This window comes from Schistocerca cancellata, chromosome 11 (genome assembly GCF_023864275.1).
Source record: "Schistocerca cancellata isolate TAMUIC-IGC-003103 chromosome 11, iqSchCanc2.1, whole genome shotgun sequence".
Taxonomy (NCBI): Eukaryota; Metazoa; Arthropoda; class Insecta; order Orthoptera; family Acrididae; genus Schistocerca; species Schistocerca cancellata.
In genome coordinates this window covers 108385491-108673848 of record NC_064636.1, presented here as the reverse complement: position 1 = coordinate 108673848, position 288358 = coordinate 108385491, and the positions used below count along the sequence as shown (strand labels likewise).

The following is a 288358-nucleotide window of genomic DNA, read 5'->3' as shown; positions in this document are numbered from 1 at the left end:
AGTAGCTGCTGATCGGGGACTGTGCGACTGGTTGTTTCTTACATGTTACTCCTGTAAGCCGTTTACTTCCACACTAGTAATCTGAATCTATGGATTCCACTTATAATTACAACAATGCTGATCGTTCGCTTACCAGATCAACCTCATAAACGAACAGCAATTGGCATTCACCCGTTGGGGTTTATTCGGCTCAGCTCTTATAGCCCCGTCCCCTTTTGTCCATGGGAACGTTTTTTATTTCTAGATGTGATGGGGATTCCCTTGAAGAGACATCACGTACACTATGCACACACTCAAAAATCAACTTACAATTCGTTCAGAAATGAACTTATAATGATGCAACTGACACATGTCAAAATCATATGAATAATCGATAGGGCAACGTGTGCTGGAGATAGACGCTTTGTAAAACAAGATTCTTTTCTTCGAAAATATGAATTTGGAGCCCCATGAAATTTCCGCACGGGTCTGATACCCCGGGTTTCCCCGCCCCTCTCCCCGCCCATATATCTGGACCTGATACTGACCCAATAATGAAGGTATTTCAGGACAATCAAAGTTTATTGAGGCATATTTTAACAGTAATTTAAACACCTGACATTAAAAAATAGGTTCAAATTCACCTTCAACAAATACAACAACTCTTTGTTTAAAAATAAACCAGCACTTCTTTGACCACACCTTCATAACATAAACAGTATTACTAGATCACCAGTGTAACCATAACTTGCGCTTAACACAATTGATGTCAAAATGGCTCATGTTACCCTACTGTGTTATTTTACCCCATTTTACGGCATCTCTTTATTCCATTATCTCATTAAACAATACATAACCACCTGCTTTGGTTAACACAAAATTAACTCTAGGAATGTAAGGGTACAAAGTGTCCCTTACACATGCTAATTTTATATCCATGTTGTGTAGCTTGTGATGCACCTTTTGCCTTTCCTTTATGTTTTCGTCTTCTTTAACCCGTAACTGGTACACCTGGGTCCCAGGGACCCGAGCGAAATTTCTTTTTTCCAGCTCCGTGATGTGTGTGGTAGCACTGACTTCCCTCTCCCTGTACTCTCCTAACAATCAACTGGCTACCAGCCCACAACATTGTTGCAGGCGTTTCTTTGTTAGTTTTGTTTCTATAAAGGTGATCGGGTCCCGTGGACCCAGGTGTACCGTTAGTGAAAGTTTTCTTTTCGTGGCATTATTTCCGGTATCTTGGATTTACGGTGTAGTGCTTCAGAAAAATGAGCGAGGAAGATACTACAGATAATCTGAACGAACCATTGGACAGTGATATTGAAGACATAAGTGGAAGCGACAGTGACTATGAAATTAGTGAACATGAAACTGGAAGTGATGAAAGTGATGATGGAGACAGTAACAACGAACAATCTGGAACTAATTATATCTATGGAAGAAACAGATTCAAGTGGTCAACAACACCCAGCATACGTGGAAGAACCTCTCAAACCAACATCATTGCTCCAATTCACTTTCCTGGCATACGTAATGCAGCTAGACAGGTAACAGAAAAGACCCCTCTAGCATTTTGGGAACTACTTTTCAGCAAAGAAATGATTGCAGAGGTAGTACTCAGAACCAATGAAAAGATTATGTCATTGCCACCTGAGTCAAAAAAGAATTCTTTTTCAAATCTAACAGACAGTACTGAAATAAAAGCTGTCATAGGTCTTTGTTATTTGTGGGGAGCCTTCAAGTCAAACAACGAAGATCTGAATGGTTTATATGCTACAAACGGCACTGGTAGACCAATTTTTAGGGCAACTATGCCCTTGAAACGTTTGCTGTTTTTATTACGTTGCCTTCGTTTTGATGATGCAGCAACCCGTGACGCAAGGAAACTCACAGATAAACTGTACCACATCTCTTGGCTCTTCAATTCATTGATAGAAGCTTGTCAAGAAAACTATTCAGTCGGAGAGTACGTCACTGTTGACGAAATGCTTGTAGGATTCCGTGGTAGATGTCCATTTAGGATGTACATTCCATCCAAGCCACGGAAATACGGTATAAAAATATTTATTCTAGCTGATGCCAAAATGCACTACTGTTTGAATGCAGAGATATATTCGGGAAAATCAGCTGTAGCCATCCCGCGCCGTGTCCTCTTACCAACAGCTGTTGTCATGCGGTTGGTTGAACCAATCAAGGGAAGTAACAGAAATGTGACAGGGGACAACTGGTTCTCAAGTGTGGAGTTGGTCAATGAGTTGTCGAACTGTAATTTGACTTATATTGGCACCATGAGAAAGAACAAGGCTGAGCTACCACCAAGCTTTTCAACAGCAAAGGGCAGAAATGTGTCTTCTTCAATCTACGGATACTCTGGTTCTGTAACAATACTTTCACACGTCCCCAAAAAGAACAAGGTTGTCAACCTGATATCGACAATGCACCATGGAGAATGTATGGTGGAAAATAAGCCTGAAATAATCCATGACTACAATAAAACAAAAGGTGGAGTTGACGCACTTGACGAAAAGACGCATAATTACACGACTTCTAGAAGAACAAGGCGGTGGCCTATGGCAGTCTTCTACACTATGCTAGATATAGCAGGTGTAAATGCTTTTGTTTTGTACCATGGGAAAGAAGATACTGATGATGTGACACGCAGAGAATTCCTCATTGAACTAGGTACACAACTCATAAGTGATTGTATGAAAAGAAGATTGGATTCTCCATTTTTGAGAAAAGATATCCGAAATTCCATTTGTGATATTCTAGGCATGACCCCCTCCAAGGCATCAGGAACATCCCAGGTTCACAGTGAAGCTGGTGCTACTAAATCGAAGAGGAAAAGATGCTCAGTGTGCCCATCTAAAAAAGACAGGAAAGCATCCCGGGCGTGTGCCAGATGTCGAACACCATTATGTTTGGAATGTTCCACTGCTTTATGTCCAAACTGTTTCGGTAGTCTGGATGAATGAAATAACTGAAATGGACTGGTGAAGATGCTGTATAATTGAAACCTAATATTTTGTCATAATTTCTGCTATTTTCAAAGATCACATAGTCATTTAGCTGAGAAATGTACTAAAATTTATCCAAAAGTTGTGCCTGCAGAAATTTTTATATTGATTTTGAACTTTTCTTCTGGCTTACTGTTGTGAAGCATAGTACATTTTGTGTTTAAACGTGAAGTTTCAGTTGTCTATCTTACTATTTGTAACTGATGTGCAGGACTTTCCAAAAGTATATTTTTCACATTTCGTATTTTATGCAGTTTATTGTCCTTTTTTGTAACATCTTTAAGGTATGACCATAAATGAGGAATGTGGTTTTAAAACATTAGTAACAAAACATTAATAAAAGTTTCATATTTAAATTTCATTTAAATGTGTTTTTTTTACCAAAATATACTCAAAACTTGGGTGGGTCCCGAGGACCCAGATGTACCTTATGTGTTACAATTTATAGGTGTACCAGTTACGGGTTAAAGGCAAAGAGACAAGATGAAGCGGTAGCCCATCATAGAGCCTATGCCTACCGTCATGTATTTTTTGACTTTCAGTTGTTAAAAAAACAGAGGATTTTTTCTGGTACCGGTAGGAGCAAGGAGGGATTCGCGCTCGGCTAGTGAAAGAGTGAGAAGCACGTCAATATTTTAGCGAGTAATTGTAGACCGCCATTTTGGGGTCGCTATGAATAAGTGAGGAGTTTGGATTTTATATGTGCACCGTTCAGAAAAATACAGTATTGTTTTATTAACAGAAAGGTCGTGTGAGTTGTTATTTCAAATAGTGCAATAATTACAACCACTGAAGCCCACCTGTGTACTTTGGAAAATTACGAAGATCCGATAAGCTTAATAGGAACACGGTCAAGACTTCAAAGGTGAACGCGGCGACCAAACACAGTATTATAAAGAATGGTAAGCACAAATCTACAGCGGAGAAAGAAACTACTCCGCCCTGCAAAATAATATGAACTAATACGGACTTATTTCCAGGCACAGCTCAGCTTATTGTGCTTGTCATTCACGCCGAAAAATTAATCTCATTAATTCAATACATTTTAAGAAGCCACGCATATTATTATCATCTATTTCATTATTTTATTATATTATAAAGTGGCGACAGGTGACAGGCACGATACGCAGTGGGCAAAACTGTGAGTACTAGTATTGTTAGGAAAATGAATATACATGTATGTTAACGATTTCTTTATGTTCCATGTACGCTGATGATGTGACGGAGACGATGATGTGGTACTGAAGAAATGCTATAAAAAGGAAATAATAAATAAATTAGAAGGAAAAAAGGCGACAGTACCGAGAGCACACAACAAAGCACAATAGAGGAAGTACGATTTACAAGACAACAATCAGGTAGGACTGCGCAATGCATATAGAGAATGCGTTCCCAGTAGACCTATTAGAAAATCCATCCACCTATTTCCTAAATTCCAGAACCTAAAGCTTCAGATATTAACGCTATTGTAGTCAAGTGGAGATAATGACATTTCTTTATTAGTATAGAAAGTATATTGACTAAAGAATAGCTGAGACTATAATTACATACAACTGTATATGCATTTTTTTTTTCGCGTGAGAAGTAGCGCGGAAGTAAAATCTTAAAAAAGAAAATTTTTATTTTGATAACTGCAGTGGTATAAGGATTTCTATAATGGAGGGTCAAAACAATAAGGAAATGTCATTCGAAAATCATAATGCGAATGTAGTGGATGTTCATTTGCAAAATGCAACAATGAGTGGTTTGGAACTGTTTAACGGTGATTATTTGGATGCTGGGCGCGACATGCCATTGTTGCATTCGACGCCCGTGAATACAGAACATTTAATTACAAGCAATACGTTAATTACAGTAGACGTAACTAATGGCACCTCGAGGCCAGAGAATATTTTAAATGAGAGCAGTACGCGTAGTACGGACGCAGCTGTTGACAGGCGTAGGCCGGAAGTGAATACGGAAGATATGCAAGCCTTATTTCGAGCCTTAACAGAATCCATACAAACAAGCATGAATGCAATGAAAGCAGACATAAATTCAAAAATGTCGGGCTTAGAGACTAAAATGTCAAGTTTACAAACGATACAAGCAGACATGACTAACATGAAAGCAGACATGACCACAGTGAAGTCCGAGATCGAGAAGGTTAATACAAACATGACACACATTTCAGACGACGTAAAAAATTTGCGCACAGAACTCAATAGTCTGGAAACGAAGTTCACACAGCAGATTTCACAAATCTCCATGGAGGTGGATAGTAAAATTAATGAACAAGTACAAATTTCGGTTCACGATATGGGTGAGAAATTAAAAGGCATAGTGGGCGAAAAATTTGAAACACTAACACACACGTATAGACAGGAGCTATCCGGAATTAGAGAAACCCAAGAGAATTTACAGGCAATGCAAAAGAATACGCAGGTCAACTTAGACAATGTACAATCAGAAGTAGCGAAACTACATTCTTTCTGTAACGACTTGCCAGAAAATGTAGAAAAAATCACATTGGAGGTAGGATTACTTAAGTTAGAAAACAAGAGGATCAACTCAGACATTGTGCACCTTTATGAATCGGTAAAGAGCAATGCAAAGGACGACAATACAACGTTCGCAGAAAAATGCGTACGTGAACAGCGTACCTATGTGGAAGCAGTAAAGGAAGTAATGGGGGACAAGGAAGAAGAAATCTTAAAACGCGTAGAACATGATATCAGGCAGTTAGAACAACGGTTAAGAGACGAAATAGTTAACAAACAAAGTACGGTAATATCATCGCCTGGGGCGGTAAGCGGAGCGATAAACAGCCATCCGCCAATGGGAGGAATCAGTGGCGCGGACAACAATGCCCAACCCACGCCGCGCGACCGCATGTCGACGCGCGACGCGAGCAGCGGGCAAAACTTTGCTGAAACAAATATACCATCACCGCAGGGAAATGCTGTTCCGCCGTGCTGGACAGCGTTGTTAATGGATGAGAGCTTAATAAAACATCGACAGTTTCCCGTATTCTCAAATGAGAAAAAGCGAACGCACCCAGTGGTGTTTGTCCGAGCCTTTAGAAACGTACTGCCCAGGACTTGGACAGAAGCTCAAAAAATTAAATATGTAGTAGGACACACCGAGGGTGATGCCCTTTTGTGGGCTACGGAGATGTCAGAACTTTGCGAGACATATGAGCAGTTTGAGAATGCATTTTTAGATAAATACTGGTCAACAGCTATCCAGGAGAGGTTAAGACGAGAGGTATTTAACCCAGTACCATATCATTCAAAATTCGGGGGGCTAAGAAGCTATTTTGAAAAATACCTAAACAAGACCCGTTACTGGAATAATCCGATATCTCATGTCGATGTACTGAAAATCTTAAAGAACAAGTTACCTGCAAATGTTAGGGAAAAATTAATAACTGTTCCCGAATATGATCTGGAGTATTTTCTTTCAGTGCTCGACTCAATAGATCTGATTCATGAGGATGGGCAAGCCACACCTAGTTATCGTAACGGTAATGAGCACAACCCAAACGGGAAGAACTACGGTAACGGCAACGGCTTTGGAAATTATAACGGTCGTGTGCGTATGAATGAATGGCATCCATATGTACCGCCGCGCCACAACGGAAATCCGTACAATCGGTCTACCTACCAGCAACAGAGTGGCCGAGGGTCGTACGAAACTAAATATCAGCCGTATAGGTACGGTAATGGCAGAGACAATAGAAACTCGAGGGAAAACTTCGACAATGGGCGACAAGGAAATGCAAATTACCAGGAACGGAATATGCAACACAGGGATCCGAGAGATAACAGGCAGCCCGTACAGTCAAATCGAAACAACCGGGACACGAACTGGCGAGCACGCGAACATACAGTAAACATAGTAGAAGTGACGGCAGAAAATGAAACAATACCTTTACCGGCCCCAGGAAATAATAATCGAGCGTGACTAGAGGAAGAAGGTAATGAACTGTCAGTGTGCCACAGTACTAATATGAGAGACTTAAACACTAAAGCGAACAGGAACGGAAAGGAGGAAGCAGACACTGAAACAAACCTACACATACAGCATATCCGGAATCTATTTTTAAGGTATGATAAGGGCGCAGAAATGAAAGAAGACTTGTTTATCGAAGAGAAAGAAACAACACGCAAGGTAAGTGAAATTATTCAAGCAATAATAAAGGTAAAGGTGGGAAACATAGATGTACTAGTTGTTTTGGATACTGGCGCGTCGACAAGCCTGATGTCTACTAGCTTGTTCAAAGAGATAGCGAGGGAAGTAAATGTTCCCACACTACCTGTAGAGAACTGTAAGATCGTAACGGCGACGGGAAGTAAATCTAAAGTTATAAAATTACAGGCCAGCATACCCATTAGCATATGTGGCGTAATTTTGCAGTGTACTTTCTTGTTGGTAGACAAACTTATAGTGAACTGTATGCTTGGTATGGAGGTGTTCAGAAGATATGGGATAAAAATAGATATTGGCAGCGGGGAATGCCAGTTTCATGTAGGGGAGCGCACGCTGACTATGGACTTAATAAGAACTACAATGACAAATCAGGTTAGGCCGATACCAGACATTAATGTTAAATTTGTCTACCCTCAACCCATAGTGGTAAAGGAGATGGAACTTGATGACTCTGGTAGGGAGATCCTCGATGAGCAAATAGTAGACAGTAAAATAAATAAATCCACTTGTCTTAACAATGAACAGCGAAGTGAACTGACAAAATTACTCTTCAAATATCATAACATTTTTCGTAAACAACCTAGTGTTATTAAGGGATATGAATATAAAATGGAAGTATACCCGCATGAAACTTATTGTAGAACGTCTTATGGCACCCCTTGGGCAAAGAAAGAGGCAGTAAGAGAGGAAATAGAGCGCATGATTAGTTGGAGGGTTATTGAAACATCGCACTCACCTTACTGCAGTCCGATTCTCGCAGTTGGTAAAACTGACGGAACGGTGCGGTTGGTGTTAGACGCGAGGGAAATAAACAAAATCATCGTTCCTCTAAGAACAAGGCCAGAGAATCTAGAAGAGCAGTTATTAAAGTTCCATGGCGTTAAGTATTTAACATCCCTTGATTTGAAAGCTTCGTACTGGCAAATTTTATTACATGAAGAGAGTAGAAAGTATACAGCTTTCATAAATGCCGGGAGGAGCTACCAATTTAGGGTGCTGCCTTTCGGATTAAATGTGAGCGCTGGTGTCTTTATTGAAGCATTAGACAGGGTTCTTGGACCGGAACTGCTTAGCCAGGTTACACTCTACGTTGATGATTTATTAACTGCAACTCAAACATGGGATGAACATGTAAGTATTTTGGAAAGGATTTTGCAAAAATTTGATGAATACAATGTCACAGTTAACTTTAAAAAGTCTGAATTCGGAAAGGAAAAAGTAAAATTCTTAGGGCACATTATTTCACCAGTAGGAATTCTACCTGACCCCAGTAAACTAGATGCGATACGGAATTTCCCAACACCCTATACTAAGAAACAATTAAAAGGTTTTCTAGGTATGGCCTCGTTTTTCAGGAAGTTCCTGCCACAACAATTATTGAACAGTAGTTCACTATTAAACTTACTGCGTAAAAACCACAGTTGGTTGTGGACTAAAGAATGTGAAAATGATTTTCAGCAGATTAAGCAGGCGCTGATTAACGCGCCTATCCTGAAACACCCAAATATGGAATTGGATTTTTGTTTAAGCACCGATGCTAGTTATCAGGGGCTCGGTGCGTGCCTGTTTCAAATAATAACAAAGGATGGTAAGGAAGAAGTCAATGTAATCAGTTTTGCCAGTAGAACCCTCACAGAATGTGAAAGATCTTATTCCGTAACTGAGCTAGAAGCATTAGCAGTAGTTTGGGCGTTTCGTAAATTTCAATATTACCTTTGGGGAAAACATACCAAAGTTTACTGTGATCATCAAGCCTTGTCTTTTCTTCTGACGTGCAAGTTGTTACATAAGAGAATAGCGAGGTGGTGCCTGTATGTCCAAGAGTTTGATTTTGAGATAGTGTACATAAAAGGGGAACAGAATGTTTTGGCAGATGCACTATCACGGTTACCTCAAGGTCTTACCGATTTCCACGAGTTAGAGGAACAAACATCAGACTTCAAGGTCCTTTTAATAGAGGATGGAACTTTTAAACCATATTATATTAAAATGTGCAAAAACATGCAACGTTTACAGGAAGAAGACCCGAGATGGAGCAAGGTAAGGAAAAAATTGCAAGCTATAACACACGAACGTTTAGAGCAGTATTACATTATACATAATGGCGTCCTCTTTCACAGAAGAGATCGACGAATGGATAAGTGGTGTGTGTGCATACCTCAGGAATACGTGGAAAACTTAATTCAACACACGCACCGCACATGGGGGCACTATGGAGTGCTGAAGTGTGCCGCCAAAATTTTTACGTATTGTTATTTCCCTAATATGAGGCGACGTATAGAGCAAGTAATCAGACGCTGTGCGGTGTGTCAAAAGGTCAAACATCAGAATAGGACCAGTCTTAACGCACTAAACCCAATAATACCAAAGCAACCAAGAGATCTTGTATCTATTGACGCCGCAGGTCCTTATCCCCAAGCCCGCGGCGGAGTTAAATACATCGTAGCCCTGTATGATGTTTTTAGTAAGTATCTCCAGCTGTACGCAGTCAAAACAGTTAGGTCAGGGCCAATTATAAGGCGAATTCTGGAAGACTACATACCACGCATCGGGAAACCACAGGCAGTCCTAACTGATAACGCCTCAAATTTTACATGTGACCAATGGAAATCATTTTTAAAATCACAAAACATACGTCATATTTTAGTATCCAAGTTCCACCCGGAAGCAAGTCCCGTCGAACGGTGCTTCCGTGAATTTAATAGGTTTATCCGCACATATATACCACAGAACCAAAGGAAATGGATAGAATACCTGGGTCCGTTTCAGCACATAGTAAATCACTTACCACACACATCCACAGGGCACACACCGGCCGAACTAATGTTTGAAAAGATGGAGTTAGATGAATGGGCAAAACCGATACCTAAATTAAGGCACAAAGACGTAATCTTAGAAGAGAAAGTACGGCGAGCGCTAATAACATTGGAAGAGCAAGCTCAGATAAGGAAAGGAATTTACGACAGGAAATTGGAAAACGTAACAGAATTCCAGATTGGACAGGAGGTACTACTAAGAACGCATCCGAAATCATCGAAATTAAAGGCATTGAATAGAAAATGGCAACTGTTATATGTTGGTCCGTATATCATTGTTGACAAGCCACATCCGGGGTGCTACTTGATAGGAAATATAAAAAATGGTAAAATAAAAGGCATGTATCCACATAAAGATTTGCGGAAATTTATTAAATGAAAATTCAAATCTCATTCTGTCCTTATCTGTTGCATCAGTAAAACGCAAGAAGGTAAGAGGTTTGTCGCTCTTTGACGAATAAACCTACTGGCGCTCGGTTCCTCTCCAGCTAGGGGGTACAATATTTATATTTCCGGTGCCCTCTCCCTCTTCTACTATCCTGCTTAATCAATAAGGAATGTTCAATCTTCTTTTACTATCTAACATGCAGAGAGTGAGATTCAGCCTAGTGAAAATAAACTTTTCTTGTATTTTGATATTGTACTTTCTTAAGATTTAATTCACAGCGCGCGAGCTTTAAGCGAGAGGCAAGAGCGATGGGGTATACTGAGCCGTGCTGCCGCGCTTAAAGCAGAGCGTACTTCAACAATTATATACGGAGCGGCTTAACAGCTGATCGTAGGGGCCAAGTAGGCAAAAAGCAAGGTTGAGTTCAGTGTCTTCTGTACGATGCGCAAAGACACACTGCGCACCGCGACGGAAACCATTCTAGAATTTAAGCGAATCGGCATCCACACCGCCTAACCAGCTGGACAAAATAGGAGCAATAGGAAATAGAGTACCTATCAGCTAGTTACTCTGACGTAGATGAGCAACACAAACTAAACGAGCAGAGACATTTATTCCTAAGTCGGTGACTATACTGTAAAGAGCATTAATGTTAAGGGTAAATCATTAGTTTAAGCATATGCAGCTTTAAGAAAATGAGCACATGGACGCAAGTAAGCTATAAGGAGAGTAGAATACGCTAAATTTGTGAACTCAACATATTCTATTGAATGTACATAGCTAGGAATAAGTATAAGTATTCGAAGTAAATGACCTATCCGACTATATACAACAGGACTAAGCCAAGTTGAAAAAGGAAAGTAACAACATGTACACTTGAAAGAACGCGATTAGCACATAACTTAAGAACTAAGCGACTTACATACAACACATACGCGAGCGAAGATGTGAAAGGTGGAATGAGACATAAACATAGAAAAATGCGTGTGACTGAGACGTGCGTGTGACTGAGGCATAAACTATAAAATAACATATCGTAGAACTACACTTCTTTACAGACAACATTAGAAGTAGTGAGCTTAATGTACAGGGAGAATACATATCCACAAATTTGTTATTACAGAGCTCACCTATGTTAGCTGCTATTAATTACACGATACCTTATAGTATAAGCAGCAAAATAAAGCTGTAAACATGAATTGAACAACACGCGGGAGATAAGCTAAGTAAATACAAACACCAACCAATACGCACACAACGTAATTGCATGAACTTAAAACAAAAGAACTGAGGGAAGTACTGTATGTTTATAAAAGCGATATGGAGAAATAAATGAAATTTCACTGCTGGATAATATTTTGAAGTAGAGAGAGTGAAAGGTTTTATTAGATTCGATTGAAGGTATTAATTAGTTAATCTACGTTTGTGGTGACTTACCGTGCATGGAGTGAATCTAGGAAGAGAATGAAAGTGTATTAGAGTAATACGAGTTTATTTATATTTGTGGAAAGAAATAAATAGTGCGGTGGTTCTAGTGTGAGAACCCGGTAGGTAGTACAGGAGTATAAATGGCGATTTATGTGGAATATTTTTAATGAATAATTATATGGGTATACGGCGACGAATATGAAGATTAATGTTACAAGGGTACCTAGGAAAGGGCCTCGAAGCTGACGTAAGAAAGAATACACTATATAGTTTTAAGTCTTAGAATGAATGGTTGTATGAGTGGGGAAAGCAAAGTATGATGATGCATGTACGGTAAGTAATTATGAAAACGAACATCACGAAGAAGCAGTGAGTAGTATAGGAGAAACAGTGAAGTCGATAGTAACAATGGTACATGGTAAACATTTAAAACACACCACAGCACAGTGATTTGCTACACAGACATCAGAATGTAAAACAACCTAGTGTAATTAATATTTCCTTAGCGACTAACTGTTACAGCTCGAGAAACTATAAGGTTAATATAAATGAAAATATGATACACGATTCGTATGAGGAATGAACACAAAATGCAGTGAAACAATATTTTCTACACTGAGTTCTTGACGCATGCAGGAACGAAAGCATTATTTTAGCACATGCGCGTTCTTATTTAGCGATAATGAATTATGAGTGGAACTACACATGACAAAAATACGGTAAAATTATCGGTCACACGTCACAAAGGTAAACATGTACATGTCGTCGAATCAATAAGGCAGAAATATGGCTTGAAATATGTGTTCACGAATGTGGAATATTACGACGATTAACAAGCAGTGATGAAGTCAGGGTTGTCAAGGGATAAAACATCCCCCACACTCGCTCACAAACGAGCATTTGTAAATATTATACATACTATGAAGATTTATCAAATGCCAAGGATAGAATAAGTACACTAACGACGCACTACAAATAGCAATCCTAGAAGTAGCTTGATCTCTGAAGCAGACCTTAGCGATCCCGTTTTCCATGTAGTGAGTAGTGCTGGGACGTATTTTCTGTGTGTATTTGTGATGGTAAAAACGCGCAGGAGGTTAGGCCTGCAAGTCAAGAGAAAAGCAAAAATTCAGAACAAATGAGAGATTCCTTCTAATTTACTTATTAGTGTGTAAGATGGATGATGCCTAACATGGAACCCATATAGGAAATGTGAATGTGACTTGTACATTTATGTGTCAACTTTACTATTGTCAATGTCGATGTCTATGAAAATATGTATGTAGTATTTTGTATTGTAGTTGTGGATGTAAAAACGCGCAGGAGGTCGGTCCTGCAAGACAAGAATAGAAAATGCCAACATTCAGAATAAATGAAAGATACCTCCTGATTAACATATTAGTGTGTAAGAGGGTGCATGTCATGGAGTCCGTATATGAAATGTGAATGTGAATTGTAAATTTATGTGCCAACTCTATTATTGTCAATGTTTATGTCTATGTATGCACTATTATTAATTTTATGTGAGATTTTATACTTGAAGAAGAACAACTTATGTATGTATGTGAAGTGCAACGCAACGGACGAGTAAAATACTCGCACGTGTGAAGTGATACAAAAATATTAAGGCTTAATAATATTGAAAATAACGGCTCAGCCGTAATATGAGTAAACGCTACAGTCTAGCAAAGTGAATACAGAGAGTGTGATGCGTGTGCGACGGAGATATCAGAGGAAATCCGTATAACCACGAGTTGAGGTGTGAGAACCGCTGAACTATAATGCACGACGGAAGATAATGCCGTATCCTGCAGTGCGGCTCTTACCTTCAATGTCACTGGCCGAAAACCTCGCCCAGGCGCGAGATGAGGTATTGGTGTTCTTCGGGTTGAGTGTTGGAGCTGAATCCGTCGTATCCAGTCTCCATACTGGAGGGCAAATACAACACCGACTTCACGAGCCTGGAGCGACATTACAGTGTGGGCGCGGGCAGTGCTGCTGCTCACGTGGCGCTTGCGTCACTGAGTCGGGCGCGTTAAGGCCGGTTCCCACTAGGGCTGCCGCGCGTCAAAACCGCGCGTCAGCGGCGTGGTTGCCATGGAAACGGCGTCAGCGGCAAGGCGCGGCGGGCTCTGCGTCGCGGTTTGACCATGTCGAACCGCTTCCGCTGCCGCGTGACGCGCCCCAGGTGCGCGCCGCCAATCACAGAACGCGCTGAGCGTGACGTCAGGTACGCAACCCCGGGCCACAAGAACTTTCGCCGAACCGCTGGCGCGGACGCGGCGGCAGCTGTGAAATACTTATCATCCGATTCCAAGGAAACTATTCGGTAGAAAAATTTGATTCTCGGGGATGTTACAGCCTGATATCTTCTCTCGATAAAGGGCCGAATTTCTTTTCGATATTCGTCGTGGTTACTTGCTGTATCGCATTTACGTAAACCTTTACACGAAATTTTAATGAGTGTGCAGAGGTAAAAACGCATTGCGTGGACTTTGCGTACAGTTCATTTTAGGTAATACATTATTGCGTATGAAATTTAGTCAACATATCGAAATTGTTTTTAAAGCTGAGAGCAGATCGATAGCTATCACCGTTCTCGAGATATTGACTGATATGTCGGCGGACGGGCTGTGCCGTGACCGCGTGCGGGTTGCTCGCGACGCGACCGGTACTTCGTCCTGCTCGTCGTAAACCATGTGGTTGTATCAACCGCAAATTTCGTAAACGGTTCAAGAAATCGGAATGTGTTTTTTTTTGCAAACGATAACTTGTGAAAAGTCATGTATTTCGTCGCATGATAAATATCCTAAATCTGTTTATCTACCGAGATATGAAAGTAACTACAGTTTTCAGAAGGGATAGATGAATTTTTTTTTAAATGGCATTAATAGCATGTCAAATGAGAAGTTAAACCGAAACTAATTTGCTGGTTTGTCATAAGATGTAATTTAATAAATATGTAGAGCTATTTATCATTTTCTTTCTTTTTTCTTTATCCAGTGTACTTTACTGATTCAAGACGCATTTCGCCTTTTACTTTAAGGCATCTTCGGTGGAATCTAGAATGACTCAGTTTTGTTTTGATCTGTGATACTTGCAGATTATAAAACAGTTCACATCTTTTTTTACGTGAATGACTGATTACTTACAGTGAATTGAGTTTTTGGCGGACATATACGTTTCCCCTCGCCTGGTCACATGCTGGAGGTTGAACTAAAACTTAGATTATGGAACATAAGCACATTTTCATGTTCGCTCTTTTTTCTTCTGTCACTAGCAGTAGACGTTTAACCGAAAACTCTGATTTAAAGTCGTAACTACAGTGTGTTCACCTCATGTCCCTTCCTGTCTGGTTTGTTTATGTACATGTTGCCAACCTGCAGAATTATATGCTGAAAACTAATATTTGTTTATTTTTGTTCTCCTTATATCTGTATGTGTGTGTGGCTAGCCAGTGATAGTTACAGAAAGTTGAAAGTGAATCCAGTAGTTGTCAGACAGTGGTTGAAAGATTTGGTGTTCAGCTGATTTCAGTTTTCGTTTAAATGTTTTAAGGAGTGCATGGAAGAGTAAATTCACTGCTTACATTAATAGATAAAATAGTAGAATAGTATTTCAACAGATGATTATTATCAGAATACTATCACCCAACCCCTTTGTCCTCACTCTTTGACGCCCCATAATACGTCCTGTCAACTAACCCCTATTGTTGTCAAAGTTGTGCCGTAATTTCCTCTTCCTCCTCTATTTAATTCCGTACCTCTTCTTTAGTCACACGATCCTCGTATCTAATGTTCAGCATTCTTATGAATCACCACGTTTTGAAAGCGTCCATTGTCTTCTTGACAGAACTGTTCATCGTGCACGTTTCACTTACATACAAGGCTGCACTCCACACAAATACCTTTGTAAAATAGTATCCAACCATTAGCATTTATATTCGGTGTGAACAAATTTTCTTTTTCAGAACGCTTTTCTTGCTATTGACAGTCTTCAGTCAGGTTTGCGTCTGCACCAGGAAATGCCTTACAATTTAAAATCTGGTTTCGAAAACTGTTCCAAATATATATTATTCTTTCGTGATTCTTAAGCAAGGTGCTGGCGATGATTACATTATGCTCTGTGGGGAATTCTATCAGGTGGCTTCCACTTTCATCCCTTCCACCAGGCCTTTGTGTTCTTACTGTTTTCGTGTACCTGCTACCGTACCACATTTTAAATTTTTGTCTCGCTTAAGTATCTGAATAATCTCTCTTGTTGTACTTTGTTTCAATGTGTTAGGAGATAGTGAACAATCCTGAACGGTAGTCATGAAATCTGTTTATGGTGAAATGAGAAAACATGAATAATGAAATATGTGAAAGAGTACATTGTACAGAAAATGAAAAATTGGTATGTCTTCACCCAACTTCGTCTTTCCTTCATGTAGGTGTAAGATATATTTAATCAAACGCACCGCACGTTTCAGTGGGTCCTGCCCCGTACCTCAGTGGCTGTCCGTCATTGGCTACCGCTAACGTCTGCCGCTTCCAGATGGGAACGCCAATTCCGCGAGCCGCCGCGTCAACGCGGAAAACGCTTGCCGCTGCCGTTTCCGCACGCCGCGCTGCCGCGCTCTAGTGGGAACCGGCCTTTAAACAATGAGCTGCTGCTGGCCATAAGTGCAGCGAACAATGAGATAACGTGTGCCGAAAGGACAGCTTCTCAGAATGGCTAATGAACCAAACACCAAGGAGAAAAACAATTATTAAAATACAGTGAAAGGACAATTTAAGAAATGTAACATTTTCCTCCTGATAATACTGCTTAACAAATGTAAGGAGAAAAAAGAGACTACGACGTTAGCACGCCATGGACGTGCGATATGTAATATGAATATATGTGAATATAATTACGTGATATAAGTATATGTGAATGTATTTATATGTATGAATTTGTAATGGCCGAGAAAATGAGCTTTGTAGATATACTTATAGTAGCATAAGGGTATTAAAACTCCATTGACGTGCACCAAGTGACTGAACTATGAGCCCCAAGGTTAATAAGGCTACTGTATACTGTCTCCCTAAATAAAGAGACTTATTTCCGACAGTATACAGTAGGGGGGCATTTGTGATGCACCTTTTGCCTTTCCTTTATGTTTTCGTCTTCTTTAAAGGCAAAGAGACAAGATGAAGCGGTAGCCCATCATAGAGCCTATGCCTACCGTCATGTATTTTTTGACTTTCAGTTGTTAAAAAAACAGAGGATTTTTTCTGGTACTGGTAGGAGCAAGGAGGGATTCGCGCTCAGCTAGTGAAAGAGTGAGAAGCACGTCAATATTTTAGCGAGTAATTGTAGACCGCCATTTTGGGGTCGCTATGAATAAGTGAGGAGTTTGGATTTTATATGTGCACCGTTCAGAAAAATACAGTATTGTTTTATTAACAGAAAGGTCGTGTGAGTTGTTATTTCAAATAGTGCAATAATTACAACCACTGAAGCCCACCTGTGTACTTTGGAAAATTACGAAGATCCGATAAGCTTAATAGGAACACGGTCAAGACTTCAAAGGTGAACGCGGCGACCAAACACAGTATTATAAAGAATGGTAAGCACAAATCTACAGCGGAGAAAGAAACTACTCCGCCCTGCAAAATAATATGAACTAATACGGACTTATTTCCAGGCACAGCTCAGCTTATTGTGCTTGTCATTCACGCCGAAAAATTAATCTCATTAATTCAATACATTTTAAGAAGCCACGCATATTATTATCATCTATTTCATTATTTTATTATATTATAAGCTGCAAATAAATCAACAGGAAGATCGAGTTGAGTGTTAAGAATGTTTCTTTTTGAGGTGATAATTATCTTTATTTAATTTCTAGAATTGTTTCATTTTCGTAGTCTGCGGTTGTTGTATTCTTGTATTCCTTTTGAGTTATATACTGCGCCTAGAGCATGGCTGCCGGTGACATCATGGCTAGTACCAGCAAAGAGACCCCACACTGTGCAGAGCAGATACCTAAAACTCGTTTCACACTACTTTCCGAAAATGTGACGTCATTGACGACCGCATAGCTGTCGACTTTGTGACATGAAAGAATACGAATGTTGTTGCTAGTCGATTCACTCGCTGCAATTTCAGCTATGTTCTTAGGTTCCTGCCTAACCACCCACCCAGAAATCGCTAAGTATGTAAGTAACATCGAAAATTGCAGAACATACTTGTATTACATTCACAAGAAAGCCCCAGAACGTGTTAACAACGTTAACATGAAGAAAAAAATATTTGCATGTGACAGGATGCAAACTTTTCCAGAAACACACCATTAACCATTATGCTAATCCTTAATCATGTGATGTTAGTCTTCTGCCTTGGCTACCATCTTCCATCTTGTAGGCTTATATCGTTGATGAGTTATTAAGGGGGGGGGGGGGGGGACGTTGATAAAACTGACCAAAAATGTCAACTTTCGATTTATTTTTTATTTGTTAGTACAACTCATGGACAATAACTTCCCAAAGTTTCAATGTTGAAATCGCATCCGAAGTGCCTGAAAATTAATTAAAAGTGTGACGCAACCTCCCTGCCACGCCAAGCTCAGAGGGATAACAACCCCTACATTCAGAAGGACAGGCTTCCAAATTGTATCCTGGATCTTGTCAAGCCCACTTACAGAATTTTTGACCGATCCTGCACTTCTCAAAAAGTGTGTTCATGGCAAAACCCAAAATCTAAATGAGTCTCTAAATTCATTCATATGGAAACGATGCCCTAAAAACACATCTGCATCTGCTACAGTTGTCAGAATTGCAACTTATGATGCAGTTATTGTATTTAATGATGGGAACGTCGTGAGGATGAAACTATTAGAAGGAATGGGCTTCAAGATAGGAAATTTTACTCTGCAGCTGAAAAGTCAGTTGAAGATCTTGTAAAGGAAAGAAGACAGATAACAAGAAACCAGAAAAGAAACCTTGAAGAGAAAGACGACCCAGAGTACAAATGTGGTGTCTTCTGAAGACGTGACATAAGGAAAAAGTTAGGTTGAACTTTTAAATTGATTTCCCTGAAAAGTTTGTTTTTTAAAGTTTATGTACCTTTTCCTCAGATTCTATGAACGTTAGAATTATGAAATTTTGTATACATATTTCTGTAAACCTAATAAACTTTGTCTGAAGAGCAAATTTTGAAATTCTGATTGCAAGCTGAGATAGGGGGGAAAGTGCTTGGAACTGGCATGAATTTATTGTACTTGCGGAATTATAATGTAAAAAATTATGAAAATTCTCCTATTTGACCTACTCCAAAAACCCCATGACAGAAGCTTACAACATATAAAGAGATGAAACAGAGACATTACAAGAATACTTTCTGAGAAAAAGGAACATACATTATTTTTTGAAAATAAAACTTCAAATTTCATTAAAAATGTTGAATATATATAATCAAAGGATTTTATACGTAAATGCGCTACTTTCATGTAAAGTGTGGAACAAAATTTCATTGCCATATCTCCAAAACTGTGGATTTGGTGCATTTTTGAAATCGTGTGTGTTTTTCATCAACGTCTCCCCTTAAGTGACATTTAATAATAATGATAACGTGTTTGTGACAAATTGTCAATGCTTTGTTACGTTGAAAGGGCACACTGCAAGATCTAAAACAAGCGTATTTTACGCTTAACCCTCTTACTACCAGAGCTCTTTTTTTTTTTTTTTTTTTTTGTTATACTGAGTACCGCTGGGGTCAATATGACCGCAAGTAATTAACATGGGTTATATTGGCAGTATTTTATTTATTTTAATGAACTGACATAAAAGCATATATTACTGACTGAAACAAGGTAAACTATGTACAGTAAGTCTGGGAACACTTTAATTATTTATTCCACGTGAACTAAACATTGTACAGATGTCATACATAATGAATTTGGAAGAGAAACTCTGAAAGCTTTTTTGACAAACATTCGATATGCGAACCATGGGTGACCTGCAGATGTCAATACAGTAATCGAATTCTTGCAATCCCGTCCCAGCATGACATAGTAGACTGTGGTAGTTGCTTCTGTATTCTCTCCTGGAACTCACCTGCATCACGTGGTAGAGGCGGTACATACAGCAGATCTTTAATGTGTCTCCACAGAAAAAAGTCACTCAGAGTGAGATCTGGTGATGGGGAAGGCCATTTCATGAAACATCTGTCCCCTTCTGTAGCACTGCCGATCCATGGATGCGGGTACCCACAAACTTTATTATGAAAATGGGGGAGAACCCAATCCTACTGAAAGATAAATGGGGAGTCCGATTGCATTTGAGACATCAGCCATTGCTGCAACATGTCCAAGTATGAATATCTAGTGATAGTGCTCTCGGTGAAGAAGAATGGCCTGTATCGTTTTCGATATGATGAGGCACAAAAAAACATTTACCTTTGGGGAATCACGCTCAAATTCATCGCATTCGTGTGGATGCTTTGTACCCCAGATTGGACAATTATGCTTCTGCACTTTCCCATTAGTGTGAAAAGTGGCTTCGTCAAGCGATCGACAATGCCATCCCCATCCTCATTAAATTGTTGCAGCTGCGAACAAAACTCAAAACGCTTGTCTTTGTCGTCGTCATTGAGCTCCTGCACTAGCTCCAATTTGAGTGGTTTCATAGACAGCTTCTGTCGCAGGACTTTCCACAGTCATTGGAGCCATTTCGAGTTCACAGGATGCACGATGCACCAATTTCTTTGGAACCTTATGAATGTCTCTCGTACACGCTCCACATTCACTTTACTCACTCTGGGACGTCAAATTGTCTTTGCTGGGCACAAGCAATCCGTCCTAACGAATTTGTTGTACCAGTCGTAAATGGCCTTCCTTGTTGGTGGCTTCTTACTGTAGTTGGTTCTAAACGTATGTTGAACAGCTGTAGCACACTTGTTTTTGTCGAACTCCAACACACAAAAAGCTCTCTCCACACCTGAACTCGCCACGTTTGCGACTAGCGCTGACTATCGGCAAATTACCAAACTACGCTGTGGCGGTATACATGAAAAAAACTTTCAGAGTTTCTCTTCAAAATGACATACGTATGACATGTGTACAATGTTTGGTTCTTGTGCAATAAATAATTTAAAGTGTTCCCAGACTTTATGTACACCCTGCATATAAGCACCCACAGATCTTGTCTTAATCCTTCATCTTACATTTAAAACAAAGCAACTCTTTACATTTAAAACAAAGAATCTCTCAAAGTCGTCTACAGACAAAATGAAAGCGTCTTCTGTACGTATCTGAATGTTTTCTATCCACTGAAAATTCTCATAGGGATCACCATCCACGTTTTTCCCCCGTATGCACTTTTGCTGAAGGAGGAGGACGAGGAACAGAAGCTTTGCTGCGCCGACTTCCGTTCCTCTGTACTAGACTTGTTCCCAGTTACAGGAGAAATTCTCTTCTGTTGTTGTTGGATGTTTTATTCCAGACAGGATTTAAGTCCAGCAAAATTATGAAAAAATTTAAGGCACTAATATCCAAAACATAATAAAAAATAACCATGGGCCAACTTCTTGTCATACGTTTTGCGGTGTAGGTCCTGACTAACTTGTCCGTTGTGTCTACACTTGATTTAGTTGCATTATAGTCTAGAATTTCGTTGCTTTGCCGTCACCCATTTCCTCACTGAAATGCATAGTACTCAGCAATGTCACTATTTTACACTTTCTTTGAGGAATAGGAGACTATTTTAGCTGATTCCTGGAATCCGAAGACACATAAAGCTGCAGTTCTTCCCCTTGCTTTGATAAATCCTGCAGGTAGTTCACGACGACTTTTTCCTTAGTGTTCCTAGCGGTAATTTGTTTTCATTCTACACTACTGGCTATTAAAATTGCTTCACCAAGAAGAATTGCAGATGATAAACGGGTATTCATTGGACTGACATGTGATTACATTTTCACGCAGTTTGGGCGCATAGATCCTGAGAAATCAGTACCCAGAACAACAACCTCTGGCCGTAATAACGGCCTTGATACGCCTGGGCATTGAGTCAAACAGAGCTCGGATGGTGTGTACAGGCACAGCTGCCCATGCAGCTTCAACACGATACCACAGTTCATCAAGAGTAGTGACTGGCGTATTGTGACGAGCCAGTTGCTCGGCCACTATTGACCAGACGTTTTCAGTTGGTGAGAGATCTGGAGAATGTGCTGGCCAGGGCAGCAGTCGAACATTTTCTGTGTCCAGAAAGGCCCGTACAGGACCTGCAACATGCGGTCGTGCATTATCCTGCTGAAATGTAGGGTTTCTTGGGGATCGAATGAAGGGTAGAGCCACAGGTCGTAATACATCTGAAATGTAACGTCCACTGTTCAAAGTGCCGTCAATGCGAACAAGAGGTGACCGAGACGTGTAACCAGTGGCACTCCATACCATCACGCTGGGTGATACGCCAGTATGGCGATGACGAATAGACACTTCCAATGTCGGTTCTGCACAATGTCGCCAAACACGGATGTGACCATCATGATGCTGTAAACAGAACCTGAAAAAAATGTTCAAATGTGTGTGAAATCTTATGGGACTTAACTGCTAAGGCCATCAGTCACTAAGCTTACACACTACATGACCTAAATTATCCTAAGGACAAACACACACCCATGCCCGAGGGAGGACTCGAACCTCCACTGGGGTCAGCCGCACAGTCCATGACTGCAGCGCCTCAGACTGCTCGGCTAATCCTGCGCAACAGAACCTGGATTCATCCGAAAAAATGACGTTTTGCCATTCGTGCACCCAGGTCCGTTGTCGAGAACACCATCGCAGGTGCTCTTGTCAGTGATGCAGTGTCAAGGGTAACTGCAGTCACGGTCATCGAGCTGATAGTCCGTGCTGCTGTAAACGTCGTCGAACTGTTCGGGCACATGGTTGTTGTCTTGCAAACGTCCCCATCTCTTGAGTCAGGGATCGAGTCGTGGCTGCACAATCCGTTACAGCCATGCGGATAAGATGCCTGTCATCTCGACTGCTAGTGATATGAGGCTGTTTGGATGCAGTACGGCGTTCCGTATTACCCTCCTGAACCCACCGATTCCATATTCTGCTAACAGTCATCGGATCTCAACCGACGCGAGCAGCAATGTCGCGATACGATAAACCGCAATCGCGATAGGCTGCTATCCGACCTTTATCAAAGTCGGAAACGTGATGGTAGGCATTTCTCCTCCTTACACGAGACATCACAACGACGTTTCACCAGGCAACGCCGGTCAACTACGGTTTGTGTATGAGAAATCGATTGGAAACTTTCCTCATGTCAACACGTTGTAGGTGTCGCCACTGGCACCAACCTAGTGTGAATGCTCTGAAAAGCTAATCATTTGCATATCACAGCATTTTGTTCCTGTCGGTTAAATTTCGCGTATGTAGCACGTCATCTTCGTGGTGTAGCAATTTTAATGGCCGGTAGTGTAGTTCCTTTGCCACCTCCAAACTTGTAAAGAAATTATCTGTTGTGATATTTCTGCCACTCCCAGATAAATGTGCCGTATATTCTAGCACTACTCTTTTTCCCTGATTTATTTCTCTTGGCTGGCCTTCGTCCTTTTTTGTGTACACCTGCAAGTGTGTGAGATGATAACTAGTGCTGTCACGTGCAGCCCATATCATTATACTATACTTTCCAGGTTTTGACGCTTCCCATCAGATCACCGAAGATAAGCGCTGTTGGGCGTGGCCGGCACTGGGATGGGTGACCATCCAGGCCGCCATGGGCTGTTGCCATTTTTCTGGGTGCGCTCAGGCTCGTGATGCCAATTGAGGAGCTACTCGACCGAATAGTAGCGGTTCCGGTCACAGAAAACCATCATAAGGACCAGGAAGGCGGTGTGCTGACCACACGCCCCTCCTATCCGTTTCCTCAATTGAGGATGATACGGCGGTCGGATGGTCCCGATGGGCCACTTGTGGCCTGAAGACGGAGTGATTTTACAGGTTTTGAGGGGGATGTACTGCCGAAATGGACATCTACCCCTAAAAGTTACCAGTCGTTCCCCTACTGTAATATTCTCGTGTTGTTCGTATGCATCATGTAATGTGCTTACCCACTGTGACTTATCATACTTTCCCGACAGATCTGTTGCAAATACGCTTCTCAGGTTTGCTGCCGGATCGTATTGTTAATTCGCACAATATTTCATCGATGGAACTGCTCGACATCATCAGGTAGTGGTAGATGTTCAAATATATCCCTTATAGAAGCCAGTTTATAAGGGCTACGATTATGTCGCTGGTGCTGAGCATCGTCAAACCGAATACAGCGTGATATTTCTGTAAAGTTGTTCCTAGCCATAGAAATATTGAAAATAGGTCGGCAATGCCCTCACTGTGACCTTTGTACACTCCGGCAGGAACAAGCAGGCTAGGAAAGCATTCAAATTCTTCTCTATCGAGATCTGTTACCGAGAGAAATGTTACCCTCTTTGTTGGTCCACTTCAAAATAATCTGGAAAATGCTTGGCTTCATAAATAATTCAAATGCTGACTGCACAGTATTTACGTTCCTTACCGTATGCCTCATGGGACCTCGAGCTGTGTTCAATACATTTTGTGCTGGCGGTCGCCCATGTAATCTAACAGGACTTTTTCCACATGTTTCATTTTCATTTCTCGACCTGAAAAAAAGGGGTTACTATTTTGCATATGACTTACATATTATTACACAGCTCTACAAAATAAAATTTTTTTTTCGTTGCCAGGGAAGTTTGAACGAAAATGGGATATTGTTATGATACTCATTCCGAGTATATTTGTACTTTTTCCAAATTGGCTCTGGTTTTTGAGATATAGGTTATTTGTGGAAATGAGAGTTTCATGTGGATAATATCGACTGCAGGGTCCATATATGGTGTAATGTATTTGCTACCTGTTTTTTAATTAGTGATATTGTACTACCTTTATTAAACAATTGTGCTCAGGGAGTGCATCTGTGTGGTTGAGGATTACATCATGCAAACATCACACTGTCAGCATGTGTTCAGTCCTGTTGTGCGGTGCGTGTGTTGAAGATATTGAGGGTTGTGCAGATTTGAATTCGGCGGTACTCGACATTCATTTGTTGGCCGAGGTAATCCCCGCAACAGCCGATAGGTAGCGTTCAGTGTAAACAAGAACAATGGCGATGGTCGAAAGTCACACACATGTGCAGTGCAGCTTCAAGGAAATAGAACCTTTTCATCGTGACGTAGCAATTAAGAGGTGAGTATTCATTTCACACAAAACAATTAATGATGTTTGTTAGATGTGATTGACATGCAAATACAAGAAAGTTCTGCATAATATGTAGTATTTGTGCAATTTTGTTTTAGGAAAACATGAGTTCTTCACGCCGTCTTTGCGTGAACCATCCAGATGAGTTCTGCTACATTTGTGGTGAATACGTTCTTCAAAAGAACAGGAAGAATATCACTCCTTTTGTGAAGGAAGCGTATCTGGCATATTTCGGAATTAAACTTATGGGCACCCCATAAAGTTTGTAAATGCTGTGTGGAGTGCTTACGGCAGTGGACAAAACGAAAGAGGAAAAGCTTAAACTTCGGAGTGCCTATGGTATGGCGAGAGCAGAAGAACCATACAGATGATTGCTATTTTTGCATTGTTAATGTGAAAGGTTTTAATAGGTTCAAAAAACGAAAGTGGGAATATCCCGATTTGGAGTCAGCAAGAAGACCGGTGGTGCACAGCAACGATGTTCCTGTACCAACCTTCACAACATTACCCACGCTAACATCATCAGATGACGAGGTGCACGGCGAGGAATGTACAAGTAGTGGTTCGGAATACGAAGGACGTGAGACACAACCCCAGCAGTTCGACCAGAAGGAGCTCAGTGACTTGATACGAGAACTCAATCTTTCAAAGCAAGCATCAGAACTCTTAGCATCCAGGCTTAAGGAAAAGAACTGTCTTCATCCAAGTGTTAAAATAACAGCTTACCGGACGAGAGAAGAAAACCTTCTTCCATACTTCAACCAAGAAGAGGTTATAGTGTATTGCAGCAATATACCTGGACTTTTACTTGAATTGGGGCTGCCGGAATATAGACCAGAGGACTGGCGTCTCTTCATAGACAGTTCCACTAGAAGTTTAAAATGTGTTCTCCTACACAATGGCAATCGTTACGCATCTATTCCAATTGCCCACTCAACAAAACTTTGTGAAGCATATGCTAACATCAAGATGGTTCTGCAGAAAATTCAGTATATGCAGCACCAGTGGTTGATTTGTGTTGATTTGAAAATGGTGAACTTCTTGCTTGGACAACAAAGTGGATACACAAAGCACCCATGTTTTATCTGCATGTGGGATAGTAGGGCAAAGCACGAACATTGGAAGCAGAAAACATGGCCTCCAAGGGAACATATGGCTGTTGGTGAAGCAAACATCATTAATGAACCTCTGGTTAGTAGGGACAAGATTGTTCCTCCACCATTACATATTAAGTTAGGACTAATGAAGCAATTCACCAAAGCTTTAGACAGAAATGGTAATTGCTTCACATACATCTGCAATACGTTCCCTGGACTCAGTAGTGAAAAACTTAAGGCAGGAATATTTGATGGTCCTCAAATTCGCAGGCTCATCAACGATACCAATTTTACAAGTGTCATGACTGTCACTGAAGCATCGGCCTGGAACAGTTTTGTCGCTGTTGTAAAATGTTTTTTGGGCAATCATAAAGCTCCCAATTACGAGGAACTGGTCAAAAACATGCTCACTAACTTTCAAAACTTAGGAGCTAACATGAGCATAAAATTGCACTTCCTTCACAGCCACTTGGATCGATTTCCTCGTAATCTAGGTGATTTCAGTGAGGAACAAGGAGAGCGGTTCCATCAAGATATGAAAGGAATAGAGGAAAGATATAAAGGAAGATGGGACAGGCATATGATGGCAGATTATTGCTGGAATCTGCAACGTGACTGTTCTGAAAAGGCATATAAAAGGAAAGCGTGCAGGAAGCGGTTCGTCATGGACGGAAAATGATATACTTATAGAGAAACTTTTCAATTATGTTTTATACGTGGACAAATGCCTATCAGGTTTTCATAGAAGCTATTTATAAAGATTATTTTCTTTTTTCATTGTAGTTTGTAGCGCTCGAGTTCAGTATTAGCAATTTTTTCTAATTTTTTGAATAAATCGTGCATTATCTCAAAAACTAGAGCCAAACTGCATAAATGGTTGCTATATTCGTCCTCAGCACCACTAACCCATCCTAAAGCCACTCAAATATCCTTGGCAAGAAAATGAGTGTTGACCAGTGTTATTATTAGTAGTACTATCATTAAAGTTTTTGCAAACATATGGTACATTATATATACATACTTGAAAACATCCTGATTTGAGATGTCAGCAACTTCAGGAAGTAGAGTTTCCAAATCCCCATCATCTTCATCAGACTCTTCAGTTGATTCACTACCTCCAGAAATAATAGCATCAATCTCTTCATCGACAACTGGCGGTATATCATCTAATTCGTCTACTTCATTGAAAATTGCTTGTATTTCAGCACTACTGAATCGTTTTCTAGTCATAATGTAGTTCATGCAGAGGCTGAGACGAAACACTAGCAACAATTGAGCCAATACCCAACACGGCTGCGGCAAGAAACAGCAACAATTGCTATAAATAGTAAGTGGGTTTTATTAGTTTAATGGTTGTAGGTGTTTCGTATAACATCTGTTCAACGTAACATTCGTCATTCTGTTTCCATAATGTCACATTCAAGAAACAAAACAAAAATTTAGATTGGAGTCATGTTGACCCCAGTGGTACTCAGTGCGTAGCCCATGAATAAATTTGAAGATGTTGTAAATGTAAAATTGACCAATATGTCATTGCATACAAGTAACTTAGAGAGACAAAGTCATAAATTTTGAAACAATCGTTCTGAAAACAAAGAAGATATATATTTCAAATCTGCCTATCGGATCATATTGGCCCCAGTGTTACTAGGAGGGTTAATTTGTAAATTATTAACGATAATAACTCAGTCCTGAGAGATCACTCTTATATGAAGGCATTAACAGTCGATAAGTCATTGTTGGTGTTCTTTTGGTCTTCAGTCCAGAGACTGGTTTGATGCAGCTCTCCATGATACTCTATCCAGTGCAAGCTTCTTCATCTCCCAGTACCTACTGCAACCTACATCCTTCTGAATCTGTTTAGTGTATTCATCTCTTGGTCTCCCTCTACGATTTTTACCCTCCACGCTGCCCCCCAATACTAAACTGGTGATCTCTCGACGCCTCAGAATATGTTCTACCAACCGATCCCGTCTTCTAGTCAAGTTTCGCCACAAATTTCTCTTCTCCCCAATTCTGTTCAATACCTCCTCATTAGTTATGTGATCTACACATCTAATCTTCAGCATTCTTCTGTAGCACCACATTTCGAAAGCTTCTATTCTGTTCTTGTCTAAACTATTTATTGTCCACGTTTCATCTCCATACATGGCTACACTCCATACAAATACTTTCAGAAAAGATTTCTGCCTCTTACATCTATACTCGATGTTAACTAATTTCTCTTCTTCAGAAACGCTTTCCTTGCCATTGTCAGTCTACATTTTATATCCTCTCTACTTCGACCATCATCAGTTATTTTGCTCCCCAAGTGGCAAAATTCATTTACTATTTTAAGCGTCTCATTTTTTAGTCTAATTCCTTCAGCATCACCCGATTTAATTCGACTACATTCCATTATCCTCGTTTTACTTTTGTTGATGTTCATCTTGTACCCTCCTTTCAAGATACTGTCCATTCCGTTCAACTGCTCTTCCAAGTCCTTTTCTGTCTCTGACAGAATTACAATGTCATCGGCGAACCTCAAAGTTTTTATTTCTCTCCACGGATTTTAATACCTACTCCGAACTTTTGTTTTGTTTCCTTTACTGCTTCCTCAATATACAGGTTGAATAGTATCGGGGAGGGACTACAACCCTGTCTCACTCCCTTCCCAACCACTGCTTCCCTTTCGTGTCCCTCGACTCTTAGAACTGCCATCTGCTTTCCGTAAAAATTGTAAATAGCCTTTCGCTCCCTGTATTTTACCCCTGCCACCGTCAGAATTTGAAAGAGAGTATATCAGTCAACGTTGTCAAAAGCTTTCTCTAAGTTTACAAATGCTAGAAACGTAGGTTTGCCTTTCCTTAATCTGTTTTCTAAGTAAGTCGTGGGGTCAGTATTGCCTCACGTGTTCCAACGTTTCTACGGAATCCAAACTGATCTTCCCCGAGGGCGGCTTCTACCAGTCTGTAAAGAATTTGCGTTAGTATTTTGCAGCCGTGGCTTATTAAACTGATAGTTCGGTAATTTTCAGATCTGTCAACACTCTCTTTGGGATTGGAATTATTATATTCTTATTGAAGTCTGAGGGTATTTCGCCTGTCTCATACATCTTGCTCACCAGATGGCAGAGTTTTGTCAGGACTGGCTCTCCCAAGGCTGTCAGTAGTTCTAATGGAATGATGTCTACTCCTGGGGCCTTGTATCAGCTTAGGTCTTTCAGTGCTCTGTCAAACTCTTCATGCAGTATCATATCTCCCATTTCATCTTCATCTACATCCTCTTCCATTTACATAATATTGTCCTCAAGAACATAGCCCTTGTATAGACCCTTTATGTACTACTTCCACCTTTCTGCTTTCCGTTCTTTGCTTCATTATGTGACATTTTATTATAGCAGTAGTTATGATGAATTATTCCAAGAAAGACGTGTATTTGTAAGAGCAGGTTGTACAATCTCTGGTTAGCAGCCGGTTACACGCTGTTCTCAGAACAGCGCGAGAAACGCGTTGCACGGATCCGGAATAACGGCTGACCGGATAATAAATTCGGAATAACTTAACCGGCGATTGCTGATCGATTAGCGAGCTTAACTGGGCAACAAGTCTTCAGGATGGTAGGACAGGGACAGATGCAGACAGCGATGCCGAGATTTTGGATGAACTGTTCACGAGATTGGGAACGGGCAATCAGAAGAATGTGAAACGATGCCGATTCCGACTTTATATACAGATTTCGCTTATCAAAGGAATCGTACTTCGTCTTTTCACTCTTGTAAGAAAGTTAGCAATTTTCTTTTTTTTGGAAAAAAAGGGTGTTGCTTCCCCTGCTGCAGATCACAGCTGTTGTGTAACTCAGTTATTAGTATTATCCACATAAGCCCACCCATATTTATTTATTTATCATTTAATATTTATTTATTTATTTAAATGATATCTATTTATGTGTGTTATAAGAGTAGAACAGGAATCTAGTTATTCACTCTGCATAGTTCTAGTATGTAGGAGTAGTGCATGGAATGCTATGTTCTTAACTTTCTGTAAAAATAAAATTATGAATCTCTGCTACACGCTCATGAAGTTTTGTGAGACCCATATCGAGAGCAAACGAAAGTCGATAGCTGATCATGCAGTCGTCGATATTGCGCGTGTTGTCGAAATGACATCACGTTGCGGGAAGTAGTGCGATTGACTGATTTAATCAATCGCAATTGATTTATTGACCCATCTGTAAGCATTATTTATGCAATTGATGTCATTTTAGATACATTATATAATTGCAAAATAAGTCATACATTTGTAACGTTCTGAGTGAGTAAATATGTTTTATACTGCGCATGTTTAGTAGTCATTAAACATAAATGTATCGTGCAGAATGACAAAAGGAGATACTGTATGTGTAACACAATACACATGCTAAGAAAAACATTTTAACAAATATAAATAAGACAGGCTTAATACATGTTAACCATTGGGGAAAATGCATTATGTAAATGAAGCACAACAGCATGGTACAATAACATTTCCAGAAGAATTTATGCAATAGGGTGGTCATGTCATACAGCAGTTAAATATTGAGTAAAAATACATTATGTTAATAAAGCACAACCGCATGATACAATAACATTTTCAGAAGTGCTCATGTAATATTGTGGTCATGTCATACAGCAGTTTTAATAGATTAGATCATTTTTATTCTTTTTGTCCAAGCCACCTTTCTGTAATATTTTTAAAGACATTCAGTGATACACTGTGTGCTGTAGGTGGTAGCATGTTAAATAATTGTATCCCTGTATATGTGTAACTGTTTTGGTTTCTTTTAAGCCTAGTAACTGGGATGTCCATCATCTGCCTATGGCGTGTGTCATGGCTATGTACAGACTCGCGCAGTTTATAGCTTTCTTGGTTTTCCTTTATGTGACTAAGCAACTGTAAATAAACAGTGGTGTAAGTGTTAGTATTTTTAACTCTTTGAAATAGTCTCTACATTATACATGGTTTCTCACTCCAGCAATACACCTAATGGCGGATAGGTGACTCGGGATAAGTTTTTGCATGCATAATTGGTGTGAGTTCCCCAGGTTAATTTTGGGTCCAGACGAATGCCAAGAAGCTTAACTGAGGAACTACAGTTGTCATTGTTACATAGGCTGAATAGAATGTTTACAGTTTTAGAGTGGTTAATTTGTAATTCATTTGCTCCGAACCATACACTGGATATTCTGAGTTGTTCTGTACTTTTGTGCTCGAGTTATGTCCAAGGCCCTATCTACTGTAAGAAAGGTGGTGTCGTCTGCATATAGTATGGACTTACAAGGCATCATATTGGACAAATCATTTACATAATATTACCGTTGCACAGCATCCAAGGAAGACCGGAGTGTAGAGCTGATAAGAATGTCAACGGGAATGTCAGTTGTTTCTGGTGGGTGTGAGAACGAGATTAGTCAGTCCTGCTTTTCTGTATAGGTCTATGTTCATGAAGAATAATAAATTGTTAATCTGTATTTGAGGAATGGTGCTACTCTTTTAGTAGAGCAGTGCAATACAGAACAAAAAAGGATTTTGTCGAGAGTCGGTCGACGTGTGCTCAGTGAAGACGTAAGACAGTCGAAGGACTTCGTAGGGAATAACGATCCATAGTAACATAGACTATATCCTTCATAGCATGCACGAAGCTTACAACACCTAGCGCCGTCACACCTGAGCGAAAGTCAGCCCCGATAGCTCAGTGGTCGGCCGGCACGGTAACTCAGAGTACAGAAAATAAACAATTTTTTCAGCCTTCAGTTGCAAGGTAATTTCTACTCGTTTACCTAGGTTTCGATTCCAGTAGTGGAATCTTCTTCAGAACCTATAAATTAAACCACATACGGACATACAGGGTGTTTCAAAAATGACCGGTATATTTGAAACGGCAATAAAAACTAAACGAGCAGTGATAGCAATACACTGTTTGTTGCAATATGCTTGGGACAACAGTACATTTTGAGGCGGACAAACTTTCGAAATTACAGCAGTTACAATTTTCAACAACAGATGGCGCTGCAAGTGGTGTGAAAGATATAGAAGACAACGCAGTCTGTGGGTGCGCCATTCTGTACGTCGTCTTTCTGCTGTAAGCGTGTGCTGTTCACAACATGCAAGTGTGCTGTAGACAACATGGTTTATTCCTTCGAACAGAGGATTTTTCTTGTGTTGGAATTCCACTGCCTAGAACACAGTGTTGTTGCAACAAGACGAAGTTTTCAACGGAGGTTTAATGTAACCAAAGGACCGAAAAGTGATACAATAAAGGATCTGTTTGAAAAATTTCAACAGACTGGGAACGTGACGGATGAACGTGCTGGAAAGATAGGGCGACTGCGTACGGCAACCACAGAGGGCAACGCGCAGCTAGTGCAGCAGGTGATCCAACAGCGGCCTCAGGTTTCCGTTCGCCGTGTTGCAGCTGCGGTCCAAATGATGCCAACGTCCACGTATCGTCTCATGCGCCAGAGTTTACACCTCTATCCGTACAAAATTCAAACGCGGTAACCCCTCAGCGCCGCTACCATTGCTGCACGAGAGACATTCGCTAACGATATAGTGCACAGGATTGATGACGGCGATATGCATGTGGGCAGCATTTGGTTTACTGACGAAGCTTATTTTTACCTGGACGGCTTCGTCAATAAACAGAACTGGCGCATATGGGGAACCGAAAAGCCCCATGTTGCAGTCCCATCGCCCCTGCATCCTCAAAAGGTACTGGTCTGGGCCGCCATTTCTTCCAAAGGAATCATTGGCCCATTTTTCAGATCCGAAACGATTACTGCAGCACGCTATCTGGACATTCTTCGTGAATTTGTGGCGGTACAAACTGCCTTAGACGACACTGCGAACACCTCGTGGTTTATGGAAGATGGTGCCCGGCCACATCGCACGGCCGACGCCTTTAATTTCCTGAATGAATATTTCGATGATCGTGTGATTGCTTTGGGCTATCCGAAACATACAGGAGGCGGCGTGGATTGGCCTCCCTATTCGCCAGACATGAACCCCTGTGACTTCTTTCTGTGGGGACACTTGGAAGACCAGGTGTACCGCCAGAATCCAGAAACAATTGAACAGCTGAAGCAGTACATCTCATCTGCATGTGAAGCCATTCCGCCAGACACGTTGTCAAAGGTTTCGGGTAATTTCATTCAGAGACTACGCCATATTATTGCTACGCATGGTGCATATGTGCAAAGTATCGTACTATAGAGTTTCCCAGACCGCAGCGCCATCTGTTGTTGAAAATTGTAAGTACTGTAATTTCGAAAGTTTGTCTGCCTGAAAATGTACTGTTGTCCCAAGCATATTGCAACAAATGGTGTATTTCTATCGCTGCTCATTTAGTTTTTATTGCCGTTTCAAATATACCGGTCATTTTTGAAACACCCTGTATATTACTCACTGAAATGCATCATCAGTCTAGTGATTGAATAATAAAGAATCGTGATACTTACAAAAAATTAAATTATTTAGAGAGCCAAACACAGGCCATGTCACAGATTAAAAATTAAAACAATAAAGACGCATAATCATAAGATTATGTCTGTCAAAATTAAAGCCATTAAGGCGAACGTAGACGGAGCTACGCCGGCCAGAAATAAGGACCTTACGTGAGCGGCTCGGAAACTAGGCGTCGTGAGCAGTTCCGCGGCGAGGCTCGGCCCCGGCCAAGCGCACGCACGAGCGCAAGCGCAAGAGACAAACTGTCTCAAAATTACTTAGAGCAAATATATATATATATAAACAAATTGTGACTGAAAGCCGTCCTATAAATGGACAAACCTATCTATTGGTATAGCAACATTAAACAATTTACCTGAGAACAAACTACAAAGCCAAGGTATAAAAATTTTTTACATTTAAATATTATAGTAAGAGGGCGAAGCCGCGCTACAGTAACTAAAAAAATTAGTGTCGAAGTCATGCGTGCTAAACATAAAATATCTTTAACATAAAAACGCCTTAGCCACTATGTGTAATTACCAAACATATTACGAAATACAAAGACACACATGTACAATCGAACTATAATAAAGGGACAAAGCAGATAGGGAAACAGCATCGGCCATTCGAAGCGGACTGTGGGTCAACTCCACTGGAGTAAAGGTTGAAATCCTTCGAAATAACTTCTATTTTTTAGTTGCAGCTGATCATTAAGTAAGTTGTCTCTATCAATATTAAGATGTTTAAAAATTTGCAATTCTTCGAGGGTGTCTAGCCTACATCCCTTGACTTCATTATGCAAAAGCTCTGCGTCTTTTAGAGGCTTGGGAGCATGAGCCTTTTGGACCAGATGTTCAGCGAATGTAGACCCTCGTGTTCCATCACCGCTTTTTGTCGGCAGATGCTCTTTAAACCTAACAGACAGGGCGCTTCCTGTCTGGCCAATGTAATAAGAAGGACATTCAGCACACGTGATCTTATACACACCTGACAGCGATGATTTATCACTACCTTTATCCAGAGAATGAACTAAATTCTTTTTGAGGTTGTTGGTGGTGGAGTATGAAACTTTACACCCTAGGTTTTTTAATAAACGACCTACCTTATAGGATATGTTACCTATAAATGGAATTGATACGTATTTCGTTGCCTGGTGTTGATTGTGGGTACCTGAACTGGAAAGGGTGGTAGTCTTCTTTCGTGTTTTTTCGTAACTCAGCGTGTTCGGTGAGAGGGTTAGCTGCCCTCTGTAATAAAAAAACTGAGTTAATGGATCAACAACGAACTGAAACGGGTGTCTTGCGACGTCCGCCATGAGCGTGGTCAGCGTGACGGATCGCCGTCCTACGGGCCCAGGTTCAATTCCCGGCTGGGTCGGAGACTTCTCCGCTCAGGGACTGCGTGTTGTGTTGTCTTCATCATCCTTTCATCCCCATCTGGCGCGCAGATCACCCAATGTGGCGTCGAATGTAATGAGACCTGCCCTGCGAGGGACCTCCCGGCCAATGTCGTCAAACGCTCATTTCCGTTTCCATACCTTAGCAAAAGATCTGCCAGAGAATCCGAGAAGAATCTGGTCGTATGTATAAACCCTAAGAGGGCTTAAGGCTTCCACTCAGTCCCTTGTTGACCAGCCTGCTGTGGCAGTTGAAGAAAGCAAAACGAAAGCCTAAGTTTCAAATTTCACATTCAAGATACCGTTCACGCAGGTGAACCGTACAAACATACCGTCCCTTGACCGTTGAACGACATAGGAATAAGCATACCTGGCGTAGAAAAGCAACTTAAAAATCAGAAAACAAATAAATCGCCAGGTCAGGATGGAATTCCAGTTCGGTTTTACAATAAGTACTCTACAACATTGGCCTCTCACCTAGCTCGCATTTGTCGTGAATCTCTCGCCCATCACAAAGCCTCAAGCGACTGGGAAAAAGCGAAGGTGACTCCAGTATATGACAGGTAAAAGAACGTACCCGCAAAATTGCAGACCAATATACCTAACTTCTGTTTGCTGCTGAATCCTTGAACAAATGCACAGTTCAGATATAACAAACTTTCTTGAGGCTAAGAAGCTTATGTCCACGAATCAGCGTGGTTGTGCAAAGCATCGCTCGTACGAAACTGAGCTTGCCCTTTTCTCACATAATATACAGGGTGTAAATTTTAAGTTGACAAACCGGAATATCTCGAAAAAAAGATTCACACAAAAAAATGTGTAGAATCCAAAATTGATTATTTGCGAGGGGGACATCTGCTGGTGCTAAAATCAGCCCGCCACCCCAGCCCCCTGGGGGGGGGGGGGAGGGCTGCAGGAGGCAACTTTAAAATTTCAAATGGGAACACCCATTTTTTATTGCAGAATCAGATTCCACATGAAAACTACGTACATTTTGTCTTAAGCATTTGTTTTGATTCTTGGTAGTTAGCACTGTAATTCAAAAAAATCCATGTTCTCATTTTTGTGTGGAAAATAATTACGGATAGATAAAAAATACTTATTGAATTCACAAATTTTGATTCGCTGAAACTGAAACTCTCCCTCTCTCCTCATAGGGTGGGGTTTGAGAGAGAGGAATTAGAGTTTTACATATGTTGACCCAAATATTAATTTTTCCGCAGATTCGGATACGTTTTGTTTGTTTCGTGGTCATGAGGCCACACAACTTTTAATTATCAAACATATCATCTGACTAGCTAACTAACTAAGCAAACATCCTAGTTAGTAACGAGTGAACTCATTTTTTATTTATCTGTAAACGTTTTCCACGCAAAAATGAGGACATGGATTTTCTTGAATTACAGCGCCAACTACCAAGAATCAAAACAAATGTAGAAGACAAAATGTAAGTAGTTTTTTATGTAGAATCTGATTCTGATAATTTTAGCACCAACAGATGTCCCCCTCGAAAGTAAACAACTTTGGATTGTACACATTTTCTCGTGTGAAGCTTATTTTTCGAGTTATTCTGGTTTGTCAACTTAAAATTTGCACCCCGTATACTGTGAACTATGGGTGAAGGTCAACAGGCAGATTCCATATTTCTAGATTTCCGGAAAGCATTTGACAGAATACCCCATTGTACGAGGTGCATTCAAGTTCTAAGACCTCCGATTTTTTTTTGTCCGGACTGGAAAGAGATAGAAACATGCGCATTGTTTTAAAATGAGGCCGCATTCATTGTCAATACGTCCCAGAGATGGCAGCACCGTATGGCAGATGGAATTTTACCGCCAGCGGCGAGAATGAGAACTGTTTTAAATACTTAAAATGGCGACGTTTTCCTTACTTGAACAGCATGCAATCATTCGTTTTCTGAATTTGCGTGGTGTGAAACCAATTGAAATTCATCTACAGTTGAAGGAGACATGTGGTGATGGAGTTACGGATGTCGAAAGTGCGGTCGTGGGTGTGGCAGTTTAATGAAGGCAGAACATCATGTGACAACAAACCGAAACAACCTCGGGCTCGCACAAGCCGGTCTGACGACGCGATTGAGAAAGTGGAGAGAATTGTTTTTGGGGATCGCCGAATGACTGTTGAACAGATCGCCTCCAGAGTTGGCATTTCTGTGGGTTCTGTGCACACAATGCTGCACGACGACCTGAAAATGCGAAAAGTGTCATCCAGGTGGGTGCCACGAATGCTGACGGACGACCACACGGCTGCCCGTGTGGCACGTTGCCGAGCAATGTTGACGCGCAACGACAGCACGAATGGGACTTTCTTTTCGTCGATTGTGACAATGGATGAGACGTGGATGCCATTTTTCAATCCAGAAACAAAGCGCCAGTCAGCTCAATGGAAGCACACAGATTCACCGCCACCAAAAAAATTTCGGGTAACCGCCAGTGCTGAAAAAATGATGGTGTCCATGTTCTGGGACAGCGAGGGCGTAATCCTTACCCACTGCGTTCCAAAGGGCACTACAGTAACAGGTGCATCCTACGAAAATGTTTTGAAGAACAAATTCCTTCCTGCACTGCAACAAAAAGGTCCGGGAAGGGCTGCGCGTGTGCTGTTTCACCAAGACAACGCACCCGCACATCGAGCTAACGTTACGCAACAGTTTCTTCGTGATAACAACTTTGAAGTGATTCCTCATGCTCCCTACTCACCTGACCTGGCTCCTAGTGACTTTTGGCATTTTCCAACAATGAAAGACACTCTCCGTGGCCGCATATTCACCAGCCGTGCTGCTATTGCCTCAGCGATTTTCCAGTGGTCAAAACAGACTCCTAAAGAAGCCTTCGCCGCTGCCATGGAATCATGGCGTCAGCGTTGTGAAAAATGTGTACGTCTGCAGGGCGTTTACGTCGAGAAGTAACGCCAGTTTCATCGATTGCGGGTGAGTAGTTAATTAGAAAAAAATCGGAGGCCTTAGAACTTGAATGCACCTCGTAAGCTGTTAACGAAGGTACGAGCATATGGAATAAGTTCACAGATATGTGACTGGTTCGAATACTTCTTAATGACAGAGCCCAGTATCTTGGCGAGTGTTCATCAGAGACCAGGGTATCATCAGGAGTGCCCCAGGGAAGTGTGATGGGACCACTGTTTTCCTCTGTATACACAAATGATTTGGCGGACAGATTGGGCAGCAATCTGTGGTTGTTTGCTGATGATGGTGTGGTGTACTGTAAGGTGTCGAAGATGAGTGACCGTTGGAAGATACGAGACGACTTAGGCAAAGTTTCCAATTGCTGTGCAGAAGTATAGACCTATATCTCTAACGTCGATCAGTTGTAGAATTTTGGAACACGTATTATGTTCGAGTATAATGACTTTTCTGGAGACTAGAAATCTACTCTGTAGGAATCAGCACGGGTTTCGAAAAAGACGGTCGTGTGAAACCCAGCTCACGCTATTCGTCCACGAGACTCAGAGGGCCATAGACACTGGTTCCCAGGTAGATGCCGTGTTTCTTGACTTCCGCAAGGCGTTCGATACAATTCCCCACAGTCGTTTAATGAACAAAGTAAGAGCATACGGACTATCAGACCAATTCTGTGATTGGATTGAAGAGTTCCTAGATAACAGTACGCAGCATGTCTTTCTCAATGGAGAGAAGTCTTCCGAAGTAAGACTTATTTCAGGTGGGTCGTAGGACCGTCGCTATTCACAATGTACATAAATGACCTTGTGGATGACATCGGAAGTTCACTGAAGCTTTTTGCGGATGATGCTGTGGTATATCGAGAGGTTGTAACAATGGAAAATCGTACTGAAATGCAGGAGGATCTGCAGCGAATTGACGCCTGGTGCAGGGAATGGCAATTGAATCTCAATGTAGACAAGTGTAATGTGCTGAGAATACATAGAAAGAAAGATCCCTTATCTTTTAGCTACAATATAGCAGGTGAGCAACTGGAAGCAGTTAATGCCATAAATTATCTGGAAGTACGCATTAGGAGTAATTTAAAATGGAATGATCGTATAAAGTTGATCATTGTAAAGCAGATGCCAGACTGAGATTCATTGGAAGAATCCTAAGGAAATGCAATCCGAAAACAAAGGAAGTAGGTTACAGTACGCTTGTTCGCTCGCTGCTCGAATACTGCTCAGCAGTGTGGGATCCGTACCAGATAGGTTTGATCGAAGAGATAGAGAAGATCCAACGGGGAGCAGTGCGCTTCATTACAGGATCATTTAGTAATCGCGAAAGCGTTACGGAGATGACAGATAAACTCCAGTGGAAGACTCTGCAGGAGAGACGCTCAGTAGCTCGGTACGGGCTTTTGTTGAAGTTTCGAGAACATACCTTCACTGAAGAGTCGAGCAGTATATTGCTCCCTCCTACGTATATCTCGCGAAGAGACCGTGAGGATAACATCAGAGAGATTAGAGCCCACTCGGAGGCATACCGACAATCCTTCTTTCCACGAACAGTACGAGACTGGAATAGAAGGGAGAACCGATAGAGGTACTCAAGGTACCCTCCGCCACACACCGTTAGGTGGCTTGCGGAGTATGGATGTAGATGTAGATGTAGGAGTAGAATGACAGCTAGCCCTAAATGTGGAAAATGTGAGTTAATCCGGATGAGTAGAAAGAACAAACCTGTAATGTTTGGATACTGTATTACTAGTGTCCAGCTTGACACAGTCAAGTCGTTCAAATATCTGAGTGTAACGTTGCAAAGCGACATGAAATGGAACGAGCATGTGAGAACTGTGGCAGGGAAGGCGAATGGTCTACTTCAGTTAGTCGGGAGAATTTTAGAAAAGAGTGGTTCATAAAGTAAAGGATATCGCGTATGGGATGCTGGTGCGACCTGTTCTTGAGTTGTATTTTGTACGTTAACTGGGGACCTGGAAACGACAGAGAGGCTCCGTCCCCACTGCAGCCGCAGTGGTCCACAACCCCACGACGACTACCACAGTCCACTTCACCCCTCGACCGCCCCACACCGAACCCAGGGTTATTGAGTGGTTCAGCACCCGGAGGACCCCCTCAGTGAACCTCTCACACCAGACGAGTGTAACCCCTATGTTTGCGTGGTAGAGTTATGGTGGTGTACGCATACATGGTGAGCTTGTTTGCACAGCAATCGTCGACATAGTGTAGCTGAGGCGGAATAAGGGGAACCGGCCCGCATTCGCCGAGGCAGATGGAAAACCACCTAAAAACCATCCACAGACTGGCCAATCTCTGGACCTGGACACAAGTCCGCCGGGGACCAGGCGCTCCTTCTCACTCCGCAAAGCCGTGCGTTAGACCACTCGGCTAACTGGGTGGGCTGGTCTTGGAGTTAGGGCTTGAGTTGTCCTTTGGTGTAAAAGTAGTATTCTTAAAGTTTCTCACCACAGTGTGTGGGATAGAAAACTTTCAGGGTTGCAAATATATTTCGTGCACAGCAGTATTAACAGCATTTCATTCCATGTAACTAATGTATCGGAAACTACACTACTTAATTAATATTATAGCATGCTTAAGTGAAGAACTGTATAGTCTTAGGTGAGTGTATTTATATTCTACTATCATTTCTCTCTTCCCAGTACCTTTTTGTATGGAATTCAAACATTAAAACAATTCTACAGAATTGATAGCACGAGTGATTTACGTAGAATGTTTCAAACTCATTTCGTCTGCATCTGCATTATGCATAAATCATATCTCCTCTTCTTCTTAATCACCTGTTATAGCACCGCAATACTCTTAAATGTATCAGGTTTTATTGTTTGTTTTCTTATTATTCCAATCCCAAACAGCGCATGGAGAAAACAAACACCTATATCTTTCTGTGCGATATCTGATTTCCCTTGGTTTGTTATGTCAGAAAAAGATAAGATTGAAAGAACAATACAAGCAGGAAATACCGATAAGGCTGCCACATGGCTGAAATCATAATATAACAATTGGGGCCACCACACAAGACACAAATAGGAGAGCGAGGCGATGGTTTGACAGAGAATGCTATGAGCAAAGAAAACTGACGCTGAAAACATTACATAAAACTAGAGGACAAATGACAAGCGCAACCAGCGCAGAATACCAACGAAAACAGAGGAAATACAAGGACCTAATAAGAACGAAGAAAAAGCAACTCCTGTGACAAGAACAAAAGAAAATAGTAGAGGAGGCAGAAGAAGACCCATACCGAGCCCTGAGACCGTAAAAGCGGAAAATACAGCACAACATCCCCATGGAAACGTGGAAAGACCACATAAGAAAAGTAATCTGTTCAAAAGAAACAAGAGCCACGATCAAGACATCTAGAACATCACAGGCTTAAGATATCCTCACCACAGATGAAATTGCGAGAGCGATACAGAAAATGGGGAACAACAGAGAACCAGGAGCAGATGGAATAAGAAACAAACACTTAAAACAGAGAGCACAAGAATACCTGCCGATATGGACCTCCCTTCTAAATAAATGTTTAGAACTTGGAAGCATGCCGGGCGAATGGAGAAAGTCTACAATCAAACTACTACACAGGTTGTACATAAAGTCCGGGAACAATTTCCATTATTTACTACACCAGAACCGAACATTGTACAGATATCATACATATGTCATTTTGAAGAGAAACCCTGAAAGTTTTTTTTCCATGTATACCACCACAGCGTAGTTTGGTAATTTGCCAATAGTCAGCGCTAGTCGCAAACGTGGCGAGTTCCGGTGTGGAGTGAGCTTTCTGTGTGTTGGAGTTCGACAAGTGTGCTACAGCTGTTCGACGGATGTTAAGAACAGTACAGTAAGAAGCCACCAACAAGGAAGGCCGTTTACGACTGGCACAACAAATTCGTTACGACGAATTGCTTGTGCCCGGCAAAGAGAAGCGGACGTCCCAGAGTGAGTGAAGTGAATGTGGAGCATGTACGAGAGACATTCATAAGGAGTCCAAAGAAATCGGTGTGTCGTGCATCCCGTGAACTCGAAATGGCTCCAATGACAGTGTGGAAAGTGCTGCGACAGACGCTGTCTATGAAGTTATTCAAGTTGGAGCTAGAGCAGAAGCTCAATGACGACGACAAAGACAAGCGTTTTGAGTTTTGTTCGCAGTTGCAACAGCTGAATGAGGATGCGGATGGCATTTTCGATCGCTTAATTTGTAGGGACGAAGCCACGTTTCACACTAATGGGAAAGTGAACAACCATAATTGTCCAATCTGGGGTACAAAGCATCCACACGAATGCATTGAATTAGAGCATGATTCCCCAAAGGTAAATATTTTTGTGCGCTGTCACATCCAAACTGTGCGGGCCAGTCTACTTCGCCGAGAGCACTTTCACTGCCCTACTTGGACGTGTTGCAGCAATGGCTGATGCCTCAAATGCAATTGGACTCTCCATTCATCTTTCAACAGGATGGGGCTCCACCCCATTTTCATAAGTTCGTGGGTACCCGAACACAGAGCTGCCACATCGACGGATCGGCCGTGCTACGGAAGGGGTCAGCTGTTTCATGAAATGGCTTCCCCCATCACCAGATCTCACTCTGTGTGACTCTTTCTGTGGGAACACATTAAAGGTCTGGTGTATGTACCACCTCTACCACGTGATGTAGCAGAGCTCTGGGAGAGAAGACGAGAAGCAACTGCCACAGTCTACGATGCCATGCTAGGATGGATGTGGCAAGAATTCGATTACCGTATTGATATCTGCCGGGTCACTTGTGATTCGCATATCGAATGTTTGTAAAAAAAGCTTTCAGAGTTTCTCTTGAAAATGCAATACGACTGATATCTGTACAATGTTTCATCCTTGTGCAATAAATAACTGAAAGTGTTCCCCGACTTTACATACACCCTGCATAAGGGAAAAGGAGACACAGAGAACACAAATGCGTACAGAGGAATAGATTTTGAATCCATGCCACTGAAACTCCTAACTGGAATCCTCGCCAAAAGGTTGGCAGAGAAGCTCGAACTTCTTCTACCAGAGGAGCAGTTGGTTTTAGGAAGCGACGGTCTACGACCCTGGCAGTAGAAATCCTGCTGGAACAAATAAAACAGAGGATAAGAAGGCCCAAAGGAAATTTATATGTGGTTTTTGTCGACTACTCAAAACCCTTCGACCTGGCGAAAAGAAAGGTTTTAATAGACAAACTGGAAGAACTACTTGGAAGAACGAGTACAACGACCCTGATATCGAATATACTGGCAGAAAACCACATACAGGATGATGGAACAGGCATATCCGACTCGCTGCCACAGACGAACAGCAACCTCCAAGGCGATCCACTCAGTCATATCCTGTTTAACGCACAATGTCATGAAAGGAATGGCAGTAAAACCACGTACATATATGCTGATGACATGGCCATCGCAGCGACAGATGTAGACAAACTACAAACAGTGCTGAGCACACTAACCGAATGGGTGGAGCGAAACGACTATAAGACAAACAAAGAGAAGATGGAATTGGTAGTGTTCAGGAAAGGAGGAAGACTCACTGAAGCAGAGAACGTCAAATGCAATGGAAAACCACTCAAGAGGGTTAACAATTTCAAATATCTCGTCATCTCAATCCAAACAACTGGAAAAAGTTTCAGACTACATATAGGAGGGGCGTTTCAAAGGTCCATGCAAAGTCCGAGAGATGGAGGTCATGTTTAGTTAGTAGCATCTTTGGAAAGAATGCACACCAAGTTTCAGCCACATTGGTCCATTTCTTTATGTTTGACATTTGTGTGAATCAAGGAAGTCGAGTGATTGTCAAAAAATGGACGAAAAAGAATTTCTTGTGGTGATTACACATTACTTTATGAAAGGCAAAACGCCTGAGCAGACTAAAGAGAAGCTTGATAAACATTGCGGTGACTCTGCGCCTTCCATGAGAACCGTTTATAAGTGGTTTCAAAATTTTAGGAGTGGCCATATGGGCACAAAAGATGCTGAACATTCTGGACGCCCTGTGGAGGTTACGGCTCCAGAAATCATTGATCAAAGCCTTGATATGTTGATGGATGACAGAAGAGATAAGGTGCGTGAGATTGCTAGTGCTGTAGGCATCTCGAATGAATGGGTACATAATATTTTGCATAAACATTTGGACATGAGAAAGCTATCCGCAAGATGGTTTCCACGATTGCTCACACTTGACTAAAAACGGAGTCGTGTGAAGTGTTGCAAGGATGGTTTGCAGCTGCTCAGGAAGAATCTGCAGGACTTTAAGCGTCGTTTCGTCACTGTGGATGAAACATGGATACATTACTATACTCCTGAGACCAAACAACAATCTAAACAATGGGTTACCAAGGGAGAATCTGCACCAAAAAAGGCGAAGACCATTCCTTCGGCCGGAAAGGTTATAGCGACTGTCTTTTGGGATTCGCTAGGGATAATCCTCATCGACTATCTGTAAAAGGGTAAAACTATTACAGGTGCATATTATTCATCGTTATTGGACCGTTTGAAAACCGAGCTTCAAGAAAAACGCCGGCGATTGGACCGCAAAAAAGTCCTTTTCCATCACAACAATGCACCAGCACACACCTCAGCAGCTGTGGTCGCAAGATTAGGGGAAACAGGATTACAACTCATTTCACACCCACACCCCCCCTACTCTCCAGACTTGGCTCCCTCGGACTACTATTTGTTCCCCAATTTCAAGAAATGGCTGGCGGGACAAAGATTTTATTTAAACGAGGTGATTTCAGCAACTAATAGCTATTTTGCAGACGTGGACAGTTCCTGTTATTCGGAAGGGATCAACAAACTAGAACAGCGTTGACTTAGTGTATAAGTCTAAAAGGAGACTCTGTCGAGAAATAAAAAAGGTTTACCTCCAAACAGGTAAGTAGTTTTTATTTTTGCACGGACTTTTCAAATGCCCCTCGTAAGATGTAGAGCAGTGGGGCCGCTAGTGGCATGACTGCAATCAGAAACATCACACAGCTATCGATCAGCACAGCTATGGACCTGTTTAGGCTAAAGATACTACCTCTTCTGACTTATACCTCACATACAAACAGCTGGAAGAACTGGAGCGAGTAAAGGGTAGGTACCTGAAGGGAATTTTAGGAGAGCCTCAGAATTCAAGATCGAGGTTAGACTACGGGCTTATCAGGGAGACCTTCCTGATAGAGGATCTAAGATGCGAGCTCACGCTCCCTGCTAGTTCCGACTTCAAACAGCTTCTGCAAGATCTGCATGAGAAGAAAAACAACATACCAGAGGACGTCTATGCAAGACAAAAATGGTTCAAATGGCTCTGAGCACTATGGGACTTAACATCTGAGGTCATCAGTCCCCTAGAACTTAGAACTACTTAAACCTAACTAACCTAAGGGCATCACTCACATCCATGCCCGAGGCAGGATTCGAACCTGCAACCGTAGTGGTCACGCGGTTCCAGACTGTAGCGCCTAGAACCGCTCGGCCACAAGGCTGGCTCTATGCAAGACAGGACCTGGATGGAAGCTAACAATGAAATGCGTCATGTGACGACGAGACTAGCAACCCAAGGTTTTCACCACAAGGATTGTTGCAACAAAATATTACACGAACCAAATGATGATTGTGTGTGTGAGCTGTGCTTGGAATTTTTTGACCGATACCATACTATCAAATGCAGGAACAGATAGAAATCCATCATAGCTTATACCAAAGACAAGTAATGTAAATATAATCCTTTGCACGGCATGTGTGCGTTTCCAATAAATAAAAAAATATGACGATCGTTTCTCCCTATGTAGGTCAGCGTAAACAAAACACACTACTGGCCATTAAAATTGATACACCATGAAGAAATGCAGATGATAAACGGCTATTCATTGGACAAATATATTATACTAGAACTGGCATGTGATTACATTTTCACGCAATTTGGGTGCATAGATCCTGAGAAATCAGTACCCAGTACAACCACCTGTGGCCGTAATAACGGGCTTGATACGCCTGAGCATTGAGTCAAACAGAGCTTGGATTGCGTGTACAGGTACATCTGCCCATGCAGCTTCAACATGATGCCACAGTTCATTGAGAGTAGTGACTGGCGTATTGTGACGAGCCAGTTGCTCGGCCACCATTAACCAGACGTTTTCAGTTGGCGAGAGATCTGGAGATTGTGCTGGCCAGGGCAGCAGTCGAACATTTTGTGTATTCAGAAAGGCCCGTACAGGAGCTGCAACATGCGGTCGTGCATTATCCTGCTGAAATGTAGGGTTTCGCAGGGATGGAATGAAGGGTAGAGCCACGGGTCGTAACACATCTGAAATGTAACGTCCACTGTTCAATGTGCCGTCAATGCGAACAAGAGATGACCGAGACGTGTAATCAATGGCACACCATGCCATCACGCCGGGTGATACACCAGTATGGCGATGACGAATACACGCTTCCAATGTGTGTTCACCGCGATGTCGCCAAACACGGATGCGACCATCGTAATGCTGTAAACAGAACCTGGATTCATCCGAAAAAATGACGTTTTGCCATTTATGCACCCACGTTCGTCGTCGAGTACACCATCACAGGCGCTCCTGTCTGTGATGCAGGGTCAAGGGTAACCGCAGCCACGGTCTCCTAGCTGATAGTCCGTGCTGCTGCAACGTCGTCGAACTGTTCGTGCAGATCGTTGTTGTCTTGCCATCTGTTGACTCAGGGTTCGAGACGTGGCTGCACGATCCCACACAGCCGTGCGGATAAGATGCCTGTCATCTTGACTGCTAGTGACACGAGGCCATTGGGATCCAGCACGGCGTTCCGTATTACCCTCCTGAACCCTCCGATTCCATATTCTGCTAACTGTCATTGGATCTCGACCAACGGGAGCAGCAATGTCGCGATACGATAAACCGCAATCGCGATAGGCTACAATCCGACCTTTATCAAAGTCGGAAACGTGATGGTACGCATTTCTCCTCCTTACACGAGGCATCACAACAACGTTTCACTAGGCAACGCCGGTCAACTGCTGTTTGTGTATGAGAAATCTGTTGGAAAGTTTCCTCGTGTCAGCAAGTTGCAGGTGTCGCCACCGGCGTCAACCTTGTGTGAATGCTCTGAAAAGCTAATCATTTGCATATCACAGCATCTTCTTCCTCTCGGTTAAATTTCGCGTCTGTAGCACGTCATCTTCGTGGTGTAGCAATTTTCATGGCCAGCAGTATATTTTCACATTGGGAGGAGAAAGTTGGTGATTGAAATTTCGTGAGAAGATCCCGCCGCATAGAGAAACGCCTTTATTTCAATGATGTACAACCCCAAATCCTGTATCATGCCCGTGACACTTACTTCCCTGTTTCTCGATAGTACAAAATGTGCTGTTCGGCTTTGAACTGTCTCGATGCACTCCATTAATCCAATCTGGTAAGGATCCCAGACTGTGCAACAGTACTCCAAAAGTGGACGGACAAGCATAGTGCAGGCAGTCTGTTTATTAGATCTGTTGCATCTTCGAAGTGTTCTGCCAATAAATCCCAGTCTTTGGTTCACCCTCCCCACAACATTTTCTACACATTCTTTCCAATTTAACTTGTTCGTAATTGTAGTTCCTGGGCATTTAGTTGAATTTATGGCCCTTCGATTTGATTGATGTCCCATATAATGGAAGTTGGAGATTCCCTTTAACACTTTGGATGACCTCACACTTTTCACAGGGTAAGATAGGTACTGCCTACAGGAAAATTAAAGAGACCTTTCGAGAAAAGAGAACCACTTGTATAAAGATCAAGAGCTCAGATGGAAACCCAGTTCTAAGCAAAGAAGGGAAAGCAGAAAGGTGGAAGGAGTGTATAGACGGTCTATACAAGGACGATATTCTTGAGGACAATATTATGGAAATGGAAGAGGATGTAGATGAAGATGAAACAGGAGATATAATACTGCGTGAAGAGGTTGACAGAGCACTGAAAGACCTAAGTCGAAACAAGGCCCTGGGAGTAGACAGCATTCCATTAGAACTACTGACGGCCTTGTGAGAGCCAGTCCTGACAAAACTCTACCATCTGGTGAGCAAGATGTCTGAGACAGGTGAAATGCCCTCATACATCAAAAAGAATATAATAATTACAATCCCAAAGAAAGCCGGGGTTGACAGATGTGAAAATTACCGAACTAACAGTTTAATTAGTCACAGCTGTAAAATACCAACGCGAATTCTTTACAGAGGAATGGAAAAACTGGTAGAAGCCGACCTCAGGGAAGATCAGTTTGGATTCCGTAGAAATATTGGAACATGCACAACAGTACTGACCCAATGACTTATCTTAGAAGCTAGGTTAATCAAAGGCAAACCTACGTTTATAGCACTTTGTAGCCTTTGAGAAAGCTTTTGACAACATTGACTAGAACACTGTCTTTCAAATTCTGAAGGTGGCAGGGGTAAAGTACAGGAAGAGAAAGGCTATTTACAATTTTTACAGAAACCAGAAGGCAGTTATAAGAATCGAGGGACGTGAAAGGGAAGCAGTGGTTGGGAAGGGAGTGAGACGAGGTTGTAGCCTATCCCCGATGTTATTCAATCTATGTTGAGCAAGCAGTAAAGGACACAAAAGAATTAAAATCCATCGAGAAGAAATAAAACTTTGAGGTTCGCCAATGACATTGTAATTCTGTCAGAGACAGCAAAGGACCTGGAAGAGCAATTGAAAGGAGAATATAAGATGAACATCAACAAAAGGAAACGAGGATAATGGAATGTAGTCAAATTAAATCGAGTGAGGCATTGGGTATAGATTTAAGTGTCAGGAAGTCGTTTCTGAAAGTATTTGTATGGAGTATAGCGATTTATGGAAGTGAAACGTGGACGATAAATAGTTTAGACAAGAAGAGAATAGAAGCTTTCGAAATGTGGTGCTACAGAAGAATGCTGAAGATTAGATGGGTAGGTCACATAACTAATGAGGAGGTATTGAATAGAATTGGAGAGAAGAGAAATTTGTGGGAGAACTTGACTAGAAGAAGGGATCCGTTGGTAGGTCATATTCTGAGGCATCAAGGGATCGCCAATTTGGTATTGGAGGTCAGCGTGGAGGGTAAAAATCGTAGAGGGAGACCAAGAGATGAATACACTAAGCAGATTCAGAAAGATGTAGGTTGCAGTAACTACTGGGAGATGAAGAAGCTTGCACAGGATAGAGTAGCATGGAGAGCTGCATCAACCCAGTCTCTGGACTGAAGACCACAACAACAGTGTCAATTTCCGATTTTTGCACCATGCAGATATCTTATCTAAATCGTTTTGCAATTTGTTTTGATCTTCTAATGACTTTACTAGTCAATAAACGACAGCATCATCTGCAAATGACCTAAGGCAGCTGCTCAGACTGCGTCCTAAATCGCTTAAATAGATAAGTAACGGCAAAAGGCCTACAACACTACCTTAGGGAACGCCAGAAATCACTTCTGCTCTACTCGATGACTTTCCAACAGTTACTACAGACAGTGAGCTATCTGACAGAAAATCACGAATCCAGTTATATAAATGAGACGGTATTCCAAAAGCACGTAATTTGTACTAAAAGCCGTCAAAAGCCTTCTGGAATTCTAGAAATACGGAAACAATTAGAAATCCGTCGTCAATAGCACTCAAGATTTCGTTTGAGTAAGCAGCTAGTTGTGTTTCGCAAAAACGATGTTTTCTAAATCTGTGTTGACTGTGAGTCAAAGGATTGGCTCTTAGAGGTAATTCATAATGTTCAAATACGAAGTTCCAAAATTCCGCTACATATCGACGTTAACCCTTTCGTGGGCAAAATTATTGAGCAGTTTTTTTTAATGAATGTGAAAGTGAGGTCACACAACAAGGTGGGAAGTATTCTTCCCACTGACCTTCCTTGGAGTTAATTGACAAAAACAACTTTTTCAATATATTTCACTTTTTTTATATACACTCCTGGAAATTGAAATAAGAACACCGTGAATTCATTGTCCCAGGAAGGGGAAACTTTATTGACACATTCCTGGGGTCAGATACATCACATGATCACACTGACAGAACCACAGGCACATAGACACAGGCAACAGAGCATGCACAATGTCGGCACTAGTACAGTGTATATCCTCCTTTCGCAGCAATGCAGGCTGCTATTCTCCCATGGAGACGATCGTAGAGATGCTGGATGTAGTCCTGTGGAACGGCTTGCCATGCCATTTCCACCTGGCGCCTCAGTTGGACCAGCGTTCGTGCTGGACGTGCAGACCGCGTGAGACGACGCTTCATCCAGTCCCAAACATGCTCAATGGGGGACAGATCCGGAGATCTTGCTGGCCAGGGTAGTTGACTTACACCTTCTAGAGCACGTTGGGTGGCACGGGATACATGCGGACGTGCATTGTCCTGTAGGAACAGCAAGTTCCCTTGCCGGTCTAGGAATGGTAGAATGATGGGTTTGATGACGGTTTGGATGTACCGTGCACTATTCAGTGTCCCCTCGACGATCACCAGTGGTGTACGGCCAGTGTAGGAGATCGCTCCCCACACCATGATGCCGGGTGTTGGCCCTGTGTGCCTCGGTCATATGCAGTCCTGATTGTGGCGCTCACCTGCACGGGGCCAAACACGCATACGACCATCATTGGCACCAAGGCAGAAGCGAGTCTCATCGCTGAAGACGACACGTCTCCATTCGTCCCTCCATTCACGCCTGTCGCGACACCACGGGAGGCGGGCTGCACGATGTTGGGGCGTGAGCGGAAGACGGCCTAACGGTGTGCAGGACCGTAGCCCAGCTTCATGGAGACGGTTGCGAATGGTCCTCGCCGATACCCCAGGAGCAACAGTGTCCCTAATTTGCTGGGAAGTGGCGGTGCGGTCCCCTACGGCACTGCGTAGGATCCTACGGTCTTGGCGTGCATCCGGTCCGGTCCCAGGTCGACGGGCATGTGCACCTTCCGCCGACCACTGGCGACAACATCGATGTACTGTGGAGACCTCACGCCCCACGTGTTGAGCAATTCGGCGGTACATCCACCCGGCCTCCCGCATGCCCACTATACGCCCTCGCTCAAAGTCCGTCAACTGCACATACGGTTCACGTCCACGCTGTCGCGGCATGCTACCAGTGTTAAAGACTGCGATGGAGCTCCGTATGCCACGGCAAACTGGCTGACGCTGACGGCGGTAGAGATGGGGGATCCGCTCTTGAACTAATTCATAGAGTTCAATGTTTCAAAGGAGTGAACAATCAGTGATTCAGAAAAAAAGAACGGTAGCTCCAAACGTTTCCCACGGCAGAGAGAGAGAGAGAGAGAGAGAGAGAGACGGAGCATATCAGCAGCGACTCTGCTGGTCAGAGCACAGTGCACGCCACACAACACAGCCAGCGCCGGCCTCTGCCCTGCTTCTACCTTGGCTGCCTGCATTGTGCATTGCCCCATTGGATTTTGTGTTTCACATATGCCGTGCCGTCTCTGTGCGTCGTCTGCCGTGTGCACTGCGCAGTGTCTGGCGCAGCTTAACTTCGCATCGCACTCTGTCGGCGATCGTTTCAGTCGCACGTCCTGCCCTCTGGGCAGTTGATGCGAGCAACAGGACAGAGAGCCACCTAGCGGATAACATAGGAACTACTTGCAAAAACCTGCTCGCAAGGGAACGGACGATTTGTCTCGGAGCGGGTGAGTTCACCGCTCCCCCCCACACTCGGAACTCGCCCGCTCAACGCTCACCCCACCGTCTCGACTCTAGCCAGAGCGTCGAGCAAAGCGACTCAGGTGTCACTCTAGTCTCTGCGGTCTCAGCTCACGCAGTAATACAGCTCGCGGCTCGACCTGCTCGACTCAGCGCCTCTGCATCGGAGTTCGTCCCCACTGGATATTGTTCTTCGTAGTAATACCGCTATGTATATTACATTATTATGTTATGTATACATCAATTGTTTTTATTTTATTTTTATTTGTTTAAACTGATTAGATTAGGTTCCTGATGACTCCTCTTACTATAGGATTTTTATTATGGACACTCGAATTTACGCTTTAACTACGAGCGAACCGATAAACGTATCGCAAAATGTGATACACCAATATTTTCCTTGTTTTATTCTGCGTAAGGCTATATGCAGCACTTTCGTTTTACAGTCAAATTTATATATTTTTTCTTATTCTGGTACGGATTTTGCGATTTTAGGCGTCTTCGAAAGGAAACGTTCACTTTAAAAATATATGGCTTGCGATGTATTTGTATGAGGTTAATGAAATTTTAATACATTATAGCCAAATATATTGTTAATGTAAATCTCAAGTTACAACATTTTCCGATCACCCAAAAAACCACGATAGTGCAAAATAAATCAATAATCAAAAACTTTGTCATATCGTGGAAATTTCAATAAACAATACAAAATTCTTACTCATTATCTGTGTTACTTCAAAATAGGATCAAATAAGATCAAAATACAGGTATAGTACTGGAATAAACCAAGTTTAAAGGGCAATGTGCCTTCCATTTATTTTCTATTGTAAATGAGTGGTGAGTCATGAAAAAGAGCTAATTCATTTCAGGGAGTGAACAGTTCTGATCCAATCTCTGAAAAGAACAGTTTTGCCCATCTCTAGACGGCGGCGGTGCACAAATGCTGCGCAGCTAGCGCCATTCGACGGCCAACACCGCGGTTCCTGGTGTGTCCGCTGTGCCGTGCGTGTGATCATTGCTTGTACAGCCCTCTCGCAGTGTCCGGAGCAAGTATGGTGGGTCTGACACACCGGTGTCAATGTGTTCTTTTTTCCATTTCCAGGAGTGTATATATATCTACTTCTCTTGTTACAATGATTGTTCACAATTACTTGCCATGAAATTTCCTGAAACATGGGTCTATGCAAAGTGATATTTGACAATATGTACAAACACAGCGAGTGCTCTTTTCTGCAGCTTTGGTACTACAATGACGGCACGTCCAGTAGGTTTCTCCTAAAATGGGTCGATGCTCCCCTACAGCCACATGACGAAAATCTTCAGGTACTTTACCCCCTTTTGCCAGAAAGACAGATTTTTGTCCACGTCTTTTTTGGGATGAGAAGCCAGCGATCAGTTGTCTGGCTAGATGGATCCTGTATGTGAGCTGATCATGCTGTCCACTTTCTCTTTTACTTATTTTCCACAGGATAAAACTGTTCACTGCAGCAACGTCCACTAGGAAATAAAATATTATGTGCCAACATTTTACAGGACGTCTGCCAATAGCATACCTTTCTCGTAACTGATCAAACTTATCGACACCACCCATTATTTTGTTGTAATTTGCCACAACATCAGGACAAGAAATCTCTGTACTAGTACCATCCTTGTTTTTCCTTTTCACTGTGGCTGTTTCTCGTGGGTCATGAATTGAGGACAGGAAAGTGAGTGGACGGTTATCCACCCATTTTACTGCAGAAATGGCTTCTTTTGTTTCAGACTGGAATTCTCCTCGTTCCAGTTTTACGTTTTCCTTCATAAATTTGGGTAAATCAAAAGTATTTATCTTATACTATAGCTTTGAGGAAAAAAATCACAAAATGTCACGCAAACAGCACTGAAAAGCTCCTCTAGAGAGCAACACTCAGCTATACAATGCCTCTGCGGGAAGGTACAGCAAAAACGGCGGGAACTTCCGACTGGAAGCCGTACCCTATACTGTTCACTAGGTGGCAGCAACATACAGAGGTGGGAACTGTGAATCCCACGGGACTAGGAGCGAGTTCATTGTAGTGGGAAGCATGTTTCCCACGGCTCACGAAAGGGTTAATGATATGGGCCTGTCCTTCAGCGGATTACTCCTGCTGCCTTTCTTGAATATTGGTGTGGCCTGTGCGACTTTCCGGTCCTACATCCATATTACACCATACATGCACCGCCATTCTATATCCATCCTCTCCCGCCAGAATTTTAGCCAACTCCCACTCCCCAACCACGAAATCCATCCCGAGATATACCCCCTTTCCAGACCTAATGACAACGTTCCACCCCATGCCATCCTCCTACTTTCTCCTTTCCCTTCATCCTTCCCTGCTGATTTCTAACGCTACCTGCGGTTCTACAGGACCCATAGTCATACTCATCGTCACGCTTTCATCGTGACAATTGGTTTCATGTGTCACGTAGCAACACCATTACACCACTTTCAGCAAATTAGTATTAAGAAAACTGTCTTAATCGCGTTTTTTATTTATTTAGTGCCGACCAGTTTCAGCCCATCGCAGGGGCCATCTTCAGCGCGAACATACTGTGAAATTACAATATATATCTTAGACAAGACTAATGACAACCATCTTAAAAGAGTGAATTACATAAATATGTTTTACCCACTGGTCGACTGCTGCTGGCGTCATGTCTACCAAGGTGTGGCAGCAGACTGTAAGGAATTTACCTTATGTCTGGGTTTATACAGGGTGGTCCATTGATCGTGACTGGGCCAAATATCACACGAAATAAGCGTCAAACGAAAAAACTACAAAGAACGAAACTTATCTAGCTTGAAGGGGGAAACCAGATGGCACTATGGTTGGCCCGCTAGATGGCGCTGCCATAGATCAAACGCATATCAACTGCGTTTTTTAAAGAATAGGAATCCCCGTATTTATTACATATTCATGTAGTATGTAGAGAAATATGAATGTTTTTGTTGGACCACTGAGAGGCACCCACATGCCTTGCTCATACTGTGGCATCAAGCAGTCAGGCCTGCAAGATGAGTGGTCTGCCAAGCGAGTGGATTCTTTCTTAATTTAACGAGTAACATGAACTCTAGTACTCACACTTCGTTACAAGTTATCCTCCTATATGATTACTACGCAACGGAAACGCATATCTGACTATCAGTGATTTACAGAACTCTGACTGTACACTACGCACTGGCAGTACCACATTTTCTTTTTGTCTTTTATTTGACGGCTTTTATTAACACGTGGCCATCCCACTGAATATGAATGGCGCACACATTATAAATTCGGGACATTATGACAACATACAATTTGAAGGAATAGTCTACCAATCTCTTTCTTTTCACTATCTGATTTATTCCGATAAATTCCCTAACCTAAACACACAAATTCTATAACCTACAACAATAACATATGAGAAATTCCGCCCAGTGGGCATGGCTTTACATTAGTGAATATCTATATTATGGTCTCGTAATTTATTTAACGCTACAGTGCACTTTCTGGATAGGTTGGTGGATCTTTTATTATCTCTCACACTTCGACTCTCACAATCATGATCACGAAACTTTCCTCCAGACCGAGCGGTACAGAAGGAACAAGCATAACCCACTAATCTTTTGAAACTACTTCGCTACACACCCATGGAAACCACACATACCCAAATTACATGACATACACCACACAACAATATGAAATACTACACAGAGAATGGTTACAACATTATCACTTTCAGCTTTCCCACTTCAATTAATATTGGCCCCAGTTTCACATGACACTGCCCCACTTTGTAATTCTACTTTCCTACTGTGAACTCTGGAGATAAATGCACGTCTTCCTGTGCAATGCAAGCCATGTGGCGTTGCTGGATAGACGGCCGACTCACCTTTCTTCTCTCACAGAGTTTGAATCTAGCGTCACACGCAAAGTAATATTAATGTATTCATCACACACGCGAGTCCTCAACTGATACCATGGACGAGTACTTCTCTTTATCCTTTGTCTCATACACAGATTGAGACTCACACAGTACTCACCACGTGGAAGTACTCGTCTCTAATTTCAAGTCCTGCACACGCCATTTCTTAAATATTTCAACTTATTGTACACACGCTAGTAATTCAGCTTAACTTAAGCACACGGAAGTATTTCAACTTATTGCTGCACGTGGTTTCTTTGTGACCGTTGGTCACTTCCGAAGATTACTACAGTCCCATTAATATTACCTGCCTGACCTTTAATTCTCCCCACAAAAGTTCCTGAAATAGAGAAATTATTATTTCAAACTACTCTTAAATATTCCACATGCATACCATGACTCCACTCTTTCGTCATTACGGAGCACAACTAAAACAAGTCTTAACAGCACAGGATCCAGCGGCAGAGTGCCTAAAACATGGCCATTCTCGAGGTCCTCTCCACCTCTGCTGAAGTGGGGGAGCACCTTACTACCCTATTGGCCAGTTACATTTCAGGCGCTCAAAGCTCTGGTAAATTTCATCTCTTTGGTTCCACCAAAGGTGGCCAAAGGATCGACTCAAAGATGATCATATATTCACATTCACTATCTGCGGTTAGCAGACGACCATACATTCATTCATTTCAAAAAATCTCACCAAACTGGATGTAGGGATTTATTTTGTGGGAGTGCACATATGATAAATTAAATAAATAAATTGTCATTCTTTCCTACACTGGTATCCGGCTTCGCTGTATTAATTGAAATTGAGTTATTTTACAAAAAAAATGTGTTGTTCTGACAAAAATAATGAAGTATGTTGTACCTATTTTCAATGTCGGGCAGTACTGTACCCTTTCACCACTTTTTTCACTTTGTGACAGATGACGCTGTAATAGTCACAAACATACGGCTCACAATTTTAGACGAACAGTTGGTAACAGGTAGGTTTTTTAAATTAAAATACAGAACGTAGGTACATTTGAATATTTTATTTAGGTTGTTCCAATGTGATACATGTACCTTTGTAAACTTATCATTTCTGAGAACGCATGCTGCTACAGCGTGATTATTTGTGAATACCACATTAATGTAATAAATGCTCAAAATGATGTTCGTCAACCTCAGTGCATTTGGCAACACGTGTAACGACATTCCTACAACAGCGAGTAGTTCGCCTTCCGTAATGTTCGCACATGCATTGACAATGCGCTGACGCATGTTGTCAGGCGTTGTCGGTGGATCACGATAGCAAATATCCTTCAACTTTCCCCACAGAAAGAAATCCGGGGACGTCAGATCCGGTGAACGTGCGGGCCACGGTATGGTGCTTCGACGACCAATCCACCTGTCATGAAATATGCTATTCAATACCGCTTCAACCGCACGCGAGCTATGTGCCGGACATCCATCATGTTGGAAGTACATCGCCATTCTGTCATGCAGTGAAACATCTTGTAGTAACATCGGTAGAACATTACGTAGGAAATCAGCATAAATTGCACCAGTTAGATTGCCATCGATAAAATGGGGGCCAATTATCCTTCCTCCAATAATGCCGCACCGTACATTAACCCGCCGATGTCGCTGATGTTCCACTTGTCGCAGCCATCGTGGATTTTCCGTTGGTGAATGACGCTTCGTCACTAAATAGAACGCGTGCAAAAAATCTGTCATCATCCCGTAATTTCTCTTGTGCCCAGTGGCAGAACTGTACACGACGTTCAAAGTCGTCGCCATGCAATTCCTGGTGCATAGAAATATGGTACGGGTGCAATCAATGTTGATGTATCATTCTCAACACCGACGTTTTTGAGATTCCCGATTCTCGCGCAATTTGTCTGCTACTGATGTGCGGATTGGCTGCGACAGCAGCTAACACACCTACTTGGGCATCATCATTTGTTGCAGGTCGTGGTTGACGTTTCACATGTGGGTGAACACATCCCGTTTCCTTAAATAACGTAACTATCTGGCGAACGGTTCGGACACTTGGATGATGTTGTCCAGGATACCGAGCAGCATACATAACACACGCCAGTTGGGCATTTTGTTCACAATAGCCATGCATCAACACGATATCGACCTTTTCCACAATTGCTTAACGGTTCATTTTAGCATGGGTAATGTATCACGAAGCAAATGCCATCCGCACCAGTGGCATGTTACGTGATACGACGTACTTGTACGTTTGTGACTATTACAGCGCCATCTATCACAAAGCGAAGAAAGTGGTCCAACTAAAACATTCATATTTCTATACGTACTACACGAATATGTAATAAAAAATGGGGGTTCCTATTTAAAAAAAACGCAGTTGATCTACGTTTGACGTATGGCAGCGCCATCTAGTGGGCCAACCATAGCGCCATCTGGTTTCACCCTTCAAGCTAGACGAGTTTCGTTCTTTATAGTTTCTTCGTTTGATGTTTATTTCGTGAGATATTTGGCCCGGTCACTATCAATGGACCACCTGTATAGCAAGCTATGAGCTAAAATGGTCCAAATGGCTCTGAGCACTTAGAACTACTTAAACCAAACTAACCTGAGGACAAAACACACATCCATGCCTGAGGCAGGATTCGAACCTGTGGCCCTAGCAGTTGCGTGGTTCCGGACTGAGTGCCCTGAACCGCTCGGCCACCACGGCCGGCAAGCTATGAGCATGTGAGCGTAAGACGTCTAGGCTTAAAAATGAAGTATAAATATAATTTCTGTTAAGATTACAATATAAAGAAACATGTTCATTTTAAGAAACAATGTTTGATAAATAAACATAAAAAAGTATGGGGAAAAAACTTTTCAACATTAAACTTATAAAAGAACGTTAGTAAGTTACCTTATCTTCATTCGTAATATACTGTACTATGGGAGAAGGATAACAATTTCCTGTCTGTATTCTATTTACTTTGTGCTTATTTATATCCAATTTCTATTATTTAACAACGTAACAAGTTTAAGTGTGCCTATCTGTAATCATATATCAGAGTCCTCTAGTCCAGCTACTATGGACACTGTTGCCATGGTAGCGGCCCAACATGGTTGCCCTCTCTGCTTCGATGTTACCTGTTGCCTACTCCAGGCCCTATGGACACTGTTGTCTTGCCAGCGGCGCAATATGGCTGCCACCTTTGCCATGATGCTGTCCGTCGCCTAGCCAATTATAGGATCAATACACACTTTGGAGGGAATCCATCGTCATAGTGCAGAAGATACTGGCAGCCTATACTGTGTATAGAGGCATCCACCAAAAATACGAACATTTTGCCTTTATATTTAATATCATTGTATAAACGATATTTAGTGAGTGAAGATGTATTGATTTTTATCTAAGCATATGTCGGTTGTCGTATTGCTGTTAGCTACATAAAAGAAAATATTTTCTAAGTAGTTTTGTTGTTGTGGTCTTCAGTCCCGAGACTGGTTTGATGCAGCTCTCCATGCTACTCTATCCTGTGCAAGCTTCTTCATCTCCCAGTACCTACTGCAGCCTACATTCTTCTGAATCTGCTTAGTATATTCATCTCTTGGTCTCCCCCTACGATTTTTACCCTCCACGCTGCCCTCCAGTACTAAACTGGTGATCCCTTGATGCCTCAGAACATGTCCTACCAACCGATCCCTTCTTCTGGTCAAGTTGTGCCACAAACTTCTCTTCTCCCCAATCCTATTCAATACTTCCTCATTAGTTATGTGATCTACTCAGCCGGCCGAAGTGGCCGTGCGGTTAAAGGTGCTGCAGTCTGGAACCGCAAGACCGCTACGGTCGCAGGTTCGAATCCTGCCTCGGGCATGGATGTTTGTGATGTCCTTAGGTTAGTTAGGTTTAACTAGTTCTAAGTTCTAGGGGACTAATGACCTCAGCAGTTGAGTCCCATAGTGCTCAGAGCCATTTGAACCATTTTGATCTACTCATCTAATCTTCAGCATTCTTCTGTAGCACCACATTTCGAAAGCTTCTATTCTCTTCTTGTCCAAACTATTTACCGTCCATGTTTCACTTCGATACATGGCTACACTCCATACAAATACTTTCAGAAATAACTTCCTGACACTTAAATCTATACTCAATGTCAACAAATTTCTCTTCTTCAGAAACGCTTTCCTTGCCATTGCCATTCTACATTTTATATCCTCTCTACTTCGACCATCATCAGTTATTTTGCTCCCCAAATAGCAAAACTCCTTTACTACTTTAAGTGTCTCATTTCCTTATCTAATCCCCTCAACATCACCAGACTTAATTCGACTACATTCCATTATCCTCGTTTTGCTTTTGTTGATGTTCATCTTATATCCTCCTTTCAAGACACCATCCACTACGTTCAACTGCTCTTCCAAGTCCTTTGCTGTCTCTGACAGAATTACAATCTCATCGGCGAAGCTCAAAGTTTTTATTTCTTCTCCCTGGATTTTAATACCTACACCGAATTTTTCTTTTGTTTCCTTCACTGCTTGCTCAATATACAGATTGAATAACATCAGGGAGAGGCTACAACCCTGTCTTACTCCCTACCCAACCACTGCTTCCCTTTCATGTCCCTCGACTCTTATAACTGCCATCTGGTTTCTGTACAAATTGTAAATAGCCTTTCGCTCCCTGTATTTTACCCCTGCCACCTTTAGAATTTGAAAGAGAGTATTCCAGTCAACAAGTAGTTATGTAGTTGTCAAACTGTAGATTATGTTGATAGAAATATCAGCTACGTCCGTTACTGGTTTATGGTATGGATACCATCATTAGAGCACCTTTTGACGGTATGGTGCTGTTCGGGGCTGGTGCACAAAAAACACCTACGATTTTACCGGTACGTCTTAGACTATGGTTGAAATTCAGTAACAAGACTAAAAAAAAGGCACAAGCAGATAAGATTCGTAGAAGCTAAGTATGAGTTTTTAAGTCTACGGTAACTGAAGATGATGATATACATGGCCAGGGAAAGAAGTAAATTCGCTAGAGCTTCAAAACTAAGTGTCTGATTTGTTCGAAAGGGTAAGTTTACAAATACTGCAAGTAGTAGTTTTGTTGTCTTATAGCAACGATATAATGCTGGTGGACTTTAAATGGAACTGGGAAGAAAATAATAAATTAGAGACAATAGCACATTACCTTCATTTCAAAGGGAAGTAAAGATATATGAAGTTTTAGTATTCTGCGGCGTGAATAACTTCACACCACTACAAAAATTCTTTTCTTTGCAGGGGCGCTTATTTGCTTTTCGCTTGACTTGTTACGGTGTTTTGATATAGAACAGTTTATCAAGAATGTTGCTGAGTATAAAGTATTGACTTTTCAAACAGTCTATAGACATGCGCGCTTGTGGCAAATTCTGTTTACAAACTAGAAGTAAATAACCAACGTAGCAAAGGACACATTTTCTCCTTTCAGTGTTTTCCTGTTTTCTTATTGCGAAACGAAATAAACGGCTCATGTGTGCAGCACTGTTACTTGTTGCCGACAGATGTCAGCTCGAAACGTTGCCATGAAAAATATGGCGATCCTCTTACCCCCGTCTCTTAACGCCGTCTGCTGTTTGTCATTGGCTGAAAGCGAGCTAGATGATATTTTCAGCCACACTGGTCATATACAATACTGTTGCTTGTTTAAAAATAGGGATTTTTATGTATTTTCGCAAATCTGGAGGTGAATAATGAAGCAGTGCTGTGTTTTCGGCTGTAGTTTTCCAGCTCAGGAGAACGGGAAAGTTTATTGGCATCGTTTTGAAGGGAGGTTGCAGCAAGAAGAAAAATGTGGTTGATGAAAACCACGGAGAGCGAATTGGCAGCTCACAAGGGAAAGTCGACTGTACAGCAAGGACAACTTTCGTGTGTTAAAGCAAGTTGTGAGTTATGATTCACTGACGATTGTAGCATCACGTAGCAAAGACCTGCAGTATTTTCACTTGAACAAGTTTGTGATGCGAATTGTTGTGTATTGTTCAGGTTACATTCGTGATGTATCGATTTTTAGTTGAAAAAAAAAGTGATCTGTAACCGAACCAACGAAACAGATTACCGTTTCAATTTCTATAACCGGTTTATCAGGTATTACATAATCAAACTGCTTTGTAAAAATTTGATCAAAGATGTGAATAAATATTCCGTCAAATATATTTGACAAAGATCTTTGACGTAGCGCTAGAAGCCCTACTATCCAGAATCCTAGGTGAATGGACTCGGGACACACTTTTATCCCGCCTTGTGCCGAAGTTGCGAATCATTCGAACGAAGAGAAAGAATGATGTGTGAATTTCCTCCCCCAGTCACTATACACGATTCAAAACATTGCGCATTAAATTAGGGATTAAAGCCCAAAGAAATTCTGGTCCTATGTAAAGGGCTATTAGTGGCACCAAAGTGAATGTGACGGGAACTGAAATGGACGATAGCAACGCAAAAGCTGAAATGCTTAACTACATTTTCAAATGTTCCCTTACAAAGGAAAAGCCAAGAGAACTGCGACAAGTTAATCATCGTACCACTGAAGAGATGAATGATATACAAAGCCACCTTCCAATATTGTTGACATCGATTTGTTGCAGACTCTTAGAACATATTCTGAGCTCAAACTTAATGAGGTATCTTGAACACAATGACCTCCTCAATGCCAGCCAGCATGGATTCCGAAAACATCGATCATGTGAAACCCAAATTGAACTTTTCTCACATGACATACTGAATGCTTTGGATGAAGGCAGTCTGGTAGATGCAGTATTCCTTGCTTCCCAAAAAGCATTTGACTCAGTACCACACCCACGCTTATTGTCAAAAGAGCAATTATATGGGGTATGAGGTGGTATTTGTGACTGGATTGAGGAAGTTTTGGTAGGGAGGACGCGGTATGTTACCTTGGATGGAGATTCATTGTGAGATGTAGAAGTAAATTCAGGTGTGCCCCATGCTAGTGTGTCGGGACACTGGCTGAGCATGTCGTATATTAGTGACCTAGCATACAATATTAACAGCAGTGGTGTACCTTAGGTATGTGGCGCCCCTGGCAAGAATTTAAAATGGCGCCCTCTAAAGAACCCCCTGCACGCAAAGAATGCACCCCTTTATCAATACAGAGAGATTGATATTTTCCCTTGTCCAAAGAAAATGTGAAGGTGTTTCTTGGCAAATATATATATGCAATATTGTTAATTTACAGAAATTTAAGACAGAACGAAACTAATTTACAGCCCAGAATCAAAGGTATTATGAAGGCTTAAGAAACAGAAACACACGTTTAAATACAAAAACTCGTTATATTTTACAAAGTCTATTTCAAAATACATTGAGTTGCTAGGACTACCTTTATCAAATTTAACTTAACACTGTTATTACGCTCAGTTAATCTACTTAAATGCTACTTTCCTGGCTTTGATTTTTGCAAAATTATCAATTAATTCCTCTAAGTTAAGTTTCGCTACCTCTTCATGTTCAATCGATAAAATGGTTAAACTTGACAAACGTTCCTGTCCCATGGATGATCTTAAATAATTCTCGATGAGCTTTATTTTACTGAAGCTTCGCTCACAAGAGGCCACCATAACAGGAAGTGTTAAGTAAATTCTAAGAGCTATTTAGATATTCGGATATATGTCTTCTAAAGAAAGCTCTTGAATCTTTTTAAGAATGTCAAGTGGTGTTGCTTTCTCAACATTGTAACATCGTTAATGCGTTCTTTAGCTTGCATTCGGAAAATTTCCAATTCTTGTGACAGCTCAACTACATCTATATCAGGTGAATATGTAATCCCAAAATCTGCAGCATGTTTAAGAAGAACATCAATTGGCTCTTTTTTTAGAGCTTCTCCCATTAGAAAATAAAATTCTGGAAATATTGAAGCCATTGCCTCATACCTCTAAGTGAGTTCTGTCAGGACTTGATCTTAAACCAAATTTATTTCCCTCTGAAACTCCTGTTTTGAGTCGAGATAGTCATCATGCATTTGTTTGTTTGAATCTGAAAGACGTTGGCTTATGATCTTCCGCCTTTTTTCAGCAAAATTATCATCGATACCAATTTCTTGCGCTTGCTTTGTTGGATAGTCGATTGCTGGACCAATACCTTCCTCAGATTTCCTGAATGGTTCAAATGGCTCTGAGCACTATGGGACTTAACTTCTGAGGTCATCAGTCCCCTAGGACTTAGAACTACTTAAACCTAACTAACCTAAGGACATCACACACATCCATGCCCGAGGCAGGATTCGAACCTGCGACCGTAGCGGTCGCGCGGTTCCAGACTGTAGCGCCTAGAACCGCTCGGCCACTCTGGCCGACAGATTTCCTGAATCGTCTTTGACAATCCGTTTATCATTTTGCTAGCCTTGTCGACTGCAACAGTCTCTTTCTGAAGTGACTTGCTTATTTTATCAATCGAGACTAGAATCATTTCCCACAGATGCAAAAGACATAAGAATTTGAAGTCGATTTGCTTGATGAGTCCTTGAGCCCCCACCGACGCTTCCAGGTTCCATTTGTCTTGGTTAATATCAGCCATTTCCTCCAGACTTGCATACTGTTCGTTCAGTGTTCTTTTTAAAGCGGTGACTGCTCTTCGTTTGGTTGACCACCTATTGTCATAATTACCCTTCAATGGAATGCCACCTCCCTGTAGATCCACTGAAGTAAATATCTTTTGAAATGCTCCAAAAAAAAAAAAGTAGTCATTAGAGGCGAAACAGCGGCAGCATGCGATCAGACAAGGTTTAAACTATGTGCAGCACATGGTACAAACTGAGCACGATCATTTTCTTTGAGGATATGAGCTTTCACACCGATATATTTTCCAACCATATTGCTGCCATTACCATAATCCTAACCTCTGCAATTATCAATACTTAGCCCATCTTCTTTAAGTTTTTTAAGAATGTCCACTGAAATGCCTTCACCTGTTTTTTCATTGGTGTTGATAAAGTCAATGAAACTTTCTTAAACTTGACACTTTCCATATGGCAAGTCAACAAATCTAATAACTTGGCTCATTTGCTCAATATGAGCACTGTCTGTGCAGTCAAACATGATAGAAAAGTATTTTCCATTTTTTATTTGATTCAAGATTTTCTGCCTCACATTACTTTCAATTAAAGTTACGAGCTCATTTTGGACTTTAGGGGAAAAGTAACTGAGTGCCATTTTATTTGATTTAACGTATGCCATATGTTCTGCTAGCTTAGGATGACAGTGACTTATTAGTTCTAATGTGCTTAAAAAAACTCCACTACTTGACTTGCCAATGATTTCTTTCTTTGCTGTTCCTCGAAGTGGTAGATTATTCTTAGCACTAAATATAGTTACATCTATGACTACTTTCAGTATGTTCCTCCACTTCTCTACCTCCCGAATACTTTCTTGAATTTCATCATCTACAGTTTTCTTTTGTTTCAGTCGGTTTTGCAGACCTTTCCACTACATGCAACAGAACATGTGGCTGGACGAGTTTTTGAGATTGTATATGAGAGGGTTTAAGTGTTTCCAGTCATTGAAGCCTTTGTTAAAATCTGAAAATGAAGATGACTTTCCAAGATGATTGTTCCCAAAGAGGAGACAGGGAAAACAAAATAGAGAATCTTCTGACTGGCTATAAAGTAACCATTGTCTTCACACATGTTCGTCATTTGTGAGCTTTTTGTAAAACCATTTGCCATCGAAACGTCTGTCTCCATCCAACACAGGATCAATGGATAGCTAGGCCATTTTTTGGATCATTAAAAAGTATTTCACCTATTTCTGGTGAAGTCTTCTTCTAGTGGAGGTAAATCATGACAACCAGCTGCTGATCCTTCCTCATCTAAAGAACTATGTGTGGAAGATTCGTACTCTTCATAGTTGTTTTCTGTAACTGGTGGGGCTATATGATGGGAAGTTGATGGTTTCGGTTGGTTGTCATCATTTTTATGTGGATGTGTTTCCATATCATTAGCTTCAAAATCGGCATTATTCTCATTTTGATCTGTTGCAGTGTTACGTGTGTCCAACTCCTTGTTGGGTTTTAGCCAATTTTTCAAGTATCCTGAAAGGAGAACTGCAGTTCTTTCCTTTTCTTTTCTTAGTTTTTTAAATGCACTTCCAGATAGTTTTTTTTAGGTCCCATCTCTTTGTTGTATGAAAGGAAATGTTTTAACCTGGAATGAAATATAACAGTAAGCTGGTCTGTCAGACCACGGAGAAATCTTCACATTAATACAATGTCTGAAAATTGGTTATAAGAAGCCATCTTGTCGGCACATATAAAAGATAACAATAAGAGTCGTCTGATGGTAATTAAAAATCGATGTAATCTGTAAGGGTCTGAGAGAACAGCTACGTGTTTGACGTTTGTGCATCCAGTTTCCAGGCGCGTGCACTGCTAGGTTAAAAGCAACGGTGGTAACATTAAGAGTGCAGTGGGAATTCCACTGCTGAGCGCAAAGGAGAAGGCGGATAGATGGGAAAAATACATTGAAAGACTATTAGGGGCAAGACGAGTCAGAGAGAGTGCTAGAACAAGAGACAAGTGTTGACATGGAAGACATAGGGGATCCAGTATTAGAGGCAGAATTTAAGAGGGCTTTGGAGGACTTGAAATCAAATAAGGCTCAGGGGGTAGGTAATATTCCATTGGAATTTTTGAAGTCATTGGGAGAAGTAGCAACCAAACGACCGTTCAACTACGTGAGTAGAATCTATGAGACTGGCGATGTACCATCAGACTTTTGGAAAAATATCATGCACACAATTCCGAAGACAGCAAAGGCAGATAGATGTGAGAACTACCGAACAATCATAGTAACATCTCATGCATCGAAGATACAAACGAGAATAATATATATAAGAATGGAAAAGAAAATTGAGGATCTATTAGGTGACGATCAGTTTGGCTTTAAGGAAGGTCAAGCCACCAGAGAAGCAGTCACGACACTGCGACTGATAATGGATGCAAGACTAAAGAAAAATCAAGACACTTTCATAGGATTTGTCGACCTAGAAAAAGCGTTCGACAATGTAAAATGGTGCAAGATGTTCGAAATTCTGAAGAGAATAGGAGTAAGCTAAAGAGAAAGCTTATCCATCGACTCTTTGATTTGGTCTGAATGTCAAATATCAAGGTAAAAAACCAAAGCAGCAAAACAATGTAGAAGTATATCAGAAATAACGGTGACAATAAATGCGTGACTTTCAAATATTACTTTGAATTCAAACAAATTTTATTGCCAGGGAAACCACATTGTGCACCCGATGATGCTTTAGAGTAGACAATACTAACGATGTAAGAGCTAGAGAATTTAGAGTTAGCCTGTTTAAAAAAAAAAAATCCCATACAGAGATACAATGCAAATTGAGAAACATATCGCAACCACATATGACTGAAATTGAAGTGCTCACAGCTTGTTTTACGAATGCAAATTGACTAGTGCGGTATCGCCAGTTTTAGTGAATCTTGAATGCACAATGCGCGAAGATCTGATATTAAAAAGGGAATGAGCGTTAGAACGACACTTTCAATCAAAGGTGAAAAATACAAAGGCGACTTTGCATTCAACGTCTACTATTGACACTTTTTTACACAATAATGCCCGTTATTAATCTGGATGGTTCATTGTTACCTATGTGACTGGACCAGAAACTTTGGTTCACGCCTGATAGTACCAGCTTTACATACAGAAAAAATTTTGAAGGGATCATTGATGTCTGGAGAAAAAAAAGGAAAACTGTAAGAGAGAGAAATAAGCATCTAGCATTTTTCACACATCAGGCTTTATTTCCGTTTTAAGGAAAGTTATTGCTGTCGTTCTGTATTCCATACAAAAGGTTTGAGAAATGCAAGAAAATTTTGCTGTATTTCATTAACCCGGAGAGTCTCGGTGGAATGCACGAAGGGACACATCGTGCCTCATGTGGCCAAACAGCAGATAGTAGTACAGTGGAAAAAAAGTCAGAGATACCATCAAAATCTCGCATCTACTTGGCACGTACATCAAACTTGCTTCTTTAACAGTAATTGCTTTTATCAAAAACATTCATCTGAGATTATAATGAAATTAGCGTCACTTTGATATTTATCGAATGTGATGTTATTTAGGATAAAACAACTGATTTCATCTTCAATACTTTTAAATATTATGTGTAATTTTAACTGGTGCGTTTGTTATAAACAATATGGCAAACAGCCAAATCCCCTTAGATAGCATATCAAATGTTACTGAAATAAACAATAAAGGTGCTACAATTATCAAACACCAGTATGTTCATATTTATTAATTTTAGTAAATGAAATGTAGTTGTGAGAAATAAAAATTGTATGACTGGCATTGTAGATGAATGAGTTCATATTATTTTGAATAATCAAAAGTTAAACTCTGGTTTTTTATGTACTCATTAACAACAAGACTGATAATTTTAGTATCTTCCCTAGGGACGCTTTTGGCGACACCTATGTCGATTGAAACTTATAGTGGCATATGCATGACGTTTCACAGATTCTGATATGTATATATTGTTACAGTGTAGTTTTACCTACTGCTACGACTTTCAAATCACAACATTGACTGCTAAAAAAAGAACCAATCCATAAATTAAGCAGATATACGTAAGAAGCGTCAAATCATAAATAATGCGATTCTACCGCAAGAAAAATGGGGAAAATGTTTAACTGCCTGAAAAAACAAAATGAGAGTTTCATCCAAGGTTACTAAATAATAAGGTTGGGCAGTAAGCGCTCTGCACTGCCATTGGCTGGCCTAGTGACGTCAGCGTGGAAGCAAGCGCTCACAAGCAGACGACACGGCATGCGCGTTTAGGTCAAGTTTTTGGCGGAATATTTTGTTTATACCAGAAATGAGATGTCTAAAGTGCTTTTCTGCTGCTAAAATATTACAGTTAAAACTGATGAGTTACATTCTTTCGCAGGTTATGCCTCACACATCGGTAAAATGTCAGATCACAACCACACTGACATAAACTTGAAATTCGAAACCTCGGCTCAAATAAATCAGAAACTATTCATTTAATCGCATTGAAATGAATTTACTTAAGAGCTCGAAGTTGCACACACTTGTTGGTAAGAACAGCATTCCTTCTTTCTAAAGCCGCTATAGTATTCATCAACGTAACTTTATCTGTGTCTGAAAAAAAACTGTCATCTGTACATGTGCTCTTATTATGATGTTTCTTATTTGGTGACAGCTTTTCCAGAGTTTCCAGAGATTTCTTATGTAGTTCTCGTTTCTTATACCGTTTGGTTCTGTCTTCTGTTGCGGGTGACACATTGACAGTCGCACGGCAAATTGCACGAAGGAACTGCATCTGGCTTGAGCATCCTTTTTCGGGGCAAATTAAGCAATTCAGACTGTAAATCCCTTAAGTAATCTGTTTCTGCGAAATGGCGAGAACATATTCTTGCATGCGCAACATTCACACTGTCTTTCCTACAACATTTCGACAACCATAGTTTTTGTAATGTTTCATTACGCGGGAAACTGTGATACATTATGTCAGTTCCCTTTGTGCTCCAGTTGTAGGAAAAACAGGCCTTTACAGTACAGCCTGGCATTGTAAAAATTAATTTTCTCATTCACTTGTAGATTCTATAATGTTGCTTAAAATCCGTCTTGATTGCAAAAAATTTTTTTATTATTCATATGACCGGTTTTGGTTCATTCTCCAATAAGAATTTCACAGGACGAACCATAAACTATAGAGCTGGCGAACACAATGTTGATTCCGCTGTCCACTATCGCTAACTGTTTCAGTTCCGAATCAAATATCAATTACAGCAAAAACTGTTAACACTCCCGAATTCCGAATGTTTCCGCTGTTGACTGAGTACCTCAGAAGAAAGAACTCAATCAAAATACTCCTTCAAACACAAAACAATCACACACAATTCGAACTGTGTACTGTTTGGCACAGCTGCTTCCACTGTGACGTCATGCGCACAACTGAGAAAACACGTTGCTTTCTGCGCCCCCCTGGTTTCATCCAAAGATGAATGAATCGTAGCTGCTTATGAACCATGAGCATGAGCACAGGAAACACATTGCTATTACAGAACACACGACTCACCTTCCTTGATGTACGACCAGGCGCTTCTTCTTGCTACACAGCCACAGATGAACTGGTATCTCTTGAGTTTTGCAGGCCCGTGTAACTGTGAACAGTTTCGGCGAGTCTTCGAGGGGGGCAGTCAGCCTCACGGTCGACAGGACTAGTGTCGGCACCGAGGTCCTTCTGCGAATTGGCGACAGACGACACGGGTGTGTGTGCCCGGTCTGGGTCACTTCCACTCGCCAGCTAACACAAACACCTACCAGTACGAAGGTGGGTGGCGATTTTGAACCCTGATGGGCAAAGCCGACCAGGATTGGGAGGTAGGCGAGACGTCACTGCCAATAACTTTTAAGAGCTAAAGTATTGCTCAGTATGATAACCAGGTAATGCCGAAAGTGTACACGGTGCGTTCAGCATGACTTGTTCTATGTCGCTCTCGTAAGGCCTCGTGCTTCAAAATCCTCACCCCCCAAACGTTTGGACAAGTCGTAATTGCCCTGACCTGGCGAGAGTACAATTAAGCCAAAATGATCTATGTTCCTTCAAAACCTCGAATATGTTGATAAACTGTCGACTCAGCGGAGATAAAAGAATAAGGTAAAAAGATTTGATATGGCAATTACCACAGCAAAATTAATAAGACCAGTAGTATTAACAACGAATCTTGTTTATAAGTGTATGTAATAATTTTTATTAAATAGGTGTAATATGAATTTCTGGGTACCTTAAAGTAATATTTTGCAACTGTTGCCATAAACTAATATAACAAGTAAATAATATTTACTTACCGTGAATATAGAGTATACATTTACTTGCCCAATTAAACAAGAGATATGTTAACTGGATCTGACCACAATCGCACTTTATGCATTTGCAGGAAGATGAAGATGTTAAAACTGGTTTGCAAGGTTACGTGCACTTGTGCTCTGATAAAAAAGTTCATGGAGTAAAGAGGTTCAGCTTGGGTAATATATATTAGCTGAGCATTGCCAAATAATCAAGAATAAATTATTATTATTATTATTATTATTATTATTATTATTATTATGGCGCACATTCTGTTTCGAGCAGACTGCACATCTATGCCATACTCTGCGTTTCTTGGACTGGTCACTTGGAGCGACATGAGGAAAGTGCCTCCCAGTAAAGCGAAGAGGATTCTCGTCATCAGAGTGTATTCCTTTACTATCTCTTCTCTGTTCTGTCGCTAATTTTTCCACAATTTCTCTTCTCAGACTGGCCGCGGCGCAGCGTAATTTGTAATATAATTATCAATTATTTTCATATTTTATTAACTATCATATGCAGGAAAATCAGTTCCAACAGTGTGAATAACATCAAAAGTCATATAGAGTGGCGAAAACAACTATCACCAGTATTAATATTTATTTCAGTTTCCTTGTTGGGAAGATTTAAATTATTTATTGTTTCCTCATTGTGAAAGTGTGGCTGCAAGACACAAACTCATAGTGGCCGATTATAAAATGGTAGTTGGAAAAAGATATAAATGTATCAAGTGAGGAGAACAAAGAATAAAGTGGTGGAAACTGAAAGAAGAGGTGTTGCAAGAAAACTTCAAGGAAACAGGATTAAGAGAAGTGAAATTAGCAGAGGATGTACAGGAGTGGTGGAGTTATAATAGCAATGAAATTACAAGAGCTGAAAAAGCTGTTCTTGGTGTAACCACAGGAAAGGGACCACCAGAAGATAAGGTGGCATGGTGGTGGAATTAGGAGGTTCAGAAAGCGATAGAAGTGAGAGAGAGAGAAAAAAAAAAAAATACAATGGGACTTAACAAGAAGACAGGAGGACTGCTAAACAGAATGCAAAACGAGCAGGGGCAAAGTGAAAGGCTGAGGCAATGGAAGAGGTGTATGAAGAGCTGGAAAGAAGACCGGATAGCAGGAAACTCCTATGGACTGCTAAAGCAAGAGACATGGCGACCAAGGACATAACATTGATGAGGTACATAAAGGAAGAATCAGGCGTAGTATTAGCACAGGCGCTGACTCCATAGGGCCTGACGGGGCCCGAGTCCTCTCAAAAGTTCGTTTTGGGAGTGGGGGGTGGGGGGGGGGGGAGGGGGGGGGGCTGACTGTAACTTGGATCATTAAATGGTAAGAGTGAAATACAGACAATGCATAGCCATCTATAGATCCGGAGGGAAGTGAAAATCTACACAAAGATATAGTGTTTCAAAATTGAAAGAGAAGGGAGTACCCGAAAAGTATGAAACAGAACTGCAGAAGAAATGTGAGGCTAAACAAAGCCAAGCTCTGGAAAGCATAGAAGGGAAGTGGAGTATGATTAAAGAGGCTCTACAAGAAACTGCAGAAGAAGTTTTAGGTTTAGAAGAAAGGGTGAAAAGAACAGGATGGTACAATGAAGATTGTTTAGCAGCGGAAAAGGGAAATGAGGCAAGGAAGAAAATTATAAACTGGACAACAAGATCTAACACAGAAGAATTCATGAAGAAAAGGAAAGGGGCAGATAGGATTTGCAGAATAAAGAAATGAGAATTAGAGAGGAGATAGATTATGGAGATAGAAGAAAAGTATACCGATCAAGAAGTAAGAAAATTCTACAAGACGGTTTAGGAACTGTAGAAAGGCTTCCAACCAAGTACAGTATTCTGCAGAGATGTTGTGGTCTTCAGTCCTGAGACTGGTTTGATGCAGCTCTCCATGCTACTCTGTCCTGTGCAAGCTTCTTCATCTCCCAGTACCTACTGCAACCTACATCCTTCTGAATCTGCTTCGTGTATTCATCTATTGGTCTCCCTCTACAATTTTTACCCTCCACGCTGCCCTCCAGTACTAAATTGGTGATCCCTCGATGCCTCAGAACATGTCCTACCAACCGATCCCTTCTTCTGGTTAAGTTGTGCCACAAACTTCTCTTCTCCCCAATCCTGTTCAATACCTCCTCATTAGTTATGTCATCTACCCATCTAATCTTCAGCATTCTTCTGTAGCACCACATTTCAAAAGCTTCTATTCTCTTCGTGTCTAAACTATTTATCATCCATGTTTCAATTCCGTACATGGCTACACTCCATACAAATACTTTCAGAAACGACTTCCTGACACTTAAATCTATACGCGATGTTAACAAATTTCTCTTCTTCAGAAACGCTTTCCTTGCCATTGCCAGTCTACATTTTATATCCTCTCTACTTCGACCATCATCAGTTATTTTGCTCCCCAAATTGCAAAACTCCTTTACTACTTTAAGTGTCTCATTGCCTAATCTAATTCCCTCAGCATCACCCGACTTAATTCGACTACATTCCATTATCCTCGTAATGCTTTTGTTGATGTTCATCTTATATCCTCCTTTCAAGACACTGTCCATTCCGTTCAACTGCTCTTCCAAGCCCTTTGCTGTCTCTGACAGAATTACAATGTCATCGGCGAACCTTAAAGTTTTTATTTCTTCTCCATGGATTTTAATACCTACTCTTAATTTTTCTTTTGTTTCCTTTACTGCTTGCTCAATATACAGATTGAATAACATCGGGGAGAGGCTACAACCCTGTCTTACTCCCTTCCCAACCACTGCTTCCCTTTCATGTCCCTCAACTCTTATAACTGCCATCTGGTTTCTGTACAAATTGTAAATAGCCTTTCGCTCCCTGTATTTTACCCTTGCCACCTTTAGAATTTGAAAGAGAGTATTCCAGTCAACATTGGCAAAAGCTTTCTCTAAGTCTACAAACGCCAGAAACGTAGCTTTGCCTTTCCTTAATCTTTCTTCTAAGATAAGTCGTAGGGTCAGTATTGCCTCACGTGTTCCAACATTTCTACGGAATCCAAACTGATCTTCCCCGAGGTCAGCTTCTACCAGCTTCTCCACTCGTCTGTAAAGAATTTGCGTTAGTATAAAGAGATAAAGAAGGAAATTTTATAGGAAGAGAAGAACAGGTTCTAGACTAATGGGCCGAATATTTCAGTGAGCTGCAGAATGTTGCTGCAGAAAAAGAAGTTCTGGAAGAAAATGAAACAGAGGGTGACCAACCGTGGCAGAATGTAAGTCAGGATGAAAGACCTGTACCTATATCAACAACAGAAGAAGTTAGGAAGGCAATTAAAAGCCTAAGGAATAATAAGGCTCCAAGTAAAATGACAACATTTCAGCATAGATGATCAAGGTTGAAGGTGAACATCCAACGAGATTGGTACATCAGGTGATAGTGGAAATATGGGAAAAGGAAAAGATGCCAGACCAGTGGAACATGGCCATAGCATGCCTGATTCATAAAAAGGACAAAGCGAACTGTGAAAATTATCATGTTATTGCTTTAGTCAGTGTGGTATACAAAGTATTAGCCAAAGTCATTGCTATGAGACTTGTACCAATTACAGAAGAAATACTTGGGGACTAGCAGTGCGGTTTTCTACGGGGTAGATCAACAACTGATCAGATCTCCATTATAAGGCAAATAATTGAAAAGTGTTATGAATATAATGTGGATGTACACCAGCTTTTAGTAGACTTTCAAATGTTCAAATGTGTGCAAAATCTTATGGGACTTAACTGCTAAGGTCATCAGTCCCTAAGCTCACACACTACTTAACCTAAATTATCCGGAGGACAAACACACACACACCCATGCCCGAGGGAGGACTCGAACCTCCGCCAGGACCAGCCGCACAGTCCACAACTGCAGTGCCTTAGGCCGCTCGGCTAATCCCACGCAGCTTTGTTGACTTTACACAGACCTATGATAGTGTTAAAAGGAAAAAGCTATATGACACCTTAATGGAGATGGAATTCCCAAGTAAGCTTATCAGACTGGTGCTAATGACCCTCACCAGCACAAAATGTCAGCTAACAGTAGAAGGAAAACTTTCTAAAGAATTTGAGGTCAACCAAGGGTCAAGACAGCGTGATGTATTATCCGCACCACTCTTCAACATAGTGTTGGAGAGAGTGAGGCGAAGGGTGGAGAATGATAACCGAGGTGGCACTCTGTTTAACCGTATGTACCAAAATCTAGCTTATGGCGATTATGTTTGTATGCTGTCTAGAAGTTTGAAAAAAATGGAAGGAGGATTTGCCAGACTGGAAAAGGAGGCAGAACAGTTGGGACTTAAAGTAAACAAAACAAAAACACAGTATCTCTTTGCTTCCAGGAAAAATGCTGCTGTTTAAGAGAAATTATTTAAGTTGAACAGAGGCAATTATGAGAGATGTGAGAAGTTCCAATACCTGGGAGTGCTTGTTAAGAGGATCGCAGAATAAGAGAAGAAATAAAACCTAGGACTGCTGCAGGAAATAAAGCTTACTGGGCCCTGATCAAGATCCTTTAGTCACATAGCTTGAGCAGAAAATCGAAGGTGAACAGTCATAAGATGGTGGTAATGTATGGCTCAGAAACATGGACAATGACTGTGGCAGAAGATGAGCTCTTGAGAAAATGGGAGAGGAAAGTATTAAGAAATATTTTTGGAGCCGTGTATGAGGCGGGGCAATGGAAAAACAAGGAATTGCAAGAGCTGTAGGGAAATCCTGACTTGGTGACTGAAATTAAGTGTAACAGATTGAGATGTCCTGGGCCCCATAGAGCGACTGTCGGAGGATCGAGCTGTCAAAAAGATTCACACAGGAAATCCAGGTGGCAAAAGGAGCAAAGGGAGACGCCGGAAACGATGGCTGGAGAAAGACTGGAGTCAGGAGATGGAGGAAACAAGCAGAAAATTGTCAGGATTAGGCTGTGATCATCAGAGAGGCCGAGGCCCTACATGGGCTGTAGCGCCAAGGAGTAAGTAGTAAGTATACATTACAAATTAGAATGAAAAGAAGGTTTATTTTTTATTTTGTATTAACACAGTATTAAAACTAAATTTCAATATGTTTAGAAATTGTAGGTACAACAAATTGGTTATATTATTTATGGTCTTTGTCCTAAGCTATTCGCATTTTCTCCATTCCATATGATTGAGAGGTTGACCATCCCAGGGTGTGTTGAGAGTTGTAGTGCATTACTCAGACTTATAGAACACATTACATGTTCAGATATCATTTATCAGTAAGACACGTCACGCAGTATTACTCGGTCGACTTTCCCGCTTTTCTGATGCAAGTTAGAAGGGGGCTCCAAATTGTAGTGTGTATCAAGGCAGTGTGTAATGTACAATCTGATGTCTCAGTTTCATTGTCATCAATATCCTCCATACAGTCCCAACTCGGTGCCATCAAATTTTCAATTGTTTCCAAAACTTAAGGACTCCAGTTTGATATTGGTTAGTGATGGATTCAGAAAAACCTCGAGGGGGATGGGGGGGGGGGGGGGGGGGTTTCTCTGAGACCGCACACGTGTGGGCAAGTTGCATTTGCACGAGTGTGTGTGTGTGTGTGTGTGTGTGTGTGTACTGCTGACAAAGGCAGTTTTTGTTGTGCCTATTGCAACTCAGCATCTCTGCTATATGGTGAGTAGCAACTTTCCTTCTCTGGTATTATTGCTATTTAAAAATTAGCAGCATTGTACTATTATTGTGTAAGTAAAGAAGTATAATACAACAAAATTTCTCCCCCCCACCCTCACCCTCTCCTGGCACATTGTTGTTGTACCTGCATCACTCAGCACTCTGGCTAAAATGATTTGTTCAAAAGCTAGCATCTGCATGTCTACGACTTTAGTATTTGACGAGTTGTCACCTTTAGTCCCAAATTATTTACATTCTCCCAGAACATTCCGTATCATATTCACATATAAAATAAAGGAAACACAACCACTCACCTATTGTGGATGGATAGGTGGCTTGTACGAGGGGTGGACCTTAAATAGCGGCAACTATTTATTCACAACCGATACAAAAGAGTTACATGTTTGCAGCTGTTACCGTACTTCAAAGTAGTCACCAGCATTGTGTAGAACCCATTGCCAGCGATGTGGAAGGTGTAGTATACCGTTAGCAGAACCTGTTCTGCTGATGGTGCAAATGGAGCGGTCTACTGCCTCCTGAATCTCTGGAACAGTTCTGAAGCGAATGCCACGAAGTGGTTCCTTCAACTTCGGAATAAAATCGAAGTCGCAAGGACTGAAGTCTGTGGAGTATGGTGGACGGTACAGTACTTTCCAGCCCCATCGACGGAACAGAGCTGCCACAGCTTGTGCTGTATACACCGTGCTTTGTCGTGCAAAATGAGGTGGGTTGCACAGAAAGTATTGCCACTACTTTTGCAAATCTGGTTGAAGGTGATGCTCCAAAAATGAAAAGTAATATGACGTAAGTCCTTGTGACTTTGATTTGATTCCGAAGATGAAGGAACCACTTCGTGGCATTCGCTTCGTAACTGTTCCACAGATTCGACAGGCAGTAGACCGCTCCATTCGCTCCATCAACAGAACAGGCTCTGCGAACGGCGCACTATGCCTTCCACATCGCTGGCAACGGGCTCTACACTATGCTGGTGATCACTTTAAAGTACAGTGACAGGTGCAACCATGTAACTCTTTTGTATTGGTTGTGAGTAAACAGTTGCCACTATGTAAGTTCCAACCCTCGTACAAAGACGCAACAGAAAATGGTTTGCTTCACTATCTTTTGACCTCCTGCTCTTTTTCTAGCAATTTTAGCAAAAGTATACGCTTATACCAAAAGGCACACTCCTGTCGCTGCAGGAAGAGTGGGAGGAGGAGGAGGGGGTGGTGGAAAAAAAATCGAAGCTTGTTTAAGAAATAAAATTACAATTATTCTTACGCTGCAGCCAGCAAGTCATAACTGTGCGATAAAAAACACATGTTTACAGAAAAATAGCTTTATTACACTTTTCTGACACGAAAGTCATGGGAAAATATATTTTTACAAGCAAAGTAACACATTAAATAGTACTGTACATCAGTCAAGTGCACCAAGACTGTACCTTGTTCTTTGAACTGACAATGAAAGTAGGAAAAAAGAAGGAAGAACAGCATAGAACACACTAGGGAAACTAACTATTAACATACTATTCAGTACACAATGTTCCACTGCATCTCATGTCACATAAAAGTGCTACTTATGATAATATGCAGTATTAAGTACATATTACTATGACTCTTGTGTTACATATATGCATATTTGTAACAATTCAAAATTGTCAAGAAAGGAACATTCAGCATACAAACAAACATTTGTAGTAATGATTCACAAGTAAGTAGCAGACCTGAAATATTTTTCCATTTTATCAGCCTTTAATGAGTTTGTTTTAAGTGTTAAGAATGTTCTTAAAGCATTTTCTTATCTGTACACACACACACACACACACACACACACACACACACACACACTGATGAAATTACAGTAGCAGATCTCAGCTAAAAAACAGCTACTAAAGCTCATGTATTTTCTGAAATACTGAAATTAATGTAATTAAAATATGAAGAGGAATCATATCACAAATAATACTATCTACAATAAGTCACATAAGTGTGCTAATCAATCACCAAACAGTCAAAAGAATCCATACTTCTGATAATCTGACGGCAGAGATGGAGAAACAAATTCATTAATTCAACATAGGATAAATAAAACTGGTGGATCCTCAACATTTACAAGGGAAGGCGTCCCGAGGTTCCATATATACAATAACTTACATTTGGAGAGGAAAAAGTTAACATTAACAATATTCACAGCCATGTGTAGACTCTCACCAGATAGAATCTAAGGAACAAAAGCAATCAATACAAACAAGTTAACTGTAGTTCGAAGCGGGGCAATGGTATTAACTTTCAAGCTCTTATGCACAACTACAGCCACACAGCACCCTGCAAAAGGAAATCACAACAATACAGAAGGTGATAATTGTTTCAGTAAAGATGAAAAAAACAGTAAAAGTTACATAGAAATGACTATCTCTATTTCTACAACATGGATAGCTTGTAACTAAACAACTCTGTCACAGGTACACCTCACACACACAGTAACATATTTTTATATTGTTTTGAGGTTAAATTGTGTGGAAATTTTGTAATTAATGCTATGTCTGGTATGGATGTTATGTAAAGAATTAGAAAAATTAGACAGTGACAATGGAGGAAAAAGGTAATAAACTACGTAGTTGTAAAGGCGGGGAGGGGGGGGGGGGGGGGTCTGCCCGCACATGATGAGTGCTGTCGCTGCTATCTTGTACTACGCAGCACGGCACTACAGACTTCAAATATACCATAAGTGCAAGACAGTTCTTCATTATTGAGCACGTGTGATTATATGCAGTTCCATTAATTTTTTGTCAGAATAAACAAATGACGAAGGGTCCTTAAAAATTTTGAAGGGATTGTGTGAACTAGAAGCTTTTCCAATCACTCAATAACAGAATAATGCATAGCGGTAGGTACTTCCCAAGGTTATAGTACTTTGGAACACTGTAGAAGGAGATAAATTTCATTTTTACGCAATCTCGTTATAAAGGTTGTCTGACAAATGACACTTTCTTAATTTCACAGTATCTAGTCAAGCAGAATTGTCTGCTACACTCTCTTATGTGATTTCCTTCTGGCAGTGTGGGGTCAGAACCAATTTGCTTTGGCCAATTCTCTGTTTAAGTGACTATTTCTTTTACAGTACTCTAATGAGAAACTTTCGACATCGAATGTTTGTATTTGATGAATTATCGGTTGCACGGACAGTCTGTCAATACCACTCTACCATGATCAGCACACGTGCTATCAATTTATGTGAGGTACGCATTTTTATGTACTCTACAGCAATCAGGTGATGGTTACCAACTTCTGCCACACTTTACATACACAACTTTGAGAATTTAGCTATTCTACACTCACAATCCTCTGTTAATGAATGGTATTACACCCAAAATCCATTTACAGACCTGTGACTTGGCAGTAAATTGTGTTAGTACGTAGAACTTTTATTCATTACTGGATCTTAATTGTGGGTTAGGTATCGATTTGTGTAGGTAGAGTGAAGCATCACTCATGACACTTTTGACATTACAAGTGCCTATCCACGACAAAGGTTGTGGTAGTCTTGTTACAAGCTGTTCTTTTTGCTACTTCAGTGACATGCTTAGAAGGCTCAGCTTTTCTTACAGATGTCCTGACATCTGTAAAAAACAGAATAAAAGCACACAAAATGTGAAGTAAGCCACAACAATCAGTACAGGATGTTCATTTTAGTTTAAAAAACCCATCAGTACAGGAAATCAGCAGCACACAATAGAACAGCAAGCACAAGGCAATCATTGCCCAACAAACCACAGGCCACAGGGCTGGGGGAACGACGCTGTAGGATCATGGCGACATTTATTCTGCTGTGCGGTTTCGGCTAAACTGTGTCAAGTGTGCAGCTGGGCACAATGTCTGTGTAAAGCAGATTCAGCTGGTCACATACAACTATGCAGATATCAAATTTGTAACTGTAAAATGTAAACTTCCACCGCCAGACGTGACACAGTTAATAAAATGTTCCAGACAATTGTGCTGTGGTCTAATGGAACTCACATTTAAACCCAATTTAAAGTTATTACACTTCTTAACTTTCCACTGTAAGATTTGTTTTGAGTGTATTAAAAATTGCCAGTTTTTCTCATATTAAACATGCAGTGTTAACACTATGTTGGTATTTTACAGTTTCTGATAACAGTAAGCCATTACAGATGCCACTGCTGACACTACGATTAATATCGCAATTAAGAAACAATATCCTGGGTTACAGTGAGTATGCAACTGATGTCATAAATTAAAAAATATATATATCTAATCACAAGAACATAAATGCTACTTAAAAAAAAGGAGCATATTTATGAGGATTGGTACAAACACAGGCCACGTGTTTTGGAAATCCCTGACAGAGTTGATCAGTTTTAAACCTAAAGTTTTGTAGCCAGAAATATTACACTTAAAGTAGTCCAGGTTAGTTTGTCAGGGTTGATTTTCCTGGAGAAATGAAATGTTTTGTCCCTATCTGTGGAGCACGTAACTTTTGTAAGGAGATGGAGCGTAGTTTGTAGCTTCTATCAGTGTGTGATTCGTACTCAGGCTTCGTACCGACTGTAGTAGGAATCGGTACCCTCGAAGAGGTCCTTTGCAGACAGGGCTGAAGTGTTCAGTTTCTCTGAGAACTTCATTTGACCAAAACATAGCAACCCGTAGTATTTTAATAAGTGAGAATTTATTAGCACATAAAATTATAAATTTTTAGTGTTTTAAAATTCTTATGAAAATGCTTGTGTGTCTCATACTGCCCCTTTTTATATGCTACAAGAAACATAATTAACTTATTTGTAAAGGCTTTTCTGCCAGCTGGCCTCCAATAGCAAGTGTCACATACTCAAGAGCTCAGAAATCACCCTATCTGAGCGGAGTGCTCGAATCGGCAGATATCGCAACTCACTCTTCAATGGACGAACCTGCCAGTAACTGTGACATACTGCATTTCACAGTGAGTGGTTAGGTGCATCTAAATGAAATGCTGACGGTTTTGGTCAGCTTATTAGAGTCGTACAAAAGTTAAGTACACAGGCTTCCGCAACTGGCATTCTGTGCGTTTCACGACCCGATACAGGTTAAAATTTTACAATTTTCAGGTTGTCATCTCCAATTCGAGCAATATACCCACATTCGGAGCTCTAGCTTCTCCGGCTCCACCGTCAGAAGTGCATGGCGCGACTAGTACAGCTCGGGCACTGCAGCGGCGACTGCCCACGCGAGGGCGGCCTTGATCCGGTGCAGCGAGGCCCGCGACAGCAGCGCCGAGATGAGGCGGTACTCTGCCAGCGTACGCCGCCCCCCCACGGCGCACAGCCCCAGACCACCCTCACAGAGCACCTTCGTTGTCAGGCACAGCAGCCACTGCAAGATCTGCAACCGAATTTTTAGATTTTTGATAACAATGTTTCCTTTATTATACATTAGCACAGGAGATGCATTATAACTTTGGGTTCCACACCTCGAAGCTGGGACAAGGTGTCAGAATTTGCCAGGTTCACTAGACAAACATAATTTGACTACCACTTGTATTGTGCCGGGCTGTTTCCTCACTCGGGGCACCACTTGTAACGTGCTGTGACATGTCTCCTCAGCCGAGGCACCACATGTAACATGCCGGGCTGTATCCTTATTTATTAGTGCCACTTAAAGTTCACATCACAACTGGATGTACCAGTATTGAAACATTTCCTCACCCAGTAAATAGTGCGCAGTGTTCTCTACCTACCTTGCTTTGCTTATTCAATATTGTCTTCCCGGTAGCTGTATCCGTCTCACCTAAATCATACTGAAATTAAGAAGCCAGGATCCTAGGTTAAGTTTTCTACAATCAAAAGTCAAGACCGTTTTCATTGTTGAACATTTATTCCAACCACAGTGCGATTTGTTTGTTATCACTCGCACACACAATATTCATGTGACCAGGCCTCTTACACTTAATCGTCACATTAGTTAGGTCAAAAACTTCCAGTCTTTAACAAAGTTCACAATTACAATTACCGAAAAATTAACCAACTTGCCGCACTTTTGCTCCAAGAGAATCTGACCGAGAACTAAGTAGAGGTGCACCAGCTCGGATCTTATATAGACGAGCGCTTGAATATTTGATTATTTCTGTTAATATATTATAGTTTATAATTTCCCAGGGTTAAAATGATCCTTTATAACTGGTTTTGAAGTTAACTATTGGGTTTTATTATTTAAATAACATGAGTGAGCTATATCAATTTAAATATGCGGAACTAACTTATGCATCCGCCGTGGGAATTCCCAACTTATAACCGTGGCAGCCCTTTTGAACAATAATTTTTACATATTCAAATTTACTTAATTCTTAATTAATGCACTTACAAAGTTGAGACCGGAGTCATTTTACGTAGAAAAATAAAGGTAGCAAAAGTATCGAAACAGATCTCTGAATTATTTGGTAGTTTGGTCACAATTGGCACTGAAAGTCATACAGGCTACAGATTTTAAGTCTTAATATCTATTTAACTAATAGACTTTAAGTTATTTTAAACACTTTGCTGGAATCAATAAAATTTAGGCTTTCTTTTGGATGCAGTCTTATAGCTGAATTTGATCTATTAGCTCACTCGAATTTTACTTAATATGTATTACACAATATAAGTCATTGTCCATAACTGTTAATAGTAGGCATTTCCAATAAAACTGATTAGCTCATTACTTTCAGAATAGACATTAGAATGTACTGAAATAATAGATTTTACTAGGGGAATTTTACTTAAACTATTTCTGAATTCTGTACTATGAGGCTGAAGGCCACAAAATCTGTAGTCGGAATCCGAGTAGTGAAAATGAAAAAAAAAAATAAATAAATAAATAAATAAATAAATGAAAGTTCATTGCTTAACTAAGTTACTGAAGGAGTGTAAAACCAAAACAGGATAGCAGTGGCCAACCCAGCTTCGTTACACACTGCTCGAGCATCGACTGCTGCCGATATTCGTCGTCCTCCTCCTCCCTGCTCACAGGTGGCTCACGATTTTGATAGTGGGGAAAGCTCCGAATCTGTTACTATCGAGCGCTGGGGAATTGTAATCCCTTTCAATTGTGTCTCAGAATACTTGTTTTTGCCAGTTCTATCTAATGCGGGTTGAAGGAACTGTCAAAACGCACCCCGAGTAACAATAAGAAACTTAAACGCAACATTCTTTATCACGATACGCCATTAGCAAGTAGTGAAATTGGTAAGTACTAAGTATTGACATTTTGCACTCTCATTTCATATAACTGTTTGAGAAAATCTTGCTAGGTGGTGGCACTCGTGGTACTGTATTCCAGAGCTTTAGCACAACATTTACTAACTTAGCATGTCTTTACAACAGACAAGATAGTACTGCCATTGCCAGTAACAAACGGGTATCTAACTCTTATCACTACATTAACATTTAATTTCAATAACTATTCATCAAAGCATATTATAGACATATACAGGCAGGGATTTGAGAGCGAAGGTTCAGTCTATTAATTCCCCTTCATTGTAAGCAGTAGAATACGAAAACCATCTTGACATTGATACAATTTTTCTTATGGGCTTGCTTGAAAATTCATATTTTGGGGGGGGGGGGGGGTGAGGATAAAAAGAGGACAAAATAAAACTGACCCAGAAAAATATTTATAAGATTGGTGACAAACTGCATCTCCGTGATGAACACAAGACCTGGCCATCACAGTAGATGTTGTTGTGCAAGAGATTACAGAGAAACTTCTGCATGTGAGTTCTGTTAGTGGTTTCTTAGTGAAATGGAATGTGGACTACTGCAACCTCAATTTATCCATTTCTTCATATCAGGTGCAATTCAACCTGGGGGCTCACACATCAACTACATCTATACTCTGGAAATCACTGAAGTGCACGACAGAGGGTGCGTCCCACTGTACCGGTTATTAGTGTTTCTTCCCATTACATTCACATAATGGAGTGCATGAAGAATGACTGACTGAATGTTGCTGTGTGTGCCATAATTATTCTAATCTTATCCGCACAATCACTATGTGAGCAATACATACGTGTTTATAGCGTATTTCTAGAATTGTCATTTAAAGCCTGTTCTCAAAAGTTTGTTAATAGACATTCTCAGGGTGGTTTACATCTATCTTCAAGAGTCTGCCAGTTCAGTTGTTTCAGTAACTCTGTGACACTCTGTAGTGTTTCCTTTCCTCGCGGTTCTGCCGTGAAAATACAAAATAGAAAAGCTGATTGGGTTTTGAATTTTGATGGAATAAGTTACGGATAAGGCGGACTTCGTATTACTGATTGAGATAGTGCTGTTATTTGACCGTGAATGGCAGACCGGGTCAGCAACACTACAAAAAGCGACTGTAAGGAAATAGCATCAGAAATAAGTTGAAATTTACCTAATAATTCTGTTAGAAACGTAGTATTAATTATAATATAGTCGTCGTGGCTGCGTCTGGAATACTTCTTAATTTTCTTGTAGGATGTCCTTTTTCTCATCATTTGCTGGTCCTCTTGTTCTCCGTCTGATGAAAATTTCTTTAAGTTGTCACTGTCAGTATCAATTTACAAATTTGGCAATAACCATTTCGAATCACTACTGAAATAACTTCGTTTTGTAATATAGTTTTAATTTCCACTTAAAAGCATATTTAACACAGTGCGGAAAAATACACGTCATTCATATGAAGACAAGAGAGTAATAAATTAGTTGTTAAAAACAGACACCTACGCGAAAGTAAAAAAATAGATCAAAATCAGTCGCTGGCACAGCGCTCTTCCGCATGCGTGATCGTAAATCATATCTTTGTATTGGCGGAGGCGCGGTAGTCAAAGTACCGTTACAACTCTTGTACGGAACAAAAAAACCTGTGACCATTTATGCTGCCCTTCTCTGTATACATTCAATATCCTCTGTTAGTCCTATTTGGTACAGATCCCACACACTTGAGCAATATTCTAGAACCGGTTACACAAGTGATGTGTAAGCAATCTTCTTCCCCAGTATTCTACCAATCACCTGCTTTACCCTAGACTGAGTCTATGTGATCATGTGTTAATCAATACAAAGTATTACACCAGATATTTGTACAAGGTGGCCAGTTCAGAAAGTGACTCACTGGTATTATAGTCACATGGCACTAGGGCACATAAAATTCCCATTAGTACTTTACAAGAGCTGTTGCATCATCTTGAGACTGTTGTTTAGTGTGCAGTTTCTCATGTCCACTTTGTAATGCAATTCTTCCATCAAACTGTTAACACTAACTGGCACATTCAGAAACTGTAACACGCACTACTGTGACAACCTCGTCACGAGTGCACGAGGCACTCTGTGAAAAAGAGGACAATCAGCAGAGGCAGTGCGGTCTCCTGGCCACCTCTGTCTTCTTTCCTCTTTCCCTGCTACTTTACCTGTGGGCAATTTGAATATCAGGTGTACTCAGATAGTCCTCACACCATGGAAGAACTACAGCAGAACACTTAAAGCACTACTGCTGCTATATCACACACCTCAGTTTGATAAATCGAGCACTGCACTCTATCCTGCACCGGTATTATCAGAAATAAAAACGTGACACACCACGAAGGTTTTATGCAAATTGGTCACAAATTTATATTTGTACAGATATTGATGGAAAATGCAAAACCGTGAACTTTTGGCAGTCGACGGATGAATGTGAAAAGCTGTAACGCAATTTCACGGTGCAGCTGTCAGATGTCGTAAACGGGATGCGTCGATACCAGTGCATAAAATCTTTGCAAATTCGATTACACATACTGAATTGGACAGTAAATATGCCTCACAGGCACAGAATACTGTACGCAGATGTCAGCATTTGAGAGAGGACGTGTAGTTCGGTTCAGTCGGCAAATCGCTCGACACTCGATTAAGAGCGATGCCACTATTTGACGATGCTGGGAGGAACGGGTAAACCGTGATCAAACACAGTGTCGAGAAGTGAGTGGTCGACAAAGAGAGATGACAAAATGAGGGGACCGAACAATCATCAGAGAGGCACCCAGACTCCGGATTCACCATTACCGTTAATCCGACGTGTACCTGGTGCTTCAGTGACCGCGAGTACCATTAAAAGGTGGCTCACAGAACACTGGCTGACCGCACAGTGCCCCTTGCGCTGTAACAACATTGACCTCTCTACACCGACAAACCACCTGCAGAGGTGTCCGGCACATTAGGCCTGGAATCTCATTGACTGGAGTAGGATTGTCTACAGTGATGCACCCCACTTCAAATTGATTCAACAATATTGTATGCCTCATTTTGTTGCCTTTCACAGCAAGCTACCCTGAGATTACATTACAGCAAGATAATGCCCACCCACAGTGGGCACAACTGAGAGTTTCTGCTGTTTATCTCAGTGCTTACCAAATTCTGCCTCAGCCAGCAAGGTCACCACATCTCTCCTCAGTTGAGAACGTTTGAAGCAGGGCCCTACATCTACCTACGGATTCTGATCTAACGCACCAATTGGACAGAATTGGCACGATGCCCCTCTGGAGGACATCCAAATAGTCTCTCAATCAATGCCGAGTCAAATAACTGCTAGCATAAGAGATAGAGGTGGACCAATGCATTACTGACTGGCTCAACTTGTGAAGTTCTTTCTCTCGAATAAATCGTGCGATTTTTTGAAATTGTTGACATTTGTTTGTCTGTACATGTACATCACATCTACCCACTTCCCCTTTGTGGTGCCATTTTTTTGCCTTGCAGTGCAATCTGTGAACCAGTTTGAGATGAGCCAGGTGGCAGCCGGGGCTGTACTCACCTCGTTGCTGGTCGGCTTCTGCGGGCCCTCCTCGCCGCCGCCCAGCCAGCTGCTGGGAGCCCACAGGTGCAGCTGCAGGATCGTCGCCGCCATCTCGGCACTCAGTCTCTGTAACACCGGTCCACAGTTGCAGGACACTGCTACGTCACGTCACTAACTTCCAGTTCCGTGACAATCGTCCGACATCGGGTTACCTTCCGTTCGGAAATCTGTTGCACTCGGCGACTGTTACATTCACTTGTAAATTATAGATTGCAGCAATCAGTTGTCCTTTTTAAGTTTTATCGTGCAGATCTAGATTTCGGCTAGAAGCTAGCCGTCCTCAGTGCTAAGAATACAAGAAGTACATAGTTAGATGATGTCATAAAAAGTTACAAGTAATGGCTTAATTCACACGGTTAGTATATAACATACCACTATTATTTTCGCTCAATGTATGTAAGTCGCCGTTGATCTGGCTTCACCCACAGTTCGTTGAAGACTACTGTTTGCGGAAGGCAGGCTGTACGGACAACACGTCGGTCAGTTACGTGGCGCCTTGTACATTAACTACGTATATAAACTTCATGGGGAGGCTGGAAATCAGGTTTGGGGAACACATCACAATGGCAAGAAAAGATACCACATTTACTTACAACAAAATAAAGTGCCGATTTTGACATCCGGTGCGAGAAGGGTAGGTTCCTCGACCTCCTGGAAGAGCTCGAGATCTTCTGCCGTCACAAAAACACCAACAGCAACCTGATTAATGATCAGATTGTTATTAAAAATGCACTGTTCTGGGAATTGTTCGAAGATTAGTTGCTGGGAAACAGTGTAGGGTTTGACCCAGGGGGAATGAGGTAACACCTGCCATCTCGCCAATATGTAGCAGCCATTTGCATCGTACTGTACGAGTACGGTGATTATAATTCCGAACCCACAGAACTTCTTCCGTAATATGTTAGCTTAGATGCATATACAGTATTATTAACAGCAATTCAATATATTGGTTGCTTTGCATTTACAAGGAAAATCGGTTTTTAAGGGATAAAGAGGTTAGTACTGTCTGTATCTAAAGGGTGTTACAAAAAGGTACGGCCAAACTTCCAGGAAACATTCCTCACACACAAAGAAAGAAAATATGTTATGTGGACATGTGTCCGGAAATGCTTACTTTCCATGTTAGAGCTCATTTCAATACTTCTCTTCAAATCACATTAATCGTGGAATGGAAACACACAGTAACAGAACGTACCAGCGTGACTTCAAACACTTTGTTACAGGAAATGTTCAAAATATCCTCCGTTAGCGAGGACACGTGCATCCACCCTCCGTCGCACGGAATCCCTGATGCGCTGATGCAGCCCTGGAGAATGGCGTATTGTATCACAGCCGTCCACAATACGAGCACGAAGAGTCTCTACATTTGGTAACGGGTTTGCGTAGACGAGAGCTTTCAAACGCCCCCATAACTGAAAGTCAAGAGGGTTGAGGTCAGGAGAGCGTGGAGGCCAGGGAATTGGTCCGCCTCTACCAATCCGTCGGTCACCGAATCTGTTGTTGAGAAGCATACGAACACTTCGACTGAAATGTGCAGGAGCTCCATTGTGCATGAACCACATGTTGTGTCGTACTTGTAAAGGCACATGTTCTAGCAGCACAGGTAGAGTATCCCGTATGAAATCATGATAACGTGCTCCACTGAGCGTAGGTGTACATACTGACGAAACTAAAATGAGCTCTAACATGGAAATTAAGCATTTCTGGACACATGTCCACGTAACATCTTTTCTTTATCTGTGTGTGAGGAATGTTTCCTGAAAGTTTGGCCGTACCTTTTTGTAACACCCTGTATAGCAGAATAGCCAAATTGGACCAACCATGCACCTGACTGACATTTGGCGCCACCTATGAACTATTTAGTAAATATGATGAACAATATACTTATACTAACAAAGAGATAGAGGGGCTGGCCAGTACTTACCTCAGCTCAGTACAGCCGATAGATACACATAAAACAGAACCGAAAATTTACATTCCTAGTTTTCGGAACAAATGTTCCTTCATCAGGGAGGAGAGAGGGGAAAGAAAGGGAAGAAGGGAAAGGAGATTCAGTTAGCAAGGATGGAGGCATGGTTGTCAGAGGGAAGATATATAAAACACTGAAGAAGAGAAAGTGTTAAGATGACAGACGTAAGTGATAGCTGAACAATATAATATACAATATAACAATATACTTATTATGTTTTAATAAAGGGAGATATAACATAAAGATAAAAATATATTTAAGCCATATCAACTAATAGGTGTATACAGCACGCGTCTTCTTGCGTCCTATAAATTTTAAAAATTTTAGAAAGTTGTACCCGTGTGATGTAATTTAGATGTTTTAATAATAATAATAACGGACTCACAAGGAATGAACATGAAAAAACTATTACTTGCCGGCAATGTAAAGAATTTTACTTATGTTTCATTTTATGTAATTCTCATGCAAATTTGAAATGGTTTACTTCCCTCGAAGTTTATATATGTAGTTCATATACATTCCTGGAAATGGAAAAAAGAACACATTGACACCGGTGTGTCAGACCCACCATACTTGCTCCGGACACTGCGAGAGGGCTGTACAAGCAATGATCACACGCACGGCACAGCGGACACACCAGGAACCGCGGTGTTGGCCGTCGAATGGCGCTAGCTGCGCAGCATTTGTGCACCGCCGCCGTCAGTCTCAGCCAGTTTGCCGTGGCATATGGAGCTCCATCGCAGTCTTTAACACTGGTAGCATGCCGCGACAGCGTGGACGTGAACCGTATGTGCCGTTGACGGACTTTGAGCGAGGGCGTATAGTGGGCATGCGGGAGGCCGGGTGGACGTACTGCCGAATTGCTCAACACGTGGAGCTTGAGGTCTCCACAGTACATCGATGTTGTCGCCAGTGGTCGGCGGAAGGTGCACGTGCCCGTTGACCTGGGACCAGACCGCAGCGACGCACGGATGCACGCCAAGACCGTAGGATCCTACGCAGTGCCGTAGGGGACCGCACCGCCACTTCCCAGCAAATTAGGGACACTGTTGCTCCTGGGGTATCGGCGAGGACCATTCGCAACCGTCTCCATGAAGCTGGGCTACGGTCCCGCACACCGTTAGGCCGTCTTCCGCTCACGCCCCAACATCGTGCAGCCCGCCTCCAGTGGTGTCGCGACAGGTGTGAATGGAGGGACGAATGGAGACATGTCGTCTTCAGCGATGAGAGTCGCATCTGCCTTGGTGCCAATGATGGTCGTATGCGTGTTTGGCGCCGTGCAGGTGAGCGCCACAATCAGGACTGCATACGACCGAGGCACACAGGGCCAACACCCGGCATCATGGTGTGGGGAGCGATCTCCTACACTGGCCGTACACCACTGGTGATCGTCGAGGGGACACTGAATAGTGCACGGTACATCCAAACCGTCATCGAACCCATCGTTCTACCATTCCTAGACCGGCAAGGGAACTTGCTGTTCCAACAGGACAATGCACGTCCGCATGTATCCTGTGCCACCCAACGTGCTCTAGAAGATGTAAGTCAACTACCCTGGCCAGCAAGATCTCCGGATCTGTCCCCCATTGAGCATGTTTGGGACTGGATGAAGCGTCGTCTCACGCGGTCTGCACGTCCAGCACGAACGCTGGTCCAACTGAGGCGCCAGGTGGAAATGGCATGGCAAGCCGTTCCACAGGACTACATCCAGCATCTCTACGATCGTCTCCATGGGAGAATAGCAGCCTGCATTGCTGCGAAAGGTGGATATACACTGTACTAGTGCCGACATTGTGCATGCTCTGTTGCCTGTGTCTATGTGCCTGTGGTTCTGTCAGTGTGATCATGTGATGTATCTGACCCCAGGAATGTGTCAATAAAGTTTCCCCTTCCTGGGACAATGAATTCACGGTGTTCTTATTTCAATTTCCAGGAGTGTAGATGGCGTCATGTAACCAACCAATATTTTCTCCATACAGCCTGCCTTCTGCAAACAGTACTAGTCAATGAACTGCGGGCGATGCCCGATCAACAGGGACTTACATGCATTGAGCGAAAATAATAGTGGTATGTTATATACAAACCATATGAGCTAAGTCATTACTTGTAACTTTTTATGACATCATCTATGTACTTCTTGTATTATTAGCATATAGAATGGCTAGCTTCTAGCCAAAATCTAGACCTGCATAATAAAATTTATAAAGGACAACCGATTGATGCAATCTATAATTTACAAATTGATCGATAGTCGACCCTCTGATATTGGCGTCAGAGACTAGGCAGCCAAACACTTTCGACATACTTGACAACCGGACATATTGATTTATAATATTTGGTGCAATTAATAACTGCGATTCCAGTTTCGGAGCAAAGTGCAAAACCATACAATCGACAGTAACTGCGGAATGCAAATTAATGTAAGGTTCAGAAAAAATCCCTAAGAGTAGTAAAGTTTGGAATGTAGCAATGTGGAATCTTAATAAGGCATCAAAGGTGTGCAAAGACTGGTAACCTGCTTTTAATGTTCATAAATATAAAACTGTGCACTTTGCAGAACAAAAAAATATAGTATCCTACGACTACTACATCAACGACTAGTGACCGGAATGCTTTTGTATGCCGTCCCTTTAAGACCAAATCAAAAAATGATCATACATGTTAATAGTAAATGAGAAACTGGGTAATTTCATTATCTTTGCAAGGAAGGTCAAGTTATTTTTGTAAGCCACTGAAATGGAAATCATGACTCCAACTCCGAACTGTTAAAGCTTTAATCAGAAGAGATAAGGGGAAGTAATTAGACATCCCAGAATTTCATTAAATTAGCCTCTACAATGATATTGCATTGGAATAATTATTATACTCAATTATGTGAATCCATCTTTGCGAAAACAAATTAATTTAACTTATTTTACACAACAATTTTCATGTGGTAGTATATTTTATGCACGTCAGCATTAATTATTTGATAGACCGAATTGCAGGATGGTCCATTACTTCATGCCAAGCGTCAGTACCGCAGACACACACATGAAATACATACATGAGGTATCTCCAGAAAATTCCAGAACATTCAGAATTTCATGCCAATGGTGTGTTAGAGCGAAATGTGGTTTGCGTCCCTGCACATGGCCATGTTTAATGTGTAACTGTCTGAAGTTTCATTGTTGTACGGCTGTTAATTATTGTTCAGTGCTACACTAAGTAGAACACTTCACTGCACAGTTTGCGAATTTCAAGAGGCAGAGTTGGAGAAGCAATATGCGTGCATTAAATTTTGTGTGAAACTCAATATATCCTTTACAGACACAGCAAATGATGCAGGAAGCCTACACTGACGAGTGCTAAAGCTGTACTCTGTGTTACAAATGGTTCACGAGTTTTAAAAATGGCCCCAGACAGAAGTTAAAGATGATTCTCGTTCAGGATGTCCTTGGCCGTCTATCAATGATGCTTATGTGAGGAACATCAATGAAATTGTATGTGCCAATCGAAGACTGACTGTCCATCAGAGAGCAGAAGAATGTAATATTTCAGTTGGATCGTATCATGAAATCCTGATACAGCATCTTGCAATGCACCGTGTTGCTGCCAAGATGAGAAACTCTTCGCCTTGCAGCCTGTAAAGAGCTTTTGGATTGCACAAATGAGAATGAGATATTCCTTAAGAGAATCGTAACTGGTGATGAAACATGCGTCTACAGTTATGTTGAGACCATGGTTCAATCTTCACAATGGGTGGGAAAGTGTCTCTAAGACCACAAAATGTTTGTCAGATCAGGTTAACAGTTTTCTCTGAATTTGAAGGATTAGTTCAACACGAATTCGTGCCACAGGAACAAACTGTTAATCGATAGTAGTATCATGAAGTGTTGCGATGCCTGCGAGAAAATCTGACAAGGAAATGGTTTGAAATTGGGCAAGACAATTCACGGCTCTTGCATCTTGCACAAAAAATGAAATCACTGTGCTGCCTCATCCTTCATATTCTCCGGACCTGGCCCCTGCCGACATTTTCTTTTAATTTCCAAAGTAAAAAAGTCTGTTGAAAGGATGAAGGTTTGCAACGGTAGAAGAGATAAAAGAAAATTCAGAAACCATGCTTTGCTCATTCCAGCAAGAGGCATACCAAGACTGCTTCCAGAAGTGGAAATAGCATTGGGACAGTGTATCAATTGTCAAGGAGAGTATTTCGAACGGGACTATGCACCATCAGTAAAAGGTAAGAACAGAAAAATTTTGTGGACAAAGTTCCAGAATTTTCTTGAATAGTCCTCATATTAATGAAACTTTCAAACTGATAGTTCCTCCATCTAGGAGGAGAGAGGGATAAGTTTGAGAAGGTTAAAAAGGAAAAACATTTCTATGAAACTGCTTACTTTCACTAAACAGAAATATTAAAACCACTTGCTGAATTTTCACAAAAATGGTTTAACAATTAAAAGAGGGGAGAATAATTCAACTACTTAGGAGAATGGATCCAACCAAATGGACCAGATGAAGAGGCAATCAACAGAGCGCTAGAAAATTACCCCTCAATTACAAACTAACACAGAACAGATACAATTAATAAGCAATATCTTTTGAGGCCAAAGCTGGGTGTTGCAATACAATTATAAAACTGGATGGAGCTATTTTAAATAAAAAGGAAAGGAAAGGAAGATGCCCAGGAAATTCCTGGGAGCCCATAAGATTACTGATGTGACTCTGAAGAATAAGGAAAACTAGGAGCTCTACAAGTACACCGGAAACATCACAGACAGAATATGACATCAACAAGTGAAATTTTATGGACACCTAGTAAGAATGGATGAAAACTGAATGAGCAAAAAGATCTTCAATTATGTCACAGCATTAAAATCCACCTCTGAGTGGGTACAAGAAGTCAAATGAGATGCACAAGAAACTGGAATTAAACTGGAGATGGCGCAAACTGAAGAATTCGAAAGCAAAGTCAATGGCATAAAATCGTTTGAACAGAAGCCACTAAAAGGGAGTTTCATACATTGCATTTCTGAGGAGGAGATAAAGAAAAGGAATGAAAGAATGAAGACATTGAAAGAATGAAGACATTCTGGGAAGAGAGGCTAAGAGGCCTCACGTTCTGCAAGTCCACACCTGCCCCAATTAAGATAAAGTCATTATTAAAGCCAACTGACACAATATGATTTGTCCGTGCAATTCACGGCTGTACAGAAATTTGTACAGACATGACAACCACTCAACACAGGGACAAAGATCTGCAGGTTTTGAGCAGAACTGCTGAAATCCACCCACACATATCATGAATGTGCAAACCAGCAGCCAATGCAGGCAGATCACAGATTCGGAACAGGTGGCACAAAAATGTAACAGACTCTATAAAGAGAGCCTGTTTCATTATCGAGTATTTAATGTGTAATTCACAAAAGCTATACATGCTAGTGGAAGGTGAGAAGTAAAGAATAAAGCAATGAATGAGAAGGGGACTGCATGACTACAATCGTCTTACCAAAAAACTACACTACTGACCCTGAGGCAACAAGCGAGAAAGTACAACTTGTCCAAGATGATTTAACAATTTTGCTGGTGCTGCTGGAAGCAGAGAAAATCAACACTAGTTGAAAGATAGTTATCTGTCTCCAAGATGAGGGCACTATACAGCACAAGTAAATAAATTGTATTGACGTTAAGGAATTTTACACCAGAAAAAGATCTAGGTTTGGATTATTTAACCCAGAGAAATTTTAATCTCCTACCCTTTTTTGTCCTTCCTCAATTCCCAAGTGCGAACGAGATACCTTGCACCTAGTCTGGCTCATGTACACATGACTGCCACAGTGTTCAGGTTGCATCTTAAGAAGCAACAACTACCAAACAAACATGTATTGTCAACAAAATTTATGTGGCAGTACTGCTAGCGGCATGGCTTTGCACCTGTATCACTACCCACCATTCGCTTATACGATCACTGTACAGCAGTGTATAGCACACAGAGAGCAATGATTTACATCGTGTAGTATTGTTATTTTTCTTTGCTAGTTATGGTGACCGAGTTTCAAGACACACAGGACATCCGGCGCAAGGACCTTTACAATAAATTGGAACCTGACATCTTAGCACAAGAAATAGGCGATCAGGGTGTGAGGCTGACAGAAACTGTGTGGACACTAGTGAAAGGAAAGATAGCATCCAGAAATTCCAGATTAGGAATTAAACATGTACAGTTTTTTCCACAGAAATAAACTTACAAAGCCAAAGTGGAAGACTGGATTAAGTGTTTACGCGTGCTGAAAATATGCAAGAATAACTTTCCTTAGGAAGGCACTGAAGAAGTGTTTATTAACCCTTTAGCTGATGTGGATGAGTTAACTCGTCATGCTCTGCCACTCCCCAGGTGGCAAGGACATTTCTGTGTATTCCATTCTGTCAACCTCTCATTGTTGTGGACAAGTTACACTATGTGATCAAAAGTATCCGGACACCTGGCTGAAAATGACTTACAAGTTCGTGGTGCACTCCATCAGTATTGCTGAAATTCAATATGGTGTTGGCCCACTCTTAGCCTTGATGAAAGCTTCCACTCTCACAGGCACATGTTCAATCAGGTGCTGGAAGGTATCTTGGGGAATGGCAGTCCATTCTTCACAGAGTGCTGCACTGAGGAGAGGTATCGATGTCGGTCGGTGAGGCCTGGCACGAAGTTGGTGTTCAACAACATCCCAAAGGTTTTCTATAAGATTCATGCCAGGACTCTCTGCAGGTGAGCCCATTAAAGGGATGTTACTGTTGTGTGATCACTCTGTCGCAGGCCATGCATTATGAACAGGTGCTCGATCGTGTCGAAAGAAGCAATCACCATCCCCGAATTGCTCTTCAACAATGGGAAGCAAGAAGGTGCTTAAATCATCAATGTAGGCCTGTGCTGTGATAGTGCCATGCAAAACAACAAGGGGTGCAAGCTTCCTCCATGAAAAACACAACCACACCATAACACCACTGCCTCCGAATTTTACTGCTGGTACTACACATACTGGCAGATGATTTTCACCGGGCATTCGCCATACCCACACCCTGCCATCGGATTGCCACATTGTGTTCCATAATTTGTCACTCCACACAACGTTTTTCCACTGTTCAATTGTCCAATGTTTACGCTCCTTACCCCAAGCGAGATGTCATTTGGCATTTACTGGCATGATGTGTGGCTGATGAACAACCACTTGAGCATGAAATCCAAGCTTTCAACCTCCCACCGAACTCCTAGTACTTGCAGTGGATCCTGATGCAGTTTTGAATTCCTGTCTGATGGTCTGGATAGATGTTTGCCTATTATACATTACGACCCTGTTCAACTGTCGGCAGTCTGTCAGTCAATAGATGAGGTCAACCTGTATGCTTTTGTAATGTACGTGTCCCTTCATGTTCCCACTTCACTATCACATAGGAAACAGTGGACCTAGGGATGTTTATCAGTGTGAAAATGTCACGTACATACGTATGACAAGTGACACCCAATCACCTGCCCATGTTCAAAGTCCGTGATTTCCGCAGAGCGCCCCATTCTGCTCTAAAGATGTCTAATGACTACTGAGATCACTGATATGGAGTACCTGGTGGCAGCACAATGCACCTAATATGAAAAGCATATGTTTTGGGGGGGGGGGGGTGTCCAGATACTTTTGATCATATAGTGTACTTCCATATCTCTGTCAATAAAAACGTTGCGAGTATTTATCATAGAACATATGCACTTCTTTCCATGCCATCACTTGCAACAACCTCACTTCAATATCTTTAACTATTTACGAAAAGGACGATTGTTATGATTACACGATACATGAAGTGCAGAAATAAAAATCAGCAACACAAGAACAAAATGAGACATCGTTCTGCTCTTAACTTTAAATAAAATTTCATTACCTTACCTACATTTCATACACTGCTATGTACGAGTTAAAAGTTTACTCAATGCATTTTTACCTCAGCAAATTCTTCAAAATTTCACACAATGTTTTACTGAATTTGATGCAGCACAGTAACTATAATTAATACTGAAAGGAAATTCACTCCTTTATTGAGCAAATGTATCAGACTGTTAGATGTGAAAAAATAGTTTTTTTCCATCTAATAGTTTTCTTAAAATTGGACAATAAGTATTTTGTAGCAGTCGGAATGCCATCTCTCAGCACAGGTAGCAGCACTTATGAGCAGTACAGCCATAACATAGATGCACTCAGCACGGAATGCAAGGAGCACGTCCGTAGCAGCAAAAGTGTTAAAAGCATCCTCACTGTTTCAAATGGCTCTTTGATTAATGCAGGGAGTCCACCTCGTACTTCTCCCCCTTCTTTTTGTCTCTGCTCAGCCATGCCGATCGGCCCGTGTTGCCACTGCAAGGCGTGCACAACACCTCCAGCTCCCGTCTGATATTCGAGTACGAGTAAAACTAAAGAGCAGCAAGTTAAGTATTCATCTTTTTCCATGTTTTCCTCATTGTACATTTCTTAAATTTTGTTTGTGTTTCTCTGTTTAAGATGATTAATCTCGCATTTTTGTAAGTGTAAATTCGCTCAGTTCGTAGCGCAATAGTTCCTCACTGAACAGCCAGCTACCGTATTTACTCGAATCTAAGCCGCACTTTTTTTTCGGTTTTTGTAATCCAAAAAACCGCCTGCGGCCGAGAATCCAGTGCAAAGCAAGCAGAAGTTCTGAAAAATGTTGGTGGGTGCCGCCACAACTAACTTCTGCCGTCGAATATATGTAGCGCTACACAGGCATGCTTTGTAGGCACAAAGATAAATATTGGCACCAAAACCTCTGTGTCAGTAAAAAAAAAAAAAGTGGAGGACAAGCTTTTTTCTCCGCCCCGAGGTTCGACTACTGAATTTTCATACATTATCCAACAAAGTAAATACAAATTCCGTATTGTTCATCTTCGAATGTAGCAACATTTCAATGTACTACGAAAATCCGACTGACGAGACTGTTTGGGATGTTTGTCAATACGGCCAAATCTACATCCCGAATTTTTTCCTACCTGCGAGAAGAGATGGTTGCTAATAGGTACTTTTATGAATTGTGAATCACATGCAGTATTCTCTCCACCATAAGAATAATACGAACATAAACATTTTGCCATGTATTCTTTCGTGTTTGCTGCTATCTCATTTAAATCCTGTCAGCCTAATAAACTACGAAACTAGAGTGAGACAACAGCAAACACAGAAGAATATACATATCATGTCATGTTTATATTCGTATTATTCTTAAGCCTAATAGTGATACAGTCAGAAATGAAGCACAGCAATTGATTAGATTTTTAAATCTAAGGTGACTAATTTCTGTGCAGGATGTAATGTACTAAAGAGGCGCCTGCAAAGATTTTCGAACGGGGAAAAATTTTCGCTAAACTCTCGTTCAGAACATCATCTATCATACACAGTCTATTATTTGGTTCTTGTTGATCATTATCAAAGAAAGCAGCAGTGTAAGTAACAACAAATAGCAGTCTCTCGCCATTGTTTCGCTAATGAGACGATTCCTCTTTTTCTTTTTTCTTTTTTAAATTGTAAGCAGCAGTAGCGCACATAATAGCAAGCCATGCCACAAGTGGCAACAAGCCGTAGACACTCATTATCAGAATGTGAAGGAACAATGCATGACACAGTACAGTAATGCATTTTCAGCTCAGAGTGACGTAAACACCTATAGGAAAGAGCACGGCGCTTATCAGATCAAAGAAAAATAAGCAATCAATTCAAACCAGACGAAACACGTGAAAAAGGAAGGGTACCCGTATAAATACGGATGGAGGGCCTGACGCATAGCAGTGACTACCTGGTAAAGCTTAAATGCTAAGCTTACCACATGAACCAAACTACTGTAGCTGTATCGTCATTCTTTTGACCTAAATTGTGTCTCATATTACAATGGACCAACTTTGTTTCGGTTTGGAGGTGCGGTCTGAAACATTTCTCCCCCCTTACATTTCGAGTCTCAAATTTCAGGGGCGGCTTAGATTCGGGAAAATTATTTTTCCTTGATTTCGAGTCTCATTTTTCAGGTGCAGCTTAGATTCGAGTAAATACAGTATATAGCTCATCAATTTATTACCATCTATTGGTGACACATCTGGAGGGTAGTGAGTTGCATATCTAGAATTCTGTCTGTTTTTATAGTTCACTTCTTCCCTTAGTCATGTTAGGATGGCTAGGATGTGTGCATGTCGTGTGTGGACCCAGGAGGAGCTGGCCGCAGTTCGCGAACAGTTGAATGTGCTTTTGGCTACAGTCAGTCACCTTCATGCTGCTACCTCGGGGTACAGAGGTGGCGAAGAATCTGGCGCATCGCACGGTAAACCTCAGGTGTAATTTGTTTTGTCCACGGGCTCTGGTTCTGAGGCACCTCCTAGTGCACCCAATGTGGTGGAGCTGCCCTCGCAGCACGATGAGTGGCGATTTTGGCAAAGCGTTTGCATCATTCGAGGCCTTATTTTGTCATTTCAGACTTGTGTCACGGGTGCATTGCCAGTACGTCAGCAACCAGTTGTGGATTTAGAATACCAGACCGTTCTGTTCCTTTTGAGTCATTCCGTATGTGGACGGCCTAACAAGTGTAAGGGAAAAAAGGCTCGAGTTCCGTACAGACCTTGTGGGGCGCGCGCACGAGCAGGCCGGCCACGACAGCAGCGACGAGGGGCGGAACGTTGGCCGGCAGCGGAGGCAGTTGCTCCTCGCGGTAGCTGCGGCTCTTCAACGCTGGCAGCTCTTTCACCGTCTCCCCTCCGCCTCCGTCGCCTCCTCCGCCACTTTCTGGCTCGACTGCCGCCCAGTTCGAATAGAAGGGATTGCGGCCACCGCAGAACAGCTCGTACGCCAGGGCGCCGCACGCCCACGCGTCCGACTTGCGGTACGAGATGCTGGAGAACGGGCCTACCCTCGCGCACGCCACCTGCGGGCAAAGACACGTTTGTTCCCACCTCACTGTACCAGACATACAGTAAAACGACAAAAACGGGCAGAACACGTCTAAAACAGTGTCTGTCCAGAAAGTCACTTCTATTAGGTTACGAATAAAATACTTAAGCGGTTGAAGCAGATTCATTTAAAAAGTATTAAAAATACACTTTCATGTGAGTAGTAATCACTATGTTTTGATTATCACCTTTAAAATACTAAGTTACTTAATCAACAATGTAGGAAAAAAACTTTCGGCCTCAGCCTTTGTCAGTAAAACACACACACACACACACACACACACACACACACACACACACACACACACACACACACAAAAAAAGCAAACAAGCACACCTCACTCACACACCACTGCTGACTCCAGCAGCTCGGGTCAGAATGCAACTCACATGCAATGCAAGCAGCAATCTGGAGGGGGCGGGGAGGGGGAAGGGATAGTAGTGTACAGGTGGACAGGATAGACGAACACTGTCTGGTGGACTGTGTAGGGACTAGACTGCCAACAAGCGCAGCATCAGGACGTTGTGGGGCAGTGAGATGGAGGAAAACCGAGAGGAGTGGGGAAAGACAGGTGAATGCATTGGCTGAGAGCTGCAAATAAAGCATGTGGGAGATGTTTGTTTACATGTAAAACTAGGCACTTCATTTCAGTAATGTACTGGGCCACAGAGATTTCACTGGGTACCAGGACTTCCAACGTGTAACTGCTAGCAAACAAAAAAAAAATTATTATGTAACTTACTTTTTGCAAGTGGATAATTACAGAAATGACATCGACACCTGCTGCAGCTGAATTTCTTCTTTATTGTGCCATAGGTTTATGTTAAACATCAATGTCCAAAATGGATTTTTGTTGACAGCAAGCATTACATACGTATAATATCAAAAATATAATATTTGTACATAACGTTTAGTCATACAGAGGTAAATGCTTGCAGTGTCAATTACAGACAACAATCCATGCATCTATCTATGCATGACTAATGGTATTACATTAAGAAAATATATTTTTGACATTTTTTTCATGTGTAACTGATAGCAAAAATCTGAGCTGAGTAATGGTCTTTAGCTAAAATCGCTCATGCAATTAAATTAGGTGCTGCATATTGTCATTTCTACAACTTACAAAAGCTGTGCGAAATAATCAACAAAAAATATTTTGGTGATTATTTATATACTTTAATGACTTTAGGCACGGAAAGGAAGTCTAGAGGTCCTGTGGGAGATTATACAGCCCACAAGAGAACAAACAAGAATGGCGAGAGATTAGTGGACCTGTTTAGGAGACACAAGATGAGAATAATGACCACCCATTACAAAGCTGAGGCAAGCAAGAAAACAACGTGGGTCAGCCCTGGAAAATGGAGTGGGGAAAAACAGCTAGACCATGTAGCAATCTGCGACAAGAATCACAGAGAGATTATGAACACGAAAGTGAGAAGAAATAGCAGGACGGAATCAGATCAGTACCTTGTCGAAATAAAATGGAGATGGATACCCGACAGAGCAAGGAAACGTAGGACCGTAAACACTCACTCACTGAATCGACCTAGATCTGGAAAAAAAAAAAAAAAAAAAAAATTATATATATATATATATATATATATATATGAATATAATAGAGGGAAACATTCCACGTGGGAAAATATATTTAAAAAGAAAGATGATGAGACTTACCCAACAAAAGCGCTGGCAGGTCGATAGACACACAAATAAACACAAACATACACACAAAACTCTAGCTTTCGCAACCAATGGTTGCCTCGTCAGGAAAGAGGGAAGGAGAAGGAAAGACAAAAGGATTGGGTTTTAAGGGAGAGGGTAAGGAGTCATTCCAATCCCGGGAGCGGAAAGACTTACCTTAGGGGGAAAAAAGGACAGGTTTACACTCGCACACACACACATATCCATCCACACATACACAGACACAAGCAGACATTTGTAAATGCATCCTCCTACAGGCCAACCGCCAATTAGAACAGCATGCCACCCTTCACCTCAAAAAACTATCCAATCTCCTGGTTTCCCACCTCCGGAAAGGCAACTCACTCACCCTTCACAACCTTTCCAGCAAACCTCAACCGCCTCTCATTGCACACAAACCCAGTCTCTCCCATCTACTCAATCTCCCACTTCCAGCTCCACTCCCTCCAAAACCTCAAAATTCCGATCAACACAATCTGGCACCACAACACCCAAATTCAGTAGTTAACCTTTCCTCCAAACCTCTCTCCCAATCCGAAACCTCTGTCCTATCCAAAGGCCTCACCTTCAGCCCCACTCCCAGATTCAACCAAACAGCCCTCGTCAAAGATTTACTGTCCTACACTCGTACTCTCTGCTGGAAGTATCACTTTGCCACGAAGAAAAATGATCCTAATCCTACCCCTAATGATCCAACTCCCCAAGACACTATCCAAATTGAACCCTGCCTGGAACAGTTCCGTCCTCCGTCACAGCGGGACCCACCTCCTCTTCCTCAAAATCACCCTCTCCAAACCTTCCAGGAATTTCTGACTTCCAGCCTTGCCTCTCAATCCTTCTTAAAAAACCTTAATCCTACTCCCAACATCACCACTGCTGAAGCCCAAGCTATCCGTGATCTGAAGGCTGACCGGTCCATCATCATTCTTCCGGCGGACAAGGGTTCCACGACCGTGGTACTTGATCGTCGGGAGTATGTGGCTGAGGGACTGCATCAGCTTTCAGACAACACCACATACAAAGTTTGCCAAGGTAATCCCATTCCTGATGTCCAGGCAGAGCTTCAAAGAATCCTCAGAACCTTAGGCCCCCTACAAAACCTTTCACCTGACTCCATCAACCTCCTGACCCCACCGACACCCCGCACCCCTACCTTCTACCTTCTTCCTAAAATTCACAAACCCAATCATCCCGGCCGCCCCATTGTAGCTGGTTACCAAGCCCCCACAGAACGTATCTCTGCCTACGTAGATCAACACCTTCAACCCATTACATGCAGTCTCCCATCCTTCATCAAAGACATCAACCACTTTCTCGAACGCCTGGAATCCTTACCCAATCCGTTACCCCCAGAAACCATCCTTGTAACCATTGATGCCACTTCCTTATACACAAATATCCCGCACGTCCAGGGCCTCGCTGCGATGGAGCACTTCCTTTCACGCCGATCACCTGCCACCCTACCTAAAACATCTTTCCTCATTACCTTAGCCAGCTTCATCCTGACCCACAACTTCTTCACTTTTGAAAACCAGACATACCAACAATTAAAGGGAACAGCCATGGGTACCAGGATGGCCCCCTCGTACGCCAACCTATTCATGGGTCGCTTAGAGGAAGCCTTCTTGGTTACCCAGGCCTGCCAACCCAAAGTTTGGTACAGATTTATTGATGACATATTTAAAAATATGTCTGCTTGTGTCTGTATATGTGTGGATGGATGTGTGTGTGTGCGAGTGTATACCCGTCCTTTTTTCCCCATAAGGTAAGTCTTTCCGCTCCCGGGACTGGAATGACTCCTTACCCTCTCCCTTAAAACCCACATCCTTTCGTCTTTCCCTCTCCTTCCCTCTTTCCTGATGAGGCAACAGTTTGTTGCGAAAGCTTGAATTTTGTGTGTATGTTTGTGTTCGTTTGTGTGTCTGTCGACCTGCCAGCACTTTCATTTGGTAAGTCACATCGTCTTTGTTTTTAGGTATATTTTTCCTTCGTGGAATGTTTCCTTCTATTATAACCATATCATTAATTTGAAACCAACAATTACGTTTGTTATTGTCGCCTTTGCATTTCGAAATCTTTCCTGTCGTCTTATTTCTCTTTTTTCTCTTTATTTTCTCTTTCTGTTTTTACCAGTAGTTACACTTTGTATTCACCTTCCCCTTTTACCGTAATCTACTATACAATTTTATCCCGCCTATATATGCTCAACAATACGTAACCCACTTCCCAACCATAACCAAAATATTTTATTTTCCGCCTTCAGCACTACCGCTGCTATAAAATCCACCGTTTCTAGTTCAATAACAGCTGCTTTCACGTATTTAACAACCATTTCGGCCAGTTCTAATAACTTTAACTTTATTTCCACTTCCGTTTTTCGCACTTCACTGATCATTTTAGCCGCTCCCCACAGGTTTTAACGTCATTATTTCTACAATTGTTAGCCCCATTTTCGTAATCTTTCACCACAACACCACTCCTTTAATACGTTTTCTCGAAATTTTCCCGAATTTCTCCGTCCTTTAACGTGATTTAGCGGCAACACAACCACCTAACCTTTTTGCACATCGCTGTCTACCAACCCAATTCCACCACAGGATCAACTTAACCAACACTTTTTCGTCTTTTTTCGTACCAGATCTCCAATTGCTTTCTAGTTCACCCTTATCTCTCCCCATATATTTCTATCTTTCTTTTTCATTTCAACCACATGTTAAACTTTCCACCTTCTAATACCATGTCACCCTCACAACACCCCCACAATGACCCCATTAAGTTTTATTTACATTCCCTCCGCAAACATGCCTTCACCCTAGCCAGATTACGCTCACATATTTTATTTTCTCAGGCTTGTCTGAAATTTGGCATAACCCCCAAAGGCCTCACACTTAAAGTTCCCATCTCTGGCTGCAACCCTTCTTTCCATCAGTCCCTATACCAGTTCCAAACTGAACAATCCATTGCCCTCACCCACCTAATCCTTCACCTACACATCAACTCAGCCAATGAACACACCCGTCAACTCCTATCCTTAATAACAGTCCTCAATCTTTCCTCTCCCACATCCACACCGGCTATTCAGAGCATCCTCCTACAGGCCAACCGCCAATTAGAACAGCATGCCACCCTTCACCTCAAAAGACTATCCAATCTCCTGGTTTCCCACCTCCGGAAAGGCAACTCACTCACCCTTCACAACCTTTCCAGCAAACCTCAACCGCCTCTCATTGCACACAAACCCAGTCTCTCCCATCTACTCAATCTCCCACTTCCAGCTCCACTCCCTCCAAAACCTCAAAATTCCGATCAACACAATCTGGCACCACAACACCCAAATTCAGTAGTTAACCTTTCCTCCAAACCTCTCTCCCAATCCGAAACCTCTGTCCTATCCAAAGGCCTCACCTTCAGCCCCACTCCCAGATTCAACCAAACAGCCCTCGTCAAAGATTTACTGTCCTACACTCGTACTCTCTGCTGGAAGTATCACTTTGCCACGAAGAAAAATGATCCTAATCCTACCCCTAATGATCCAACTCCCCAAGACACTATCCAAATTGAACCCTGCCTGGAACAGTTCCGTCCTCCGTCACAGCGGGACCCACCTCCTCTTCCTCAAAATCACCCTCTCCAAACCTTCCAGGAATTTCTGACTTCCAGCCTTGCCTCTCAATCCTTCTTAAAAAACCTTAATCCTACTCCCAACATCACCACTGCTGAAGCCCAAGCTATCCGTGATCTGAAGGCTGACCGGTCCATCATCATTCTTCCGGCGGACAAGGGTTCCACGACCGTGGTACTTGATCGTCGGGAGTATGTGGCTGAGGGACTGCGTCAGCTTTCAGACAACACCACATACAAAGTTTGCCAAGGTAATCCCATTCCTGATGTCCAGGCAGAGCTTCAAAGAATCCTCAGAACCTTAGGCCCCCTACAAAACCTTTCACCTGACTCCATCAACCTCCTGACCCCACCGACACCCCGCACCCCTACCTTCTACCTTCTTCCTAAAATTCACAAACCCAATCATCCCGGCCGCCCCATTGTAGCTGGTTACCAAGCCCCCACAGAACGTATCTCTGCCTACGTAGATCAACACCTTCAACCCATTACATGCAGTCTCCCATCCTTCATCAAAGACACCAACCACTTTCTCGAACGCCTGGAATCCTTACCCAATCCGTTACCCCCAGAAACCATCCTTGTAACCATTGATGCCACTTCCTTATACACAAATATCCCGCACGTCCAGGGCCTCGCTGCGATGGAGCACTTCCTTTCACGCCGATCACCTGCCACCCTACCTAAAACATCTTTCCTCATTACCTTAGCCAGCTTCATCCTGACCCACAACTTCTTCACTTTTGAAAACCAGACATACCAACAATTAAAGGGAACAGCCATGGGTACCAGGATGGCCCCCTCGTACGCCAACCTATTCATGGGTCGCTTAGAGGAAGCCTTCTTGGTTACCCAGGCCTGCCAACCCAAAGTTTGGTACAGATTTATTGATGACATCTTCATGATCTGGACTCACAGTGAAGAAGAACTCCAGAATTTCCTCTCCAACCTCAACTCCTTTGGTTCCATCAGATTCACCTGGTCCTACTCCAAATCCCATGCCACTTTCCTTGATGTTGACCTTCACCTGTCCAATGGCCAGCTTCACACGTCCGTCCACATCAAACCCACCAACAAACAACAGTACCTCCATTACGACAGCTGCCACCCATTCCACATCAAACGGTCCCTTCCCTACAGCCTAGGTCTTCGTGGCAAACGAATCTGCTCCAGTCCGGAATCCCTGAAGCATTACACCAACAACCTGACAACAGCTTTCGCATCCCGCAACTACCCTCCCGACCTGGTACAGAAGCAAATAACCAGAGCCACTTCCTCATCCTCTCAAACCCAGAACCTCTCACAGAAGAACCACAAAAGTGCCCCACTTGTGACAGGATACTTTCCGGGACTGGATCAGATTCTGAATGTGGCTCTCCAGCAGGGATACGACTTCCTCAAATCCTGCCCTGAAATGAGATCCATCCTTCATGAAATCCTCCCCACTCCACCAAGAGTGTCTTTCCGCCGTCCACCTAACCTTCGTAACCTCTTAGTTCATCCCTATGAAATCCCCAAACCACCTTCCCCACCCTCTGGCTTCTACCCTTGTAACCGCCCCCGGTGTAAAACCTGTCCCATGCACCCTCCCACCACCACCTACTCCTGTCCTGTAACCCGGAAGGTGTACACAATCAAAGGCAGAGCCACGTGTGAAAGCACCCACATGATCTACCAACTGACCTGCCTACACTGTGATGCATTCTATGTGGGAATGACCAGCAACAAACTGTCCATTCGCATGAATGGACACAGGCAGACAGTGTTTGTTGGTAATGAGGATCACCCTGTGGCTAAACATGCCTTGGTGCACGACCAGCACATCTTGGCGCAGTGTTACACCGTCCGGGTTATCTGGATACTTCCTACTAACACCAACCTATCCGAACTCCGGAGATGGGAACTTGCTCTTCAATATATCCTCTCTTCCCGTTATCCACCAGGCCTCAATCTCCGCTAATTTCAATCTGCCGCCGCTCATACCTCACCTGTCTTTCAACATCATCTTTGCCTCTGTACTTCCGTCCCGACTGACATCTCTGCCCAAACTCTTTGTCTTTAAATATGTCTGCTTGTGTCTGTATATGTGTGGATGGATATGTGTGTGTGTGCGAGTGTATACCCGTCCTTTTTTCCCCTTAAGGTAAGTCTTTCCGCTCCCGGGACTGGAATGACTCCTTACCCTCTCCCTTAAAACCCACATCCTTTCGTCTTTCCCTCTCCTTCCCTCTTTCCTGATGAGGCAACAGTTTGTTGCGAAAGCTTGAATTTTGTGTGTATGTTTGTGTTCGTTTGTGTGTCTGTCGACCTGCCAGCACTTTCATTTGGTAAGTCACATCGTCTTTGTTTTTAGGTATATTTTTCCTTCGTGGAATGTTTCCTTCTATTATATATATATATATATATATATATATATATATATATATATATATATATATATATATATATATATATATATATTTCAAAAGAAAGATGATGAGACTTACCCAACAAAAGCGCTGGCAGGTCGATAGACACACAAATAAACACAAACATACACACAAAACTCTAGCTTTCGCAACCAACGGTTGCCTCGTCAGGAAAGAGGGAAGGAGAAGGAAAGACAAAAGGATATGGGTTTTAAGGGAGAGGGTAAGGAGTCATTCCAATCCCGGGAGCGGAAAGACTTACCCTAGGGGGAAAAAAGGACAGGTATACACTCGCACACACACACATATCCATCCATACATACAAGACACAAGCAGACATATGTATGGATGGATATGTGTGTGTGTGCGAGTGTATACCTGTCCTTTTTTCCCCCTAGGGTAAGTCTTTCCGCTCCCGGGATTGGAATGACTCCTTACCCTCTCCCTTAAAACCCATATCCTTTTGTCTTTCCTTCTCCTTCCCTCTTTCCTGACGAGGCAACCGTTGGTTGCGAAAGCTAGAGTTTTGTGTGTATGTTTGTGTTTATTTGTGTGTCTATCGACCTGCCAGCGCTTTTGTTGGGTAAGTCTCATCATCTTTCTTTTTAAATATATTTTTCCCACGTGGAATGTTTCCCTCTATTATATATATATATATATATATATATATATATAAAATAGAGGGAAACATTCCACGTGGGAAAAATATTTCTAAAAAGAAAGATGATGAAACTTACCAAACAAAAGCGCTGGCAGGTCGATAGACACACAAACAAACACAAACATACACACAAAATTCTAGCTTTCGCAACCAACGGTTGCCTCGTCAGAATCGCAGAGAGAATGGCACACACATGTGTGTGTGTGTGTGTGTGTGTGTGTGTGTGTGCGCGCGAGTGTATACCTGTCCTTTTTTCCCCCTAAGGTAAGTCTTTCCACTCCCGGGATTGGAATGACTCCTTACCCTCCCTTAAAACCCAAATCCTTTTGTCTTTCCCTCTCCTTCCCTCTTTCCTGACGAGGCAACCGTTGGTTGCGAAAGCTAGAATTTTGTGTGTATGTTTGTGTGTCTATCGACCTGCCAGCGCTTTTGTTTGGTAAGTCTCATCATCTTTCTTTTTAGAAATATATATGATGATGACGATGATGGTGGTGGTGGAGGAAGAGGCAGTGAGACAGGCTACTAACAACAAGAAAAGGAAGCACAAATGGTGGACGGATAAATGTGAGAATGCAGTTGAGACCAGGAGAAAAGCATGGATGAAACGGCAATCCAGCAAAAAGCAAAATGTGAGAAATATTGCTAGCAAAACGATCATAAATGCCAAGAGAAGTAGATAGAATGAGAAACTTGAAGGAAACACAGCTTTCAAGAAACACAAATCTTGAGTCTTTTTCAGAGAAATGAATAGTAGAATTAACGGGTTCAGGGCAAAAGAACTCTTTCATAATAGGACACAATGGCACAATAAAAATTGTGCTAGAAAGAGGTGTGGGAGGAAATGGCTAGGTATTTTAGGAATTTGCTCAATGCAGAAGCACCGACAGTAAAGTGGACACACGTTACAGGGACGAAAGTCAGGATAATCTAGACAAAGCATCCACCAGGGCAGAAGTAGCAGAGGTAATTAAAAACTTCAAAAACAACAAGACATCAGGCAATGATGGTATCTGTGCTGAAGAGATCAAGTGGTGTGGACCTGAAATAGAAAGAAGTATGTACAATATAATGATAGATATCTGGAGAAATAAGAAAATATCCATAGACTGAAAAGAAGCCATTATAATACCACTACACAGGAAAGGTGACAAGAAAAGTACTGGATAACTACAGGAGCCTCTCTCTCTCAAATATAGGGTACACGGTTTTGTCGAGAATCATGCCGAACAAAGTTTAAGAACAACCGGGGCCGACAATACGAGCGTACCAGTGTGGCTTTAAAAAATGGAGGAACTGTACAGAACAGATATTTGGAATACAAAGGTTAACTGAACACAGACACAAGAAAGGAAGAGAGAAAATAGTGACATTTGTGGACTTCCAAAAGGGCTACGATTCAGCTGACAGAAGAACTCTGCCAGATGTGTTAGAAGATCAGGCGTCGCATTACGCTGTCAGACAGTTTCGAAATAATAACAGGAGTCCAGCAAGGGGACGGACTGTCACAAATTTTATTTAACCTCGTTTTGGACGAAGTAGTGGAGACAACTAAATAGTAACATGAAGATCAAAGGTGTGCAAATAGGGTACAAGGTCAAACATAATGCAACAGTGGACTTCCTGGCATTCACAGCTGACATGGCTCTCTTACATGAGACAGAAGAAGAGGCAAAGGCAGCAGTAAAAAATCTAGTCTAAACAGCAAAAAGGTCGGACTGAAGACTGCATATAAGAAGACCGAGAAATTGAACACAGTCTGACTGGAAGATAGATGGCCAATTGGTTGAGAAAGTTGACAATTTTTGTTATTTGGGGGAGAAGATAACTGGTGGCATAGAGAGCAGCAGTAGCGCAGTTGACAGGGCACAGCTTTTGCAGAAGCTTCGGTATGTGAATATACGGCAAGAAAAATCTGTCACGGAATGCCAAACTGCGACATTACACAGCAACTGTAAGAAATGGTGCTCTATATGCATTAGAAATGATGAAACCTTGTATACGGTTAGAGAAGGAGGAGCAGAAAATTTTGGGAGACATATGGGCACCAAGAGTAGAGGGGCATGAAAGGGAAGCAGTGGTCGGGAAGGGAGTGAGACAGGGTTGTAGCCTCTCCCCGATGTTATTCAGTCTGTATATTGAGCAAGCGGTAAAGGAAACAAAAGAAAAATTCGGAGTAAGTATTAAAATCCGTGGAGAAGAAATAAAAACTATGAGGTTCGTCGATGACATTGTAATTCTGTCAGAGACAGCAAAGGACTTGGAAGAGTGGTTGAACGGAATGGACAGTGTCTCGAAAGGAGGATATAAGATGAACATCAACAAAAGCAAAACGAGGATAATGGAATGTAGTCGAATTAAGTCGGGTGATGCTGAGGGAATTAGGTTAGGAAACGAGACACTTAAAGTAGTAAAGGAGTTTTGCTATTTGGGGACAAAAATAACTGATGATGGTCGAAGTAGAGAGGATATAAATGTAGACCGGCAATTGCAAGGAAAGCGTTTCTGAGGAAGAGAAATTTGTTAACATCAAGTATAGATTTAAGTGTCAGGAAGTCGTTTCTGAAAGTATTTGTATGGAGTGTAGCCATGTATGGAAGTGAAACACAGACGATAAATAGTTTGGATAGGAAGAGAATAGAAGCTTTCGAAATGTGGTGCTACAGAAGAATGCTGAAGATTAGATGTGTAGATCACATAACTAATGAGGAGGTATTGAACAGAATTGGGGAGAAGAGGAGTTTGTGGCACAACTTGACTAGAAGAAGGGATCGGTTGGTAGGACATGTTCTGAGGCATCAAGGTTTAATATATTTTGTATGGGATCTAAAATTTAAAAACCTTTCTCACACCGACCTGATTTAGCTTCACTGATCAGGATAGTAAAAACATCGTATATTAAGGGAATTTTCATTGACAAAGCAGGCTTATCACATTCACACAGTTCAATACTGTTCTATCCTGATTAAATTAAGCTTAACTTAAATTCCATAAGGCAGTGAAGCAATTTCGAAGTCTCAGTGCGACGAAAATTGTCAGTCGATCTCCTGGGGAAGACCGGAGATCTGCTGGTAAGACCGTGTTAGCCTATTTATTTGAAATAACTGGATATCTTGAGCATACAAAACGGCAGGTTCGTCCAGTGTAAATCAGACGTTCCCCACTGATCCTGTGCAACACAGCGTAGTAAGCAGACACTGTCAATAATAATAATCCGTTAAATAATACGCGAACACACATACTTTAGTTTAGTTCATGTATTAAATTCCTTCTCATACAGAATCTCATCAAGATGGCGACTAGCTCAACAATACATACATATACATCCTTCTTTCACGACTAATCGGCAAGAAGTCTCTATTCTTTTTCCTAAGAGAAAACATAGATAGCAGAGAAGCTATTCCATGGAGTAAATGGGCGCTCCAAGGAATAATTGGGCTTGAAACTACTTTGCATTGATAATCGGTAAGATAAGAAGAGATATTTCAAGATATGTACTGAGTTATATAATTTATAAAATTTCTGAAAATATCACGGAGAGACCGCTGCAAGAGACATTACAAAGGGATCACCAATTTAGTACTGGAGGGCAGCGTGGAGGGTAAAAATCACAGAGGGAGACCAAGAGATGAATACATTAAGCAGATTCAGAAGGATGTAGGTTGCAGTAGGTACTGGCAGATGTAACTTGCATAGGATAGAGTAGCATGGAGAGCTGCATCAAACCAGTCTCAGGACTTAAGACCACAACAACAACATCAACAACAACAACAACATGTGCACCAAAAAACATGGGGGTATCCGGATACACAGAACGCGACAGGAACTGTATGAAAATATTGAACCAATACCGAGCAAGATACGGAAGAGGTGGTTACAATTTGTTGGGCACATCAAGAGGATGGACGAGGAGAGGTTGACTAAGAAGATATAGAATGCAACCTGTCACACGGGAAACAACTGGGTGAAGGAAGTCAGAGATGACTAAGGCTGTAGGAATAAAAAAAGGAATCTGCAGGCTTAAGTACAGGACAGGGAGAAGTATAAAGGGTTGATGGACAGTCACAGGTGGCTGGACACCAAAATCAAAGTTTTCTTTACAGAAGAAGAGGTATTGGGAAAAAGAAGATGTACAAAACAAGCCTCACGTTATCCTGAAGGGTCCTAATGAAGCAGAGGTAAATGAATGCTTTATGACTGCTCATCATATATCATATTCTCTCATTTTGTTAGGGCACATACCTGTAGTGTGATTCAGGACCTCTAACTGTCAGAGGGAGTTTATGAGTGATGCCCAAGTGCAAAAGTGTGTACATTTACCTTAGAGCCACCAGTCTCTTGTCTTCAAGCTAAGCTGGGGAGTATTTATCAACAACTTGGATGCACAGCCTTTATAACCATTTTGGAGCAAGTCGTAACACCTGTGTTGGTTGATACAAATAATATACTCTGTGCTTCCCACTTTAATAATCGTGACAGCATATTGTATACATAAAAGGATCTGTATAAAGAACTTAGCACATAAGGTGAATGTCAAAAAAGAAGTTATAAGATGATCAATAAAATTAAAGCAAGGTTGATGAATGTACTCAAGTTTTGCTATTTGGGAAGTAGAGTAACAGACGACAGCAGAAGTACAGACAGTACAAAAATTCCCATGTGCAATAGCAAGAAAAGCTTTGCTGAGAGACATGAATTTGTTAACATTGGAGAAAAATTTAAATGTTGGAATGTATTTTCTGAAGCTTTCATCTAGAGTGTTGGAAAAGAAACATTGATAATAAACACCTCATACTGTAAGAGAATAGAAGCTTTTCAAATACGGCACTACAGAAGAATGCGTAACTTTAGAGCGATAGGTAACGAGACGTTACTGTGCGAGGTGTTAGCAAAAAGTAAGAGTATTTTTTTTTTTTAAAGAATCTTTATTTACTCATCAATATCAACTTTATCCCCTTCAAAGTAATCCCCTTACATGTATTACACTAGTCCCAGCGTTTTCCTTCAATCATCGAAACACTTCTGGAACTCCTATTTCGTTACTGTGTTCACATCCTTCAGTGATTCTGTTTTTATTACATTAAAAGTGGCAAAATGACGTCCTTTCACGGTTCCCTTCAGCCACAGAAATAGAAAGAAGTCATAGGTGGCCCACATACTGCCAGTACAGCAACTTAGACACCAGATTACAGAGACTGGGTGAGCACTTAGAAATGATGGGTGACCATCCAATATGTGACACAAGAAAATCTCCCATCCGACACTGTGGGAAGGAGCCCTGACAACAAACAAAACCTTAAAACATTAAGTACTATGAAATTTTTACTCTGCAGTCTAGTGTGCACAGATATGAAACTTCCTGGCAGACTAAACCTGTGTGCCGACCAAGACTTGAACTCACAGACCTTTGCCTTTCATGAAAAAGTGCCCTACCAACTGAGCTACACAAGCACGACTCACGGCCAGTCCTCACAGCGCATATCAACGCACACTCCGCTGCAGAGTGAAAATCTCATTCTGGAAACATCCCCCATGCTGTGGCTAAGCCATGTCTCCCCAATATCCTTTCTTACGAGAGTGCTTGTTCGGCAAGTTTCGCTGGTTAGCTTCTGTGAATTTTTGAAGGTAGGAGACAAGGTACTGGCAGAAGTAAAGCTGTGAGGAAGGGGCGTGAGTCGGGCTTGGGTAGCTCAGATGGTAGAGCACTTGCCCGCAAAAGGCAAATGTACCGAGTTCGAGTCTCGGTTCGGCACATGGTTTTAATCTGCCAGGAAGTTTCATATGACTTTCCAAAGGTATGTGAATACTTTTAGATGTATGTTAATAAATCTGCCTGATGATTATGTCTACAACTTGATAATATAATGAATATGCATTTAACTGGAGGTTCCTACTTTCAAAACCACAACTTTTAGAAAAATGGTCAAATACTGTCAGGAGGCAAGGTTTTCGACTGACAGAAAACAATTTTCTACGTTTGGAAAAATTCGAGAGAAGTCATTTCCTTGCAAAGTATATAAATTGCAGAAGCCTGAAAGATGGTGCTGTTCCATCTGTCTATGATGTACCTTTTGCATTCCTTGCTTTTATGTTTTCATTTTCTTCAAAGGCAAAGAGAAAATGTGAAGCGGTAGCCCAGCTTAGAGCCTGTGCCTACCGTCATTTATTTTTTTAATTATTTTCAAATGGGGGAAGAAAAAAAAAAACCACAAGATGTTTTTCTTGTTCCTCGGTAAGAGGAAAGACTCGCTGTTAATGAACGAAAGTAGACGGACGTTATTTGAGAGCATAATCGGCAGTAGCCATTTTGGTTGTGAGAATAAGTTAAAAGTCTGTTTTTTTTATGTGCATCAAAGGAAGAATATAATACAAGGTGTGGCGCGGGAACATCCTTATTTGAAATGCGTGGCACACGGCAGCTGTTACTCATCGTTGTGTGGGTTTCAGAGCAGTCAAAAGTACGAGACTTAACATTTTATTGAAGGTTGGTTTAGTAGCAATCATGCAGTGGGCAAAAGAGGAGCACGTTTTGCCGTTGTGGCCTACTTTTCGAACGGACGTTCAGTCATCAGAATTCAGTGTGCATTCGAGAAACAGTTCAACATCACACCTGCAGGTCTTGGCCCTCATGGGAAATCAACTTATGTGGGCAGACACCTTTATGAATACTGGAAGTGTGCAGAAAAAGAAACCAGGACCTTCAAGAATCACCAGAATGCCCGAAAACATCGAGAGGGTAAGGATGTCGATTTTGAATTCCCCCAAGCGATCTGCACGCAAACACGCAGCTGCCCTTGCAATTTCTGAACACACAGTGAGATAAATTCTTCACGAACAGTTGAAATTTCATCAGTATAAATTGTGCACACACTTCATCCACGTGATTTTTTTTTTCACGTAAAAATGAGTGTGAAGCCTCGATCAATGAGCTGCCTCATGATGCCTTAGTGTTGTTCAGCAACAAGGCACATTTTCATTTGTCTGGCTGCGTGAATAAACAAAATATGCGCTATTTGAGTGGCACGAACCCCCGAGAACTTCACGGGCAGCCCCTGCATAAACTATGTGTGACTGTTTGGTGTGGACTATCTAAAGTCGGCATTTTTGGCCCACTGTTTTTCGAAGAGAATAAGGCAGCGATGATCACTTTTGAGCATTATGTTCCGGTGACTGAACAGTTATTTCTTCCGGAACGTGAAGAAATGGATGTGGGTGATGTCCAGTTCCGACAAGATGGCGCCACAGCTCACACGGCACGAACATCGACGATCATGTTGCACAAACACTTCCCCGATCGTCTATCTCTCTGAGAGGGCAATCTCCAGTGGCCGGCACGCTCGCCAGATTTTGCGCCGTGTGACTTTTTCTTACAGGGCTATGACAAATCCTCGGTGTATACCAATCATCGGCAGACCCTGGCTGAGTTACTGAACAATATTCGTGTCACCGTTGCCAACATCGATAGAGATGTGTCGGAAAAAGTGGAGCGGAACTTACAATTTCAACTCTCCAAATGCATCGAGCAGAATGGAGACCACCTTCAAGATATCATTTTCAAAAGTTAATAGAACAAAACTTTAGATGTTACCCTTTGGACAGAAAAATAAATAAAATTATGTCTCTAATACTTTGATTTGTGATTTTCTTTAAATAATGTTTTTAAAATATCTGAACACGTGAGGCAATACTGACCCTACAACTTATTTTAGAAGCTAGATTAAGGAAAGGCAAACCTACGTTTCTAGCATTTGTAGACTTAGAGAAAGATTTTGACAATGTTGACTGGCATACTCTTTCAAATCCTGAAGGTGACAAACATAGGGAGCAAAAGGCTATTTACAATTTGTACAGAAACCAGACTGCAGTTATAAGAATCGAGGGGCATGAAACGGAAACAGCTGTTGGGAAGGGAGTGAGACACAGTTGTAGCCTCTCCACGATGTTATTCATTCTGTATATTGAGCAAGCACTAAAGGAAACAAAAGAAAAATTCAGAGTAGGTATTAAAATTCACGGAGAAGGAATAAAAACTTTGAGGTTTGCCAATGACATTGTAATTATGTCAGAGACAGCAAAGGACTTGGAAGAGCAGTTGAACAGAATGGACAGTGTCTTGAAAGGAGGGTATTAGATGAACATCAACAAAAGCAAAACGAGGATAATGGAATGTAGTCGAATTAAATCAGGTGATGCTGCGGGAATTAGATTAGGAAATGAGACACTTAAAGTAGTAAAGGAGTTCAGCTATTTGGGGATAAAAATAACTGATGATGGTCGAAGTACAGAGGATATAAAATGTAGACTGACAATTGCAAGGAAAGGGTTTCTGAAGAAGAGAAATTTGTTAACATCGAGTATACATGTAAGAGGCAGAAATCTTTTCTGAAAGTATTTGTATGGAGTGTAGCCATGTATGGAAGTGAAACGTGGACGATAAATAGTTTGGACAAGAAGAGAATAGGAGCTTTCGAAATGTCGTGCTACAGAAGAATGCTGAAGATTAGATGGGTAGATCACATAACTAATGAGGAGGTGTTGAATAGAAGTGGGGAGAAGAGGAGTTTGTGGCACAACTTGACAAGAAGAAGGGATCGGTTGGTAGGACATGTTCTGAGGCATCAAGGGATCACCAATTTAGTATTAGAGGGCAGTGTGGAGGATAAAAATCGTAGAGGGAGACCAATAGATGAATACACTAAGCAGATTCAGAAGGATGTAGGCTGCAGTACGTACTGGGGAATGAAGAGGCTTGCACAGGATAGAGTAGCATGGAGAGCTGCATCAAACCAGTCTCAGGACTGAAGACCACAACAACAACAACAAGAAAGATCCCGTGGCACACCCTGTATTATTTTACTAACTGAAAGGCTGTACGAGTCATCATTCCAAGTAGTACTGTAATATATGGAAGGCCAGGAAGCCCACCTGTGTACTTCGGATTTATCACGAAGACCCGATTACGACATTACACAGGACACTGTCAAGATTTTGTAGGTGGATACGGCAATCGGAAGCAGTATTATTAATTGGTAAGCATTAATCTACAACTAGAAAAAGACTATTTTGTTTATGTGGAACTAATATGAAAAGATTCTTTACCCATTTACTGGCACAGCTCAGCTTATCGTGCTTGCCTGACACACCGGGAAATTCATCTCATTATTTCCATATATCTAAACTTTATTTCTTATTATATTATATGTCTTATGTCCCGAACCATATACAGCAGATCACAAGTTGTTTTTGTAAACCGTACGGCTAGTATTTTGTTTTAAGCATAAGTTTACCACCGCAACGACTGCTATTCAAACTGTTCACTACAGACCACTTACGGGACTGCGGGGTGTTGTGCAACACACACTGAATAAAAATATGCCATACTGACACCTACGTTCACATCACTGACGTACGAGTGGCTCCTGGAAACGTAAGACAAAGCCACGTGTCGAGAGGCAACGTGCCACTCCGATGCTTGTATGGCTACTTCCTCAACTTGTTGCTGTCAGGAGCAGGTAAGCTACGGTCGCTCCAAAGTTTCACTGATGTCAGCTTATGTGGACGGAGGAGCGGTGGACGGAGGAGCGGTAAAAAGATACGAATACAGTGAGCAGATTTACACGGAGGTAGGTCGCAGTAGTTACACTGTGTCATCAAAAATATTCGGACACCTGGCTGAAAATGACTTACAAGTTCGGGCCGCCCTCCGTCAGTAATGCTGGAATTCAATGCGGTGTTGGCCCACCCTTAGTCTGGATGACAGCTTCGACTCTCACAGACATACGTTGAATCAGGTGCTGGAAGGTTTCTCGGGGAATGGCAGCCCATTCTTCGATGATTGCTGCACAGAGGAGAGGTATCGATGTCGGTCGGTGAGGCCCGGCACGAAGTCGGCATTCCAAAACATCCCGAAGGTGTTCTATACGATTCACGTCAGGACTCTGTGCAGGCCAGTCCATTACAGGGATGTTACTGTCGTGTAACCACTCTGCCACAGGTTGTGCATTACGAACAGCTGCTCGATCATGTTGGAGGATGAAATTGCCAACCCCGAATTGCTCTCCATTAGGAGGGGGGTGGGAGGAGGGAGGGGGGGGGGGGGGCGATAAGCGCTTAAAACATCAATTCAGGCCTGTGCTGTGAAAGTGCCATGCAAAACAACAATAAGTGGAAGGCCTCTCATGAAAAACTTGACCACACCATAACATAACCTCCAAATTTTATTGTTGGCACTACACACACTGGCAGATGACGTTCACCGGGCATTCGCCTTAGCCACACCCTGCCATGTGGTCGCCACATTGTGTACTGTGATTCGTCAAACTACAAAACGTTTTTCCCATTGTTCTATGGTCCAACGTTTACGCTCCTTACACCAAGCGAGGCGTGGTTTGGCATTTACCAGCAAGATGTGTGGCTTATGACTAGCTGCTCGACCATGAAATCCAAGTTTTCTCACCTCCTGCCTAACTGTCATAGTACTTGCAGTGGATACTGATGCAGTTTGGCATTCCTGTGTGACCGTCTGGATAGATGTCTGCCTATTACACATTACAACCCTCCTCAATCGTCGGCAATCTCTGTCAGTCAACAGACAAGGTCGGCCTGTACGCTTTTGTGCAGTATGTGCCCCTTCACATTTCCACTTCACCATCACATCAGAAACAGTGGACCTAGGGATGTTTAGGAGCGTGAAAATGTCACATACATGCGTATGGCAAATGACACCCAATCACTTGACCACATTCAAAGTCCACGAGTTCTTCAGAGCGCCCATTCTGCTCTCTTACAACGTCTATTGACTTTTGGGGCCACTGATATCGAGTATCTAATAGTAGGTGGCAGCACAATGCACATAATATGAAAATCGTATGTTTTTGGGGGTGTCCAGATACTTTTGAACACACAGTGTATTTGGAGATGAAGAGGATTGCACAAGTTCGAGTAGTGTGGAGAGCTGCACCAAACCAATCTCCAAACTAAACACAAACAGCAAAATCGTCACCAAACCGTGAATTGTGTTGTTGTTGTGGTCTTCAGTCCTGAGACTGGTTTGATGCAGCTCTCCATGCTACTCTATCCTATGCAAGCTTCTTCATCTCCCAGTACCTACTGCAACCTACATCCTTCTGAATCTGCTTAATGTATTCATCTCTTGGTCTCCCTCTGCGATTTTTACCCTCCAATGCTAAATTTGTGATCCCCTGATGCCTCAGAACATGTCCCACCAACCGGTCCCTTCTTCTTGTCAAGTTGTGCCACAAACTCCTCTTCTGCCCAATTCTATTCAATAACTCCTCATTAGTTACGTGATCTACCCATCTAATCTTCAGCATTCTTCTGTAGCACCACATTTCGAAAAGCTCCTATTCTCTTCTTGTCCAAACTATTTATCGTCCATGTTTCACTTCCATACATGCCTACACTCCATACAAATACTTTCAGAAATGACTTCCTGACACAAATCTATACTCAATGTTGACAAATTTCTCTTCTTCAGAAACGCTTTCTTGCCATTGCCAGTCTACATTTTATATCCTCTCTACTTCGACCATCATCAGTTATTTTGCTCCCCAAATAGCAAAACTCCTTTACTACTTTAAGTGTCTCATTTCCTAATCTAATTCCTCAGCATCACCCAACTTAATTCGACTACATTCCATCATCCTCGTTTTGCTTTTGTTGATGTTCATCTTATATCCTCCTTTCGAGACACTGTCCATTCCGTTCAACTGCTCTTCCAAGTCCTTTGCTCTGTCTGACAGAATTACAATGTCATCGGCGAACCTTAAAGTTTTTATTTCTTCTCCCTGGATTTTAATACCTACTCCAAATTTTTCTTTTGTTTCCTTTACTGCTTGCTCAATATACAGATTGAATAACATCGGGGAGAGGCTACAACCCTCTCTTACTCCCTTCCCAACCACTGCTTCCCTTTCATGCCCCTCGACTCTTATAACTGCCATTTGGTTTCTGTACAAATTGTAAATAGCCTTTCGCTCCCTGTATTTTACCCTTGCCACCTTTAGAATTTGAAAGAGAGTATTCCAGTCAACATTGTCAAAATCTTTCTCTAAGTGTACAAATGCTAGAAATGTAAGCTTGCCTTCCCGTAATGTTTCTTCTAAGATAAATCGTAAGGTCAGTATTGCCTCACGTGTTCCAACATTTCTACAGAATCCAAACTGATCTTCCCCGAGGTCGGCTTCTACCAGTTATTCCATTCATCTATAAAGAATTCGGGTTAGTATTTTGCAGCTGTAACTTATTAAACTGATAGTTCGGTAATCTTCGCATCTGTCAACTCCTGCTTTCTTTGGGATTGGAATTATTATATTCTGCGTGAAGTCTGTGGCTATTTCGCCTGTCTCATATATCTTGCTCACCAGATGGCAGAGTTTTATCAGGACTGGCTCTCCCAAGGCCGTGAATTAATGGATTAAAAAACCACTGTAGACACATCTCACTCTTAATAGTGAAGTAAATAGCCAGTAGGCAGTAGGAAAGTACCTCCGGTGCCATGAGTGCAGTGTTGCCGCCACGGTCCGTCTCTGCGGAGTGGTACGGCATAGACAGGCCGTGGTGGGCGTCGGCCAGACAGCACCCGAAGTCGGTGACGGCGAGCAGCGGGCAGGGCGCCTCCTCCTCCACCCCCTCCCCATCCTCCGGACCCAGCAGTGTCAGCAGCAGGTTGTCACTCTTCAGGTCCCTGCCAAACACATCTGTTCAGCTAGTCCACTTCTCTCTCTCTCTCTCTCTCTCTCTCTCTCTCTCTCTCTCTCTCTCTCTCTCTCTCACACACACACACACACACACACCAACAGGAATGTAAATAATTAGAGCTTCAACTTTCTGTGACCAGTAGAATGGCCACAAGAATGCGTTAGTGCTGTTCACGTTTAGTGTTGCCACCAGACCTGGTAGGTTACCGTATTTACTCAAATCTAAGCCGCAGTTTTTTTCCGGTTTTCGTAATCCAAAAATCTGCCAGCGGCTTTGAATCGAGTGCAAAGTAAGCGGAAGTTCTGAAAAATGTTGGTAGGTGCCGCCACAACTAACTTCTGCTGTTGATTATATGTACCGCTACACAGGCATGCTTTGCAGGCTCAAAGATAAATACTGGAGCCAAAACCTCTGCTTCAGTATTTTTTTAAAAAAAAACATTTCAGTGTACTACGAAAATCCGACTGGCAAGACTGACTGGGATGTTTGTCAATACGGTCAACTCTACGTTCTGAATTTTTTCCTACCTGCGAGAAGAGATGGTTGCTAATAGGAACTTTTATGAATTGTGAATCACATGCAGTATTCTCTTCACCATAAGAATAATACGAATATAAACATTTTGCCATGTATTCCTTCGTGTTTGCTGCTATCTCATTTAAATCCTGTCCGCCTAATAAACTACGAAACTAGAGGAAGACAACAGCAAACGCGGAAGAATATACATATCATATTATGTTTATATTCGTATTATTCTTATGCCTAATAGTGATGTTCAGAAATGAAGCATGGCAATTGACTAGATTTTTAAATCTAAGATGACTAATTTCTGTGCAGAATGTAATGTACTAAAGAGGCGTCTGCAAAGATTTTCAAATGGAGAAAAATTTGGCTAAACTCTCATTCAGAACATCTTCTATCATACGCAGTCTATTATTTGGTTCTTGTTGATCATTATCAAAGAAAGCAGCAGTGTAAGTAACAGCAAACTGCAGTCTCTTGCCATTGTTTCGCCAATGAGACGATTCCTCTTTTTTTTTTTTTTAATTGTAAGCGGCGGTAGTGTGCACAAAAGCAAGCCATGCTGGGAGCAGTGACAGCTCGTAAACCCTCATTATCAGAATGCGACAAACAGTGCGTGACACGGTACAGTAATGCATTTTCAGCTTAGAGTGACGTAAACACCTATAACTAAGAGAACGGCACTTATCAGATCAAAGAAAAATAAGCAATCAATTCAAACCAGACGAAGCACCAAAAAAGGAAGGGTACCCGTATAAATACGGACAGAACACCTGACACATAGCAATGGCTACCTGGTAAAGCTTAACTGCTAAGCTTACAACTCGAACCAAACAACTGTAGCTGTATTGTCATTCATTCGACCTAAATTGTGTCGAATATTATAATGGACCAACTTTGTTTCGATTTGGAGGTACAGCCTAGAACTTTTCTCTGCCCTTGAAATTCGAGTCTCAAATTTCAGGTGCGGCTTAGATTTGGGTGGGGCTTAGATTCGAGTAAATACGGTATGCACGGTGTTCACAAATTCCCATTACAAACTTCTAGAACTTGCACAGGAGAATGAGTACCGTATTTACTCGAATCTAAGCCGCACTCGAATCTAAGCCACTCCTGAAAAATGAGACTCAAAATCGAGGGAAAAAAATTTTCCCGAATCTAAGCCGCACCTGAAATTTGAGACTCGAAATCGAACAAAAGCTTAACAGTTAAGCTTTACCAAGTAGCCACTGCTATGTGTCAGGCACTCCGTCCTTATTTGTAAGGGTATCCTTCATTTTTCACGTGCTTCATCTTGTTTGAATCTATCGCTTATTTTGCTTCAATCTGATAACTGCCATTCTCTTTGTTATAGGTGTTTATGTCACTCTAAGCTGAAACTGCATTACTTTAATGTGTCATGCATTGTTTGTTGCATTCTGATAATGAGTGTTTATGATCTGTCGCCACTCGCGGCATGGCTTGCTTTTGTGGGGGAGGGGGAGAAGAAGAAGAAGAAGAAGAAGAAGAAGAACTGTCTCATAAGCAAAACAATGGCAAGAGACTGCTATTTGTTGTTACTTCCACTGCTGCTTTCTTTGATGATAATGATCAACAAGAACCAAATAATAGACTGTGTATGATAGATGATGTTCTGAACGACAGTTTAGCGAAAATTTTTCTCCGACTGAAAATTGCAGACGCCTCTTTAGTAGCCCTACATTACATTCTGCACAGAAATTAGTCATCTTAGATTTAAAAATCTAGCCAGTTGCCGTACTTCATTTCTGTCTGTATCACTATTCAGCATAAGAATAATAGGAATATAAACATGACACGATATGTCTACTCTTCCGCGTTTGCTGTTGTCTCACTCTAGTTTCGCAGTTTATTATTCAGACAGGATTTAAATGAGATAGCAGCAAACACGGAAGAATACATGGCATAATGTTTACATTGTTCTACCTTTTCTTTTAATTTATTTACTGACGCAGAAGTTTTGGCACCAGTATTTACCTTTGTGCCTGCAAAGCACGCCTGTGTAGCGCTACATATATTCAACGGGAAAAGTTAGTTGTGGCGGCACCTACCAACATTTTTCAGAACTTCCGCTTACTTTGCACTGTATTCTAAACCGCAGACGGTTTTTTGGATTACAAAAACCGGGAAAAATGTGCGGCTTAGATTCGAGTAAATACGGTACATAATATTTTGAATTGGAACCAATGTCCGGAAACGTACCCTTCCCATTCCACAACAGTTTCAAATCATATATGTAACCTATACATTTATGCTTGAGCAACTGAATTAGGCACAAAACAATACAATTATTAGGTAACAATTCAATGGGAACATAACAAAGCATCCATTTATCACTTAAGCACATTTATTTGCATTACCACTTAAAAATTGTGTGTTTCCATTATTCCAAAACAAAATAGAACCCAGTGTACTGTACATAAGGAACAACACCGATGCACTACAAAAGCTCTTTGATGTGGGAACCACTGACATCATTAGAGACATTTTACGTACAAAGCGTGTTCTGGTACATACTCTCCATCCCATCTGGTGTCTCTCCACTTACTAGAGCAGCAGCCAGAACTCGTGCCGGCAGATGTTTGCAGAAAATGTTTGCGATACAACTCACAAACAACTCTTCCGTTCTCTCGAGCTCCGCTATACGTGAGGAGTGTACCTGTCTAGTCTGAAAACATGTACTGGGCCACTTTTCTGCATCGGAGATGCACAGGCATCGAATAGGTCTCGCAGCGAGGCAAACATGTTGCGAACATCGCTAATCAATTACTAGCCACAAACAGTGTTGTGAACTCGGTGTAAACGCTCCTTTAGACAGAAACTAAAAACATTCATAGAGATCCACATGTCCTCATAGCGGAAACTTCCCAGTCACTAATAGATGATCAAATATGTAGTTATTACCGACAACTACTGTGAATCACAGCCCACATTTTTTGATTTAAAAAGAAACTGATTGACAAGGTGAACAAGCAGGGGGAATTAACTGCAGAAGAAATCACAAAAGCTTGACTTTATTGCACGAAGATGGAGAATGTGCCTCTATGCACAGTATCAAAAATAGTGTCTCTCAACCCATTTTTGGAGGTTGTTTACAATACGTCCAGGTTAACCATGGAAGAAGGACACCCACTTATTCTAAGATGTAAATTACCATTACACACAGAGCTTTTAATCCTGTGCCCTCGGAAATTTATAGCTCTGTGTGTGAGTCGGTAGGGAGGATTACGGGAGAGAATGGTCGGCTCGACAAAGAGACGTTTCAGATAACTCGAGGCCCATTTCTCAAACTTAGGACAAAGTACTCACTCCAGCGCACATCCTCGAGGGAGAGGGACTCACAGTATTGTGAACCGGACTTGAGCCACTGACCGCAGCAGACTTGATGACAAAGCTCACACAGTGTCAAAGAACAGAAGATTTCTGGAAGTGCAGGAAGTACTGAGGACCTGGCACTCTCGCGTAACTTTCACCAATTCGAATGCTCGAACAGAGGAGCAGTGAGGCTCCGAACTGATGACAGTGTGCTCTTACAAGTAGTTCTTCCAAAGCACCTGTGGAAGGGCGGAAGAGAGCGAGAGTACAGGAGCCGAAAGAAGGCAGAGGCGGAATCCCGACCGCATACGGAAGGCATTTCTGTAGACCTGTCAGGCTGGTCATACCTCTGGAGGTAGACCAGAGTGTGGAGAATCACTGAAACGGCACCTACACACTGCACTATATCTGAATTGTATTGTTAAGCGAAATACTGGATGGATGAATGAAGTCCGTGTATTCGCACACTCAGTTAAGCAGCCTCAAGGCAAAAACAATTTCTACTAGTGATACGTGCCTTATTATGTTACACTTTTAAGTTACGATTACACAGTAGTGGAAATCAATACAAAGACCTGGATGTTTGTTTGTAGGAAAATTAACAACGTCGGCTGGAATAGTCGTGCACAGTGTGTACACAATAGTATGAGATCCAGTATAATGACGAAATCAGTCAAAGGGTATCGCATTTGATGCCAGTAGTACAGTATATAACATGACATCCAGCAATTCAGGTGTTAGAGGATGGAACTCGGTATAGAAGCAGTTGGCTCTGTGCGGTGTTAGAGTGTGAGTATGTGCCTTTACTGCAGTGACAATGCCACACAGAACACAGTTATCTTGAGATGGTGTGTCCAAGGAAATGGGCCTCTCTAATCGTCAAATCCCCAGTAAGTTTAAGGGGGGTAGGATGTCAAACGGGCTGACTTGGAGCAGGAGAGGCACCACAGGACATTTTAATTTCCACTATCTACACTTTTACAAGTAAATTCATGAAACTTTGTCAGCATGACCGGGAAGGATTCATGATTCACACTCATAGGCAGTGGAAGTTCAAAAACATAACAAATTAATTTCTTTACATGTGAAATTTCATCATTTTTTCGCTTACTGTTGGCTGCATTTATTGTTATAGGTACACTTTTCTTCATAAGTAAGAGAGATCCTTAGATGAATTTTGCACACCATACAAAACATACATACAGGTGTTGAAACTATAAAATTTCTTTAATTTATGAAAAAATGAATGAGCTGTTACATTTTAAACATCATGTTTAGAAAAAAGACTCAAATTTTATAATTAATTATCTCAATTCTTACCACAGTTTTTAATAGAGTTTCTTACACCTGTAAGTACGATTTGTATGCTGTGCAAAATTCATCGAAGAATCTCTCTTACTTATGAAAAAAAGTGTACCTATAACAACAAATGCAGCCAATAGTAAGTGAAAAAATGATGTAATTTCATATGTAAAAATATTTATTTGGTAATGTTTTTGAACTTCCACTGCTATAAGAGTGAATCCTGAATCCTTCCTAGTCATGCTGACAAAATTTTATGAATTTATTTCTAAAAGTATAGACAGGGGAAATTAAAATGTCCTGTGGTGCCTCTCCTGCACCAAGTCAGCCCGTTTGACGTCCTACCCCCCTTAACTGTTAAAATACAGTGATCAATAATTTTATTTTATTTGGTACACAATATGGACAGAATGTAAAATATGGGCTAAGTAGAAAAGTCTTTGAGACGTCAAAACAGTTCCTTTTGCACAAAGCGAGCACTGCAAACTGTTATGCTTCTCAACTTACTGCTGATATATAGTTGTAAGGAACTGGTAGATGTGTGACAAATTTTATCGAATGAGAAACACCTTGCATTCAAGAAACAACAGCAGACACCAAGCATAAATAGGCTATATTGGGGTTTGCTGAAAAACATATGCCATGGACTTCAAAATGGGGTAGAGCGAGCTTCAGTGACAAGTAGCAGTATAATTTAGACGGGCCAGATGGATTTCAATATTGTTGGCACAATCTGAGAACAGAGCAGGAGGTAAGAATCAGCAGAAATTTTGGTGTTGGAAGTTACGATTCAGACTGCCTCCTGCCTCCTGCCTCCCTGTGGCGGAGGATCGGGATGAAGTGAGAGCACGATCTAGTTCCCACATAGTAAAGGCAGCATTGTAGTGCTCACGATTCTGGGAAGAGAAGGATATTGCCCGAGCCACCTCCGCTCGAGGAAAGCAGGGTAATAGTGGGAATACCTTCAAATTTCCGCAAAAAGGCGGCTCGAGGTGTTGGACAATAGGGTCCACCATGACATCGTCTGCAACTGTCAGGCTGGAAATTGGGGAACGGATCTCGGTCCCAGAGAGCCGTCCGAGATTGCCCCACACGACAGAGGAGGGAGTGGAACTGTTAAAAGAAATAGTGAATGAAATCCAGCTAGCTTGTTTCGCTATCTCAAATAACACGACACTGTGAACACATCTGTTTACAATGAATGCAGTTTGCCATCGTAGGATGACAGTTAAAAATGCAGAGAGCACATCTCCACGTGTGAATTGCGTTGCAGAACGCCTCAGTCCACCGTGCGACCGGGACACGGCGTGGTAAAGAGGAAGTGCGGGGAGTTGAACGTCCTGCAGCACATTTGTATGGTAGTCCACCTGGTCTTCACAACTGGAGAAATTGTGTTGATCGAAGGTCACCGGGGAGGACTAAAGCCACCAGTCAGCAATAGTAAGCTGCCATTTGGGTATACATGCAGGTGGGGATCACCAAACATAAAGAACACTGGAAATGGTCGCTCGGATATGTGTCAGAGAGAACGGACCATTCGAGACGATGGGCAGTGCAGAAGAATACGTCCAAATGGGAATAGGTGTGCAAGGAGTCTGAAAGGAATGTGGGTGCTCCCGAATTAAGGTATCTCCAAGTTGATTAAGAATGTCAGCATAGAAGGCACTTCTCTGACAGGTTCTGGGAGAACCCCAAAGGGGACGGTAAGCATTAAAGTCACCGAGCAGCAGGAATGGGCGAGGCAGCTGCCCGATAAGCTGGAGGAACCCTGCCCCGGTGACATCATATTACGGAGGGACATAAATAGTACAAAGGAAAAAGTTAGGTGAGGAAGGAAACGGCAAACTCCGACAGCTCGAAGATGAGTACTCGAGGAGACGGGTCAACTACGAATGTCATACCGTACGAGCAGCACGGTTCCCCCTCAAGATTGAATGCCGGACTCAGGGAGAAAGTGAAAACGGACCGGGAAGAAATGCAAAGGCTCAAAGCGGTCTTGAGAATGCAATTTTTTGTTTCCTGAAGGCGGAGTAGAAGGGGATGCTGCAATTCTAAAAGCAGCCATAAATCCGCTTTGGCGGAGAGATGGTCGCGAACACCCCACTGGAGGAGAGTCACGCCGAGGAAAAAACAAAGGGGTGTTTCCTCGGCGACTGCCGAGTGCCAGTGTGTGAAGACTCGCAGCTACAGGGCCCAGAGGCATGAAGATCCAGCTCTGTGGGGTCAACAGAAGCACCAGCAGAGTCCGGCACAGAAAAACAGTCGAGTTGGCGAAGGAGAAGATTGTTTGCCTTTGTTGGACTTCTTTGAACCTTTCCAGTTAGCAGAGGAAGACTCAGGTGTCGGCTGGAGGGATGTAGGAAGTCTCCACAGGAGTACTCCTGTCCTTTACTGCCAGCCAGTTGTGTAATTGGTGACTTCGCCCCTCAAGGCGGGAGTTTGATGGCTCGTTGCACAGCTGGATGAGGGGACGGTGATGCTACCTTGACACTGGGTGACTTCACAACCACAGGGCTGAATTTGAGGCCGCACGTCTGTCTGGCCACGTCCTTCACGGAGCGAGATGTGTACCAAGAACAGTACTGTAAGTGCCAGACGGTAGAACGCAGGCTTTGCGACTAGCCGATAACTTGCGAGCTACCGGGTAAGGAAGTTTTTCTATTACCTGGATCTCCTGGACAGCACACTCAATGAGATACGTGGGACAATCTCGAGAGGCAGCGGCACGGTCGGCATTGCAGTTGACATAGCGGGGGAAGGAGGTGGACAATCTCCCTCGTGCGCATCCCTACCTCAGGTTACACATTTGGCCACGTGTCAACAAAACAGTCTGGTGTGGTTGAAATGAGGACACTGGTAGCAGTGCATCAGGGTCGAAATGTACTGTCGGACTGTGATAACTTCGTAGCCCATTTTGATCTCGGACGGGAGCTCCACTCTATTAAAGGTGAGAAAAAGACTGCTCGAGGCCACTAAGGAGGAATCCACCTTTTTTCATCAGCCGATCGATGGCAATGACACCCGCTCAGAGGTGTATATTTGTATTTCATACTCCGTCAGTCTGTCGAGCTGCCTAGTGTAAATAACACCGCGGGAAGAATTCGGAGTTCTCTGGGTCTCGACACAAACAGGATAGCCGAGGAGACGCGAGAATCGGAAGTACTCTCCAAAACCGAAGCACCATTCCGTAAACGAGAGCAGGATTTCACAGGGCCAGCAACTCCATCAATGCCTTTCTGAATAATAAACGGATGTACCATTGTGAAGGACTGACTGTTTTCAGTACGTGAAACCATAGAAAACTGTGGTGCAGCTCAAAGGGCCCGAATTGTTAGCACCATTTCGTTTCGCAGACGTCGCTCGTGAAGACGATCGGCTCGGCGAGAAAATTTCCCGCGATTGCCAGCATCTCCGATGGCACACTCCTTCCAACTGGGGGCCCCTTCACTAGGTGGTGCACCCACCTCAGATGACTGTTCACACCTCAGGTCACACCTCCCGAACACCCGACAGGGGGACGAATCGACAGTTTGGAAGGTAGCAGCTCAGGCAATTACCCCTCCATGGGCCCAGCCTGTACTGGGGAGTACATGCGAACGCTACCTATCGTGTTACCCAGCCACCTGTTAAGCATCAGACTCGTGGACCAGTCTTCAGAGGTGCACAGGGAGGAAGAACGAAAAGAGGAACATCAAACACTGATGTGGAGGACGGATAGGACAAGGTAAACAGAGTGGAAACGGGAATGAAGAACAGTGGTGAGACTGTTCTTATGTCAGCGACAGACAGTGCGGAACATTCCCAATAACACCCCAGATGTGTTCCCCGAGAGAGGGGAAAAAGAACAGCAAGAGGATACACATGCAGCACGGAAGGGAAAAGACGCTGCAAAGGATGGGGTCCCGTCGCAGCCGAGCACGAACCCGTCAAAGGGTGGCGAGCCCCCTGGGGTATACGGTTGTTTGATCGGGCAGCAGATTTCTAGGAGGATGCTACTCAAAAGCTAATTGTGCAATACAGTAAGTGCCTTATATTGCTGGGAATTGAGCAGAAGAATAGACTGAAAGTACATGCTTTCACGGAAAAATAAAAATGCTGAAAAAAATATACTCGCTTTATCTTTATATCTAAATGTTTGTTACTTAACACCTTTTATATCAAACAAATGTGCCAGTAACATTTTAAAAATGGCTAGCCTTTGGGTTTCTAAGTGGTTGGACCTCTAGATTTTAACGATGGTACCAGTTTTGCTCGTTCCTCCAAGAGCTTCAAAGGTGCACATCAAAAATTGATCAGATATGTACAACAGGTAACTGAGGTATAAAACCTCTTAAAATAATAACTTCCTGCCATAAATTTAATGCCAAGATTCACACTAACATTGCAAAATAATACATCACCATCAACCTGCCCCCCTCCCCCCTAAACTAAGAAGAAATCCCCAAGGAATGTGGTCGTAAGCACTTCCTTAAAATTTTGTTTATGTCATGAAGTGTTTAAAATGCCCACTGTCCACAGTAATACACATTTTCAGTCACTGGTTCAGGACAAATTGAAGACATATCTTTGATATTGCTGCACATGTTGTAAGAATGAGGTATTTTAAATCCTGATGTCATTGAAACCTGTGTACAGACTTCATCTTTGAGTTTACTTCCCAGAGAACAGTCCAGTGATGTCACATCAGGCATACGCGCAGGACAATTGACAACGCTTTCACATCCTATTCGGCAACCGGGAAAGAGCCGGTTCAGTAATAGGCCGAGCACACATCTCGCTAGTACCACCCACAACTATGTATTTCAAGTGGTAGAACTCTAGCATTTCAGTCCAAATTGTGTGTACCTTCACTGTGATGAAGACTGATCACATTTATCTCCAATACCACAACAAATGTTCTCATTCCACTGCCACACAGCGCTGTTTCTCCAGCATTCGACTTTAATACTCTTTAGAGATCAACATTCACTCACCAATTACACAGAAAGGCAGACTTTTATGGATAAGCTGAGGCACTTTCTTTGTTAGTGGAATGTTAGACACATTAGGTATAGTGGATTAGCTATTTTTGGTGATTAAAGAGTTTAATCCACGAGATAATTTAGTTTGCCTGCACATTTTTAGCAATTCCACCCAGTGTCGACTCTGGCAACACACCTGTGTGCTACTCCGTGGCGAGTCATGTGCGTGACGGCTTCCAGGAGCTGGGTCAGCAGCAGCGTCGCCTCCCTCACTGACGGGCTGTGCTGCTCCAGATACTGCTTCATGCTCGTGTCGTACCTGCAACACGATGTCTCTCTCTGTACATCTGCTCAGCATTATATTAATTCTCAGCACCGGCATCTGTGTTCGGCAGGGGGAAGCCTTCACAATGCGCCCATTACGAGGGCAGTCCAATAAGTACTCGTGCCTGAAACAGATATCGTCACAAAAGTAGGTCGGTGTTACCATGTGCGGCATTCGTTTTACCTCGCTGTAATAACAGTGAGAATGTACAATAACAGTGACGATTCATAAGTTAGCCTGGATTTAGCTGTCGTTTCAGTTAAGGATGTAGGTTTCAAAGATGTGAGAAAGTTCAGTATCAGTATCAGTGACTAAAAAAAAAAAAAGTGTGAATTTCTAAGGGATCTGCTGAGGTCATCAGTCCCTAATTAGTGTTTCACTTCTTTTCTCTCTAATGAGAAAACAGATAATGAAATAAAACAATAAAACTGGACAGGTGATGACAGGAGTTGTGCACTGAGGGTTCCGTACAAACTTAATTACATATATAGACAGTTCATCCATTCCAGGGATCAAGGATTTGGCAAATTTTGTCTATTAACAACTTTGACACTGGCAAGATATTGGTTCCAAGGATACCGAGACCTTTAAGAATGTTCTAATTTCAAGTTTGAAATTGGAAAACAAATGACAAAATGGTTGAAATGGTTCTGAGCACTATGGGGCTTAACATCTTAGGTCATCAGTCCCCTAGAACTTATAACTACTTAAACCTAACTAACCTAAGGACATCACACACATCCATGCCCGAGGCAGGACTCGAACCTGCAACCGTAACAGTCCCGCGGTTCCAAACTGCAGCGCTTAGAACCGCACGGCCACTGCAGCCGGCCAAAAAATGACAAAGGATATATTTTTTCGTATATTATAGTTACAAATTAACGATTTTAGGATTTTTTTCTTTGGTCATATTGTGAAACCCTGCAGCTAGCCAAATTTCACGATTCTAGGTCAACAGGAAGTACCCTGAGCCACACTTTTTTTTGGGTCACTGAGTTTGCAATAATCAAAACATGTTACACAAAAGGCTGCATCTTTTGATTGCATTCACTTAGAAACTAATGTTTATTAAACCATCAAGGAACCATAGAGCTTTGTATGTGATATACATTTCAACTTTATACATTTGCCCATTCCAGAGAAAATGGGGCCTTAATAGATTAGATTAGATTAGATTAGATTTACTTTCAATAGACGGATCAACAGTCAGTCTCGGGAGTAGGAGGTGGAGAATCGTGCGATACAATGGCAAACTAATGATTTCTTTACTTATTCCTTTGGATAGTGTGAAATATTGCTTCTTGCCAAATTTCATCATTCTAGGTCATCGGTGAGTACCTGTACGTTTTAACGACACTTCGCAAGTATCAAAATATGTGACATAACTGGATGTATCTTTTGACTGCATTGACTTAGAAACTGAAATTTATTCTACTGCCACAGGACCACAGACCTTAGTATGTGACATATTTTAACTTTATACGCCTACCTGTTCCTAAGAAATAGGGTTCTGAACAGTCAGATGAACAGACGGACGGACGGACGGACAGACGGACGGACGGACAGACAGACACACAGACAGACAACAAAGCACCCCTACAAGGGTTCCATTTTTACCGACTGAGTTACGGAACACTACAAATGGAAATTTGATGCTGTTAATGGTGAGCCTTCACATCAGTAACAACAATTAGATATTATTTCTATGAATTTAAACAAGGCTACACATTCGTTTCTGACATGACTACACGTCCATTTTTGATGAGGATTGCCTGGGATGCCCAGTAGTTGCAGTTATTGAAAAAGGGCACACAATTCTTATCAACTGTGAAACAAAAGTGTACGAAGTCGCTGAGGCCACAGTTGTGTTTACAGAGACATAAGACAACATTTTCACAGTAAGCTGGTGGAGGACGAGTTGTTAGCCTGCAGGGTATTATGACTGCCAATCTGGAAGCTGTTTCTGAAGCAATTTCAGTAATATCCAAAGGACTCTGCGTGGTTGTTGCTGTCAGTGGGACGTGAATTCCTCCACATAGTACAGAAATCAAACACCAATCAAAAGCAGTGGGTTACTTCTCTTACAAAGGCTGATAATTGTTATGCAGAGGGCATGACACTCTTTAGACTTCATACACAAAGCAAGGGTTTTCTGACTGAATTCATGGAATATGGATCCACAATTACACCTGATGTGCAAAATGCTCATCAAACAAACAATGCCATTCAAACTAGACAGCACAGTTAACTATTGTCTAGGATAGTCCTCTGTGACAGTCCTTTTGCTCCCCCCCCCCCCCCCCCCCTCCCAACCACTGCCTGTACCAAGAATTACACTAAGCGTTTCTTTTGGGAGCTTTCTGACCCTGCATCCTACAGTCTTCACATCACAACAAGCATCTAATGTCTCTCCCTGTACACGAAACGGCAGCTAGGCATCTGACAGTGTGAAGACAATGAAGATCTCGAGACCGCTGTTGTCAATTGCTTCAATCCTCAGTCAAAACTGACGTTTGATGACACTGAAGTGATATTCAAATATTGTCTCTGTAGGCAAAGGGTTATTGTTAAGAGGATCCAACTTCCCATCCATCATCCAATTTCCCATTTATCTCCTCACACCTTTTCCCATTCAAAAGCAAAAAAGGGAATCACTAATCTAATTTTTCCGTTGTCATTGCACTCACTTCTTCAACCCCTCTGTGTACGAGTTCGATTAGCATTTCACTTCTTTACTGCTGGCTGGGAATACACATGAAATGAAAGAAATTTGTTCTCTCTACTTCTCAAATACACCTTGTAATAATAGCATCTTAAACTACGTCATGCTGCTGACTTAATTAACCACTTACCTTTTCATAAGCAAGAACAAACTCATGTTCCTTCCCGAACCTTCTGGATTCAGCCTCGATGGGAGGGCATCCGGGTACATAGCCAGTGAGCCGGGTAGAAATGGCACACGGTCTGCAAATAGCCCCAGGATTTCCACAATGTTCGGATGTGGAGGTAGGCGACGTACACGACTGGCCAACCTAAACGACAGCAAGCAAAATGGCATATTTCACACTTACACCTTACTGGAATTACAAGAAGGTGACAGAAATGTGAGAGACTAACAACAACACAACAATAGTAAAATTCTTTCTGGAATTCCAATTGTTTTCGAGTACACTCTCTTTACACCTTAATTAGCTTCTCACAATATTATGGACTTCCTCAACAAAAGTGAAGATCTCCAAGTACCTAGGTTTACAGTCGAGTACAGCGCACATTTAATTTCCACAATATTTCGACAACTTCCTCGAGGTGTATACACGGAAAAAATAAATAAATAAATAAAAATAAAATAAAATAAAAATAAATTAATTAATTAATTCCCCGGATATCCCATTTTAAAAAGAATACTTTTTCCCGGGCAAAAATACACTCTTTCCATGCCAAGTGACAGTAGGTTTTCCATAGATTTTTCCATTGGAACTGTAAAACTTAACTTATCAGTCCTTTTAATGGTTAATGTTTCATATACTGGCGTAGAACTAACACCCCCCCTCCTCCCCCCCCCGCCCCCCCCCCCAAAAGAGATGATGATTAGCGTTAATTTGGGGGAGGGGGGAGGGGGGGGGGGGGGGGAGAGCAGAGAAGTTTTGGAAAGATGTGCAGCAAAATATACGCTGCATATTTTCGTACACGAAAGTATAAATTTGAATTCCACCAAACACAGCACGTTGGTTTCCGCAGTGCTGAAACCGAGGTTGCGATGTCCTTTTGTACGCCAGTAACATCTCATGTCACGTGATCTCGTCAGCCAATGATAGCAGATATTCAGAGCATAGGACACGTGCTATAGTCAGCCAGTAGCAAGATCACTGCTACATAGTGCAAACACACAAAGAGGAAAAGTTAATGGTTTACATTAATATACACAGTACAGCTATATGAAAAGCTAAGCTTTCACATATAATATTGTTATCCAAGATTAATAAGCTTCAAGAGAAGCTAAGCTTACACATGTAATATTAATCTTTTTTTGCATGTGCTATACTTTAAGATACATCACACAAATGTGCCAGTAGATTTAAAAAATGACATAAATGTCTGGTCTTCTGGGCTCGAAATTCTTGTAAGTGGCTGGTCCTCAAAGTGTTCAGTTTTAAATGCTCTTGTGATTTAAGAAACTCATCCCACTTTCTCACACTTAACATAATTCATCTTGCGTAAAAAGAAATTTACTTTGAAAGTAACGCTTTTCAAACCACCGTTCATTATACTATCCCGAGATTGTTAGAAATAGGTTCGAAATTTAGCAGTTGCCAAAGAGCGCTAGAAAACAGACATTATTGCATTATTGCAGCTGCAGTGGTGTAGGAAGCCCGCATGTTCGTATGTATAAAGCACTAATAAAGCTTACATTACGCAATATAAGAAACAGGTCATCAGAGGATACTCCAAGAGCATCGGAATTTTGTAAAACATACTAAAATGCATAATTCGGCTCAAAGTGCATGTTGTCTTTTTTTTCCAGATTCACAATGAAATAGGTCTCATCTGACGTTAAGCTTTTCAGTGTAGTTTTTGGGATGTAATTTTTTTTTAAGTATCAGTACTGTAAAATGTTCATAGACATGTGTAAAGTCCTAAGAAGCAAGGGAAACTAATTCATTGTGATAGGGGTGACACAGAAAAAATTCAAACTGAAAATCAAAAGTTTAGGTACCAAACAAAGGATGCACGTGAAATAACTAAAAGCAAAAATGATCTATTGATGCACTGGAATATAAATGGCTTAGGGGCAGAACTACCAAATTGTAAATTCTCAAAAATCGACGAACTAAAAATTCTGCTTTCAGAATCTGCCTAAATGAACACTGGTTAACAGAAGATAGTATAAAAGTACTAAATAATATTAATAATTTTAAGGTAGCTGCTAGCTTTTGTAGAATAAGCAAATCTCGTGGAGGCTCGTGCTTTCTTGTCAATTCTTCCATTAAGTTATACAGTAAGAGATAGTTTTAATTATTTAAATGAAGAGAGCGTGTTTGAAAGTTGCTCTGTAGAACTGAGTGATCTGAATACACTGGTTATAGCAATCTACAGAATTCCTGGATGTGCGGTAACAAAAGTGTTTTTAACCAAATTCGAATGCCTCCTGGAAAAACTCCAGAAAGAAAGAAAGAAAAAAGTTGTTATAGCAGCAGACTTCAACTTAAATGTCTTAGTTGAAAGCAATGATTCCGCAAAATTTCGTGACTTAATTCAGAAATCTGGTTTCAAGCTAAATTTTTCTGAAGGCACTAGGGAAAACAGCAGATCAGTGACCTGAATTGATAGTATTATTACTAACGACAAATTTGACAGTGGAAATAAGCACAAATACTGCTTAGACTTGGGTATTTCAGATCACTCAGCTCTGTTCATTGAGCTCCCAAAAGCAAATAACCTAAAGCCTCCAGAAGTGTGTATAAAAAGGGATCTCAGTAAAAGTAAAATGGATTTATTCCGCAGTAAATTAAGTATAATAATCTGGCCTGTAGACTACAATAGTTCAAGCTCGATAAACTATGACAAATTCTTAAATTGTTTCTTAGAGGTATTTAATGAATCATTTCCTCGTAGATATAAGCAAAAGAAAGTTAATGGTAAACTCAAATGGATTACAACAGGAATAAAGATCTCTAGTGCCAGAAAGAGAGAGCTCCACAATGAGTTAAAATCAAACAGAAATCCAGATTTTGTTATTTATGTCAAACAGTATAAAGCTGTATTTAGGAAAGTTGTAGCGGCAGCTAAAAAAAATGGCAAATAATAAATTCATACGAGAACACAGAAATAAGACAAAAGCAGTGTGGTCAGTTGTTCAGTCTGAACTAGGAGCCAAAGTACAAATTCATGAGATTTTGAAAATTAGACACGAAAATGAAATTATAGTAAACCCTGTTCAGATGTCAAGTTGTTTCAATGAATTCTTCCTAAACGTAGTAAGATCGGATGTGGATATGACATTCTATCAGGGCATCACAAATTTGGAAAACATCCAGAACACATCTTTTAAACAATTTGAAAAAATAACCCAAAGGGATGTGGAAAAGGAAATATTGTCTCTAAAAAACAAAACCTCACATGGGTGGGATGAAATAACAACATCTGTAATCAAGTATGTGTACGATATTATTTCCCAACCATTGTCAACTATTATAAATCAATCTTATGAACAGGGATGCTTTCCAGAGGTATTGAAATATGGTGAGATCAAACCTCTATTCAAGAAAGGATCGACAGAAGATATGGGGAATTACCACCCTATCTCTCTCTTGCCGGTCTTCTCTAAAGTGTTTGAAAAGATTGCAGCAAAACAAATTAATAACGTTCTGACTGTAAATGATATAATTTTTAAAAACCAGTTCGGATTCCAACAGGGTAAAAGCACTGCGAATGCTATAAATGAGTTCATCCAAAAAATTTGCTCCACGTTAGATAAAGGTAGAAAGGTCACAGGTATTTTCTGTGATCTGACTAAAGCTTTTGATTCAGTGAATCATGCATTACTCCTCCACAAATTACAGATGTATGGAATCAGAGACATGCTTTAAAATGGTTTAGCTCTTACCTGTCAGGTAGGAAACAAAGAGTAATTTTAACTTCAAATGGAACCAATTATTCATCAGACTGGAAAACAGTTCCCCAAGGAGTCCCACAAGGTTTGATATTGGGTCCCTATCTGTTTCTTTTTTACGTAAATGACCTACCACTTGCTATGATGTTCATTCAGTCTTATTTGCTGATGATACATCAGTTCTAATTGAAAATGAGGTATCTGAAAATATTCCAGAAAAAGCCAAAAATACTTTAGAAAAACTTGAATCTTGGTTCTATCAAAATGGACTAAAACTAAATGTAACTAAAACCAAAATGATGCAATTTGAAGCTAAATCAGTAGAAAGGAGTGAAATAAAGATAACTTGCAAGGATCAGGATATCACAGAATCAAACCACGTGAAGTTCTTAGGCCTAAATCTTGGCAAAAATTTAAATTGGAAGGTACACATAGACTACTTGGCAAATAAACTGAACAACTTAGCATTTGCAATGTGTATTTTGTCAGGTGCCACAAACATGGATACCAGAAAGATAGTTTATCACTGCTACTTTGAGTCAGTTATTCGTTGTGGCATAATCTTCTGGGGAAATTCAGCAAATGTCACTAGGCTCCTAGTATTACAAAAGAAAGTAATTAGAAACATGTGTGTTGCAAAAAAACGGGAATCCTGTCGACCACTGTTAAAAAATTTAAAAGTACTATCTATCCCGTCACTTTACATATATGAGATGATGGTGTTCATATATAGAAATCAACATACACTAGACAATTTCCGTTTTGACCACAACTACAGCACTCGCCACAGAGATAACTTCAAACTTCCAACACATTGTTTAAAACTTTATGCCCAAACGCCAGAGTATATGGGGTTAAAAATTTTCAATAAAATAAAAGGCAGTAATATATTTAAAATGGAGATTGGTTCACTGAAAAGATTGCTCTTTACTCTCCTAATGGAAAAGTGTTATTATTCTGTCGATGAATTCATTGAGGACAGCTTCACAATCTGAACACAGGGATTGTAATACATTTATTATTTTATGTACATGTGTAGCTGTAACTTAGAAATGTAAAATATAATGTAAACATTTGTATTTTTCTTAAAAAAGTGAAAAAAGTTTCTTTTGTAAACCTTGACATGTCTCCTGTACATCAAATCAAATGATTTGAAAATTGTATGTAATGAGATGAATAAACCACATAACACATAACATATCTCATATTTGGTTCTTTATTGTGGCATAATGCCATACACGGCAGAGGATGAAAATGTGCATTTGAAATTCAGCGAATAGTTGGGACTAGCCAAAACTGTGGAATGAAACACTTCATTTCAGGTAAATTGATAGCTTCAGTGAAAAGATTAATAAAGCCAAATTTCTTTAGCAAACTGACAAAAATAATTTCAATGTTCTGCAAGGCAATTAATGCTTGACTGCTAGTAACTTGGAAATAAAATAAAATCAGAAAACTGAAACTAATAATATATTTTTGCCCTCTGTAATTATGTGAATGTATTTTAATTCTCTTGATAGCTCCCGGCCACAGAAATCCATTTCGTTTTCATTTGACGTGGGAGCTGTAAACGAAGAGGAAACTGCAAAATTACTACGCAAACACGGGTCACGTGGAGTCTAACCCCTCCCCACTACACTTCAGACAACTCTGGGCATGTGCGAATCGACAGCTAGGGCTCACGAGAAAGTCAACAAAGGTTGTTTTTTTTTCTTTTAATTCTTGTGCAATATTAGAACTGTGATCAAATTACTATACTAATTTTTTATGTGATTTAGGACCCAAAGCAATCGTGATATGTGCTTTTACCTCAGCCCATTTATGAGTAGTTAAACCCAGGTGCAAGTGTATTTCCCATTTGCAGACATTAAACAATGTGTTCCGACTTCACATGCTACAACAGCAATGATCTCGCAAGAAGTGGATACCGATGTTTTAGAAGTTTTTATACGCCGGGTACAGCCTGCTACCACTAGATGTCGGGCACATCCAGAGGTGTAAGACATATTCTAATAAATACAGGGTGTTACAAAAAGGTACGGCCAAACTTTCAGGAAACATTCCTCACACACAAATAAAGAAAAGATGTTATGTGGACATGTGTCCGGAAACGCTTCATTTCCATGTTAGAGCTCATTTTAGTTTCGACAGTATGTACTGCACTTCCTCGATTCACTGCCAGTTGGCCCAATTGAAGGAAGGTAATGTTGACTTCGGTGCTTCTGTTGACATGCGACTCATTGCTCTACAGTACTAGCATCAAGCACATCAATACGTAGCATCGACAGGTTAGTGTTCATTACGAACGTGGTTTTGCAGTCAGTGCAATGTTTACAAATGCGGAGTTGGCAGATGCCCATTTGATGTATGGATTAGCACGGGGAAATAGCCGTGGTGCCGCGGTAAGTTTGTATCGAGACAGATTGCCAGAACGAAGGTGTCCCGACAGGAAGACATTCGGAGCAATTGATCGGCATCTTAGGGAGCATGAACATTCCAGCCTACGACTCGTGACTGGGGAAGACCTAGAACGACGAGGACACCTGCAACGGACGAGGCAATTCTTCGTGCAGTTGACGATAACCCTAATGTCAGCGTCAGAGAAGTTGCTGCTGTACAAGGTAACGTTGACCACGTCACTGTATGGAGAGTGCTACAGGAGAACCAGTTGTTTCCGTACCGTGTACAGCGTGTGCAGGCACCATCAGCAGCTGATTGGCCTCCACGGGTACACTTCTGCGAATGGTTCAGCCGACAATGTGTCAATCCTCATTTCAGTGCAAATGTTCTCTTTACGGATGAGGCTTCATTCCAGCGTGATCAAATTGTAAATTTTCACATACAACAATTGTGGGCTGACGAGAATCTGTACGCAATTGTGCAATCACGTCATCAACACAGATTTTCTGTGAACGTTTGAGCAGGCATTGTTGATGATGTCTTCATTGGGCCCCATATTTTTTCACCTACGCTCAATGGAGCACGTTATGATTTCATACGGGATACTCTACCTGTGCTGCTAGAACATGTGCCTTTACAAGTACGACACAACATGTGGTTCATGCACGATGGAGCTCCTGCACATTTCAGTCTAATTGTTCGTACGCTTCTCAACAACGGATTCGGTGACCGACGGATTGGTAGAGGCGGACCAATTCCGTGGCCTCCACACTCTCCTGACCTCAACCCTCTTGACTTTCATTTATGGGGGCATCCGAAAGCTCTCGTCTACGCAACCCCGGTACCAAATGTAGAGACTCTTTGTGCTCGTATTGTGGACAGTTGTGATACAATACGCCGTTCTCCAGGGCTGCATCAGCGCATCAGGGATTACGTGTGACAGAGGGTGGATGCATGTATCCTCGCTAACGGAGGACATTTTGAACATTTCCTGTAACAAAGTGTTTGAAGTCAATTGGTACGATTTGTTGCTGTGTGTTTCCATTCCATGATTAGATTTGAAGAGAAGTAATAAAATGAGCTCTAACATGGAAAGTAAGCGTATTCGGACACATGTCCACATAACATATTTTCTTTTTTGTGTGTGAGGAATGTTTCCTGAAAGTTTCGCCGTACCTTTTTGTAACACACTGTATAGTAAATCCACTATGTATGCTTCTCAAATTCCACAACAGAAATATTTTCCCACGTCTGCTGGAGAAACTACTTTAGTGGTAAGCATACTTCCCAACTTCCCATGGCCCTAAAAATTATATTTCACAACAATCACAAACTGCAACATACTAAAACAGATGCCAAGAGCTTACGTAAGTGGTACAATGTATTCCAATAAATGCAGCGATGAAATACGATTACGGGTAAGTATAATCCCCAGGGCCGGCGACAGGATTAAGACACTGGAATACATTCCACGGTACTACAGTGTGCTCCAGAAGGTAAAACTGTAGGGGAAGATAGAGCTTAGAATACATCCAACAAATAAACAGGTGCTACTCTAAGACCAAGAGGTTGACACAAGAGAGGAATCTGTGGCTGTCCATGTCAAATCAGTCAGAAGACTAATGGGCAGACAGGGGAGAAGGGAGGGGGGAGTAAGGCCAAGAGGGAGGAGCAGCATCTGTGGAGCACTGGGAGTTGCTGCAGTTGTGTGTCAAAACTGGTACAGAACAAATCATTATTACAGGGTGCATATGCGGACAAGGAGAAAAAAATCCCGGATTTTTCCTGGTTAAAAATACTCTTTTTCCTCAGGTGAAAGTACATTGTTACACATTAAATGACAATATGCTTTCCCTCAGAACAGTAAAAATTATCAATCCTTTGAATGGTAAATGTTTTATACACTGTAATGTAGAAAAAATACCAACGCGTTTTGGAAAGATCTCCGATAAGCGGTGTCATGTACACTGCATATTTTCATATTATGAAAGTGTAAATACAAATTACATCAAACACAGCACTGTAAGTACTAAAACAGAGAGGACTGTGACACACTTTTGTCAGCCAATCATAGCCCATGTCACACGGCACGCTGTCACGCTCATGGAAAGCAGTTCACTGTTATTTACAATCGGCGGACACGTGGGTGTGCACTGTGCTTTCTTTGCAACTTTAGTTTTATTTTGGTGTTATTCTCTTGTTTATGTTACACTGCTGCAGTATTATTCTGCATTAGTGAGCTACAGTAAAATTCTTCCTTAGAGAATCAGTTTTTACAAGCCAAAATTACGGAAACTTAGCTGAAAACTTAAAACAATGAACAATTCCTGAATTTCTAAAATGATGTCCAGGTTTTTCCCATATTTTTCCCAAATGACAAAATTCCCCAGTTTCTACTGAATTATTCACTAGAAGCTATATAAAAGTGGTTTATTTTCAATTTCTTTTCATTTACTGAAATAATTATAGCAGAAATGTAAGATTTCTATTTGGCCATGCCCAACAGAATTCACATCTACAGTTTTTCAGTTCACAACTGATATATATTCTGTCATTAAGATCTTTTCTCTAACTATGAACTGCAAGCTGCTCAAAAGGCAATGTATCAAAGCTCTCACAATTCCACGTTATCAGTTTTTCCAGTCTGCGTGCCCAAACAAAGGACTGTGGAACAATGGCCTTCCCTATGACATGGTACCACATCTGATAGCTTTGTTCTCTTCAGAGGAGGAACTCAGGAGTGTCTCATCGATAACTGGGACGGTCCGCTATCAGCTCATGTCGCCAGAAATTCTGGAGCAACAGCAGATTTCCAAGGAGACAGTAAACAAAGCTTCAGGTGTCACAATTCAAAACCAATCCACAGCAACTCCAGAATACACTTTTCCTTCACGATGCTTATCACTGTGTCACAGGTCTCTATAGTGATAACATTCTTGGCAAGAGAGAGAACTGAAAGACAATGCCATGATTCACCACTAAATGTAAAGTAACAAAACATCATCTATACATTTTATAGCGTATTTATTACTGGTAAAGAGGTGGAAGAAATTCTGTCAAATATAAGGAACTGAATCTGATCATGTGCTCCCATAATACTTTAAACAACAACATACTTTTCACCAGTATGAGTTGCTCTTTAAAAAATAAATAAATAAATACATAAAAACTACATTTACTACCAGTTTTAATTGGATAGATCACAAGGCCCCGTACAGATGATGCACGGCAATTATACAGTCCATGGAACATTTTAAAATAACTCGGTATAAGCAAATGACTACATATAACCAATTAAATGATACAGTACACTAAAGCCAAACTCTTGAAGTGGCTTTTTTTTTTTAATTGTGCTGGTAAGTTAGTTTGGAAAACTGGATGCCACTGTCCATAGTTAGCGAAAACTGTGACAAATCTGCAAGAAAGCGTTTTGGGGTTAGAATTTGCTCGCTGTCAATTGGCAGTGAGTGTGCAAAGAGCATTCTGTGGCAAATCATACAGTGCACCATCAGTTTACAACAGCATAGTGGAATGGCACAAGAAATTTGATGAGGACAGTCATCTGTGAGATTAAAAACATTTGGGCCAATCAGGCATGTCAAAACAGACAGTGAACTGTGTTAAGGATGGAACACTGTATAGTCCCACAAAGTAAACCTATGAAGCTAGCGGAGACCCTCTGCTAACAGTCTGCAAAATCCTCCATAATGAATTAAGAGTGACATTGAAAAATTTACACCATCTGCAAGCTTAAACAGTGACAGCAAATTCCACTGTCTGCACTGATATGCTTGAACCATCTTAAAATGACAACTTGATGAGCAAATTAATCATCAGGCACAAAGCCAATTTTCATCTTTTGGGAAAGGTCAACCAACACAACACACACATATGGGTCAAAAGGAATCAACACGCAACTGTCCAACATGTTTAACAGTCCGATAAAATTAGTGTGTTCTGTGCTGTGGCAAACAAAACTGTCTGCAGACCTTCCCTCTTTGCTAAGGGAACTGCTGTGATGTCACCTACCCCAACGCACTGCACTTCTGGCTCGTGCCACAATCTGACGCTGATAGCAGGGATTTCATCTTTGCATAGGATGGCACAACTCCACATTTCCAGAACTGTGTGTGAGATTACCCAAATGGGACACTGCCACATCATTGGAGAGGCTACGTATCCGGACTTGACGTCCAACATTTCTCGTGTGGGAATACATCATTGGTAACATTTACATTCCACCTCTACCACAGAACCTCAAAGACCTGTGACACCAAATCACAGCTACTGTTCTTACTGCCACATCTGGTATGGTGCGTTGGGTATGGGTAGAATTGGACTACTGGTTAGATGTGTGCCCTATGATGAAGGGTGGACAGGTAGGGAAAAAGAGAGAGAGAGAGAGAGAGAGAGAGAGAGAGAGAGAGAGAGAGAGAGAACTGAGAGTTTGTCTTTTGGGGACTATCATTTGTTATGTTGTTCTTTTTTTTTCATTTACCTGAAGCAACTTTTTGAAATTATTCGTCGATTTAATAATTACTCTTTACTGCTTTCCCAGTAAAACAAGTTCTTCCACAGATGTCAGATGATGATCAGAAGATGGTTTACAAAAATCAGAATTTGTACAAAAAATGGTTATCTCATCTCCTCAAGACAGACATAGTTACCAGACAATGAATCAGTAGTTAAGAAACAGAAATAAACCACAAAATAACAATATTTGGGAACAGAAATGCAAACAAATTGAGGGTTTAATATGTAGATCACAAACAATAGGAGTCTACAGATATGAAGGGGACACTGATAAACAAATCAGTAGACAGCTTAATGCCTTTGAGAGAACGGGAAAAACATTATTGGTCAGTCTTACGTGAGATCAACCAATGGTCTCAAGTTCTTGACATATCTAATTTTAATAATTTTTGTACACTTATAGTAAAAATTGTTTGAATGAAAAACCCAGATTAAAATTTTTTTGGCCCTTTCAATTTTTAATTATTAACTTTTAAAACTTCCAAAATTATTTTATTTTTGTTACATTTGGAAACCTTAAAATTACCCATCTCCAAAATGTTGTATATGGCTTATAGACCTAAATCGTGTATCACTTTACTCAGTATCTTATAAGCTGTAAAATTATGTGCTAATTCACGATACAACAATGCTGCATTTTCTCACATGAAATTATTTTTAAATTCTGAAAATTTCAAAATCTGATTTTTTTTTGTTTTAGAGAAAAAAAATGTATATTAGTCATACATTGTTTGTTGATATGTGTGTGTCAATCTTCACAATGGTGCTACAGTGGGAACATATTAAAATGAATTTTATTTTACAGGTAAGCACAGCACCTTGAGCATAATCTTTATGGGTTTGGACTTTGTATTAAGATGTAGTAAGTCAAAAACCAAATAAGGGTATCAAATCAATATTTTTATTTAATGACAATTTATTACATTATTAGAATCAAACAATTTAAATTCACATTTGGTTTTCCCATTTTAACTGTGAAGATTTTTGACATAACACGATAACAACACATGCTTAAAAATGACTACAAATAATGCATTTAATTGCGCCTTCATTTTACAGAAATATTAATCAATATTATTAAACAGAGATGTAGCTGTTATTATTTCACGATGTGTTAGCTGTTATTATTTAACAATGTGTTACTCATGTGCCTTGCAAAGAGAAATTATTTACTCATCTTAAACAAGAAAGATGTTATGGTGATCCACTAACAGTCTTACTAGACTCTAACATTATGTATTGCACTTTTAACACCCTCTGTACCAAGCCTATTTTATGTACCCGTCCCTAGAAACCAGGCAATCTTGTCAATATTTAGAAATTCACTCCATCAAATCTACTTTTTGGATTGGGGCAAATTTGGTACCATTTAGAAGCTGCACTTTTCATCTTTATTTCTGTGCAACAGAAACTACTTTGGAATTCACAGCTTTAAGGTACAGTTATAGAAATCACATAGGTCTTTTTAAGAATTTATAAAAGTCATATGGATAAGAGAATGCAATAGTTATTTATTTTTAACTAATATTACGACATTACATAACATCTTTCTCTCAGTCTACAATAACTGCATACAAATTTCACACAGAATCATTGTTTTTTAGTGTGGAAAATTATGAAGCAAGGTTCCAGGCAGAGCGAAACACCACACCGTTCACATTCGTACCGTGTCTCTTTGCGAGAAGCTTTGCCATTTTCTTTCTTACTCCTGGCACTGCACACGTGACACACACAAGCAGTATGTTTCTTTGTAGTTCCTCTTTGTTAGCCGACCTACAGTTCCTTCATTCCTTTGTATGACTTCAAGTGTATCATCTTCAACAAGCTGAGCTGCAAGCACTGTTACGAAGTCTGTTATTGTTAGTTTCTTGTTGTGCACTGCATTGTATAGCCAAAAAGCATTGGATTCTCCCATCAGCAGCAGCTGGAAATATAATTTTCGCCACCATTTCAATGCTCTGTGCTGGAATGGGTTGTACTGCAGGCACTGGTCTCAGATAACCACTCCAATTTTATTCAGATTGTAATCCAGTACCTGATGTGGTTACATTACTACAGACCTATTTTTCCTAGTACACATACTAAATGTGGCCTGATGCCTTGTAGACAATGTATATATGTCCCTCTTGTCCTTCCACTTCATTGCTAATACATTATCTTTACGCTGAAAAGACATTTCGCCCTTTCTCAGCTTATTAGATACTAAATCTTTAGGTAATCTTTTCCTACATTTGTTCACAGTACCAACAGATCCAGTACCTTAGTCAGTCAGTCGTTGAAAAAGCTCTGGACTGGAATAATATCAGTCTAAATACACAGTATGACTTTTATTCAGCAAGTCGCCATCAGACAACAATTGCAATACAACAGCGGATGAAGAATTGTCAACAATAGGCTTACCAGCATAAACTTAAAAGTTTACAACATAGCCACTACTGGCTTCAGCAACAGCATAAACTTTCAATCCATACTTATGAGGCTTATTTTACATGTAAACACAGAAGCTCACACAACCTTGAAATGGACATACGCCTTCACCAATTGTCAGTTTTCTGAGGGACGATATGCCTGGATACATCGCTCCTTCAAATTCTTATAATAAGATAAAACTTTATAAAGTTGGTGAAATTCATCTTCACCTGGTTTTTCTGTTTAGAATTGTCAATAAGATGCAAGCACGACAGTATCTGAGTAAAACACAAACGACTCATAACTTGGGGACAGAAGTTACCACTAGGAACAGGATTAGTGCTCCAGTGGTCCATAATTTTTGGCTTTCTTAAAATACACATGTGGAAAAGCATACCCAAGAAACACCTCATCTCACTTTTAGTCACTGGCTTCCAGGAACACAAAACTGAATCAGGCTTCATGTTATTTCCTCTTCTTTTCTTCTGGATTGTCTGTGACGCATACAAATTTGTCTGTATCTAGAGTTCTTTTACGTCACTGTCAGTAAGGAACACATTACTGCAATCCAGTACAGAACTTGAGTCATCAACAATCCCTAGAATCTGCCTGGGTGTAGTGTTGACAGGCAGAGGTCGGTAGGTATCAAATTCAGTCTAGTCAACATCTTCTGGATGTGGCGCAGCCGCTGGATTTGAAGTAACACCTTCAACATCATTCTCATCTGCATCTGAAGACAAGGTGTTGTCGATCTCGCTCTCTAAAAGGAATATATGTAAATACATACATCTCTTACAGAAGACATGTTCAGCAGAAATTTGTGTACTGCACAATTATGAGCAGTGATACGCTGTTGAAAATTTGGGAATACATACCTTCAAACACATCATTATATTCAGAATCATCAGAATCACTCTCCATATAATCCAGAGTGCCGCAATCATTAGTCAAATCCGCGATTTCTGCGTCTGACAAACCCCTCCGAGACACGATTACAAACAGGAAATAACACAGTGACATAATTAAGACTGAGAACGCAAAGGTAAGTTTTAACAGGAATTACACTGCTGTAAACAACACTGCTGTGCCATCTATGAATGCATTTTCTTACTAAACACATGTACAAAGTATAACTCTGACCAAACCCCTAGAAATAACATTACAGTATTTTGCATTAAATTAAATGTAGCAGCCCGTAAATTTTACAGGTCTGGTGATTTTCGTGTGATACTAGGCCCGTAAATTTTACGGGTTTGGCATTTAGAGTGTTAAATGATATAACCTAGTTCTCCCACACAATAATGACATAACTGAGGCAACAACATCCTCTTATGCAATATAATCTGAGGATTTTCATCTCTCTTCCAGTGGCAGTTGAGGGATTTAATGTACAAAGTATGATGTTTCTTTTATTACAGTCAATTTATCTGGTCTTCTTGGTTATGAAAAAGAAACAGCTGATTCACAATGATGTGTGTATAAAAGCTTTACATCTACTTTTCAATTGTGGGTAGCACAGATGCCATTCATTGTTTGTTGTCATAGGTGCAAGCAACAAGTCCTGTAATCTGTTCAAAAGCATGAAGCATCTGGGCCCACTTTAACCCTATGAACATCGAAATCCTTAAAATCAGAAACTATTTTTGCTTTACCTTTGGCTTTGCTCATAGGAATAAATGTATAACACTTCTGTGTGCCTGTGACTGCTACTACAGCTTTATAAAAACTTTCTGCCAAGCTCCTTTTTCATGCTGCATGCTCAGCTTTCTGTCACACGGAACTGATCGATGAAGTATATGCTTTACAAAACTCAAATAACTGGAATGAAATAAATATTAGATCATGTTATGCTTCCAAAGCGTTCTATATGAACATCCCCAGATGACAAGGAGGCACAAATGTGACAGTGTCACGATTTAAAATGTTTCATTTCCCAATAAAACGTTAAACAACTCACGTCGGAATACAAACACAATATCTACCTTTGTGGGCTGTGCTTGGTACTTCTCAAACTCCAACATGTGCTTCTCAACATTTGGTTGGGTATGAAACACTTAATGACAGTGGCAGTTTTTTGCCACTTAATCCCCTGAGCTAAGGTTCTTGAAGAGTTAGAAATGTACTAAGTACCCTGGTCCTCTCTCCTTCAACAGTGCTTTGCTAACTTTCTCTCTCTCTCTCTCTCTCTCTCTCTCTCTCTCTCTCTCTCTCTCTCTCTCTCCCTCCCTCTCTCTGTCACACACACACAGTCTGTCTGTGTGTTGTTCTATAGGTGTTTACTACCACTAACACTACCAGCTGCAAAATACTAACACGAATTCTTTACAGACGAACGGAAAAACTGGTGGAATACGACCTCAAGGAAGATCAGTTTGGATTCCGTAGAAATGTTGGAACATGTGAGGCAATACTGACCTTACGATTTATCTTAGAAGAAGGATTAAGGAAAGGCAAACCTACAGTTCTAGCTTTTGTAGACTTAGAGAAAGCTTTTGACAATGTTGACTGGAATACTCTTTCAAATTCTAAAGGTGGCAAGGGTAAAATACAGGGAGCGAAAGGCTATTTACAATTTGTACAGAAACCAGATGGCAGTTGTAAGAGTCGATGGCCTTGAAAGGGAAGCAGTGGTTGGAAAGGGAGTGGGACAGGGTTGTAGCCTCTCCCCAATGTTATTCAATCTGTATATTGAGCAAGCAGTAAAGGAAACAAAAGAAAAATTTGGAGTAGGTATTAAAATCCAGGGAGAAGAAATAAAAACTTTGAGGTTCGCCGATGACATTGTAATTCTGTCAGAGACAGCAAAGGACCTGAAAGAGCAGTTGAACGGAATGGACAGTGTCTTGAAACGAGGGTATAAGATGAACAACAACAAAAGCAAAATGAGGATAACGGAATGTAGTCAAATTAAGTGGGGCGATGCTGAGGGAATTAGATTAGGAAATGAGACACTTAAAGTAGTAAAGGAGTTTTGCTATTTGGGGAGCAAATTAGCTGATGATGGTCGAAGTAGAGAGGATATAAAATGTAGACTGGCAATGGCAAGGAAAGCGTTTCTGAAGAAGAGAAATTTGTTAACATTGAGTATAGATTTAAGGGTCAGGAAGTCGTTTCTGAAAGTATTTGTATGGAGTGTAGCCATGTATGGAAGTGAAACGTGGACGATAAATAGTTAGGACAAGAAGAGAATAGAAGCTTTCGAAATGTGGTGCTACACAAGAATGCTGAAGATTAGATGGGTAGATCACATAACTAATGAGGAGGTATTGAATAGAATTGGAGAGAAGAGGAGTTTGTGGCACAACTTGACTAGAAGAAGGGATCAGTTGGTAGGACATGTTCTGAGGCATCAAGTGATCACCAATTTAGTATTGGAGGGCAGTGTGGAGGGTAAAAATCGTAGAGGGAGACCAAGAGATGAATACACTAAGCAGATTGAGAAGGATGTAGGCTGCAATAAGCACTGGGGGAAGAAGAAGCTTGCACAGGATAGAGTAGCATGGAGAGCTGCATCTAACCAGTCTCAGGACTGAAGACCACAACAACAACAACAACAACAACAACAACACCAACACCAACACCACTACCATAAGTTAAAAGTTACAGAAAGTGGAAAATGCGTACCACTCCTTCCATTATTTGTATTTTGTTATGTGGCACTGTTTAGTAAAATTTTAAAATTATAAATAATAATTTCATTTTAACAATAGTTGTATGAGCCACTTGCAAACCAACTGCAGCTGAGAGACAGTCTGCAATACAAATAGCATTAAAGTAAAATTTGTTTTCGTATAAATTCCCTTTGGAATACCATGATGAACTTCATCACACACATTAACAAATAGCGTTAGGAATGACAATTTTTTCCAAAACAAAAGAAAATTTCGATCTTAATATTTTCAAAGATTAAAAAAGTTTTTGCTTGGGAAAATTTAGTGTTTTAATTAATTTAGTCAGATAACACATATTTATGTCCTATAATAAACTGAATGAAGCAGTATACATCAAATACCTTTTGAGATACAGCCATTTGAAGGCTTCAAAACATGGCACAAATCTCAGAATTTAACAAACTTTCAAAATTAATAACTCAAAGATGAAACTTCCAAAAAATTTTTAATTTCATATTTTATCTTATTTTGATAGATTGGAGGGGTGGGAGATGATATAGCAATGAGTTCTCCCTCCTCTCAGGTGAGAGATACTGATCTTAAGCAGTAGTTTCTAAACACCTATAATTTATATAGAATAATAAGGTACCTCCAACAAATTGACCACCTCAATGGGAACCATCACGGATTTCAAAAACATCGATCATGTGAAACCCAATTCGCTCTTTTCTCACGTGACACACAGAAAGCATTGAATTGAGGCAACCAGGTAGATGCAGTATTTCTCGATTTCCAAAAAGTATTTGACTCAGTACTGCACCTACTCTTGCTGTCAGAAGTACAGTAGTATGGGGTATCGAGTGAAATTTGTGACTGGCTTGAGGACGTTTTGACGGGGAGGATGTTATCGTGGATCGAGAATCATCATCAGAAGTAGAAGTAATTTCGGGTGTGCTCCTGGGAAGCATGAGGGGACTCTTGCTGTTCATGTTGTATATTAATGATCTTGCAGACAATATTAATAATAAATTCAGGCTTTTTGCGGATGATGCAGTTATCTATAATGAAGAACTGTCTGAAAGAAGCTGCACAAACATTCAGTCAGATCTTGGTAAGATTTGAACATGGTGCAGAAATAGGCAACTTGCTCTACATGTTCAGAAATGTAGAATTGTGCACTTCACAAAACAAAAAAAAACATAGTATTCTATAATTTTAATATCAGATGAGTCGCTGTTGGAAATGGTCAACTCATACAAATACCTGGCTGTAATACTTTGTAGGGATATGAAATGGAATGATCACAAAGGCTCAGTTGTAGGTAAACCAAGTGGTAGACTTTGGCTTATTGATAGAGTTCTAGGAAGTGCAGTCTACAAATGAGATTGCATACAAATCACTTGTGTGACAAGTTCTAGATTATTGCTCGAGTGTGTGGGGCCTGTACCAGATAGGACTAACATTAGGTATTGGACGTATACAAAGAAGGGCAGCACAAATGGTCACAAGTTTGTTTAGTCCGTGGGAGTGTGTTACAGACATACTGAAGAAACAGAACTTGCAGACTCTTGAAGACAAACTACCCTGAGAAAGTCCACTAACAAAGTTCCGAGAATCTGCTTTAAATGATGACACTAGGAATATACTATATCCCCTGCATACCACTCACATAGGAATCTCGAAGATACGATGAGAATCATTACTGCACGCATGGAATCATTCAAACTCCGTATGTGAATGAAACGGGGAGAAACCCTAATAACTGGTACAATAGACTGTACCCTCTGCCATGCACCTCACGGTGGTTTGCACAATACAGATGTTGATGTAGGAATAATAATCATATAATTAAAACACTTTGAAATATTAAGTATTTTAAAATTTGTGATTTATAAAATTCAATAAAATTTAATTTCAATATTAGGTTAAAAAGGGAGAACTCCACGATCTGGCGACGAGGACGGGATAGGCCGTGTAAGCTGCTCCAGGAATTGCTGGAAAAAGGCTGGTGCCAAAGAGACACCAAAGGGAAGGCACTTGTACTCGTACAATCCAAAAGGTGTGTTGATATCCATGATGTTGTAACCTGTTACCGGAACGGTCGCAGGGTAGCCGAGAAAGTGTGGCAAGACCAAACGGAGAGCGACCCGTGAACAAACAAACGAACGGAAAGGACGGACACGAAGCGACGACGGACGAGGGAGAGACACATTACGACGACCACATGCAAGAAGCAACGGAGTGACGGAGACAACCAAACGAATCCAAGACGACCACTAGTAAGGAAAACAAAGAACGAATAACACGCCGTCTGTTGTCGAGGCCATGTGTCAAGACTCACGCAACGATTAGACTATGGGGGTGCCACTATTAGCTGCTGGAACCACGTGTTCCACTGTGGCGCCCTCACACTAGATGCGGACCAGGAAGCGCGTGCCACCACAGCTTACGGCGCAACGGTGCAGAGACCTCTAGGGGACTTTGACGTCTACGACGTTTGGCGGGGATTCAAATTCCGCAGCGCGCGGTACCAGACATGAGATTTTATGAGATTCCTGGAAGTCCCTCGATTTTTCCAGGTATGTTATGATTTCCTGAGAATTCCAGGTTTTCCAGAAGAATCATCACACTGATAAAGAATGCCAGGGGATGTGGAAAACAGTGCAGTCACTGTTATAATGCAGAAATGGAGTGATTTATCTAATATCCAAAAGGACATTTTGCGGGCAAAATGTGGAAACATTTCCAAAATAGCGAAGTTTGTAAAATATTCACATACCACTGTGGTTGAAGTATAACACACATGGCAAAATCGTGCTATCCAAAACTAAAGTGCGCGTCATTTACGACGGCGGCCAAATTTAGGTTCGTTCTGCACATCTGACGTCACAAAACACAGTCAGCCAATGAGCAGAGAACGACGTTGCCAGAGCTCGACTGCAGTGCAGAGCACGGACGAGTGTCTTCAGTTTTAGAAACGTTCAGTCATACATAAAGTAACTGAACAAAAAAAGCATTCTTTATACCAATTGCTTCATATTCTATTAATTAATTAAGCCAAACAAGCAATAAGCCTCCTAATTCAGGCGATAGCAAGGAAAGGTGTTTGTATCATTCTCACTAACCGCTTTTTCGCAATAAAGAACAGCGGTAATTGTTTGTTTCCTATTGTACTTTGATGAAACGTGAGTAATTCATAGTCATACCAACAGTGTTTGAAGGTATTTGGCGTGATTCTTTAAAGAACTCCAGGAATTCTGTTGAACGACGAGCTTTGTTAGCGTAATGGTTATGGTGTTTGGCTGCTATGCCAAAAGGTTCCGTGTTCAACTCTTGTTCGATGCTTAATATTTCCTTTATTTACAAACAATATCCAAGTGTCTTACTTCATGAATTTTATTTTTTTGAATGTAATTTTTCGAAATTTATAGTGGCAACTAAAATCGACCATACGGAAAGTATACGCTATGGACTTTTACCTCTGCAAACTCTTCAAAATTTCGTACAATGGTTTACTACATTTAATGCTGCACAATTACTGTGTTGAACATCGAAACAAAATTAAGTCATTTATGCGGAGAGGGGGGGGGGGGGGGGGGGGGTGAAGGTATCAGTCAAGACGATGTGTAAAAATCAAATTTTTGGACCAAATAGTTTTTGTGAAATCGAATGATAAGTGTGTCGAAGCAGTCTGAACACCATATGTCTGCACAGGTGAGCAGTGCAGTGATGACAAAATCGCGCACAGCACGGAATGCGGGGAGCACGTCTATAGCAGCGAAAGGGTTAATGCGGCCGTGGTGGCTTTACTTCATAAACTGAGCGCTCCCCCCTAAACGTAAGTTTAGGAACTATACTATGGCGCTGCTTCTCTTGGCGCGTGCAACTGGCAATGTCGCAATCTCCCACGTCTGGGCGCGCAGGCGCGAACCGCCAAGATAAAAGAATTGAACTATAGTACAGAGGCAACTGTGCTGTGCCACCAGCCAAAGATAACAGGGCTGACAATGTCTGGAGAGATGTGTATGGGCAAATACATGTGCAACTGTTGGGCAACTAACCACCCAGTGTGCCTTCAGTGACCGTTCAGCACACGTTTCCGTATACGTGCCTCTGCAGCAGGAGCCCGGTTTGTGCACCTACACCGACTGCTGTTCATCGGTGACACACGCCGGAATCTGCACACCAAAACCGTCGCTGGAAGTCCACTGCACGGAGACAGGGAGCATTTACAGACGAATCACATTTTATGCTCCACTCGACATACAGCTGTCGGCACGTACAGCGCGAGGACACCGTTAGCATTACTGGGAGCATTATTTGTCTGGGGAATGTTTTAATGGCATTACGTGGATGATCTTGTCATTCTGGAAGATGAAACGGATCAACAGAAGTATGCACCTATCCTTGGGGACCATGTCCTCCCCTTCAAACAGTTTGTTTTTCCTCGGGACACTGGCACCTACCACATGTCTAAGAGCACCACAAAGAGTTTACTGCACACCCCTGACCACTAGAGTCCCCACACTTTAAAACCCAACTGAAAGTCTGTGCGGCCGCCTCGATCGGGCTGTTCACACCGTGGATCCTCATCCGAGAAAACGAGCACAGGGAGCTACGGCACTGCAGTCGGCACGGCTCCGTATCCACGTCAGTACCTTCCGGAACCCCACAGATTCCTTTCCTGCACATCTCGCAGAGGTATATGCTGCAAAACATTGTTATCCAGGCTTTTGACAGGTTATCACAATGACGTGACTGGACACTGTGCTCTGCAAATTATTTGTACTTAACTGGTGTTTAAAAAAGCTGTGTTGTCGAAATGCAGAATTGCAACAGGCATAGATGCTTCCAACAGACTGTGGAAAACCCGCAGGCCCTACCTGTGCGACAGCGGAGGTATGACCTTCAGACCGTTACCTTTCCAGTTCTTTCAATTGGCAATTGGCAATTCTACCTCCTCAGCTAGGACATACAAGCACATTGCTGTAGCACTCCAAATTTGGAGAGTGTGTTTTCTTGCAGTATTCGTGTGATAGCAAGTTTTAGTTACTTTGAGGGTGCTAAATAACTGGAAAAAATGAGAAAACTTATATAACTATACTGCAAAAGCTCTTATTTGTGGTAACTGATCCACAAACATTAAGCGAACAAGAATATAAAAAATAAGGCATAGGAAGCTGAAAAAACAAAATTCACGGCAAATATAAAAAATGCGCCAAAATTGAAAGAAACACAAATAGGTAAAATAGAGCGAGTAAATAAATTTAAATATCTTGGAGAAAGTATACAATTGAATGGAGTAGAAAAATCTGCAATAGATGTAAGAATTAACAAAATGGAAAAAGCATGTGGTTTGACCAAAAATATTTACAATAAGAAATATATATCTAGAAAAACAAAACTAAAACTCTACACCACAGTGGTACGACCAGAATGTTTATATGGCTCTGAAAGCATAATGATGAACTGTAACATGGAAAAAAATAAAAGTACTGGAAAGAAGGATCATTAGAAAAATAATGGGTGCAATAAAAACTGCAGATGGTTGGAAAATAAGAAGAAATGAGGAGATCTGTAAAAATATACAGAAAATATCTAAAGTAACGGCCAAACAAAGATTAACCTTTCCTGAACACCTATATCGAATGGACGGAAATAGGCTAACAAAACAAATACTCCTATATTTCTGGAAGAAGAAATCGACAGTAGCATTGATTACAGAAGTAAGGAAAGATCTAGAAAGAAACAACATCAAAGAATCATAAATAGCAGAAAGAAACTGTTTTAAAAATAAAATAGTAAATTCAAAAGGCTTTCAAAGCAGAAGAAATAAAAAAATCGGGAACAACATGGATAGAAGAAAGGAAGAAGATGAACTGAAGTTGTTAACATGATCCTAGTTCGTCAATATGATTGTGTTAAAAAAAAGGGGGCATAGGAAGATATAGTTGAAACATATTTAGAAATTTTCCAGCTGTGGACCAAAGTGTTATAAAAACTAAGCCACAAGATTTGAGATCAAGGTTCACGTAAGAGCTCACAAAGATGCACGCCTCTGAAAGAAGTGGAAAAGGGGAGAATGTATTGTAAACCTACATAATGGTGACTGACAATAAGAAGTTACTATGTTCACTGTTGTGTTATGCATGTGTTACACCCGTTACTCTACAGGTAGTGAAAGTTACTTTACTTTAGAAAGTATCAAGAACGCCCACTTCCTAGCATATCGCTCCCAGAATTTTCTTCCTACTATCATCCATACTGACTTACTCAAGGCTATATAAATGAGTTACAAAATCTAGAAATATATTACAATCTAACAGTGTCCAAAAAGACAAGCTGAGACAGTCACGACTACCGAAATCTGTAGCCTGCAGCCTCTGGCCTGTTGAGCATTACTGCCAGTCCTGTGTCTACTGATAAATCACAAAAAGTCTCTCATTTACTTACACACTATCTGGGAAGATCTGAGAGACTAAATCCAATGAGGGGTCCAAGATTGGCAAGTGAGTGTCTCAAAAATACATGCAGAACTGGATTGTGACTATGGTCCGGAGCAAAAATCTGTCCCCGTGTGGCTCGCTATCCTGACGCAAGATAAGAGTTGCAAACCCGTATTAGTAAGGAAAACTTACTCTGTCGCCCACTCGCTGTCGCCTTCGAGGTCCAAGTTGAGTACGAGGTGGTGCGGAGCTGGTACTGTCTCACGGTACATGGCTCGCAAGATGGCAGATGCGTTCGACTCGGCATCGTAGTTGAACATCATCTTGAGGGCGAGGGGGAATGCCAGCCGCGAAATGCCACTGTCGTGCAACTGGACGAGGTTGTCGACTTTGCTCTTTTCACGTTCCTCACCAGTGTCACTCACTGAAACAGAAAGCATTTCCTCTGATAGAATTACAAAAAGATATAAAACCAAATTGGCAATTACAGAACAACTATTCTCAAAACGCTCAATGACAACGGTGTCGTAGCATATAAGGGGCGTTCAAAAAGAAACGAGCCGGAGGCATAATTACAGAAACCAGTACCTGTATGTCAGAAGTATTGATCCTGGCTGTTGAGACACTTGTCCCACTGTGACACAAGGCACTGAATGGCCATCTCATACAATTCCCGTGGCTGTGATGTTAACCAGTTCTGCACTTACAACTGGATGTCGTCGTCCGAGGTGAATCGTTATGCTGACATTCTTCTTTGACCGAGATAGCCCCCTTCTGATTCACTTCCTGCAGTACAGGACTACAGTGAATACCCAGAGTTATCGTATTTACTCTAATCTAAGCCGCACCTGAAAAATGAGACTCTAAATCAAAGGAAAAAAAATTCCCCGAGTCTAAGCCGCACCTGAAATTTGAGACGCGAAATGCAAGGGGAGAGAAACGTTTTAGACCGCACCTTCAAATCTAAACAAAGTTGGTCCATTGCAATATGAGACACAATTTAGGTTGAATGAATGACAATACAGCTACAGTAGTTTTGGTTCGTGTGGTAAGCTTAGCATTTAAGCTTTACCAGGACGTCACTGCTATGCGTCAGGCGCTCTGTCCGTATTTATACGGGTACGCTTCCTTTTTCAAGTGCTTCATCTGGTTTGAACTGATTGCTTATTTTTCTTTGATCTGATAAGTGCTGTTCTCTTTGTTATAGGTGTTTCTGTCACTCTAAGCTCAAAGTGCATTATTGTACTGTGTCGTGCATTGTTTGTCGCATTCTGATAATGAGTGTTTATGACCTGTCGCCGTTCGCGGCATGGCTTGCTTTTGTGCGTGCTACCGCAGCTTACAACTAAAGAGAGAGAGAGAGAGAGAGAGAGAGAGAGAGAGAGAGAGAGAGAGAGAGAGAGAGAGAGAGGGGGAGGGGGGGGGGGATCGTCTCATTAGTGAAACAATGGCAAGAGACTGCTATTTGTTGTAACTTACACTGCTGCTTTCTTTGATAATGATCAACAAGAACTGCGTATGATAGATGTTCTTAACGAAAGTTTAGCGAAAATTTTTCTCCGTTTGAAAATCTTTGCAGACGCCTCTTTAGTACATTACATTCTGCACGGAAATTAGAGTCATCTTAGATTTAAAAATCTAGTCAGTTGCTGTGCTTCATTTCTGACTGTATTCGGCATAAGAATAATACGAATATAAACATGACATGATATGTATATTCTTCCGTGTTTGCTGTTGTCTCACTCTAGTTTCGTAGTTTATTAGGTAGACAGGATTTAAATGTGAGAGCAGCAAACACGAAACAATACATGGCAAAATGTTTATGTTCATATTATTCTTATGGTGAAGAGAACAGTGCATGTTATTCACAATTCATGGAAGTTCCTATTAGCAACCATCTCTTGTCACAGGTAGGAAAAAATTCAGAACGTAGAGTTGGCCATATTGACAACCATCCCAAACAGTCTTGCCAGTCGAATTTTCGTAGTACATTGAAGGCTGCTACATTCGAAGATGAACAATACGGAATTTGCATTTACATCGTTGCATAATGTATGAAAATGCAGTGGTCAAAACTCAATGTGGAGAAATAAGCTCGTCTTTCACCTTTTTTTTTTTTTTAATTTATTTACTGACGCATAGGTTTTGGCGCCAGTATGTATCTTTGTGCCTGCAAAGCATGCCTGTAAAGCACTACATATATTCGACATCAGAAGTTAGTTGTGGCAGCACCTACCAACATTTTTCAGAACTTCCGCTTACTTTGCACTCTATTCTAAGCCCCTGGCGGTTTTTTGGATTACAGAAACCGGAAAAAAAAGTGTGGCTTAGATTCGAGTAAATACGGTACTAGCAAACCTTGACTACCCTTTGCCAAGCGATCAAATCAAAACGACTAGGCAACCTCACCCGTGGGGTCATTCTACTCCACAACAATGCAAAGCCTCATACGACCAACACAGTCGCGGCACTCCTGCAGAAATTCAAATGGGAGGTTCTCGGCCACCCTCCATAAACTCCGGATCTCTCCCCCTATGATTACACCATTTTTCGTCCCCTTAAAAAGCCTCTGAGGGGCAAACAATTCACCTCGGAAGACTACGTCCAGCTGTATGTGCGGAACTGGTTAACATCGCAGCCACAAGAATTTTATTAGACAGCCATTCACTGCACTGCGTCACAGTGGGCCAAGTGTCTCAACAGCCAAGGTCAATACTTCTAAGATACACGTACTAGTATCTGTGATTACGCCTCTGGCTCGTTTCATTTTGAACGTCCCTTATACTTTTACTCCGAGTCCTAGGACATAACCTTCTGGGGATTTGCAGCTAAGGTGACAAACAAAAGCTAAACAGAACAAAAAAGAGGATAAGGAGAGCAGTGAGAGAAGCATTAAATGACACTGAAACTAAAATTTTGTCAGCTGATCTGAGTAAAAACCCTAACTGGTTTTGGTCTAATGCAAAATCACTAAGTGTCATCAAAATCATGTCTTCTTCAAATCTGAGATCATACTGGCACCAAATCAGAAGATAAGAGAAGTAAAGCCAAAATACTGAATTCGTCTTCCAAAACTAATTCAGCACAGATGCCCATAACAGTCCAACAGTCCCTCCTTTCAATCATTGTACGAAGGTCGAAATGGCAAAAATTGAGATAACCGATCATGGAGTAGAAAAAGAAATATAACTGCTTAGTAATTGTTAGCAATCAGGACAAGATGAGTTAAGATTACATGAAAGAACTTCCTTCCTTCTAGTAGCAGTTTATTGTATATCACTGGAGCAACGATGTGTACTTAGCAGGGGTGGGGGGGGGGTGGGGGGGGTGGGGGGGGATTGCAAGTCATCACTTTTTCGAGAACGGCTGTAGGACTGATGCCCACAGTTTTAGATCCGTATCGCTGACGTATATCCATTGTAGAAATAAGGGACATATTTTATGCTCTAGAATTATTATGCTTTTGGACAACAAAAATCTTCTCTATCAAATTTAATACAAATTCTGCAAACAGAGACCCTGCGGAAATTCTGACAAATCTGTTCCTTCACGAGATCCATTGCGTTGTACACAAAGGCACTCAGGTTGATACTGTGTTACTTGACTTCAGGAAAGATTCCATGACTTAACAAACGGGAAAGTGCTGGTAGATAGGCACAAAAAAAAAAAAACACACACACACAAGCAGACATATTTCAACTTAATAATAATACTGAATAACTGAAATATGTCTGCTTGTGTCTGTATATGTGTGGATGGATATGTGTGTGCACGCGCGCGCGCGCGCACGAGTGTATACCTGTCCCTTTTTCCCCCCTAAGGTAAGTCATTCCACTCCTGGGATTGGAATGACTCCTTACCCTCTCCCTTAAAACCCACATCCTTTCATCTTTCCCTCTCCTTCCTTCTTTCCTGATGAAGCAACTGTGGGTTGCGAAAGTTTGAATTGTGTGTGTGTGTGTGTGTGTGTGTGTGTGTGTGTGGTGTCTATCAACATAACAACGCAGGGGAGCTTGTTAAGTACTGGGTTATATTTCTAACCAGATTCAGGACTTCCTTGCAGATTGAACTCAACACACTGCTCCTGACAGAACAAAACTGACAGATGTAAAGGTAATTTATGGAGTATCTCTAGGAACTATGATAGGACCATTTCTGCTTACAATGTGCATGAATGATTGACTAGAAAGCATCGGAAGTGGCTTAAGATGTGATTGTGCTGTGTGGTTGTCTGTGGGAAAGTAGCAATGCCAGGATACAATATTGATTTTCATAATGACTTTCAGAGGACTGATGAATAGTGCAGGCTCTGGCAGCTAACACAGAACATAAATGAATGTAACAAACTGTGTATGCAAAAGAAAATAAACCCACTACTGTACACACACACAATTGACGAGAAACTGCTAGAAACAGTATCTAATGTAAAATATCTATGAGTAACTACGCAGAGTGATCTCGAGTGTAGTGACATAAAACAGAATGTGAGAAAAGCAAATGCCAGACAAAGTCACCCATGAAAGAAGTGGCTTACAAGGCACTTGTTCAACCAGTTCTTCTGAACTGGTCATCAGTGTGGGATCCTTACTATGTATGACTGAAAGGACAGAGGATCTACTGAATAGTAGCGCATTTTGTCACACTGTCGTTTAATCAGTGCGACAGCATTACTGAGATGCTCAAACAAGCTCTATCGGCAGATTTGGTGTTACTTTTTGCCAGATTCAATCTAATCTTTTTGTCAAATTTTGCATTTTTGGCAATGTCACTTATGTTGTCCAATTTCAGTTTTTTTTTTTTTTTGCAAATTTCAGTACTATTTTTGATGTTACATCGTAGTTCATTAAGCAGGAAGTAAACTATCTTTTTAAGATTACCGTATATTCCAGATTATAAGACGACCCTGAATACAAGACAACCCTACTTTTTTAAGAGGCTCCTTGAGAAAAATTCATTTTTTAAAATGTTCTGTCTAATCAAAATAAACTTTTATTTATGTTAACATATTTGTTTAAAAATTTCCATACGCCTAGTCTAAGCTTATACCATTTATTGGTTGTCTACGTTTTGGTAACACGTGAAGAAATAATAAAACAAAAAGAATTTCTTTACATTAATTTTTAACTTTACTGTCCTTTTTGTTTGCTTAGTCTGTCGTCCATCGTACTACTACTATTAATCATTATTGCCATCAGCCTAGCAGGGCAATAGTGAAACTTGCATCTTCCTTTTCACAAATATTTGACTGTTTTTTTTTTTATTTTTTGTATCACACAGCAGATTTCACTTTTGTACTTATGTGAGAATCTTACAATGTCTTTCATTACAAAACATATCGTCTGCTTGCCATCCTCCCATAGCAGCTGACACACCCCTTGTCATCTATACTTTTAGCATCTGCTGCAGAAATGTATGCTATTGTCGAGTACCTATCCAATTTTAAAGTCAGTTCAATTCTAACTACAAATGGATTCAGGTAAACTGTGATAGATGTTCATAAACAACCGAAGTACACAGTATATATTCCCGTAGTTGTCACCGAGACAAAATTTGCTTCCTGCTCACCACTGCCCTCGCCACACCCAGTTCTCAGCTAAAATCTTGTCACTGTTCTCCCTCCAAGACTTCTGTAGCGTTGTGCTTTAACAACACTGAAACATGGACGGCTATATCTTCTAGGTGGGCAGGTCATATGCGACAACAGCAGCTAACACACAAACAAAAGATCGCAGTCACGATTCGGTCCAAATCTCTAACTTTTGCTCGACCCACATCTGTCGGTACTATCTCCACAATAGGTCTCCCCACTACAACTTAATTTGTGATATCCATTGCACTCACTTTAATGCCATTTGTTCTTTTTGCTAGATATTTCATTCAGAATTTTTTTTTTTTTTTTTTTCCTTGTTTGATCTGAATGCACCATCTTGATCTAAATCCGATTAAAACCTAGTAGCATTTCCCCCCAATATTCTAATACGAGAACACCTACTGAATTATCATTTGCAACTCACTTCGTAAATGATTAGTTTCTCATAACCAAGAGAAAATAATGACTTGGATTCAGAATCATGTAACGAATTTTTGAAGGACAAGATTTTCGTCTCTGAATGTTACCTGTACTCAACGAGCAGCATCAATATATGTGTATGGTATCCATATATGTATGATAACTTCTACCGCAAACCAATTCAAATACAACGAAAACTTGAGAGTTGATCGAATGTAATGCTATTTCCTCCTGTGTTTCACGAAATTGTCAGTTTTTAAGCAGAGCCTGAGATTGCTGTAGTGCCTATAGTTCATAGCTCCTCGTGTATCACTTCACTGCAATAGCACCACGAGTCAAAAGTCACGCGATTGATCCAGCAAGATCGATACTGCGTCGAGTGCTTCTGTGTATCGGGAAATCTCGAACCTATTCAAACAAATAGTACTGATGCTAAGACATACAAGTTGATGGGGATCTGCCCTGTGTTTTAGCTAACGATGAGACATGTGTGTCTAGGGTTTTTAAGTTTTGTGATATGTGTCTGGACTCTGGCCTAAACTGTTAGGCTGGCGGTTTTAGTGTATTGCAGAGTGGCTGACTCCTCCCTTTTTTCCTTGTGGTCAGCCAGCCACTTCCATCTGCTCCATTGGTTTAGCTCCCTCTAACTTTTTCTTCCTGTGTTGTTCATGTTTTACTGCTGACGCCCTGCTTCATCCCACGCTTCGGTGTGGGTGAGCACATATTTTTCCATGATTGTTCCCCGTGTTTTATGTTCCGTTTGATGTAAATGTTCTGAGTTTCTTTCTTGACCCCCGTCTCACTATGATACTGAACGGGCGCTGAAGACCTTGCTGTCGTGCGCCCACAAAACCCTTCTACTACTACTACTACTACTACTACTACTATTAAGACATATCTTTCGGAACTCATCAAAATAAATTTGTACGAATCTTCAATGACTAAAGCTTCATCTGTAAATGTTAAGATGACCCCTATATTAAACTATAGGGTGAACATTAACAGAACCAATAAATGCAGGGACGAAAACGTATCATTGCCACAGCAGATGGCACTGACGAATGACAGTTCCTCTGACCACGTGCTGTGTGTTTATTGCCTGTTGTAGGCTTAGCTATTGACGCAGTGCCTGGAATGTGGGCTACACGGTCCACCCATTGTATTCTTTTGCTCTTTATCTTCTGTAGTATAGTTGGTGGTCACATCAGAGGGTAGATTTCCTAGTTTTTCCTCCACCATTCTCAGTTGTCTAAAACTGGTCTCCATATCTTCCTCATTATTATTCTTCTTCTTTCATATATTAACAGTTTTTTCTTTTCTCCCTTAGTCGTGCTCCATATTTCTGAACCGTACATTACTGCTGGGCATAAAACTCTGTTGTAGATTCTCATCTTAGTGTTCACTGAGATCGATTTAGAGCCGAGCGTCTCTCTGAGGGAATACATGCATTTCATTCCCACTGATATTCTGTCCTCGATGTCCATTTTTATGTTGTCATCCGTGGTAAATTGACATCCCAAGTATTTGAACTGGTGTACTCTCTTGAACCTCTTGCCATCTATCTCAAGAAATTCTTCCTGCTCTTTTTTTCCTAACCGCATGAACTCTGTTTTGTCTTTTATTCACTTTGAGCCCTATTTTCTGTGCATGATCGTCCATTTTCTGGTACATTCCTTACAACTCGTGCTTTGATTCACTGAGAAGTACAACATGATCTGCATATGTGAAACAATTGAAGTTACCTTTCATCTGTACTCCAGCCTACTCCTGTTGACTACACTCTTATTACTTTCTCTAAGATGACACTGAACAGAACACATCAGAGAGCATCCCATTGTCTGAAACCTGTCCAATCTTTAATGTTTCTGATGTGGTCCCTCAGAAATGTACTGCTTCCTCTGACCCTTCCATGCAAGCTTGCACCATTCTCAGTAGCTTCTCAGGGATTCTGAAGTCACGCATTGCATTGTATAGGCTATTCCTGCACACTGAAAATCGACGAACAGGCTGTAGCTATCTTTATCATATTCCCAGTGTTTTTCGAACAATTGTCTTAGTGTGAAAATGTGATCTATTGTCGATCAGTTCGGTCGAAAGCCAGCTTGGTACTCCTGTATGATGTTCTCTATGAATGGTTGCAATTTTCTGAGGATAATGATGGACAGTACCTTATATAGTACATTCAACAAGCCGATTCCTCTGCAGCTACCAGATTCCATAGTACTTCCCTTCTTGTACACTAGTGGCCATTAAGATTACTACACCACGAAGATGATGTGCTACAGACGTAAAATTTAACCGACAGGAAGAAGATGCTGTGATATGCAAATAATTAGCTATTCAGAGCATTCACACAAGGTTGGCGCCCGTGGCGACACCTACAATGTGCTGACATGAGGAAAGTTGCCAACCGATTTCTCATACACAAACAGCAGTTGGCCGGCATTGCCTGGTGAAACCTCGTCAATGCTTCGTGTAAGGAGGAGAAATGCATAGCATCACGTTTCCAACTTTGATAAAGGTTGGGTTGTAGCGTATCACGATTACAGTTTATCGTATTGCAAGATTGCTGCTCGCATCGGTCGAGATCCAATGAATGTTAGCAGAATATTGAATCGCTGGGTTCAGGAGGGTAATACGGAACGCTGTGCTGGATCCCAACGGCCTCGTATCACAAGCAGTAGAGATGACAGGCATCTTATCCGCACGACTGTAATGGATCGTGCAGCCTGCAGCCACATCTCGCGTCCTGAGTCAACAGATGGGGTCGTTTGCAAGACAACAACCATCTGCACGAACAGTTCAATGATGTTTGCAGCAGCACGGACTATCAGCTCGGAGACCACGGCTGGGGTTACCCTTGACGCTACATCACAGACAGGAGCGCCTGCAATGATGTACTCGACGACGAACCTGGGTGCACGAATGGCAAAACGTCATTTTTTTGGTTGAATCCAGGTTCTGTGTACAGCATCACGATGGTCGCATCCGTGTTTGGCAACATCGCGGCGAACACACATTGGAAGCGTGTATTCGTCATCGCCATACTGGCGTATCACTCGGCGTGATGGTATGGGGTGCCACTGGTTATACGTCTGTCACCTCTTGTTCACATTGAAGGCACTTTGAACAGTGGACATTTCAGATTTGTTACGACGTGTGGCTCTACCCTCCATTCGATCCCTGCGAAACCCTACATTCAGCAGGATAATGCACGACTGCATGTTGCAGGTCCTGTACGGGCCTTTCTGGATACAGAAAATGTTCGACTGCTGCCCTGGCCAGCACATTCTCCAGATCTCTCACCAATTGAAAATGTCTGGTCAATGGTGGCCGAGCAACTGGCTCGTCACTTTACGTCAGTCACTACTCTCTACGAACTGTGGTATCATGTTGAAGCTACACGGGCAGCTGTACCTGTACACGCCATCCGAGCTCCGATTCAATGCCCAGGTGTATCAAGGCCATTATTACGGCCAGAGATGGTTTTTCTGGGTACTGATTTCTCAGGCTCTATGCACCCAAATTGCGTGAAAATGTAATCACATGTCAGTTCTAGTGTAATATATTTGTCCAATGAATACCCATTTATCATCTGCATTTCTTCTTGGTGTAACAATTTTAATGGCCAGTAGTGTATATTGGGCACATTATAGCCAAATTCCATTCTTCTGGCAGTGTCTCCTTCTCCCATATCAACTGGATGAAACACTATAAAGATACAAAAACAAACACCCACAGGGCTCAAAGTCCCAATGGTACTGACCAGCCGCCATATCCTCAGACATCACTGCACATAGATACGGAGGGTCATGTGGTCAGCATACAGCTCTCCTGGCCTCTGTCCACTTTCGTGACCAGTGCCGATACTTCTCAATGAAGTAGTTCCTCAACTGTCCTCACAGGGCTGAGCCCACCTCACTTCCCGACAACACTCGGCCGACCCAGATGGTGACCCATCCGAGTGCTAGCCGAGCCCGACAGCACTTAACTTTGGCGATCTGATGGGAACCGGTATTGCCAAAGAAAAACAAAAAAAAGTTTGTTGTTGCAAAAAAATGTTTTCTTGTCGATTGCAACGGCATACAACAGTATATTACAAACTACGCAGATTTCACGGAATCGGGAGTCTTCGTAAGAATCCACAGTAATGTGATGCGGTGCTAGATGGCAGTACTTTCCAGGAGTCGAGCAGTCAATTGGGACAGATATTACCCGACTATAACAGCATTCTATCATAAAGATTGCAGTTCACTGTGGAAGTAATTCATGACAATGCCACCTGGAGCTAGAGGAAATGGTAGAAAATGCTGCTCTACTGTACCAAACAATTGCTCCGTGGGTAGACATATATTTACATATGAACTAGCCTTCCACTTGCATATTTCAGAATTTCTTAATTTGTTATCATTTTTGAGACAATTTATAGCTGCCACGACTTTCGCAATGACTCTTCGTATAACAAAATTAACTACCAGAAATTCTTGTACCACGACTTGTGTAACAGTAAACATGAAAATTTTTTAATTCCTGTTGGGCATGTGACTTTTTATCCTCCCAGAGCAAGCAGAAAGTATTTTCTAAAGTTGGTACCATTCATAGTTGCACCTAGAATCATGAATCTTATCTGGAAATACTGCCCAAATTATTTGAAATGGCTGCCAACAATCTGTTCGGACATGCAGTTCTCGTCACACGTCTAACAATCTAAGCTAATTTTTTGTGCTTCAACTGTGAAACAGTTTGTGCTGGATTGAGAACTTCTATGTTCATAATTTCATCATCATCAATTTAATCTACCTGAACCATAAATTCTCACGTAATATTGTTTGTTCCTGAAATATGACTTGTAGCATTGTTCAAGTTTCAGGTATGTGGCAAGCTTATTCTTACTCCAAACAGTGGCTAAATCTAGGGTCACATCTCACACACCTGGGAAAGTAAGCTGGAAAAACTGGAGGAAGAAGCTAGCAGGTGAAGAAGAAAAACACAGAAAAGTGAAGCAGGAAGTATCGACAAAAGGAGAAAACTAGTGCAACATTGGCAGGACGGGAAGAGCAACACAAAAGGGCTGCAGAAATGAAATATTGTCAGTGACGGCAAGAAAAAATTAACAAGCAGCGACAAGACAAACACTCGTAAAAGTTTTCCTCGAGCACTGGGAAAAGCAGTCTGCAAATCTAAGAAAGCCCTACCTAGGTCACCCATGAGCAAGCAGTGCTACTACAGCAAATTTGTTGCAAACTGTCACCAATAAAAGAAGACATAGATGTGGGTGAAACATCATGAAAGGAGAGATCAGAGTCACTGTAAATAATACATGTGATGTTATTAAGGCTTTCTTTGTCTGTGATATCATCAATTATGAATTCCGAGTGTAATATGGGCCCACATAATACCTCAGTTGTTATGCCAAATGTAGATGGTGAGATACAGGAGACTAATTTTGTAGAAACTAAGAATGCCACATTTGTGAGACCAAATGACAAGAATGTTTATGTTCTGACTGATGGTAGCAGTATAATGTCTGTTTCACGTGAACCAACAACTGAGACTGAAGAGACTGACTGATTATTGCTGTTGGGTTTCTTGCTACAATGTGTGTTCAGTAGCTGGTGTTAAGTATACTGTAGCCCGGTCTGGAATTTAATGTCTGTCTGTGAATGTAGCCTTATAGAGTAATTGTGGACTTCATTTTGACATCTTTGTGTGAAATGTGGCTCTCATCATGGGGTTGCCTCATAAATTCATAAACTAAATAAGTCTTTACTCTTGTTTTATAGTGTGATATACGCTATTACTTACAAAATCTATGACAATTAAGTTTCATAAGGACGAAGTGCCAGATGGGTAATTTGAATTAGCACCTATAACAATATGCAGTTAGTAGATGTACTTCTAGAAGCATGAAAATAGTCTCATTACCATGGATTCATAATGAAAGGTTCTGGTTACCAGTAAAAAATTCTACATTAAAACTTCAGAAGATTTTTCTCAAATCACCAAAACAAGTTTTTTCTAGCCCTCTTCTCCATCACGTGCATAACAAATGTAAGTGATATATTTTAAACACAAAAATAAAATTATAACTTGTCGTTAATGGTTACCCTACTTGTATCAGTTGTTTAAATTTTTGTAAATTAAAAGGTACATACCAATTATTAAACACAAGAGCTATGGTAAGTTTAACTTTTTGTCACATGTCAACTAAAAAATAATTACTGTGAAATGCCCCTTTGGCATAAAAGACATTTAGATGCGCGAAAAACCACATTCTGCTTAAAACGGCATGCACTGAAACTTTAACATCAAGCATGACATTTTAATTTATTACTTATTTAGTACTAAACTCCATTCACCACACACTTTGCACACTATCTACATATATCATTGAATGTACCTGCAAAATTATGTCTCAGTGCAACACATACTTTAGGAGATATGTCACCAGAAGCACTGAGATGCGTGAAAAACTTGCTTTTGCTTATGGTGGAGTGCAAACCAGCCAGGCTATATTTACCCAGTGTTTCATAATGAGAGCATTTACTAACTTCCGAAAAAGTTTAAGCATAATTTTAAACTTTTTCAAAAAATGTTCTCACATGTTTAACGTCATATATTTAAACATTAACTCATTTGTAAAGCAATCAGATGTTTGAAGCTATTTATACACAGGGGTTCGATTTTTTAAAGAAACTGGATACTGGTATAATCTAACTCTCCCTAATACAATGTTTAATAAAAGTTATGGTAAGCAGCAGAGCTGCTATTGACATTTCTATAGGCACACTGACATTAGAAATCAAACTACTTGACCATTTGTAGTTAAAACTGGAAGATTAACCAATGAAAAGGGAATTGAGGATTATCAAATGAAAAATGATTTGTATCAGCATACTGGAAAGAGGTGCACAACCCATTTAGTATCAGTGAAAAACTTACAGTGGAACCTCGCATAAAGAGCATAATTCGTTCCAGAATCTTATTCTTAGTGCGAAATGCTCATTAAGCAAAACAATTTATCCCATATAAATTAATGTAAAATATGATAATGTGTGTCGCGCAGAAAAGTTCTAAAGTTTTATTTTATTCATGCCATTTATTCAAAGAAAATTATACACACATCATACATACATGATACATAACTAATTCTCTTTTACTAAGAAGCTATCAACAGTCATTTGTTTCTGCTGACGCTTCAAGACCTGGCGAAAATGCGACACAGCATTACCATAAAATAAATTTATAGCACGCTTACACACTGCTTTATTGGGGTAATGATTTTTCAATGTATGATGGAAGCAATACCCATGCTTTTGGCATTTCTCTTATTGCATCAGAAGATTGCTGCTTTGCTTTTACCACCACCACCACCACCACCACCACCACCACCACCACCCTCTCCTCTGAAGAACTTCTCTTTACAACTTCCTGCTGTGAAACACATTGCAATTCCATTGGTTCTTTGGTGGTCATTTCTCGGCTGTTATCTTCAACAAGCTCACTGATATCGTTGTTATCCTCTTATAGCCCCGTACTCTTGGCCAAAGACACAATATCTTATTGACTACAGGCTCCACAGGTACCGACTCAAATATCTCAGAGTCACATTCAACAATGCACTCCGGTACATAGCTTCTTCCAAGCATAAGTGAGAATTCTTTTGGTAACCCCTTCCCACAATGTTCAATCATCTTCACACAGGCAATGATGTTGAAGTGATATTTCCAAAACTCTCAGAGTTTGATTGGTAGCTGAAGTCAAACTCAAAGCAATGCTCAAAGAGTGCTATAGTGTAGAGCATCTTAAAGTTAGAAATAATCTCCTGGTATATAGATGGGAGTGGTGTTGGGTGGCAGAATCTGATCTTGATGAATTGGAAGTCTTCAAGGAGTTGTCCTCGTAGGCCTGGAGAATGAGCAGGAGTGTTGTCCATCACAACCACGACATGGAGTGGCAGATTCATCTTGAGCAAACATTTTTTCACTGAAGAACCAAACATTTCATTTATTCAATCACAAAAAACATCACGTGTCACCAAAGCCTTGTTGTTGAATCTCCACATCACATTTAAACTGCTCTTCTGGACTTTACACTTCTTTAAGGCTTGTGCAGTTTCTGAATAGTAAACAAGAAGCGGCTTAATTTTCAAATCACCGCTTGCAATGGCACAGAATAATAGTGTCACACAGTCTTTCATTGGCTTCTGACCAGGCAATGCGTTCTCCTCTGCTGTTACAATGGTATACTTCTGCATCTCTTTCCAGAATATACCTGCCTTGTCACAATTAAAAACCTGTTGTGGTATATAACCCTCAGGATCAACGAGCATCTCAAAGTTGCTGATGTAGTTCTCTGCTGTCTCTGTATCAGAGCTGGATGCATCGCCATGCCTCACAACTGTGAGACTGCCGGTTCTTCTCTTAAGCGTCTGATACCAATCGCGGCTTCCCTTACACATTTCTTCCGCCACTGATGATCCTGGCGTCTTCTTAACGAGGTTGACGAAAATTATTCTTGTCTTCTCACAAATTATGTTCTTGTTACAGTGTCACCTTGCAACTGCTTTTCATTTATCCGTATAAGGAGCAACTTTTCGATATCGTCTGGAATACGACACCGTTGTTTAGGTAGTCTTATCGGTCCATTTGAAGCCTCTATCTCTTTAATCTTGTTCTTGTTCTTGTGGATAGTGCAAATAGTTTATGTAGACTGACTGTATGTGCATGATAAATCGGCAACACTCTGACCATGTTCACGTTTTTCAATGATTTTACATTTCATTTCTGAGGTAAATTTCTTTCTCTTACAGTCGTCTTCTTTCGGCTTTATCTTCAGACACATTTTTACAGAGGTTATCAAAATTTGCACACAAAAAACACTGTGAACAAAAGTTTAGAAAAATGTGAGATCACAGGCTGCACTAAGATGTTAGCAGAAAGGGCGTTAAACCCAGACTACAGTACGTAGTGAAGACATTGTTCATATGCCTCTGCCAGCAATTGAACATTTCCCCCGTGCAAATGGCTGATGACATTAAACGAAATCATCACCACTCTCGTCACTAGCTACGTGAATATTTATTTATTTATTTATTTATTTTTTTTTTTTTACACACAGTTTGTTTTGCTCATTATGCGAATTGCATGTTACTGGAAGTGCTCGTTAAGAGAGATTCCACTGTAATATATTCTGTAAAGTAACCTACAGTTCCGGAGAAAATCGTTTGAAAATGCAATTATTAAATTACAATCCCCCCCCCCACACTTTTCTTCACATGTTCTTAGGGATATAAAGGCCAACTGCAACTACTGTTAAACACAGCAGTTTGTTTTTCATAGTAGAACTTCTCTCCACAATAGCATTTATAAGAGTGGCTGAAACTGCTCAGCAACTGTCAAAGCAACTGACCAATTGCAGAGGTCTTACACGTGACAGGTGTCTGCGAACCACTGCTTGTGTGTCAGGCCCTCTGTGTGTAGCTGTTTACACTATATATTTTACATAAAACAATAAACTGGTAGCCAAGATGCAGGAATTCTTATTATTCCGTGACTACCAGATTCGGCGCCATCATCGGATCTAGAGAGGACAGAAAACACTATAAAAGTGGGCTTGGATTCCACTTATATAACATGTATACATATAAATTTAGTTATATAATAAAGGGAAACATTCCACGTGGGAAAAATATATCTAAAAACAAAGATGATGTGACTTACCAAACGAAAGCGCTGGCAGGTTGATAGACACAAAAACGAACACAAAAATACACACAAAATTCAAGCTTTCGCAACCAACGGTTGCTTCATCAGGAAAGAGGGAAGGAGAGGGAAAGACGAAAGGATGTGGGTTTTAAGGGAGAGGGTAAGGAGTCATTCCAATCCCGGGAGCGGAAAGACTTACCTTAGGGGGAAAAAAGGCCAGGTACACACACACACACACACACACACACACACACACACACACACACACACACACACACACACAGATATATCCGCAAATACACAGTCACGTGCAATTGTTTGAGTAATTGTTGATGGGTTCTGCTCAATGTGATATAGTACATCTCCAAATTTGTGCATGTGGTGTTGCTGTGGAGCACCAGTTTCCTGCCTGAGCACGGTGAGGGTACTGGTTTCTTGGAGCCACTGTGTAACTCGGGCGAAAGCTTTGTCCAGTGGCACGCTATGTTGCGGAAAACGTTTGTGGTACAGCCGACTGGTAGCTCTCCCATTATCTCGAGCTTCGTCGTGCAAGAGGAGAACATCTGTGTATTCCTAAAATGTGTACCGAACCACATTTTCTGTATCGGAGACGCACACTCTCTTTGCCCCAGCAGTTGTGAACTCGTCATACATCTGAATTGAAAGTGTCATAGAACAGAAACAGTACATTTCAGGACATGGGTTCGTATTAAAAATATTATATACTCACTCCACTATAAAAGTCCTAGAAGTCTGTAATGGGAATTTCCAAACACACTGCGTATCTTATAATTTAAGAACCCCTAAATGGTGCCCTCACATTGACTATACTGCACAGGCTCACCATGCAGATGCAAAGAACACACACTACTGGCCATTAAAATTGCTACACCACGAAGATGATGTGCAACAGACACGAAATGTAACTAACAGGAAGAAGATGCTGTAATATGCAAATGATTAGCTTTTTAGAGCAGTCACACAAGGTTGGCGCCGGTGGCGACACCTGCAACGTGCTGACATGACGAAAATTTCCAACCGACTTCTCATACACAAATAGCAGTTAACCGGCGTTGCCTGGTGAAACGTCGTCGTGATGCCTTGAGTAAGGAGGAGAAACGTGTACCATCACGTTTCCGACTTTGATAAAGGTCGGATTGTAGCCTATCTCGATTGCGGTTTATCGTATCGCGACATTGCTGCTCGCGTTGGTCAAGATCCAATCAAAATATGGGATCGGTGGGTTCAGGAGGGTAATACAGAACGCCGTGCTGGATCCCAACGGCCTCGTATCACTAGCAGTCGAGATGACAGTCATCTTATCTGCACGGCTGTAATGGATCGTGCAGCCACATCTCGATCCCTGAGTCAACAGATGGGGACTTTTGCAGACAACAACCATATGCACGAACAGTTCGACAATGTTTGCAGCAGCATGGACTATCAGCTCAGAGGCCACGGCTGTGGTTACCCTTGACGCTGCATCACAGACAGGAGCCCCTGCAATGGCGTATGTGACGACGAACCTGGGTGCACGAATGGCAAAACGTCATTTTTTCAGACGAATCCAGATTCTGTTTACAGGATCACAATGGTCGCATCCGTGTTTGGCGACATTGCGGTGAACGCACATTGGAAGCGTGTATTCGTCATCGCCATACTGGCGTATCACTCGGTGTGATGGTATGGGGTGCCATCGGTAACACGTCTCTGTCACCTCTTGTATGCATTGACGGAATTTTGAACAGTGGACGTTAGATTTCAGATGTGTTACGACCCGTGGCTCTACCCTCCATTCGATCCCTGCGAAACGCTACATTTCCGCAGGATAATGCACGACCGCATGTTGCAGGTCCTGTACGGGCCTTTCTGGATACAGAAAATGTTCGACTGCTGCCCTGGCCAGCACATTCTCCAGATCTCTCACCAACTGAAAACGTCTGGTCAATGGTGGCCGAGCAACCGGCTCGTCACAATATGCCAGTCACTACTCTTGATGAACTGTGGTATGGTATGGAAGCAGCACGGGCAGCTGTACCTGTACACGCCATCCGAGCTCTGTTTGACTCAATGCCCAGGCGTATCAAGGCCGTTATTACGGCCAGAGGTGCTTGTTCTGGGTACTCATTTCTCAGGATCTATGCACCCAAATTGCATGAAAATGTAATCACAAGTAAGTTCTAGTATATTTGTCCAATGAATACCCGTTTATGATCTACATTTCTTCTTGGTGTAGGAATTTTAATGGCCAGTAGTGTAGTTAAGATTCTCAAACTATAAACTGTGCAAAAGAAACAATGTGAGAGAAAGTAGCATAAAATTCACTTGACAGGACATGAAATGCCAAATTTTATTTCTTAAACGCATTCACAATGAACAGCTTCAGAGCCACGTTTACCTGTTTCCTTTAGTTTAGCGGCATGCACGACAGCACTGCAGCCCTTAGCGATCATGGGCCCCACGTCCAGGTCTTTCAGTCCACTCACACACTCAGACGCGTCCAGATCTGCCTTGGGATGACACCCATTCTGCAGCTGTGATATGGACCACTGGAGTTTTGACACGGCTTCCTGGAATGAGAAGCAGCTCACTGTTTAATAGAAGATCGTGTCTGTTGTCTACAGTTTGTCACAAAATGAGCTACTTTTGTGACACACACACACACACACACACACACACACACACACACACACAAACTGTGTGTCTCCAATATTATCTACAAAGGATATTCAGAAAGTAAGTTTCAATCAGTCCCGAAATGGAAACCACTGTGAAAATCTGATGCCAACGGACTTGCCGCAGTGGTAACACCGGTTCCCATCAGATCACCGAAGTTAAGCACTGTCGGGCTGGGCTAGTACTCGGATGGGTGACCATCCGGTCTGCTGAGTGCTGTTGGTGAGTGGGGTGCACTCTGCCCTTGTGAGGCAAACTGAGGAGCTACTTGATTGAGAAGTAACAGCTCTGGTCTCTGAAACTGACATACAGCCAGGAGAGCAGTGTGCTGACCACATGCCCCTCCAATCCACACCCAGTGACACCTATAGGCTGAGGATGACACAGCGGCTGGTCAGTACCGTTGGGCCTTCACAGCCTGTTCGGGAGGAGTTTAGTTTAGTTTTAGTGAAAATCTGATGAAGCTTTGCACGTATGTGTCGGCCAGTGTCTTTTGCATGCCCGTCGATCACGTCGCATCGCTCTTTTCAGTTCCGAGTGCATAGTGAAAACAAAGATGCCTATAAAATACAGGGTGATCACAAAGTCTTGTCCTGAATATAAAAATTTATAACAGAATAACTGTTTCACATAATAAGTTACATATGATGCCATTACATAGGTTAGTGTTATAGTTTTTTTTAAGACCACTTACGTTCGTGAACCATGGACCTTGCGTTGGTGGGGAGGCTTGCGTGCCTCAGCGATACAGATAGCCGTACCGTAGGTACAACCACAACGGAGGGGTATCTGTTGAGAGGCCAGACAAATGTGTGGTTCCTGAAGAGGGGCAGCAGCCTTTTCAGTAGTTGCAAGGGCAACAGTCTGGATGATTGACTGATCTGGCCTTGTAACAATAACCAAAACGGCCTTGCTGTGCTGGTACTGCGAACGGCTGAAAGCAAGGGGAAACTACGGCCGTAATTTTTCCCGAGGGCATGCAGCTTTACTGTATCATTAGAAGAGAAATTTGTTAACATCGAGTATAGATTTAAGTGTCAGGAAGTCATTTCTGAAAGTATTTGTATGGAGTGTAGCCATGTATGGAAATGAAACATGGACGGTAAATAGTTTGGACAAGAAGAGAATAGAAGCTTTCAAAATGTGGTGCTACACAAGAATGCTGAAGATTAGATGGGTAGATCACATAACTAATGAGGAAGTATTGAATAGGATTGGGGAGAAGAGAAGTTTGTGGCACAACTTGACCAGAAGAAGGGATCGGTTGGTAGGACATGTTCTGAGGCATCAAGGGATCACCAGTTTAGTATTGGAGGGCAGTGTGGAGGGTAAAAATTGTAGGGGGAGACCAAGAGATGAATACACTAAGCAGATTCAGAAGGATGTAGGTTGCAGTAGGTACTGGGAGATGAAGAAGCTTGCACAGGATAGAGTAGCATGGAGAGCTGCATCAAACCAGTCTCAGGACTGAGGACCACAACAACAACGTTAGTAAACCGCAACGTGTGCTCCCATGGTAGCTCTGAGAACGTCGAGGCGGTACTCCAGTTCCCACCAGTTGTTCCACAACATGTGTTCTATCACGGTACCCACAGCACCTTGTACCCTAGCCCTCAGTTTGTTGACATCAGCAACTGGTGTGACGAAAACTGTCATTTATATAGCCCCCCCCCCCCCCCCCCAAAAAAAAAGGTCAAGGGGCGTAATGTCTGGAGAGTGGGGTGGCCAGGGTGTTGGACCAGTCCAACGACGTGAACGATTAAAATGAAAAACACACACACACACACACACACACACACACACACACACACACACACACACACACACAGGTAGAAAACTCAAAACCCGCCTTTGCAACGAAGGTGTTATGTTGCATCCTTTCAATATTCTTTGGGGCTTCATACTTTAAAGAACCACATTCTTCAATAGAAAATACTGGTAAAATTGATAAAATGTCCTCCGTAGGCTCTACTGTGACGTCAGTTTCTTCCACTCTATACACTTTGTGAGAACCTCAAATTTGTCTCAAACATATCAGTATCTTTCTATCCTGGCCTTAGAGAACACGAATATATACTCTTGCTTGTGTTGTTTTCTCTCCCAAAAATTCCCCAAGTACGAATGAATCTCTGGTAAAAGGACACTTACGGTGTCAGTGGCTTTCGTGTTGTGTGCTGTAACCTGTAACTGTTTGCACAACGAATGACTGGAAATTAACAACGAAACACAAGTCTAATGATCAGGCGAGATAGGGAAACCGCAGAGAAAATTGTGTTCAATAAATGACATGATGTAGAGCGTACAAAATAATGTTGCAACGTAACAATATATATTGCGCAGGATTTTGTTATCTAAAGCTAAATATTCAATAAAATTTTAAAACATACTTTTAGGTTCCTGCATAACCAGAACCTCAGAAATCTGGACATTGTGAAAATGCCACACAAAGTCTTTGAAACAAATCACCAAGCTACACAACAGATCAACCCATTACCACAGTCAGCTTTCCTCCACTCACATTTGTTAATTTTGCCAACTCTCAGCCACACTACAACATTGGAATATGAAGCAATATCCCAAAAAAATCCTGTCACATTCCAAGAAACATACAATACAAGAAGTACATATGAAACCAGTATCCAATTTGTATAAATGCTACCACTGACTCTCCACATTCCTGTTCCTCTACCACACGGTGCCTTGCTCGTCACTATTGACGCTACCTCCCTTTTACACTAACATCCCTAATGCCCATGACCTTGCCATTACTGAACACTACCTTGCCCGATGCCTGTCGGATTCCAAACCTACAACCTCCTTCCTGGTTACCGTAACTAACGATGTCCCCACGCACAATTACTTCTCCTTTGAAGCCATAACCTACTAATAAATTAGGGGTACGACGAAGGACGACAACATGGCACCATCCTATCTAGAGGAATCCTTCCTAACCACCCTGACTACCAAACCTCTCACCTGGTTCACATTCATTGGTGACATCTTCACGATCTGGATTAAGAGTGAGGCACTATCCATATTCCTCCAGAACTGTTGATACACTATCCACATTCCTCCAGAACCTCAACACCTTCTCCCTCATCTGCTTCATCTGTTCCTACTCTACCCAACAAGCCACCTTCCTAGAAGGTTGCCTCCACCTCAAAGATGGCTCCATCAGTACCTCCGTCTTTATCAAAACTACCAACCACCTACAATACCTCCACTCCGACAGATGCCACCCATTCCATACCAACAAGTCCCTTCCATACAGCCTAGCCACAAAGTCCCATCATCCGACCACAGAACACCGATCCCCTCGTGACTCAGTACCACCCAGGACTGGAGCAAGTGAATCACATTCTCCATCAGGGTTTCGACTAACTCTTATCACCTGAAATGAGGAATGCCCTATCCACTGTCCTTCCTATCCTTCCCACAGTGGTATTCTGCCATCCATCAGACCTACACAATATGCTCATCCATCCCTGCACTATCCCTGTGCATATCCCTGGAATTTGATCTAGACGTAAAAACTTTCCAATACCTCCTCCCACCACCACCTACTTCAGTTCAGTCACAAGCATCACCTACGCCATCAAAACCTGGGCTATCTGTGAAACCAATCATGTGATCTATAAGCTGAGCTGCAACCAGTGTGTTGCATTTTATGTAGGCACAACAACTGACAAGCTGTCTGCAGTCACAGCCAAGAAAGAGTGGGAAAACCCAGTTGCTGAGCATGATGCCCAACAAAATTCTTAATTTCAAATGGCTGCTTCACAGCCCGTGCTATCTGAATCCTTTCTGCCAACACCAGCTATTCTGAATTGGGTGGGTGGGGACCCTCCCCGCAATATATCCCGTAACCCTGCTAGCCTCAACCTTAAGGTGCCTTTACACCTGAATGCCTTGTGGCTAGTTGCCGTGCAACTGCTTGGCCTATACACTAAGTACAGGTACGCGTGTAGTTTGCGTGCCACTTCCTTAACATGAATGTACTAGTGATTCCATTCACACCTGTGTTCGCACTGGAGACGTCTACTTCCGTGTGGGGCAGGGTACTGTCGCACAACGATTAGCTGTGAGGCACACAGGTGTAAACGCACCTTTAGATAGTCACTATCCTTCACCCACCTACCCCCTTCCTTGTTCTCATTCCAGCACTGCACAGTTTCTATTCCACCAACGCACCCACATCTTTTTATTTCTCTCCTTTTCCACTTCCTTCATCCTGCCCTCTGTTTAACATCCCGAATGCAACTCACTGCCCTACCCTCTCTCCACCTCGTCCTTGTATGCTCACACAAGCAGCATTTTATCACACCCCACCCCTACCCTAATATCCCGCCCCTGTCTGGCCCCCTGCTTACTGTTATCAGCCAGACTGCTTCTCCCATCAAGAACAGTTGCTTTGTATATGTGCACGTGCCTGTGTGTGTGTGTGTGTGTGTGTGTGTGTGTGTGTGTGTGTGTGTGTGTAGTTGGGGAGGGGGGTGGGGGGTTTCCAATACGTATTTTAACCCAAATTTCCTCTGTCACCCCACATATAAAAAGCTCCTATTCTCTTCGTGTCTGACCCTTTGTTAATTGTGCTTACTTCAGTACAAGGCTCCACACATACAAATAGCTTTAGCAAAGAACTGCTACCACTTAAAATTGTATTTCATATTACAGAAGTTCCCTTTTTTAGAGATGCTTTACTTGCTATTGCCAGTTTGTATTTTACAATCTCTCTAAATCTACTATCACTTATTTGCTGCACAAATAGCAGAACTCTTCTACTACTTATAGCACCTAATTGCCTAATGGGTCATTTCACGTCAACAGGACCGATATTAGAAAGTGTCCCTACTCTGCCACTTTCAAATCTAATGAAATTTGGTGTGAAGGTTCTATATGGTCCTTGATAGTTATATACCGAATTTCAGTTTGGTATCTTCCGTGGTTAAATTTTTGGGAGCTTTTAAAGAGAGGCTATTCACCTTCGTATCGTGGACAAAGGTGAAAATGTGACATGTTTACTAGGCATTTTTAAAAAGTTCTAGGAAACATTTAGTCACTTGCGTTGCTGAATCATGCCATGGCAAAAACTAGGGATTTAACTACACCGAAATATAGATACAAGCCTCTAAAGTGACTAAAAAATTTGTCGCATTATTCTGAGAGCCAAGGTTTGAGTACGCACTGCTACTTTTCGTATGAACCAATCACACCAAAACTTCACAGGGTTATTCCTATGTATGATGTCTATATATGGATCAAATTTAATGACATAGAATGCTTAGATGAAAAGATATGCATCTGCAAAGTTGGCCAAAGTTTTCTTCATGCAAATTTTAAGATATTTTTGGGGGGCAATATCTCAACTGTGTCTAGTTCAACCCCCCTTTTTTTTCTTGCCACAGCTGGAAAGAGCACATTTTAAGCTTTCAGAGCTATATTGTTTAATTTCTGGAGCTTTCATTTTGATGAGTACGAATATCCATCATATCCATCAAAAGTAAGGAAAATGGATTATCGATAAATAAAAAATTAATACAATTTGAACATGTAAATCCAGAAATGTGAAATTGTGATGTCTTAATCCCGTAAGACTTGCCCGTAGTTTAGGGAATGTAAATTTGCTAATAAGAAATGTTTTTACATTATTTTACAATATAGACATGGAATATAAGTATAATAAAACCTCAGAAAATGCTCTTAAGATTATAAAATCTAGAAGATTATAAAGGAATGCTATGTTGCTTTATGATGTTCTAACCCTACAATGCATGGTGGTGCATATTTGCATTGTCATTCAGTCTCCATTCACATTAGAAAGTAGCAATAGTTTTCGAAGACTATCCTTGCAGCAGTGACACATTGCTGAATCACCACTTTCAACTGTTGCTTTCATTATAGGCAATTTTCACAGTGGCACTCCTCTGTGCAGTGTAATCTTTGGTGTTGATATTGCACAATCTTAAGTGTTGAGTACTGAGTGTTTGAATAACCAATAATCACTGTTTTAGCTCAAGGTACACACTAAAACAATATGTTTTGACAGCCTAATTTGTATGTTTTATATACAAACAAGACTGAATTTGATATGCTTCAAACCAGGATATTCATTAGCTTCCAAAGTTGCTTGTTACAGGTTTGTATAACCAAGAGACCCTAGCGTCCTGGTACTTTGGTGGATCAGATGGAGCTGACTGTCTTAAGTCATCACCATTATATTATGGCAAAAGTTAACTACAGTCAGTTAATGAAATGTCAACAACTGATAAGGAGCTTATATGACATAGGTCTGGGCTTGAGTTTACTGAAGATGCCCAAATTCGTTCATACCATAATGCCTTGTTGAAGACAAAATTTAATTCCCACAGAAGACTTCCTGGAACATATTCGATAAAGAAAGACACGTAACCAAGAAGGCTTTAACACCAGTAACCACTGAGATGAGTGATAGGTTAAAGTTACTAAGTTTTTAAACCTGGTCAGAAAATTTGTATCAAATGTAAACATGAAGTGACTCAAAAGAAATCATCCCATCAGGGTAAGCAAGAATCACTATCCACTGAAGACATGGATGTTGTTCATGCTTGCTTTACTGCTAATACTTCATTATGATTGCTTTGAGAGTCACCATTAAAGCTTCAATAGATGAGCAAAAGGGATTCAATGGAATACATAAAGTGCAAAGTTCTGAAAGCCCAAGGCAGCATTTTAAGGTAACTGTCACAGCTGCTGGTGTGAGCCAAGTAGAAATTACTCAAATACAAACAGAAGGGTGGCAAAAATATAAAGATATGGAATCTTAATTGAAGAACTTAGAATTAAGGTTCAGACTTCAAGCAATTGCAGTAAAGTTCAAATTTTGACCCTGGTCAGAAAAAGCTGGGCTGTTGGGAAGGAGGGGGGGGGGGGGGGGGGGGAGAAGGCCAAAGAATTTGCTGTTCAACTTAAATGGTGAAGAAGATCAGGAAACTAAAGATGGAAGATGGGATTCTGGCAACACCTGCAAATCGAAAAGGGAAAAAGCTCAATAATGAAGTAAAACTAAAAGTCCTTACTTTTTTTTTAAGATAATTAATTTTCTTGGTTATGGCCAGGCAAAAAGGATTGTGTTGCAGTACGAATAAATGAGGAAAAGATTCATACACAGAAACACCTACTCCTTTGTCACCTGAATGAAATGTTCATTGCTTATTGTAAGCAATGTGGAAATCAACTGAAATTCTCATTAATTTTGTATGCTCAGGCCGAAATCGTGTACTACAGGTGGTGCTTCTGGATCACATTCGAGGCTTTTCTTTAAGACTATGACCCTGAAGAAACAATGGAAAGCAAGCAATGGGTCCATACTGACACACACACACACACACACACACACACACACACACACACACACACACACACACACACACATTGGAGACATGTCAGAACTGTTTAAGATTTCATAGAGGGACCGATTTTGAAAATTACCGGTTTAAGAAGCCATCACTTTGTGTCAAAACACCTATGTTCATACCTTAAGCAGCTAAAAAGAAATTTTGCAGAAAATGAGTTAATTATATTGATGGATTTTGCTCATAATTATTCATTTGTTGTTCAATATGCTCTGCAAGGATTTCATTGGGAGTATAGTCAGGTCACATTACATCCATCTGTTGTCTATTTTGGTGGCAAATAATGTCAGAGTATCATCATTTGTATGATCAGCTACTGTCTCCATCATGATGCAACTGCTGTCCATGCCTTTCAAACAATGTTAATAGCGTATTTAAAAACAAAGAGTGAAAACATTAAGACTATTTATTATTTTAATGATGGTTCTGCTGCTCAGTATAAGAAGTTCACAAATTTCATCAATTGATGTCTGCACAAAAACGTTTTTGGCATCTCGGCCGAATGGAATTTTTTTGGAACACGCCACAGTAAACTGCCTTGTGATGACATTGGGGGAACAGCAAAATGACTAGCAGCCTGTGCTAGTCTGCAGAGGTCCATATAACCAAATATTGACTCCATGTGATCTGTTCAAATTCTGTGATGATAGTATCCCAGGCATAAAGCCTGGAAAAAAGTAAACCATCAGTTAAGAAACATGGTTTGCAATGGGATATACACTATCTGTAACAAGATAATATTGCCAATTTAAGCAATTAATTGTAATCAGCTCAGGGTAAGCAGAGTTTCTAAGGATGCTACAGCATTCAATATTAATGCCTTCGAAGCAGATGAAGAAATTCCAGCAATCTCAATAGCAAGTTTACAACCAGTACCGTATGTTGCATGTATGTATGACAATTTTTGGTGTGCTGGAAATGTGTGTGAAATTTCACATGAACAACAAGATGTTCTCTTCAGCTTTTTGCAACCACACAGTTCTGCTCATTCATCCCACTGGCCAACTGCTAAAGACACCTGCTGGATTCCTGAGCAACGTATTTTCATGACTTTAGAAGCACCACCAACATCATCAGGAAGACGATACAAAATTTTAGAGCTGTTTAACCAAAAATAGAACTGATTATTTAGTATTTTTGTTTTGCTTATGTATTATACTTATTTTTATGCCATGTGTTAAACTGGCATGTGTTAAATTAATGTTTGAAACTGCTTCACATACTCAAATATAAAAAATATGGGACTTAATGACTAAAATATTTCACTTTTCAATGTTCTCAAAGTGCTAAAATAACAACTTTTTAAATGTATTCTTACTCAACAAAATGCAAGATCCAGAAATTAAACAATACAGCTAAGAAAGTGTAAGAAAAAAAAGGATTGACCAAATGTTACTTAGAACTTTTAAAAATGCCCAGCAAACTTATCACATTTTCACCATCACGTGTGATGCGAAGATGAATAGCCTCTCTTTAGAAGCCCCTAAAAATTTAACCACTGAAGATACTGATCCAAAGTTTAGTATATAACCATCAAAGACCATGTAGAACCTTCACATCAAATTTCATTAAATATGGAGATGGCTAAGTGGGGACCTCTGGTCTCATTGATGTGGAATGACCCTAATCTAATTCCTTCAGCATCTGATTTAATTAGATTACATTCAGCTAACCTTTTTTTACTCATTGATGTTCATCTTACACCCTCTTTTTCAAGACACTATCCAGTCTGTTCAACTGCATTTTAAAGCCATTTGGTAGCTGACAAATTACAGTGTCAACGGCGAGGTATAATTATTTACTTCTACTCCCTAACTTTAATTCCTTTCCCAAATTTCTTCAGATTTCCCATACTGTTTGTTCAATGTACAGCCCTGTCTCACTTCCTTCTCAACTACTGTTTCCAAATCATGCCCTTTGATTCTTGAAACTGCAGTCTGGTTTCTGCACAGGTTGTAGGCAACATTTTGTTCTCACATTCATACACACAGTATTTTAGCCCTGCTAACTCCAGAATTTTGAACTGTAACAGTCAACACTGCGCCTGAATCTAGAAATGCTACACATGTAGGTTTGGGTTTCTTCAGTCAGCTAAAATAGGCCTAAGTCATAAGGTCACTACGGTCTAACATGTTCCTACCTCTTCCCAGTAGCTACCCAAACTCATCTTCCCTGAATTTGACTTAACAGTTTTATTCCATTCTCTTAGATTCTGCATAATTCATGTCAGTATTTTTTAGAAGTAGCTTATTAAACTGATAGGTTGGTAATATTCACATTTCTCTGCACTTGGCTTCTTAGTAATGAGAATTATTACATCCTTTTTTTTAGTCTGAGGGTATTTTGCCTGTCTGATATATCTTGCATAAAGGTAATATATTTTTGTAATGATTTTCGCTCCCAAGGATCTTCATAACTTTGAGGGAATATGATCTACTTGAGGTGACTTGTTTCAACTTCTTTCATAGCCCTGTCAAATTCTTGCAATATCATTACTTCCACCTAACCTTCATTTACTGCCTCCTTTATATCTATTGTATTGACTTCCACATTGGTTTCCCTTAGTATAGCCAACAGACACACTACATATTCCATCCACTTTCCAGCCTTAAGGTACTTCAAATTTAATCCCTAAAATTTTAGGCACAAAAATTAATGAAAAAGAGGACAAAGATATCTAACACTATCCTCCTCATGTGTCAATGAATATAAAACTATGGCATTGACTTAGGCATAACTGACTGCTACAAAGACTTTCCATAACAATTTTACATTATACTCAACTTTGTTTAGTTACTGTTTACAGAACCTGGTTCTAATAACCAGTTATCCCACTTCTCTGTACAATTACTGATCATAGACTGACATTTGAAACTAGATGTGCAGGGCTAGTTGACTGAAACAATGGGTTCCTCCCTCAGGCAACAAGATCCTTTCACTTCTCTGTTAGGTCCTATACTTATTCAAGACATGGGACAAGCTAGACTAGACCTCTATTAGCATGTAGCAAGGCACCATACATATACTAGACTACAGTAGGCTACTTAAGTGTTCCTTTTTACTGACACTTTCATTTGCTTTCATTTTTGAAAAGCTTCACACAATTACAAACAGCAATCGAATCACTGCAAATGATTATCTGTATTTCAAACGTAAGTTAATTAGTTTCTACAGTAAAATAGACTACATTGAAACGAATGCTTTCAAAAAGTTGTGCTCGTATAAGCATCACTGCAACTATTTAAATTATTATACAAAAAGAATTAAATTTCTAGAATCTGACTTAAACAAGAAAAAAATATGAGTATGACCTCATTGTTGCTTAACATAACAGCACTGTCAAAGACGTCAACCCTTTAAAAAAAAGTAGGGGCACATTAAGTATCAACACACAAAAACTGAGTAGTGTTTCTTCATTATAACTTCGTATTACGATTTCATACTTACTCGAATCTCCCAGCATACGCCTTCCAGCTCATCATCCTTTGTTAGAATCCCTGTTCCCGATGCTAGACTGACGCCCACCAGCGCGAAGAAGGGGGCTGAATCTCCATACAGTAACCTCTTCGTAGCTCTCTCACGGAGTTCTGCTGACTGGGAATTTGTCACTCGCCGAAGTACGTTGTCAACAAATAAGCGTCTTGCGTGCTGGTGAAATTTATAAGCAACATTCCTCACCACAGACGCACCCCTACCTCCAGTGGGGGCGGGACTGCTTGATCCTACGGCCTTTTCGGCTGCTGACCCTCGCTTGGGCAAAATATTGAGGCCGAAACCGTCTACGACGTCGGTCTGTCGATTGTTTTGATTCGGTCTGGCGCTGCGCAGCAGTAGCCGACCATTATGGAGCAGCCTAGCTGCGGCTGCCCTGATCGACATGTCGTAGTCGTGCGCCGCCGAGCGCGCAGCCCCCGACGGCGCAAATAAAGTAGCAGAGAGGAACTTCCTAAATTTCAGGAGCTTAACGTCGAGAATCATCGATATTGAATAATACGTCGACAAACAAATTACATCGCGAAAAATCTAACTACGTCGTTCTCCAATAGAACGTCGGCCATATTACTTTCAAGGCTTCAACTGTTAAGCAACCAATCACAATCTAGCATCGCTTTGGCGTTTGTTCCGGATATTACGTTCTAGCCCTAGTAAAATGAATTCCTCCCTACAAAAACAAAATTTGTTTATTTTACAATAAGCGATTTCGTCTCCAGGTGCGTCGAATATCTGAAAATTAATCTAGCAGAACATGAAATTGTATTGAATTAGAAATATTGACTCAAAATTTGACAGTTGTTGATCTACTTTCCCTCTTCCGGCATGTTAAATGAAAAGTTTTGTAATGGTTAGATTGTCCAGTCGAATTTATCAAAGTGGTTTGATTGTACTTTGACACGTTGTGCGGGCAGTTCAGATGTTTCCCGTAAATAGAGCAAACGCTGCGGGGAAGTCCACGAAGAGTGAGTGAGATCTCTTTATGTTTACAGTTTAGTTACAGCGTAGTGGAGTGATTGATGTTGAAAGACAATCGGAACTTTAACTTGCGGAAGTTTCTCCAATGGTAATGACGAGAAGGAATCCTTTCGATATAACGGAGATATTTTTCGTAAAACTCTAAGAACTTCCCTGTGCTGTTGGTACGTATGCTTTGTGGAAATGTTCTTCCACCCGTCTTACGTCATTGGTTCCGTACAAAAGATGGTTTTTGCATTCCCCATGTCATCCTTTCCCATGTCAGCTTCGCATTTCATTGAATGCCACGCACCATACAGTAGTGTCCTTTTGAATATGGTGATTGATTCACGGGTTATTAGTTCATGATTTACAGTATTTTATATCGAAAACTTTATTCATTTTTGCAAATAATGCTAATCACGATGATATGGGAATAATCGTCATTGTTTGTAATTTCAAGCAACTAATAGGTTCATATCAGATTTTGGAATGGGTTATCTTTTTCCTCCCCGAGGTGTCGACTCCATATTTTGGGCCGATTACAGCGCTTGCTGTCGCCTGCAACAGATTGACAGAAGCTGCTCATATAATCGTGTGCCATTACTCTGATTGTATTTTTGGTAGTATGTTTCGAACTAAAACAGTTATTTGAGTAAGATGACGTACGCCTAGCGATTACTGGCATTATTCGGCGTGGATTTGACCTTGAATTACATTACTGTTCTTTTTCAGTACCCCGTGTGAACTACATAACGAAGATGTCAGCGTCGCCAAGACATTAACACCAATTTCGTGGCGAAACTACGTGGCCAGGCCTGCCTCCCCTGTCACATAAATGGCTTAACGTAAAAAAATAATAGTACGCGTAGCGGAAGCTGGATGTACTAAACACCCTCAAAGATTGACATAAATGACTTGAAATATGTAGGAGCGTGTTTGTGTACCGTTTAAAATCTTGTGGTAGGTCATTGCCAAACTACTCGGCATGACTGGCAAACTGTTTTCCTTGTATGTTTTGCAGTAACAGCAGTATTGAAAAGAAGGGCAAAAAATTATGGTGTGTGTGTGTGTGTGTGTGTGTGTGTGTGTGTGTGTGTGTGTGAACGCTTTTGACATTAAGCAGAAACCGTCGTTCTTGTTAAAGTGTTACTGGCATCTGATACGTGATTAAAGAGCCTTGTCAAATAGGAACTATTAGTTTTATAGCCCTTGTTCAAATTCTTTAACAATAGTTTAAGAATAATACCGAAATGTTATTTATCATAAAGTTCTTGTCTAATTTACCATTTAAGTTACACCATTTGAAGAATTTGTCAAGCAGAGTATTATAGTCAGAGCACAACCAACTTATTTTCGATTTTCTTGCTTTACCACTCAGCTGTTTTCTTTTCTGAAGAAATTCTGCAAACTCTACTGGAATGCCTTACCTTAGAGATTAGAAAGTATCTTGGAAGTCCAGTGATCTTCGTTGCAGCTGGAACACTTTCTTGAGCTAATATAGCAGTCCTTCTCTGTAGATTGTCTCACCAGTTTTGTGCAAAAAGTGGAGAAATTACTTATGTTTTCTTTTATCAATACCTATTTGTAGTATCACATCTTGGAACAGTGTTAAGCATATTCTTACACCAAGTAGAAAAATGCTGCCCAGTAAACATTGCCAAAAGATTTCTCTACGTCAACAGATGATATAAACATAATATTGCTCTCTTCAATGTATAACCTAAGAAGCCTTTAAAATGAGTAGTTTCGTATGTTCCTGCATTCCTTCAAACTTGAACTGATCTCCCCCGAGGTGAAAACAAAACAGTCTCTCAATAATTACTTTGCCTCATCCCCACTTAACTCAAACATTGTCTCCCCTATACCCCCATTACCTTTCTGTAACTCAGAACATAAATTTGAACCAAAACCAAACTGACTTTATACTGTCACTAAAATTATGAGAGGTAATCAAAAAGTTTCAATTCGAAGACTGTACGGCCCAGCATAGATATGGCAATACAGCAAAATCCCCGTTAGCAGTGATACAATCACTTCACCAACTCACCGTTACCCATATGGTAAAACACTTATGTCCTGCTGCGTGCAAAAGTCCGTAACTGCCTGCTGTGCATCAGCACCACTTAAGAATTGTTCAGGTCTTTTTTTATGAAATCCAAGACATGATAATCGTGCTGAGAGAGATTGCGACTATACGGTGGGTGCTCGAGTGTCTTCCTCTTAGGTCAGTGTAGTGGGTGAGGGTGGCCTCCCAGATTGACGGGCGTTTCGTGTCAAATTGCAACTGTGGTTCACATTTCCACATGTACCACATGCAGGTCAGTAAGACACAAATGACACAGTAATACCTTGCCTACACATCGGTGATTGTATACCCATAACTGAGTCACACTATGTTGCTTATACACTTCATCAACCCCCCCCCCCCCCAAATGCAAATTTTTTTTATCGCTGTTTATATTTTATTTATACACATTTAGTGTAATGCTGTTTCAACTGCATAAATTGAACTTAAACCTATGATCAGTATTTAATTTACCACTTGCCCACTCTTATTTTATTCTCTTATGACTTAACCATAATTTTGTGTGTCTAGTGCTAACTCTGAAAGAAGCAGCTAAAGCCATACTAAACAGAGAAAAATATTGTAACTTAATAAAGTTCATTTCTTTGTGTCTTATTAACTAATGATCAGTTTTGTATTTTAATATCGAGTATTTTGGTTTTTCGAGACATCGTATTAAAAACAAAATGCCAGCAGACTTTTGTCAGGAAAGGGAAGAATTAAAACCGATACAAATATGATAACCTCTGGTAGCAAAGGGAACATTTTAACCCATCAAAACGGCCTGCTTCCGAATGTACCAGGTGTACCGGTATGAAATGAGCGTTTTTTTGTGAAAATGAAACACTAATTTTGAATTGAAAAGTAAAAACATATTATTCAAAGCACTGACCGTTGCTTTCTATACATTTACCACCTTTCTGGCAATTTGTGGACACAACGCCAATAGAAATGTTCGTTTTTTGAAGCAAACCAATCAGACACCCAATTTTCGACTTCTTTGTAGGAACCGAAGTGTTCCTCAGCCAATGCATGTCCCATTGATGTAAACAAATAGTAGTCAGAAGGGGCCAAGTCTGGTGAATGTGGTGGGTAGGGTAGCAGCTCCCAGCCAAGTGTTTTGATTGTATCCTGAATCAGTTTGGCTTTGTGTGCAGGTGCATTGTCATGTAAAAAAAAAATTACTTTGCTGTGTCTTCTGGCCCATTCTGGTCTTTTTTCAATCAATGCATAGTTCATATTGATAGCGATTAGTATTCAGTTTCACCGGGTTTTAGAAGCTCATGATACACCACACCTTTCTTATCCCACCAAACACAGAGCATTGTCTTCTTGCCAAATAGATCTGGTTTTGCAGTCGATGTTGATGGTTGTCCCGGATTAACGAACGATTTTTCCCGTTTAGGATTCTTAAAATAAACCCATTTTTCATCACCAGTAACAATTCGATGCAAAATTGATTATCTTTTCATGTCTTTGAACCAAAATTTGACAAATGGTTTTTTGGTTTTCCATCTGTCTTTCATTCAATTCATGTGGCACCCATTTTCCACACTTTCGGATCTTTCCCATAGGTTTCGAACAGTCAGAAATTGTTTGTTGTGCAACATTTAGCATTGCTGCCATTTGCTTCTGACTCAAAGTATCATCTTCATCCAATAGTGCTTGCAATTCAGCGTCTTTGAACTTTTTTGGTGGTCTTCCACGTTCTACATTTCTTACATCAAAATCATTATTTCTGAACCGTTGAAACTATCTTTTGCATGTTGCTTCTGATAGAGCATGATCACCATATGCTTTGACAAGCATTCGATGCGACTCTGCAGCACCTCTCTCTCTCTCTCTCTCTCTCTCTCTCTCTCTCTCTCTCTCTCTCTCTCTCTCTCTTTCCCTTCCCCCCCCCCCCCCCCCCCCCAAATGAAAACAAAAAATTAATGCTTTCTGCAAATCATCACTTTCTGGTACAAAATTCGATGGGGTGAAGTGGGGTAAGTGTAACCACGTTTTGGCATAGTTCAACTTTGACACCAAATTGCCAACTTGTTATTGAACATATGATTTTGAAATTTCTCATGCTTACACTTTGACTTATTGGCTTTTAAACAAAATTTTGTGATGTGAGGTTACACTTGCCCCATGGTTCGGGACAAGTGTAACCCCGCACTGTTGTACCTATACACAGCATTGTAAAAGAGACTTGGGGTAAGTGACCTGATTACCCAATTTTTACTGAATTTGAGGGTTTTTTAAATTCTTAAAATATCTTAAATTTTACTCAAGATATGAACTTTTTGCACACGCCTCTTTGTATATTATGAAATACACACAAAATGTTAGCCAAACTAAAAAAATAAGTGTTAACCTAAACCATAAAACACTGAAACAAAATGCATCATAGATGATTTATTTTTGTTTTAGGCCTGTAATTTATTAGTTTAAATTCTACAAAAGTAATTTTTTCTTTAATAGGCAATTTAACAAAAATAATAAAATATCTAGTTTCAAGAGAAAAGAAAAATTCACTTTATAAGTTCACTTTCTATTATCTTTCATGGTAATTGAACTTCAGCTCCGGGTGCAATCCTTTTGTTTTACCAGTGGGACTACACTGTCAGACTGTTTCCAATAATAAGCTTTCAAATGACAAATCAGAAGTTCCAGAACATAATGAAACATTGGTTAGCTTGGGAATGGTTGAGAAAGAACTCTGATACTGGGAGAACTGCAGGGCTCAATAGATGTAGGCCTATAAAATTCTGGAGGTTGTTCAGCTGGAAGCTTCCCAAAAATCTGAGTCCTTTCTGTTAGAGACGTAGCTTCCACACAGTCTACGATGCATTATCGTGAGCTGGCAATGGATTTGTTTCTGCCAAAGACTTGGATTGAGCTACATATATTTTATATGCCTCCGGATCATCAATTACTTCTCTACTGTAAGGGAATATTCCTGCTTTTTGAAAACCACTTTTCAACAATTCATACAATTCCATATAGCAGTGAGGAGATTGGAAAAGTCACATTTGCTAATTTTTACCCCTTGATGATGTCTCTGGTGATGAGTTAATTTCTGGTCCCAAGTAGATTTCACACTCTTAAACACTGCTACATCCATTGGCTGCAGGATGAATTATCATGCTCAACATTGTTGTCAGTCAAACAATGCTTCACATACTGTACTGTAATTGAAATGGTAGCATTCTTTACAGTTCTGTGTCATATTTTATAAAAGGAAACGTGGTTTAAAAATATAGTAGTCTTAAATAAAAAATAAAATATATCTCACACAAACTCAGTAGACCTACAAATCCAGCACATCAGGTATTCTGGTATCCATATGTACAGGAAGGCCAGTTTAGTTGATCTAGTGTGATGGCAAAAACAAAGTTTCGGCTCAAATAAATAAATATGTTCCGGTAAGTTTGTTTGGGGCAAGTATAACCAGGTGGGGTTACACTTGCCCCACCTGGTTATACTTGCCCCACATGGGAAAAAGTTGGGGCAAGTGTAACCATGCCTGGCATATCAAGAGCTTTATCAGTAGAGTAAAACGAATCTCATATTTTAAATTATCATACAAAAGTTAGTTTGTAACCAGAAAATTGTACAGTTATCTTTAAAACTGCAAAAAAGACAGACCACCAAATTCTGAGCATGTCACTCTCTCGCAGAATGAAAATGTAGACGTCAATTCAAGTCCAAAAATTAATTACCAATTTATGTTAGATTTGACAACTTATGGTTAAATATAACAAAGAAAGGAGTAAATTAACGTGTGATTGGTCAGAGGTAAAAATACAGCTTCTTTAAGGCACCATAAGCCGTGGTTTCAGTAACCCCATGGTTACACTTACCCCACTTCACCCTATTGTTAACACGATGAAGACATATGGTGTTGTTTGTTTCATGACTTGATGTATACTAAATATCTTTGACAGATGTCATACCAACCAAACAAAAAAAAATCAAGCCTCGTTCACAACAAATGTTCCCTATCGACACATTTGTATCTTAACGCTCATTTCATACCGGTACACCTGCTAGGACGAGAACGAGGAGTAGGAGTAAGCCACTGACCATGACGGTCGGTCACCTGGAAAGTCCAAAGATGTCAACAAGTCAAATTGCTGAAATAATGCACTATACAGACGATACGACTCGGCCGAATACCGTATAAAATTTCAGATACAGCTCATTTATCACTGTAATCGACGCCTCGTGATGCCGGCTTCACGGTGTTTCCTCTCTCTCGTACAGGAATGCCTGCCTTCTGACGCGACTCACAGCTGACAGTGTGTGGTCTGCAGCAGCTGTCTCAGGTAGCGATGTCCCAGCCGCGGAAGACCAACAGCGCGACTCAGCGCCTCAAGCAAGACTACCTGCGTCTCAAGAAGGACCCGGTGCCCTACGTCGTCGCCGAGCCACTGCCGGCCAACATCTTAGAGTGGTAGGCAGTAGTCTGTAAGCTTACCAAACCTATTTCCTTGGACTGTGCTCCTATTATTAAAGGCTTTATAGTAGGTTCTTCACAACTTCACTACTGAAGCGTGCTTTACTAACTCTACTTGGCACGGACTGACTCGGACGCTCTTCATAGACGAGAGTAATAAAGATTATTCGATAAAATGTAAACATATTACCTGTTAATTAATAATATAAAAAACAGAAAAATAAAAGGAACAGAATAATAATAATGCATAAGTTTTGTTTAGCTGACTCAGATACAACTATAAAATGCCGAAAATAATAGGAACTGATTCATGAGGATGATTTTAAGGTTACCAAAGCCAACCAGAAACTTTTAAAAAAAGTGAAAATTTATAATTCTAATAGTTAACTAACAAGTTCTGGTGAAAATTTGCATTTCTATAGACGTAACTGCCGCCTGCTTCACGTCTGCTGTGCAGCGAGCTACCTTAATTTAAGTATTAACTGTATTTTTCTTACTTGTCACTTCTTCTTCCATGTGTTTTTGCTTTTAGGAAGCTTTGTCGAGTGCTAGTAATAGTGTTCCATAGATTTCGTGTTTGTTTTGAATACATCAGAGAGAGTCCCTTTAGTCAGCCACAGTGCCAGTAGTGCTAGTGTTTGTTTTGAATACAGTCCAGAGACAGGTAGTGCTATTTTCATTGTTTTCTACAAGAAGTGGCTAGCAATCACAGTTTAGTCAACAATCAGCTGCCTTTAGTGAATTAGCAGTCTAGTTAAAAGTTGATTAACTCTCTACAGTAAATTTATTCCTTAGGACGGATAGGATGTGTGACTGCTGTGTACGGACGCAGGAGGAGCTGGCCATTGTTCGCAAACAGCTGAGCGTGTTAATGGCCGCGGTCAGCCGTCTTCTGGCTGCTGCCTTAGAGTGTAGCGGCAGTGGGGAGTCTGGTGCGACGCGTGGTACACCCCAGCTGTTACATGCTTCGCCAACTGTCCCTGCTGTCACGACATCTTCGCGGCTACCAGGCGCGATTGGGCCACCCTGTCCCCAAGGGGAGTGGCGGGTTCAGCGGCGTTCGCGGCGCACGAGGCGGAGGGTAAATGTGGAGGCTGGCCGTGCGGTATCTCCCACTCTGCCTGTGAGTGGACATGTGGCTGCTCCTTCAGCAGGGTCCGAGCAGGCACACAGGGGGAGGGGTTTATTAGTTATTGGGAGCTCCAACGTTAGGCGGGTGATGGAGCCCCTTAGAGAAATAGCCGAAAGGTCGGGGAAGAAGGCTAGTGTTCAATCTGTCTGCTTGCCGAGGGGTGTCATCCGAGATGTGGAGGAGGCCCTGCCGGCAGCGATAGAGAGCACTGGGTGCACCCGACTGCAAATTGTTGCTCATGTCGGCACCAATGACTCCTGCCGTCTGGGTTCAGAGGTCATCCTCAGTTCGTACAGGCGTTGGCGGAATTGGTGAAGGCGGAAAGCCTCGCTCGCGGGGTGGAATCAGAGCTAACCATATGTAGTATCGTTCCCAGAACCGATCACGGTCCTCTGGTTTGGAGCCGAGTGGAAGGCTTAAACCAGAGGCTCAGGCGATTCTGCGGAGATCTGGGGTGCAGATTTCTCGACCTCCGCTATCGGGTGGAGAAATGTTGGGTCCCCTTGAATAGGTCATGCATGCACTACGCGGCTACTAGGGTAGCGGAGTATGTGTGGAGTGCACATTGGGGTTTTTTAGGTTAGAGAATTCCCTCCCTAGGCAAACAAGATGCCTCCTGAGACGCGGCGAGGTAGGAGTAGGCAAAATGCAACAGGGAATAACAATATTAATGTGCTAACAGTAAACTGCAGGAGCGTCTATAGAAAGGTCCCAGAACTGTTCTCATTAATAAACGGTCACAACGCCCATATAGTACTAGGGACAGAAAGTTGGCTGAAACCAGACGTAAACAGTAATGAAATCCTAAACTCAGACTGAAATGTATACCGCAGAGACGGGCTGGACAGTGAAGGGGGAGGCGTGTTTATAACAATTAGAAGTGCAATAGTATCGAAGGACATTGACAGAGATCCGAAATGTGAAATGATTTGGGTGAAGGTCACGGTTAAAGCAGGCTCAGACTTGGTAATTGGATGTCTCTATAGGCCCCCTGGCTCAGCAGCTGTTGTGGCTGAGCACCTGAAGGATAATTTGGAAAATATTTCGAGTAGATTTCCCCACCATGTTATAATTCTGGGCGGAGATTTTAATTTGCCGGATATAGATTGGGAGACTCAAACGTTCATAACGGGTGGCAGGGACAAAGAATCCAGTGAATTTTTTTTAAGTGCTTTATCTGAAAACTACCTTGAGCAGTTAAACAGACAACCGACTCGTGGCGATAACATATTAGACCTTCTGGTGACAAACAGACCCGAACTATTGGAAACGGTTAACGCAGAACAGTGAATCGGCAATCATTAAGCGGTTATGGCATCGATGATTTCAGCCGTAAATAGAAATATTAAGAAAGGTAGGAAGATTTTTCTGTTTAACAAAAGTGACAAAAAGCAGATTACAGAGTACCTGACGGCTCAACACAAAAGTTTTGTCTCAAGTACAGATAGTGTTGAGGATCAGTGGACAAAGTTCAAAACCATCGTACAATATGCGTTAGATGAGTATGTGCCGAGCAAGATCGTAAGAGATGGAAAAGAGCCTTCATGGTACAACAACCGAGTTAGAAAACTGCTGCGGAAGCAAAGGGAACTTCACAGCAAACATAAATATAGCCAAAGCCTTGCAGACAAACAAAAATTACGCGAAGCGAAATGTAGTGTGAGGAGGGCTATGCGAGAGGTGTTGAATGAATTCGAAAGTAAAGTTCTATGTACTGACTTGGCAGAAAATCCTAAGAAATTTTGGTCTTATGTCAAAGCGGTAGGTGGATCAAAACAAAATGTCCAGACACTCTGTGACCAAAATGGTACTGAAACAGAGGATGAAAGATTAAAGGCCGAAATACTAAATGTCTTTTTCCAAAGCTGTTTCACAGGGGAAGGCTGCACTGTAGTTCGTTCTCTAGATTGTCACACAGATGACAAAATGGTAGATATCGAAATAGACGACAGAGGGGTAGAGAAACAATTAAAATCGCTCAAAAGAGGAAAGGCCGCTGGACCTGATGGGATTCCAGTTCGATTTTACACAGAGTACGCGAAGGAACTTGCCCCCCTTCTTGCAGCGGTGTACCGTAGGTCTCTAGAAGAGCGTAGCGTTCCAAAGGATTGGAAAAGGGCACAGGTCATCCCCGTTTTCAAGAAGGGATGTCAAACAGATGTGCAGAACTATAGACCTATATCTCTAATGTCGATCAGTTGTAGAATTTTGGAACACGTATTGTGTTCGAGTATAATGACTTTTCTGGAGACTAGAAATCTACTCTATAGGAATCAGCACGGGTTTCGAAAAAGTTGGTCGTGTGAAACCCAGCTCGCGCTATTCGTCCACGAGACTCAGAGGGCCATAGACACTGGTTCATGGGTAGATGCCGTGTTTCTTGACTTCCGCAAGGCGTTCGATACAGTTCCCCCACAGTCGTTTAATGAACAAGTAAGAGCATATGGACTATCAGACCAATTGTGTGATTTGATTGAAGAGTTCCTAGATAGCAGAACACAGCATGTCATTCTCAATGGCAAGAGAGGTGTCTTCCGAAGTAAGAGTGATTTCAGGTGTGCCGCAGGGGAGTGTCGTAGGATCGTTGCTATTCATAATGTACATAAATGACCTTGTGGATAACATCGGAAGTTCACTGAGGCTTTTTGCGGATGGTGCTGTGGTATATCGAGAGGTTGTAACAATGGAAAATTGTACTGAAATGCTGGAGGATCTGCAGCGAATTGACGTATGGTGCATGGAATGGCAACTGAATCTCAATGTAGACAATTGTAATTAGCTGCGAATACATAGAAAGAAAGATCCCTTATCATTTAGCTTCAATATAGCAGGTCAACAACTGGAAGCAGTTAATTCCATAAATTATCTGGGAATAGGCATTAGGAGTGATTTAAAATGGAATGATCATATAAAGTTGATTGTCGGTAAAGCAAATGCCCGACTGAGAGATTCATTGGAAGAATCCTAAGGAAATGCAATCCGAAAACAAAGGAAGTAGGTTACAGTACGCTTGTTTGCCCACTGCTTGAATACTGCTCAGCAGTGTGGGATCCGTACCAGATAGGGGTTGATAGAAGAGATAGAGAAGATCCGACGGAGAGCAGCGCACTTCGTTACAGGATCATTTAGTAATTGCGAAAGCATTACGGAGATGATAGATAAACTCCAGTGGAAGACTCTGCAGGAGAGACGCTCAGTCGCTCGGTACGGGCTTTTGTTGAAGTTTCGAGAACATACCTTCACTGAAGAGTCGAGCAGTATATTGCTCCTTCCTACGTATATCTCGCGAACAGACCATGAGGATAAAATCAGAGAGATTAGAGCCCACACAGAGGCATACGGACAATCCTTCTTTCCACGAACAATACGAGACTGGAATAGAAGGGAAAACTGATAGAGGTGCTCAAGGTACCCTCCGCCACACACCGTCAGGTGGCTTGCGGAGTATGGATGTAGATATAGATGTAGATGTAGACAGGAAGATCAGTTCTATTAAACAATCACACTGAATTTTAGAAATAATTACATTTTAGAAACACACAAATTTAAGTATAAAGTTTTTGGAAAGTAAAATTTTTGTTGAAAAGATGAGGATGAGGGCATTAAAGTGAGCATATCAATTTAGAAACAAACAACTCTTTTTGTCATTTTCACTTTCAGTTGGTTTGTGTGTGTGTGTGTGTGTGTGTGTGTGTGTGTGTGTGTGTGTGTGTGTGTAAAATTACGAATATTTCATTAGAAAAAATATTTCTAGGTAAACTAACTAAAATGTTACCTTCAGTAATAGGGAAACTACACAGTGAATAATAAAGTTCTGAGTATTGTGCTGAATTCAGGAAGTACGTATTCTGAGATACTGTTGTACGGAGGGTGTCCCGGGAAGGCTGGCTGGAGTTCAGGTGTTCGTTTATATACTGGCCTCTGCTGCAGTCGGGATTGGACTTGTCGATAACTCGTCGTGTGAGACGTGGATCATTAGGCAGTGGACCATTGCTAGGCATGATAGTTCAATCACTTTTAGTTTGAAATAACTTGTTTCTAACTCTGTTAATGAGTGTTGTTGGGCATGCATTTGTTTTATAAATTAATGACGGTGTTGTTCTTACATATCAAAGCGCGTACAACTAAATTATGGCACCATCTAAATGTAAACGTGTGACGCTTTGTTTACAACTGGACGTTGAGCCCAGCGACTTATGTATATTAACTGCACAACAGAGCGGAATTAACTGACGACCAAATTGTTGATGTTTTAACTTGAACAACTGAAAAGAACGAGATGATGGTGACAAATAAGACAATGGACCTGTGGCTTAAGTATCACATTCAGATGATAAAAATGCATTTCATCTAGCCCTTCAGTACATTGAACAAAGCTCTAAATCTACCCTATTAGACATTTTATGGGTTAGGAAATGGCAGAACATCGTGACAAAATCGAGGTTGTCGTCTGTATGCAAAGCAAAAGAATATTGCAATCTTTCTTTGTCCTGCGTAAGAACAGAACATTTTTACAATGATGGGATGTTAAACCCTAATCTTTATTCCTTATTTCTAATTTTTTTTTATTTTAACAGTTAAGTGCAAATTAGTTGCCTGTCACTGTACTCTAATAAGGTATGTACAGATATTAAGCTTTCATTGACGGTAACTTTATCTTACCAGATGATACAGATCTAATATAAACTAAAAGTACCACTGCACATTACACTTTCATGTAAGATTTTTTAGTGTGTCAACATTTTGTCTGTTTAACATGCAACAATATTTCAGACAGCATTTCCTGTCAAAAATTAATGGTCAATAAGTGTCCCTCTGATGAGCTGACCCGTGTGCGTAATGAGGCAGAGTACGAACAAGTAACGAGCATCCCGAGAATAGTCAAGCGAGTGTACTGATGAACTGTAACAGGATTGGGGGGGAGGGGGGGGGCCCTCTGCTCTGGAATTACATAGAGTCCGATTCGTCAGGTGCCACCTTCTGTGGACTGTGTGTGCCGACTTCGCTGTGATGCTGCGGTTGCTGTTTGATAGTGCAGCCATCTGGCAGCTGCATTCATCCTGTCAGGTACTGGCACGGAAAAGTAGAATCGTAATGGGACGAGCTGGCACCTCGACTCTTATCTTTGTGGCCGGTACAGTAGATGTAGTAACATATGGTTACCACAGGAACTAAAACAGATTGTCAGTAGAAGTACACTGAAGTGCCAAAGATACTGCCATAGGTGTGTGTACCGTATTTACTCGAATCTAAGCCGCACCTGCAAAATGAGACTCCAAATCAAGGAAAAATAATTTTCCCGGATCTAAGCCGCACCTGAAATTTGAGACTCGAAATTCAAGGGGGGAGAAAACTTTTAGGCCCCACCTCCAAATCGAAACAAAGTTGGTCCATTGTACTATTCGACACAATTTAGGTCGAATGAATGACGATACAATTACAGTAGTCTGGTTCGAGTCGTAAGCTTAGCTTAGCAGTTAAGCTTTACCAGGTAGCCATTGCTATGCGTCAGGTGCTCCATCTGTATTTGTGAGGGTACCCTTCCTTTTTCACGTGCTTCATCTGGTTTGAATTGATTGTTTATTTTTCTTTGATCTGATAAGTGCCGTTCTCTTTGTTATACGTGTTTAAGTCACTCTAAACTGAAAATGCATTACTGTACTGTGTCGTGCACTGTTTGTCACATTCTGATAATGAGTGTTTACAGCCTGTCGCCGCTCGCGGCATGGCGTGCTTTTGGGCATGCTACCGCTGCTTACAATTTTTTAAAAAAAGAGAGAGGAATCGTCTCATTAGCGAAACAATGGCAAGAGACTGCTATTTGTTGTTACTTACACTGCTGCTTTCTTTGATAATCAACAAGAACCAAATAGTACACTGCATATGATAGATGATGTTCTGAACGAGAGTATAGCAAAAATTTTTCTCCATTTGAAAATCTTTGCGGACGCATCTTTAGTACATTACATTCTGCACAGAAATTAGAGTAATCTTAGATTCAAAAATATAGTAAAGTGCCGTGCTTCATTTCTGACTGTATCACTATTAGGCATAAGAATAATACGAATATAAACATGACATGATATGTATATTCTTCTACGTTCGCTGTTGTGTCATTCTAGTTTCGTAGTTTATTAGGCAGACAGGATTTAAATGAGAGAGCAGCAAACACAAAAGAATACATGGCAAAATGTTTATATATGTTTATATTTGTATTATTCTTATGGTGAAGAGAATACTGCATGTGATTCACAATTCATAAAAGTTCCTATTAGCAACCATCTCTTCTCACAGGTAGGAAAAAATTCAGAACGTAGAGTTGGCCATATTGACAAACATCCCAAACCGTCTTACCAGTCGGATTTTTGTAGTACACTGAAATGCTGCTACATTTGAAGACGAACAATACGGAATTTGTATTTACTTCATTGGATAAAGTATGAAAATGCAGTGGTCGAAACTCGGGGCGGAGAAAAAAGCTCGTCTTCCACCTTTCCTTTTAATTTATGTACTAACGCAGAGGTTTTGGTGCCAGTATTTATCTTCGTGCCTGCAAAGCATGCCTGTGTAGCGCTACATATATTCGACGGCAGAAGTTAGTTGTGGCGGCACCTACCAACATTTTTCAGAACTTCCACTTATTTTGCACTCGATTCTATGCCGCAGGCAGTTTTTTGGATTACAAAAACCGGAAAAAAGTGCGGCTTAGATTCGAGTAAATACGGTATTCAAAATGCAGAGATATGTAAACAGCCAGAATACAGCACTGCGTTCGGCAACGCCTGTATAAGACATGTGTCTGGCGTGGTTTTTAGATCGATTACTGCTGCTACAATGGCAGGTTATCAAGATTTAAGTGAGTTTGAATGTGGTGTTACAGTCGGCACACGAGCAATGACACACAGCATATCCGAGGTAGCAATGAAATGGGGATTTGCCGTATAACCAATTCACAAGTGTACCCTGTGTAAAACAACAAACCTCATACGTTTCTGCGGCTGGAAAAAGATCCTGCAAGGACGGGACTGACGAGGACTGAATGAGAATCGTTCAACGTTCCAGAAGTGCGACAGGTCTGCAAATTGCTGCAGATTTCAATGCTGTGCCATCAACAAGTGTCAGCATGCAAACCGTTCAACGGAACATAATCGATACGGGCTTTCGGAGCCCATCTTATGTAGATAACCTCGCTAATCCGTGGACCCGGCATGTCGGCAGGGGACTTTTCAAGCTGGTGCACTCCTGATAAGTCTAGATATGACTGACAGGTGACACGTACAGAGGTATTCTGTCTGATCCCCTGCATCCGTTCATGTACATTGTGCATTGTGACGGATTTGGACAGTTCCAGCAGGACTGTGAGACACCGCACATGTCCAGAATTGCTATGGAGTGGGTCCAGGAACACTCTTCTGAGTTTAAGCACTTCTGCTGGCCCCCAAACTCTCCAGACATGGACAGTATTGGGCATATCTGGCATGCCTTGCCACGTGCTATTCAGAAGAGATGTGCACCTCCTCGTACTCTTACGGATTTATGAACAGCACTGCAGGATTTGTGGTGTCAGTTCCCTCCAGTACTGCTTCAGCCATTGGTTGTGACCATGCCACGTCGTGTTGTGGCACTTCGGCGTGCCCGTGGGGGCCCTACGCGATATTAGGCAGGTGTACTAGTTTCTTTGGCTCTTCAGTGTATAATACATCTACATCTGCACAGTTACACGGTTACTCTGCAATTCACACTTAAGTTCCTGGCAGAAGGTTCACCGAACCATTTTCATACTACTTCTCTACCATTCCACTCTCGAATAGCATGTGGGAAAAAGAAACACCTAAATCTTTCCGTTTGAGCTCTGATTTCTCTTATTTAATTATGATGATCATTTCTCCCTACATAGGTGGGTTTCAACAAAATATTTTCACATTCGGAAGAGAAAGTTGGTGATTGAAATTTCGTAAATAGATTTCGCTGCCTTTGTTTCAGTGACTGCCACCCCAACTTGCGTATCATATCGGTGACACTCTTACCCGTATTGCACGATAACATGAAATGAGCTGCCTTTCTTTGCACTGTTTCGATGTCCTCCGTCGATTCTACGTGGTGAGGATCCCACACCGCACAGCACTAGTCCAGCAGAGGACAGACACGTGTAATGTAGGCTGTCTCTTTTAGTGGGTTTGTCACATCTTCTGAGAGTTGTTCCAACAAAGTGCAGTCACTTTCCCCACAATATTATCTGTTTGCTCTTTCCAGTTTAAGTTGCTTGTAATTCCTAGGTATTTAGTTAAATTGACAGCCCTTAGATTTGTGCAATTTATCATATACCCAAAATTTATCACATTTCTTTTATTACCCATGTGGATGACCTCGCACTTTTCTTTGTTTTGTGCCAATTGCCACTTTTCGCACCATACAGAAATTCTCTCTAGATCATTTTGTAATTGGGATGGATCGTCTGATGATTTCACTAGACAGTAAATTACAGCATCATCTGCAAACAATCTAAGGGGGCTGCTCAGATTATCACCTCGATGATTTATGTAAATCAGGAACAACAGAGGGCCTATGACACTACCTTGCGGAACGCCAGATATCACTTCTGTTCTACTCAGTGATTCACTGTCTATCACTAAAAACTGTGACTATAATAGGTATTAAAATAAGAATTGCAAAGTAACTTCTGAAATTTTCTCAGCGTAATATTAATAATTATAATCAGCTGCAACCCCTTGACATTCTGTTGTGACATTTCGATCCGGAGGCATCTGGCCATCTTTACAACTTCAGGTGACTAGACAACTACTGAAGAGACCAGGTGCATTCACGGTATTTGTGCTGAATCTCGTGCACGCGAAATGTGCTGTCGTCTTTCAGTGCATGCATCAGATGACACATGCAGGATAGCCTTATAAATTGTGGCAACGACTTTCAACTGGATAAAAACTGGAGACACGTGATTAAAATTATTCAGTTACAGCGAATCAACGGGCTCATTCGATACTCAGATGAATAGATCATATCTCACTTCCACCACTGAGATCAGCACACACCACCTGATGCGAGCGCTGAAACACACTGGCACATTTCACTTGCGTAATACTCAGCATAAATACTGTGATTGCACTTCGGCTCTTCAGTAGTTGTCTGTTCACCTGAAGATTGGGGGATCTCTCTGGCTGAAATATCGTGGTAGGATGTTGACGGGATCTGGCAGCACGCACGAAAATTATTAAAGAAGAATTACAATGACTGAATCCTTTCAGAAATAAGATTAATTTATTAACAAACGATCTTCTTAATATAGAAACGAGAATGACATTTATTTGGAGTGTTTTAGGCTTAAGTTCTGAAAGGTGAACCTTGGTGAAACAAAAAAAAAGTGAGGAGCGGTAGAGATGTGGATATGGAGTAGAGCCACAAAAAAAGTGTGGGCTGAAAGAAAATTTAGTGAACAACTGCTAAAAGAAATTAAAGAGAAAAGGACATTGATTAACTGAAACAAAGGAGGAAAACTAAATTGAATGGGCAAATTAGACATAATAGCTCCATAAAAAATATCTTGGAAGGGAAAAAATAAAGACTCTCCCAGAACATTTGTGTTGTTGCTGTTGCTGTGGTCTGCAGTCCTGAGACTGGTTTGATGCTACTCTCCATGCTACTCTGTACTGTGCAAGCTTCTTCATTTCCGAGTAACTACTGCAAACTACATTCTTGTGAATTTGCTTAGTGTATTCATCTCATGGTGTCACTCTACAGTCTATACCTTCCACACTTCCCACCAATACAAAATTGGTGATTCCTTGATGCCTCAGAACGTATCCTACCAATTGATCCCCTCTTTTAGTCATGTTGTGCCACAAATTCCTCATCTCCCCAGTTATATTCAGTTTCTCCTGATTCATTACATGATCTACCCATCTAATATTCAGCATTCTTCTGTAGCACCACATTTTGAAAGCTTCTATTCTCTTATTGTTAACCTATTTATCGTCCATCTTTCACTTCCATACATGGCTACACTCCATACAAATACTCTCAGAAACGACTTCCTGACACTTCAATCTATACTCGATGTTAACAAATTTCCCTTTTTCAGGAACGCTTTCCTTGCCATTGCCAGTCTAAATTTTGTATCCTCTCTACTTTCACCATCATCAGTTATTTTGCTCCCCATATAGTAAAACTCATCTACTAATCTAATTCCCTGGAAATCATCCAATTTAATTCAACTACTTTCCATTATCCTTTTGTTGATGTTCATCTCGTATCCTAATTGCAAGACACTGCCATTCCGTTCAACTGCTCTTCCAGGTTCTTTGCTGTCCCTGACAGAATTACAATGTCATCTTCAAACCTCAAAGTTTTTATTTCTTCTCCATGGATTTTAATTCCTACTCCAAATTTTTCTTGTGTTTCCTTTACCGCTTACTCAATATACAGATTGAATAACATCGGGGATAGGCTACAACCCTGTCTCACTTCCTTCCCGACCACTGCTTCCCTTTCATGTCCCTCGACTATTATAACTGCCATCTGGTTTCTGTACAAATTGTAAATAGCCTTTCTCTCTCTGTATTTTACCCCTGTCACCTTCAAGATTTGAAAGAGAGTATTCCAGTCAGCATTGTCAAAAGCTTTCTGTTGGTATACAAATGCTGGAAACGTAGGTTTGCCTTTCCTTATCCTACCTTCTAAGATAATTCGTAAGGTCAGTATTGCCTCATGTCTTCCAAAGTTTCTATGGAATCCAAACTGATCTTCCCTGAGATCGGCTTCTACAAGTTTTTCCATTCATCTGTAAAGAATTCATGTCAGTATTTTGCAACCGTGACTTATTAAACTGATAGTTCAGTAGTTTTCACACCTGCCTTCTTTGGGATTGGAATTATTATATTCTTCTTGAAGTCTGAGGGTAGTTCACCTGCCTCATATATCTTGCTGACGATGATAGTTTTGTCATGGTTGGCTCTCCCAAGGCAGTCAGTAGGTCTAATTGAATGTTGTCTACTCCTGGGGCCTTATTTTGGCTTAGGTCTTTCAGTGCTCTCTCAACTTCTTCACGCTTTCTATCTTCATCGTCGTCTTCTTCCATTTCCGTAAGTGCCCGCAAGTACATCGCCCTTTTATTAAACCCCCTATATACTCAGAGTCCACATCGCTCCCGGAAATGTCTTAAAATTTAAAACCTGGTTCCTAAATCTCTGTCTTATCATTATGTAATCTATCTGAAACCTTCCAGTGTTTCCAGGCCTCTTCCATGTATACAACTTTCTTTCATGATTCTGAAACCAAGTGTTAGCTGTGATTAAGTTATGTTCTGTGCAAAAGTCTACTGGGTGGCTTTCTCTTTCATTCCTTACACCCAGTCCATATTCACCTACTAGTTTTCTTTCTCTTCCATTTCCTACTATCAAATGCCAGTCCTCCATAGTATTAAATTTTTGTCTCCCGTAACTACACGAATCGTTTCTTTTCATCTAATCATACGTTTCTTCAATCTCTTCATCTCCAGAGCTAGTTGGCATGTAAATTTGTACTACTGTGGTAGGCATGGGCTTTGTGTCTATCTTGGCTGCAATAATGTGTTCACTGTACTGTTCGTACTAGCTTACCCGCGTTCAGATTTTTTTATTCATTATTGAACCTATGCCTGCATTACTCCTATTGGATTTTGTGTTTATAACCCTGTATTCACATGCCACCAAACTTCACTAATTCCCACTATGTCTAACTTTAACCTGTCCATTTACCTTTTTAAATTTTCTAACCTGCCTGCCCGATTAAGGGATCTGTCTCTGGCCAAGTACACATTCTTTCTTTGTCTCACATTTTGATTTGTTATTTATTTGAAAGTGATGTAAACTAGACAGCTTTTTCAGTAGTATAGAAAGAGACTATTAAAGGAAAACATTTGGTTTCCCTGCTGCAGGCACTATGCAGTCACGGGTCCTGAAGGAACGCCGTACGAGGGTGGGATTTACCACGGAAAGTTGGTCTTTCCGAGGGAATTTCCATTCAAGCCGCCCAGCATTTACATGACAACACCAAATGGCAGGTGAGTAGACGGCTACAAAAAAAGCTCGCAATCTGATGTTTCGTCTTGGATTCTTGCACTTTCCGGTATCCTATCTTTGTTTCATTTTTGTAAGTTACAGTTAAAAATTTATTACTGCCAAAATTCTACATCTGTATGTATACTCACAAGCAAGTGCCCAGGGTGGTCACGTAATCCCTTTCCTCCTGAAATAAATGTTTAACAGTGTAAGATGATGATAAAATTTGATAGGTTAAAATCTACTTGGCAAGCGATGTCAGAAAATTACACACGTAAAAGTTACAAAAATGTGCCAACTTTCGGAGCCGGTGGCTACTTCTTCTGGCAGCAGGGTTGAATTGGAAAGAAGAGGGATGCTGCAAAAGGCTTGGCAAGGTTTAGGAAATTGGGAGTTGGAGAAAAGTTGCCCAGAACCCCAGTTTGGGGAGACTTCCTTGATGACAAGGTGACAAGAAAATACTTTTTTTTTCTCTTTTTGCCTTCGGGTGAATAGATTTTTTTATCTATCCAATTATATATTTTCAAATTTTGATTATTGCTGCAAAATGGTAAGATATTTAAGATTTGAACATCCCGTCATAAACACTGATAAGGCAGTAGTGCTCCTAGTTTTAATTGCAGTGTGATTGTCACGTAACTGCCCAGGTAGGAGAATAAAGTCTATACATTGACCACTTTGTTATTTGCCTTCCTGTGTTCAGTGAAAAACAATGACAGATACCAGAAACTTTGGAGATGTATTTAATCGCAAGTATTTGGATCGATGAATTGAAGCACAACAATGAAAATACTGCACAGGTGACCAGTAAGTTTCCATGGACAGTGTCTTAAGGAGCCACCAAGTCTTCAGACTTGGGTCGCCTTGGAGAAGAAAGCTCTGTGTCTGAAAAGGATTTTGGATGCTTCCCCACTCTGGCCATCAGTCAGCTGAAGGAAACGTGCTGAAGTTTGTGCATTAGTGATCTGTTCACCCTGGAAGTCAGCCAGAAAGTGTGCTGCAGAACTTGGAATGAAAAAGAGTACAGGAAGCCTCACGTAAAAATGGACTTCGTCATGCAAGCAGTCTTCCCAGTGGCCATCAGTGAACTAACGCATACAGACAATATCTGCAAGTGCTATTAAAATTATGATGAAATGGCTGTGTGTCTAAAGGACTTTCAGTTCATTGTGGAGGGTTTTCTGGGACAGGAAGTGAGACTTGTCTATTTGCCTCTGTATGTGCCCAAACCTCTCATCTTGCTCTCAGGATGCCCACATAGGATATAAGATACTGGCAGCAGAATTATTGTATGGGCATCATTGAGAACCAGTTTTTAAACAGGGTTTTGTGAGAACCGTCATTGTCTTTATTCTGAGGATTCAGAATATAATGGCCAAAGTATAGACAATATAGAAGTAGATTGGCAATAATAGGGAAAGCATTTCTGAAGAGAAATTTTTGTTCCCCAAGTGTTTGTTACATTCTCATACAACCAGCACCACCCCATTAAAATCTAAGCAATTAGTTTGATGCCTGTTGTCATGTGTAGAAGCAATGCAAACATTGGAACATGACTTATGAATTTGTTTCACTAATATCTAGAAGGATATAAGATGAGATTGATAAATCAAAACAAAGGTAATGGAATGTAGTAAAATCAGGTGATTATGAGGAAATTTAATTTGGAAACAAGACACTAGAAGCAGTAGACAAGGTTATCTTTTTGGATGTAAGAAATGTATAATGGCCAAAGTATAGACGATATAGAAGTAGATTGGCAATAATAGGGAAAGCATTTCTGAAGAGAAATTTAACACCGGGTATACAGGGTGTCCCAAAATAATGTATGCACTATCTGAAACTGAATATCTCTTTAATTAAAGGAGATAGAAATACAGTACAATGTTTGTGGTATACCTTAAGGTCCACCTAAAGGTGATAAATATTCAAAATGGCCTCCTTCAGCCACAATACACCATCGACAATGAGAGAACAGAGTGACATGCCAACTGCATTGCTCCTAATGGAATAGCATCACAGGCCTCCTCAAATTGCACTCTAAGAGCATCCAGTGTTTGTGGTCTTGCAGTGTAAACTGTGTTCTTGAAAGTACCCCACAGACAGAAGGCTAGAGGAGTTAAATCAGGGGATCGAGCTGGAAACTCCACACTCCCTCTTTGTCCTGTCCATCTTGCAGGGAATGTAAAACTGACAAATACCCTCACATCAGTGTGAAAGTGATGTGGTGCACCACCCCGTTGAAAGCAATAACCATTTTCCAAAAAGTCATTAAGACCAGGAGTTATCATATCCAACATCTCTAAGTAAGAGTCACGTGTGACAGTGTTTTCAAAGTAGTACAGCCCAATTAACCTTCCAGAAGACAGACCACACTAGATACATACTTCTGGTAGATTAACATGTCTTTCCTCTGTTACGTACGGGTTCTCACTGGCCCATTACATGCAATTATGGTATTGAGTTTAAAGTTCACTTTGTCTGCCCAAATAATTAGATCATGGAAATGTTGCTCTTCTTTGCATCTGTTAACGAACCACTCACAAAATTCGCGTCACTTATTGGGATCATCTTCATTAAGAGCATGGAAAAGTCTTGGAATGTAAGGTTTCAATTTGTGAGCCCACTGAACTCTATGAACACTGCATTTGCAGGTCCCGGTCTCAAGAGGGCATTGTCTTGCACATTTATTCGGGATTGTGTGTATGCCTGGATCACTGCATGAATCCTTTCATTGTCTGCTGAACATCTCTTCCTTCCGCAGTGTCCCTTCTTTAAATATTGTACTGTTCCTCTGGTGTCAAACTTATCTCAGATTCTTGCAGTTGTTACCCTTTGTGGTGATGGTGTTCCAAATTCAGCCCTCCAACATCATCATACCTCACTCACATTCTTTGTTTTCCAGTAACACTTCAGCATGCATTTCTGTTGAGCCAACAATAATATGTTTTCAACCCTGGAATAAAAGAGACTGGTGTTATGTTTTTCATTGCCTTCTGAATAATTACCCACAAAAACTGCATTTTTATCAATCAAAGAGAGATTGAATTTCCAAAAGTGTATACATTATTTTGGGACACCCTGTATATTTAAGTGTTAAGAAGTCTTTTCTGATGGCCTTTGTCTGGATTGTAGCTTTGTAGAGAAGTGGAACGTGGACAATAGGCACCTCAAACAAGAAGAGGATTCAAGCTTTTAAAATGTGGTGCTAAGAAGAATGCTGAAAATCATAGTCTGATCAAAATTACTTGATAGTTTACACATGTCACTTGCTGCTACAGTTTTGCCACACCGGCTGACAGCTACCGCTCAGTTATAGGTGACAAACAGGTAAGGCACGTCACTCCACAAATGTTGTCAGTGTGTAACATTTGAGGATTGTTTGAAGTGGTCACCATGAGGTATGCCCAGAAATGAGAGATCCTCTGTTGACAGCTGATTTTAAGTGACCAATGATGAAAGTGTGGCAGAAGCCATGAAATTAGATTGTCATAAGCTAACCAGAACCTCGAAATGTGTAATGTATCCAAGCAAACTGTGATCAGAAATTGCAGAACAACTGAAATAAGTTACATTTTTGCAATGATTAAAGCTAACCTGTAAGAGCAAACTGAAGTGAAAATAAGAAAAAATGGTTTCACTGCTAAAAGCAAACTGTAATTTCTCGCTGTTATTACATGTTACCTGAAACTATTCTCACACTGGCTACATGTGCTGCTGCGTTACAAACCAATGAGTAGTCATTGTTGGCACTTGGTCGCAGATTATAGGCAACACAGGCAGATTCCAAACTAAAAAAAGAATCAGAAGAAAATAAGAGCAAATAAAGAAGTCAATATGGTGATGAAAATGATGTGGCAAAGTATTAGAAATAAAAAATATTTGAACAAAAGTAATAGTCAAAACATTTTTGATTAGATTTAGAATTAAAAACAAATTATGCAATATTTGTATAGTTAAAATGACCTCCTTTATGTCATGTTTATATGCTAACTAACAACACTAGATTAAATAGCTGTAAATACAACTGTTGTTACAGAGTTGCAGTGATTAATTGCTCTCTTTAAAATTTCAGCTTCATGCAATGTTGGACGAAGCTTATCTAATAATGTAAGCCGATCTGCCTGATTATGGCAACTGTATTTGTGTCTTTTGTGAAAGTGTCCAGTAGTGTTGGGTTAGTGCTGCGTATGAAACTGTCTCTTTCATTAGCATCGTGTGTGTGTGTGTGTGTGTGTGTGTGTGTGTGTGTGTGTGTGTGTGTTTTGTGGCAGTTTGGCAACGATAAAAGGATCCGGGGTGATGTTGAACATTTTGATTGGAGGAAACCAGCTCCAGTGTGTAGAGTGTCAACTGTCAAGTAATTTTAATTGAACTGTCGATGGGTAGATCACCTAACTGATGAGGAGAGACTGACTAGAATTGGGGAGAAAAGAAATTTGTCATAACTTGACGAAAAAGAGGGATCGGTCGTTGGACACATTCTGATGAAGAGAGAGACAAGGAGATGAGTACAGTAAGCAGTTTCAAATGAATATGGATTGTAGTAGTTATTCAGAAATGAAGAGGCTTGCACAGGAAGGAGTAATATGGAGAGTTCCATCAAACCAGTCTATGGACTGAAGACCAGCACAACAACACAAGATAGTGTCAATAAATCATCATAACAGGTGCACTGCACTTTCGTAGAACTCATGTAACAAGGGCTCCTTTTATGGACTGGACCTCTTCAATTTTCTTCATACTTAAATGGTTTGATGCTCAGTGCCTGGACATCAGTTTCCTGAAGCAGTAGGACAAATTTCTGTAAAACACCTGAAAAAACCTAGTTAAAAGGTTTCCAGGTGCTGTTAAGAGTAAATATTATAACGTAAATTGAGCCACCTGTAACTCAGTGTGCAATGTTGTTATTTTATTACCATGAAGTTGTCAGTTTGATTCTTGCTAGTGGCAATTTTTTCTAAATTGAAATGTTAATTGACAAACATTGGTCATGGAGATTTTTTATTTTATTTTTATTTCTTTTTAACACTTGCAAGTCCAGCCACTTAAAACATCTAAATCTATACACCACAAATTACTTAACAGTGTGTGGCGGAGGATGGTTGTGATGCCGCTTACCTTTTCCCACTTTCTCTGTTCAATTCACAAATGGCACATTGTGACTGATTGTTGACGAGTTGCCAAATGAACTCTTTAAGTTCCCTGATTTTATTGCTGTGGTCACTTTGCAAGGTGCGTGGGAGGGAGTAACATGTTGCCCCCATCTCTTCTTTGTCTGTACACCATCAGAAATTGAACAATAAACATCTCTTTGATACTCAGACACCCTTGTGTCTGCTACTGTAGTTCATTGGGCATCTCTGTAATGCTCTCATAGTTACAAAATTATCCTGTGACTAAATCCATCTTCTTTCTCTCTTCTATTAATCTTACCTGGTATGTGTCCCAGACTGATGAACGGTACTCAGGAATTGACCAAACGAGTGTTTCGTAAGGCACTTCTTCTGTGGACAAATTACATTCTTTGAGATTTTCCCAGTGAATCTGCTTCACCCCCAATTTATTACATGTGATCCTTCCACTCTAGGTCCCTCTGAATGGTCACTCCTAGATATTTTATGATTGTTTATTGCAATCTCTCATCAGTAGTATAAGCAAACAGTAGAGAGTTTCTTTGCCTGTTCTTGCACAAGAAGTTAAATTTATTTATGTTCAGGATTAAACACCAATCGTTGATCCTCTACAGCCCTTGCTGCATTTTGAAACTGTTTACAGGCATTGCAACCTTTCTATAGACAACAGTGTCATCCGACAATAGCGTAACTGTGTCTCAAATGGCATCCACTAGACTGGGGCTTCACAGTGAACGTGCTCCATGAGCAGAAGGTGAGCACAGGCCTCTGAACAGTAACCATTGTACTTTGCCCTCGTCACAGGGAATAGGTTGGGGAATCGTGTGGAGATTTGTGTAAATGAGGAAATTGACCCTGAGGAAAACGCTTCGAGAAATGTCTCTTTTGCACTACCTGTCACCTTGCGGATCAGTTACTTCGAGCTGCAGATAAGCGCGATTTGAGTACTGGAAGTTTTCTCATTTTCCCCACTCAGTTGCACTAAGAATTCTGATTACTTCGCAACATGACCGCCAGACACTTGCAAACTAATACATTATTTGAGAAATCTATGTTTCCTGCAGTTTGTTGAATGCTGCTAAGAATATCACATCCACACTTTCGTTTTGCACTTAACAATATGCCACAAAATATTTACTGTTACAAAGTGGACATAACTGCTTTAAATCACCAGCGATGAAAGATTGCTGCTAAGAGAAGTGCAATTTTGTAGCTCATCTGAATGGCAAACTCACTTGATTGTTCTTCCTCCTCTTCAGAGAGGTTCCTTTTAAGCTTTAATTTGTCTTGTACATGCTCTTATCCTTCACATTTCTGTTTCTGGATTCTTTGATGAAGTTATTTATTACCTTGGTAAATTATACTTCATGAAAGTATTCAGTGCCTTATCCTAAACAAATCATTTTGCGAATTTGCCTTTTTGTGTAAAGGATGAGAATCAAACAATGGAAACTTCAGGTAGGAATATCAACGATGTACGAAAAGATAAATTGCTACCTACTGCAAAGAAGATGCATCAAATTGCAAACAGGCACAATTAAGACACTCGCATATAGCTTTCGGCCAGACGTCGTCAGTAGTAGTAGTAGTAGTAGTAGTAGTAGTAGTAGTGAGGGGGGGGAGACAGCATACGCACCCCCCCCTACACACACACACACACACACACACGCACACACACACACACAGGGAAAAAAAGCAAGCAAGGACACCTAATGCACGCACAACTGCCAACTCCAGCATATCGGGTAGGAATCTTTCCCTACATTGTGGAAAAAATGACATTCCTCATGTTTCGGATTGAAATACGAAGACATTCTAGGTGCTACAGATGTTAACTCACCATTGCTGCTATTACGTGGCATCACTGTCAAAACTGGTCCTGCCTCATTTCACAGTTGGCACTTCTCCCGCATTGTCGTGACCATTTGTTGTGCGCACATTTCCATCGTCCGCGACCTGCTGCAACAGCTCGGCTCGCGAGCGTGAGCCTGAGCAGGTGTGACTGCTCGTGCTCAAAATCGGTGAGTTGTTAAGCCCTGAACAAGATCTTTAAAATAAATTGTAGAGAGTAATCGTCGTGTAACACTCCCAAGACATTTATGTACACCAAAAATTACATTTACATTTACATCTGTGAATGATGGAGACTTGGGCTATACTGAGTAACTTGTTAGTGTCAAATAGAACAATACCAGATGTAATGAAACATAAAACAACAAAGGATGATTTTATTGGTGGTGGTGGTGGTGGTTCCATCCTGAGCAAACCTCATCATCTCTACATACCTCCTGCAACCCATCCACTTGAACCTACTTGTAGTAGTCAAACATTGCTCTCTTCATACAGGATGTTACAAAAAGGTACGGCCAAACTTTCAGGAAACATTCCTCACACACAAAGAAAGAAAATATGTTATGTGGACATGTGTCCGTAAACGCTTACTTTCCATGTTAGAGCTCATTTTATTACTTCTCTTCAAATCACATTAATCATGGAATGGAAACACACAGCAACAGAACGTACCAGCGTGACTTCAAACACTTTGTTACAGGAAATGTTCAAAATGTCCTCCGTTAGCGAGGATACGTGCATCCATCCTCCGTCGCATGGAATCCCTGATGCACCGATGAAGCCCTTGAGAATGGCGTATTGTATCACAGCCGTCCACAACACGAGCACGAAGAGTCTCTGCATTTGGTACCGGGGTTACGTAGACAAGAGCTTTAAAATGCCCCCATAAATGGAAGTCGGGAGGATTGAGGTCAGGAGAGCGTGGAGGTCACGGAATTGGTCCGCCTCTACCAATCCATCGGTCACCGAATCTGTTGTTGAGAAGTGTACGAACACTTCGACTGAAATGTGCAGGAGCTCCATCGTGCATGAACCACATGTTGTCGTACTTGTAAAGGCACATGTTCTAGCAGCACAGGTAGAGTATCCCGTATGAAATCATGATAACGTGCTCCATTGAGCGTAGGTGGAAGAACATACTGACGGAACTAAAATGAGCTCTAACATAGAAATTAAGCGTTTCCGGACACATGTCCACATAACATCTTTTCTTTATTTGTGTGTGAGGAATGTTTGCTGAAAGTTTGGCCGTACCTTTCTGTAACACCCTGTATAATTTTTACGCCTCCCCCCTTGCCATTACAATCTATGGCAGGCATAGGGAACCTCGGTTGACCCGTGGGCCTCATTCGTGTAATTGCTCAGGCTCGTGGGTCATCTCATTGAATGACTTGACAGTAGGGCTCGTGGCATATAAAATCGAAAGTAGTGGTTTTAAATGTGTATGGAGTAACAAACATACCAATATGAATGAAACCCCTTACCCAACACCACACACCAACAAATTATATGCCAAATAGGTGCGTATTTGAGAGTACATTAATTTTATGTCCACCTGGATTTTCTTCCACGGGCCGGATCGAAACTGATTGCGGGCCGATTGCTGCCCACAAGCTGCCGGTTGCCCACCCGATCTGTAACACCGAGTGTCTCTTCCAGAACTCCGTACTAATTGCAGGTTGCCTATCCGATAACATTCGGGTGCATCAGTTTGATTTTCAATATTTCTTACAGTTATGGACCAAATTTAAAAAGCTGTCATACTCTACTCGTTAAGAGGTATAATCTTATGTTGAAAGTTTAACACAATGTTATGAATCGGTAGATTGCCACTCACCATATAGAGGAGACTTTGAGCCACAGAAAGGCACAACAAAAAGACTGCTGCTTTACATTTGAGCTTTCGGCCTTGTTTCCTCCTTCTAAAGTAGGAAACACACACACACACACACACACACACACACAACCTCATAGAAAAAACACACTCCCCCTCCCCCTCCCTGTTGCTAATATGCCCCACAAAGTTATGAAAGGAAAAAAAGTTCATGGGTTCCTACATTTGTACTGTCCGTGCAGTCAAACTTCGGCATCAGGCATGACACTTTATTACTTCTTTATTACTAACTCTATTTGCAACACAGTTTGCAGTCAGTACCGACATATACCACTGAATATACCTGCAGAATTGTATAATTCTACAACACATAGTTTAGGAGATATGACATCAGACATTTAAACATCTTACAAACAGGCTTGTGCTTCAAATGGTATGTAAATTACCCAGACTATATTCATCTCGTGTTTCATAACAATACAGTCACTTTGAAGCACAATTTCAGACCTTATCTAAATCTTTCTCACTTGCGTGCTTCATATAAGATATTAAACATATTGACCAATTCATAAAGTAACTAGACATTTGAAGCTTGTTTTATCCATAGGAGTTAGATTCTTTAAAGAATCGGGGGTTCCTGGTATTGACGATTCCTTGATGCCTCAGAATACATCGTCTCAGCTGATCGTGTCTTTTAATTAAGCTGTGCCATAAATTTCTTTCTTCCTGTGTTTCAGTACCTCCTTATTAATTATTTGATCTGCCCATCTAATCATCATTCGTCTATATCACCACATTGCAAATGCTTCAATTCTCTTCTTGTATGAACAGTTTATTTCACTTCCGTCCAAGGCCCTACTCTATACTGTCGCCTTCCTAAAGACTTCGTAACATTTAAATGTACACTACTGGCCATTAAAATTGCTACACACTAAGATGACGTGCTACAGATGCGAAATTTAACTGACAGGGAGAAGATGCTGTGATATGCAAATGATTAGCTTTTCGGAGCATTCACACAAGGTTGGCACTGGTGGCAACACCTACAACGTGCTGACATGAGGAAAGTTTCCAACCAGTTTCTCATACACAAACAGCAGTTGACCAGCGTTGCCTGGTGAAACGTTGTTGTGCTGCCTCGTCTGAGGAGGAGAAATGCGTACCATCACGTTTCCGACTTTGATTAAGGTTGGATTGTAGCCTATCCCGATTGTGGTTTATCGTATCGTAACATTGCTGCCCATGTTGGTAGAGATTGAATGACTGTTAGCAGAATATTGAATCGGTGGGTTCAGGAGGGTAATACGGAATGCCGTGCTGGATCCCAACGGCCTCGTATCACTAGCATTCGAGATTACAGGCATCTTATCTGCATGGCTGTAACGGATCGTGCAGCCACGTCTCGATCCCTGAGTCAACAGATGGGGACTTTTGCAGACAACAACCATCTGCATGAACAGTTTGATGACGTTTGCAGCAGCAGTGACTATCAGCTTGGAGCCCATGGCTGCGGTTACCCTTGATGCTACATCACAGACAGGAACGCCTGCAATGGTGTACCTGATGACGAACCTGGGTGTATGAATGGCAAAACGTCATTTTTTTTGGATGAATCCAGGTTCTGTTTACAGCATCATGATGGTCCCACCCGGTGAACGCACATTGGAAGTGTGTATTCGTCATCGCCATATTGGTATATCACCCGGCGTGATGGTATGGGGTGCCATTGGTTACACATCTCGGTCACCACTTATTCACATTGATGGCACTTTGAACAGTGGACGTTACATTTCAGATGTGTTACGACCTGTGGCTCTACCCTCCATTCAATCCCTGCGAAACCTTACATTTCAGCAGGATAATGCACGACCGCATGTTGCAGGTCCTGTGTGGGCCTTTCTGGATACAGAAAACGTTCCACTGCTGCCCTGGCCAGCACATTCTCCAGATCTCTCACCAACTGAAAATGTCTGGTCAATGGTGGCCGAGCAACTGGCTTGTCACAATACGTCAGTCACTACTCTTGATGAACTGTGATATTGTGTTGAACCTACATGGGCAGCTGTACCTGTGCACGCCATCCAAGCTCTGTTTGACTGAATGCCCAGGCGTATCAAGGCCGTTATTACGGCCAGAGGTGGTTGTTCTGGGTACTGATTTCTCAGGATCTATGCACCCAAATTGTTTGAAAATGTAATCACATGTCACTTCTAGTATTATATATTTGTCCAATGAATATCTGTTTATCATCTGCATTTCTTCTTGGTGTAGCAATTTTAATGGCCAGTAGTGTACATTCCCTGGTAACAACTTTGTCTTTTGTATTGCCAGTGTGTATTTTATATCCTCTGTACTTTGGCCTCATCTTCTATTTTGCTACCGTAGTAGTAAGACTCGTCTGTCAATTTTAGTGTCTCGTTTCCTAATCTAATTCCCTCAGCTTCACCTGATTTGATTCAACTACATTCCATTACCCTTGCTATACTGTTGTTGATACCAGTGATAAGTGGCACACATTTAATCATGTGTCCATCCAAGTTGGCCACAGTTTGTATCCAGTGCTTGTATGTGGAATGCATGGTGTGTATAATGTGTTTGAAGTGTGAAGTTTTGTGTTGCAGGTTCAAGACGAATACTCGGCTGTGCCTGTCTATCAGCGACTTCCACCCTGACTCGTGGAACCCTGCGTGGAGTGTGTCCACAATTCTCACCGGCCTTCTTAGTTTTATGGTACGTCTGCTGCCTGTTTTGCGATTAGATGTTTCTTTCACTGTGTGGATGTGTAGAGTGGATTGTCTAGTGTTAATCTAACTACAGTTCTCGCCGAAATAGTTCTCGTCACAAGAGATTCATCGTAGTATGAGAGTGATGTAGTTTCTGCCGTGGAATACTTAGCTCTGAAGCATCGAATCTCCTCCACCAACAAATTCCACTAGGGGATGTATATTGCAGATTTGGCAGGCTTTTGGACGTGATGAAAACTTGGATGTTAAAATAATATTTTCCAACACACTGATGAATCTTTTTAACAACAGACTTGTTTTCCATAAGCATTTACAAAGATGTTGACACTCAATATATACCCTATCTTAAAAATGTATGTTCTGTGGCTAATTGTCAAAAACAGTTACATTTACTGACTTAATGATTTACAACAAATTGTTAGTATGGTTTTAAAGACAGTAAATAGAGATTCATTTTGAATAAATTTCTAAATATTCTTCTTTAGACTTTTGTGTGGACATTTGGTTATGAAGTTACAATAACAATGCCTATGATAGCATTGCTTAATTACATCTTGATTTCATATTGGATTTTATTCCTAACATTAATTAAGGTACAGTACAAAATGCCAAAATGCAGTTCCAGGTTAAAGTTCTGTATGATAATTTCATAGTAACAAAATTACTGAAAATTTCCATCAGAATGTTTGAGAATTGGTAATGAAAAAGCTAAACACAAGTTTGTTATTGACATGATACATAAAGTGCACAAGTTACATTAAATACATCAGATGACGGGTAAATGTTCCCAAAGACTGTTTTTAGAGAAGTCGATATCTATCAATTTTGGTAATTAATTATTGATTTAATTACAACATAGATATTTATCCTAACATTTCTATGGGAATGTGGTGATTCAGTCATGAGAATGAATTTGTAAATTTTGCTGAAATTTACAACAGTATGTTAATACACATCATCAGGTTTTCTATCTAATTATAACTTAATGTTAATTACAGTTAAATGGCCTGAAATAATGGTGTCTATTCGGTATGTAAGTGAACCAAACAATTTAATTTTCTGGTAGAAATTAAGAAAAACCATACTTTCCATCATTTGTCCATTACATATTGTGGATTGGGTGGTATACAATCTGCTAAACTTCTTGTGGTATCGAGGCATTAATTGACTACCCTATAAGTAATCCTGTTAAAATTGCTAGCTTGCTTTTTCTCAGTTTGTGACACAACCCTTCATTTATTTTGACCAAAAAGCCAATTATAACACTGCTGTGTATAAATTTGTGTCTGTTAAGCATAAGGAATTTAGAATGATACTTCAGTGTCATTGCCAGTCCAGTCCTGCCTCCCCCCCCCCTCCCCTCTACCACGCTACCAGTTCGAAAATATCATGTTGTTGTTGTTGTTGTTGGGATGTTTAAGGGGGACTAAACAGCGAAGGTCATCAGTCCCCCAGAAAATATCATAGATCTGGGGCTAATGTGCAGAGCAGTCTGAGTTATAAGCAGGATGTGCATAGTCTCTACATGGCCCGTGTTTACGTTTAGTGATTTTGCGGTTTCCTCTTCGTTTACTGCTCTCATGTCAAATGAAAACAAAATGGATTTCTGTAGCCGGTAGCTATCAAGCGAATTAAAATACATTCACATTATTACGGAAGGCTAAAATATGTTAAGAGTTTAAGATTTTATTTTATTCCACCTCTCTGATAGTAAAGCATTAATGTTCTTGCAGAACAATGACGTTATTTTTGTTAGTTTGCTAAAGAAATTTGGCTTTCATTAACCTTTTCCGCCGAGTCAGTCAGTGTGTCCGAAACGAAGTGTTTAATATCAGGTCGAGGCCTACTTAATCGGAAATCTGGACATACGAATGTGCACATTAAGTACACACTTTAAATTTACACATTTTAGTGTGGTTCATAAAATTCCGATGCTCTTGGAGTAACCTCTGATGTCTTGTTTCTATTATGACATAATGTAAGATCTTTTAATGTTTTACACGTGTGAACATACGAGCTTCCTGTGTCATTATAGCTGCACAAGTGGGGTGGTGCCTGTTGTGTATCCCTCTCTGGCAACTGCTGAAACGAACCTATTTCTAACATGTCGCGGGAAAATATTGCGAATGGTGGTTTGAAAAGCATTTCTTTCAAGATGAACTATGTACGAGAATGTATGATGAATTTTATGAATCACAGAGTGTTTGACTCTCATTTGAAAATCAACTCTTTGATGACGAGCCATGTAGAAGAATTTCCGAGCCTAGAAGATAAGACATTTATGTCGTTGGAAAAAATTTTACTGGCACATTTGTGTGGTATATCTTAAAGTGAAACACTGCAAAAAAAAAATCAACATTATACGTGAAAGCTTAGCTTCCTCTTGCAGCTTATTAACCTTAGAGACCAATATTATATGTAAAAGCTCTGCTTTTCTTGTAGCATACTAAGTATATTAATTTAAACCATTAACTTTTCCTGTTTTTTCGTGCTACTTAACAGTGACATTGTTATTCGCTGACTACGTCACGTGTCCTATGCTCTGAATATCTCTGTTGTCAGCTGGCGAGATCACAGTACGTGAGCTATGACTGGCTTACAGAAGTACATGACAATCTCAATTTTTAATACTTCGGAAAGTAACATGCGGTGTTTGGTGGAGTTCGAATTTATACTTTTGTAATACGAAAATATGCAGTGTACATGTTGCTGCACATCAAAGATCTTTCCAAAACATGTTTTTTACCCTGAGCCTCATTTTCTAAAGTGCCAGGAAATTCTATGCCCGTGTATAAAATCTTAATCATTCAAAGGGTTGATAAGTTTTACAGTTTGGAGGGAAAATATATTGTCACTTAACATGGAATAAATTTGTTTTCACCCAGGAGAAAGTGTATTTTTAACTGGGAAAAAGCCAGGATTCCCCCCCCCCCCCCCCCTTAGTTGCACTTTTGTTCAACTGTACACGCCCCTGCAGCTGTCGTTCACCCCTATCATCTGTGGTCCCTGTAGTTGCCTTGGCACAAATTTTGCATAGTGCCATTTTGCGATTGACAGTGCACTTTAACTGTGGCAGCACTCAAATGGTTTATAAACAAACCATTTGGGAGATGCTTTCACCCTTGATGCAAAAGTTAATGATCATGCCTTTTTGGTTGTCAGGTAAATCCAGTCACTTTATATCCACATTATGACAACAACTGCACTGTTTTCTGCGTCCACCCGACATGCTCTGTACGTCATCCATCCACTGATGTCGAACGCACGTGGTGGTCACATTAATGTCACTGGGCCGTGTACTTAGTTTGACTGTTTGACAATAACTGAACTTGCTGAACACCATTTCAAACTGAATTAGGAAGTTTGATTGCAAAAGTTTTACATTCCATTTGGTTTAATTATTACAGTGAAGTAACACAATGCTACGGAACTTAATTTAGCTGAGTGGAGTTCTAGTTATACAAACAATAGATTAAAAATGCAAATTCAACTTTATTTTTCATATGCTGTTAAATGTATCTCAATATAAAAACTGTTTCCTTCCTATTTTACTTAAGTGTGTGATTATGAAAATGAGGCATTAAAATGTAGTACTTTCCTACATAAACATTCTACATGTCATCATTTTTGTGTCTTACATCTATATAAGATGTTTAATTTGCACATACTTTTATCTTTGTTCGACATTCTGTTGTCACGTGACGATGGCCCGAGAAGCTGGTTCGTAAACAAATAAATATAATTTTCCAGACCATTAGGAAATACAGTGGAATTTGTTTGTGTTGTTACAGATTGAGAAGAGTCCTACCCTGGGGAGTATAGAGTCGTCTGACCACGAGAAGCGGGTCCTGGCTGCACAGAGCCTAGAGTTCAATCTGAAGGACAAAATTTTTCGTGAGCTGTTCCCAGACCTTGTTGAGGTAAATTGGATACTCTAGTAATTAACATATGAGGGCTATCTGCAGAGTTACACTTGTTAGAATGTAGTGTGGGAAGTTGTGGGAGGAAAACGGAAGAGCTGCTACCCTGCCTCATACATTGAGTCATTGTTATAGAGTGGTAACTGCAAACGTGCATCTTTTCTCATTAGCCATTGAAAATTCCACCAAAATTAAATCCATTCTCCAGTAAATGTTTCTAGTCATGAAAAATATAAACACTATTTATATCAGTGGCAAAATTGATGCTGCGAGTGGACAGAATGTGCCGAGTGAAGGTGGTGTTAGTTCGTGATGTCATTTGAGTGGAAGGACGAAGTTCCTGATGGTGACAGAAGTGGCCACAGACAACTTTCCACAGGTTCCTTGGATTGTTCTACACACGTTCACGAGCAACCAATAACAGTATTCTGAGTTTTATGTTTATTTGATTCCAAAACTACTTTCTCGGAAACACGGTTCAGTGGATGACTGCTTCCCTGGCTTCATTTCTTCATACCTGACAGAATCGTGGCGTGAGGGAAGAGACTATTTGTTGTGCCAATACATAGACAGAGCAGCAGCTGATTGCCAAACGATTCTACTGCCACCAACATACATTGTGCATAAGGATGACGAAGATAACTTGGAAGGCATTAGGGCTCATATGGCGATATACAGGGTGTCCCAACTATCTTGTCCACCCAAAATATCTCTGGAACAATAACAGCTATTGGAAAACGACTTTCACCGGTATCAGTGTAGGGCTGGGGCCCATGAATGTACATATTTGGAAACATTCTAAAACGAAAGCATATGTGTTTTTTTAACACAAACTTATGTTTTTTTGGATAGCTCTCCTGCAGCTGTTGCTGCTATCTGTTGTGGGGAAAATGAAACAAGTAGACTGTTAGTTGAAAGACTCAAATATGAATTCTACAGCAGGCATAACTTGTCTCCAACATTTACAAGGAGAGGTCCCCAGCGGTGGGATTGAATTTTTTAAACCATCAATACAGTGATGTGGGTCAGTGTCCCAGCTACTGACCGTCTAGCTATTCTCCCTGGTGCACCCTCGTTTGCAAGTTCTTTACCAAATAAAAAATTTGGTATTTTGCGTGATACTCAGTAGCATTAAAAAGTACTAATATTTTGACTGGTCCCCTGATGTAATAGATAAGTTAAGGCCCTAATTGCAGAAGGTTGTGGGTTCGAATCTCTTCAGGTACTTTGAATTTTTTAATTTTTTAAATTTGTATCAGAATTATTTTGTTCATTTGTTTTATTCAATTAATCAGTTTAAATGTAATATTTTATTTCTATTTTAATCATCGTATCAACTTCTTCATATGATCTCAAATTTCTTCCTATCATTTCTTTCCGCTCGAAATCTTTGTTCGTGTGATTTTATTTTAGGGATTAATTTCAAATTATTTTTTATTTGTTTTGTTTTAGTTATTGCATATTTAATTTTGTTTATCGTCCTATTTTTTGTCCATTGTATTGCATTCATTATTTCTATTCCTCATTTTGCTTGAATTTTATTTTACTTAGAATCGCTTCTTTGGTTTTAATCTTCATCTGTGTTGTATTTGTCCATTGTATTGTATGGTATTGAACTGAGGACCTAGAAACGACGGAGAGGCTTTGTCCCCGCCGTAGCTCTCCGTGTTTCACAACACGCTACAGCAGTCCACTCATCCCACCGCTGCCCGACACCGATCACAGGGTTATTGTCAGGTTCAGCCCTCAGTGAACACCCCTCCCTCCCGTGCCCTATCCAGGAATGTCTCTCACCAGACGAGTGTAACCCCAATGTTTGCATAGTAGAGTAATTATGGTGTATGCGTACATGGAGAAAGTGTTCGCACAGCAGTCGCCAATGTAGTGTAACAGGCGAAATACGGGGAACTAGTCCGCATTGGCCGAGGCAGATGGAAAACCACCTTAAAAACCATCCACAGACTGGCCGGCACACCGGACCTCGACACTAATCCGCCGGGCGGATTCGTGCAGGGGACCAGCATGCCTACCCACGCAGAAAGCAGTGTGTTAGACTGCACGGCTAAGCAAGCAGGGTTATTTGTCCATACTGCAATAGGTATCTAGGCTACATTGTTAATGTTTGTACAATGATTTCCATACAAAAAGAGCCACATCTTGTAATGAAAAATACATTTTTGACACCTTGTCCTGTCAATATCGTGTATTTTGTCTTTAGTTTTTTAACAGTAGATCAGCATTTTCAAACATTTAAAAATATGCTAGTAGATGTCGTTGTCGTTGTCGTTGTCGTTGTTGTTGTCGTTGTCTTCAGTCCTGAGACTGGTTTGATGCAGCTCTCCATGCTACCCTATCCTGTGCAAGCTTCATCATCTCCCAGTATCTACTGCAACCTACATTCTTCTGAATCTGCTTAGTGTATTCATCTCTTGGTCTCCCTCTACGATTTTTACCCTCCACGCTGCCCTCCAATACTAAATTTGTCGGGAGGACGACGGTTCAATACCGCGTCCGGCCATCCTGATTTAGGTTTTCTGTGATTTCCCTAAATCACTCCAGGCAAATGCTGGGATGGTTCCTCTGAAAGGGCACGGCCGACTTCCTTCCCAATCCTTCCCTAATCCGATGAGACCAATGACGACGCTGTCTGGTCTCCTTCCCCCAACCAACTAAATTTGTGATCCCTCGATGTCTCAAAACATGTCCTATCAACCGATCCCTTCTTCCAGTCAAGTTGTGCCACAAACTCCTCTTCTCCCCAATTCTATTCAATACCTCCTCATTAGTTGTGTGATCTACCCATCTAATCGTCAGCATTCTTCTGTAGAACCACATTTCGAAAGCTTCTATTCTCTTCTTGTCTATTTACCGTCCATGTTTCACTTCCATACATGGCTAAACTCTATACAAATACTTTCTTTAAGAGACTTCCTGTCAATTAAATCTATACTCAATGTTAACAAATTTCTCTTCTTCAGAAATGCTTTCCTTGCCATTGCCAGTCTACATTTTATATCCTCTCTATTTCGATCATCATCAGTTCTTTTGCTCCCCAAGTAGCAAAAGCCTTTTACTGCTTTAAATGTCTCATTTCCTAAGCTAATTCCCTCAGCATCACCTGACTTAATTCGACTACATTCCATTATCCTCGTTTTGCTTTTGTTGATGTTCATCTTACATCTTCCTTTCAAGACACTGTCCATTCCGTTCAACTGCTCTTCCAAGTCCTTTGCTGTCTCTGACAGAATTACAATGTCATTGGCGAACCTTAGAGTTTTTATATCTTCTCCATGGATTTTAATACCTACTCCAAATTTTTCTTTTGCTTCCTTTACTGCTTGCTCAATATACAGATTGAATAACATCGGGGAGAGGCTACAACCCTGTCTCACTCCCTTCCCAACCACTGCTTCCCTTTCATGCCCCTCGACTCTTATAACTGCCATCTGCTTTCTGTACAAATTGTAAATAGCCTCTCGCTCCCTGTATTTTACCCCTGCTATCTTCAGAATTTGAAAGAGAGTATTCCAATCAACATTGTCAAAAGCTTTCTCTAAGTCTACAAATGCTAGAAACATAGGTTTGCCTTTCCTTAATCTTTCTTCTAAGATCAGTCGTAGGGTTAGTCTTGCCTCACGTGTTCCAACATTTCTACGGAATCCAAACTGATCGTCCCTGAGGTTGGCTTCTACTAGTTTTTCCATTCATCTGTAAAGAATTTGCGTTAGTATTTTGCAGCCGTGACTTATTAAACTGATAGTTCGGTAATTTTCACATCTGTCAACACCTGCTTTCTTTGGGATTGGGATTATTATATTCTTCTTGAAGTCTGAGGGTATTTCGCCTGTCTCGTACATCTTGCTCACCAGATGGTAGAGTTTTGTCAGGACTGGCTCTCCCAAGGCTGTCAGTAGTTCTAATGGAATTTTGTCTACTCTGGGGGCCTTGTTTCGTCTCAGGTCTTTCAGTACTCTGTCAGACTCTTCACGCAATATCGTATCTCCCATTTCATCTTCATCTACATCCTCTTCCATTTCCATAATATTGTCCTCAAGTACATCGCCCTTGTATAGACCCTCTATATACCCTTTCCACCTTTCTGCTTTCCCTTCTTTGCTTAGAACTGGGTTTCCATCAAAGCTCTTGATATGCATACAAGTGGTTCTCCTTTCTCCAAAGGTCTCTTTAATTTTCCTGTAGGCAGTATCTATCTTACCCCTCGTGAGATAAGCCTCTACATCCTTACATGCCTGCTTAGCCATTTTGCACTTCTTGTTGATATCATTTTTGAGACGTTTGTATTCCTTTTTGCCTGCTTTATTTACTGCCTTTTTATATTTTCTCCTTTCATCAATTAAATTCAATATTTCTTCTGTTACCAAAGGGTTTCTACTAGCCCTTGTCTTTTTACCTACTTGATCCTCTGCTGCTTTCACTACTTCATCCCTCAGAGCTACCCATTCTTCTTCTACTGTATTTCTTTCCCCCATTCCTGTCAGTTGTTCCCTTATGCGCTCCCTGAAACTCTGTACAACCTCTGGTACTTTCAGTTTATCCAGGTCCCATCTCCTTAAATCCCCACCTTTTTGCAGTTTCTTCAGTTGTAATCTACAGTTCATAACCAATAGATTGTGGTCAGAGTCCACATCTGCCCCTGAAAATTTCTTACAATTTAAAACCTGGTTCCTAAATCTCTGTCTTACCATCATGTAAATCTATCTGAAACCTTCTAGTATCTCCAGGATTCTTCCATGTATACAACCTTCTTTCATGATTCTTGAACCAAGTGTTAGCTATGATTAAGTTATGCTCTGTGCAAAATTCTACCAGACTGCTTCCTCTTTCATTTCTTACCTCCAATCCATATTCACATGCTATGTTTCCTTCTCTTCCTTTTCCTAGTCTTGAATTCTAGTCACCCATGACTATTAAATTTTCGTCTCCCTTCACTACCTGAATAATTTCCTTTATCTCCTCATACATTTCATCAATTTCTTCATCATCTGCAGAGGTAGTTGGCATATAAACTTGTACTACTGATGTAGGCGTGGGCTTCGTGTCTATCTTGGCCACAATAATGCATTCACTATGCTGTTTGTAGTAGCTTACCCGTGAACCTATTTTTTTATTCATTATTAAACCTACTCCTGCATTATCCTTATTTGATTTTGTTTTTATAACTCTGTATTCACCTGACCAAAAGTTGTTTTCCTGCCACCGAACTTCACTAATTCCCACTAGATCTAACTTTAACCTGTCCATTTCCCTTTTTAAATTTTCTGACCTACGTGCCCGATTAAGAGATCTGACATTCCACGCTCCAATCCGTAGTACGCCAGTTTCCTTTCTCCTGATAACGATGTCCTCTTGAGTAGTAATCTATATCACCTTAGAGACAGTTTCAAAACGTCATTTCCACTGCTGGAGACAGGTCCTTGTCAGAAAGACCGTCATATTATGCCTGAGAGACTACTTTGCAATTGGTTATTTTCTCAGGACTCTTTGAAAGAATTTCAAACTTATTATTTTCTTCTTCAAACACAGCAGAGAAGATAGAATGCCACTTACCATATAGAAGGCATGTTAAGTTGCAAACAGGCACAATTAAGGCACTTGCACAATGATTTCGGCCACAGCCTTCATCAGCAACAGAAAAATGTAACTATAACGTGGAATGCAAGCACCAGTTTGGAGGGGGCGGGGAAGGGGAGGGATAGTAGTGTACTGGTGGGGACAGAGGGGCACTGTCTGGTGGAGTGTTGTTGTTGTTGTTGTTGTTGTTTTTGGAGGAAAGAGACCAAACAATGTCATCGGATTAGGGAAGGACAGGGAAGAAAATCGGCCATGCCCTTTCAAACCTGGAGCGATTTAGGGAAATCACAGAAAACCCAAATCAGGATGGCCGGACGTGGGATTGAACCGTCGTCCTCCCGAATGCGAGTCCAGTGTGCTAACCATTGCGCCACCTCGCTCAGTGGGTGGAGAGTGCAGGACCTGGAATGCAAATAGGTGCAGTGTCTGGAGGTTGTGGGGCAGGGAGGAAAACAATTGGAAAAAAAGAGTGAAGAAGGAGAGAAATGGGGAGAGGTAGGCAGGTGCAGTGGCAGCAGGTGGAAAACAGAGGGAGGAAGAAGAGAATGGGGAGGAGATCACAAGACATAGAGGGTGGAAACTTGAATGAAGGGCGTGACCCTACTGTCCCCACACCCTTCGCCCAATAGATTCCAACCCCTTCAGTCCTATCAACTTGCTTCCCACATGAGAGTTGCATTCTGGCCACAGGTCGTGGTCGTGGTCGTGGTGGTGGTCGTGTGCGTGTGTGTGTGAGAGGTAGGTAGGTGTGGCTGCTTGTGTGTATGAATGGTGTGCCTTTTTCTTTTGCCGATGAACCTTTCTGTGAGTGTGTTTTTAATTGTGCCTGTCTTTGACCTAACGTGTCCATCTTTTCCTATATTGTTGATATTCCTACACGGAATTTACATTGTTTTATTTTCTTTTTCTTCATTTTACGGGCTGTTTGTCTCTTACAAAATAATTATTGTTAAAGGCTTTGTTTCTGGTGCACGTTGCAGAAGATAAAGTCCGAGCTGGAGCAGAGGCGGAAAGTGGAGGAGGAGAGCCGAAGACCAGCAGCGGCGGACGCGGCAGTGGCGGGGGCGGGAGGCGGCGCGTCGTCGGGGCTGCCCGGGGCGGGGGTGGCGGCGGGGCGCGGGGGCGGGCTGGGCCAGCAGCAGCCACAGGGCGCGATGCATCACGCCATTGCCAATATCTGCGTCATCATCGGTTTCGCCGCCTTCGCCTACACCGTCAAGTACGTGCTGCGGACTATTGCGGCGGAATAGTTGAGGTACGTACGTGACTGCACTGAGGCCGAGAGTATATTTTGACCTCTTTCTCGCTGCAGTGTGTAACAGGTGTGGAGTAGAATGGCAAAGGGTTGTCAGGATGGCCCAGCTTGCCGATCTATCGGGTAGGTGGTGCGAGGTCAGGGTGTTAGTTGTTGGACTAGCTCCTTGTCTCGTCTGCTACATTCTGTGCCCATTTACAAATCTCGTCTGTTAAATACACGGAAGTAGGTTGGTAAAAGATTTCAGTTAATGTTTGAGCTTCACTGTAGTGTCAGCTTATACTGTTTTCTTTTTTGTTTTCCCGCAGCCAATTACGGTATCCACATAGGTATTTTTTTTATTATTAAAATAGTTTGAGTGATAACATTAACAATTACAAATATCTTTCCTTTGGACAGATCACTGATTTCCAATTACTGTGAGTAGTGTGTTTGTGGATGGAATTAAAGATATTGCAATCTTTTAGGGAGGTATCACTGATAATAACAGTGTGATAACCCATTTACACGCAATAGATATTAAATGATCCGTGACATCAGTCGTATTTTCTTGCTGTAAGTCTTTTAGACATTGCTGGCAGACACGACACACACCACAGTACATCAGACGTGCTGTAGAGTTGGACCACAGATGATACAGATCACGAGAGATGTCATTGTATCGAAACTACATCTCAGCAGCTGATGTGTGATGGTGTATATTTGCAGGCTATTTATGGGATGTTGTAGTTGTGGTCTTCAGTCCAGAGACTGGTTTGATGCAGCTCTCCATACTACTCAATCCTGTGCAAGCTTCATCTCCCAGTACCTACTGCAACCTACATCCTTCTGAATCTGCTTACTGTATTCATCTCTTGGTCTCCCTCTACAATCTATACCCTCCATGCTTCCCTCCAATACTAAATTGGTGATCCTTCTATGTCTCGTATGATGTCCTACCGACTGATTCCTCTCAAAGTCAGGTTTTACCACAAATTTCATTTCTCCCCAATTCAGTACCTCCTCATTAGTTACATGATCTTCCCATCCTAACTTCAGCATTCTTCTGTAGCACCACATTTCTAAAGCCTCTATTCTCTTCTTGTCTAAACTATTTACCATCCACATTTCACTTCCGTACATGGCTACACTCCACACAAATACTTTCAGGAAAAACATCCTGGCAGTTAAATCTGTCCTTTATGTCAGAAAGTTTCTATTCTTCAGAAACTCTTTTTCTGGTCATTACCAGTCTACAGTTTATATCCTCTCTGCTTCCCCCATCATCAGTTATTTTGCTGTCCAAATAATGACTTTGTGTTTTCTTTCCTAATTTAATTCCTTTAGCATCACCTGATATAATTCAGCTACATTATATTACCTTTGTTTTGCTTTTGTTGATATTCAGCTTATATTCTACTTTCAATACCTTATCCATTCTGTTAAACTGCTCTTCAAAGTCCTTTTCTGTCTATGGGAGAATTACAATATCATCAACAAACCTCAGTTTTTCTTTCTTCTCCCTGAAGTTTAATTCCTTTTCCAAATTTTTCTTTGGTTTCCTTTACTGCTTGCTCAGTGTGCAAATTCAAAAACATCCTAAATGGGCTAAAACCCTGTCTCACCCCCTTTTCAACCACTGCTTTCCTTTCATTCCCCTTGACTCTTGTGGGAATTGCTGTCTTGTTTCTATATGTGTTGTATATAATCTTTTTTCTCAATGTAATTTACCCTTGGTATCTTCAGAATTTCAAAGAGTGTATTCCAGTCAACATTGTCAAAAGCTTTCTCCAAATCTACGTATGCTGTAAACATAAGTTTGCTTTTTCTTAACCTGTCTTCTAAGATAAGACAAATAGTATACTATTCATTGTATGGTAACTGAAGTGTTTTTGCTAAAAGTTTATTTATTGCAGTGGTGAAGTCCTGTGCAGTGTTTGATTGCACTGAAAGATAATATCTGGAAGAAAGTAATAACTGATTCCACACAAAAAAGTTATGTACATAGATTTTCAAATTAATTTACAGGCTAAAGCTAAGGAGTGATATTCTTACCACACAGATGCATAAGTTCTGTGTAGCAGTGTTAATTTATCTGTAAGTAATAAAAATTGAATTATTGTTATTAAATATGTACTTCGTAAAAGTATGTTGTTCCTCAGATCTAAAATTCAATGAATATTAAGATTTTGAGACAGTAGAATATTAATATAAAACTCACTAGACTAGATTTTCTCTGTAATGAATGTTTTCAAATATATTACCTGAATATTGTTTTGGTATCTGCTATAGTTGAAAAAGAAGTCCTAAATATAAACTTTAATGTAAAACCTGGATGTCATGGATACAAATAGATGTCAGTTCTTGTGAAAGCATTACAAAACATTTAACACACTCATGATTGAGGAACTGTTAGAAAACTAAGTGCTTCCTGCCAAAGTGATATTTTGTGTTCTATTCCTGTGAAAGCAGTGAACTAAATGTCTCGAATTGCAATAAATACGGGAATACACTGAACTGAAATTATTAGTAGCAAAAAAATATAAAAATAACTGTCACATAGACGATCGTGTGGAACCCAGCTTGTGCTATTCGTCCACGAGACTCAGAGGGCCATAGACACGGGTTCCCAGGTGGATGCCGTGTTTCTTGACTTCCGCAAGGCGTTCGATACAGTTCCCTACAGTCATTTAATGAACAAAGTAAGAGCATATGGACTATCAGACCAATTGTGTGATTGGATTGAAGAGTTCCTAAATAACAGAACTCAGCATTTCATTCTCAATGGAGAGAAGTCTTCCGAAGTAAAAGTGATTTCAGGTGTGCTGCAGGGGTGTGTCGTAGGATCGTTGCTGTTCACAATATACATAAATGACCTTGTGGATAACAAGGGAAGTTCACTGAGGCTTTTTGTGGATGATGCTGTAGTATATCAAGAGGCTGTACCAATGGAAAATTGTACTGAAATGCAGGAGGATCTGCAACATATTGATGCATGGTGCAGGGAACAGCAATTGAATCTCAATGTAGACAAGTGTAATGTGCTGCGAATACACAGAAAGAAAGATCCTTTATCATTTAGCTACAATATAGCAGGTCAGCAACTGGAAACAGTTAATGCCATAAACTATCTGGGAGTAGGCATTAGGAGTGATTTAAAATGGAATGATCATATAAAGTTGATCGTTGGTAAAGCAGATGCCAGACTGAGATTCATTAGAAGGATCCGAAGGAAATACAATCTGGAAACAAAGGAAGTAGGTTACAGTATACTTGTTCGCCCACTGCTCACCGGTGTGGGATCCGTACCAGATAGGGTTGATAGAAGAGATAGAGAAGATCCGATGGAGAGCAGCGCGCTTCGTTACAGGATCATTTAGTAATCGCGAAAGCATTACAGAGATGATAGATAAACTCCAGTGGAAGACTCTGCAGGAGAGAGGCTCAGTAGCTCGGTACGGGTTTTTGTTGAAGTTTCAAGAACATACCTTCACCGAGGAGTCAAGCAGTATATTTCTCCCTCCTACGTATATCTCGCGAAGAGACCATGAGGATAAAATCGGAGAGATCAGAGCCCACACCGAGGCATACCGACAATCTCTTTCCACGAACAATACGAGACTTGAATGGAAGGGAGAACTGATAGAGGTACTCAAGGTACCCTCCGCCACACACGTCAGGTGGATTGCAGAGTATGGATGTAGATGTAGATTAATATTGGTATTTCGGAGAAATTGGTGTAGCACTACCGGTGCTACTACTACTACTACTACTACTACTACTAATAATAATAATAATAATAATAATAATAATAATAATAATAATAATAATAATGTATAACACTTCTAAAAGTTATTCGCTTGTTAAAATTAGTGCTCAGTTTCAGCTTCAGATGAGAAAACTTATTGCATAATCACTGAAACATTGCTGTTTGCCCTCCATTACATGACACGATTTCAGCAGCTTAACTTATGAAAGGTAGTATGTGTCTGGTCTATATACAGGGGTTGGATAAAAATATGGAAACACAAGAAAATCCTTCCTGAACATAAATCAGATGTTAGCCAAATGTGCAGGTTGTGCTGTTGTACTTGACCACAAATGGCACCTCAGCAATGCCTTTGATACGTTGAAAGAGTCAGCTGTAATCAGAACAGTGTTCTGTGTAGTTGTGAGTGCATTATGTCAGAGCTAAGTGAATTGGAATACGGGCAGTTTGTTTGTAGTTGTACGGTGGATGCTTCCGTAACCAGAGTAGCTGAAGTGAAGTGTACTGGGAAAGTGGATAAACATCATCTGTTGCGTCACAATGTGAACGGAAGTGTGTGCTAAGTAGCTGGTAATTGTAGTAAGTAAAATGTGCAGTATTGCTGATAGATATGTGTAGAAGTGAAAGGGACCACTTTATCCCAGCTTTCGGAACAGATAGTTCATTCCTGTGGGACCAGAGAGATATAGAGATGAGACCAATGCCTGCACAAATTGAGATGGTATGTGATGTCGTTTCAGTGGTTACAAAATAGTCAAATTTGCAAATAGCTCTGCAGTAAGAGCCCACTTACCAGTATGACGTTGCAGCCTCTCCAGTCTGGATGCGTGCACAGATTAAATAGGTAAGGGTGCAGTGAACCTGTTTTATTGTCTTCAGAGGCAAGCTGGCTGACAGGTGTTGTAACTGCTCCTAAATTCCCAGGTACGGGCAGTGGGACAGAGTTGACGCCTCGGCTGGTCCCCCACATGTTGTATTGGGGACAGATCTGGGCTCCTTAGTGGCCACGGGAGGACCTTATCACTGTGTAGACAGTTCGTAGAGCCACTTACCATTTGTCGAGGAGCACTGCCTCGAAAAATGGTACCGTAGTACTAGGGCACGAGAGGTAACGCACGAGGACGTGGGACGCCTGACGTGTAGGGCCCCCACGAGCGTGCAGAAGTGCCACGACGTGACGTGGACTTGACTAATGTCTGAAGTGGTGCTGGAGTGAATTGACATCACGAACCCTGTGGGCTGTCCATAAATCTGTAAGAGTTTGAGGGGGTGGAGATCTCTTCTGAACAGCACTGTGCAAGTCATCCCAGATGTGCTCAATAACGTTCCTGTCTGGGGAGTTTGGTGGCCAGCGGAAGTGTTTAAAATTAGAAGAGTGTTCCCGGACCCACTCTATAGCAGTTCTAGACGTTTGGGGTGTTGCATTGTCCTGCTGGAATTGGCCGAGTCGTCAGAATGCACAGTGGACACGAGTGCGTGCAGGTGATCAGACGGGATGCTTACATATGTGTCACCTGTCAGTCGTATGTAGACGTATCAGGAGTCCCGTATCACTCCAACTGCACACACCTCACACCATTATGGAGCCTCCACCAGCTTGAAGAGCCCCCAGCAGGGTCCGTGGATTTGTGAGGTTGTCTCCGTACCTGTACATGTCCATCCGCTCAATACAATTTGAAATGAGACTTGTCAGACCGTGCCATGTCGGTGTGGACTGGCCCAGGCGAGGCGTAAAGCCTCGTGTCGTGTATTCGTCACAGTACACGAGTCTGACTTCGGCTCCAGAAGCTTGTATCGATGATGTTTCATTGAACGGTTCACACGCTGACACTTGTTGATGGTCCAGCATTGAAATCTGCAGCAGTTCACAGAAAGGTTGCACTTCTGTCACATTGGACAATTCTCTTCAGTCGTTGTCGGTCCCATTCTTGCAGGATCTTTTTCCAGCCGCAGCGATGTCGGAGATACCACGCTTTACCGGATTCCTGATGTTCACAGTAATGTACCATGTACCATCGCTTGTGCGGTGACTATAACACCACATTGAATCGCACTTAAATCTTGATAACCTGCCATTGTAGCAGCAGTGGCCGATCTAACAACTGCGGCAGACACTTGTCGTCTTATGTAGGCGTTGATGACTGCAGCACTGTATTCTGTCTAGCATATCTGTACCAGTTTCTTTGGTGCTTCAGTGTAATTCTTTTTTTTCCCCACCATCAAATAATACCAGTTAATCTTGTGAATCTGCTGATCATAACTGACTGTTACACAGTGCTGCTCCTTCAGTGACTTGGGCTTTCTCAGCTTTATACTTGTTAACCTTAAAATGCCAGTTGTACACAAATGCAGAATTTTGCTGATAAATGACATCAGTGGGTGTTTGAACTGACACAAATTTAACTTTATTCCCAGACACCATTATACAATGTACGATGTCTCGTAAGATGCTATATCTTCAGAGGTTTATCCAGATACTTCCGATAAGAGACTGCCCAATTATGCGTCAGAGATTGATATTCTCTTCCCCTTACCATTTTGGGTTCACGGGATCTTCGACTGGCATATTCCTCAAAGCTGTGGTCAGCAGTGACGTGTCTCCACTGCGCTGTTACCTGCTGCGCCCCAACACTGCCCACAGCTCTGTGATTACCTCAAATGGAAGCTATGTAGATAAGAGTCCAGGCAAATGTTGTGAAGATACATAAATAAATCGTGAGTTTGCCAATCGTCATCTTAAATAACTAATCAATACAAGAGCAACACTATAACTCAATATGTCTACTTGTTTGTACAAGGCGGCAAAGCAATAGAAATTTTTTATGTGATAACATTCGCACTTTTCTAGGTTTCTTTAGTCTCAATTTCTGCGCACTTTCACTCCCATCCCCATCCTCATTTTAGCTGTTTAGGCTGTGTCCTTGTAAGAGAGGATTATGTCAAAAAATCTGTACTTTTCCTTCCAAAAAATAGTCTATATTGTCAGTGAGTAACTTTTTCTGTGCCCTTGTAAATGTACATTGCAGAGTTCATTTCCTAAACTTTTATTAGTAAGTGTTGCATAATTATGTTCCACTGCTGTTAAATATTTTCTAATTAGTGTGAAATAATTCCACAGGTATCAGAGGAGTGGGACAAGTATCCGCAGCCTGTATTTGGAGTTTCTTCTCGGACAATCTACAGTTGCTGTCATTATTTAAGATGCGTGTGCAGTTATGTGTAACAGATAAATACTTAAATCCGTTGGCCACAGGTGACTAGAACAATTTCAGTGATCGCTACAAACGAGACGGCAAGCCTCCTCGAGTGGGAGAGTAAATAAGTATGTACGTGGTGTCAATTGGCAGCAGTTAATTGAGGGATATATCTTCTATTGTATTCACCGTGACAACCATTAATTTGTTGTTTTGCATCCTTAGATGTAGCAATTGGTCACCGAGGAGATTCTAATATACTAAAATCGACTAAATTACAGAAAAAATTACTAAGAAAGTTTTAATTTTCCAGTAACTGATGCCTTTTCTGCCCCATTCGTCATTCTGGAATTGAATTCCATCGTATATTTGTGGTTAAAAGGCTTTTGTCCCAGTAAAATATTTTTAAAAAAGCTTTGCTGATAAAGTTAACTGTATAATCCATTACTTCCACGGCTGTATGTGGAATGTGCATGTGGATTGAAGCGATGTGTGTATTTTCCATTTTGTGATTGATGTCATTGTAAATGCTATTGATATTATTTGCAACATTGCAATGACATATTGGTGTCTACAATAGAAAGCATTCCTGAAAACACAACAAAGTTGCTAAAATTGAGATGACATGCTGCTGGTCATTTTTGTTTCACTTAAGGATCTGTGCTGTGGCAAGATTGTTACATTAACACCTGCGAATGAAGACTGGTTTTCGTAGTCCAAAAATCTACATTCTGAGTTTTTGTTCATACATGTTTCCAAACTTAATTATATGTACATTGTTTATAAATAGAAATAAAATATTTACTAGCAGTACTTACTAAATTTGGTGTTCTTCTTTGACACGTGTATTGTATTCTTCAAGCCCCTGAATTACGGCTGTTACAGATTGCAACAAGATTTTTTCATTTGGTCAAGTAGGAAAGCTTTCAGAGATGTGAACTATTAGAGGTATACATTAGGAAAACACTAGCATATTGTATAAACTTAATCTGTGTGCTGTGTTAAAATAACTGCCACTACACTAATCAGCCGGAACATTGTGACAACCTATCTACGAAGGTCACTCCAAAAGAAATGCACACTATTTTTGTAAAAATACAGTTTTCATTCTGCATGTGTGAAAGTTTCAGTGTGTACGCACATTCTTCCCGCTTGTTTTCAAACTTAGTTCTACCTGTTCCCGTGAGTGGCGCCGTCACAGCACGTCTTCAAGATGGCTGCTACACTTGAAGTTCGTCAGAAGCAACGTGCTGTCATACATTTCCTGTACTGTGAAAATGAGACAGTGGGAAACCACCACAAGAGGTTGAAAAAGGTGTACGGAGATGCTGCTGTCGATCACAGTACAGTTAGTCGGTGGGCGAGCAGGTTACGTGACGAAAGCAGGCATGGCAATATTGGGGATTGTCCTCGCAGCGGCAGGCCTGGTACTGCACACACTCCAGACAATGTGCAGAGAGTTAACGGATTGGTGACTGCTGACAGACGCATCGCAGTGAACGAATTGTCATGCTACGTTGGGATAGGAGAAGGAAGTGTTAGCAGAATACTGAAAGTGTTGACATTAAAAAAGGTTTGTGCCAAGTGGGTTCCCAGGATGTTGACAGTGGCTCACAAACAAACAAGAAAAACGGTATGCAGCGAACTTTTGGAACAGTAAGAGAATGGTGGAGATGAATTTCTTGGAAGAATTGTGACAGGTGATGAAACGTGGCTCCGTCATTTTTCAGCAGAGATGAAGAGGCAGTCAGTGGAGAGACATCATGCAAATTCACCCAAGAAAAAAAAAAATTCAAAACCACACCTTCTGCTGGAAAAGTTATGGCTACGGTGTTTTTAGATTCCGAAGGACTCTCGCTTGTGGACATCGTGCTAAGTGGAACCACCATAAATTCTGATGCATGTGTGACGACACTGAAGAAGCTTAAAGCTCGACTGAGTCTTGTTCGACCACATCGGCAAAAGCAGGATTTTTGCTGGTGCACGACAATGCACGGCAACATGTCAGTAAAAAAAACCCGTGGAAGTGATCACAAAACTCGGATGGACAACACTGAAAGACTCACCTTACAGTCCTGACCTTGCTCCATGTGACTATCATCTCTTTGGGAAACTGAAAGGCTCTCTTCGTGGAACAAGGTTTGAAGATGATGACTCCCTTCTGCACACTGCCAAACAGTGACTCCGACAGGTTGGTCCAGAGTTTTACTCTGTGGGTATACAGGCACTGTTTCCAAGATGGCGTAAAGCAGTTGAGAGGGATGGAAATTATGTGGATAAATGAAAATATTGTTCCTAAAGGATGTATCTACACACTGTAAAACTTTCAAACGTGTAGAATAAAAGATGGATTAAAAAAAAAGTGTGCATTTCTTTTGGAGCGACCCTCGTAATAGCTGATATGTCCGCCATAGGCAGGTAACAATGGCGACACGTCGTGACACGGAAGCAGTGAGACCTCGGTAGGTCGCCAGAAGGGGTTAGCGCCACATCTGCAGGGGGCCGTGAACTCCGATGCCACATTCAATCACCTCCCAGATGTGTTTGATCGGGTTCAGATGTGGCAAGTTGGTGGGGGCTGGCACATCAGTTGGAACTTGCCATTGTGTTCCTCAAACCACTTCATCGCACTCCTGACCTTGTGACTCGGCACATTATCTTGTTGGAAAATGCTACTGCCTTCGGGAAACGTGATTGTCACAGAGGAATGTATGGGGTCTGCAACCGGTGTACGATACTCCGTGGCCGTCACGGTGCCTCGCACGAGCTCCACTGGACCCGCGAATGCCCACCCGAGTGTTCCCCAGAGCATAATGGAGCTGCCACCAACTTGTCTCGGACCCCTCATACAGGTGTCGAGGAGCTTTTCCCGTGTAAGATGACAAATTCGTGCTCTCCCGTCGGCACAATGAAGAAGGTATTGTGATTCGTCAGACCGTACAAGGCTCTGCCACTGCATCAATGTCCCATGTCGATGGTCATCTGCAGTCTTGCGCATAATAGTTCGCGACTGGGAACGTCCAGTTTAGTTCGCAGTTCCGTCGTGAACTAGGTCGCTCTTTTAGTTTGTTAGCTCCCATCTCGATTTCTAGAAAGACAGTTCGCTCGCTTTGCTACCGCTACTGCACACACTCTTTAATTTGTTATGCTAGTCTTTTAAATAATGACCAGTGTTGCCAATGCCTGTATTATTACAGTTCGAGTAATTAGAGTTCGAAAGTGCAAATAAACCAGTTATTTACACAAATGGGGTAGTCAACTACTTTACTTTATATACAGTGCACTCATAGTATTTTAATTTTAAAATATATATTTATTTATTTATTTATTAGTTCATTGTAGGAATATTACTTACAGAATGTTTTGGAAATAACCAACAAAAATATTTCTGCTTTAGGTACAGGTTAAGTACTATATGGCACAAACAATAATACCTTTATTGTTAACAGAAGAAACACTAACACTTATAATTTGGGGGAGGGGGGGGGGGGTAGAAGCACGTGTTGTGTGTTTTTTAAATTCTACTGCGGGCTCTCACTCCGTCTCACTATTGTCCGTCGAACGAACTAAGTATCGAGGTTACCCATGAACTAGTTCGCCTGTGGGAGTGCTCTTCTGAACTAGTTTGTTCGCGAACTACACGGGACTAGTCATCTGCCTATTTCAGTCGTAGTTGCTGATGTCGTGGTGTCGACATTGGCACGTGGATCGGACATCGGCTGTGGGGCCCCTCGTCAGTACTGTTCGGTGCAGTGTGTGTTCACACCCACTTGTATTTGCCCAGCACTGAATTCTGACGTTTGTTCCGTCACAGTTCGCCGTCGCTCCTTATTTACTACTACGCCCAGCCTGTGACGTCAGACATCTGTAATGCCCGACCGCCCTGTCTGGACGTGGTTTCACCTCGATTCCACCACGTGTTGAAGACGCCACAGCACTCCTCGAACGTCCGACGAGTCGGGCAGTTTCAGAAATGTTCGAGTGTCAAACTCGCAGATTGCGTTCCTTCTCCATTTTTTTCTCACGCAGACAAGCACGCTCACTGACACTACGTGTACCGTGTGTGTCCGACTAGCAGTTATTACTCGCCTGGCGATGCTGCTATCACGTGGACAGTTTTATATCAGTAGTCGGTCAGTGGTCATAATGTTGTGGCTGATCAGTGTATACTGCTCAGTGCTATTCGCTAATGCTAATGAAATTGACTTAAATTTGAAAGAAAGCTGTGATTTAAGGAAAACTGCGATTTACCCGTTATTAGCAGGTAAGTATATACTTCTCAAAGTGCTATTTGTCGAAGAAATTATGTGCACGAGAACCTCGTTTATGCAGACTAGGCAAGACTGAATGTAATCTGTGTAATACAGAAATACTCTACTAAATGCAAAAATTGTGTTGTATACTGCCACTATATCCCCCGAAAAACTTTCGACTGACTGCTGGAATGTAAAAGTTAATGCGGTTTATAGTTTTGGTGTGTTCCACGTGGTGTACGATCTGACACACGGTTGATACATGTAATAAATTTTGCCTTACAAATATCTAGCCGTCGCTGTTCTTGAAATTATTTGCTATAGTGCACTTGCTATGCAGTGTCACTAGACCTTGACGTGATACTTCTTAGCCTTCTGTAGCAGGGTGGGCCCCGAAAGAGCACTACTAAAATGGCGTAAACAGTTTTGCGATAACTCTTCCTTATTGTAATCACGAAGTCTTCACTGTACAATTACTTTTATATCTACGGATGATACAGATTGATCACAACTTGTAAGTCACAGTCTATTGTAGCATGTTATGCTGTACTGATTTGGCTTTGCTGTTCTGATTTGCCATTAAAGCGTTACAGTTCTTAAGGCCCTCATACGTGATGAAACATTGTGTCAAACTGTACTCTGTTTGCCAAACATTTGTTGTTGTTTCATGTGACTGTCAAGTATAGATCGTGCTTGTAGGAAATTTTGATCGAAGGAAAGTTTGACGAGATGGCAGAAAATGTGTCGTTGTTTTGCTGCATAATTTTGGTGAAAAAGTGTTATTAAAATTTATCCCACTGCATCGTGAGGTTCCACATGCACATAAACTATGATCAAAGATAAAAACAAAATAGCACTGACAACTGCGAAAATGGTAGATTTAGCACATCTTTCCCAGACATATATATTACACAGGAACAGGTTGTGAACAAAATCAATATTTTACTTACAAGTGGGATTGCAATGAAATAAAAGGTATCAAAGTTCTGTAGTTCTTACAAGACGATGTGGGCTATATGTTCCCACATTGTGGTTTTTTAATGAAATGTCACTACTGGACCAAGTACTAGAGAATAAAGTTTTTCGTATTTGCTCTTTTTCGACGTGAGTGTGAAGCAACACTAAACAAGTTATTGAATATTTCACTCTCCATTCACAGAAAGTTGATGTATTCACTTTGCCATGAATAGTTTTCATGTGTATATAAGGGGCATTCAAAAGAAAAGAGCCAGAGGCATAATTACAGAAACCAGTACCTGTATGTTAGAAGTATTGACTGTGGCTGTTAAGACACTTGTCTCACTGTGACACAAGGTGGTGAATGGCTGTCTCGTACAGTTCCCAGGGCTGCAATGTTAACCAGTTCCGCACGTACAGCTGGACGTCGTCGTCAGAGGTGAATCGTTTGCCCCTCAGAGCCTTTTTGAGGGGACAAAAAATGGCGCAATCACAGGAAGAGAGGTCCGGACTGTACGGAGGGTGGCCGAGAACCTCCCATTTGAATTTCTGCAGGAGTGCCGCGACTGTGTTGGCCGTATGAGGCTTTGCATTGTTGTGGAGCAGAATGACCCCACGGGTGAGACTGCCCGGTCGTTCAGATTTGATCGCTTGGCGAATGGTGGTCAAGGTTTGAGAGTAACGATGGGCATTCGCTACCCTCCCGTGCTGCAGGAAATGAAGCAGGAGGAGGCTATCTCGGTCAAAGAAGAACGTCAGCATAGGGGACGACGACGTCCAGCTGTCCGTGCGGAACTGGTTAAAAGTCGCAGCTCCAGGAATTTTATGAGACAGCCGTTTACCGCCTTGTGTCACAGTCGGACAAGTGTCTCAACAGCCAGGGTCAGTACTTGTAACATACAGGTACTGGTTTCTGTAATTATGTCTCCGGCTCGTTTCTTTTTGAATGCCCCTTATATTCCTCTCTAATTAAACATTTCCTTCGATCAGTGTCATGTTTCCTTGTTCTTTAAACACAGTGTCAGACAATTTTGGAAATGCTTTATCTGCATTTGTAACCATTCCCACTGGTGCCAAAACGCTGCATACACGAAAAGCATCAAATTCAAAAGTAATGTTAAATTGACAAGCTTTCTTGGTACGTGTACGTGCTTGTTAGACACATCCGTGGCTAGATAAGAATGAAATTTTCTCTTTTAAGAAGGAGTTAAGAAAGTTTTTGAAAGTTTCGTTATCCATTTGAAGAAAATTGTTGTAATCATCTGTTTCTGAGAGTAATGTTACCTGTAGCAGATTTTCGTGGGCAAATCCGTCATTTTAAGCCATTCCCCATTTCTTCTCCATCTTTAAACACTATGCCAAAGTCGATGCTGGGACTGCTTTGTGTGCATTGGTAGTCATTCTCACTACTGCCAAAATACGAACACGAACATGAACACTGAGGTTAAACTGACAAACTTGTTTTGTACATGTACAGTCTTGTTTGATAAATCTGCGGGAGGTAAGGGTGCAGTTGATAAACAAGTTTGCTTGTTTATGGGATCTGTACGCGTATTCTTAAATTTTTTGGGCATTGACATTATTGCCTGCACCGTTTGCTCTGTGGCTTCAGAGGCACCACTGAGCCACAACGCCAAACCGTATGTGGCTACTCTGCAGGAAGTGGAGATTGTCTTTCACAGTCACGCCTCGTGTGTGTTCTGAGCTCACACCTTTTACACTAGATCTGCACAAATGGCAAACCAGAGCACACGCAGTGGGCTGTTCCAAACTTAACTACTATCTAAACGACAGTCTTGGTTGCCGTGAACATCTTTCGTCAGCCTACGTGGTTAGAATTGGAACCTGTTATTGCACAGAATAACTTCATTACACCTCACTGTGAAATTGAGATTGCCACCGGATAGACTGCCATTTAAGCTTGGCGCATTTTTCTGCAGGATTGGGCCAGATATTAGAACCCCGCGGTGCCTTTTCTTTCTCTGAACCAAATGAAGAAAGCTTTGTTCAGTACCACAGTTATGTAAACTGTCTTTAGTCATTGTTTTGAAGCAGAAGTCTTCAGTTTTTCCAGTCTGACACAGTTGTGTCCCTAACCGTATTCTGCAACTGCACGTTCCAGCAGTGCTCCTGTTCGTTAGTAGCTGTAAGTGTGGGACTGGCGATCTGTTACCTGCAATAGCTGTGCATATACTGTAGAGTACGAACTGTATACTGCATATTTTCATGCTAAAAAAAAGAAAAAGGAAACAAAACAAATTAATCTGCGTAAGCCAGAAATGTGGATTACTGAGATCTGTACAAACAAGGCTCTTGTGAACTCGCATCAGTACACTGGGTCTCTCTGCTGACAGTTGCTCGGCTCATCTTCTCTGGAGTTTCGGCAGATATTTGCAGCTCATTTTGGCGGTGTGCGGCTCGAGCCAGCCCAAACAAATACTGCCCGTCACGTTTCGTGCGATGCCCAGTGTCTGTAGAAAGAATCGGTTTGTTTTCTGTCACAAACAGAATTATTTTTAAGTGGAATTTTATGGCCCATTCGACAGAGTTGCAAATTAGTCTACTGCAGTATTTGTTTTATCAGTATGTGTAGCTGTCGGCTGTAATAGGTTGTCTGTATTTGTTATGGAGTTTTAATTATGTAGTGCAGGAAGTTACTCGAAAATTGGGAAAATAGAAATTTTACAATTAGACCTAAAAAAAAAAAAATCTGAAAAGTACTGTTTACATTTCACTAATCATATGCTACTAAAATGTTTTATAGATTTTAATGATTTCCTTCCCGAGTATGTAGTAAACCTGTCTCATAATGGTTTCACCACCACAGCTTTGTAATGTCGGTTATACTGAGTAACAAAAATTTTTCGTTCTGTGCAGGTTAGAGTAAAGGAAGAGAATAAAACTGCTTTCGAGCCAAGTTATGTTACAAGTCGCACTGTTACTTGACCTGTGGCGCATAGTGCCCACTACAGTGGACAGTTGTTAATGGTCACTTCTTTGGCATTTTCAATCAGTCCTGAGGCTGCAAATGCACACAGTTCGCTGCAGTGGTGTTGTGTCCTGCATGCATTTGCAACCTCATGGCTCATTGAAACTGCCAGAGAATTGACCATTAAAAGTTGTCCACTGCAGTGAAATTCATGCACCACAGGGTTAATAATAAACACCACACTGATTCCTTTATAGTAATTATCTTCAGTTGCCGAAATGCCAGATTCTGTATTATGCAGGTACCGGCAGGTCCAGGAAGAAGAGGCAGTGGTTGGCTAAGGTTTCTCATTTCGTAATGTAAGTGGATTTTGTTCCCATGTTTTATTTTTATTAATAATTTAAGAGACGTGTTGATTTAGCAATGTTCAAAAATAGTGGAATGTTTCCAAAGCACTTTAGATGTCTACTAAACTGATTTTTAGCATTTTCCTTACAACATTGATTTACAATAGCTTTTATTCTTGGGATACCTTTATTTAGGGTATAGCATTCAAAGGCTTAAATCGGGCTTCTACACGGTGGAGTAAATAAAAGTGGCACAGGCAGGTGGATACGATCGGATGTGAATGTACGCATACGAGCACACACCGTGACGCACACATCGCGTGTGTGCCTGCCACGTGATCCACACCGGTTCAGAGCACATCGCAGGCTGTGTCAGTGTGAGTGGAGCAATGTCAAGGGGCTCCGGAAAGGCTCAAAATCATGAAAAGTTCAATTTTTACGTTTTTGCGTTTCCTGAATCTGCAGACTATTACCTTTTAATAGATATATAATTTATTGAATTCCGAAGACTACAACTATTTTTAAATTTTTTTTGAAATGTGTTCTACATGGGCGTGACCCACTGTGGCGCTGTTAAACTGCTGTCAAATGGTGTTATTATTAACGTCCGTGTTCATCAGGTACATTTTAGTGATGTGAGATAACGTATGTGTTGTGGCTAACCTGTGATGGTTCAATATATATCGCTGGTGTGATTGTCGATTGTTTCATGTTTATTTACTCTGTCGTTATCTCGAAAATATTCGTAATTAATTCTGTTTCTTGAGTCTCTGTTTTGTTGAAGTATAATAATGAGTAAAAGTAAAGTTATTAGAAATCCTCTGAAGGCTTTTAAGAAAAGGAGAAATGTTGGAAAGCCAAAGGTATGTGTTATCACTGTAAATAATAACATTCTAACATGGTACGAGCGATGCTTGCTTTAGACAAGGAATGCCTTCGGGCTGCAGACAGGGCTGTAAAGAGTCTAGAAATACAAGCAAGAGTAAACAGGAGGAGGAACAAGAGGAAGCTGGAGGAGGAGTTTGCAGAGGATGAAGATAATCCATCCTATGGACCTGGAATGCACTAAAAAGTTAATCCAATCTTTGTCGCTCGATTCCCAAAACTTTTATTTTCTCATACTAATTACATGTTTTCTAAGGATCTTCCAAACATATTTGTTTCAAACTTTCAGTAAATGTTACACAGTACCTTCTGCATAATTTAACACAGCCTTTTTCCAAAAAACTGTATATTTTTGAATATATAAATAAAAAATTGCAAAAAAATGTTGTGAATTTTCATTACAATTGAAAAAAAATCATCTTTAATAACTGAACTAAAATTTTGTAGAATCCCTGTGTTAAGTTGTAGCCCATATTCCAATAAATAATCTGTAAAAAGTTCAACTTCCTACCTCAAATACTTTGTGAGGAAAGATGTAATTTATAAGCGTTATTTTAACATTGCAAGTATAGGGCATTCTGGAGCCGCTTAAGGAGCTGATGGTGCTTCCAGTGGAGCAGTGGGCGTCCGTAGTGGATACTCACGTGACAGTCGTGGAAACGGTAGGGTCAGTTGTGATTCTGTAGATTTTCCCGGCGTCTCGTACGAGGTGGATTCCAAAATTTTCAGGACTGGTGCTTGCCATCTGGAAAGTAGTAGTAGTAGATCTTTGCACCACTAGGTGGCGAGAGCTGCATATCTGATGAGTCAACGTGCGGAGTGGCATTCAGCTGGGAGGAGTATCATCTGGAGTGCCCCAGGGAAGTGTGGTAGGTCCACTGTTGTTTTCTATCTAAATAAATGATCTTTTGGATAGGGTGGATAGCAATGTGCAGCTGTTTGCTGACGATGCTGTGGTGTACGGGAAGGTGTCGTCGTTAGTGACTGTAGGAGGATGCTTAACTTGGACAGGATTTGTGATTGGTGTAAAGAATGGCAGCTAACTCTAAATATAGATAAATGTAAATTAATGCAGATGAGTAGGAAAAAGAATCCCGTAATGTTTGAATACTCCATTAGTAGTGTAGCGCTTGACACAGTCACGTCAACTAAATAATTGGGTGTAACATTGCAGAGCGATATGAAGTGGGACAAGCATGTAATGGCAGTTGTGGGGAAGGCGAATAGTCGTCTTTGGCTCGTTGGAAGATGTGGTTCATCTGTGAAGGAGACCGCTTATAAAACACTAACACTACCTATTATTGAGTACTGCTTGAGCTTTTGCGATCCCTATCAGGTCGGATTGAGAGAGGATGTAGGTAGCAATTCAGAGGCGGGCTGCTAGATTTGTTACTGGTAGGTTTGATCATCACGCGAGTGTTACGGAAATGCTTCAGGAGCTCGTGTGGGAGTCTCTGGAGTGATTCGCTACTGAGGAAATTTAGAGAACCAGCATTTGAGGCTGACTGCAGTACAATTTTAATGCCGCCAACGTACATTTCGCGGAAAGACCACAAAGATAAGAGAGATTAGGGCTCGTACACAGGCATATAGGCAGTCATTTTTCCCTTGTTCTGTTTGGGAGTGGAACAGGGAGAGAAGATGCTAGTTGTGGTACGAGGTACCCTCCGACACGCACCGTATGGTGGATTGCGGAGTATGTATGTAGATGTAGATGTAGATGTTGCGTGTCCACAGTGATTTCTGTAATACTCTGTGTTTGATGCGTGGCGATTTTACAATGGATTTGCAAACAGAACAGCGCGTGTGTATCAAATTCTGTGCGGATCTCGGCAAAAGTGCTACGGAGACCCTTGCAATGATCCAAGTGTTTAGGGGACAGAGCATGAGCTGTATACGTGTATTTGAGTGGCGTGCTCGGTTCAGGGCAGGCTGTACAGAAGTCGAAGATAATGCTCACACTGGAAGGCCCGTTAGCCGCACAATGCCAGACGTTGTTGCCAAACTTAAACAATTGGTTCGCACGGATCGACGTCGACCGTTCGAGACCTTGCGGATGTAGTGGGTATTGGTTATGGAACATGTCAACAAATGTTGACTGACGAATTGGGCACGGATCGTGTCGCCGCAAAATTTGTGCCGAGGATCTCGACTGCCGATCAGAAGGCACGGCATGTCGAAGTGTGCACGGACATTCGTCACACCGCATCTGATGATCCGACCTCCTTGTCGTGGGTTATCACTGGTGACGAGAGCTGGATTTACGGTTATGACCCAGAGACAAAGCTACAGTGGTCCCAGTGGAAGAGCCCGGGCTCTCCGAGACACAAAAAAGTGAGACAGGTGAAGAGCACGATCATAGTTTTCTTTAATACCGAGGAAATTGTGCCCAAAGAATTTGTCCCACCCAACCAAACAGTGAATTCCACGTACTACTGTGATTTGCGACGGCTCCGTGAAAACGTGCAGCGACGATGGCCCGAACGACAGTGCGCCCTGTCACCTATCCTTGCTCACCGGGACCGTTTTGGCAAAAAACAACATGACGGTTGTACCCCACCCACTATACTCGCCAGATTTGGCACCTCGTGTCTTCTTCTCGCGCTATTCCCAATACTGAAACTCGAGTTCAGAGGCTGTCGATTCGACACTCTAGAGACAATTCGAGAAGCTTCGCTGGCGGTGATAAACACCCTCAAAGAACAGGACTTCCAGAAAATGTTTGACCAGTGCAGACATGCCAACTCTCCCAATTTTTCTTTCTTCCTCTTGAAAATCCTGCGCCTTCGACATATTGGTGGATCACAAGTTATGGCTGCTACTTGTCCATGTTAACTTGGTAGATTGGTGCGGGGGCTGTTGGGAGCGGCAGTAGGCATAGCTTGCGCTTCGTTATCTACGTGGAAGTAAGGAACTTATCGTCAGCAGCGTTCGGAGACAAATGAATGTCTTTCAGCTAGTGCCAATTTACTCCGCTTCTGGTAGCACCAGCGCAGTCGTAAAGCTATTGTGGACAAGGAGTAGTCGATAGTTGTTCCAAGCGAAGTGATTAGCATTGTTGTGTCTAAAAGGCAAAATGCACGCTCGATGTTACATTTCTCGAGTATTCTCCCATTTTGTGCCGATATTTGATGAAGCGATAAAACAACTAAGTAAATCCTTCGGCACACGAGACGAGATAGGTAATGTTGACGTGGCACTCTTGTGATGTCACTTCCTGCAATTTTACATTGAGGAGCCATTTTGTCATTGAAACCCAAAATAAGTTCTGTGATATTTTGGTAATGTGCCACGTAAAGTACAATCGATAAGAAACAAGAACACTCGTGTCACACGCAGAAAGCAAGATGCCATACTGTTTTTGTCGTGTTCAGTAGAAGCCCACGTTTGGTGGGTTTTACGTTATTCCTTACACTGCACAGATATGTACTATTTCTAAGCACTGGAACACTGAATGTCTCGAACAAGTCATTATTTGTACGATTTGTTGCACTAAAATAATGGAGAAATGTCGTATTGGTGGTTATAGCATTTTCTTATGTAGTTGTTTTCGCATTATGTATTATGAGAGTAAGCCATTTTAAAACAATGACCCATCGAAGATTCATGAAAACATGTCGTTTTGATTGGGATTTGTTATAGTTATATGTCAATACCATTTCAGTAATTAAAGCCTTTAAGATTGTAACACAAAATATGACGCAGACATAAGCTTAGTTTCAGGATAGCATAGTTGGTCGAGACGCCTTGAACTTGAACCAACAGTGGATCAGAAAAGGGTCAAGTCCCCCTACATCCATTTTTTTTTCTGCCTTCCCACCCCCTGTACCCCCCCCCCCTTTTTTTCCCCCTAAAAGGTTGTTGGAGGTTCCTACAAAAAATGATGGAAATAATTTCTTTAGTATTTGATGACATTTTGTAAATATAAGTGTGCACTGTGTCTGGAGTGAGTTTGTTCAGTTTGGTGAAGTTTCATAAGCTGATGTGCTTCCTGAGTGGACATGTTTCTTTCATTTTTGTCTTATTACACATTCATGGACACTGAAGTTTTTATTTTGTTTATGACAGACAGAGCAACGTGGTTAGCATACAGTCAAGAAAGGAAATGCGTAGAGCTAACACAGGAATTCTATGCGTGTACATTTTCGTGAACAAACTGTACGGTTTGCAAGCCAAGTAAAGCAGAAAAGTGCTACCGGATAGTGCTGAGAGCGCAAAATCGCGTTAACCGTACCATGCCGTGTGCCAACGATGAGGTGTCTTGTGATATCGGATATCCCGTTTACCTGCACACTGACGTTAACTGTCTCATCCCGTGTGCCGACAGCTTGAGGCCTGGGAGCCCGACTTGAGGGTGCCAAAGCTAAACAGCCATCTGTGGGAAGAATGGGGCCACAGACAGTCAAATACGTAATGAGATTTTCACTCTGCAGTGGAGTGTGCGCTGATATGAAACTTCCTGGTAGAGTAAAACTGTGTGCCCAACCGAGACCCGAACTCGGGACCTTTGCCTTTCACGGGCAAGTGCTCCTGCCATCTGAGAGCTACCGAAGCATGACTCACGCCCGGTAATCACAGCTTTACTTCTGCCAGTACGTCGTCTCCTACCTTCCAAACTTTACAGAAGCTCTCCTGCGACCCTTGCAGAGAGGAGAGCTTCTGTAAAGTTTGGAAGGTAGGAGACGAGATACTGGCAGAAGTAAAGCTGTGAGGACTGGTCGTGAGTCGTGCTTCGGTAGCTCAGATGGTAGAGCACTTGCCCGCGAAAGGCAAAGGTCCCGAGTTCGAGTCTCGGTCGGGCACACAGTTATAATCTGCCAGGAAGTTTCAGTCAAATACGTGTCACGGGTAGAGGAACTAGGCCTTTTTTCAGGATAAATTGTGACAGCAGGCTCCACTCTCTTAAAAAGTATCTCAACCAGATTAGGGATTTCTTCAGCATGTGTACGAAAGATAGTATGTACCATACCATAGTGCCCAAACATTACAGAAAATTGTTTAAAATCACTTATTCTTCATCAAAATGTGCTGTCTATTAAAAATAAAGTACACCAACTTGAAGTGGAATTTCAGTCTTTGAACAGCACGGTGCTATACATTACAGAACACTAGTGTAGAGGTGATGAAATATGCCATATAGTCGTATGATCTTATAAATGTGCAAGTTGTTATTCCAGCACTACCTTAAAAGGTGGGTAATCAATGTGTTTTTACCAAAGGTGGTACAGATTTTAAAGCCAGAGAAAATATGATTACATTAGTGTAGAAAAGCATTTTGAATTGCAACCTATTGAACTAAAATAGCTAGACACTGATGAGCAGTTCTGTGTGTGTACTGCTCACCTAATGCTAAAGTAGATGCTTTCTTCAACAAATTAACTGAAAGTTTCGGAAAAAATCTCAGGCCCCGAAACTACCGTAACTATATGTGGAGACGCCCGCCCGGTTAGCCGTGCAGTCTAACACACTGCTTTCCGGGTAGGAAAGCGTGCCGGTCCCCAGCACGAATCCGCCCAGTGGATTAGTGTCGAGGTCCGGTGTGCCGGCCAGCCTGTGAATGGTTTTTAAGGTGGTTTTACATCTGCCTCGGTCAATGCTGACTGGTTCCCATTATTCTGCCCTAGTTACACACACGATTACTCTTCCACGCAAACATTTGCCGTTACACTCCTCTGGTTTGATATGTTCCCGGGAGGTCCACTGGGGACCAAACCGCAAAATAGCTCTGGGTTCAGTGTGGGGCGGCAGTGGGACGAGTGGACTGTTGTAGACTGTCATGGGGTTGTGTACCACTGCAGCTACGTCAGAGACGAAGCCTCTCCGTTGTTTCTAGGTCCCTACTTCAATACAATACAATACAATATGTGCAGACGGAAATATTAGCACTGATGTCGAGGGTGAAACCGGTAATAACTTGCCAAATATTTTGATGTTTTATGGTGTGCACAAATGGTAAATACTGCTACTAGGGCATCAAAAAGTTCAGTATCGGTCTTTGACTGTGTACTTATAGTTATTGACAGGCAAAATTGTAAATACAGAGGGGTCTAAAAAAATGTATCCACTGTTTAAAAGTCCATAACTGGCAAACTAATTGACGGACTTGTCTCATCTTTGGTAGTGTAATAGTTTGTAGTTCCGGCAATCGCCACACAAGCGTTGTATTGCATTGTTTTGCTTTGTCAGATGACAGTCACCAGATAGTCAGTGTTTTGTTCTTAGTTGCACCTAGTTACTCGAGTAAACAAGGCTGGCGCAAGGCTTACATTGGATAAAAGGAAGTCAGTTTTGAAGTGGTATTTTAAGTACGAAAACATTAATGAGGTTCAACGGCAATGGCGAAATGAATATCCAATAGAGCCAACGACGCGTTTAACGATTCGTCACATTCGAGACAAATTTGAACCCGAAGACTGTGTTAAAGATGTACACAAGTGACGAACTGGACGACCTGTAACAGTAACAAGTCCAGCTAACACCTGTCGTGTGTTACAACAATTCACTCGCTCACCACAGAAGTCTGCGAGACAGTGTGCCCGTGAAACTGGAGTGAGTCGCTCAAGTGTTCGGCGAATTTTGAAGACAGCAAAGTGGAAGTGCTACATCCCACGATTGCTACACGCAATGAACAAGGACGACCCAGAGTGTAGAATAGAGTACTGCGAGTGGTTTACTAACACGGTGCGCAACAATTAAGAGTTTGCAGAGATGATTGTGTGGTCTTATGAGGCACAGTTCAAACTCAATGGTACAGTAAATCGCCACAATTGCACCTACTGGGCCGCCCAAAATCTGAACGTCCATGTAGATAAAGCTGTGAATTTTCCAGCAGTAAATGTGTGGTGTGGGTTGTCTTACCAGGGCTTGATTGGGCCATTCTTCTTTCACAGCACAGTTGCCAGTGAGGTGTACCTTCAGAAGCTCCAGACATCCATTTTACCTGCCATCCGAGACTTGTATGGAGACGGAAGAGTTTACTTTCAACAAGATGGTGCCCCAGCCCACTACCAAAATCGTGGTTGGGCGTATCTCGACGAAAATCTACCAGGAAGATGGATAGGCCGTAGAGGTGCTGTGGAGTATCCACCACGTTCCCCAGACCTAACTCCTGTGGACTTTTACCCGGGGGGAACACTAAAGGATGTCGTTTATCGACAAAAGCCACCCACATTGGATGAACTTCGAGAATCCATCGTACATTCGTGTGCAAATATCCAACTGAACACGTTCGTACTCCAGTTCGGCAGCATCGTTTGTTTGTGGATGTTAATGGTGACCTTCTCGAACACCTACGGCGATATCTTTAAGTTGGACTTTAAGCTACACTTTCACCAAAAATGAGACAACTCCGTCAGTTAGTTTGCGAGTTATAGACTTTTAAACAGTGGATACATTTTTTTGGACCCCTCTGTATATAAATGCAGACTGAAGTGACAAACAGAAATTTATACTGAGGCCAGGATTCTGAGAAGTCTCTTGCTTGCCAGGCAGGTGCACCAATCACTACGTCATCCTGGTACAGTGGCTTTTCATAACTGCACGGACTAAACTAGCACTCTTCCCTCTTCAATACGAATTACCATTCACACCTCCGCCCACTTGGTATTCCCCCTAAACTGAAACAGCATTGCAGGAGCTATCCTACTGTGTCGGAATAGCACCTCGGCAGTGAACAAAATTGGGTATCCTGCAGGCGTAGGTGCTTTAATCAAATGAAACTACATGATTTCAAGGATCTTTTCAAGCCAAACATCCTCGATGTACACATGCAGACTGAAGTGACGAATGAAAATTTGTACCCAAGCCAGGATTCAAACCTGGGTCTTCTGCTCACTAGGCAGATGGGCTAAGCACTACGCCACTCTGGTGTGCTTGCTTTGCACAATATTGTTTGATACTGAGGTGCTAGTCCAGTACAGTTGGAGGGCTTCTGGAATATTGTTACAGTTAAGGGAAATACCAAGTGGGTGAAGGCGTGAATGGGAATTTTAGCTGACGACGGATGTGTGCTATGGTAATCTGTGCAGTTGTGCAAAGCCACTGTGTCAGGATGGCGTAGTGGTTAGTGCGTCTGCCTAGTGAGCCGCAGACCCAGGTTCAAATCCTGGCCTCGGTACAAATTTTCGTTTGTCACTTCAGTCTGTGTATACACATAGTAGATGTTTGAGACTTGAAAATGTCTTTGGAACCATACAGTTTCATTTGAAAATTGTAAAATATTTATGAGAGATTGAGGCATTTCTGATCATTACTGTTGATAAGAAAGCTAAAGACAAGGTTGGTAAAAACTGCAGGGGTACAAAAGAATCTTCTCTGAATGTAAAATACGTACTTTTTTAGGGTATCAGTAAAGCAAACCTAGGACGAAGTATGAGGGTGGTTTGAAAAGTTCTCGTAATCACCACGAGACATCAATGCTAGGGCAACGAGTTGTTCACGTGATATTCATTGGACTGTTGTCTGTAAACATACGCCACGTCAGTGCTCTTGTAAGAGAGCTGTGTCAGTGATGTGGCTCTGTTTTTCCCGCATAGTGATTTGCGAAGACGGAAAAAAAATCGAGATTCGAGCAGCGATTAAGTACTTCGTAAAGAAAGGTATGAAAACGAAGGACATTCGTGCCGATTTCCAGAATTCACTGTGGGACTCCGCTCCTTCATATTCAGCTGTTGCAAGACTCCGCTCCTTCGTATTCAGCTGTTGCAAGTGGACAAATGAATTAAAATTTGGTCGAGAGGGCTTACACGATGATCCACACAGTGGTTGGTCAAGATGTGTCCCTACTCCAGAAATCATTGCAAAAGTGCACAAAACAGTCATAGAGGATCGCAACAGCAACAGCAAATTTCTCAAGCTACCGTCCTGTGAAAGGGCAGTTACAACAATAAAAAAGATACCTATGAGGTAGATGTGAATGTATGAGTCAACAGGGAACGTGGGTATGATGGTGTAATATTCAACTGGAGATTCCGCCACTCACATTTGTTACAATTGTCAGTGACACTGCAATGGAAGAAGCTGTGTTTATTCAAAATGGTAACTGGTGTAATTTTCATCTAGATATAAATCTATGATCAATAAAGCGTGTGTTTCAGTGCCATTAACATTAACTGCATCACCCTTCAGCTAAACCTTCACAAATGACAGGAAGTATTTGATACACAGCAAACTTTGAAATGTGGAATAAATATGCAAGGCTTTGATGCAAATCTCCTTTTCATAAAATCGAAGAGCAACAGTGCGTCTTTGATGTCTTTGATTCACAAGAACTTTTTTCTGAAATTTGTGTCTTACTTCTTTAGAATTTTAAAACAGGACAGTGACGTCCTAGTGAAGTTAAAAAGCAAGAACCGTCTTCCAAAATCGGCTCATACTGCATGCCATTCCCCTCACATGTTCAGTAGTATGCTTTGGTCTTTTTCTTCATCTGCTTATTACATTGAGTATTATTAATGCAGCACCATATAGTAATTCATCCTTCACTTGTCACAGCATATCTCTTGATGCAAACACAAAATGTGAAAAGTTTACTGTCAGTTCAGTGTAGCAGACAATGTGAATACATACGTAGAAATGTTTCTCGCTAATGTAGATGAGGATGCAAACAAGGAACATAGTTATAAACATGTTGTAGATGTGATTGGAAACAATGCCATGAAGAGAAATGGGTTTTTAAGCTCACTGTGAATGCATGTTGAAGTATGTTCGATTTGTGTCCTTACTAAAAAAAAGGGGGGGGGTAATTAATCCATCTTGGACTGTTGTAAGGAACTGTGACTGTTTATGGCAATAAAAGTTCAAATAAGAAAATTATCTACATCAGTTACTCCTTTTATTTCACCCCGTGATGTGCTTCTAGAGTTTAGACTCACACTTTCATGTGGAACAATGGCACTGTGCCACATGTTTTCTAGCTGGATGCAGCCAGTTTGTTATTGTTTTAATTTGGCTACAAAAACGTATAACAGGTACTTGTTAAAATAATATGACACTAAAATTATAAATTTTTAAATGATGATGGAGTTACTTACGATCTGTTCAAGGGTATGGAGCTCTTTAGTTCTGCATCCAGCTAGTATATATACTCTCAAAACATGTCATGGGGTGAAATAAAAAGATTGACTGATAAAGATAATTGTTTTATTTGAACTTTTCTTTGAGGTTATCTAGCATAAGAGAGAGATTGAGTTACTCGAATAAATAATAACACTTTTACCGAAGCACAGTTCAGTTTTTGCAGTGGGAGAAGTATAGTGTCAGCTGTTACAGAGTTAAAAAAAGTGGCAAAATTCTAAAATTGCCAGTTCTGATATAACTGAATCAGTGAATTTGAGAATGTATAGAGACAAAGATAAACATGAGAGGTTCAAATGGTTCAAATGGCTCTGAGCACTATGGGACTCAACATTTTAGGTCATAAGTCCCCTAGAACTTAGAACTACTTAAACCTAACTAATCTAAGGACATCACACACACCCATGCCCGAGGCAGGATTCGAACCTGTGACCGTAGCAGTCCCACGGTTCCGGACTGCAGCGCCAGAACCGCACGGCCACTGCGGCCGGATAAACATGAGAGGAATTAAACTTTTTATCCCCAAATACTGACAGATATCCACTCAGTGTCTTCTAGGTACATTACTCTTATACCAAAATATTTAGGATTTTTCATCAGTATATGCTATGTATATATATTAATGTCATTAATATGAATACGAATTCCACCATTTGGATTCAATGACCTACATTTATATACTCCTTATGATTAAATACATGGTATTCAGCAAATTATTCTCAATAAATTTTGATCGTATTACAGTACCATATAGCAGAGATGCTGAGTCGCTGATAGGCACAACAAAAAGACTGTCGCAAATGAAGCTTTTGGCCAGTAAGGCCTTCAACAAAGATAGTAGCCACACTGCTAGTTGCCTGAGACTGCAGTATATAGAGGGAAACATTCCATGACTGCAGTCTCAGGCAACTACCAGTGTGGCTACAGTTGCCTGAAACTGCGGTCAGTCTCTCTCTCTCTCTCTCTCTCTCTCTCTCTCTCTCTCTCTGTGTGTGTGTGTGTGTGTGTGTGTGTGTGTTTGCGTGTGCGTGTGTGCGCTTTTTTTTTTTTAATGGTGAGTAGCAACTTCCCTTTTCATAATAGTGTTACAAAAAAAGAAGCTAATGAATTGATAAAATTCTGTTGGATAGCAACTAAAATAATTGGGAACAAATGCCACATTAATACTATTCATCCAGGAGAACAGAATTGCTGCTTTTCACAACGTGAACAGGCACGTGGCATACTTTGTACGCATGTAAAGAATAACTGTCTTTATGTTACCAAAGTAAACATGAGTGAACAAAATCACAGTTTAACCTCAGTTTAATTAAACAATGATAATAAATTTACATTTTATGAGCTAAATTACTGTTCAAGTCTTTGTCATGACTGGGGCCTCCCATCAGGTAGACAGGATTGACATTCTGTCACGCTGACCACTCAGCAAACAATAATAAAATAAACTTTCATTATATCACTTTGTTGCTGCATGTAGCTGTTACCCACACGCTAATGACTCACTCAAAGCATTAAACAGTGCAGTTGCATCAGATCCCTGCCAACCACTTATTTGATTACTAACTATTTCACAGAATCTGCCTTATTGTGGGATTATGCTGCTCCCACTTATCTCTCTCTCTCTCTCTCTCTCTCTCTCTCTATTTTCTTCCCCAAGTAGTAGGTGTAAGAGGTAACCAAATTTTCCATTCAAAGGCTGTACAATCCAGAATCAGTTGCCAGTCGAGCAAAATTGCTGTTAGCATTGAAGCAATCGTCCCACTGATGCACCAAGTTGAAGGTACTCATCTGGTAAAACATTGAGTCCGGCCACATGAAGAACTCCGTAACTGCCTGCTGCACATCCTCATCAACAGTCCTTCGAGGCCTTTTTTAACCCTCGGGCAGGCGTGATGTTTTTCATGATGTGAGCAGGCATGTGGCGTACTTTGTACGCATGTAAAGAAAAGCTGTCTGTATGTTACCGAAGTAAACATACGTGAACAAAATCATAGTTGAATCTCAGTTCAATTAAGCAACGGTCATAAATTTACATTTTATGAGCTAAATCACTGTTTAACTAAACAATAAAATAAACTTTTATTATATCACTTTGTTGCTGCATACAGCTGTTACTCCCACGCTAATGACTCACTCAAAGCATTAAACAGAGAAGTTGCATCAGATCCCCGCCAATAACTTATTTGATTACTAATTATCTCATAAACAATCTGCCTTATTGTGAGATCATGCTGCTAGCTCAGAATCTGGGTCATTTTCTTTTACAGGTCATAATTTTTTCCCACTTACTTCGCTCTTTATTTTATATTACTACTGCTCACTTCAACGTATGACAACACAACATATCACATTGTTAGCTGAAGCAGTAACGAAAGAGTAGGTACAGGCTCACAACTGCAAATTGACAACGGATCGGTACGAAACAGTGGTTTTTGCGATTGGCGCACTTTACTCGTACACACGGGCTCGCCAGCTGGAGGGTCGAGGGACCGAATGCACGATAATTGCACGGGGAGAGATCGGGAGTGTAAGGCGGGTGCTCGAGTGGCTCCCACTCGACGAGGCCAGCCTCGCAGATCGGCTGGCGTCTCGTGTGAAATTGTGACTGGCACGGAACTTAGCACGGCATTCCACAGTGGTGGTTTTTGACGGACGTGCTGCCCCGTACACATTCTCCATTCTCTGATGGATGCCTGCCAGTGTTTGTCCTTCAGTAGCCAAGAAAAAAATAGCAGCACGTTGCTCCTGCTTGGACACATTTGGTAGTAACGTCGCCACAGTTCACGTTTCCACATTTACTGCACACACGTCGGAAAGACATCAATGCCTCACTGATCTCTTGTCTACGTGGCAGTGCTTATGTACCGTCACTGGAATCATGCTACACTGCATTTATGGTGCGCTGATGCCCTCAAACAGAAATTTTTTAATCAACCCCATATACGAGGGTGGTTTGAAATGTTCTCGGAACCGAATAGAAAAAAAAGTATTTACATCAGTGAAACTTTTTTATTTTTCAATGTAGTCTCCTTGTACACTACCGGCCATTAAAATTGCTACACTACCAAGATGACGTGTTACAGACGCGAAATTTAACCGACAGGAAGAAGATGCTGTGATATGCAAATGATTAACTTTTCAGAGCATTCACACAAGGCTGGCGCCAGTGGCAACACCTACGACACACTTACATGAGGAAAGTTTCCAACCAATTTCTCATACAGAAGCAGCAGTTGGCCGGCATTGCCTGGTGAAACATTGTTGTGGTGCCTCGTGTAAGGAGGGGAAATGCGTACCGTCACGTTTCCGACTTTGATAAAGGTCGGATTGTAGCCTATCGCGATTGCGATTTATTGTATCGCGACATTGCTGCTCGTGTCGATCGAGATCCAGTGACTGTTAGCAGAATATGGATCGGTGGGTTCAGAAGGGTAATACAGAACACCGTGCTGGATCCAGACGGCCTCGTATCACTAGCAGTTGAGATGACAGGCATCTTATCCGCACAGCTGTAACGGATTGTGCACCCACGTCACGATCCCTGAGTCAACAGATGGGGACGTTTGCAAGACGACCACCATCTGCACGAACAGTTCAACGACGTTTGCAGCAGCACGGACTATCAGCTCGGAGACCGTGGCTGCGGTTACCCTTGACGCTGCATCACAGACAGGAGCACCTGCGATGGTGTACTAAACGATGAACCTGGGTGTATGAATGGCAAAATGTCACTTTTTCGGATGAATCCAGGTTCTGTTTACAGCATCATGATGGTTGCATCCGTGTTTCGCAACATTGCGGTGAATGCACATTGGAAGTGTGTATTCGTCATCGCCATACTGGCATATCACCTGGCGTGATGGTATGGGGTGCCATTGGTTACACGGCTCGGTCACCTCTTGTTCACATTGACGGCACATTGAGCAGTGGACGTTACATTTCAGATGTGTTACGACCCGTGGCTCTACCCTTCATTCGGTCCCTGCGAAACCCTACATTTCAGCAGGATAATGCACGACCGCGTGTTGCAGGTCCTGTACAGGCCTTTCTGGATACAGAAAATGTTCGACTGCTGCTCTGGCCAGCACATTCTCCAGATCTCTCACCAATTGAAAACATCTGGTCAATGGTGGCCGAGCAATTGGCTCGTCACAACACGCCAGTCACTACTCTTGATGAAATGTTGTATCGTGTTGAAGCTGCATGGGCAGCTGTACCTGTACACGCCACCCAAGCTCTGTTTGACTCAATGCCCAGGCATATCAAGGCTGTTATTATGGCCAAAGGTGGTTGTTCTGGGTATTGATTTCACAGGATCTGGGCACCCAAATGACGTGAAAATGTAATCACATGTCAGTTCTAGTGTAATATATTTGTCCAATGAATACCCATTTGTCATCTGCATTTCTTCTTGGTGTAGCAATTTTAATGGCCAGTAGTGTAGATTAATGCATTTGGTCCAACGATGTTCCAGTGCCTTCATCCCAACTCGAAAATGAGTTTTTTCAAGGCCTGCAAAATAATTGTCAACTCTGGCTATCAATTCTTCATTTGAAGTGAATCTTCATCCACTGAGAAAAATTTTCAGTTTTGGGAAGAGCTGAAAGTCTGATGGAGCCATACCTGGTGAATAAGGTGTCTGTGGCAACAATTCCTACCTTAGTTCATGTAATTTTGCTATGGCGACAGCACGCATGTGCGGGTGTGCATTGTCTTGGTGGAAGATGACTTTCTTCCTTGCTAAACCTGGCCTTTTTTGACGTATCTTTGGTTGCAATTTGTCCAGGAGGTTAGCCTTAATTCTCCAGTAATTTTTTTCCCCATGGGGAGATAATCTACAAACTGAATCCCCTTCGCATCCCTGAGCATTGATGCCATAACCTTTCCCGCTGAACGAACTCTTTGCTTTCTTTGGTGGCAGAGAATCAGCATCTTTCCACTGCTTTGACTGTTGTTTTGTCTCTGGGTGTAGTAGTGCACCCAAGTTTCATGTCTGGTCACAAACTGGTGCAAAAAATCTTGTGCGTTTCTCCTAAAACGGGCCAAACATTGTTCTGATATATGTCCATTCTCCTGTGTTTTTGATCCAACATGAAGATTCGCGGCACCCATCTTGCAGATAATGTTTTCATTTCTAATTCTTCAGTTAAAATGTGATATTCCCTTTCAGATGACACCTGGCAAGTGTGTGCAGTTTCACACACTTTTAAATCGGCCATCCTCCGTGACCATTTTGTGCACTTTTACAGTGATTTCTGGAGAACTGACACATCTCGGCCAACCACTGCACGGATCATCGTCTAAGCTCTCCTGACCAAATCTAAATTCATTTGTCCACTTGGCAACGATTGAATATGAAGGAGCAGAGTCCCCCAGTGTATTCTGGAGAGAGAGAGAGAGAGAGAGAGAGAGAGAGAGAGAGAGAGAGAGAGAGAGAGTATATTTGGCATTCAAAATGGTTCAAATGGCTCTGAGCACTATGGGACTCAACATCTTAGGTCATAAGTCCCCTAGAACTTAGAACTACTTAAACCTAACTAACCTAAGGACATCACACACACCCATGCCCGAGGCAGGATTTGAACCTGCGACCGTAGCAGTCCCGCGGTTATGGCATTCCAGATTTATAACCGGGAATGTAGAATTTCATGACAGCAATGAAAATGAAAATGAGGAACTGAAGGGACTAAGGACTAAGAGCACAATTTATGACATGCACTCTCTGAGGACTACAGGGTTGTTAGACATAAGCAGTACCAGCTGTATCGTGGTTTCATAACACACCCACAAAAACTAAATGTCTTTTATCTTACATCACTGTAAAAATAAGTGTTTAAGAAAATTCTTTGTCATCCTAAAATTTAGTTAGGCACTACAGTTGATTATGGAAAGAGTAGTAGAGGAGAGATGGGGGTGGATCAGGGTGGTTTGATGGGAAAGTGGGACAGGGTACTAGCTAAAATATGATTGCACTCAGGGGTAATGGGCTAAGAAAGATTGGGAACCACTGCACAAGGAACACTATGTGTAAGAGGAATAGCATACGAGTGGTTCCAGTCTTATCTCGGAAACAGAGTGCAAGTCCGCGGCTCGCGGTCTCGCGCTAGAATTCTCACTTCCCGCGCACGGGGTCCCGGGTTCGATTCCCGGCGGGGTCAGGGATTTTTTCTGCCTCGAGATGACTGGGTGTTGTGTGTCTTTCATCATCATTTTATCCTCATTCACTCGCAAGTCGCCGTAGTGGCGTTAAAGAACTTGTGGAGCGGCGGCCGAACCGCCCCGTGAGGGGTCTCCTGGCCACCAGTGCCATACACTCATTATTTATTAACAGAGTGCAAGAGGCAGACATAGCTCACATGCCTGCAGATGATAAATTTTTAGTGAAGCAATTGCTACACAAGAAACGTATAAACACAAATGTTTCTCAGGATAGTGTATTGGGTCCATTTCTGTTCTTAATGTATACCAATGCCTTTCCAGTAATATAAAACATGCAGCTCTTTGCTGATGATAGCAACACTATAGTAACAGATAAAACATCAGAACTCCTGCAAGAGAAACTAAACAAAACTGTCAGTGATATTTATGACTGGGCAGCACGTAATACAGAAAACAAACAGTATGCACTTCGGCGTAAAAAGGGGAAACGAGTATCTCATTAAGCATATATGATAAATCTATAGACCGAGTAACAGATACAGTGTGTCCGAAAAGTCTTTCCCTGATTACATAAATCGATAACTCAGGCTAGAAGTAAGATACAAATATGAAACTGGTGTCTAATTGTTTACAAACTATCAAAGTTTCGTGCATGCAAAGTGCAAATCATTCAGGCCTCGTTGCCCAATGACAGTACACGTCGATATGACTTTGCGGTCGAAATGCTATCACGTATTGAGGACGATGACGGTTATCTCAGACGAATTGCCTTTTCCGACAAAGCGACCTTTTTTGTCAGTGGAGTAGTGAATCGCCATAATGTGCACATTTGGGGTTCACAACCCCCTGGCGAGGTCACGGAGTGCACCAGAGGCAGTCCAAAGGTGAATGTTTGGTGCGCGCTATTGCACGATCGAATTATCGGGCCATTCTTCTTCGCTGAGGCAACCATCACATCTGCAGTGTATCTGGACATGTTGCAACTGTATGCTGTTCCTCAGCTGCTTCAGTATCACCCCAATGTCTTGTTTCAGCAAGACGGTGCATCGGCTCATCGGGGTTTGGACGTCCGTGCCTATCTCGATACGACCTTTCCCAGGCAACGGAGTGGTCGTAATGGGGCAACGGTTTGGCCTCCACGCTCTCCTGACGTAACCCCATTAGACTTCTTTTTATGGGGTTATGTCAAGGACGAGGTCTACCGAACACGTGTACCAGATCTCGAAACTCTGTGGCGACAGATAACCACAGTCATTGAATCGATCCCTCCAGTGATGTTGGCTAATGTGTGCACAGAAATTGAATATCGCCTAGATGTGCTACGTGCTACCGAGGGTGCTCGTGTGCTAGTTTACTGATGTGTAAAAAAAACTTTGATAGTTTGTGAACAATTAGACACCAGTTTCATATTTGTATCTTACTTCTAGCCTGAGTTATCAATTTATGTAATCAGGGAAAGACTTTTCGGACACCCTGTACAGTGATTGTCAACTGACATGGCAAGAACACACAAAGACACTGGAACAAAGAATGCCATCACCATGTTATTCTCTTAGGGTTCTGTCATCAGATTGTAACAGCTGATGTCTTGTGGTGACATACTATTCCTACATACATTCAATTCTTAGCCATGAGATTCTTTTACGGGAATAAGTGTTTAAAAAATTCTTTGTCATCCTAAAATTTAGTTAGGCGCTACAGTTGATTATAGAAAGAGTTGCAGAGGAGGGGTGTGGGTGGGCAGAGCGGTTTGATGGGAAAGTGGGGAAGAGTACTAGCTAATATGTGATTGCACTCAGGGGTAATGGTGCAGGGAATGGCAATTGAACCTCATTGAAGACAAGTGTAATGTGTTGCAAATACATAGAAAGAAAGATCCTTTATCATTTAGCTACAATATAGCAGGTCAGCAACTGGAAGCAGTTAATTCCATAAATTATCTGGGAGTAGGCGTTAGGAGTGATTTAAAATGGAATGATCATATAAAATTAATCATCAGTAAAGTAAATGCGAGACTGAGATTCATAGGAAGAATCCTAATGAAATGCAGTCTGAAAACAAAGGAAATAGGTTACAGTACACTCGTTCGCCCACTGCTCGAATACTGCTCACCGGTGTGGGATCCGTCCCAGATAGGGTTGATAGAAGAGATAGAGAAGATCCAACGGAGAGCAGCGCGCTTTGTTATAGGATCGTTTATTAATCACAAAAACATTACAGAGATGATAGATAAACTCCAGTGGAAGACTCTGCAAGAGAGACGCTCAGTAGCTCGGTACGGGGTTTTTGTCGAAGTTTGCACAACACACCTTCACTGAGCAGTCGAGCAGTATATTGCTCCCTCCTACGTATATCTCGCGAAGAGACCACGAGGATAGAATCAGAGAGATTAGAGCCCACACAGAAGCATACCGACAATCCTTCTTTCCACGAACAATACGAGACTGGAATAGAAGGGAGAACCGATAGAGGTACTCAGGGTACCCTCCGCCACACTCCGTCAGGTGGCTTGCAGAGTATGGATGTAGATGTAGGTACAGAATAAAAGGCACAAAATGTGCAAATGGTTTTAAGCATGATTGATAGGTCATAAGAATAAGAACTAGAGGAAGCAGTCAAGCTCTTTGTTTAAAAAAAAAGGTGGGAGGGGGGGGGGTTATCCTCCCTACATCGCCTGAGTACACCTACCAATTTGTCGTGCATATCAGGGAAAGGAATAGTTCTACACATAATCATGGAACAATAGCTAGTTTGGACTTACATTTACCAAGGAAAAACAAACAAAAAAACTCAAAACTGCATTTTCTTACAAGGAATAAAATTGTGTAATAAACTGCACAGGGAGATGAAAAAGATTACTAAAATAAATCTGTAAAAAAGGCAAGTAAACCATTCTTTATAAGTAATGCATAGTATGCAATTAAAGGTCACTTAGAGAACTCGTAGTAGTGGTTAATAATTAAAGGGCATAACTGTAACACCCTGACTCATTATCATATATTTTATTTCTCAAGTCAACATCTCTTTGCCTCAATACATACTAATTGTACAGTGATGAATAAGGCATCTTAGAAACGTTTTTTTAACCAGATTTGTCGGTGTTTGCAGTGCAAAACAAGGTCTTACATAATAATTGGGGCAAATCAAATAACTGTACAATAGGGACCAACTGAACGAGGCTGTGCAGTTGTTGAGACACTGACCTCATATTTGGGAGGACGGAGTTTGTTCTGCCGAGCTATCCCGATTTAGGTACGGTTCCTTTATTGAGGCCAAGGCTGATCATCCGTCCCATCCTCAAAAAGCATACCTATATACTTTGTATTTTGATGACAAATCCTATATTGTTGTGATATGATCCCTGGATAAATAAACAAAAGCTTCATTGCCATGATGCCAGCTGAAGAGAGGTGACCACACCACGTAGAAAAGCCTCCACTCCAGCACTGAGGTAAGCTCGTCAGCATCTATGAGGACCACAGGTCAGGTGCAGAAGATACTTCCTGGCAGAAGATAAGCGGTCATCAACACCACCTCAAAATGTGGGTACTGCTTCCCCAGCTTTCAGATCGAAGAAATCTTACATCAGAAGTGAAAATAAAGAATTGGGAAAAGTATGTAAATGATGTACAGGTTGGGAGACAAATTCTCTCTCTCTCTCTGTCTGTCTGTCTAAGAACTGCATTCAGATATAATGTGTTTTTCTGCGGAGTGACAGAGAGATCCAAAATGTGGTAAGGGAGCTTGTGAATGAACAAACCTGGTTGTGGTCATTGGATTTCAGGAAGACCAATCTCAGGTTCCACAAGCTGTCTGTGTGACCAGTCCACCTATGCTAATGTAGACTATAGTTTCCCCAGTATTTCAGACGGAAACTCATTGTAAAAAAGGTAAGTGTGCGACTACACTCTTGAACAAAAAGATAATGTTTAGTCTGCAGACTAGACATCCTGTGAAAAAAGAAGAGTATTGAAAAATATTTTGTTTCTAAACTGTGTCACATGTATTTTTTGTGAAAATATCAACTGTTACTATGTAGGTAATAATAATATTTACTTTTGTTCCAAAACTTTATGAATGATACTTCATATGATGATTTTTTGTTGTTGGTGTCTTCAGTCCAAAAACTGTTTCTTACAGCTAATCATGCTAATCTAACCTGTTCAAGCCTCATCATCTCTGCTTACTTACTTCACAGCAAGGTGGAAAGTCTCGCTCGCGAGGTGAACTCAGAGCTAACTACTTGTAGTATCGTTCCCAGAACTGATCGCATTCCTCCAGTTTGCAGCCGAGTGGAAGGCTTAAACCAGAGGCTCAGACGATTCTGCGGAGATCTGGGGTGCAAATTTCTTGACCTCCGCTATCGGGTGGGGAAATGTAGGGTCCCCCTGAATAGATCAGGTGTTCACTACACGCTGGAAGTGGCTACAAGGGTAGCGGAGTACGTGTGGAGTGCACATGGGGGTTTTTTAGGTTAGAGAATTCCCTCCCTAGGCCCGACAAGACGCCTCCTGAGACGCGGAAAGGTAGGAGTAGGCAAAATGCAACAGGGAATAACAATATTAATGTGCTAATAGTAAATTGCAGGAGTGTCTATAGAAAGGTCCCAGAACTGCTCTCATTAATAAACGGTCACAACGCCCAAAGGAAGTAGGTTACAGTACGCTTGTTCGCCCACTGCTTGAATACTGCTCAGCAGTGTGGAATCCGTACCAGATAGGGTGAATAGAAGAGAGAGAGAAGATCCAACAGAGAGCAGCATGCTTCATTACAGGATCATTTAATAATCACGAAAGCGTTACGGAGATGATAGATAAACTCCAGTGGAAGACTCTGCAGGAGAGACGCTCAGTAGCTCGGTACGGGCTTTTGTTAAAGTTTCGAGAACATACCTTCACCAAAGAGTCGAGCAGTACATTGCTCCCTCCTACGTTTATCTTGCAAAGAGACCGTGAGGATAAAATCAGAGAGATTAGAGCCCACACAGAAGCATACCGACAATCCTTCTTTCCACGAACAGTACGAGATTGGAATAGAAGGGAGAACCGATAGAGGTACTCAGGGTACCCTCAGATGGCTTGCGGAGTATGGATGTAGATGTACAGGGCTATTACAAATGATTGAAGCGATTTCATAAATTCACTGTAGCTCCATTCATTGACATATGATCACGACACACTACAGATACGTAGAAAAACTCATAAAGCTTTGTGCGGCTGAAGCTGCACTTCAGGTTTCTGCCGCCAGAGCGCTCGAGAGCGCAGTGAGACAAAATGGCGACAGCAGCCGAGAAAGCGTATGTCGTGCTTAAAATGCAGTCACATCAGTCAGTCATAACACTGCAACGACACTTCAGGATGAAGTTCAACAAAGATCCACCAACTGCTAACTCCATTTGGCGATGGTATGCACAGTTTAAAGCTTCTGGATGCCTCTGTAAGGGGAAATCAACGGGTCGGCCTGCAGTGAGCGAAGAAACGGTTGAACGCGTGCGGACAAGTTTCACGTGTAGCCCGTGGATGTCGATGAATAAAGCGAGCAGGGAGCTAAACGTACCACAGCCGACGGTTTGGAAAATATTACAGAAAAGGCTAAAGCAGAAGCCTTACCGTTTACAATTGCTACAAGCCCTGACACCCGATGACAAAGTCAAACGCTTTGAATTTTCGGCGCGGTTGCAACAGCTCACGGAAGAGGATGCGTTCACTGCGAAACTTGTTTTCAGTGATGAAGCAACATTTTTTCTTAATGGTGAAGTGAACAGAGACAATGTGCAAATCTGGGCGGTAGAGAATCCTCACGCATTCGTGCAGCAAATTTGCAATTCACCAAAAGTTAACGTGATTTGTGCAATCTCACGGTTTAAAGTTTACGACCCCTTTTTCTTCTGCGAAAGAAACGTTACAGGATACGTGTATCTGGACATGCTGGAAAATTGGCTCATGCCACAACTGGAGACCAACAGCGCCGACTTCATCTTTCGACGGGAAGGTGCTCCACTGCACTTCCATCACGATGTTCGCCATTTCTTAAACAGGAGATTGGAAAGCCGACGGATCGCTCGTGGTGGAGATCACGATCAGCAATTCGTGTCACGGCCTCCACGCTCTCCCGACTTATCCCTGTACGATTTCTTTCTGTGGGGTTATGTGAAAGATTCAGTGTTTAAACCTCCTCTACCGAGAAACGTGCCAGAACTGCGAGCTCGCATCAACGATGCTTTCGAACTCATTGATGGGCCGAATCATTAAAGGGGCACATATCGAACATTTGTGAATGGCTAAAAAAACTTTTTGAGTTTTTGTATGTGTGTGCACAGCATTGTGAAAATATCTCAAATAATAAAGTTATTGTAGAGCTGTGAAATCGCTTCAATCATTTGTAATAATCCTGTAGATGTAGAATTTCTAAACTGAAGGAAACACTTCACGGCATTCGCTTCAGAACTGCTACAAATCCATCGGGCAATAGACCGCGCCGTTTGGACTGTCGACACAACTGGCACTGCTGAGAGTATCCTGCGACTTCCACATCGCTGGCAGTGGTTTATACACAATGCTGGTGACTACTTTGAAGGTCAGTAAAACTCTGAAACACGTATCTATTTTGTACGAGCTGTAAATAAATAGTTGTCACTACCAAAGTTCCGACCCTCGTATATTCTCTGCTTCAAACACTGTCACTTACACTCAGATGACAAAGTTATGGGATACCTCCTAATATCACGTCAGACCTTCTTCTGCACAGTGTAGTGCAGCAACTTGACTTGACAAGAAGTTATTGCAAGTCCACTGCACCAATGCTGAGCCGTGCTGCCTCTCCTCTACAGCTGCCCAGAACTGCCAAAGTCTTTCCAGTGCAGGATTTTGTGCGCGGACTGTCCTCTCGATTATTACTCGTAAATGTTCAATGGGATCCGTGTTGGGTGATCTGGGTGGTCAAACCAGTCACTCAAACTGTCCAGAATGTTGTTCAAACTATAGCTGAATTCTTTTATCTTGGCGGATCGCGCATGCCCGCCCAGACGCGGGAGATTGCTGCATTGCCAGTTGCACACGACGCATTCGCCAAGAGAAGCAGCGCCATAGTATAGCATAGTTCGCAAGCTTACGTTTAGGGGGGGAGTGCGCAGTTCATGAAGTAAAGCCACCACGGCCGCATTAACCCTTTCGCCGCTACAGAGGCGTGCTCCCTGCATTCCGCCCTGTGCGCGATTTTGTCATCACTGCACTGCTCGCCTGTGCTGACACATGGTGTTCAGACTGCTTTGACACTCTTATCATTCGATTCCACAAAAACTATTTAGCCCAAAAATTAGATTTTTACACATCTTCTTGACTGATAGCTTCCCCCCATAAATGACTTAATTTTGTTTCGATGTTCAATGCAGTTATTATGCAGCATTAAATTTTGAAGAGTTTGCAGAGGTAAAAGTCCATAGAGTATACTTTCCGTATGGTCGATTTTAGTTGCCACAATGTTGAGAATGAAATGTGAACAAGATACCTAAATTTCATATAAAATTTACTGTATAACAATATCTCATTTAATTTAAGTACCACATAGGTGTCATATGTAATATTGAGAAATATTCCTTCTTTCGCGACTGTAACAAAAGTTTTATTTACACCGGGCACGTTTGGCGCAGCGCGGAATGCAGGGAGCACGTGACTGCAGCAGCGAAAGGGTTAATGAAGAGACAAAGCACTAGAAATTTCAAAAAATTGCATTCAAACGAATAAAATTCGTGAAGTAAGACACTTCGATATTGTTTTTAAATAAAAAAAATATTTAGTATTGCACAAGGTTTGAACTCTGTAGCCAACGCTTGCTATCGCAACGCCTTAACCATTACGCTAACGCAGCTCGTTCTGCAACATATCTCCATAAGGACTCTAACAAAATTCTGACAAACACTGTTGGTACGCCTATGACTTACTCGCACTTCATCGAAGTACAATAGGAAATAAACAATTACCGCTGTTCTTTATTACGAAAAAGCGGTTCGTGAAATTGATATGAACACCTTTCCTTGCTATCGCCTGAATTAGGAGTATTATTGCTTGTTTGGTTTAATTAATTAATAGAATATGAACCAATTGGTATAAAGAATGGTTTCTTCAAACTTTCTATAAAACAAAGTCTGCTATCAAGACATTGCTTTTGTTCTATTACTTTATTTATGACTGAACGTTTCTAAAACTCAAGACACTCGTCCATGCTCTGCTCTGCAGTCGAGATCTGGCAACGTTGTTCTCTGTTCATTGGCTGGCTGTATTTTGTGACGTCAGATGCGCAGAACGAACCTAAACTCGGCCACCAACATAAATGACGCGCACTTTAGTTGCAAACAACTGTGGTCCGGTGACACGGTGCACTGTCATCCGTAAAAATTCCATCGTCGTTTGGGAACGTGGAGTACACGAACGCCAGCAGATGGTCTCCAAATAGCTCGACATGAACATTTTTAGTCAGTGATTAATTCAGTCGGACCAGAGGATCCAGTCTATTCCGTGTAAACACAGCACACGTCAATACGGAGCCACCGCCAGCTCGCACAGTGCCTCGTCAACAACTCAGGTCCACGGTTCAGTGGGGTTTACGTCACACTCGAACCCCACCGTCAGCCCTTACCGACTGAAATGGCGACTGAGACCAAATGTTTCTAAAACCGAGGTAAGCCTGTTCCACCTCTCTAATCACCTTTCACCAGCAAAGATCAGTCCACAGTTTGGCCCTCTTGGCACAGTCAGATACAACGAAAGTCCAAAATACCTGGGAGTCACTCTGGACAGAACTTCAACACACAAAAAACACCTTTCCAACTTGGCCGAGAAGATACAAACACGAGTGAACCTCGTGAGAAAGCTGGCAGGCAGTACACGGGGAGCAACCACGTCAGTCCTCCGTGGAGCATCCCTCGCACTCGTATACTCTGCAGCAGAATGCTGTGCACCAGTTTGGCTCCGAAGCGCCCACGTAGTGAAAGTAGACGTCCAACTGAACACACTTATGAGAGTAATTAGTGGTACAGTCCAGTCCACACCTACACTACTAGCCATTAAAATTGCTACACCACGAAGATGACGTGCTACAGATGTGAAATTTAACCAACAGAAAGAAGATGCTGTGATATGCAAATGGTTAGCTTTTCAGAGCATTCACACAAGTTGGCGCCAGTAGCGACACCTACAACGTGCTGACATGAGGAAAGTTTCCAACCGATTTCTCATACACAAACAGCAGTTGACCGGCGTTGCCTGGTGAAAAGCTGTTCTGATGCCTCATGTAAGGAAGAGAAATGCGTACCATCACATTTCCGACTTTGATAAAGGTCGGATTGTAGCCTATAGCGATTGCGGTTTATCGAATTCAGACATTGCTGCTCGCATCGGACGAGATCCTATAACTGTTAGCAGAATATGGAATCAGTGGGTTCAGGAGGGTAATATGCAACGCCGTGCTGGATGCCAACAGTCTCGTATCACTAGCAGTCGAGATGACAGGCATCTTATCCACACGGCTGTAACGGATCGTGCAGCAACATCTCGATCCCTGAGTCAACAGATGGGGACATTTGCAACACAACAACCGTCTGCACCAACAGTTCGACGACGTTTGCAGCAGCACGGACTATCAGCTCGGAGACTGTGGCTGCGGTTACTTGTGATGCTGCATCACAGACAGGAGCGCCTGCGATGGTGTACTAAACAACGAATCTAGGTGCACGAATGGCAAAACGTCATTTTTTCGGATGAATCAAGGTTCTGTTTACAGCATCATGATGGTCACATTCGTGTTTCACGACATGGCGGTGAACGCACATTGGAAGCGTGTATTCATCATCTCCATACTGGCGTATCACCTGGCATGATGGTATGGGGTGCCATTGGTTACATGTCTCAGTCACCTCTTGTTCACATAGACGGCACTTTGAACTATTGACGTTACATTTCAGATGTGTTACGACCCGTGGCTCTACCCTTCATTCGATCCCTGCGAAACCCTACATTTCAGCAGGATAATGCACGACCCCATGTTGTAGGTCCTGCATGGGTCCTTCTGGATACAGAAAATGTTCGAATGCTGCCCTGGCCAGCACATTCTCCAGATCTCTCACCAACTGAAAACGTGTGGTCAATGGTGGCCGAGCAACTGGCTCGTCACAATACGCCAGTCACTACTCTTGATGACCTGTGGTATCGTGTTGAAGCTGCATGGGCAGCTGTACCTGTACTCGCTATCCGAGCTCTGTTTGACTCAATGCCCAGGCGTATCAAGGCCGTTATTGCGGCCAGAGGTGGTTTTTCTGGGTACTGATTTCTCAGGATCTATGCACTCAAATTGCGTGAAAATATAATCACATGTCAGTTCTAGTATATTTGTCCAAGGAATACCCATTTATCATCAGCATTTCTTCTTGGTGTTGCAATTTTAATGGCCAGTAGTGTACTTGCTGTCCACCAGACCTCTGTCAAAAGGCTGCTCTTTACGACCTCTGTCAGCGAGTTTCTGAAAACAACTCGATCCCTCTTCGTGACAATTTGCTATCACTGCCCAGAAAACGCCTCAAATTTAGAAGACCGGGATACGAAATGGGAGTCCAACAACTGCTGTCCACAGGATTCGTCCAGGACGCAGAGTGGAAATGTGAGTGGCAAGCTACGAGAACCCGAAACCACGAACATGTAGACAATCCGACAGTTCCAATTGGCAGGCTTACATCAACCGAGGGAGGTGTGGGTGCAATTAAACAGATATCAGACTGAAGAGGGTAGGTGCAAATACAACATGCACAAGTGGGGCTTTTCAAGTGACAGTGTGTGTCACCGTGGTGACACTCAAACAATGAGCCACATTGTGAATGGATGTCCAATCAGACGCTTCCCTGGTGGCACTGAGAAGCTCCATCAAGCATTCCACGAGCCACTCTGCTCGATCGAGTCCATCAACATCCGAGTGTGGTCTGAGCCGTTTTAAAACTTGGGTACTGTATACAGGGAGGTCCACTGATCGTGACCGGGCCAAATACCTCACAGAATAAGTGTCAAACGAAAAAAATACAAAGAACGAAACTCGTCTAGCTTGAAGGGAGAACCAGATGGCGCTATGGTTGGCCTGCTAGATGGTGCTGCCGTAGGTCAAACGGATATCAACTGCGTTTTTTAAAATAGGAACCCCCATTTTTTATTCCATATTCGTGTAGTACACAAAGAAATATGAATGTTTTAGTTGGACCACTTTTTTCGCTTTGTGATAGATGGCGCTGTAATAGTCACAAACATATGGCTCACAATTTTAGACGAACAGTTGGTACAGGTCGGTTTTTTAAATTAAAATACAGAACATAGGTATGTTTGAACGTTTTATTTCGGTTGTTCCAATGTGATACGTGTACCTTTGTGAACTTATCATTTATGAGAACGCATGCTGTTACAGCGTGATTACCTGTAGATACCACATTAATGCAATAAATGCTCAAAGTGATGTACGTCAACCTCAGTGCATTTGGCAATACGTGTAACGACATTCCTCTTAACAGCGAGTATTTCGCCTTCCGTAATGTTCGCACATGCATTGACAATGCACTGACGCATGTTGTCAGGCGTTGTCGGTGGATCACGATAGCAAATATCCTTCAATTTTCCGCACAGAAAGAAATCCGGGGACCTCAGATCCAGTGAACGTGCGGGCCACGGTATGCTGCTTCGACGACCAATCCACCTGTCATGAAATATGCTATTCAATACCGTTTCAACCGCACGCAAGCTATGTGCCTGACATCCATCATGTTGGAATTACATCGCCATTTTGTCATGCAGTGAAACATCTTGTAGTAACATTAGTAGCAAATTACGTAGGAAATCAGCGTACATTGTACCATTTAGTTTGCCATCGATAAAATGGGGGCCAATTATCCTTCCTACCATAATGCCGCACCATACATTAACCCGCCAAGGTCGCTGATGTTCCACTTGTTGCAGCCATCGTGGATTTTCCGTTACCCAATAGTGCATATAATGCCAGTTTACATTACTGCTGATGGTGAATGACGCTTCGCCGCTAAATAAAACACGTGCAAAAAATCTGTCATCGTCCCGTAATTTCTCGTGTGCCCAGTGGCAGAACTGCACACAATGTTCAAAGTCATCACCACGCAATTCCTGGTGCATAGAAATATGGTACGGGAGCAATCGATGTTGATGTAGCATTCTCAACACCGATGTTTTTGAGATTCCCGATTCTCACGCAATTTGTCTGCTACTGATGTGTGGATTAGCTGCGACAGCAGCTAAAACACCTACTTGGGCATCAACATTTGTTGCAGGTCGTGGTTGATGTTTCACATGTGGCTGACCACTTCCTGTTTCCTTAAATAACGTAACTATCTAGTGAACAGTCCGGACACTTGGACGATGTCATCCAGGATACCGAGCAGCATACATAGCAGATGCCCGTTGGGCATTTTGATCACAATAGCCATACATCAACACGATATCGACCTTTTCTGCAACTGGTAAAGGGTCCATTTTAACACAGGTAATGTATCACGAAGCAAATACTGTCCGCACTGGCAGAATGTTACATGATACCACGTACTTACACGTTTGTGACTATTACAGCGCCATCTATCACAAAGCAAAAAAAGTGGTCCAACTAAAACATTTATATTTCTTTACGTATTACACAAATATGTAATAAAAATGGGGGTCCCTATTTTTAAAAAATGCAGTTGATATCTGTTTGACCTATGGCAGCACCATCTAGCGGGCCAACCATAGCACCATCTGGTTTCCCCCTTCAAGCTGGACAACTTTCGTCCTTTGTAGTTTTTCATTTGACACTTATTTCGTGAGATATTTGGCCCGGTCACTATCAATGGACCACCCTGTATAATTCCACATGTTCATTTTTATATATATTTCTTTGTTTTGTTAAATGTATATTACTGTAATTGATGCATACGATAATAATAACCAACTAAAATTGATACTCATCTGTCCAGACCACGGTTTTCGGTCGTTCGAGTCCAACTGATACGGACACGAGACCACGAGAGGTGCTGTCAGCAATTTCTTGCCGTTAGCAAGGGCACTTTCATCAATCGTCTGCTGCCGTAGCTCACTGCTGTCTAATTTCCTGCACTGGCCTAATGGTTATGTTCATTGCACTCTCACATTGATTTCTGCGGTTATTTCATGCAGTGTTGCTTGTCTGTTAGCACTGACAACTCTGTGCAAAAGGCACTAGTCTCAGTCATTACGTGAAGAGAAGTAATGCAAGAAATTTAGTATTCTCAGCACACACTGTACACTGTGAATATTGGGATATTGAGTTTCCTGATGATTTCCAAAATGGAATGTGCCATGCATCTAACTCCAACTACCATTCTGCATACAAAGTTTGTTAATTCCAATTATGTGGCCGTAATCACGTCGGAAACCTTTTCACACGAATCTCTTGAGTTCAAATGACAACTCTGACAATGCACTGCCCTTTTATGCCTTGTGTACAGGATACTACCACCATCTGTATATGTGCATATTGCCATCCCACGACTTTTGTCACTCCATGTAATACTTTTAGTGTCTCAGTTCATAAAGTAACTCTGTCAGCATCACCTAATTTAATGCAACTATACTCCATTAACCTTTTTTCCCTGTCGATGTTCAACTTACAATCTTTTTTCAAGGCACTATCCATTCCATTCAACAATTCTTCCAAGTCTTTTGCCCTCTCTCACAGAATAACAGTGTCGTTGGCAAACTCTTAAGTTTTCATTTCTTCTCCCTGAACTGTAATTCCCTCTGCAAGTTTTTCCTTCATTTCCTTCATATCTTGCTCACTGTACAGACTGGATAACATTCAGCATTGCTGTCCAGCTACTCTTACAACTGCTGTCTGATTTCTACAAAAGTTGTAGATAACCTTTTGCTCTCTGTATTTTATACCTGCTATTTTTAGAATTCCAAAGAATGTATGCTCGTCAACACTCTCAAACCATTCTCTCAATTTAGAAATGCTATAAATATACGAGTAGGTTTACCTTTCTTCAATCAATCTTCAATGTCATAGGGTCAGTACAGCATTGCATATTCCTATATTTCTTCAGAACCCAAACCGACCTCCCCTGAGATCAACTTCTACCAATCTCTCCATTCATCTGTACATAATATGTTTTAGGATTTTGCAACCATAAGTTAACAAACTGATGGTTCTCATTTATCCTCCATATGGCGTGGAATAATTTTGTCGTGTCTGGCTTTCCCAAGTATCTCAATAATTCTAAGGGTACGTTCTCTACCTCTGTGTTCCTTGAAATTTTCTGAGGGAATAGGATATTTATTCATTTTTCAGGCATGCAAATATACACATCAAAAAAAGTTTTGCATCCCCCCAGTTCCCAGAACTCCTGAAGATAGACGTTAACTGTGGATATTGTATCACAGACACAGTCCCTTTGACTGTTCAGAGGTGTCACTAAACCCACCCAAAGATGTAAACAACCATGCACGAGCAGCGCTTATTAGACGGAGGGGGTCCGACAGCCGATCAGTTCCACTCTTTCCCCCATAAAGGTGGTACACAGCTCGTGTTGTCTGTAGTTCAACCATGCCTAGATGGTCTGTACTGTAGTTTGACTACGTTTGCATTGTTACTTTGTGGCAGGAAGGGCTCTCAACAAGTGAAGTGTCTGGGCGTCTCGGAGTGAATCGAAGCGATGTTGTTCGGACATGGAAGAGATACAGAGAGGGAGAGGAAAAGGAGGTGGCTTGCGGAGTGTGGATGTAGATGCAGATATAGAATGGGTCTACCCTTGAGCACACAGATAACATACTTCTGAGTGACACTTGACAGGTCCCTCACATACAAACATCACTGCAAAAAAAAACGACGTAAGGTAGCTGCAATGAATAGTATCCTTAGAAAGCTGCAAGGTTTCATTGAATGGCTTACACACTGACGCTTGATGATGGGCTAGCACTGAAATTTGCAGCAAATTGCGAAAGGGTTGTACTTCTGTCACATTGAACGATTCTCTTCAGTCGTCATTGGTCTTGTTCTTGTAGGATATTTTTCTGGCTGCAGCGATGTCAGAGATTATACGTATTACTGGATTCCTGATATTCACGGCAAACTCGTGAAATGGTCGTATGGGAAAATTCCCACTTCATCGCTACCTCGGAAATGCTGTGTCCCATCACTTGTGCGCTGACTATAACACCGCCTTCAAGCTCACTTAAATCTTGATAACCTGACATTGTAGCAGCAGTAATCGATCTAACATCTGCACCAGACATACGCTGTCTTATATAGGAATTGCTGACTGCAGCACCATATTCTGCCTGTTTAAATATCTCTGTATTTGGATACACATGCCTATACCAGTTTCTTTGGCGCTTCAGTGTATTTCACAGAGTAATAGACAAATACCGTATTTACTCGAATCTAAGCCGCACTTTTTTTCCGGTTTTTGTAATCCAAAAAACCGCCTGCGGCTTAGAATCGAGTGCAAAGCAAGCGGAAGTTATGAAAAATGTTGGTACGTGCCGCCACAACTAACTTCTGCCGTCGAATATATGTAGCGCTACGCACGCATGCTCTGTAGGCACAAAGATAAATACTGGCGCCAAAACCTCTGCGTCAGTAAATAAATTTAAAAAAAAAAGTGGAAGACGAGTTTTTTTTTCTCCGCCGCGAGTTTCGACCACTGCATTTTCATACATTATCCAACGAAGTAAATACAAATTCCGTATTGTTCATCTTCGAATGTAGCACAATTTCAGTGTACTACGAAAATCTGACTGGCAAGACTGTTTGGGATGTTTGTCAATATGGCCAACTCTACGTTCTGAATTTTTTCCTATCTGTGAGAAGAGATGGTTGCTAATAGGAACCTGATGAAATTTGAATCACATACAGTATTCTCTTCACCATAAGAATAATACGGATATAAACATTTTGCCATGTATTCTTTCGTGTTTGCTGCTCTCTCATTTAAATCCTGTCTGCCTAATAAACTACAAAACTAGAGTGAGACAACAGCAAACGCGGAAGAATATATGTATCGTGTCATGTTTATATTCGTATTATTCTTATGCCTAACAGCGATACAGTCAGAAATGAAGCACGGCAAGTGACTAGATTTTTAAATCTAAAATGACTCTAAATTCTGTGCAGAATTTGATGTAATAAAGAAGCGGCCGCAAAGATTTTCAAACGGAGAAAAATTTTTGCCTAACTCTCGTTCAGAACATGTTCTATCATACGCAGTCTATTATTTGATTCTTGTTGATCATTATCAAAGAAAGCAGCAGTGTAAGTAACAACAAATAGCAGTCTCTTGCCATTGTTTTGCTAATGAGACGATTCCTCACTTTTTTTTTGATTGTACGCGGCAGTAGTGCGCACGAAAGCAAGCCATGCCGTGAGCCGCGACAGGCAGTAAACACGCACTATCAGAATGCGACAAACAATGCATGACACAGTGCAGTAATGCATTTTCAGCTTAAGAGTGACGCAAACACCTATAAGAAAACGGCACTTGTCAGCTCAAAGCAAAATAAGCAATCGATTCAAACCAGACGAAGCACGTGAAAAATGAAGGGCACCCGTATAAATACGGACGGAGCACCTGACGCATAGCAATGGCTACGTAGTAAAGCTTAACTGCTAAGCTTACGACTCGAACCAAACTACTGTAGCAGTATCGTCATTCATTCGACCTAAATTGTGTCTCATATTACAATGGACCAACTTTGTTTCGATTTGGAGGTGCGGCCTAAAACTTTTCTCTCCCCTTGAATTTCGAGTCTCAAATTTCAGGTGCGGCTTAGATTTGGGAAATTTTTTTTTCCCTTTATTTCGAGTCTCATTTTTCAGGTGCGGCTTAGATTCGAGTAAATACGGTACAATAAACAGAATGCTCTAATACAGCTTATAGCATGTTGCTAGAAAAACAAGAAAAATTGCTGATAAATAAGTTTACTGCTGTCACAATGTCAATAAAAAAATATTGTATACCAATGGGTTACTAATAACTGATGACGTGAACTCAAAGCCAATGACCCAGGTACGATTTCAAGTGTCCCCCATGGTCTGCTTGTCAGTGCACCATGGTGCTGGAGGGTTGTTCTGTTGCTCACAATGGACACACAGAAGCATACACTGATTGTGTGGAGACAGTTGCATGGAATTTGGGCTGACAAAACTCTCCAAGTTGTCTCCAAAATGATAGTGAGCGGTACTTGCAGTCTCCTTGGGGTACTTCCATTGATGTCACAGATTTACTTTCATCTCTACATACAAAAGGCAATGTACTGACTCAGTGACTCATCATCGCCCAATCCAAACTGCTAGGGATGGAAACTTGAATTTTGTAGAGGGTGTTGATCGTATACTGTAGGCATCATTTAAGAAGTGATTTTTCAAAATCTGACCTATAAGAAGGTGAAAGAGGGAAGGGATAGTTTTTGAAAACATGTTGTTATTAAGCCAATTTTCAAGCTAGACCTACAAAAATTGGTATTTCATTTCTCAGTCTTCTCTGTGCCACACTGCACCACCTGTGTCTGTGTGCATAGTGAACGTGAATGTGGGACCGGCAAACACTATCCTGTGTGATAGGTGCCCTGACATCCGTTCACCAGAATGCCATCCTTTCTGCAGAACATGTTCGTACAGACATTTGTTGACAGTTTGTACGATTATATTGTGAATCAGACACAGAATGAGAAAATACCAGTTTGTTGCTTTAATTTTGGACACCCGTGCAGTAGGGAAATATAAACTCTCGGAGACACGTCACAGACATTTGTTGACAGTTTGTACGATTATATTGTGAATCAGACACAGAATGAGAAAATACCAGTTTGTTGCTTTAATTTTGGACACCCGTGCAGTAGGGAAATATAAACTCTCGGAGACACGTCACAGACAATGCCAACATCATTTGGTAAGCATATTCAGAAAAGAACAACAGCAGCAATCAAAGTTTCATACAATATCCCAAACTAACATATCTGTCGACAAGAACAGCAGTAACACAGGCCCAGTCATAATGTAAGGAAGAGAAATCACAAGGGAAAAACTTCAGATTGGCAATATGAAAAGCACAGAAAACAAAAAATCGAGACAACTTATGCGAAATGGATACTAGGAGTGGGGAAAGCAGACCCCCTCTAGACTTACACATGTGAACTCTTGAAAGAGACATACGAGGACTATCCACAAAGTACATTACATTTTGGAATTAAAAATAAATAAAGTATTGGAATTTTTTTTATTATATATAGATGAAAGCCACACTTAAATACTACTTTTCTACATAGTTGCCATTTAAATTAAGGCACTTATCGTAGCAATGGACGAGCTCGGAAATTCCTTCATCGTAAAATTCGGCTGCCTGCGCCTTCAACCACGTGGTTACCTCTTCTCGAAGCTGTTCGTTATCATGAAAATGCTGCATAAGCAACGACTTCTTCATTGCTGGGAATAACTGGGAATAAGTGGAAGTCACTCGGTGCCAGGTCGGGACTGTACGGCGGATGAGGAAACAACTCCCACTTAAAAAGATTCGAGAACTTCGCGAGTGGCATTTGCCGTGATGGCCAGGGCGTTGTCGTGAATCGGCAAGATCTTTGAGCCCAACTTTCCCCTGTGCTTGTTTTGTATTGCTCTTCTGAGGTTGTGCAGAGTTTGGCAATACCTTTGAGAATTTATTGTAGTGCCTCTGTCCAGTAAATCCACAAAAATCACACCTTTTCCGTCCCAAAAGAAGAGGTAACCACGTGGTTGAAGGCGCAGGCGGCCGAATTTTACGACGAAGGAAATTCCGAGCTCGTCCATCGCTACGATAAGTGCCTTAATTTAAATGGCAACTATGTAGAAAAGTAGTATTTAAGTGTGGCTTTCATCTGTATATAATTTAAAAAAATTCCAATACTTCATTTATTTTTAAATCCAAAACGTAATGTACTTTGTGGATAGCCCTCGTATTTCATAGAGTTCATCAGATCACAATGCTGGTTATCTTTGACAGGACCACATCTTGAACTGATTAACACTGCAGACAGGAAGAAAGAGGAGACAGACGTAGAGTTCTAAGTGGTGTGATTGGAAAGTTTTAAGAATGGATACGCTACTGCTTACAGGTTTGCCGAGCAGGCACACGGAGGGTGGGGAGTGAGTCATTGCCTTGTCCTTGTATGCCCCCGACAGGAAACTGCGTTTCCTTTATTCAGTTCATTGCGGCAGCTGGTTGAGTGCGGGTCTGTTGGGGTTTATTTCCGGATTCTGTCTGTGTGAAATTGGACGTAAAGACTGAGTAACAAGTTTGTGTGAAATTTTGTTTTAAAACTGGCGAATCACCTTCTGAGACTTACAAACTATTAAAACAGCTTTTGGAGATAATTGTATGAGCCAGTCAAATGTTTTTCTCCGATTCAACAGATTTAAAAATGGCCGCGAATCATTGGAAGATGACCCACGGTCCGGCCATCCCTCTACCTCAAAAACGAATGAAAATGTTGTGAAAGTTCACGACTTTGTGCTCTCTGATCGTAGACTTACAATTAGGGAGATGCTGATGAACTTAATTTAAGTTTCTATGCAGTTCAGTCAATTTTAACTGAAGATCTGAACATGCGTCGAGTGTTTGCAAAGTTCATTCCAAAAGCGTTGCCAAGTGACCAGAGACAATACCGACTTGAAGTGTGCTACGAACTTATTAATCGGACTAAAAATGACCCAGATTTGTTAAATAGGGTAATTACAGGTGACAAATTGTGGGTATATGGATACGATCCAACAACCAAAGCCCAGTCTCCGCAGTGGAAGACTCCAGGTTTACCACGACCGAAAAAAGGACGGCAAAGTCGGTCGAAGGTGAAGACAAGAGCTGGTGATTTTTTTCGATTCTGCCGGTATTGTGCATCATGAATTTACCCCTGGAGGACAGACAATTAACCAGGAATACTAAAAATGTGTCCCTGAGCGTTTGTGTGAAAATGTATGTAAGAAAAGGCCTGCAATGTGGAAAGACAGGAGTTGGGTGCTGCACCGCGACAGTACTCCAGCTTATAATGGTCGCCTAGTTGTAGATATTGCTATAATCGCACAATTTCACTCCCATTTACGGAGCTTGTTAGCACTTGATGTTAGGTTGGCGCCATTAAAATGCATTGTGGTAATCACTGCTGCTTGCTAGATTGCTGCTGTATCTCAATGCTAATGCTGGATCTAAGTCTGGTTGTCTAGGGGTAAAAAGACGAGGTCCTGTGGTTTTGATGTGCTTTTGATGATAAATAATGAGCGAAACCAACAAATATTTAAACTTGTAATATTTATTACTCTGGTGGCCATCTTAATTCCACTGGACAATAACAACACAAAGCAGCACTTCTTTTACATGTTCTTTGCAATGGGTAGATCACATAACTAATGAGGAAGTATTGAATAGGATTGGGGTGAAGAGAAGTTTGTGGCACACCTTGACCAGAAGAAGGGATCGGTTGGTAGGACATGTTCTGAGCATCAAGGGATCACCAATTTAGTATTGGAGGGCAGCGTGGAGGGTAAAAATCGTAGGGGGAGACCAAGAGATGAATACATTAAGCAGATTCAGAAGGATGTAGGTTGCAGTAGGTACTGGGAGATGAAGAAGCTTGCACAGGATAGAGTAGCATGGAGAGCTGCATCAAACCAGTCTCAGGACTGAAGACCACAACAACAACATTGCAATGTTTATCCACCTCGAACAATAACACACATACAATTACCAAAGTGACATTCAGACTCCGCTCCCGACCCTTCTTTCTGCTTGTATTTATAACCTTGTCAAAGAACTACTAAAAAGAGATATAGTTTATAAGTCACATGTACATTCGTTATCGTAATCTGTGCAGAAAAGTTATTAATTTATATTGAGTGACATAATTTAACAGGTCATTAAAATGACAGACAGATTTGTTGACTTGACAGAATAATTCTTTGTTACAAAAAGGCCTTTTTTAAGAAGTTTGTCAATTGACTTCTCTAATTTGCGTAAATAAGTAAATAACATGAATTATTAAGAATTACATTGGTTTTCATCTAAAATAGGAGTGTTTACGTGAATACTGAGTGAAAATGCTCCTAGTGAACAAATAGGTTTCACTGGGTGATTTTTATTTAAGGAGATCCAAAATACGTAAGTTGGCCACTATTTTTCGTACTTCATATTAATTATTTAAGATGAACTTAGTGTTTTTACATGATGACATTTGCTGTATCAGTGATCAAGTGATATTAGCTTTTGTGTGGGTCAGTTATTCAGTATAATTTAATGGGTTGACTGTATATGGAGACATGTTATGCAATCATTGTTAACATACACAATAACTTTTCTATAATCATAAATACTCGTTAAACTGGTTGATTTTGGAGGGTATCGCATACTTCGGTAAAGTAAAGCCTTTAATAGGTTCCATTACAGGCTCATCGTGCCTTCTCCATCATTGAATTTTTGACCAAATTCAAAATTCCAGTGCTTCCACAACTGCCATATTCCCCTGATTTGGCCCCTGTGGACTTCTACCTGTTTCCTAAACTGAAACTTTCACTGAAAGAGAAGCGATTTGACTCCATTGAAGACATCCAGGCAAACACATCCTTAACACACTTCAAAAAAAAATTTCCGGGACTATTACTAAAAGTGGAAACACCATTGCAGTCGGTGTGTTCAGTCAGACGGGGACTATTTTGAAGGAGATACATTGCAGTACCATTGTTCAATTACAAGCCCATTCTTAAAACTTTCCAGTCACACATAGTACAACACACCCGCCATGCTAGATGACAGCGGGACTAGAGAATGCAGGAACCAGAGCCGCATAGCAACAGAACTTGCAACAAACTACTTTATCATAAAATATGTACCAACAACAAATTCCAAGAATGGAATGAAAATTGAGTGAATACGGATGTAAAACATACCACATTATAACTTATATGAAGATAATTAAAACTATAACAATGATTAAAACTTGTTTATTAATGCTCAATCTAAGTGGACTTTTCTCATTAACCCATTTGCATACAATAATGGGTATACACAACATTGCACTTGTGTGCATTTACAGAGAGCCGTCACTGTGGAGTCGCCTTCTTGAGTGGCACTTAGGCATGTACTGCATTACTGATGGTTCTATTTTTAGTTCAAACAGTATGTAAATAGATGGCAGCAGCTGTGTCCACTGTTAAACAGACAAACAATGTTCAAATGCAGCTAAATATTATGATGCAAAGTTGACATATTTTCGTAAATTCACTAGCGCAACACGGCTGATCCACAAGAAATCCGAGCCATAAGAACACTTCGATTTCTTCAAGAAAGTGATTTGAGTGATACTGATGGTGAAACAGATTCTGAAAACAGTGAAATCACAGAATCCGAAGTCAGTAACAACAGTGGTCGTTTCAACAAAGAAGACAACCGATATGCCGTAACAGAGATGGCAACAGGTATGTTAACAATTACTGATGAGTGGAAATGGGATGATGTTTGCAATAATCCTTACATTACTTAGAACAGCACTGCAGGTGAGATAGACATTATTATTCACAGATCCCTAGGCCAAAACCCATCAGAACTGTGGGTAACCGATCAGTTTTTGACACCACAGTTCTAGGAGTCGGTGGTGGAGGAAGAAAATTTATTTGCAGCTAAAACATGTGCAGAAACAACTGCACATGCAAAACAGAGGAGAATGGCTGACAAAACTCACTGGAGTCCTGTGACAGTAGATGAAATGAAGGCCCAAACAAAGAAACCTTATGTACAAGATAACTGGCCAAAGAGAAATATAATACAGACTCCAATTTTTGGTTTAATGTGCTGTCCAGTGGTTTGGTTTTCCATTACTTGTAAGTGGTCTCTCAGCCACCATTAATTATTTTTACCTGTTTGTACTGCTATTTTATTTTTAGTTTTATCTCCCTGTTTTGATGTGCTGTGTCCAATCTTGCAATTTGAACACTACCAATTCTCTCACAATTCGGCTCTGAATTGAACTTTTGGGAACGGGCGCTGATAACCTCGCTGTTGTGCGCCCTACAACACTAATAATCATCATAATCATCACCGGGAACGGGCGCTGATAACCTCATTGTTGTGCGCCCTAAAACACTAATAATCATCATCATCATAATCATCCAATTTTTGGTAAAAGTGTGCCTTTTTGGAGATTCAGAGCCATCTCGACATATCTTCATTTTGCTACTGAGTCTGCAGATATGAGATATGCAGCAGGACAAACTGAGGAAGGTTATACCAGCTATTACTCTCCTTCTTGACAGATTTCAGAGCGTGTACAAGCCTGGGAAAAGTGTCTGTATTGATGAGTCTGATGCAGTTCAGGGGCAGTCAGTCATACGTACAATACAACCCTTCAAAGAGGACAAGATTTGGTTTCAAAATATATAAAGTAAACTCATCTGAAAATGGACACTGTTATAATTTTGAAATTGGTCTTGAGGCAGAAAAACCATTCAGCATCCCAGAAAGTGAGAAAGTTGTTTGCGATTTGTGTGAGACTTTACTGGATGAATGGAGAAGGATATACATGAGTAATTGGTATAGCCCTCCCATCTTGTTTCTAAAGCTGATGGAGAAGAAGACCCACATGGCTGGAACTGTAAGATCAAACAGAAGGAACATATCACCACAGTTCGAGAGCTCGGTGCTCAAAAATGTGAACTGACTTTCGCATCAGCAAATGAAGTTCTCGCTGTGAAATGGATTGACGAAAAAAACCAGTGCACAACCTGTCAACCATTCATGGTCGACCTGACTATGAAGAGGAAAAAGAGAGAGAGAGAGAGAGAGAGAGAGAGAGAGAGAGAGAGAGACAGAGAGAGAGAGACAAAAGACTATGCCGAAACCTAATTGCATCCGTGATTATAACAAAGGAATGGGTTGAGTTGATGTGTATGACCAACACTTAGCCTCATATTGTCTCATAAGAAGATACGTGAAGGGTTATATAAAAATATAATTTTATATGTTAGACATGGCAAATCTCAATGAATGGATAGTATACTATATAATGACCTCCAATAAAAGAAGAAGGAGGGCCACAGATTTTCACCTCTACCTGTCAGAACAAATTCTGAATAGCATTATAGTTCCTGATTACACGATTTGTAGACAGCCACACCACGGAATAAATCCATGAATACTATAAGGAAGGTACTGGGGACATTTCCTCACAAAAATAACCCCAAATGACAAAATAGCAGCATCACCTATAAGATTTAAGGACTGTTACAACAAAGAACAGCATGGAGAATCACACTTTGAGTGCGAAGAGTGTAAGATCTGCCTGGAAGTGGGTAAGTTCAAAATGGTTCAAATGGCTATGAGCACTATGGGACTTAACTTCTGAGGTTATCAGTCCCCTAGAACTTAGAACTACTTAAACCTAACTAACCTAAGAACATCACACACATCCATGCCCGAGGCGGGATTCGAACCTGCAACCATAGCGGTTGCGCGGTTCCAGACTAGCGCCTAGAACCGCTCGGCCACCCCGGCTGGCCAAGTGGATAAGTGTTTTAAGCTCTATTACACTTGGCCAAACTTATGTATGATTATACACTGAAGAGACACAGAAACTGGTACACCTGCCCTAATATCGTGTAGCGCCCCTGTGAGCATGCAGAACTACTGTAACACGACGTCGCATGGACTCAACTAATGTATGAAGTAATGATGGAAGGAATTGGCACCATGAATCCAGCAGGGCCCATAAATCCCTAAGAGTATGAAGGGTCAGAGATCTCCTCTGAACAGCACATTGCAAGGTATCCCAGCTATGCTCAATAATGTTCATGTTTGGGGAGTTTGGTGGCCAGTGGAAGTGTTTAAACACACAAATGTATTCCTGGAGCCACTCTGTAGCAATTCTGGATGTGTGCGGTGTCCCATTGTCGCGCTGGAATTACCCAACTCCATCAGATTGCACAATGGACACGAATGGATGCAGGTGATCAGGCAGGATGCTTATGTACATGTCACTTGTCACAGTCAAATCCAGCCATATAGGAGCCCTATATCACTCCAACTATACACACCTCACACCATTACAGAGCCTCCACCAGCTTGAACAGTCGCCTGCTGGCATGCAGGGCCCATGGATTCATGAGGTTATCTCCATACATGTACACGTCCATGCGCTTGATACAATTTGAAACGAGACTCATCAGACGAGGCACCATGTTTCCAAGCATCAACTGTCCAATTTTGGTGTTGATGGATACAGGCGAGGCACAAAGGTTTGTGTCGTGTTGCCATCAAGGGTACATGAGTGGGCCTTCAGCTCCGAAAGCCCATACCAATGATGTTTCATTGAATGCTTCGCACGTTGACACTTGTTGATGGCTCAGCACTATAATCTGCAGCAATTTGCAGAAGAGTTGCACTTCTGTCATGTTGAATGATTCTCTTCAGTCCTCACTGGTCTAATTCTTGCAAATCTTTTTCCAGCCACAGCGATGTCGGACATTTGATGTTTTACGAAATTCCTGATATTCCCGGTACACTCGTGAAATGGCCGTAAGGGAAAATCTTCACTTCATCACTATCTCTGATGTGCTGTGTCCCATTGCTCGCACGCCGACTATAACACCACGTTCAAACTCACTTAAATCTTGATAACCTGCCATTGTACTAGCAGTAACCAAACTAATAACTTCATCAGACATTTGCTGTCTTATATACGCATTTCCGACTGCAGTGCTGTATTCTGCCTGTTTACATACCTCTGTCTTTGATGGTTGCTTGGAATTTGGGCTGACAACTCTCCAAGTTGTCTCCAAAATGACAGTTTGCAGTACTTGCAGTCTCCTCGTGGTACCTGAATTGATATCATAGATTTACTTTCATCTCTATACATAAAAGACACTGTACTGAGTGTCTTGTCATGGCTCAACCCAAACTGCTAAGGATAGAAACTTGAAATTTTGTAGAGGGTGTTGATCTTATACTGTAGGCATCATTTAAGAAGCGATTTTTCAAAATGCAACCACTAACAAGGTGAAAGAGGGAAGGAAGGTTTTTCAAAACGTGTCATTATTAAAGCAATTTTCAAGCTAGACCTACAAAAATTGGTATTTCGTTTCTCGGTCAGAAATAAAGAAATAC

General features: G+C 41.4%; 2 protein-coding genes and 1 pseudogene across 6 annotated transcripts; 2 read left to right on the top strand and 1 right to left on the bottom strand.

Annotated features, from left to right (window-relative positions):
- Positions 1-77858: 77858 nt before the first annotated feature.
- Positions 77859-187243, bottom strand: LOC126108452 (serine/threonine-protein kinase Pink1, mitochondrial). Its single transcript, XM_049913664.1, has 10 exons — positions 186598-187243; positions 175482-175653; positions 157559-157790; positions 134210-134389; positions 131229-131351; positions 120702-120900; positions 99475-99777; positions 86832-86939; positions 81187-81428; positions 77859-78377 (listed from the first exon to the last, which is right to left on the bottom strand). Exons 1-9 carry the CDS (start codon positions 187126-187128, stop codon positions 81237-81239), a joined length of 2040 nt encoding a protein of 679 aa, XP_049769621.1. The 5' UTR covers positions 187129-187243; the 3' UTR covers positions 77859-78377; positions 81187-81236.
- On the top strand, positions 175867-175984 carry LOC126109071 (5S ribosomal RNA; annotated as a pseudogene).
- A 15-nt stretch (positions 187244-187258) lies between the features above and the next one.
- Positions 187259-237394, top strand: LOC126108458 (ubiquitin-conjugating enzyme E2 J2). Of its 5 annotated transcripts, none has more exons than XM_049913674.1 (7): positions 187259-187361; positions 193922-194111; positions 207176-207301; positions 218741-218849; positions 222655-222783; positions 229356-229630; positions 236497-237394. In XM_049913674.1, the coding sequence occupies exons 2-6, from the start codon at positions 193990-193992 to the stop codon at positions 229623-229625; spliced, it is 756 nt and encodes a 251-aa protein (XP_049769631.1). In that variant the 5' UTR covers positions 187259-187361; positions 193922-193989; the 3' UTR covers positions 229626-229630; positions 236497-237394. The 5 variants fall into 5 exon arrangements, with proteins under 5 accessions (XP_049769631.1, XP_049769633.1, XP_049769629.1 ...); XM_049913676.1 differs by lacking the exon at positions 187259-187361 and adding an exon at positions 187447-187708; XM_049913672.1 differs by lacking the exon at positions 187259-187361 and adding an exon at positions 187448-187607.
- The last annotated feature ends 50964 nt before the right edge of the window (positions 237395-288358 follow it).

Excerpts from the sequence above, each read along its gene's own strand:
- LOC126108458 (XM_049913674.1), top strand. The coding sequence starts at position 193,990 with ATGTCCCAGCCGCGGAAGACCAACAGCGCGACTCAGCGCCTCAAGCAA. Across the intron at positions 194,112-207,175 it reads CCGGCCAACATCTTAGAGTG|GCACTATGCAGTCACGGGTC; the intron begins GTAGGCAGTAGT and ends TCCCTGCTGCAG. Across the intron at positions 222,784-229,355 it reads TGTTCCCAGACCTTGTTGAG|AAGATAAAGTCCGAGCTGGA; the intron begins GTAAATTGGATA and ends TGCACGTTGCAG.
- LOC126108452 (XM_049913664.1), bottom strand. The coding sequence starts at position 187,128 with ATGATTCTCGACGTTAAGCTCCTGAAATTTAGGAAGTTCCTCTCTGCT. Across the intron at positions 134,390-157,558 it reads GACAGCGAGTGGGCGACAGA|GTTGGCCAGTCGTGTACGTC; the intron begins GTAAGTTTTCCT and ends GCTGTCGTTTAG. Across the intron at positions 99,778-120,701 it reads CTGCACTCATGGCACCGGAG|GTGGCGTGCGCGAGGGTAGG; the intron begins GTACTTTCCTAC and ends CTTTGCCCGCAG.